Raw genomic sequence first — 243,793 nt, 5'->3', positions numbered from 1 at the left:
GTAATAATTACAATAATTACGCAGGAATAATGGCAAATTACGCACGAAGTGTCTGAAACAATGTAAAGGAATCTGAAGCTACACGACATGTGGAGCTAAAAAAAAAATCATTAAAATTGCGAAGACCTTTGAAACACAAAGTCTCTTGTCAGCCAATAAATATCACATGCAACTTTTTTTTTTTTTTTTGCACGAGGCGTTGGCAGGCCGTTAACATTTAAGACTGAAACAGACTGAAATGTGCACACATTCAGCGACACCCTAGTTAACGGCGTTTTTTGTTTTTTTTTTGTTTTTGGGTAGTTCCCTGTATTCATGAGTGTCCGAAAATGGATGTTGTTGTTTCTTATATTAGATGATGTCCTTTGTTATGATCCTCCTAACATTAAAAAAAAAAAAAAAACACACACACACACACACACACAAAAGGACAAGTGTGTGACCGCCCTGTGGTTCCCTGCTTTCACCACAGATACTTAAAAGAAATGTAATATTTGTACAGCAATTTGCTTGTCATCTACGAGTTTGAATGTTGACAGCGTGTTTTAGCAGCCCATTAGGTACTTTAATCCAGGCTATTAGAATATGAATTTATAGTTATTTCTCATTGGCATGACTTTATTTCTTCGAATATGCTTTAAATATAATGGTCCTATTGGTCACAAACGGATCTAATAAGCTGTGGCCAATGTTTAAAAACTTTATATGATTTATGTATTTATTTTATTATTTTTGGATCACTGATTTCCGTCTCACACAAGCAGTTTAAAAGTATTTATAGCAATAAATTACAATTTATTGTAAATTTCATCAACTTGTTGATACAGCGAAAGAGGAATTTTGAGCCTCCTTTATCAATTTATCCAAGGCCTCGTACACAGTAATATTTGGGGCATTGTGCGTCTTTACGCGCGTGTGCGCGCCCATCCCGCAGACTGTGGTTATTGTATTGAGCACCATTGTGTATATATACAGGCCTATAGAGCCACCTTAGATTAGAGCATATTGTAGCCATAGATGAATGAAACACTTTTAAAGGAATTAGAAGACAAAAGATAAATATATTATTTCAAAGTTCTATTTTATTTGACTTTAAAAATGAGGACAATGCTTAACAAAATGATTCAGCAAAACATGCCGTTAAAAGCTGTCGTGTGGTTAATGATTGATGCCACTTTGTTTATATTGAAGTGTGGAAAATGCATCGTTACAGGCCTCAAGACTTCAATATATAGGCTATGTTGGTTTTATTAAAGTTTTTTTTTTGTTTTTTTTTGAGACAAAAGTCAAGAGTTCAGAGGACTATGATTCATTTGTATTTCACTTAATGCTTCGATATCACACTTTGAAATAAGTGTTGAAAAATAAACAGTATAGGACTATTTTGTGAAACTTTACACTCAAGTGAATGTGTTCTTTGGATTAAACATGATATGTGCCATAATTATGTAATAACATCCACATGCATTAAATTACAAGTATAATATTAAACTCATAATTGAAATTAATTTAAGTGTTTCGCTTTAAACATTTAAACATGAAAGCCTTGGCCTATCCTAGATTTAATCAGTGCGTTACTGAAAACACATATTTTCACGAATGGGATTTGTAAACACTCCAAGCTGTGCGTGGTCTGCTGTGTTGTTGGTTCAACACCCAATATTGACGATTAACATGCATTGTTGCCATAATCTTTAGTAATTATTGCGTTATTTTAAGTTGTAAAAAGCTTTTGGTGAATTGTGTTTTATATATCAAAGTGGATTAAGAAGCATAATCCATTCATAAGCTTTGGAAGCTTTATATGTTTTAAAAGGGAATCTCCATTATGTGAATAGTGCTGAAGTATAAATCTGTGGTGGTAACCACTGCTGAGTGAAAGCATCAGGAGATTAATATTGCTTTGCACGTATCAAACCTTTAGCCACAGGTCGTAAACACACACACACACACACACACACACACACACACACACACACACACACACACACACACACACACACGCACACACACACACACACACACACACACACACACACACACACACACACACACACACACACACACGTCCCTTTTTTCTTTCTTTGTTCAGAGCCACATGCATCATGCGTCAAAAGCAACTCCAAAGATTCTGAAATTTAAAAAATACGTGTTTTCTGTGTATTTTCCTCACGGGTTTGGGTTAAAGAGCAATACTTTCAGGCAGGCAGGCGGGGGTTAGTGAGAGTAAACGGTGGAGAAAAACGAAATGACAGTAAAAGTTAATGCCCTCCAATAGCTTTCATTGGAACAGGAATTCTCACCCCTCTTCCGCTCTATTCAAGAGCTCAGACGGTCCCTTCAAAGCCTGAATAGTCCGACAGGCTGGACGGCTAGACAGCAACTTTCAACTTGACCTTGGCCTCCAGCCGCGTCCACTGCCTTTGTAAAAAAAAACCACACACTACCAGGGTGGGAGCAGTTTTCTATTTTCCTATTGTAAACATCTCTAAAGTGCAGTATCTCTAAATGTCCACCCAAAGACTAGTTCAATCCGACTTGTCTTATTTATTTATTTTGTTCTTTAAATTAAATTGAATTAAATTAAATGGTTAAATTCAAAGAAATCCATTATGCGTTCAGAAAAAAAGGGAAAAATAACCGAACCAGCATCTCAGAGCCAATGTAATCCAAACGGAGTGCAGCTCTGTCCATATACGAGCTAGAGAAGCGTTTTTAAATACACTTCAAATGTGGAAACACAATGTTTTCACCCGTCACCGTTTTTATCTGAGATAGTTTGACATTTTTAAGCTTAATAATAATGTAAAAATACAGACATTAGTACTGCGTCGCACTCAAACACTGTATATGTTGCGTGCGTAAAGGCCACGTTTGCGCATTGATTAGTCACGTCTTAACAACTCATTATGCTATATGCGTGTCTTTAAAACATTTTCAAACTGTTGACCTTATGAAAGGTTAAAAAAAAAAAAAAAAAAAAAGGAACGAGAAGATTTGAGATGATCATTGGAGAGGAAGAATTTTAAAACATGTCTATGATCTAGATGCGTATTTTCTTTCCAAACAAACCAAACACCACATCATAGTTAAATATGAAAATGTTACAGATTAATCTGTTGAAACGTAGGTCATCTTACTTCGCCGCATTGTTCTCCATTTAATTATCTGCTCATGTTTACCGACTCCTTTGCATAGCCTGGTCACATGACCACAAATGAACCAATGAGAGCTCTGCCTCTGCGCTCTGGAGTCCCGTCAGAGCTTCTCTAGTCTTTGAGAACCAGCATATCCTTTTTTCACTCACTAGGCTTTTTTTAAAAGAGCCAGAAGCTTCAATGTTGGATGCCGTGCTATGACAACGTCACTGCTCCTCCGTCCTCGCTGGGTCGACCCGTCGGTGATGTTCCTCTACGAAAGCGGTTCCGATGAAGTAAGCAAGAATATGGAGGGTTTTGCTGGAGGCAATTTTGCTGGAAATCCATGCAGGAATCTGGTGGCGCACCCTGCGTCCTTGGCACCGGCGTACTCGTCAAGCGACATGCCCACCTCCGGTATGGGTGAGCCGGTTAAGCAGTGCAGCCCGTGCTCGGCGGCCCAGAATTCCTCCAGCGCGTCACTGCCTTACGGGTATTTTGGTTATCCGTGCAGAATGTCGCATCACAGCAGCAGCATAAAGTCCTGCGGAGCGCAGCCACCCTCCGCATATGGAGAGAAATACATGGACACGTCTGTCTCCGGGGAAGAATTCACCTCTCGGGCAAAGGAATTTGCTTTTTATCCCACTTATTCTTCTGGTCCTTACCAACCTGTGCCCAGCTACCTGGACGTCCCTGGATTGCCAACAATCAGCGCGCCTTCAGAGGCCAGACACGAGTCTCTACTGCCTATGGAGAGCTACCAGCCGTGGACACTAGCTCCCAACGGTTGGAACAGCCAGGTTTACTGCAAGGAGCAGCCTCAGCCTGGGCACATGTGGAAGTCCTCCATACCAGGTAAGAAACATCATAGAGGACACTTTGTCCCATTGGGATTAAACACATGCTCTCCATGGTCACAAAGAGGATGCACCATTGTTTAAACATGGAAATAAAGCTAAAAATATATAAATAGAATAAATCGAATTGATACTTTATTGTAAGTTTATTTTAAAGACAAATAAAATACAATTATTTCATTGATCAACTGGTATTTTCACATATTCTTAAACTTTGTTTGAAGATTTTAAAAAACTAAAATATATTAATCTGTTGATTGTTGTGTAATTGCATTTTCCACCACAAATATTTCCACTTGATTGTTACTGCTCTGTTCCCATCGTGATCTTTATACGTGTGTGTGTGTGTGTGTGTGTGTCCTCAGACTCTGTGTCTCATGCCGGTGGGGACTCGAGCTCATACCGGCGTGGAAGAAAGAAGCGCGTGCCGTACACCAAGGTGCAACTGAAGGAGCTGGAGCGCGAGTACGGTGCCAATAAATTCATCACAAAGGACAAACGGAGGCGGATTTCTGCTCAGACCAACCTGTCCGAAAGACAGGTTACCATATGGTTTCAAAACAGACGCGTAAAGGAAAAGAAAGTTGTCAACAAAATAAAAACAATCAGTTAGTTTCTTACTTTTCTACTTATTTTTTATTATTATTATTATTATTTCTGCAATGGACAATAAAAGGACAACAAAACTCTGGATCCATGGAATGGGACCACAACTTATTATTTCTGACTGAACAAGATGTTTTTTGTTTGTTTGTTTGTGTGATTTTATCGGATCTCCTCGAATAAACTGCAGTCTGAGGCCTGTGAACGCTGCACCAGTTGTGGTTTTATATTTAGGGACTCACGTTTGAAACGAGAGAATATATGTATACCAGCAGCGTGTGTGAGATTATTACCAACATTATTATTATTAATATTAATACAATATTTTTTGGCATGCTAGAAGTCAGTGATATTGCTACAGTTGTGCGCCACTGAGCTACACTTTAATCTGTGATTTTTAACGAGAGCGATAGCGGAAAGATCCGCAGGAAGTGACCGTGTTATGGATCTAGACCTTGAGAATGTTAAATATTAATCAACCCCATCTTCTTTTTTAAAACCTACTCACATGCTTAGATTATACAAGGTTTAGTCCAGTGAACCCTTGCTCTCATCTATTATCACATCCATGGCGCAATTACGATGCAGTGATAATCGTTGGGGACGTGTGTGTGTGTGTGTGTGTGTGTGTGTGTGTGTGTGTGTGTGTGTGTGTGTGTGTGTGTGTGTGTGTGTGTGTGTGTGTGTGTCCATATCATCTATAGCTTCCTTTCTGTTATGTGCGCATCCATGTGGCTGTATATAAGTGCAAAACAAAAAAAAAAAACTAAAATTTAGCATGATGTGTGTACAGTATGTGAATCTCGTATTTTTGTGTTAATGTCCGTCCCAATAAAATATGCACTTGGTTTGAATTTTATCCAACAAAAATGGGACTTTATTGTCTTTGTACAGTGAGTAATTTTAGATGACAATATTTAGAATTACATCTGTTTTGGGAAGGAGATTTTTATTTTTTATTTTTGTCACTCTTCATGTCATAGCTGTGCTAATGGGTTTACATGGGTTTGCTCTGGATTGTGTTATAAACAACGGATACAAATACTGTGTTAGCCTAAAGGTGTTTGGCCAATAGAAAAATGGTGGAGTGTGCAAAGTGAAATTAAGCCTGTTTAAATGTAGGTGGAGGTCGCCATCTAGCGACAAGATAGTGCCATGTGCACTGTTTAGATCTATGTGAGAAGAATGAGGATCACAATATCAAGAAATTGTAATGATGACAATCAAAGAAGTATTCCCAAATACACGTAAATATTTTATTTGTTCATCCAAACTATCAAAGAACATTTGAATATTGCAAAGTGTAACATTTTTCTAGCTTCTCTTATTTCACGTCATATTGAATGTAGTTTCTTATTCTTAACACGAGTCCTTCTATACGGCGGTATTTACATGCATAACAAATTAACAATGATAAATCCCCTTTTTTCCCCTTAAAAATGCATTCAAATGAAGAAGATTGATTGTTGTTTACATTTTTTTTATTTTAGGTCACTCTACCAAAAATATTTGGAGACTACACGAGTCATTGTGACACACTGGAGTTTTTTTTTTTTTTTTTTTTTTAAAGGAAACTATTACTTTTTCACATCCACTATTATGCAAAGCGACAAACTTTGCTTCATGCAAAGTTTCAACACTGAATGTAAATTTATTATTAGGGTGTTTTCCACATGATAGCAGAAAGTCTTCAAACAGAACCTGCATTCTTGTTATCTTATATTACACTACTCTCTGTAAATATATCCATTGAAATATGCATTAGCATATCACAAACAAAATACAATATTTATCATTATATAGAAGGCCTTAATAATTGACTGATTTTCAAAAGCTTTAATAAATAATTTATGGTTTTCAGTTATTTTTGCCAATTTGAATTACGATTTTTTCCCCCCCACCCTTTGCGTTTGTCGGATACAACAGTAAATTATAAAATGCCCATTCATAATATGAAAGAAAATATATATATATATATATATATATATATATATATATATATATATATATATATATATATATATATATATATATATATATATAGAGAGAGAGAGAGAGAGAGAGAGAGAGAGAGAGAGAGAGATATAACATTTTTAGGGTTCCCAAAACCCTTTTTTCCATGAAACCGAAACGGCAGTATACAGCAACGCTTTTATTTTAATCCTTGTAATTTTTTCTCATGACTTATATTATCATTACCTAAGGAAATAAAAAAAAATCTATTATATATGGTATTGTATTAAAAATACAAGTTATAATTGTTATAATAACTTTAAAATGCATATATGTCAAAGTTGTAATGATGTTTTTTTTACAATGACGCAGTTAACAAGTATACTTGTTTTTATTGTTTTTAATTTACTTTACTTCATCATCATCATTATTGTTATTATTGTTACTAATAATATAATATAATATAATATAATATAATATAATATAATATAATATAATATAATATAATATAATTAATATAATATAATATAATATAATATAATATAATATAATATAATATAATATAATATAATATAATATAATATAATGTGATACATTGTATGACTATTTATATCTATATCTGTCACATTGTTTGTAAAATACAGAAAAGCAGCTAAAAAGACACATTCAAACCTCTTCTTGTTTCTTCTAAGAAGTGTTCATGGTGACTCCATGAAGAGGAAGGACTGTACAGTAAAGTAAACACAGATGACACGGACATGTCAAACTGTCCATATACAGACAATCACCAGAGACACACGCACACGGAGCACAGTGTTACTGGGTTCCCACGCTATGTGACGTCAGCAGCGCCGGTAGCGCACGAGTCAAACAACGAGCTCTCTGATTGGAAGAGCGGTGACATCTCGTTGCAAATCGTATCCTCGTGTAGCCTCTCAGAGAAGCCCGGTCCAACCCGGGAACCGGACGGTGGGCGGAACAACCAAAGCGGAAGTAAACAGAGTGACACCTTCTGTACTGGCTGATGATTGGACGCTTGGAAGCTGCAGGACGCCTGATTGGCTTGTCGTGAACCAAAACAATCTTTAAGTCCCGCCTACAAGTGAGCAGCGGATTTGATTGGTTAAAAATACACGAGACAGGCAGGAGGGCAACGCCCAGGGATGTAAATAATATTTGTAGTAATCTGCTGCCATCTTAAGGACAGAATGAGAACTTCAGTCTGTGTGTGTGTGTGTGTGTGTGTGTGTGTTAGATCAATTATTTAAGACGTGATTAAAAAGTTAAAAGTGTAACGCTCTTGTTCAAATATAACAAAGTACTTGTTTTTGCCACTAGTGATTAAAAACCTGTCGGGTACTTAGCCCTATTATAATTATAACATCTACAGTGAACTTAGAAAATAATAATATACAATTTTAATAGGATAGCTAAATTAAAGAAGCTCTATATTTATTAGTAATACTGCGTCAGGGACGTTGTACGTTGTACGTTGAAGTCTATACGTAGGCAATACCACAACAGTGCAGCTCTAGTCAAGCATTAAAGCCCAAGATTGTACCATGATCTCCTGATACGCCATTAACTCTTTGGCCCACATTGTTTGTATTTTATTTATTTATTTTTTTTAAATATCATGAAAGCACTTGTGGAAATCTTTTTGTACCAGGCGGGGCCTAGACCCTCCATGCTCTAAGAATCCTGTGCTTATATTTGATAATCCCTTTAACTTTAAACACGAAGGCCACAAAAAAAAAAAAAAAAAAAACATGAAAAGGTGAAAAATATCCCTTTCCCCCCTTTTTTTCATCAGTATAGATGAAATTATCCTGATGGTTTTAGGTAAAATCGCACTTGTTCTGACTGTCAAAATGTAAAAAAGTATAGCTAAACATGTTGTTTTATGGGATATTATTTTTCTTCAGACGGAAATAGTGGGCAATAAGGGTTGAGGAGATGTGTTTAGAAAAACACAAAGATCGCCTCGCATGTTCAACCTTCAAGATCAAGGGTCTCCAATTTAGGGCCCAAAGCTGACCACCAGTTACATTAAATATAGGTTACAAAACTCCTTTAGCAAAAGTATTAGAACACATGTAGCATTAACGTCGTGTTTTAGCAATCAGTAAAATACATATACAGGCAAACCTTTTCAAATGGAACATACCGTCAGGCAGCCATACGCAATTGTTTTTTTTTGTTTGTTTGTTTTTTACACTAATATTGTTTTTTCTGAAAGTTCCTTTACATATTTAGGGGAAATTTAATTCTTTCATCGTTGTAGATTATGCATTTTCTGGGCCTATTTTAGACAAATTAGACAATATGTGGCCTAAAAAAGGTTTCACGCTGTGTCCAAAATAAATAGTATAATATAATTAAATTAATAAATACGACGGGGAAAAAAAAACTTGGATAATTGGACAAATAGCAACATTACATTAACATTACATACATTAGCAACTATTCAATTCTCAACCCGCCTGATAGAAGTATAAATTGGGTTAAAAATACTTTTAATTTAGGTTGTGGGGATTTCACGGATTTTTACAACAACATCTTTACAAACAGATAATGTGATATTCATTCGTCCTTAATTCATTCTTTTTTTTTTTTTAAAGGCACTCTTAAATTTCTATTCAAACAGGGCGTGAGAACTCGTTCTACGGAACAAATGTTTAACTTAACTTATAAACCCTTGGTAACCAAGAACCTCTTCTTGAATAATTAAAAGACAAAAAAAAATACATCAAAACTTCTTATTAAACATGAATAACATCAATAGCTTTTAATTTGTTCTTAATCGACTCACTGTTTTTAATATTTTCATTCAGTTGAATTATTTCTAAAATAAAAAAACACGTTGTTTGGTCCTGTCGGTTCTCTTTGGTCTTCTTGTCCAGAATTAGGTCACCAGCTTTTGCGTAAAGTTCTCATATTACTGTTGACGGTATCGCGTGGCAGCTCGTTTCTCCAGTGGTCAGCACAATATTTGGTCTTGAAAAAAAATAAATCCTTGAGTAAAACCCAAATCCAGTTCATCTCTATTTTTAATCCGCAGGTGTTGCTGGTGATGACGCCCTGTTTGGACACCTTCAATAAAGCAGTCCACCATTTTGCACAGCTCCTCTCCCTCACGCTCGTGCACGTCTGCTCCCGTTGACCGTGGAGTTGCTCAGTTTCCGTGTGGTCCCTCCGTCCCTTCTGTCGTCGCCATCGCTGGTCGGTCAACATTTCTGTCACCTGTGGATAAATCAACAGTTGTTTCTCTGAATCCAGCGCGCATGTGCTGAGACATTCTCACTCACTGGATTTTTTGGCACAATTTGCAAGTGAGAGCAAATCTCTGATTGTATCCTGTTGCAGTCTGATGACTTTATAATCCCCAGCAATGATGGCCAACTACTTGATAACAGCTCAGCCAAGACCATGTGCAACTCAAGTTCAAAATCGACTTATTTTCACGTTTAAAATGATGATGATAATTGTACATTATATATATATATGAAAAAATAATGAATATCACCTTTTTGTTGATGTGCATTTTATTTTTTAATTAAAAATAAAACAGTAACAATTATATGGTTCGTTTGCCTTAAATGTGAAATCATTGGATGCTTGATGGAGTAAAATAATCTGCTAAAAATATAATAACATTTATAATGGTCATCCTTCCTTTCGCCGTCCTGGTCAGATCCGTGCATTAAATTAAACCCTGCATTCTTAGATGAGGAAAAGGACGCTTAGCAAGAGTGGTGGTACATTTTTCAACCATAAAATGAAAACACAAACAGCCTGTTGTAAAACTTCAGGGTTTTTTATTCCACTTGAGGACTAAAACTACAGGAGGTGCTTTGCAGAGCATTGAAAGCTGCTTTTTAGCCTCGTTTACAGCCTATAGGTCCACCTGAAACGGAGTTAAACTGTACACCCAGTGCAGACGTGATTGTTTACTTGTTGTCTGACCAGGTTTTATTGCACTGGGATTAAGGCTGTTTGAATGTCGCCTTCTTTGCTCCACAAACCTATTCTTCAGACGGTCAAAATCAAGGGTTGTCAGAAGTGTTAAAACCGTATTTACGCATGTTTTCTGAAACATTTCATAGTTTATTGTAAATAATTTAAAAGTCAAGACAATGTTTTCTTGTGTATAAAACTAATTAATAAAGAAAAAGGCAAAGTAGCTATGTCAGATATTCATGCTCAACGGTCAAGGTAACAAAAATAAGTTAAAAATCAAATCAAAATAGTCGAGTTTTAACTTTTAAGCTATTTCAGTACACGCAATTTAATTATAATACTGATGTCAAATGAACATGTGACTTTTCCATGGTATTGTATTTCAGTTAAATTTCTTTACTTGTAAAACACAAGAGTCCAACATACAGTGTACAATCCTCTTTTCCTGAAAAAGCTTCTGTTTTCATGTAAATGTGACGTTTATTTGCAGTATTTTTTTTACACAGACGTTGCATTCCCACATTTGGCGTCCAAAGTTGCAACACAAAGTCTGAGTAAGTGCAATCAAATGAACTCCATCCGGGGCACAGCGGGCCCTTTGCACTCTGTGAGGGCCTCTCTCCCTCCCCCGACCTTGAAGTAGACCGCACAGACAAAGCTTTGGCTTTGAGAGCTTTTACGCAGTGCCAGACTGCCGTTTTTGCTGAGCAAAAACAGCCCAGAAAGAAAAATTTACACCACCAGCTTCTGCACTAATTTAATAAACAAATATATAAATTATAAAATGCGCTCAATCATTTGATTTCATTTGTTTTAACCTGTTTTTCTTTAAACAAAGTAACCAAAAATGTACTTGAATCTTGCAGTAGCTGATTAGATATACACGTTTTTATGCAAATATGAAGCTTACCTTAATGGTAAAACTGTTTGGTTGTTGAAAGTTGTTTGCTCCTGACTTTGAGACCGCTTGTTGTTGGCGACCATCCCATCACGCCTGGCCAGTTTTGTGGTGTCTTGTGGCTTGGGGGGAAATGCGCAGTAGAATACTAGTAGCTATAAAAACACAGGTCTGTGTAGAGCTGCCTTTAGTTTTCCCAGGTACCCTGTCCTCAATTACGGCTCGAAAGCTTCAAAACAACTAGAAGAATTTGTCTGTGAATTGCTGAAAAGGCGGAGCGTGTGATCGCAGACACATGCAAGAAAATATTTCTTAATGCAAATTTTCTAATTAATTATCCTGTGCAGGATGGCTCATAGCACTAACGTGTCTTTTTACGGCTGGGGTGCACACACAGGGTTGTAGTTACACGTAGGGCATCAGTATGTGTACTATTTCAAGGTTCTGTGTCCCATGTGCCATGAAAATCCCCCTGAATCCCTTATATTCACGTCGAGCATGTGGGGCCCGACCAGTCGTGGCATTCTTAATCCGAGCTCAGGTCTCTTGTTCACAGCGCATTAGATTCAGATGGCATGCGTTTCTAAAACAAGTTCCACGGTGGCCTAAAAGTGGATTCCCACACAACGACAAGTTTCAAATAACAAATACACATTAAAAAAACAGCACACTTGCCTTTACAACCTATTTTACGCACAAATAAGGCACATTGTTTGTAAACAGGAAACATCCCGGGATGTGTTTATGACATTCTTTAGAATATAAATGCAGTGTAACCATTTCTAAAACTCACTTGTTACACATTGACACATACTAAAATTGTTCCAGTGATCAGCTTCTGTGGGAAATTAAATGTCAGTGCGTAAAAACCCAGTTTTAACGATATTTACGCATATGTATTTTATATTTTTTTTGCCAAACAAATGGGAAGACATCAAACGCACTACACCATGGTGTAGTGAAGAATAAAAACACCTTTCTCATACATTTTTAGAGTCCTTGTTCTTGTATAAACTAGTCCTGAGTCAATTTCTATAAAAACGCAATAAGAAAGCCGTGCGTAAAAAGGACATGAGCGTCCTTTTGACGCACAATGTTGTAGCTTTTGGTGCAGTCTAAAAAAAAAAAAAAAAATGTAATCCAATTATAATATGTTCATTAACCCGCACAAACATATTTGTATTATTCCCCGAGTTATTCATGTGACTCAAAATAAATGGCTCCACTAAGAACAAAAACTCAGTTAATTGAATAATACATTAAAAGCTACGTACTTGTTGCTTTGTGCACATGCACTTCACGCACAGTCACTGTCATTTCCACTGCCTAAACGGGCTTTATAATATATGATAATAATCGTTTTTAATCTGGAAGTGTCTTATTTACGCACAAGGCGGTAGTTGAAACATTCGCTTATATACCATGACTCCAATAACCAAATGCCCACTGAGCAAAATGCTAGCTGTAAAACAACCAAAGGATGATGACTCGGACATTTCGAAATGCTGACTTTCCTGTCTCCTTTCTGTAATTCAGTATTTCTATACCAAATTTATATTTATATATAAAACATTATTTCTATACCCTTATAAACCATTATTAATGCACACACCATTATTTAACCTTATTAGGTATTTGTCTGTATAAACAATACTATGTAGTTTTGTAAACATATATACACACATTTATATTCCAATATTCAACCATTGGTTGATATCACATTCCAGCTCCGTGACTTTGTTTCTTGTTGAGGACATTTTTGTTATCATGGCGCACCTTTATGGCACGCAGACACACGTCTTCTACTCCCACAGACACACGCGCGCGCGCGCGCACACACACACACACACACACACACACACACACACACGGAGAGACGCACGCGCGCGCAGACACGCGCTGCCTGAAAACTGTCAATTTCTGCCGTGTGGTCACGTGACCGCCTTCGCCGTGCAGTGGATGGAGATGGCTCTCTGCGTCAGCCTACGTCTCCAAATTTTTGCTTAGCGAACCTGCTTCAAAGAGGCAAGAGCTACGGCGCTTCACAGCCATGTTCAGGGCGGATATAGAGGAATCATAGGAATCCTAGATAAAGACTACGATAAACTACTATGATGGATTTTGACGAGAGGGTACCCGTCGGATCGAATATGTATCTGCCCAGCTGTACTTACTATGTGTCAGCAGGGGCAGATTTTTCCGGTCTTCCCTCGTTTTTAACTCAAAGCCCGTCCACTCGCCCCATGACATACTCCTACTCCTCCAACCTGCCGCAGGTCCAGCCCGTCAGAGAGGTGACGTTCAGGGACTATGCTGCCATTGACGCATCTGGTAAATGGCCGCACCGGGCGAACTTGCCCCAATGTTACACCAGCGCTGAGGACATGGTGCACCGGGACTGTCTGTCGGCGCAAACCACCGTGGTTGGTGACATGTTTGGTAAAAACAGCCCAGCCGCCGCCGCTGCTGCCTACCACCACCATCACCACCACCACCACCACACGGGTGCTGCTTCTGCTGCCTCCAATTTCTACGGAAACGTGGGCAGGAATGGCGTGCTGCCACAGGCTTTCGACCAGTTTTACGAGACGGCGTACGCGAACGCGTCCGAGAGCTCGTCCACAAACGGCTACAGCGGAGACAAAACGGCGACAAAGCCGCCCAGCTCTGCGCCCGAGGACGCAGCGCCGTGCCGGGACACAGAAGCAAAGGAGCAGCGGGATGAAACCAGCAGCCCTGAGTTATCTTCCGGCAACAATGAGGAGAAATCCAGCAGCAGCAGTACGTATATGAAAGTCAGCACCTCGGTTATGGGAGAAAGTTAGCAATCGTGTGCGTTGCTGTTAAAATTTTTATATGCTGTTTTATAAGCATATAAGGTTTATAGAGGGCCTGTGGACCCCCCCACCCCCCCAACAAAACTTTGTTATAAACTGCAGGATCACGTGTTTGGAATTGAAATTGGCCATGAAAAACAACAGACATTTAAAAAAAAAAAAAAAAAACTTTAACACTTACACAATGTTCTCAAAAGAGCACAAATGTGGACTTGAAGTAAGAAACAAACATGCGTAAATTTTTCTTTTTTTCCCTTTTTTTCACGAGTGCTCGTTTCACGCTCTCATTGCTTTAAAAGAAACCTTGAATGTATGACAGGGGTGCACATATATGGGCTCACATATGTAGTTTGTGTTCCCACTTGCACATTTATGTGTTCTACAAAAAAAAAAAAACCCACAATATTACCATATTCTTATTACAGTTACTTTGGTTTTCAAAGTGAACCTGCTTCCATTTGCTCTGACAGGTCAAAGCCCAAGTACATGGTCTGTAGCGAGCCAGCAGGGAATGGTTTGGTAATCCTTCCACTGTAATATAATATCAGTGTGTATGACAGTTGAAATATAGAAAAGAGAAATATGTTTTTATGGCTTCGTGTAAAGGAAATCCGCTCATGCTTAATGCAAATTCCAGTGCTTATAAATCTTTTGTTGGGTCTATATAATATATTCTAATAGTTACTATGAACTGAATTGTGATTTCTTTTCCAAATGTGTGCCTTCCAGGTGGACAGAGGACCCGCAAGAAAAGGTGTCCTTATTCCAAATATCAAATCAGAGAACTTGAGAGGGAATTCTTTTTCAGCGTGTACATAAACAAAGAGAAACGACTGCAACTTTCTCGGATGCTGAATCTCACCGACAGACAAGTTAAAATCTGGTTCCAGAACCGTCGCATGAAGGAGAAGAAGCTGAACAGGGACAGATTACAATACTACACGTCGAATCCTCTGCTTTAAGCCGCCTAACACACACACACACACACACACACACACACACACACACACACACACACACACACACACACACACACACACACACACACACACACACACACACACACACACACACACACACACACACTGTACAATGTGTGCCACAATGGCGCGACAGCAGCAACGACCCATGCTCAATGGTTAATTTCAAGTTCGAGGACAACACTCATTTGAAATTGTGAAAGAGGGGTCTTGAACTGACGAGTCACGAAACTTGATGTCAACTCTCGTGGAAAGGATTTATTAAAAAACTATTCTCACCGCGCCTGAAAGGCCTGCGAAAAATAATCGTTGTGACTCTTACAACAGGACGCCATGTGTGTGTTTTTTTTCTTCAATCAGAATCCAACGTATCGAACAATTAACCGATTGACGGGACTTGTGTATTTTGTAATCAAAAGATTTATTTGAGGGTTTTTTTCTCTCTCTTTCTTTTACAATCAGCAATATGGTGGAATGTGTCTGTTTATGTGATGTTACAAAGCGAAAGTGAATCTACAGTGTATTGGTTTGACCAAAATAACGAGTCCAAACGAATGTGTATGTGTGTATGTGTGTGTTTCTGTTCTGTGTGTTTTTTTTTTTTTTTTTTTTTAATCCAACCGTTTCTATCTTTTCAAAAGCCTCGGCTGCCCAAGTCAAAGTCCATGATCACCATTATTATTCCACAAGCTGAGTCAGTTCTGAGCTTGTGTCGAACGTTTGCAGCTGAAGGAGTTTTTTTGTTATTTTGTTATTCTTTCGACGTTCAAGTCCACACAATAAGTATTAATATTATTATTAATCTTACAGAAATAAGCTTGACTACTCAACCGTTGATGAGCTGCACTCATGTGAACATGCTGGGTGTGCACCCATGCAGCATGTTTACACTACAGGCCTATATTTGGGATATAATGTGAAAAAAAAACATGTTCTTTTTGTTTTTGTTTCCTATATATAAGAATAAACTATCCCTGAATTTTTACAATTCAAAACGTTTGAGCTAAATGTGTATAAATGTATTGTCAGGCGTCAGGGTCACCGCATTGAATCAATTGCTTTGTATGTTGAAATTATTGTGTATTATACTATATTTCCAAATAAAAGACGAATGAAAATTAAATTAATTAAAAAAAACACATGATGTGAGTTGTCTTGGTTTTCAGGCGGTTTGAGTCTATAACCGGAGTATAAATATTTAATGCAAATTACGCGCATGTCAAACCTTTATACGCACGCAAGAATGCAGCTGCAGTAGCCTATCACCACGCCCGCAGCTGTATGATCATAATTATGGAAATGAGGTGGTAAAGAAATGTAGTCTAAAATTTAATCTGTACAAAAAAAGAAGAAAAAAACATTAATTCTGTACAGATGTTCAAACACCTAAGCAACACATTACTATTTGTGTTGAACGCAATTTATTGTTTGTAATCAATGTCAAATAGAGGACAAATGTTAAAATACAAACTAGTAAACAATTAAAAACGCATATTATCCACATTAAAGGAAAATCCTATTTGTGCTTTAAATACTATTGGTGTGTTTTTAGTTAAATCAGACTTTTAATGCATATTTATCAGTAAGTCTTAAGGCCTCTATATTAAAACAAAGGTCCGTGAATCCTCGTGTATTTCAAAGATCTTTTTAAACCTCAGGTGTAAACCGAACCTGCACGTCGCCGTGCGCTTTGTTCTGCCTGCTGTCCTCATGATTCCTGTCATTTAGCTGATTGGCTTTGGAAACCCTCTTTAAAGCAGCAGTCTCTACGGGTGAGGGCCGCCATATTTGCTGTTGTTATCACAGTGTTTATGGGTGCTAGCCGCAGCGCATTGGCGTTCATATATGACAGTCAAAAGGGCCATAAACGCGGGGGAGAGAGGCTGAAGTTTATGGTTGCCTCTCTCTGCCATAGTCCAGCCTTGCCTTGCGCATCCTTTACTGCGCGCTGGAATTTCGTCCCCTAATTACGGGACATCCTCCCCGTTGCCACAGCAACGGGGCCATAAAAGCTGTCTGAAAGTCTGGAGCATTTGTACAATTGGAGTGCAGTGCAATAAACTGTCTGAGACCCAAGGTTATTAACTGTGTTGCCAAGGAGGCGACAGAAAACGATAGGAAGAGGACGGTTAGGAAAAGCCTCGCTGACGCATCGACTTCATTTGAGAAGTTTGCTCCCTTCTCCTCAGCTTTAATTCAACCTAAATCAGGCAAATACAACGTGCTGCACTGTGGATTTGACGCATCTACCACCGGGCGGCGCCATTGGCACCAATGTCACGGCCTTGGATCTCTGCGTCTGGAACCTGACTTCAGAAACATGCAGGTAAAAGCTGTAAACAAAGGCTGGGCCTTCAATAATTAGCATTGCAGGACATGCATGTGTCCATCTGATCTCACGCACGCACTGCGGATGGGACTGAGAATGGTGTTGTTCTATAGCTTTCCTTGTTTTTTTTTTTCTATCCCTTGATGGTTTCAAAGCCACGCGGTAGAGAATGTCCTCGTGGAGGCCCTAATAAGGCAACACATGTGTGCCAAGGCTTCATGCTGCATGTGCTATTAATTTTGCTGAGCTGCGGGTTTTTTTAATGGTTCAAGTGCTACAGCAGAGACGACTTGTACCTGCAGAGATCTGCTAGCACAAATGTTTTGGATTTCACAAAGCTCCACTACCGAGTATTAGAAAATGATACTCTATCTTAACAATAGTATAGGCAGACACAGAATGCTCTAAAAAAAAAAAAAAAAAAAAAAAAAGCACAAATAACCCCCCCAAAAACGCATTATTCCCAGTTCGTGCCAAAACTCCATTAGGAAATGTCGATTTAATTGTGATAAAGCAGTAACAGCGTCTCATTTTCCTTCCTGTCACAGAATCAGACTCTGATGTGAGGCTATTCGGTGTCAGTAGTAGTGGTGCGTGTATACACGGCTTTAATGTGCGTGGACCAGCTCCTTTTCTCCTCTGTCTCTCGTGAAAAATAAACGCTTCCGCTGGATGTAATAAAACACCGCATTATTGTTGATAACCGCACTCGGGACGAACATGATAGGACTCCAACTGCCTGTTCGGCCACGATTATAGCTCTGATCAAAGCTAGTGGTTAGAATAAACGGGTTTAGGGATATAGTGAAAACCGGCAGCTGTGCAAATGAAGATTTAATAGCTACAATTAATAACTGTTACACAAAGATATCGATAGGCCGACGGAACATTATGAAGTGTGCAGGAAAAAAAAACAAAAAAAAAAAACTATTTAATCCCGTGTACACATAATTAATTGGCGTATTTAGTTTCTTTACTGGGTCAAATGTTAAACATGGAAAAAAGCCACTGTAGGGAAAAGGGCTTTGATTCCAAAGCCGTGCGTTTATCAGTTATTATTGCAGCAAAATATTGAGTATTTGTGTTGTATCACAAAATGTTATTAGACTTTTATTTTGAGTCAACAATTTAAAATAACTATATTTTATAAAATGTATTTGTTTGTGTTTTTTTTGCGCGCAGTGTGAATTAAAGGAACACAAGAATATCCGACATTTACGTCAAAACTCACTATAATTGAAAACCCGTTTTTTTCAAGTTTCTAAACGCTGTCAATAGGTTTAATGCATAAACGGATCAAAATTCACGATTAATCCTCACATTCGCTTATTTCAGCCCAATTGCTGCATTCAATTCCTTTTTTGCGGACACCTATAGGTCTAGTAGTAAGAGTAAAGCCGCAGCAAAGATTAACTTTAACCTGCAGAGCAGTATAGTGCACATGGCCAAGGACACGCTGGGTATGAGGAAGGTTAATGTGTCTCTTTTTGCTCCAAATTGAACAGCGAGGATGACTTGTCCACGAGGAAGCTTTATGTGCACGCGCTTTTTGAAGCGTCGGCTCACAACAAACTGATCGATAGTTTGACAGATTACCAAATTGAAATATGTGTGTTTTGAGCTCAATTGATTTCCCTGCTTTTTAAAAGAAAAGAAAAAAGAAAGAAAGAAAGAAAGAAATTGGACGCAGAATTTTTTTTATATATACATTTTATGTGTGTGTGTGTGTGTGTGTGTGTGTGTGTGTGTGTGTGTGTGTGTGTGTGTGTGTGTGTGTGTGTGTTTTGCAATGCAAAAATGCAAAACACACACACACACACACACTCACGTTTCTGATGGGAGAAAATCGCCATATATATATATATAAAATATTTCATTGTATATATATATATATATATATATATATATATATATATATATATATATATATATATATATATATATATATATATACAATGAAATATTTTATTTTATATGCAATGAAATAATATCATGTTTTATTATAATTAATTCCATCAATAGAAATAACAAATATGTTGAATTGATAATGATGTATAGCTAGAAAACTTTTACAGAGCTGCTCTTTACGTGGTCATGGTATATATTAAATAAATTCTTAAAAATATATTTCTGGAAAAAAAAAAGTTATATGTCAAACAACCTTTTGATAATTGGTTATATATATAGGCTCTATTTTAATATATTGTAGCTTATACTGACATGCTATTTGGGGTCCTTTATATCCCAGATTTCAAAATTATTATCTATCTTATTATCATCTTGTGCATTTGTCACACTTTGCATTAAAATATCCCATTTTCCCCGAAAGCCACAGTCTTTGAGTTAAATAACGCACAGCTCCATGCGTCATTTCGTCAAACCATTATGCCAAAGGCAAATTCTCCCTACAGTTAAAAACACTTTATTACCTTTAACTCAATTAGCTTTGCCTTTTCATGTCTTTGTAGACGAGTTTTAGCAGCACTATTCACCCAAACACGTTTTTGCATTCCACTGCATAAAGAACACAAGCTTTTGCGTGTGTTTCTAAGTATTTGGTTACAAATACACCATTACACAACAACCAAATGTTTCTGTTTCAAATGTAGTATATGTGTCGTTTCGTTTTTGTGCTTTTATCATGTCATTTGGCTGTTGAGGTGAAAACATTGAATTTGAATGTGATATAATGACATTGGTGCTTGACACTTTGTTGATAAAGTGTGACTCAGAAGCCTTTATTCAGTTGCTTGAATTAGAAAATATTTGGGATATTTCACATTTCTGGACTTTCAGGTGGGTGGACATTGTTGGTGCATTATAGGGCGAGGTGAGTCAAGGCACTGATTGGTATTCCGTGTTTTTACTCTGCTCTGCAGCTCGATGATGAATATCGTCCCCGTGTTACGTAGCTCTGAAGTGGGATGGACTATGTGTCTTCTAGCTTTCCCATTGGTTAAACAGTACTCTCTGTGCGAAGGAGGGGTGGTGGTGGGGGGGGACGTCTCTAATCATATCCAGCATGTTTTCTACAAGAAATGTCAGCCAGAAAGGGCTATCTTCTGCCTTCGCCAAAATACACCACAATAATGTCATGTTCGGACAGCTCAGCAGGAAATGCCTTCTTAGTGGATTCTCTGATCAGTGGGAGAGTACCGGAGAGTAACGGCGCTCATTACACCGGGAGCGCGGTGTGTGTGTCTCATAGCTCTGCTGCAGACGTGCCTTACGGACTGCACAACTATGGATACTTCCCTAGTGGGGGTAAGCGCAGCGAAGTGGGTGCCCAAAGCATGGTATCCGCCCCAGGTGCGTACTTATCCAGTATAGAGATGTGGATGGACGCGCAAAGGTCATGCCGGCTGGACCAGGAGCACCCCTTAGGTCCCCAGATCGCCTCCTGCTCCTTCCCGCAGAATATCAAAGAGGAGAGCACATATTGTCTGTATGAGCAACCCAAGTGCCCCAAAGCATCCACCGCGGAGGATCTGACATATTCAAGGTTAACGACCGGCGGCCTGGGGTCGAGTTCTTGTACAGTTACCGATGGTGGTGGTGGTGGTGGCGGGGGTTCAGTGCCTGTGCCGGGCTACTTCCGCTTGTCTCAGACGCACGCACATTCTCATAAACTTTACAACACTAACGTCCCCCAGTCGAACCCTTCCCATTCGCATTTTGGCCTACACCCCACTACTCCTGCTACTCGCTTCCACACACCACCACCACCACCAACCTCGACTTGTGCTCCAGCCACGGCGCAGGAAGAGAGGGACACGGGCTCCTCTGGAGAGCAACAGCTTTCCGTCGTGTCTGGGACCGAGGACGCACAGCACGACTCCACGGATGGAGAAGCTTCGTCAGCCGAAGAAACGGAACAGAACGACAGAGACAGAGCAACAAAAGCCAATAAAGGTAATAGCCGAGGTGTGGCCGTGCGCGTATCCTTTATTTGCATGCAAGAATTATATTTTGACGCAGAAAGGTAAATAACATGACGGAATGTAATTCAGTACATTCAACAAAACGGTATCAATGAACAGGAATAGCAAGGCAGTGGTGTTTGCATTTGTATTTGCATTACGTCATTTGGAAACATCATGCGTAAAAGTATTTTAAAACACGTGCTTGTCGAAGACAAACAGATTTTGTGCAGACTAGCATCGCTAACACTCATTTTAACCATTGCAATTTTAGTTTTTCTGGAATTAAAAAAAAAAAAAAAAAAAAGCTTTTTGACATGTTAACATTATATTCTAACCTTCCTTTGACCGCTACGTCAAAAAAAAAAAAAAAAGCATGTGTTCATTAGTGAAGGCCTTTGACTCTCAGTGTTTGTCACTATGGTTTGGCGCATTTTGAATGATTCACTGTGTATATTGTTAAAAATTTATTATTACGAATTATAGGTTCACATTCAAGTTAATAAGAGCTTATAGACACACACACACACACACACACACACACACACACACACACACACACACACACACACACACACACACACACACACACACACACACACACACTGGCAGCAGCAGCAAACGTTTGTAGAGTGTTTATAGCAGACGCAGCAGCTCACATTCTTGTGTTATTTCATTTGATTGTTGTCACTCATGCATGAATATATATATATATATATATATGTGTGTGTAAATAATGTTCGGGATATTAAACCCTGACACGTGCTGAAGTAAATACTAGTTATCCATCTATACCTATTTGTGTGTCATTTACACTTTTGATGATGATGTCATTGTCAAATAAAAGGAATTAAAGAAAACAGCTTTAAATAGTGTAACTTTTGCGTAATGCACCCATATTACACCCTTACATTTTCCCTTTGTTCTCTCTTCTGTAAATCCATCCCATAATATTATGTGTGCCTTTTTTTCCTCCTTTTATGGTTTTCTAGGGGATTCCAAAGGTGAAAGCACAGTGAACTGGCTGACAGCAAAAAGCGGGCGTAAGAAACGCTGTCCGTACACCAAGCACCAGACACTGGAGCTGGAGAAGGAGTTCCTCTTCAACATGTACCTGACCCGAGAGCGCCGCCTAGAGATCAGCAAGAGCGTCCACCTGACGGACAGACAGGTCAAAATCTGGTTCCAAAACCGCAGGATGAAACTGAAGAAAATGACTCGAGAAAACAGGATCCGAGAGCTCACCTCAAACTACGGCTTTTCATGATACACGCACTGAGGAAAAGAGGAGACGAATATACAAGGGGAAGTATCATTGACATCCGTCCATTCAACGCTAATATCACCATCCTAGCTTTTGTCCAATGTTGTCCCGTTTCACTGTGGGGTGCAACTTTCTTTATTTCCAGTCCACGCTGAGCAAAAGAAAGAAAAGAAAAGAAAATCAACGGACTGTTATTGGTCTTTTTTTTTTTTGGATTTATTGTCTTTCCTGTATTCTGTCCCATCCAGTGTTGTTGTCTAACTTTTCAATAAAAACAAAGAGCAGAGGGGTGGAATAAATGCACATAATATGTCCCTTTGCTAACATATAAGCAAAGTATTTATCAAATATGAATAGCAAACACATGTTTTCCCATTTCAAGTATAAATACCATGGAATAGGCTATTTATATTATTACTTTTCAATCCAACTTTAATATAATATCATTTCACTTTGGAAAGTCTCACCTCTTTGCCCTTTAGATGTAACTGTTTTATATTGAATTTGTGTAAGAGCCAAATGTGTCAAACCTATTCTTAATCTTATATTAGAACAACAACAACAACAAGTGTTCGTAGTGACGGGCGGATGTTATATTGTATATTTCCATGTACAGATGACATTGTGTTTTTTTTGTGTACTGCTTAATAAATTATCAGCTTGCACTCACGTGTAGCTGCTGTTGTATTATTGTGTCAACATGGAGGAAGGGAATACCTGCATGTATACACCTTGTACTGCATGGTGCTGCAGCTGAAACAGAAATATTTCACAGCAGTAATGCACTTACCATCGGAAATAATTAAGATATTAGGGCTCTATATACGTCGTCTTGCTATATATGCCCAGCCGGCTATTGTGGAGTTTTATGACTGACTGGTATATGAGGTTTCTCCCTCTCCTCTAAGAGCAGCTTCAGTAGTGAGAGAGTCTCGGACTGAGAGGAGGCCCTGCTCCCTGCTACAGAAATCCGAGCTACAATGACAATTTGTGGATTAAACTACATTTTTTTCTAGCCTCAATCTGGATGTACATGTGAGATTTCATGGATCTGGTAAGTCATTTCCATCCCTGTTGTGAATATGTGCGTTTAAATGCCTCGTGGCGATATGCCTCTAAGCTGTATCTGTGACAGTGGAATAGCCTTTGAAATACAAACCATCTTTTCCTGCCTGGACGTGATGTTGGAGCTTTACGCACGCGGTGCGTAATGAGCTTGATGATTGTATTTCACTCGCAGGCCTAGATCAACTGTCTGTTGTGATTTAGGTAGTTTCATGTTGTTGGGCTTCATTAACTAACTCTGCAACGTGAAACTGTCTTCATTGCTCCAGTTCTACTCATCGAAACCAAAAGGAAAACCAGTTGGTGATGTAAAGTATAAAGACGATATGGGTGTGTTTACTCTGTGGGAGGTGACCTGCAAAAACCTTTTAAAACGCGCGCGCGTACTCGTGCGTGTGAGTGTCACCAAACGCGATCAAAGGAGAGCTGCAGCAGTGTGTGTGTGTGTGTCGTGGACTTGGGGATTAAGAGCAAAGCCCGTGCGTGTTTTCCGTTAGTAGTACTGGTGGTGGTGGTGGTGGTGGTGGTGGTGGTGGTGACGCAGACACGCCAGACAAGGCCTCGGTTACGACCACTGCAGTGGAGGGGAAGGGGAAGGTGATGGAGGCGAATGGGCCAACAGCGACCTCCTCCGTGGGCAGTGAGACCGGATGATGCTTCCGCTGCGCAATAATAGTGGCTTCAGACAAAAGGAAGGGGAAGAAGAAGCTGCTTTATGGTGGATTTCAGATCCGCCAGACAGGGCTGTTATCTGCACAGTGAATAGCCCCTGCGGTAAACTGGGTGGAAAAAAACACACACCCCGATTTAGGTTTACAGCCTGAGAGCTATTGGCAAACTGGCGTCTTTTCCTGCTCTGAAGGTGTTTGTCTATTCTTACTTTTAGTGCACACACACACACACATATAGGATAAGCCACTCCTTCCTTCCCCCCACAGCTTATCTGATGAATGTCGGCCAAATAATATATGCAAGTTAGCCGGCTGTTATGGTTTGTATAGTAGTGGACACGTGTTTTTAATTTATATTTAACTATTATTCTTTTCTCTCTTTCTTTATTTGTGCTTATTTCTTAAATGTATATGGGAAACTACAGAGATTTTCTTTGTAGTTTTGAGTATTTGTTTATTAGAATGATAAAAAAAAAATTAAAATAAAAACCCACAAAAACAGTTTAGTATATTTGGATACACGTGGTTTGAAAACAGAATAGAATAGAATTAGTATCACTTTTATTGATCCCCAACAAAAATAAATAAATAAATAATAAATAATATTGATAATTCAAAAACATTTCAACAACAGAAAGAAAAACAACAAACGTGCAAATGACAATTAATAATTCGTTTGGGTGTGTGTGTGTGTGTGTGTGTGTGTGTGTGTCAGTGTGGTTACAAATAAACAATAGTAAACTAGTTTTGGCTGTGAAATATAAATACAATATAATCTAGACTGCTTAGCATTTTAGATGGCGTTTAATACTACATAATATACAACATTTAATGTCATATTATAGTTAAATCTGGATTTCCACCTCTGCAATCTCAAATAAATTATCTCAATATGATTAAATAAAACATGTATAATTATTAAATTCACATACAAGTAAATGTTTTTAAATACACTTTGTTTTGCTTATAGCAGTTGTGTCCTGGAGAGCCGCCATTTCCCGCACCATTTCATTTTAAAAGCAGGAAACCACAAACACCACATTAGACTTATTTTTAGACCCTTTTTAAGTGCAACGTTAAACCAAAGCTCTGGCTTCAAGCAGGCATCGCAGCTAATTTGTTAATGGCGGTGTTGATTAGCAACTTATAGACCTAGACAAGTGATAACGGCAGTGAACATTGTAAACGGGATCCAGTTATGAAACAACGTGTTATTCTCAGATACACGCACTAGAACAAGCCATGGCCGGCGCCGTTGTATTCCCAACTATAGTGGGCCTGAAACTGTGATGCGGCTTTATTAATACACGTGTGTAGTTGATTTTTAATTTGTGATGGAATTTTACAATAAATATATTCTGTAATTTACATTTTTAAAAAAAAACAAAAAAAAAAAAACACGCTGGTGTGTTTATTATTCTTAAATTGAAAATTATTATTATTTTTTTTAATATTCTTTAGTAATGAAATACATTTATAAACATTTAAATTAGTTGACTAGTTTCATTTTTGCGTTTTTTATTTTTACATTTAAAAAACCTATTTATTTTTTACTCTAAATTTTAAATTTAAACATAGCATGTATTGTATGTTTACAAAATATACACCTCGTTTTTTTTTTCATGAGGAGAGCAACAACAACAACAAAAAAAAAAAAGCTAAAATGTTATTATTATTATTTTTTTTTTTTTTGTATCAATCCAAGCTTCTGCAATGTTTCCTGTTTTAACTTCTGGGGATGTTTATGAGAGGACGGAAACACTCACAGGGACTTTTCCACTGAACACAACCACATTTGCTTTCATGTTTAACGCGATTGTTATAAACAAACCCCCTAGAATTTTATAGATACAATAAACACGATAAGCGGGTGTGTGGCTGTAAATTACACTGAATGTATTAAAACAAATGCAGAAAAAAAAATAATATTTAAAGAAATATATGTATAGGCCTACATTTTAAATTGTTGGAAAGCATTATGTTACTAGTGAATGGATTTTTTTTTGTGTTCAGATTTCTGTCCTTCCGTCTTGTGTTTATTTGGTGATGAGTTTCAGTTTACTACCCACGCGATTTTTAAAGAATACAGTAAAATAAAGCTAAATATATCATTTTTTCACCACAATTATGTCGCTACATTACTTTTTTGTTTAGTTTTTCTTTTATATTTTTATCTTTTTAATTTCATAGATGGGAGATCTCTCACATTTCTCGGTGATTCTTAAACTCGGGGTTGTTACAGCAGAGCGGGTGAGTATTTAATGACCAGCATTGATTTATCCTTTATTGTTCAGCCATATGATCACGTGCCTCTGCTTGCCCAATGGTATGGCTCGCTGTCTCCCCATTACTTTCCCCTTGTAGTTCTCAGTGGGGCCAAGTTGCTACTTGATTTCTCCACATTGTTATTTTGTGAGCCTGGGTTTAACTGCGTGTGCATGTGTGTGTTTTGTGTGCGCGTTTGAACATTTTTTGCATGTATCTGTTGTATAGCTGCGTACATGTAAAAGTGTAAAGGGTTTTTTTTTTTTTTTTTCTTCTGCCATGTCGACATCCGGAACCCTGACCAGTTACTACGTCGATTCTCTTATTCTCCCCGAAAGCGATGAGCTCTCCGTGCCGAGGTTCGGCTCCGGTTCTGCGGTTCTACCCAACACCAGGCAGACAGACTCCATCAGCGACCACACCGAGCTCGGGGCGTGCACTTTCCCATCCAAAACCCAGGTTTTTGGGCCGTCATGGGGCCACGTCCCGGCTCAGTTTCCCGGCTCCGTCTCATCTGTGTACCACCACCATTACGGGCATCACCAGGGCGCAGTGGGGCCAGATACAGATGGCCGTTATCAGTCTTGGCTTTTGGAGCCCATGTCTGGTTCCTTGCCCATGACCGGATTATCGACAGGTCATCATTACGGGATAAAACCAGAGGGTTTGGGGACACGGGCTGCTGATGGTGGTGCGCTGCCGGTGTCGCACACGGCGCTGCTGCTCTCAGATTACGCCAACGGCACCGTAGCCACAGCATCACCGCTGGAGAAGGACGAGCTAACCGTCCAAGCAGCGGAGCTGAGCGGAGAGGGGGAGGACAAACCAGCCCTGGATCCAAGTAAGTCCTCTTTCAGCTATTTACACCGCGTAAAGCTGTGAGGATTGGGGTGCGCGATGGAGGTGCGCGTCCTAACCGATGCCATTCTGAACGTGCCATTTCCTTGTGGGGCTTAGCTCACATTGCTATACTGGTTTATATTTTGCAGCCTTTTAATAATAATCACGTGATCAGGAAACATAATAATTGACACATTTTTCTAATTTGAAAATGATTCTGCTTTTTTAAAAAAAAATTATTATTATTATTATTTTATACATATGCTCAGCCAAATTCTGATTCTTATGCTTTTTCCATGTGGAGACACAAGCACGGACCTCACACCAGTTTCCGCACCCCACTCTTTTCAGATAACCCAGTGTCCAACTGGCTCCACGCGAGTGCCACCAGAAAAAAGCGCTGTCCCTACACCAAGCACCAGATCCTGGAGCTGGAGAAAGAGTTCCTCTTTAACACCTACCTGACCAGGGACCGTAGGTACGAGGTGGCCAGGCAGCTTAACCTCACCGAGAGACAGGTTAAAATCTGGTTCCAGAACCGCAGGATGAAGATGAAGAAATTTAATAAAGATGGTGCACCGAAAGACGAGTGAATGGGACCCGTAGGTCAGCAGCAGCATTGTGTGTTGGACCTCTTAACTCTGCTGGACGTTGTTTGAAACACATTTGTCTTATAGTTCTTTGATTATAGGATTATTTGTCTTGTAAACAAGCATGTTGGGCTTTAGTTTGATACGACTACCCTTGAATTGCACAATTTTAATGGTGCCCACGCGTTTATTTGTTTATGTTGTCTTGGTTGAATTGATACCTCGTTAAAGTGCATTTGTTGGCGTGGTTCCTGTGCTCGTCTGTTATCTATGTTTCTAGCTGTGTGTATCCTGGTTTGTAGCTCTGTTCGTTGCCTATATTTCAGGGTCACCTGAAGGTTTTGTTTGTAATGCAATTTAATTTCATTGTTGTTAATTCCTCCATCGCTGCTGGAAAAAAATATGGACCATGAGTTTAAATGCATTTCTTATTTTGTTAAAGTAGGCACTTCACCCCCCCCCCCCCCCCCCCCCCCCCTGCAGCTCAACTAAATTCTTACAACATTTTAAAAGTGGATATAGAAGCTTATATATTTCATAACATGTATTGACTACCTATGTGTTTCAACTACCTACAATAACCTTTGTTTTGCTGGCGGATAATAGTAGATTTTTATTTTATTTTTTTGCTTGCATTATACTGAAAAAATGTCTGCAGGATTTCAGGGAGTAACATTGTTAGAGATAATGTTTGTTAGCGGGATGAAAATGGAATTTAAAAAAAACAAAAAAAAAAAAAAAACACTGTAGCCTACTCATTGAATACCTCGCGGTCTAGCGACCATCTAATCCTTGGTTCACAAATGTAATTTGTACATTATTTATTTAAATAAAACAAATTATATCTGATGCGAAAAGAATTAACCTTTTATTTGTTCAGGTTTCTTTCTTTATTTTAAACATAAATACATTTGTGGTTATTTATTGACAGTCTTACGTCACTTTGTTGTAGGAAAGCAGTAACTATGAACATGCACAGAAACTGGGAAAAGTGTAATATATATGTGTATATATTTTGCCATATGTTTTTGTTGATGAGGTTTTTAGGAGATGTTTTTTTAAAAAAAAAAAAAAAAAAAAAAAAGATGGGTAAACACACACACACACACACACACACACACACACACACACACACACACACACACACACACACACACACACACACACACACACACACACACACACACACACACACACACACATTTTTGTGTGTGTCTGGATCGAGTACAGAGTTGCGTCTTGGCAGAGGATGTTAGTTGTATATACTGCCATAAAAGACAATTACCGCTATAACCTTTTATGGGGTGTAAAGCGCTGTGAGGCTAAAGGACACCAAAAAAAGCGGCTTCCACAGCTGTAGCCCAAAATAATACTGCTGATATGACAAGTCATTCCAGAATACAACCCTTTTTTGTTATTATTTTTCCATTAATACAATACAAACTTTTGGATTGTAATTCTTCAGGTAAGCTGAAGAAATTCCTGTTTTTTTTTCTTTTAACAATGACATTTGTTTAATTTTAAAACATCGATTTTCTTATCTCACTCAACTCTGGTTCAAGTCTATGCACGTTGAAGAGAAAAGCGTAACACAAAGAGAAAACATACGAGGAACAGCCAACCGGGTTTGCGCGCCATGCGTAAAAGTCCCCGGAATATGATCAAAGACGGCGGTGGCTGTCAAATGCAGCAGGTTCCGTGTGGCTTCCATTAAAGGCAGCTTAAAAAAAAAGAATAAATAATTGCACTAAGAGCTTTTAGGTTAGACTTTATCCCAACCGGAGAGCTGTTTTGACGCGCTAAGGACGCAGATGGACACAGACTTCAAAGACTCGACCAGAGACAGTGCAATAAAATGCCAGGTCTGCTCTACTGTCTGGCATTCCACGTTTAATGGCTTTATGACCGTCCAGACACAATTAGGCCGTTTCCAGAGTGGCAGCCATTTGTTTTTTTCTGCTCTTTCTGTGTGACTGGGACGTGGACAAAAGGCCGAGCGGAAATGATCAGCTTTATTGGATTTTCTGTGACGGGGACGCGCAGGATCCACGGTTGTTTGGTGCGATCTTTTGTTTCTACCTGGGAACCTTCCGCCCTCTGCTCTTTAGCTCGGTCTGTCCTAAAGGAAAAAAGGAGCAATAAAGTCAGTAGCTAGTTTCAAACTCAGTAGTAGGCCCACGAGTTTACCAAAATACATCTGGACACATCTGCGGTGACGATGGGCGCTTTTTAAAATCCTCTGACAAGGACATTTTACGTCACCTTGGTGCAAAATGTGGTTTATAGTTTTAAATCCTGTTTATCTCCCAGCATGCTAAACACAATGAACAGATACACACACATACATGCCATACTAAGGAATGACCAGAGGGTGGCGACACTGTCAAGTGATCCTGCACTGGGAAACAAAGCTTATATATATTTTAGGAGAAAGAATTTCACATTTTTAACAAGCAAAGGAGTAATTAACACAACCTAAAGCATTGTAATATTTAAGACAAATATCCTAAAAAATTCAGTCTTTATAATCAGTTTTTTTAAATATAGAAATTTGGCATTTTTTAGTTGTTGTTTAGTATTTAATAGGTTTGATGGACTATTATTGTAAATGTATCAACAATGGGCAGGGAAAATGATATGATTAATAGAAATATTTGTTAGTTTGCTAAGATATGTATTGTTATTATGTTATAGGACACATGACTTGTCTCTTTTACGCTATTGCTGGGTTCCCTGTTTTATTTGATCATTTATTTTTATTTCAAAGCAAAAAAAAAAAAATCTGTTTATTTTGTTGAATTTGTTTTATTAAGATCAACGCTTGATCATATTAATTTTTTCACTCTGGGAAAAAGCGACTTGCTAGTTGTACGTAATAAAATAATGGAAAGCGTTTCCATTCAAAGCAAATGCAGTGAATAAATGTGAAACAAATATAAAATAAATTACATGCATCAGTTGAACTTGATTTGTATGGGTATTTGTATATATGTTTAACAATGAGATTTGTACAATATTAATTACACAGGGTATAATATGTGTAATATAAAATGAAAACGTTGAAATTCTGCTCTGAGCTTAGACTAATGGCCTTTTTCAACTTATTTTAGGGGATAAAAGATGGATTTGGACAACTACAGTATAATAGTGTGTGAAATATAAGTGTGTCATAAAGATGTTATTTGGAGACTTGGTACAGGAACCTTAAAAACTCCTAATAGAGCTTGAAACACTGTCAAAAACCCTCATAAAATTGATGAATAAACAACTTGTTAGTAAACTAGTTAGCTTACTTATTTTAATACCTGAAACATAATGATGCACTTTGCTGGATTTTCAGCCTTTTTTTCTGTGCACTTCTTGCCTTTGCATACAACCTTTTTTTTTTTCTTCTCTTTTTTTTAAAGAAAGGGACGTAACATGATAATCGTGAACCTTAAAGTTTTTTGCTCTCTGCATGTTGTAAATAATAATTTACATGTTTCTGAAAAGTTACGAGAATCAGTTCCAGCTTTTATTGCTAATTATTATATAAGCAATTTCCAAACGGCCATTGTTAAAATTGCTGAATGTATAAGTACATTTTGTGTCTAAATAACTCTATTTATGTAAAAACATTTAAATCTTAATTTCTTAGAGGCGCAATAACCTGGCTCTGATAAACACTGTCCTGAATGTTATTGATATTAGCGCAGACATCTATGCTATACGGTTTAGAGGCTCTTTACGATGACTGAGCATCGATAGATGAGGAACATACATTCAGCATGGTTTATATATTGTCTATACATTTGAAGCAGTTGGTCAGTGACAGCTATAGTACAATCTTTATTATGATAACGATAATTGTTATTATTGTTATTAGTAGTAGCATCATTATACACATTAAATTAGCTGTAACAATGAAATTAAGCAAAACATTATATTGTAGTACAAGTTTAAATTAGCCAAGAAGTCAAAATCCGATCCTAGCTTGCTAATAAAAAAAATATGTTTTTGCAATTCCTTGCAAATAGTTGGCCTGTCCTATTTGACATTTATGCCAAAATAATCACAATAATATTGACCTGATACATCCTCAAAATTGCTGTCAAATCCATTTATTTGCTTTAGATGGAAATGCTTTCGACACTTTTATTATGATCAGCCAACATGTCGGTTTTTTTAATCCAGTATTGCAAGTTATGTCTAAACTACATATTTTAAACCTGTTTAACATATAATATAATATAATATAATATAATATAATATAATATAATATAATATAATATAATATAATATAATATAATATAATATAATATAATAATTATATATATATATATATATATATATATATATATATATATATAGACAGATATATACACAGTAGGTGGTTGGGTATGTTTTGGTTTTTCACTATTGCTGTACATCACATTCCATTCTTATGTATATATTAGTTTATATAACATGAATCTCATATGTTTTATATACTCTCATTTCTAGTTTTTTTTTTTATTCCAAGAAAACCCAACAAAATCTCTTTTTTTATTTTTATTTTTTTTTATTTGTTTATTGTTGTTGTTGTATAGGGTAACACATTGATATGAGCCTATATATTACGTTATAGCTGTTCATTTGTGAAAGACTTGAAAAACAATATATTAGATTTGTTAGTGTGTATCGTGTGCGTAAAGCGTTAATTCTCTTTGCCGTGCTGTGCTAATAAGGAAACCCGTGTCTGTTCGCTGATTGGATGAGAGAGACCAGGCCGGAGTCACATGGGTGAGTTCTTTGGTCCTGGGTAGAAATGGGCTTTGGTGTAAATCTCGAGTGCATTGCTGTCATATATCACCCAACCTCGTAAAAACGACACTGAGGATTCTGGGCCAACAAATAAGAGAGGGAAAAAATATGAGTTCTTATTTTGTGGATGGTCTTCTTAGCAAATCTACAGCGGGTAGCTCCTTAATTCCGAACGCTGGGAGAGCTCCTTGCAGTACTGGACCCAGTGGAAACCATCAGGGATCGAGTCGAGCTGCTGCCATCGCGTTTGCGCCATCCTTCTGTGGACTTTACAGCTCTGGTAATAATAATCATGCGGATTCCCGGAGCCTTCCTCCTGTTTACGGGTCGGGCTTTGGCCGCGGGCAGGACGCACACACACTGCTGCACCGCAACCCGTTCAACCAGAGCCGCCTGTTCAGAGACAGCTGCCATCACCCGGGGCCGGGAACCGTCCTCCCACAGCCGGACTCCCAGCACCGGATGTACCCTTGGATGCAAACATCAGGTAAATCCCACTCTATAGAAGAGCCTCAGGGTCAATACTTCTCCCAATTATTGTGATGCCATCACTAGCCGCGAGAAGTTCAATTAATTTTCTGAAGCTATTGGTGTTTTCATGGAAACAATCGTAAAAGTTTTATTGCGCAACTAATGAGTTCTGGTGCTATAAATTCATTTGGCCAGGGCTTCTGTGGCTCAATGCGCACAGACCTTGCCGCTGGCTTTCTTTTCTTCTTTCCCCTGCACTATATATTACTACAGCCTCTTCTCCCCTGTGTGGCTGTAAAAAGCCCGGCCTGTTGTGTAAATCAGCTCTCCTGCTCTGTGCACTTCCTTTGTAATTACTGCACTGCAGAGGGAGCTGCTTTGGATCCATACGCACCAGTTTTATACCAAGTATGCGTCAAATGCAGCCACAGACCTATATGTTCAGATCTGCTTAATAAGGCTTATGCTTTTTTATTTCGTTTTATTTGACGTTGAATGTTTTGTTGTGCAAACACGACTGGCTTTTAATTTTCTTATAAGGCAACATCTCAGCAGGGCTGCAATAAACTGACAGTGAAGTAAAAAAAATAAAATAAATAAATAAAACAAACCAATGAACAGGGGGTTAATGTAAAATAATGAGCCACGGTTAAATGACAATTACAAACAAATTAATGACACCCAATAGTCTCTTGCAGCGGGTTTTATTGTCCCAAACAACTTCTCTGCACATCTTTGAATAAAGTTCACACAATTATTTTAACAAGGCGATGATGAACACATTTAAAGTTTACACTGTGTTTCACAGATCCCACGAGGAAACGAGGGCGTCAAACGTACTCCAGGTACCAGACCCTGGAGCTGGAGAAAGAGTTCCACTTCAACCGGTACCTGACCCGCAGGCGGAGGGTGGAGATAGCGCATGTCCTGTGCCTCTCAGAGAGACAGATCAAGATCTGGTTTCAGAACCGCAGGATGAAGTGGAAGAAGGACCATAAGGTGGATGGAGAAGTCCAGATGGGGTCCAGGAACGCAGAACCAGAAGATGAAGAAACCCGGACAGCGGGAGGAAACACGGAATCCCCTGAAATGAAACAAAGAAAAATGGATGGGAAATTAAATTAAATGATCAAGTGTAAATCGAAGCTAAAACGGACATATTTATCAGTAATATTTTACACGGTGTTCAATGTAAGACTGAATATATGTTAATGAGGGAGCCGATGGTGCTTTTTCATTTACTTTGTTACAGTTTATAACCGAAAACGAACAAACGATAAATGCAAATTCAGTGTTGCATGTTTTTATTTTTATTATTATTATTATTTTTTCTGTTTTTATTGTTTTCGCACTACCTAATTATTTACTTGTGAGTTAACATTCCTGTGACTAAACTACAAATTTCAACAACAAAACTGTGATTCAAAAATGTATTTTAAAAAGTAATTATAATATTGTATTTAGGCTATGCAGTATTTTTGTTTATACCATGAAAAAAAATTATTATCTTTGTTAAACAACTGTCCCTTTATATATATTTATATATACATTGACTGTGAAATAAAGGTTGTTTATATGATCCAACCCTTTGATTCTTGAATGGCACTTTTAGGAGGTTTGTGAATTTAAAAACAATGAAATAGATTAAATGTACAAATTACATCAATGAAAAAAAAAAAAAAAAAAAATTCTTTTCATGTAGTGTAGTCCTTTGAATTGTCATTATGTGCTCATATTTTTATGAGCACATAAAACAAATCATAAACCAGACTTAGTGACAAATCCCTCTTTTGTTACGTGAATATTTGTATTTCCCCTCTTTGCATGTAACCATTTTATATGATAGAAATATTTGTATTATTTTTTCTTCAATTCAATCCTGGAAATAAATCATTAGAAAAAAAATTTATCAGATTGAAATGATGTAATTTATTTTATTGTATTTGTTTTTACTTGATTTAATATTATTTTATGTTCTCTCTTTGTGCCTATGGTATAACTTAGATAGTTATCGTGCTTTTTATAGTTATAATGTGATATTTTTACTCTCCTGTACAATGCACGTTCATTGTGACCAGCATTAGGTTACGTGTAATTACGCATGCTCCAAGATGAGGGTTAGGTAAACTCTGGACTTGGGAATGTGAGCTATGAGGATACAAGACGGGACAGCAGATGGAGGGAATCCTTGTTGAACTCTGCCTTCTCCCTTCAACTCAGTAAAATGGCGCCTGATGGTGACCCCCCCACCACCCACCCCCACCCACTTCCCCCTCCTTTCTCCTCCACCTTTTACTCCACCCAGCACCAGGTCATAAATCCGCTGTTGTTTATGAAAATTTACAACATTGCAATGCAACTTTACGACGCAACTCGGCTTCTCATTGGCCAACGCCGGTCACGTGGTGTGGAGCCGTGAACATGAACTTTTTTTTATATATAATTTCCAATTGCAGAATAGAGGAGTCTTTCATTTAACGGCACCGGGCTCCAACGCAGCGGGTTTTTCACCAACGACGCTCCTAAATACCCTTTTTGTTTCTTTTTGGACTTTATTGAGAAGAAAATCGAGGATCTGCAGATATGACCGGATTATTACTTTGTCCCGTTGGATTGTGTATGAAGGACTTTCAGCGGGATTCGTCATGTGTCCCAGGGGAGCCCCGCAGTCCGTCCAGGGACCCCATAGCTGGAGACTATCATGGTCCTGCGCGCGTGCACCTGCCCAGTGCATCCCACCTCCTCCACCGAAGCCTTTTACAAGGTAAGGCAGCTGATTCTTCTTTCTATCTGTGCTATGTATGTTATTTCCAATATGCTCATTGGTTTCCAGTCTGCAGACATTGAATATAAATATGATCATTTAAAAAAACAAAAAAAAAACAGGATTCTTGTGATTGTGATTGTGAGCGCTCTGTTTTTATGTGCGCAAACTGCTGCTGCTGTGCGTTTCTTTGTCGCTCTTTGCATGGATTCCTGTCATGCTTTCCATGGATGGATTTGTTTGTTGTTAAATTTAAATGCGGATGTGGTCTCGCCTCTCGTTAAAATTCATTGGATGGATTGTGGCCAATGCAAGCGCTCTTTGACGCCCTCCAGTGGAGACAGGGGGAAGTTGGTGGCTGCAGTTCTGGGTTGACATATCCGAGTGCGCGCTGCTCATTTGAGCTCACAGACACACATTAATGCGCAATTGCGCATATTAAACTACATATATATGTAGTTTGCGCATATTAAACTACATATATCAATTTAATTAAAATGATTTAAAAACCAAATTCATTCTTTTGTTTTTGTTTTTGTTTTTTGTTTTTTTTAAATTTATTTTTTAAAATATTTTTCAGAGGAAAAATATTATTTGTGCATTAACTTGTGGATGATTGTAGAAATGTTTTTTTTTTTTTTTTTTTTAGCTAATTGCTTTCTTACTAAATTTGACTTCTTTAAATTGTTTTTTAAATGATTATTATTCTACTTGTGGGAATTGTTGTGTTTTTGCGCACGCTGAGTATAGTGCATAGTGTGCAGATCTCTTGTCCTTTTTTCCCCCCACTGCGTCAACACTGTCCCGCCTTCATCCTCTTTCCATGCAGCCTGACACACGTCTGACACTAGCGTGCACTTTCTCCCTTTCCTCTCCTTGTTGTTTTTCGTCTCTTGATCAGTTCCTCATGGGTGTGTCTCTGGCACAGCTCTCACAAGTAATTTTCGTGGGAACTTTGTAGCCATTAGCCAACCAATAAATCAGGTCCTACATGCTCAACGTTTCGTACACACACACACACACACACACACACACACACACACACACACACACACACACACACACACACACACACACACACACACACACACACACACACACACACACACACACACACACACACACACTCGGGTATAAGCTCTCCATGAACTGTCTGTGTCCGGCCCGGGGAAGAACGAATAAGCAGAGCCGCTGAGGTGAACGTTTAGCAAGAAGGAGGTCTGTGGACAAGACGGAGCCGTTTTGGAGAGACAAGGGTGCCATAAAAATTCCAGAGGAAGAACAAACACACAAAAGGAGAGCTTCAGGACAGTGTTTCGAAATGTTTGAGGCTTTAACTCTGCTGCCATTTCACGTGTGCCGCTTCAGAATGACATTTTCTAAGATTATTCTATTTTTTTTTTGTTCTATTCGTAGCAAACTAAAGACTATTGTGCTCTTGTCTTTTATTCAAAACTACTATAATGAAATTATTATTTTTTAAATCTGTTTTTTTTTTAAACAGCTGTTTCTAATTTAATTTAATTTAAATCGCTTTTCCAAGTAGAAAAACGATTTAAAATGTGAAATTATGTAGTTTTGATTTAAACGGTTTTTATGACCATATATGATTTGTACTTATGGTCTCGTAGCTATTAAAAGTTAAACTAAAACTAAAAAATCTTTACTAAATTTGTTTGGTAAGTATGCTATAAAAACTGAATTGTGCACTGGATTCTCACATTTCCTGTCCTAAAGATATTATATGAAGAGCTGTTTTTTAGTACTTAAAAAAATAATTTCTAAGAGAATTATTGATTTTTTTTTTTTTTTTATGCAATAAAACTATACAAACCGTTTTTTTTATTAAAAAAAAACATTTCAACAACTATTGCTTGTTTTTATTTTTTCTTTATTATATATTGTTTTTATTGTGGCCTTATTGTCTACATAAATTGCAATATTACACGAAAAAAGGCGATTTCTGCTTATTTAAAACCTATAAATCAGTAACATTGAGAAGTCGCAGTGAAAGGAAAAACCTCCCCTGTGTAAAATCTCCTTATAGCGCTCTGATGAAAATGGTGGTTGTTTGGCATTGTGAAAATGTAACCCGCTTATACAGAACAGTAGTGCGTTTGTATTCGCTTGTGTTGATAGTTCATGTTATTATAAATATGATGACAGGTCATTGTGTCGCCGAGGCGTTAAACAACAACAACAATGTGATGTTTAGTTTTTATTTCACCACAAACATTCATTCATTAGTCCGTCCGTAGGCCTATTCTATGAATTTAAGAGAATGCGTTGAAAAACACTCAGCCCCGTTTCCAATAGTCTTTTATTTGATAAGGCACAGAGTAGACTATTTACACCCCATCATAACATGCATAACACATTCTGATTGAGTTACTTCTGTGCAATATCATTGCAAAGATTGCACTCTCAGCATGGCACTTGTTGTATTGTTTAGGAGCCCGTTGTGTGTTTCTTTTTTGTTTTTTTTTTGCCGCAATGGTCGTTAACCTCCCAATGACCCTGTGTGGAGTCCACGCCTCACCGAGCAGCCGCAGAGACGCAGTGCAACGGTTGCGCCAGAGGATGGCGCACAACGACAATCCAAAACACACAAACTGCTGATCTGAGTTTGCTCGAGCTCGGAGCGCACGGGGGCGCGCACTCCACACATCCCACCCAGTATTTCCTGCGTGCACGAGTTTACCTCTGGAGGTCACCGAGCAGGATTTACGACTGGTCAACAAAAGCACGTGATTCTCCGCCGTACCCCATATTTGGGTGCCTACGTAAGAGGGAATCAAGTCCATGTCCCACTCATTTCCATAATTCATCATAAATTGTGCAAGGGTGCTATAGGACGCGCTAAACCATAAGAGCCACAAATCAAGAGCACAGGTTTATGCTATTTACTTTGTAAGATAATAAAAAACTACAACAACGCGCACAACGGCGGAACTGTCAACAAATGAGCTCCTATTTTGTGAACTCATTCTGCGGTCGCTATCCCAATGGCGCGGACTTCCAGTTACATAATTATGGAGACCATGGTTCTGGAAACGAGCAATACAGAGACTCAACAGAAATGCATCCCAGCAGGTACGGCTATGGCTACAACGGAATGGACCTAACAGTCGGCCGGACCGGCACCGGACACTTTGTGGGAGGCGAGCAGCGGACACCGGGATACTCCCCGAGCCACTCAGCCTCCACCACAGCCTCGGTGGATCCCGTCACCGTCAGGTATAATAACCAACCTGGGAGAAACGCTGGAGGGAACTCGTCCCTATCTCCTCCACCTGACCCTCTCCCGTGCTCCTCGGTCACCAGTTCGTCTCCGGTCACCGAGACGCCGCAGCCTCAGCACAGAGCCGTGAAAGCCTCCATACCGACCCCGTGCTCCTCCAGCTCCAACGGAAACACGCTGCTGCTCAGCCGGGACTGTGCGTCCAAAGCCTCCAGCCTGGAGGAGGAGAAGCCTGCGGGGAGCGCGCCGACAACCCCGCAAAATGTCACCGACACATCTCAGCCTCAGATTTACCCGTGGATGAGAAAACTACACATAAGTCATGGTAAGTGTTGTCTTTATTCACTCTCTCACATCTATATGTGTTTACAGTAATATTACAATCTAATCTATTAGTTTTCTTTTGATGGAAATGTACTTTTTCTTTTCTTAAAATGTAATTTATATACTGTGTCGTATGCGCACATTACCTGTTAGGAACCGTGGTGTGGTGCGGAAGAATTCAATTAATAGAACTATGAAGAAAATAAGAAATAAATGTATTTATAATGGAAAAAAAAAATATTGAAAAATACGCAAAAACACAAGCTATAGCAAATTGTTTTAGGTTATAAACATAGCTGTGGAAGCACTAATATACATGCCTTTTACAAATAGACTATTAGACCTTTTTATTTGTGTTTTTGTGTTGGCTTGTATGGTTTTTACGTGTCTGAAATCTATCTATCTATTGATGTCGATAGATGTGTGTTGAATACATGACAGGAAAAAGTATTTCTGATCAAGTTATTCAGATTTTTCCATATATATCGTATAATTGGCTCTTATATAGAGTTCAATCACATGCCAATACTGAGAATATCGACCATGGCTTGTACATATTTAATTAAAAGTTGATGCACCCATTTGGAAACATTCTACTGCTGCATGTTAATCTGTTTTATTCCCAAACTGTCGTTATTTCTATAAGATTTGTCTGGACCCGAGGGGAAGAGAGCCAGGACCGCATACACCAGGTACCAGACCCTGGAGCTGGAGAAAGAGTTCCACTTCAACCGGTACCTGACCCGCAGGCGGAGGATCGAGATCGCCCATGTCCTCTGCCTCTCAGAGAGACAAATCAAAATCTGGTTTCAGAACCGCAGGATGAAGTGGAAGAAGGACAACAAGCTGAAAAGTATGAGCATGGCTGCAGCAGGCGCTGGAACTTACAGGCCTTGATGTCCATTCAACCAACATTGAGCAACTACGAAATAAATAAACTCCATAAAATATTGTCATCACAGTTTCTCATCCTAAAAAAACAAAAAAAAAAAAGCAAAAAAACAAAACAGCAAAAGACTTGTAAACGGACTGTGTGTGTGTGTGTGTGTGTGTGTGTGTGTGTGTGTGTGTGTGTGTGTGTGTGTGTGTGCGTGTGTGTGTATGTGTGTGTGTGTGGACAACCTAACCTCCTCTGCATACCCAGCAGCACCAGTCCAATCATATTCCTTCATATTGTTCTTTTTTTTTTTTTTTTTTTAATTTTTATTCCAACTGTGCTCATGTGATAATAAATGCATTATGTACAGTTGTCTAGATTTAGAAGACACCGAAACAAGTGGAAATAATGTTAATTTATTTCTTCCATAACAGTAAAGAAAAAAAAGAAAAGAAAGCAAATCATCAAATAGTAAAATAGCCTATAAACTCTGTGTGATGCATTCAATTACAGCTTTATAAATTAAGGGTTTGAAAGGGGGAGCTATACGTTTGTGTTGAGCTTTCGTTTTCTATATGTACTGTTCATGTATGTATTTATTTGTTTGATGTATTGTACCAACTTGTCAGATATCTTAATGCTTCTATATATGAGTAGAACCCGCAGCAGACTATATGTAAAAGCCTTTATGCGCTTATTATTGTGTGTGTGAACACATGTGTGGGCGCAGAGCTGCCGACTCACTGCTTTGTGTGTACAGTAGCTGTATACCTTGTATATCATTGTTTTTGCAGGAGCTTCTGTTTGCATTTGCTCACCCATGGGCGCAACGTCTTAGTACAAAAAAAAAAAAAAGAAAAGTAAAAAGGAAAGAAAGGAAAAGAAAGAAAAGAAACTTGCTAGTCTGTTTTATTTAGCTGATTCTTTACGTGGAGGCTCCCACGGTAAATTTCATCGCCTGTATTGCATATATTGCATATCTTCATTGTGATAAGTTGTTTTTTTTTCCTTTTTTTTTTTTTTTTTTTGGTATTTTTTGTTGTTGTTTTTTCAAAGACTGGAAGTCAAAATATGCTACTATTAAAGATGATCATGGTGAAGTTATGGCCGTGATAATAAACTTTCTAATTGAACGGCAAAACTTTTCAGTGAGTGGACTTTTTTAATCTTAGATAGAGTTGTTTTATTGGCTCTGAAAAAAAAAAATTAATGAAACGGGTCACTATAGTTCCGTTTAGTTTCAATAAATCGAAATTCAACAGGTTCCTTGAAATAAAAGTTTTTTTTCATTTTACTCACCTCGCTCAGGTGGAGGGTTTATGGGTCCTGTAAGGGGTTTCAGGGGTCCGTGCGTCCCCTCTGTCACGCAAAAGGCTCCTGATCCTTTTCCTGTTAGAATTAGCACGAGTTTTCAGGCTGTAAACTTTATTAGGGCCGAGTTTGGCTCTGTGACATTTGGGTGCAAAATGAATGGGGTTTTTGTCTATGAATTAGATCGTAAAAATCATCCGGAGAGCGTCCAGATAGGCTCACTGGCCATAAACGGTCACGTGGTGGCCATTAAAGTAAGTTTTATGGTTTTGGGGAGTTGACAGTATATTGCACATAACATATAATCGCACAGACGGCGAGACTTCGTCTGAGTCTCTCTTTGCAGGCGGTAAGAGTTGACCTGTGCAGACCATCTCTTTTTTTTGTTGTTGTTGGCTTAGTGAGGCTTGGTGTGGACCGGACGCTTCCCAGGATGAGGAGCTCGTTCCTGGGTAAGTTTTTCCCACACTGGTCGGTGATGGTCGTACAGGCCAGTCTGTGCTCAACAGTCGTATTATTGTATTCACTCTCCGTATCCGTCCCAATTAGTCCATTACACTAATTTGTCAGATGTGGAGTGCTGAATGCTGGTCTCGGCAGATGCTGCGCAGGGTTGGGTCCGGCTCATGGCTATTTAATTGCTTCCTTCCCTGTATAACTTGTTTCTCTCCATCTGTGGTGTAAGTCATAATCCATTTTTGCATGTTCGATAATTATCTGAGTCCATTTCCACCCCCTCAAACTTCGAGTTGTTGTCTTTTTATTACATTGGAGGATTCACAGACCCTGAAAGTTTCCAAAAAAAGGAGGGCTGCTCGAATCCTTATACTGTTAAGACGTTAAGTGTGAATGCGGGGCCTATAGTCTGATGTGATATTCAAAGGTTTCATGGTATATGTTTTTGGAAATGGTGACCGGAGTGGAAAAGTTGCAGCGTGCATGCATGCGCTCCACATGTTGACACCATGCATGGCTTTAGGGCAGGCTGTAAACAGTGTCAAGTAAACACAAGAAGGGAAGAACAGGCGAGTGTTTAAAAGGAATTCCGTTTTGTGTCAACCAAGTTGTTTTGTGTTTGGGGTTGAAAAGTTCAGATGACCTCTTAAAAAGTCACTCTCGCTTTGTCGTGACCTTTTGGCCGGACACCGCTGGTCACTATAGTGGACACTGAAGCCATGAGAATAAGATTACGCACAACCTGCAACTTTTAGCGACAAATACTTTATTTATCTGAATTGTTTTGCTTCCTCTTCATTTTTTTTCTTTTTCTTTTTTTTTTTTTTGGGGGGGGCTTAACTATCAAGTTTTACAACTGCTCAAGAAAACATAAAAAAAAAAAGAAAAGAATATTGTATGTCACCACCAGCACCTATAAAAGCAACATTTTATGAACATCATTTTTGAATAATTTAAATAGCTTGAAATAACAATTTCAGCTGATGATGATTATTATTTAGGTTATTAATACAGAAACGCAGAAGTCATATTCTTGGCAATTTTATAAATTCTAATTATCGCATAATTTTTTTTTCCTTTTGGATAATCATTTGTACATAAATGCGAATAAAATGAACGCATTTTGTTCCCTGTTGTGTAGAATAGTCTTAGATTTACGCATGATGATCGTTTGTACTTGGTTTTTCAGACACAATAAGAATAAATATGGATGCACAGAATATACATCTATTTGAGAATTAAAATCTTTGCCAATATTTCAAAAAGAGGCAATTGGACAGGGCCCCATGTGCGGCGCATGAGCGAGAGAGGGAGAGACTATAGGGAGAAGCGCTGCAGGTTCATCTGGAGGTCAGCACAGCACCAAAGATAAATGTGCATCCTCCGGAGCCACCAGCAGAGCTCGCTTTAGGCCAAGTTCACTGTCACCCTGCAGTGTAGAAGGGAGGAAACACACGCACGCACGCGGGCACACGCGCATGCACGCCTTCCTCCACGTTAATGACACGTTTGCTTGGCGTCGCCTCAAACTTAATGCGTATAAATGAAGTTTGAAGAGGACGGAGGGTTTATTTTCTCCATCACTGTGAGTGCAGTTGGAGGGAGAAACAGCTAAACACGAGTTCACTCCAACAATGACTTTTGGCTGCTTTGTTTCCACTAATGAATGATTTGCATATTTTACAGGACTATTAGTCTTGACACCAGGCTTATTTATTCATTTCCATCTGTGAAAGCGCCACAAAGGCGTAATTATAATTTTTTTTTCTTTTGATCTTGTGTTGGCGTCTTTTGCTCAGATGAGAATGATAATTTTAACCAAAAAAAAAAAAGTAGGCCTTACGCACACATATAGACTCACACACTCTTAAAATCAACTTTTCTTTTCAATGGGGCAGTGGGCCGGGGCTGATTGGGGTGAGATGGCTGCAAAAAGAGGAGGAAACATTGGGGTCAAAAGTTTAGGCGCTGAACAAGTCTCCATCATCTGTTCACTCTGTGCTCGATGCCAGCTCCATAATAGCGATCTTGACTGTCCACACAAAAGACAGAATAGCTTTGCATTACATATGTTGCACGATGCACTCCAGGTGAACCCTGGAAGCGCAGTGACCTCGCGTCGGGGACCGGGGGAGGGGACCCCCCACCCGTCCCAGGCAACAAGATTGAGTGGCTGCCGTTTTATTAGGGCGGCTGATTGGTGAATTTCCTTTGAATAAATTGCATTTGATATGTTTGGGGACGAGGGCAAAATTTGCATTTTGAGGATTGATACTCTCGACCCGGTCACAGGGTAATGGGAAGGCCCACAGCCCCCCAAAATGAGCCCCTGGATCCCTTAAAAAACATTTAGCGTCCCTCTTCCTGATCGGATGAATAGAGGCCTTTCTGAGATACTGAAACGGCGCAGATGTTTTGGTCAATCATTGGGAAAAAGCCTTTTTAGAATCTATATTTCGTTTCATGGTGTTGCGTTGTAAGAGATTAAAAAAGCAGTTTAAATACAAATGTTATGACGAAACCTACAATCCCAGCGAAAAGGAAAATATATTACATAAATATTGTATTTTATGTTTTTATTCCCGTAGAAATAAGAATGCGACCTGAATCAAATCTCACACTGATTTTACTTATTATAACAACACGCAAATGATATCAAGCCATTTCTGTGAACATATAGCTAAAATTACCTATATTCCATTCAAGTTTAAATGTATCTTTAAATTATGGAATAAATGTATTTCCATATCTGTTGTAGGGATTTTTTTTTTAATTTCAATTTTTATTTTTTGCTTAAAATGAATAAAAATAACATCTTAAAATATATTACAGGGTATTTTCGTTTATTTAGGATAAAAAATGTTTGTCTTCAGACATTTTTTCTTGGATTTTTTTGAAAATCCGCTATTATTGTATTTTTACATTTTTTTCATCACAGTTTCAGAGCATTAAAATGTTAAAACGAAATTTGACATATTTGGATTTGATAGATACAAACATTTTACGCAAAAATGATTTTTTTTTTTCTTAAAAACAAACAAAAAAATTAGGTCATCTGTAAAAAATCATTCCATTTCAGCATGTTTACAACTTCTGTATAAATTGGTCAGCTAATATGCTAATATTAAAGAAACACTTTCTCTCCACGTGATTAAAGGTCTCATTTGACAACTAGAATTTGAGGTTTTAACGTTGCATTGTTTTAAAGGTTTCTTAAAAATATTAGGCACGTTTGCCTTAATTATAACCCAAAATATAGAGGCTATTTAAGTTTTAACTGCATGCTTTGAGGAAATAAGATAATAAGTTAATACGATGGTCCTTTTCATTTCTTTTTCAATTTAGACAGTTTTTCGCAGGAACAATAGGCGTTGATTACATCCACTTTACCTTTCATATTCATCATATTTAAAAAAAAAAAACACACATTCTGTGGTGTTGAGACAACTATTCCGTTTTTATCTGTTACCTGATGAAACAAAGCAACAAAAGAATAAAGAAAAATCACACGCCATATAAGATACATATTTTATTCACACTGTTTGCATGGATCAAAATATTTCCTCGACAGCATTTAGTGTTGCCTTTTAAACATGCATCCTTGGAACATCTCGAAAGCAGAGACAATTTTTTATTATCCGCCGTCATTCCAAGCACTTCACACTGCAGACCTTGTGCGTCATGCCATGCACAATCTGTCACCATCTTCACACCACTTCTTTGATAATCTAAATTTACAGTCAACCGTCAGCATGATGTATTTGGCTAAAATATATTTACACTTGACAATTTGAGCTCTGGAAGAAGATAACATATAGAAACACAATCTGTAACATGACACTGAGTGTTAGCGTTCAATAACATAGACAATGTATGGTTAAAATTTATGTTAAAATGAGCTTTTTTTCCACTGCAGGTTAATTTATATAATATATAATAAATAAGACTAATTATTATTAATAATAGATAACAGGAAAAAAAATACATTTTCAGTAGAATCAGGTTGTTTCAAAGTTATTCACGGTTCACAAGCAACAAGTAAATTATCCACTACAACAGGAGCCGTAATTCTTGCATGAATGACGGTGAGTGCGTAATAGCCGAGGTGACCCGGCCCATATTTATACAGGATGTATTGATATTTATATATAGCATATATATATAGTGTGTGTGTAGTTAATTGAGTTGCAGCAGACTGTAAATTTAGATATCATGTGAAGTCGTCTTACCAGCTGACATTATGCTGACATATTGCCTCTCAGCCACGCACAGATATAGAGCATCTTTTGTAGAAAAGCACATCAGCTGTCATCTACGATGAGTTAGGTGCACAATCATAGCCGCCCTGATTCTCAGCAACAGTGTGCCATACAAGAAATGATCATTTTTTTCTGAAGAGCAAAAAAAAAAAAAAAAAAAAAAAAAACCCAAACAAAACCAAGGCCATCTGCTCGGTCCGAAAACTACAGACTCGTGGAGGATGAGCTTGATAAATAATAATATGGTTTCGCTGCTCCTCTCCAGGACTATGGGAGTCCATTTGTGCCACTTTTTAACAAGTAGTTGAAATGTGTGTGAGCTTTTAAAACAATAGGGAGACCTTCGAGGGTGCTGACGCGCGCGTAAACCCACCTCTCTCAGGGTTGGACAGAGCCTTGAAAACTGAAGTCCAAGGCCGGGGTGAACCCCAGGTCACTGCGTCTAACAGATATGAAAATGTCGCCTCTTGGAAAAAGAAAAAAAAGGGGGCACGCCTTGTTGTTTAACAAAGACTGTCAATGGGCAAGATTAATCAGAAACAAAATGGAAACGGTGTCACTTTGGGGTCAGGCAGAAGTTATCTCTGCTGAAGGGAGAGAAGAAGAGAATAGGGGCGAGCAGAGGGGAAAGAAAAGAAAAAAAAGAGAATGAATGGAAAGCTTTTCAATATTTCCGAAGTTTGGCCTCTTGTTTCTTTAGGCAGAGGCCCATGCCATGGAGACAGTGTGGATCTTTTTTGTGAGGAGTCGCTGCGTCTTCAGGGGGCGCATACAGTGTGCGGCCTCGGATATGGAAAGGAAACAAGAGCTGGACGAGATGGCTGAGTGTTGTGTAAACGGTAAGATGCATCACTACTGAATTTTAATGGAATACATTTAAAAAAAAAAAAAAAAAAAATTAAATTAGTCGGTTTTTAAATATTTATAGTAATATAGTTTAATTGTTAATCTAATTGTCGTTATCATAGCGTTTTATTCTATAATGTTTAGTAAAAGTGTTAATATGTTGTTGCACCACTTGGCCATCGCATGGCCTGTCACGACTCATTCTCACTGCAGGCACAGGCATTCTCGATCCATGTTAAACTCTTTTACTAAAAAATCCCTTTATGTTGCTTGTCCAATTTGGTTATTTACCCACTGTTTAACAAAAGTTGTATTCGTTATTCAAGTTTTGCTCCAATTTAGCAAAACAGACCTGTGTATATGTATCTGGAATATGTATTTTCTGTTTGAATTCAATGCGAGAGATAAAGGTTTTGGATTATTTTCAGTGTTTAAGTGAGCTTTTTTAAGTTGCTGTGAAAGAATGTAGGTTCTGCCAACTCCAAACAAGTTCTAAGCGAAATAAGCCTTCTGATAAAACACCTTAGAAGCTTGTAGTCATTGTGATTTTAGCTTTTTTTTTTTTTTTTTAAAGATATATAATCGTTTAAAATTCTATTTAATTGTGTCACTTCACAAAAAACGAGTTGTTGTTTATTCCTGCTATGTTTCCCTTGGTTTTTTCCATTAACATATATTGAGTATATGAATATATATAATGCATCTTTATGGATTTAGGTGCACATTGTTAGCATGTGCGCATTTGAGCATAGTTTTAGAAGCAACCTGATGCTGTAATCCATTACTTGTACATCAGTATCAGTCTGATGTTGTGTTCAAACTCTAACATCATGTATCTATGTTTTTCGCTCGTGATGCTTTGTTTAAAAGGAGTCTTTATTGTCTAGAGGTTTGGATTTCTATCTCTAAGGAGGTGGTTTGGTTTCAGATGCATGAGCGCAGCCTCACCACCATAACTTCAGATCCATGCAGTAAACAACTTAGTTGATGGCTTCTTTATTATTATTATTATCTTTTTTTTTTTTTTTTGCTTCATATGCTGTGATTTAATAAGGAAAACATCAACGTTAGGGCAGTGCCGCTAGTTCCCTGCCATGCTTTCATTGGTTCCTGTTTACATGATGCCCACAGGACACGCGGTGATTGGTGGCTTCTCACACGTGACCAGGCAACTTTGTACATTTGACAGGGGGAGTAGGAGGGTTTTGTGGAGATCAGAAAAACGACAGCGCGATAAAAATTAGTATTGTTGCACTTCACAAATTAATGACCATGAGTTCCTACTTGATAAACTCCAACTATATTGAGCCTTCCTTTCCTCCATGCGACGAATATCAGCAGAGCGGATACATCCCGAACCACGGGGATTACTACGAGCGGGCAAAAGATACGGGCTTCCCCCATCACGACGAGCCATCCTACCCGAGGTCAAACTACACTGAAACGGGATATGAATACGGTAACGTCCCCGCCGCCGCTGGACTCGACGATTTCTCCGACGGGGGCCACCCGCACGCACAGCAGCAGCAGCAGCAGCCGCAGCCGCAGCCCGTGCCACAGAGCCACGGTGCTCGGCTCTCCGCGGCCCCGGATGGTGGCGCAGGGGCAAACCATACCAGCAAAGACTGCAGCCTCTCCACTGAAGAATACCCCGGTGTGGCGATTAAGGGCAAGGAACCGGTGGTCTATCCATGGATGAAAAAGGTCCACGTTAACATCGGTGAGTGATCGTCACGGTTTGAAACCAGCAGAAACCAGTGAGGAACAGCCACTGGAGCGCACGCATGCATGTATACACGACTATTGAGGCAACACTAGTAGCAGCCCTTACAGCAGCAATTTACGACTATCGAGCAGCAGGGTCGGTAATTAAAGACCCTCGTAAATTTTATTGCCTGTGTTCGTCTGTCGGGGCCATGTGCCTTTGTTATTTTTTTTTTCTTTTAACCCAAACTACCTCCGCCATTGGAGCCGAGCCAAACTGTAATATTCAACCCCGCTGGTTTTGTTAATCATTACTAAGCTTTAATATGTCCCTGGATGCGAATGCTTGCACTGTCTGCAATATAAGGTCATGCATGAACGTGAGACAAGATAAAACGCTTTAAGTGGCTGTGATTTTTCCAGCAGCTGAATCTAAATATTTATTTTCATCTTCACATTTCCTCAGTGGCAGATATAATATAAACGTGTGGCTATAAACCTGCATGTAACACCTGCTTGTGTTGCCTGGCTTTCCTCCCCCCCCCCCCACCCTCTCCCTCCCTCCCTCCTCCTCTCCCAGTAAATGCCAGTTACAATGGAGGAGTGCCCAAGAGGTCCCGCACTGCCTACACCCGCCAGCAGGCTCTGGAGCTGGAGAAGGAATTCCACTTCAACCGGTACCTAACCCGGCGCAGGCGGGTGGAGATCGCCCACACTATGTGTCTGTCTGAGCGCCAGGTGAAGATCTGGTTTCAGAATCGGAGAATGAAGTGGAAAAAAGAGCACAAGCTTCCCAACACCAAGATCCGATCCTCCAGTTCCACCTCGTCCTCAATCTCGGGGCCACAGCAGCAGCAGCAGCAGATTAAAACAGGTCAGCAGCTCGTCCCCACGCCGTGCACCGCTGGTCTATAGTCTATATGAAGGAACCTCATCTTTAAAAAAAAAACACAAAAAAAAAAAAAAACAACAACAACCACAATTCAGACTGAGATGGCAACCAACACGTGGAATATGATGGACCGATTCTCAGTATTTTACACTGTGTTATCCTCTTTCACTCAGCCATACCTCTGCCATTGGGCCCCTGTCACGTCCTTTGTACCCTTCCCCTCTCCGTTCGACCTTGCCCTCCTCATATAAGCTTGAAATTCACCTCTAATTACTACGGTGACACCTGAAGTGTTGATATATTTGATGAATATTATAACAAAAAAAAAGAAGGATTACGCACATTCAAATGCATATAGGACTCGGAGAAAATTGTATCATTGCAGTCATCATGTGATTAAGGTGAAAGCTCGTTTTCTTTGTTCTCTCTGATTTTTTTTTTTTTAATTTTTTTTTTTATTTGAAAAAATAATTCCTCATGAAAAGTTTTAATATACTTGAAAGATATTTAGACAGACTCTGTAGGTGCCCGATAGACACGCTGGTTTTAGACTGTTGGCATCAGTCAGAGTATAGAAATGTAGTTATAGCGTGGGTTGGTTTTCTGATGAATGTAGTCCAGGTGACTTTCACATGTAATGTACATAGATTAAACAAAACAAAACAAAACAAAAAAAATCATACCGAAGGCACAAAAAGGAAAAGCGTCCAAGTCGAGTTCAAAAGACTCTGTTTCTCTCTGTCGTGAAGTCTAGTTTATTTGTGCCTGTGCGTTCTTTGTTGTACTTGTGCTCTAAACTGTGAATATTTGTATGTGCTGTCTCAGTAGTGATCGTTGTGATATATATATGTATATATATATATATATATTATAGAATAGGATCAAATGTCCTTGTGAAATAAACATGTGCTTCACTAACATACGGCTTTTATTGTATTTGGATATTTTTACATCGAGCGCAACATGTGATTCAACGACACACGTTCATCCACTTTTTTAATTCGTTACATTAGACAAAAATAATTTATGTACGGATTTCCCTATAGATAATCTTTTTGATTCAGGAATGTAATGCGAGTAAAAAATGATAATAATGCAAGTGAAAGTTTTTTTTTAATCATTATTATTAAAATCATAATTTTTTCTATACTAATCAAATGTTTTTTTTAACTAATAAACGATTTGTTAAAGATATTTTGCCATATATTGTACGTTAGTAATTTTGCATGTAAAATAAACATTTTAAATTGTGTTACAAGTGATACATCTAAAAACATTTTAACACATGGGTTAAAACATTGCTTGTGTTGCGTTCAAGAGCCCCTGTATTTTATGTAAGATATTTTAGTTAATATAATGCACATTTTGCAGTTAAAACCAATGTACAAGGTTTAGTATTTTGTCTTTAGAGGCAGATTCAGCTGAAGTCTTGCACGTTTTATACCAAACATGTGATCTGCTCAAACCCTAATGGTAAATGTCTCCGGCCACTTCTTCTTTTCACTTACTATTATTATACTAATTATACTGATTCCTTAACTAACCTCAGTGTGAGTGTTGGTCACTATACCTGCAACAACCAAACAATAGAGGGTTCAGCTGAGGGACACGCTCGGCTTTGACCAATCACCGTCTCGCAGCACTTCTTCTGACCCCTGACCTTTCGACACACACAATGTTCAGATCATACATCAGCCCTCTCTAGACTGCTGGGAGCTTTTTCTACTCATATAAGATTTACCCAGGGAGGGCTCGGAAACAAAAACCCTCGCTCAAGGTGCAGATCTGAACATTGAACGTCCCCAAAAATCCCATTTGAAAAGAATGAACAGGACCGGTTTGAGCAGGAATGTTTGATTTCCTTTCATTGTAGACTTCTTTGAAAAGCACTAATGTTTACATATGAACAGTTGTGCAATACCAAGGTGATGACACAATTTTTGAAGGTTTTGGAGCAAAACATGTAATGTATTTTTTATTGTTTTTGACAAAACAGTTACATGTAGTATATAATTTCAACAAAAACAGCACTTGTCACACATGAAATACAAAAACAACAGGAAAAAAAGAGAAAAAATGCATTTGTGCCCAAAAAAAGTAGTGCGTGCGCGTGTACGCATATGCACGCACTCCTTTTTTTTAGAGCAAAAAATAAAAAATAAGATAAAATCAAGAGGATAAAATATTAAAACCTATAAGTTTAGTTAAGAGCCAACATTATTAGTGCAATGCAAAACAAAGACATGCATGTTTTTCCCCTCCTTTCACAAAAACAACATTAACATTGATTAAACTTGCTGCAAACATGGACACTGCAGATAGCACTGAGATAACTGACTGGCACTGTGCAGTCTCCTTGAAGCTTAACTAGCCATGTTACAAATCTGATTTCATTCAATTTGCAAAAAGAGGTCACTTCCAGCATGTTGAAATTTTAATTCACTTCCTCACGTGACTTGTTGAATATTGAATGTCCCTGGGTCAGAAATAGATGTGAAATTCTGACTTATTTTCATTTGACGTGATCTTCTGCTGGGTGCAAGTCACATCTCCTCACTCTTCTGAATCTGCTGGACACTAACCTTCATGTATTGTGAGTAAATCTTTTGCTAACTTGAATATACTTGAATATAGACATTGTGGGGAATTTTCTTAATGTATCATTTTAGTTTATATTCAGTCTTTCATTTACGTACATCCCTATTAAACTTTAAAAAAAAAGTTATTTATCTTATATTCTTTAATTAATCATTTGGTGGATCAATGATGTGACTCCTAAATATTCTGTACAACTGCATTTATTTTAGTTAAAAAAAGATTCAAATGCATCAAAACATACCAAATATGTAGTAACAGTATATATGTGCTCGCTTTGATTTTTTTAGGTTTTTTTTTTTTTTTTTATTGTTATTTTCTAAAATACTTCTGTAGTTTATTCTGTTATTCAAAGTGTCAAAATGTAATGTGGTGCAACTGTCTGGCCATGACTGCTGTTTTTTTTTTTAAAAAAAAATATTTTAAATTACTCTAAATCTATTTAAATTTATTTCATGCACTGTTTTAATTATATTATAGTCCTGTATAATATTTCAAAGTATTTCTGTCATAATATTCATGCAAAACTCGACCGATGATGACCATTTTATGAAATATCATGCGTGAAATTCTTATAGGTCATTGACCCAGATACACTATTATTATTATTATTGTTAGTAGTATCATACTGAATAAATCCCAGTGAGTATAATCCGACAGCAGGACCAGTTTGACTATAGCTAATCACTTGACCTAAGGCAATTGAACTATGAAAAACCAAAACTTATTCATTAAAACTTAATGTGACCCTTAAGGTCATGGAGTTTTTGGTTGTATGGTTATTGAATGTGTTGCGGTATAAAGGTATAAACAGTGAACTTTTTTGGGGGGGACTAATGTAATCAAAGTACTTGACGTTGACACGATTGTATAAACAGTCTGTATTTGTGTTGGCAATATTCAACTGAAAATATGAGGCGTCCGTATCTTTTCACGCCATTGTGACGATGAAAACTGATGGCTCGGTAAGTAGAGTTTCACATTTGGAGAAGGTTTATAAAAAATATCAATAATTGTATTATCATTGTTATTATTATTGCTGGCAGCAGTTACTTATACCTTATAGCCTAATTTTATATATATATAAAAAAACATAAAATCCACACCTTTACACATGTTTTATTGAGACCACCCTTGAACAAACAGTAGAAAAACACAGTTTTCAGTTATGCATATGGAGTGCACTGGGTCCATTATGTTTTCTACACTCAGCCAATGGAATTGAATTCCCAGATCACCTTAAAATTGCCTTAAATTATCTAATGCAAACATGGCAGGAAGAATTATCTGCATTTTAAATTATTGGCAACCCCTTATCCAGTTGTAAAGAGCGCAAAGTGTCAACATTGAGGGAAGATATGGAGCAGCCGCCTGGTTAACATCAAGAGGTCTGCTTCTCTCACTCCTTTCTGTGACCGAGATAAGCCTCGATTTGTGTGCTGAAGACTTTAGTTTAACACGTATTAAAAATACATTTCATTTATTTCATCTATTTTTTTTTTTGATAATTGGCTGAAATGCTTTTTAAAGAGAAAAATGTATTTAAGGAGTTTGGGGGAGAAAAAAGGTTAATTTAGGTGCATTTTCTGGTTTCGAAGCCGCTGCTTGGGGTCAGGGAAAAGTTCAGGTGAGTCTTGCAGTGCAGGGCAGCTTCACAATCTGCAAATAAACATAAAACAATGCTGAATTTGACTCTCATTGTTGTGTATGTATTTAAAAAAAAAAAAAAAAAAAAAAAAATGTATGTTCTAACCTATTATCTATATAAGCTGTTATCTCCAGCGTTAGATTAGTTGACCTGCCTCTGTTCCCCTCTTCAAAAGTTTACCACTCAAGTTGTAGTTTGAGAAGAAAGGGGCCGGCGTGGGAGTGGGACCCTGTCTTTGTCACCCCCCCACCCACCCACCCACCCAATGATTAATCATCGTGCTGTGATTTTTCCACGCCTGCTGCTCGGTGTTGAAGGAAAACAAGCGCCAAACGGTGCCGAAAGCTGGGAAACGTTTCTCGGGCAAGATTGGTGCAAATATCTGGATAGTGAGACGACAGACAATGCTTATGACCATCCATGTGTATGTGGCCATGCATTATGGAGCTGTTATTTGCAATGGCAGGGGCTGCAGATGCCAGAACCTCTTACCTTGCACAACTCTTGTAATTTCTACCATCACTCAACCCGCTCATAGGAAATGCAAAAGTGCATGTAGGTCTAATGGGGACCCGTGTTCTGACTAACGGGGTCGAGCAAGTCACTCTTAGGTTAAATCGAGTCCACTTTCCGCTCACTGCTGACGGACTGACAGGCCCCCACCAGGACGCACAGCCATAGGTCCGTGTAGAACAGGTAAAAATGTTTTGTTTTTGTTTACCCGTCCGCGTGCAGCTTGTGCTGATGGAGGATCACGGACTTAAGTGGGGCTAAAGATGGAGTATGACAAAGAAAGAAGAAGGGGTGGTGGTGTTGGTGGTGGGGCGTTGCTGTGTTGAGTTATGTGCAATTCGCTTAACAGCCCCTACTGAGTAGTTAAGAAGAGAAAGGAAGGGAGATTTAGTGGAGTGGTGCGTAAATTATTGCACCGTGCTTTAAATAGTAAGGCCCCACTTTAGGAAGAGCCGTATCCGTGTCACACAGTGTTAATTGTCACCCATGGTGTGCAAATATTCTGCTCGGGGCCGTGTCTGCTGCTGCTGCTGCTGCTGCTGCTGCAATGCACTTGAAACTCGGTGTAATACAGCAAAGGATTAGAGCTCTTTCAGCCACTAACAGGCTGTGAATATATGGCACTTTAAAAGTGACAGAGCAGCCCCCTTTTTTTCCTTTGAATAGGCGACACGTGGAAAAAAAAAGCTGCTTCTCAGTGAGATACTCGCACCTCTGCCAGATCCATCGCACTGTGTCACTATAGTATAGCTACCCTTTTTTTTTTTTATCCCCCTCCAAACCGATCTCCTCAGGGGCAATGACTGCCTCCATTAATGATTCACGGGCTCAAATAAAAGGGATTTAAGTTGACGTTGCGTCACGTGAGCAGGGGTGCATAATACTGCGAGATGATATGGCAACAGGGAAGCGCACGAGCCCCCGGGTCTGACCATATGATGCAGATTATATGCGGGTTACCCCTCTATCTATCCGTGAGGGGAGTCCTGGCTTTGTAGCTTGTGTTTATCGACTGGGGAGAGGAAAGTATATAGCGCTATAATAGGCAGAGGCTGACAGACGGTCTGTGGATGTGCCTGTGCGCCTGTGCGAGTCACGGACGGATATGTTTTTCCACGCGGACAGAGCCAGAGCCCAGAGCATTGGGAGGATGGATTTTATTTTGAGGTATTTCCGCCGATTGTTCATTACTGTCGTGAGTTATTGCTTCAAGAGGCAGAGGTCACTACTTAAAATGGGTCCTGATTTTTGTAGGTCGAGAAAAATAAATATACCAACAATATATCACTATATATGTTGATAATTATACCTCTGATTTAACACAGCAACATATAAATAGTCTAAATAAATTACACAGAAGGTTGGCCTATTTTTTTCTTTAACTAAATTAATAATACACTTAATAAACTGCATGTGAAAATCAGCTGCAAATATATAAAATATTGGTATAAAATCGCACATGCTTCTATTTGTATTATCAGTATTTATTCAAATGTCAACATACCCTGCACTATATAGGATCGTATCGAAAACTAGAACCATGCAGCTCTCTCCGTAGAACCAAACAAAGCATTTGACGTGTTTCTGTGCATTAGAGGTTGCTCCATATAAAAAGTGAGGGGAGTAGTGCATAGGGTTGTGTGGGTTCCACCGGGGAAACGAGGATATAATGGAAGACGGAGTGCCCGTGCAGGACCGCGCGGCCGCGCTGAGGTCACCGCGCGCCACCTTGATTTATGGGCGCGGGGACTTGGGGAAGATGGTGCTCGGAAGCTAATGACTATTCGATCCGTTTCTGGAGAAAATGCTTATAACGGCCAGCTGGGAAACAACAAAAACGGTTATTTACATAGACTAATATTTATTGTTTTAAAGATCTGCTGTTGTGCTTTGATGAGGAATACGTTTTAAAAATAAATGCATGTAAACATACATATATTTATATGGCAACACACCTAATATATATATATGTTAAATTTAATAACCATAACAATGCATGGGCTGCCATAAATTGTTAATTGTTTTGTTGGAAAAAGTAACATAAATCATAAAATAAACACCTTGTTTAAAACAAAGGACATCTATAATAAAATAAGAATAAAACGCATAAATTATTTCACTGAATTCATAAGTTCACACATTTGGTTTTGATGCATCTTTTATGCATTAACGCCAGAACACAAAACGTTCCTCACTATCAGGCCTATTTCTAATAAGCTATAATTAGATTTTTTATTTATTTATTTTTTAACTATATTGACATACAAAGTGTACTATAAATCATAAATGCAATGTAGAATAGGTCAAAAACAGTTTTAGGTCAATTACTGTCCTCCTCGTTGCAGAAATCCAACCTTGTAAACACAGGCCATCGCACGGTCTCCAAGACACCTTGAACTGCCTTCGGTAAGTCCATATATCTTTATTGATTTGTGTTATGAAAGCTTGATGGTTGATATCCTTATTCAATTCCTAATAAGTACCTCACACGCCCACTGAAACACTTGCAGGGATAGAGAAGCGACCCATGGATTGTACATTTCCTTGTAGCAGCAATATGAGCAGCCCAACAGCAATAATTCCTTCTCTTCCACTTGTCTTTGTGGTGTAATTTGTCACTATAAAAGTGACGAGGGAAATCGCGACTCTTGGAGCGCTGCCTCACTCATTTTAAAAACTACTTTCTGCTGTGAAAGCCATCCGCCTTTGGCTGTTATATCTTAGAGCATTGATGTTTGGAAGCTTTTTTTCCTCCTAAAAAACAGATTTTTTTTTTTTTTTTCTTCCTCCCACGTTTGTCGCGCACCCTTTTTACGCACCACACTAAAGCGCCCCACAGACCCAGTGACTTTTCACCCTTTCCTCGGGGCTAAATTAAAGCCAGAAGACGATTCAGCAATTTAAAGAAGAACAAAGAGGTAAATAATTGCACAAAGTGGCTACTTAGGATAGCAAAAGAAAAGCCGAGTAAGCTGGAAAAAAAAATCCTCACGCGTAAATTTTTATCCCACTCAACCTCCCACGCGGTCAGTGTCGTTTTTTTTCTTCTTCCCCAAAAAGTGCCATTGAATTTTGTCCATGGGCCGAAAATCAGCAGAGAAACTCTAGACATGGATGTGTTTACAACCATGAGAAGCTGGGAGGACATAAATCTCTCTGGCTCACTCTGTCTCGTTGTCTCCATAAAGCAGCAGCATTGCCCTGCAGAGGGATTCCCCCTGATGCCGGATCCTCTCTCTCTGGCTCCTCGCTGCATGTCTTCCACTTTTCCCTTTTGGTGATCAAACTTCTGCTCATTTCTCACACTTTGTGGTGATGTGTTCCTTGATATGCGCCAAAATGCAGATTTGAGCAACCTAAAAAAAAAAAAAAAAAACAACAACAACTGACGTTCACTATTTAATATGAGAGGCCATGAAGAAATAAAGTGCGCGCCCTTTGCCAAAAACTGACTTGTATGCAAAACGAGAAAAAAGGAAGAAAAAAGCAGGTTAATGATTAAGCCGTGGATAGAAGCCCTTTATGTTCCATGGAGATGGAAATGCAGCTTGGTCAGCTCCTGATTATTCCTTTGTATTGGTCGTCTCCTCACCATCTCATTGGGTTTATGGCTCTACTACTAAACATTTGGTCAATAATAACACAAACAAATATATTTAAAAACACAGACTGGGGTCTTTTTTTTTTTTTTGCAATGTTTTTTTTCTTCTTCTTTTTAGCTAGACGCACTACCTCATTTGTCTGGGGGAGGAGGAGAAGAACCACTAGATTTGAACTGGCTTTCCAAGGCGCTACTTCATTTGCATAATTTTTCTTGTCTATGGTGACGCTGTAGGTTCGGGGCAGTTCACTGGTGACTGCATATGGTACTGGTGAGGGATCACTATAGTCTAGTAGTACAACCTTTGGTTTGGGTTTGACGTTGCTGTGCATGAAGCCCTTGGTTGATGCTCAATAGCATGACGATAAATTCAACCGTGGGGCCAGATAAGTCCTTATCTTGCTGACCTGGCTGCTCACGCCTGCTTTCGTAACCTCAGTTTGCCCATCCACGTCGAGTAGGGAAAAAAGGAAAAAGGGGGGAAAGGAAAAGGGGGCTACTCTACTCTGCTCTTCCCTTGTTGTGGCTGCTAATGCTCGGTGCATGGCAGGGCGCAGTGTGTGCTACTGCTGCCCCACCAACTCAGCCCCTTGCCTTTTAAACTTTCCCCTGGATTACGGCTTTGATCGATTTCGTCGCTGAATGAGAACATATTGCTCGGCGCTCTGCATTCGTCGTGAGAGGATAAGAAGGTAAGCAAGGCCAGAAATAGGCTTTCCTCGATTGTAAATGGCAGAGTTTGTGTGTCGTGCCGTGATTTATCACCGTATGACTTAGATCTCGGTTCAGGAAGAGTTCACACACAGTCAGGCAGCCAGATTTCTCTAAGCGTGGAGCTGCGCTCACACAGCTTTAAGTCCTCCTTTTGTCTTCCTTTCTATGCGATTTATGACAATCGCCGAGGCTTTTCCGACACACAACTTTGTCATATCATTCCCCCGCACATGAGGAATGCAGATTTATAGCGAAGGCACCTTCTTCCAGGATAGCTTAGCTGCGCTAAAGAGGCTCATTTTTACACTGATTTCCTTGTTACGCACGGCGGCAGTGGCACAGATTCAGGCATTTTCTGCTTATTTTCGGTTTCCATTGGACGAAAACGATGTGAATGTCTGCTTTGGGATTTATTGGACACTGAATCTTTAGGTTACTAGAAAAGATAAAACGTTATTGCTGTCTACAATAATAGTATTTTCCAGTTTTACATTATGTTCTGAGAAATACTTTATTGACTGTGTAAGGAATAGAGTGTTAGTTAGATTAGTGTAAGCCTATATGTACAATTTAAAAAAAGTCAATTACCCGCTTCTGAGCCGTAAATTAAATGTCTGACAAATGAAAGCAACGATTGGAAATAAAGAGTGAAAATTAATACAATAAATACATAAAATTATTCACTCAATGTAAAATACATTGCTATTTATTATTATTATTATTATTATTATTATTATTATTATTATTATTATTATTATTATTATTATTATTATTATTATTATTATTAAGAACAAACAGACTTAAACCAATTGATGTTTTAAAGATAAATGAGTATAACCATAGTTTACTCAAAGTGAAATACTTTAAGTATAAAAATATTATCTATTAAAAGCATTTTTTTTTTAATGCTATTAAGATACATTTCCTGAATGTAAAATTTAAAGAAATAATTAATTTACATGTATTATATATATATATATTATTTTATGTAGTTCATGTAGTTTTATAGGCTGCTATCCACCGGTTTCTGTACCGGGCCGCTCATCCAGTGCAGGCGGTCCCGGGCCTCTGACCTCCCCATATATCACTTTAACGTGCCACCAAGACACGACCGACAACAGCCATTATTATGGGCCTGCGAGAAGAGGTTCAGCATGTGGTCACGGGCGCCTGTCCGGTTTTTCAGGTTTCCTTTTGGTCCTTTCATTCATCTTCCATCTGCCTGCTGGGAAAACGCCTGAATGGCTGTTTATGTACTTCACCAGTTGGACGTGCTTCCACTTAGCTTATTTATTTTGGTAGCTAATATTCCTTTAATGCATCTAATAGTGATGAACAGAAATTCGCTTAAAAAAAAATTAAAATAAAAAAAGTGTATACTAACCGTTTGCGACTTTCTTTCTTTTTTTTGAAAAAACTTAACACAGGAATTCGACGCACCGTTGACAGCCCTGTTAGTAGAATAACATTGTAACAGAAATATGATTTTTCCTGTGTGGTAACCCTCTAACAAGCTGTTTCCACTTTACAATTCCGTCCAATAGGATTCCCCACGGATATAACGATGTTTTATGGACTTGAAAAAAACATTTAACCCATGATTCATATTGATTTTTTTTAAAATTTATTTTGATATTATTAAAAAAATGCTTTAAAAATGTTTTTTTTTTTTTTCAATTTATTTATTTATTTATTTTTTATAGCACAGATGGTGATATAAGGTTAGTGCATGCCTTAGTGGCTGGTATAAGCCATAAGGTAAACGGTAATAGTCTACAGAATTGTTGGCCCTATCTTGCCTCCATAGTCTTCAGTGTCAAGTCTGTATTGAAAAGTAAGATGGATCGCCACCATTTCTTCCCCTCACAGTGCTTCTTGTAACCCCAGGTTCACCCGAGGAGGCCATTGGCGGAGAGGCGTCACGTGACCACGGGGTGCCAATGTTATTCTACAAGGGTGTCAAGACCCTGTCAGTTTCTGAAATAAATATTGGGAAACGGCGAGATGCAAAAGGCAACCTACTACGACAGCTCTGCAATTTACAGTGGCTACCCGTATCAAAGCGCAAATGGCTTCAGTTATGATGCCAATCAGGTCCAATATCCCCGGGCCTCTCATGTGGAAAGTGAGTACCATCGACCTGCCTGCTCCTTGCAGTCTCCTGACGGCTCCGTGGCTCTGCACAAGTCGGGGGAGATGGCGGAGAGCTGCGACAGGGCCACAGCAGCCATCCAGGCGGTGCAGTCCAAGGCTCATCCAGAAAGCAATCAACCGCAGGTGCCAGCATCAGGTCCCCAGCCCCCTCCTCCCTCCTCTCAGTCCCCTGGTGCTATCAGCCAAAACTCCAGCAACGGGTGTAACCAGCCCGGTGCAAAGAATGGCTCACCGACCCCCAACTCACGCAGCAAGCACATCTTCCCCTGGATGAAGGAGTCCCGTCAGAACACCAAGCAGAAACCCAGCAGTAGCTCCAGCTCAGGTATTATTCATCAGTAGTACTAGTACCCATCTATAGGTGACAACTTAAACCAGTGTTTCTAAAATAGGGGTACGTGTACCCCTAGGCACTACAGGGTGGTACTTAAGACAGAGAGTGGAAAATTAACAAATGAAATCATAAAAAAATATGGAGTCATTAGAAATACAAGGGTCAGTCTTTGTCCCACACAAGGCACGAGATGAGGGGAAATTATATATATATATTTAAAAAAAAGGTGCTATATGCTGATTTATTCTACTTAGTTATCACTCATTCATTCCATCATTTTGTTATGTAGTTGTTGTTTTTTAATAGTATTCTGAGTAAAATGTTGTAGTGCTTAAGACAGAGAAAAAGTGGAAAATGAACAAATGAAAGCATTAAAAATATGGAGTTTTGAATTGTTTATTTTTAGCTAAGTACAATAATGGAAATTATCTTTATTACAACATGAACTGAAAATACAAGGGTTCATCTTTGTCCCACACAAGGCACGAAATGATGGGAAATTATATAAAAACATATAAATAAATATATAAAATGTGTGTTGCTCTATAGTTGTTTTTTTAATATATAGTATGAGCAAAATGTTGTAGTTGGACAAAAGGCACACTTGGATTCAGAAATAAGAGAAAGGGGGTACGTGAGCCTAAACATTTTGAGAAGCACTGCAACCATGTGTTGTTCAACCTTGGGTCGGGACCCCATGTGGGATCGTCTGGAAATAAAATGGTAATTAATACAAAAAATAAATGAATGAATGAATAAAAACCTTAGGTAAAAAAAAAAAAAAAAAAAACTGATTATAATTATATTTTAAAGTTTTTTATTTTATTATTATTATTCTTTTTCAAATACACATCACACACAATAAATATCAAATAACTGTATCCTAGTATATAATTATATGCTTCTGGGGTCGCCGAACATTTGTGAGATCAAAATGGGGTCATGACCCCCAAAAATGTTTGGAACCTCTGGTTTAAACTTTATTAATTAGTATTAATTTACCTGATGATAGTGGTTTGGTTCTCAAAAAGTAAACTTTATAGAATGTTGAGGAAGGGTGGTGGAGGTCCCATAGGTCCTTGTGCCCTGCATCTGACCTCTCTGTCCTGTAAACATTGTATCTCCACTGATCCCAGTGAGACAACAAACAAACACTCACACAACAGTTGTTTCAGTTTGTCATGCTGTTTTTATTAGGTGTGTGTGTGTGTGTGTGTGTGTGGGGGGGGGGTTATTTTCATACACTATACCTAAATGTAGCAAGAATGTTCAGTTTCTCACGATTCTGTGAAGTTATTCATTGAAAAAAATCAGAGACTGAATGGTGTTCATAAAGATTGTAGGTCAGGTTTTAAAGCTTGAGATTGTATTTAGATATTAATGAGTTTCGTAGCTTAATTATTTTCAATTTAGTATCACCAAGACACAGGTTGTGGTTTTTTAACTGAATATGATTTTTTTTTTCAAATTGAATAAAATGTAGAAATAAGATTTATTTTTTAACTTAGGCTTCTTTTGTCATAGCATTTAATGAAAATTTAATATAAGCCTTAAACATAAATATGCAGTTTCAAACATTTCAAAATTTTGGAGGAATGTTTGGGTTTACACATCTTCTTAGCTAAGGTGAATAAAAAGTGGCTATTTAAAAATTTAAAAATTTAAAAATTTAAAAATTTAAAAATTTTAAATTTTAAAATTTTAAAATTTAAAAATTTAAAAATTTAAAAATTTAAAAATTTAAAAATTTAAAAATTTAAAAATTTAAAAATTTAAAAATTTAAAAATTTAAAAATTTAATGTATCCAGCTCAGCCATCCAAGCTCATTTTGATGAACAAAAAGCTAACTCACCTTAATGGAGAAGTGTTTGTTACCATTTGACCAAGCACCAGAGCCCCTTTTACTGCACGTAATACAATTATGTCATGCTGCATTCCTCTAAATCTGTTTGAAGGACAGATAGTGAAATGTATGACGTGTTGGCAGTCTGCCTGCACGAAGAAGAACAACAACACATGCTTTACTGCTGCAGTCAGGCTCCAGCCACTTGAGTTTATCAGTGGAGCCAGGACAAGTATTTCACACACTGGGGAATTTAGAATGCCTATGTGTGCATATTGTCTGTACTGGTTAGAGACCATAAACCAGTGGAGGGCTATAGTGGTATGTAGCAATGTTCAAGGTCAACAATATGAGGTTGATTTCACTTTAAATGAATAAGGCTAAGCTAAATTATGCTAACACTATAGCTCAGTGGTTCCCAACTTTTTCGGAACGTGACCCCATTTTGCTATCAGGAATTTCTGGTGACCCCAACGACATTTTTTTCTAGAATTGGTTTTTGATCATGTTTGTTATATTGTGTTACAAATACAGAGTAGCTGCAGGATTAGTGACAACTCATGTCAGCTCAGTTTTTATTTATTTATTTTTTACTACATTTTATCTGAACTAAATTTATATTTGACAAAGTAAAAGTATAAAAAACAGTTGTTTTTGTCAATTACTCGACATTTTAGGTGACCCCATTTAAACTCCAGGCGACCCTACATGGGATCCCGACCCCAAGGTTGAAAAACAATATCTGTGTACTATAAAGATGTTGTGATGCTGCTAATCATTTATTAATAGGCTATTATATGTTTTAGTGTGAGCATTATGTTGTGCTTGCGTTGTTTTACATTGGGATGGTGATAATGGCACTCATTTCCGGTTATGGAGTGTTTAAAGTAGTGTGTTTAAATGGACATATTTATCTAACACACACTGTTAAATCACCACCTCTGCCCTCCTGACTGTGGACTTTTTGCTATCAGCTCTGGCTTTCACTCTCACTCTCCTGTCTCTGCCTGTGCACCACCCCTCCCCCACCTCTATCTCTATGTACCTTCACGTGTGTGTGTGTGTGTGTGTGTGTGTGTGTGTGTGTGCGTGTGCGTGTAGAATGTGTATCTTGTGTGTGCACAGTCTGTAATGGATTACTGATTGACACCATGCTCTCCTTGTGCCTGACAGTAGAGAGCTGCCCCGGAGACAAGAGTCCCCCGGGGTCAGCAGCATCAAAGAGGGCCCGGACAGCTTACACCAGCGCTCAGCTCGTGGAGCTGGAGAAGGAGTTCCACTTTAACCGGTACCTGTGCAGACCCCGGAGGGTGGAGATGGCGAACCTGCTCAACCTCACGGAGCGACAGATCAAGATCTGGTTCCAGAACCGCAGGATGAAATACAAGAAGGATCAGAAGGGCGTTGGGATGATGCCCTCTCCTGGTGGACAGTCCCCCAGGAGCCCGGTGTGTCCAAACTCCGGTGCAGGCGGGGGTGGCGGATACCTAAACTCTATGCATTCTTTGGTCAACAGTGTACCGTATGAATCCCAGTCTCCTACGTCTTATAACAAACCTCATCAAAACACATACGGTATGTCTACGTCATACCCGCCTTTGAACAACAACAAGAGGTATCCCGGGACCGACTCAGCCACGCCCGAGTATGACGCGCACCCTCTACAGGGCAATGGAAACTATGGGACGCACATGCAAGGCAGCCCTGTTTATGTCGGAGGAAGAGGTTACATGGACTCCATGCCCAGCTCGGGCGGCTCAGTGTTCGGTCTGACCCATCTACCGCACCCACCGTCCGCTAACATGGAGTACAATGGAGCAATCACAATGGGCAACAGTCAGCACCACGCAGTGTGCGATCAGACACCGACTTACACAGACCTAACGCCGCACTACTCTCAGGGAAGAATCCAGGAAGCGCCCAAGCTGACGCATCTGTAGCCTGGATGGATCACTGTCTCCGCCCCATTGTGTCACCCTCCACCTCCACACATATTCGGCTGCTTTTGTTTCTATATACGTCTCCTCAACGGCTTCCACCTTCTCTCTCTTTCTCTCCTTTTCTTTATGTTCTATAGTTTGATGTGTAAAGTAGTATAGGATAAATAATCACAACTTTGCTTGAATTTGTTCTCTATTTGCTCTTGTCATTGACCGAGGGCTATGGGCTGTAGGGAAAAAGAAATAAGGAGGGAGGGAGGGGCAATATGCTTAGTCTTATTTAATCTTTATTTTTTTATTTTTATCTTTTAATATCAAACAGGGTATTATGAACACATGTTATTCATTTTTAAATGTGAATTTTATCTGTATTTTATTTATCCGCAGTTGAAGAAGAATTGTGTTATTGCATTTTGTTGCACTTGTGTGTTAAGGATTATGACGGAAACGCATTTTTAAACAAAAAAAAGAAAACCAGGGGCTCACACGCAAACCTCCTTGGATTATGTTTCGTTCATTTTGGACTGTCTAATGTTATTTATTTTATTTTTTTTTTGCTCTGTGTAATGATAAACGGACTCCTCCATGCAGTATTATTTGACACCCTCCGTGTGTGGGGAAGGTTGTTAGAAAACAGGTTTCATTTTTAGCCCAAACATGAAGCAGCAGCTCGTCGCCATCACAGGCGGTGTGTGTGTGTTTTCCTCTCTCATTTCTTCTTTATTTTTTTTGTCGAGAAGGCGTTGTATTTTCTCAGAGAATGTAAAAAAAAAAAAAAAAAAAAAAAAAAAAAAAAAATCAATCAGTCATGCAATAAGGGTGGAAAGAGGGACAGATTAGCATTTCCTTTTTTGGAGAAAAAAAAAATGAAATAAACTATCATCGTCTCTTTTCGATGTTGTACATTCCATGCTGCTTCATTTCAAAGGATTAATAAAAAAAAACAACAAAAAAAAAACAACTGAAATATAATCAAATCACATTCTTTAATTTTGTAATTTAATGTGAGCACTAATACATCAAGAAAATAATAAAATAAAACAGTGAAAATAATTTATTTAATACAAATACAAAATCAGGATAGCAATACAAGAGTACAGGAAAAAAAAAATATTCCTCACAATTCATAAAAGACAAGCACCCACACATCAAGTCAAATGTTAACTAAAATCTATTTGTTTCTGGTTTCCTCTCTTTGATTTGAAGTGAAGAAAGCTCTCCGGTAGCCATCTCCTCTCCTCTCATCTGCGTGGTGCACATCCATAATAATAAAAAATGTCACCGGGGCCCTTGTGGAGATTCTGCAGGAAGACAACGAGCTAAATGAGAAATCGTTTAAAAATAATTTGACAAAAATGTGCAGTCAATCAACTGGGATCTAAAAGGGATACAAGCTGCCCTGTAGATTATTTGTTTTATTATTCTACACATTTGAAAGATGCCATTAAAATCTGCAGTTTGGTGCAGACTTATGACGACAGCATTGAATGAATGAAATAGATAAATCTAATAGTAAAATGTATAAAATTATTTTTAAAACATGCTACAAACCTTAAAGGAAATATATTTGCAATTATTCAATTTAAATCATTATTTTACAAATTTAAATGTATTTTCAATTCTCCACAAACGAAAAAAAAAAAAGAAAAAAGTATTTTCTTTCATCTCCTCCAGAAGCCTTTGGTTGTTCAAATTACAAGTGCATTTACAAGCTTTGCTCTTGTAAAAATGTGCAGTAAAATAAAACCTATCAGGGAATGATTGATACAGATGGCCATGCACATTACCAGCCCTGACATATGGTTAGCAGGAAAGGCCAGAGCAATTGAACCATGCTGTCTGCATATTCAAAAAAGAAGCAGAAATACATTCAGTTTTTTTCCTGATCGACACATGTAAACAAAAAAATATCACATAAACAGGGTCGTTAGCCTTTAAATCCGTGGGAAATGCTCTTAAATCACTGCTGCTATAAAGATAAGTGCGTAGGACATGAAGCTGGAGTCCCCTAAATGCCTCCACCCACTCGTTTCCTTGCACACAAAGCATCTAGTAATTCCAAATAACCGTTCACCTCTACCCTTGGCAACTCAGTGTGAACCTCACACACTTGTGTATCTATAACTAAAACGAAAAATACGGATAAAATGCAGTGTTATTAAGAATGTTTGAAGATAAATTCAGGTGGAGAAGCTGCAGCGTCGACCTACTCACCGCTGCGCTGCGTTACAACGTCCCTCCAAAGAAAATATAGTCACATCTTGTGGAGCTGGACCCCTTATTTGTCTTTTTTTTTTTTTTTTAGAAACAGCCCTCCAGCGACAACCAGACTGCAAGCTAAGAAACTGGCTCCAATCTGAGTGGCCAGTGTTTTCTGGTCGCTTCCTGGCTGCATTTGATCCGGGCGAGAGTTAGAAGCCTTAAGTCTGTTGTGAGGGCACCGAGCTGTCAGACCATTTGGCGAGTAAGATTGATCGCGCACAGGCTTCCAGGTCTCTTTGTTTAGTATATAAGCAACAAAACTGAGAGAGGCCTACCACTTCTGCTCTTCGTTTCGACTGAAAATGGCAGTTTTCTTTTTTTTTTTAAAATGTACTTCAAAATATGGATAAATGTCTTGAATTAAGAAATTGAGGACAGGAAAGCTGCACGTTGCCCTGGATGAGCCATCAAAACAAACCCAACGAGCATCACAGTGGATTTTTGTTCACATAAAATATGGCTGTAAATGTGTTTGTTTATGAATATTTGGCTGTAACGGTGTGGGTATTTGTTTCAATGCAATCGCAGCCTAAAATGATAATGAGAATACAATGGGAAGCTTTTAAACTCTCCTCAGCCAATGTCTCCCCATAAAACCATGGATTATTCCATTATTATTTCTGCTGTTAAAAGGAAACCATTTATAATAATCTATTCTCAGGATAGAGATTGTATCCTATTTTTAATGTAATGGGAGAAAAAAAACAAACAAACAAACAAAAAAAAAAAAAACATTTGCAAAGTGAAATATATCAGTAAGCTCATGTGTAGCCTATAGTTAGCTATAGCATTTTATGATGGAAAAACAAGGCAAGCTTTCATGACATAAATTTAAAAAAAAAAAAAATCGTGCCTTAATATTTCATACTGTATGCTTAAGTTATAGTGGTCTTTGCACAATTTTAAGAGGTATTGTACAATTAAATTGTCAAAATATTGAAAAAAATATGTTTTTCAGTATAGCATCAAATACAAATCAATGAAGTGCCAATAATACTGTGTTTTTTTAAAATGTGATTTAATTTATAAATCGAATATATCCAAGTGCTCACACACCAGTGAACACACTGGCTATTTGGGAGTTTGTTTATGTCACAAAAATATTAATAACAGTGTTTTGGGGGCTGTGTTTAATCTCCCCACTGTGTGCTTATATGAGCAGCTTCTGTTGTGTAATGTGTGTATGTGAGTGTGTGATTGTGTCTGTGTGGTTGGGGGCGTTCACGACTGACATCCTCAAACAATACGAGAAAGAGGAGTGCACGAATCCGCGCGCACCCCTAGCCAGCCAGGGCTCCTTCCCTGTAATAGTAAGCGTCAGCCATTCTTAAAAAAAAAAAAAAAAAAAAAAAAACACACACCACACATTTGTAGCTTAGTGGACTGGACTGGAGCAGCTAGAGGAGAGGAGGACAGACTACTCAGCAGACAAAGATGTAAATAAAAACAGTCGTCCCCCCTCAGCTGAGCGAGCGAGGCGTTCTTCATCCGAGTTTTTGGATCAATCAGGCAGACAGAGGCTTCTTTTGATTAAACCCTAAATTGTCATTGGGCAGAGGTAATCATGTGACAGGCAATTCGGTCCAATTTCAACCTTGTCTCCATGAATTCAATAGTTTAATGGTAGCCTGGTCCCCACACGGCCGTAATCAGTGACATAGAAACAAACCCACAGCAGGATTATTTTTTTTTTAATGATTTTTTTTTTTTTTTTTTTCTTTTTTCTTCGTCGTCACTGAGCCGCAACATTTATAAAAATACGCGTGCAAACTTTCCTCGGCTCTCAGGGAGCGGAGATGAATTACGAATTCGAGCGAGAGAGCGGTTTTATCAATAGTCAGCCGTCGCTTGCTGAGTGCCTGACATCTTTCCCCCCTGTCGCTGATTCATTTCAAAGTTCATCAATCAAGAGCTCGACGCTTTCACGCCCGACACTGATTCCTCCTCCCTTTGAGCAGACTATTCCCAGCCTCAATCCGGGCAGCCATCCGCGGCACGGCCGGCCCAGGCACAGCCCTGACGGATGCAGCCCGCTGCCCACCGCCTCCTTACCCCCGGAGTACCCCTGGATGCGGGAGAAGAAAGCCTCCAAGAGGAACCACCTGCCTACTTCCACAGCCACCGCCATTTCCAATGGACCTGTGTGCTTTTCCCCAAAAGGTGGGTCATTTCAAACAAGACTTTTTTTAATATTATAATTATTATTTTATTATTACTACAACCTGCAGCTCATTCGCCATCAACACAATGGATTAGTTTCAGTATTTTGGTTATCCCTCTGCTATGGGAATGCTGGTGAAGTATATATATTTATAACGAAAAAAAAAAAAAAAAAAAAAAAAAAATTTGGCAAAGTTTTGGTGATGTGGGATGATTTATTCTGTGCGCCGGAGCAGTTTTGATGTGTGACAGTAATGAAGAGTGATGGAGTGCCTAAACCAAAGAGGGCAGCTGGAACAGTCATTAGTATGTATCCCCCACCAGCCTCCATAGCAGTGCTTCACACTCTTACTGCAACATATTTTACTGTATGTTTAAAGCCATCTGATGGAAAACAATATCATGTTTAAAGAGGCTTTAAAGCTGCAGCTCCAGCGGCCATTTTGCTGCAGTGTTGTTGTCTACTCTCTGCTGTATTATGGCCACCATAATGTTGCAGCCATTCCACACTGGTCTGTGTTTTAATCCGAGATGCTTGGTTTTCAGGCTCGCCTGAGATCGTGGAGAGCAGCGGAGGTGGAGGTGGTGGTGGTGGAGGCTCCAGGCGGCTGAGAACAGCGTACACCAACACACAGCTGCTGGAGCTGGAGAAAGAGTTCCACTTCAACAAGTATCTGTGCCGGCCGAGGAGGGTGGAAATAGCGGCCCTGCTGGACCTGACAGAGAGGCAGGTCAAAGTCTGGTTCCAGAACCGACGCATGAAGCACAAGCGACAGACGCAGAGCAAGGAGAACCACAACGGGGACGGGAAGGCACCGGGGGCCGAGGACGGAATGCACAGCGAGGAAGAGGAGGAGGAGGACGAGGGGCCTCCATACGAGCAGAGCGGGGCCCTGCTGGAGAGAGATACCTGCTCCTTTCAGAGCAACACGCAGCCGCTGCACAATACAGAGGCCGTGAGCTTTGCTGCTGCATCAATGAACAGCAATGAGAAAAATCTGAAACATTTTCCCAACCCGTCACCCACTGTTCCCGGCTGCATGTCAACAATGGGGCCCGGCTCGGCATCTGGCCCGGACAATGGCCACAGTCCTCTGTCCCTGGATGTTTCTTTACACGATTTTCAAGCTTTCTCCTCGGATTCCTGCCTTCAGCTCTCAGATGCAGCCTCGCCGAGTCTGTCCGAGTCTCTGGACAGCCCTGTGGACATTTCTGCGGAGAGTTTTTACCTTTTCACGGAGTCGCTAACTACAATCGACCTGCAGCATCTAAACTATTAACTGAAATCTAATTTTTTTTTTTTTTTTTTACCTCCTCCAGGAACAGAAAAAACTACAAAATGTGACTTTATTAACTATGATGTAATTTGTGTTTTTGGCACAATTGTTCTGTTGATATTTGACTTGACATTTAACTGAAGGTAAGGATGAAATTAATTCTCCAACTAGTCCTACTCAAATGTGGCTTCTTGTACTTACCATAATGACTTGATCACTTGGAATGAAAAATCATGAGTGAATGTGAATAATTATACAATATAGGCCTATTGAAACTGGTCGTTTTTATTTTGGTACAGCTTCCTATGTCTTGAAATATTTTGTTAGAATACAAATAACTTGGCTACATTCGTTGTTTCGTGTGTTTGATTCTTTTTTTCCCTCCCTTTGCATATAAGGGTTATCTTTGTTTAGCTGCTGTGGAAATATGCAAAATATATAGGGGAAAAAAATTAGGACACGGATAAATAGCTATAGACACGCTATGCAAATTAACAACAGGTTGGTAATGCATATAAATTAGTCTGAGCTGCACCGGGTTGCTGAGGGCAAACGCGCTTTGAATTTTACTTCAATTAAAAAAGCGCAAAAGTACAAAATTATGTCAATTATTCCAGAAAATGTATAATATTTAGATTTTTTTTTTTTTTTTGCCATGCAAAATTTAGTCTCAAAATTGCCTTGTTTCAGTAAAAATCCAGAATTGTTCATATTCTCCCATAATTATAATAATTGGTGTCTGCAGTCATTCCATGTCTGCATATACTTCGTATATAGGGAAGAAAACAGCTCAGATCTGAGCAGGGACACAGCAAATAACATTGTGCGCATGTTACAAGGGAAGCACCCGAGCCGTGTTTGCCTTCAGGAGCTCATAAATCATCCTGTGGCATGAATGGCTCAGGCATTAAGGAGACCAATTGTGGCGTAATGTGCACAAATAAAACCTCACTTACATTTTCATACCAGGACTCCACGATTTCTGGACTAAAAAGGGACCGAGTGCACATGAGTTTGGTAATAATTCATTTTCATGGCTTGTTTAAAAAAAAAAAAAAAAAAGCGGCTCATGGCTGACGGCAGCAGCCCGAACACAAGTTAACACACAGCAGTGCATGAGGATTAAACACACACACACACACACACATAGTTTTTTATTTATTGGTTATTGCTCATTTACGCCACAGTTTTGATAATTCTTAGTAACTTTTTTTTAATTTTTTTTTTTTTTTAGAAATAAATAGTCTATAATTTATTATTTTTATTTTATTTTTATTTTAACAACAAAAAAGAGAGCCTAAACTTAAATAATTTCACTATTATTCTACCACTCAAATACTCAACAGTTATAACAAGTGTGTGAGTGTGTGTGGTGAAATGACCAAAAAAAAAAAAAGACACCAGTTGCAACACTAGTTCTCACAGATCGATTCAGAAACCCGTTCAACTTCACACACTGCAGTATTTATCGAATATCCCTGAAGCCATAAGCAGCTCTTTGATGGAACCTGGACCTTATTCTGCTTAGAGCTGGTATAGCAGCCATATATGTGGTGTGTATCAATAAGTGTGTGAAAGTGGGGGGAGATCCAGTACTATAGGCTATATACACCACCAAATCAAGACGAGAAAGCGCGCCTTTTTAATGCACGTGTTCACACACACACACACACACACACACACACACACACACACACACACACACACACACACACACACACACACACACACACACACACACACACACACACACACACACACACACACACACACAAAGAGAGGGAGAGCTGGGTTTCTGCAAGGCGAGCAGGGCTGGAATCATGCGCCCACTCCACTGAGGGCTCAGAGAAAAGAAGGGTGGGGGGTGGGGGGGGGGGTGTATTCCCCCTCCCGCATGTGCACCCCCTCCCTCCCTCCCTCCTGGTGAGAAGTTTCCATCACATCACAGAACTAAAGTGGACCACATGGATGTTTTTAGTGTTGTAAATGTCATTTTAGATTTTTTACATCTTTACACATACAAAACATGAGGCCATTTTTGAGTTTATATGGTAAAATAAATAAACCAATGGTTTTAATTGTTCTACTCGTGTGCAGTCACATTGAAGTCACATTACTAGTTCAGCTAAAATATCTCGCAAACCCATTAGTGTTGGATTATTCTATGACGAGCCCATTATTTACGGCTGGCATATATCTAAAACAGTTGTTCTGAAACTGGGGTCAGAGGACCTGCTGCGGTCCTAAAGCAGTAGCTTGGCAGTCCCTGAAAGAATATTAATAATAATAATAATAATAATAATAATAAAAATATATATATCATTCATGTTGTTTCATGACTGCATATGGGGACCATTGCACCAATAAAAATTATTTAAATGTAATATAGGTTGGAAATGATGCACTGCTATGTCACTGTGACGTTCAATGGATGTCTTAATCAAAAAAGTACTTCAAAAAACGTTTTTCACATAAATGTGCATATTTTGTTCATTAGTAACACTTTAAACATATTTAGTATTAGTACAGGTACTCTTTAACTTTATGTCTACTACAAAGTTGAAACGTTGAATAGATCATTCCTATATAGCATTTAGGGCAACAGATGTTGCCCTGTTGACGTGAAGACCAAGGGGGGCTTTAAAAAAATGTTCCCCTCTGTAAACAGTTCCTAATCCAAAAAGTTTGAGAACCCCGATCTAAAAGCCTTCAGTTCTCTGTGGAGTTTGCCTGTTCTCTGTCAGCAAGTACAGGATCACTTAGGTCACGTGTTAAACTCAAGGACAAGGGACCAAACCCGACCCTTTGGAGCATCCAATTAGGTCTGTAGGAAATAGTAAAAATGACCAAAATGACACAATAAATGTGTAAAAATCCCATCCCATAAATCCAATAAAACTCCACAATATTTTGCAGGCCTAACCTGCTTTCTAATATTTATATCACATGATGGCTGTCATTTTTAATCACAGATTGTTCCAAATTTCTGTGATTTTTCTGAAATGTTTCCACAAAATTTGCCCCAATGAAATAAAAAATAGTCAAAAAATATATATTAAATTTAAGTGAAAATCCTGCAGCGACTGATATCTGTCACGTATTGATTGAAAATTGAGTTTGACACCCCATCTTTTAATTTTCTCTCGTAAAACAAAAACACTAAGGTATAATTTCAAAATTGTTTGCCTGATTGTGCAACTCCTGCAATAAAATGTTATCTGACAAAATAATATTTTAAATAAAAGTATTGCCCCTCCCCCTACACTTTGGGGACCCACCTCCCAAAAAAATAAATAAATATCGATCTGATGTATTTATTATGTTTGATGATTGTAAACTATTTGCTGTCTAAATATTTATTGATAGACTGGAATCATACAAAGCACCAAGATACATTAATGTAGGTATAAGCAGAGCTGTAAAGAGTACTGGTATCAAGTAGTAGTTATTTGATTGAAATTGTACTCAAGTACAAGTACAAGTAAGTCATACCAAAAATACTCAAGTACAAGTACAAGTAAGTCATTCCAAAAATACTCAAGTACAAGTACAAAGTAGCTCAATTAAATAGTACTTAAGGTAAAAGTTACTAGCTACTTTAACCCCCCACGTGTATTTTTGGTAATAAATCTTGCCAGGGTTCCCTTGCATAAAGTAAACATCTCATGTATAAACTTAAAAAGGAAGAGATGAGATCTTGCACAATTGGAACTTAATGTATTTTCCAAAAATATATCTGTATATAAAAAAAAGGGTTTGTTAAAATGTACAATTCTTTTTAAAATACAACAACACCAATCAATTCAAAATAATAATAAAAAATATATTAGGCTCCATGTATACAGTAGCTATATATGAACTCTAAAACAGTGCCATGCGGATAACGACATAATAGATAGAAACCACAACCTGAACCGAAGAATGTGGTCAAATAACCAGCATTCAATGGTGTTTTGGCATGCACCTTAAGTACACGTTTAATCTATTTGGTCAGCTAATAATGTGATGCATTTGTTTGTTTGGTCATTTAATTTTTTTGTAATTTTAAAATGTCCATTGATCATTTAAAAAAAAAAAAAAAAAACCCAATAATTTACTCAGTAACGGTTGGGTGTAGAAATGTAATGAATTACTTTACTTCTTTTAAAATGTACTTAAAACTGATATCCATAGTCTCTGAGAAATCTGTTTATGTATCATTCTTTTGAAATGCGAAAAAATACCTGACTAGTCTTTTACTCTGGTCTACTGCCGGTGGTCATATAATGTATGTAAGTCCCTCCTTCATCCTATAGACCCCTATGCAAATGAAAACGATCGCAGAGTGTGCCCAACCAATAGGCTTTGACTTCCTGTTTTTGAGACTGTCAAATCAAAGTGACAGCTGTGCACGAAAACGAGGCCGCGCGTCTCAAACAAGTATCACTCCGAGCAATAAATGTGTGGTTTCTGTAGTTATGCGACTTTCTTATGTTTTGCAATGCACGTGCACAAACGTAGAGGCGTGGCTTCTGGTAGATTGGCAGAGGCCGGGGAGGAAGTAGAGCTGTTGGGGGGCGGGACATGGAGATGTTCTCTCAGAAACTCCAGATAGTGAATTTACCGATTTAGAAATATACTCAAAAAAGTACAAGTACCCATAAAAAGCAACTTAGTTACAGGTAACGTGAGTACTTGTCATCCAATATTTTCACCTCTGGGTATAATAAATGAATATATGTAACTGTCTTGATTGGGGACACTCAAGAAGTAAAGTACCTTGAACATTCCTTCTGGTCTTTAGTGTTGAGATGTTTGAGTGTCATATAGATCATCATTAAAACCCTCATAAAAAAGATAAAAGACCAAGTTAAAGTCATAACAATGAGTATATATGTATATATAAGGCCGCTAGGGGCGCTCACCCTCCCACGCTATCAGTTTCCTCCACTCGCCCCCCTCTCCTTCCCTCCACCCCCCCCCCCCCCCCCCGTCTTCCTGTGAGAGGGAGGGAAAGAGGGAATCTGTCTCCCACGCACATTCCCTCCTTCCCTCTCTCTCTCCCTCCAACGCAGCATTTTGTAGCCATTAATTGCTCAACCTTATGTGATGAACTGAACGGTATAATCACACCATACGCGCACCTCAGGATACGTGCACATTAGCACTCGCATTATCAGATCATTTGATCACCATACCTGCATAATGAATACACGTGGGGGTGGAATTTGGAAATAACTAGACCCATTGACCTAAAGAGAAAGAAATTAATATCACATTATGTTTAATATTTAATTTCTATAGCTTGTCGTTTCATCACCTGTGACCCCCGAGCAAGCAAAGAGGTTAAACGTATTTATGAATAATCTGTATGCATGCGCGTGACCCTCTCACTTTGGTTTCCCATTGTCGCACTTGTGACAATATTTGCTCAGAAAATCCTCCAGTGTTGAAGCGTGAAACATTTGGCATTAGAATGGGACATTGATAGCCCCTCAGATAGCCTGTGGCTACACACACGCACACGCACACACTCATCCATCTAGAAGGGAATGACACTGTTAAACATGTGACATCACAGCTGTTTATGGGGAGGCTGCGCGCACGGCCATGTGCGTGCACACGCCCCACACGTTTAAAAAAAATAAAACACATGCAAAAACGACGACAGCGTACCTGAGGTCAAAGCTATAGCTCCTGGTCCTGCATTAGAGCAGAGAATGTGACGCTTTAATCTCTTTTTAGTGGGGTTGGATGGTGCTGCATGTCTTTTCAGTGCCCCCCGATCTTCTCCATGCGACCCCGGAGCTGCCCACTACCGTCTGCCTCCCAGCTCATTGTTTGCACGGCCAATACATTAGCGGCGACGCACGTCACACTGATCGACGAGCGCTTGGAATTTAAATAGCCACTCAAACACCAATCTGTCACCGGCTAAGGGGATAAGGACAAGTACCTCACTGGCTGACCTGGGCCCACGTGACAGCAGCCGTTCATTGATATCGGCCAGTGTAACCCCCTCCTCCTTCTGATAAGGACTGAGTGTAGGTAAAGGTTGGCACGGTCACTTGGGGTAATTGGGGATTGAGAGGCGGAGATCAGGGGTGTCCCTCGGTCCTCTCAGAACAACATTAATAATGCTACAATGAGCAGCTTCCTAGACTACACGGTGATGAGCGGTGAAAGTGGCTTATGCTCCGTCAGGGCTTTCCACTCGGACCACGGGATTACAACTTTTCAGTCCTGTGCGGCCACTGTCAACAACTGCGGGGCGGATGAGCGATTCATGGCAAGCAGAGCGTCACCTGAATGCATCCCTGCACCCCAGCCGGCTCCATACCAGCCACTCTCCTACGGGGCCCATCCGGCCTGCAGCAGCTCCAGTTATGGACCTCAAAGTTTCTGCGCAACTTATAACCACTACAGCCTCAACCAGGAAGTGGTAGACTCCACAGCGTTTCCACAGTGCGGCACTTTGATGTATTCTGGCAACATTTCCTCTTCCATGGTCACTCAGCATCGCCATGGTTACAATGCTGCCCCGCTGGGCCAGCTGCAGTATAGCCACTCTGCCTATGGCGGCGGACAAGAGCAAAGCACCCCCTACGCAGGGTGTTCGAACCCGCTGTCACCTCTGCACGCTGCACACCTGGACACCTGTTGCTCACCTCTGTCTGAGGGGGCATCGTCCGCACAAACCTTCGACTGGATGAAAGTAAAGAGGAATCCACCTAAAACAGGTGCGTGACACATTGTGGACTCAAAAATCCCAGTTATACTTTTATCATTATCATTATTATTATTAGGATTCATCAGATTGTTGTACGTGGGAGCACGTGATAGCACTTTTTGACTAGTGCCAACATTAAAAGTTATGTAAAACGCACAAGCATGATGGCTTTGCATACTTTTTTTTTTTTTTTCTTTTTTTGCATATTCATATCACACGTTTCTCACCCAAGATATATTCAGATACGTTTTTCACATTTGTTCATAATACAAGAGCTTAATCTGCTGCGTAAAAGTTGTTCCAAACTATGCGTAAAAGTTGGTTTACGCACGAAGTCATTGCACGTATTTTGCATTAGACGTTTCTTGGGCGTGATTGTTTTCATGACAGTTGTATGTTTTTCACTCTGCAGGTCGGTCTGGTGAATACGGGTATGCTGGACAGCCGAACACAGTCCGAACTAATTTCACCACCAAGCAGCTGACAGAACTGGAGAAGGAGTTTCACTTTAACAAGTACCTTACCCGGGCTCGCCGGGTGGAGATTGCTGCTGCGCTGCAGTTAAATGAGACTCAGGTGAAAATTTGGTTCCAGAACCGGAGAATGAAGCAGAAAAAACGGGAGAAGGAAGGGTTGCTTCCCACAAAAACCTGCACAGCCGGTCAGATAGAGAAAGAGAAAACGGACGATGCAGCATCTGAGAAGTCAATCTCAGCCCCATCCACTCCTTCCCCCACATCCTCAGCCATGTCTTCAACAGGGGGTGAACATTATGCTTCCAATTGAAGAACCAAATGCCTCTTTACCTCATTGGGCCACCCAGGCCTCTGTATACCAAAAATAGGTCTCATCAAAACATTGTGAAAGAGTCATTGCACTATTTTGGAAGTTTGACCAATATGGACATTTCTGAACATGCTTATTTTCTATTGTATCAACTAAAGTAACGACAAGGACAATACAATCATCATCCAATCCGGTTGTCTTGTCAACTTGATTTAAAAATGACGTAAATGCATTTTGATATTGTTTTGTTGTTGAATAGCGCTGCTACATGTAAACACCACAAAGTGTGCACCAAAATACCTCAAATGTGACAATGATGATGCGCATTACTGACACGTGGGTTGATCAATGTGATCGTCACATTAATTATTCACTGTCACACAAGCTTCTCAATCAATGTTAGGTTTTGTGTTCATCTGTGAATTTCGACCGTTTGAATGTCAAGTGTGTATAAGATTTGCATGAAGAACAACGCTTTTATCTCGTTTTTACGCACTGAGTTTTATCAGTTGCAGGGTGGTGGTGTGTGTGTGTGTGAATGTTATTATTGGGTGTGTATCAAGCTTTTAATTGCGAGACGTTAAACCCAATGAAAGCACACACGAGTTGTTTTGTCCAGACATACGTCTACGGGTCAATGTTGTGCTGCATTAAAGTGCGTTTACTTCTAAATCTACACTCTGTCATTTTTGTGGTGAGGGTATATATTCAAGTTTTAGGCAAGTGCACTATTGTCTATCAGCGCTTTATTCTAACCATACAGCCATGAGATAAATCCCTTTTCACACTGTCTTCAAACTGCACCAGTCACTGCTGAGTCTTCCAATGTATGCGCCAGTGCGCGCAGCCTTCCCCTGGGTGATAAGATATTGGCATACAAAAAGACATGTTTATCCGCGGAGAAGATGAGAGCGTGGACGTCAGCGTCATTTGTGATGACAACCTTATCGAGCCCTGAGCTTATTGAGGGGACAGGGAAAAAAAAAAAAAAAAACACTCTATTGATTAAAACATTGAGATTAGGATATCGACAAGGATGGAGGCTCCTTTGGTGCTGTCAGCAGCAGCTCCTCAGTTCCCAAGTTACAGCGAAGTGTCATCATCATCCTCACCTGATTACACTGTAATTTGTGAAAACTTACAGAACTAAGTGTCAAAAAACAAACAAACAAAAAAAACAAAACAACTATACAATTGGGAATTTTGTGGGATAATTCTACTTTCTTGAACCAAATTAACGATTTTTTGAAAGTTTTACAATATAATAGAATTTGGTGCTTTGTGTGAGTTTACATGAACCTACGGGCGGGTTTCCTGATCCTCATATTGTTTTAATTCCTGGTGTGCAGGATGCGAGTCCATCCTCCCATAAAAGGGCAAAGAAACGCTGTAAAAGCCATGATTAATGATCGACGTTCACCTCTACCAGGGATACACCTGCAGGAGCTGCTGCTGTGAAGAGCTGCTGAGGCTTCTGCAGGTTCCAACTTTACTCAGAGGAAAGTAAGTGTGGAGATGATCACCTTTTTTATTTTATTTTATTCGCAACTTTTTAAAAGTTTCATCAAAGTGTGGCAGTGTCTTTATGTAGTGGCAATTCATGTTTGGAGAGCATGACGGAGTCAATATGGTGAGAGGAGCTGCGTCGGTGTGAATAGAGGGACGTGTGCTCAACAATGTTTTATTTGGAACCTGATATAGCAAATAAAACAAAAAAAAAGATTACTGAACGAGGGCCTTTATTTCAAAAACGGTCCAACAAGTATATAACATTTAGTCTTCAGTTAGTAGGAAACAAAAGAAACCCAAGTTATTATTATTATTATTATTTTTTGCTATAGGATATACAAACATGTATTTGCCATAACAAACAATGCACATATATAAAATTATTCTTAATATCACAGGCTAATATGTACCAATAATCCAGTTTTATTTATAATAATTAAAAAAAAAAAAAATGAAATAAAAAAATGACCACGTTAACATTAACCATGTTAGAATTCAACAGTTTAATATGCTTAAAAACACAAATGGCCACTTTTCCAAATCAAAATTGTTGAAAACTCAATGTTTTGTTTTTTTCCTGTGAGCTAAAATTAAAAAGCCTACACATTAATTCATGTGTAATAATGATTAAAATAAAGCATACAACGTATATTATGATTTATTTTACTTAATTATAAATAATCGTGTGCTCCTAATCATTATTTCTGTGTCAACATTTCATCCTAACACGGATGTTATAGTTTAAAAAAATGTTATAACCAAATAATAAATTGGTTCAATCATATTTTGGTTATTTTTCAGTGTGCGACTTTGGAAAATATATAAATAATGTATTCTATTTCATGGCCTTGGTCAAATTTATTAAAAAAATTGAAATTAAAAAATGATCTTTAAAAAAAAAAAAAAAAAAAACCTCTCTGCTGCCACTTAAATAACATTAATGTAATGTTACAATTTCTTAAGACTTGCATTAAATAAAATAAAGTCAAGTAAAAATAAATGATTAAATAACATGCGAATGCTAAATTCATGTTTTTCTTAAAACTTATGAACACAATGGTAGTTTCTCATTTATTTTAATGGACTTTTTCTGAGGCGCTGCATGTGCGCAAAGCAAAGGCCTCGGAGAGTGAAACGCAGCAGATCCGAGGAGGTCAGGCCTCGGTCACGGCTCGGGTTTGTTGTCCCAGCATCCCCCAAGCCAAACACCAGTTTACAGACCACACAGAGCAAACGAGCCCCTCAACAATGCCGTGAGCCGGAGTACAGTGACAGACCTGTTTCTCCAAAAACACTGAAGGAAGGAGCGCACCAAACCAGCGCGGCTTCAGGGGCGGCTCATGGTTCCCATTAAGACCATGAGATAAACACATGGACGATGACAGATGTTTAACTTAAACCATTAAAGCTTCGAGAGGGAGAAATGGCTTTTAAAGCTTCTCGAATAAACGAGAGTTCATTTGTGTCTATAATACAAGACGTTTGTGGCGATAATGGCTTTAACATAAAGCATCAACATAAGCTTTAAATCAATCAATAAATAAAGGGTTTACTTTTAATGTATACTATTATTGTAGCTTTTAAGACAATAAGGCAAATTACAACAATTTTACTTTTTTGGAGCTAAACAATAATAATAATAATAATAATAATACAAAAATAAACCCTGCCACCTAAAGAAACACAGAGGTGAACGTTTTATTTTCTTGTAAATAAAAAAAAGATTACAAAATAATACAATTGTGATTGAAAAATGAGTGGGCTTCCTACATGGAAAAATTGAATATAAACAAATAACTTAAACCTGTTTAATCAAAGAACACTTTTGATTTATTAGATTATGATTTTGGAAATAATCTAAATGTTTTGTTTCATATACAAAGCAAAATAATCCATGTTTGTATAGCCTGTACTTTACGTTTAAATCATTTCACTAAACATACACTAAAATAATGTAAAACGTTATAATTTAAATTTATTTTAATATCTACTTTCAGATGAAAAAATATCTAATAAATCTAATACTCCCCTATCAGAACCATATCTTTATTGATGCTACAGTTATTTATTGGTTGTATATTTGCCCAGAAAGTGCATCTTAACAATAAAGCAGATAAAGGTGCCTTTTTCATGAGATGTTTTAAAGCGTGTAGACCGTTAGTTTGATCTTATATAGAATTAAACCATGTGGAAAAAGCCGTATGAGCTCAAAAAGCAAAGAGAAAAATGTTGCGGGTGGGATTTATTTTCCGAGACTAATAACGGTGCAGGTGAAATAATTTGCTGCTTTGCTTCTTAATGTGACTCAACCTCTAGACTGCTTCAGTTTGTAATAACCATTATCCTACAATAGTTATGATATTTGATAGTCTGTCATTTAAAGTTAATGTCTCACTTGTGTTGCTGACCTCTTGGACACGTCACCTTTGATTAAATGAAGGTAGAAAATATAGAAAAGTAAATAACACAATACCACTATAATTATATATATCTCTATATACACCCGTAGAAAGATAATAAATAACAGGGTGTTAAAAAGGTACTTGATTAATCATAGTGATCTATAGGGTGCGATAACAGAAACATGTAATTTATGAACAAAAATGACTCAAATAACTCATCTCCATCTTTGTAGCAAATACCTAGACTGGTTTTGATGAATGTATGATGATGTAGTTATGATTAGTTCATGGACAGAATGTCAACATACACACACACACACATCAGCGTAGTTGTGTTATTGGCACATCTGTAGCCACTGACCACTCCCCTGATGTGATTGGCAGCCAAAATGAATTCCTCCATCGACAGATGTGCGTCCCCATGTGTCGATGGAGGGACAGAGCCGATGGAGTGATTGACAGTATGATGGAAGAATAGAAAGCTATGGGGGGGGGGAAAGTGGAGAGATGACATCATGTGGCCAGTGGGTTTACATCTGTCCTGTTAGACCTGAGGTATGAGGGAGTACATGGAAGAAGGGAAGTGCATTACAACGATTAGAGGGAGGAATAGCACAAGTTTCATGAGTGACACCATCTGAAGTGGAGAACATCCACATCTTGACAACAGAACTCACCTCAAAAGAAAATGTCTGCCGTTTCCTTTGCGGCCCTGATGAAACCCTCCTGGTCGGAGTGCCAAGTATAGAGGGAAACAAAGAGACGCAAAAGAAGAGAGCACAGCGAGGATAGTTCAGCAGGTCTGAGGCCCACAGAAGGAACAGAGGCTGCGAGAGGGCCGTATAGTGGTCTAGAGACAGAGCTCCATCCATCACACACGTCCCGACCTCAGGCTGACCCCAGCCAGGCAGCCAATGAGGCGCCTTCAGCCCCTAAAAAAAAAAAAAAAAAAAAAAAAAAAGCCTCCCACCGTACATGCACACACACGTACTCAAGTCTGGATGCTCTTTGTATTGACCATCACTGCTCCGAAGAAGCTTTTGTTATTTATGTGACTAATGTGAGTACCAACACCTGACTGACAGCCTGTTCATTCTGCTGTTTATCCCATATCTCACTCTTTTTTTTGTTCCGTCTCTGTTCCTTACAAGCACCCACACGCAGCCTCCAGATCAAACATGGATGGCAAGTGAGGAATGTCGAGGCAATAGTTTCCGTCACAATCACGTGTTGATAATTGTGACGATAAAAATACAAAATCAGATGTTTTTTTAATGAATAAATAGTCAAATGCAGCTTGTATTCTCATGTGCTGACATGCCACTGTCCAATATTCTTAATATAGGTCAAACATTGTAGCCTGATTTTATTAGCAGTTGTTAGCATGTCAGCCTGGATCTGTGGACAGCAGGGACTTTGCATGTTCTCCCTTTGTTTGCCTTGCTTTCTTTGTGAACTCTGGTTTCCTCCCACAGACCAAAACTGGTACGTTAGGTTTAAAAACGTCTCTAAATGTAATATTTGATTGAACGTGTTGTGTATCCAGATCTGCCCCGTCATTGCCTTCCAATAACAAATCCCAAAATGTTCCTATAATATGTGTTTAAATAAGTATTTCTTACTGGAAAATAACACTTTAAGTCCCTATTTCACATTTTTTTTCTCTTGTTGATGTTAAATGAAGCTGTTACATCAAATTGTGTTTTTCATAGTCAAATATAGATTGTGACGCAGGGCTGGGTTCCAGTTTGGTCCGCAGTGCTGAACTCTTAGCACCGTTTGTTGCTATATTTACTTATAGACAAATCCAGTGACTTTTTCTATGGTGTTATTGGCGACTTTTATTCTTGTTATTGCCACCGGGAAGCGTCCGCCCAACCACCACCCGTTTTCCTGTCTCGTTACACTGTGCACTCCAGATGTTGCCTCCCTGTCCTTAAACCCCCTTCATCAATGACCTTACATCAGATAATAAGTGATTTAACCAAGTTTTCCCTCTATCAATACTATAATGTAAATGTTTGATGAAGCGCAATGGATTTTAGGTATAGTTTAATAAGCAAATTCATTATAAATGCTGGGCACCTCGACGCGTCAACTAATAGCCAACTGCCATTTTCTTTACATGATTAAAAATGTTATTTCTCTTGATGTAGAAAATGGTTAAAATCGTCACATTTGACGTCATCAACGTGGTGCACAGATTTTGGTCGTCCAATAGCCGGATGCTGTAGGCTGGAAGTAAAAACTGACTGAACGTTGTTGTGACATTCGTCTGCCTTGAGCATTTACTGTGGAGGAAGGGGTGCTTCTATGAGAGGTGACTGCGCTTCTACTGTGAAGTGTTTTAGAAAAGTATCGGACACCAAACAACTGTATTCCTGAACTAGCTTCAGGATATGTTCAGGTTTAAAAATAGGATAAAAAAAAAAAAAAAAGACCATGTGATGCTACACTCAGTAAACTTAGCTTTGCTATTTCAGTAGTTTCAGTAAAGACATACATTTTTATTTATTTTGTAGACATCCATGCATTCATCTTGAAAAAACTGTGGCCTGTGCTATTTCAAAAACTATAAACCTGCTTTGTTTTATTTTGGTATTTTCCATCAAACAAAAAACAAAACAATATGATCAACATGCAGCACAAATAACACATTTGATAATAGACTGCACACTTAGCAGTGCTTCGAGAACAACCATCCATTCACCCATTGTCAGGGTCGCGGGGGTCTCCTGGTGCCGATCTCCAGCTCGTATTGGGCGCTAGATGAGGGTAAACCCTATACAGGGTGTCAGTCCTTTGCAGGACAACACACAGATAGACAATCACTCAAATTCACTCATTCCAAACAGCCTAGTCATGTTTTTGTATTGTCAGAGGAAGCCGGAAGACCCGGAGAAAAGGGCTAGAACCTAGGACCTTATTGCAGTGAGGTGGACATGCTAACCACTAAACCACTGTGCGCCCCTAAAGAAGTCTAATCTAATCCACTTTATTTATGTAGCACATTTAAAAAAAACAAAAAAAAAACAGAGGTTCACCAAAGTGCTGAATGCATAGAAAATGTTGTAAAATTGTTGTAAAACAGTCAATAATTAACAATAATAATCAAAACAGAAACAAAAGAGGCAAAACAACAAAACATGGACCAAGAAGTAAAAGTTGATTTTTTTTAGCTGTGATTTAAAAGTTTCCAGCATGGGGGAGGGGGGTTCCATAGGGGAGTTACCACTGAAAAGGCTCGGTCACCCCTTTAGTTTTTAACCTGGTTTTAGGATTGTTTAAGATGAAACTAATCAGCAGACCTCAAAGCTCACACTTTTAAGATGTCTGTCATAAATTGGGGTGCTGACCTGTTAAAAGCCTTAAAATCAATAAGTAAAATCTCAAAATAATGAAAAAGGAGCCACTGGAGTGAGGCAAAGCCATGGTGATGCTAGTCATGCTTCTAGTTCCTGTTAAGAGGCGAGCTGCGGCGTTTTGGTTCAGTTGTAACTGTACAAGGCTGGACTGGTTAATAATGCCAACATAAAGAGTATTAAGACAGTCCAGACGGGTTGAGACATGAAACGCAGCTCCTGAAAATCATTCATACACATCACTGATTAACTTGAGACAAAAACATCAAGTGGTAAAATCTACCTTTTACAACAGAGTTGATTTTTTGGTCAAGTTTAAAATCACTGTCCATGTTCACACTGAGTTTGGCAACTACAGGCTTTATGTAGGACTGCAGGAGGAATATCCTGACCCAGTCCAAACACAGTGAGCTAAGTTTTTCCTCATTTAGATCTAAGAAGTTTAAAGCCAGCCATGACTTGATATTAGGGGCGGATTGCGGGGGGAGTGGCCTTGGAGTCACTGACAGACCGGCCCACTTCATGCGTGGTGTGGGGAAGCAGCCAGCCAGCTGGCAACATCAAGTTTCATGTCCCTTGATGAAAAAAACTGCATTTGATGTTGCTTTGGACCATAATCATATAGTAATCATTAACTTAACCCTCAAGTAGCCTACAGTAAAATAATGATTTTAATTCAACCAAGCTACCAGTATCCCTTATATTTTAAGACAAGTGTACAGCAAATCTAAAATAGCCACTTGTCAACCATTTATGCTGTGAACATTCCTACTAGGGCTAGGCAATATGGACCAAAACTCATATCTCAATATATTTTCTCAAAATGGTGATATACAATATAAATCTTGATAATTTTATTTCAAATGATGTTTGACCAAAAAGAAAATTCTGGGTTAAAATTGCTGATGCAAAATGCTACACAGGCTCTTTTATTAACAAACAGCTGCACAATATGTGCCACTTTTGGCTTTTTCAACTGTAAGGGACAGCACGTGTGAGTGAGTTCTGTAGCGTAGCTCGTTATGGAGAAGGTCTGGGTTAGGACGCACTCAGAAATCCATCTAACTGAGCTTTACATGCTGTTCTGAGAGGTCAAAGCAGCGACTCCTAAAACCAGTATTTTTATACACAATACGATATATATTGATACATGCGATATTGTAGTTTTCTATTTCGCCAAAACAGAAAACTCGATACATCGCCCAGAACGAATTCCTAAATTATAAAACAGCATAAATTAAAACATAAATGGGTATATGAAGCACATGTGTTTATTAATTATACTTACAGTTCATATACAAGTCAACACGTTGCATATAAACTGTTATTTTCATGTTGCTTGTCTTTAAGTTAGACATTAAAATTTTATTTTCATTACATATTTTCTTATAATTTCTCATGCTCACTCATGTGGTTCTCTGGTATTCACCAATGACTAATTAGACACATTTGCTCAGTTTAAAGGCAGAGAATGTTTTTATTTATTTAATTAATATTACACTAAAATACGAGATATTTACGAAAAAATACTAATACGACACAATGGCGGGAAAGAGGGGTAAAATACGTGAGTTTCCCGGCCAAAACGGTATACTTGACAGGTATGTTTATTCCCCCTTTTGTTTTCTCTTTCTCATGGCCCAACCCAACGGCCCACCGGGGAAATCCCCAATATGCCCGTACGTCCTTGCTTGAGACCCTTTAGACATTGTAGTAGGGGTATCAGGGCTTTGGTATCATTTCTTTTAAGAGGGAGATAAAGTTGGGAGTCATCTGCATAAAAGTGATAAGAGAACTCGTGCTTTTTAAAGATCAAACCTAGAGGGATCATGTAGCATGAGAATGTGGGAGTAGCAGGAGTCAGTTAAAAGAAGGTCATTAAAAAATCTTTCAAAGTGCAAACTCACTGCTAGGCAACGCTTTAGAACCAGATTGAAAAATCTCAAAGTTGTGGTCTAACGAATACATCGACAGGTGATTTTAAAAACACACACAAACACACACACACATAGATATGAACAATCGTGTGGCCTCGAGGCAGAAAACTGGTTTGAGTGCCTCAGATTGAACGTTTCCATGTCAGCTCCAGCTTGGGGAGGATGTGACTGGTGAATTCTGCTGAGGGGGACGTCCAGCAACTGTCGGGACGTTTGAGCTTATCTGACACCGCTTTACTTGAGAACCACCTGTCAGGCTTCTGCAAAGGAAGAGCAATGGTGCTCACGTGCGCTCTGACAGAAGACCACAGCAGGGATTAAGGTGCAATTTGTGCATTATCTGACTTAAATCTCAGTGCATATTATCTAGCAGCTACGGACACGGGACAGGAGACCTGCTCCTATCAAGGAATGCAGATCATTCTGTGACTGACACAGGTGTTGCACCTGTCGATCTTGACATGGCAAGTGTAGATAAATGACCATTTTGGAGCTCTTTTGAGAGCAGGTTGTTCAGAGGTAAGTTAATGAACCTGCTAATTACGAAGCTTTGAAGGCAGCACTCGTGTTAAAACAGGAACTTTTAATGCAGAAGCTTATTTTTTTTTGTGAAGAATGACGGAGATGTTTTTGTGACAGATGTTAGTCTCTATGTAACTCTGTAAGCCTCTGGTTTGTACACACCCTGAGGCACTCAGCGCTGTGGGAGTCTGAGAGCTGGAGTGAAACTATGCACTGATCAGCTGCCTGTCGCCTTTAGGCAAACAGCGGTCGAGATTGGACTCTTTAGATCATGTCTCCATAAGCTTAGCAAGACAAATTGATTTGACGATCAGTAATCTGTTATACCAGTTAGATACCGAACTGACAACAACTTTTTAATCATAGTGTTTAGAGGCTGATGGGTGTTTTTTAAACTGTATTTGTGACATTTTTATTTGATATATGATGTTAAATGATTGACATGTATTCAAAAAGGATATGCTTCATCCCTTGGCTCCATTTATTGAAAACTATTTTATAGAATGATGTATTTCATCAATACTCTGAACTGAACGTGTTTTTTTGAATCTCTACAGTCACGCTAGGACCTAAATAGACAACCTGTGATGGTTTGTCCTGATACGTGTAGACGTACGGTTTCCAATTTAATATAGAAAATATTGCCGCTTTGCGGCGTAACTAATGCTGTTACTAAAACGCAGTTAGTGAGGCTACAAGCTTACCGTCAAAAAGCTTTATTACACAGTTAAACAAGTTGATAACACTACAAAGGAGAGCTACAGCCTGAAAAACATTCATCACAGGGGTTGACACTAAGTGGAAGAAGAGTGTGAAGGTTAAGTACACCGTAGGACATTTATCGTGCTTCACACTGATCTGTAGTGATATGTGCTGGTGCTTTTAGATGATACAATAAGATGAACAGTAAAGCAAATAGGGCACCACAGAAGACGTACTTAGAAGAATTACTTCTGAAAGAAAGGTGGGTCGTCGTTTTATTGAGTATAAATGGGCTGCTGGAGAAACAAGCTGAAGGCTGTTCATATGTACAGAGCAATATGTCCACAAGCACATGACAGAGGTGCTACCATGACACGCTGCTGCCTCTGGTCCAATAGGAATGATCAAATTTACCACAAATATGTTTTACAAAGACTATTTAAAACTGATTTTAGTTGAGGAGTTTGTATACATACAGGTTAAATAAAGATTTTAGTTGAAGCGAGAAAACAAAAAAGAAGCAATTTCAACATTATTGTGCTCTAGTTTAGTGGTTCCCAAACTGGGGTACATAAGCATATTGCAGGAGGTACTCGGACAGAAACAACAACTGATTAAAACGTTTTTTTTTTGAGCAAATTCACCACAAGCTACCAAAATATTGCTCAACAAAATACTATATTTTCTTGTCATTTATTTAAACAGGATTATTTTATGCTGTAGAGGACATTTTATCACACTTCTGGCAATAAGAGACAATAATTAGCTACATTTTACAAATATTTATTTATGATTGAAGTGATTACATATAAGTTGCATGATATATTATTTTAAAAATAATTTACACTTCGCACATATTGTTTTGAAATTGTAGATTCAGCCTTAGGAAACCAATGTTTGAGACACATTTAGGGGTTTATGAGAGCCCGCTGTTCCACATATAAAAAAGCATATGAAAGGGAGACGGTACGGTACTGGTAATATGAAGAGGGGGTACACGGGACAAAAAAGATTGGGAACCACTGCTCTAGTTTGCACTTTTTCACTTGTAAATATGATAAACGGTATGTAAGGCACCGGAAATATCCAAGCTACGAATGATAGATATCAGTGCCGGTTCTTTGTTTCTAAATCTCTTTGGTTTTGTGAACAAGTTTTGTGTAATTTTTAAGGCACTCTTATGTAATTGTTAATGAGAAATAGCAGATTCTGGATAAAAAAATGGAGTTCTTCTATGTCTTTTTAGTTCTAATAAATGAAATTGGAGTGTAAACAAACTGGTGCAAAAAGTTCTTTGTGTGCAGCATCTACTGTATTAAATCAATGGATTGCATTTGAGTCTGCAGTAAATCAGATGGTACAAAACCATATGAGCCATAACAGAAAGGGCACTAAACTTTGACCCTTGATGATTTACTTGGTTTTAAAAATGCTTTTTGGCGGGTGGCCCACTCTATTTTATGCTGTAGCGCATTTCGTTTTTGGAGCCACTTGACCTCAAAGACTTCAAACCACTGGATTATTTGTTGCCAAAGACATCTGCCAGCACATACATTGGCGTATCATCTGTATAAGTGGTGTTTGTTATAGCGAGCTGACCTCTTCAACACTATAAACTCACCTGCATGCAGTTAGACCAACCCCCACCCCTACTCCTCCTCCTCCTCCCTGCTCGTTATCATTTGAGCTCCACAGAGACTCCTCTAATGACAGCACTTGTCTATAACATCGTCGTCACGAATCGTGTACGTGTGTGTGCAACCCAGTGTGTGTGTTTACATTTGTGCACCCAAACTAGTGCATGTTTGCCCTGTAATGACAGCGGCTGTCTATAATGCCTCGTCCTGGCAGGGATCATTCGGTTCTCCCTCTCTCCCTTGTCTGCTGTCCTATGTCACCGATGTCCGGGTGGACGATGATGTGATCTTTAGTCCCCTCTGCAATCTATAGACTGGCATTTGGCTCAGAGAGCGTCTCCAGGCCCTGACATGCATGCTAAAGCTTGTCGCTGTTTTACCGATATCTGTCCCGGCTACATAACCTCCCCCAACACCCTAAAGCCAGCCCTGCAATATTCTGACAGGGAGCGTTAGATATAGAAGGACAGGTAACCAGTGAAGTTCATGCCCTTGCTGAGTTGTATAGTTCAGTGTTATTCAACCTTTTTTCAGCCAAGGTACATCTTTTCATTGAAAAAAAAACAAAACACCCAAAACACACCACCAACCAAAAATGTAAAATAAATAAAAGTTTGCAGCCTATATTAAAAATATACAGTCATTCTTATCAAAGTGTCCTGAATAGGAATCAAATAAACACAAAGAAAGAAGTTTTTATGATCTTTCACATTTCTTCTTACTAATAAAAAGTGCAATTAACAACCCGTAGTCATCCTTATACGTATTTTAATAGGAATCAAATGAACAAAAAAAAAAAAAGTACAATGACCAATATGAAGTCATTCTTCAAATTGTGCATACATGTACATGTCGTGGAAAGGATAAAAAAAAAAAAAACATGAAATATGATTAGAACTACAATTAAACTTTATTCTGTTAAATATTGTTTTGTTTTTATATGATGTATTTTTTTTTTCATTATATATCTTTATATATTTTATGTAATGTAATATATATATATATATAATTATTATTAGGGATGTCGCGATACAACTTCTTCATCTGCGATATGATACCGATATTGCGTGTCAACCAATACCGATATTGATCCGATATCAGGATGAATCATACATACTTTTTTTTTTTTTTTTTTTCTCTCTCTTTCTCTCTCTAAAAAAAAATAATAATTGCTTATTTTGTAGTGTGGGATGCCCAGAACAGGCTTGATCAAGTGATGTTACTCAAACAATAGTCAGCAAGAGTAGGTATGAGAAAAGCTGACCCATTTATTATTAACCAATTGGTTACATGATTTTTAATCTTCAACATGCTATCTACAGTATTTTACAATTGAATAAAATAAACTAAAAAAATCAATATCCGATATCGATATCGGATTGGGACGCCCCTAATTATTACATCTGTGCACTGTATGGCAGCACAATTTTTTTCAGGTTTTGAAACTTCACATGTTCACAACACGGTGTCTTACCACACTGCATTCTGCTGTTAGCAAACTGACTTCATGGATCAAATCCAGATTCATAGGCAATGAACATCTGCAGATGGTTTAGTAGTGAGGACTCCAAAATCACTAAATGAATGCCTCCTCTTAGACAGAACATGAAAAACTTTTCCAATTGTCTTCAACAATTCTAGACTTTCTTTAGACTACACAAAATAAACAAACTGTACCATAAATATAGTATTTCTCCAAGGCAGCGTTTCAGACGAATGGTTGGCTGTTAGTCAGGGCAAAACTATGGGGCGTAAACATGTTCACCATGTGCCTGCAAGGGTCTTCCTCCCACATTCCAATGACATGTATGTTCTGGTAATAGACAAATTTAAAGTGGATACAGGTTCCTGCCGCTGAGTGTGTACAAACTCAATCATTATAGCACTTTTGGACTCAAAACCTTCTACCTAACTTACTCATTAAACAACAAAAAATGTCACTAAACATTGCTCAATCTGCATATTTTTTCCTTAACCAAAATGGAATGTAAGTAATTGTCTTGTGATTTTACTGTGTAGTGTTTTGCAGCCTGTGCTTGTACAAAGAGACAAATAAAATGACTTTGCAGCTTATTTCTAAAGAGTAAACACAAGAGTTATGAACAAGTAGTGTATCTGTTAGAAATCCCCGTCCCGTAGTGGCCACATTAGCTAAAAAATAAACCTAACTTGATACTCACCCAGTATGTATGGTTTGTATAGACTTTAACTTTTAACTTGATTGTATATGTCTTTTTTTTTTCTCTTTCACCTTTTCTACACATGCTGTCGAAGGTCAAACCTACATGTAGTCAGGGGTGGACTGGGACCAAAATTCAGCCCTGGCATTTTGTTTCCAGACCAGCCCACTACATTATCAGAGGACACCATGTAGAAGCCGTTATTAAGTTAGTGATGCTCAACATGTTTTTTTTTTATGTCTTATTTTAATAATTATTCCCCCAGAAAACCTGAACAGGTGGAAACATTTGACCCCTTTTTACCCATTTTCTTTAAACCATTTTAAAACTTCCTTTGTCCCCACTTTATTCAGACTTTAGCTACCTTTTTCCAATAAATATCCCTTTATTCCTATTTACTGTCTATTTTTGCAAGTTATTTTGGACACTTTTATCCAATTTCTTCTCCAATAAGCTAACTTTTGCCCAAGAAATACTATTTGTTTCTTTTTTCTATACATTTTCCCTCTTTTCGTTCCACATTTTTGCCTTTTTTCACTATTGCTTGCCACATTTTGCTCATTTAAGCTACCCTTTGTCATTACATACCACCTGGTTCCTCTTTATTTGTCCATTTTTTAGCCACTCATGACTGCTTTTGGCCCATTTTAGTCACTTTACACTCGTTTCTTGCCATGTTTTTACTACTTTCGGACCATTTTTGGCCACCTGTTACCATGTCTGCCTCCACTCACTCGTCAAACGGGTCGACGGCCCACCGGGACAGTGACCAGTCCCCCCCTACATGTAGTGCAATCTTTTCACGACAGCATGTTATGCATGTTTGTATTTTATTGCATAGTTGTGACTATCACCAGCCCTCCCTAAAGAAAGGTAAGAAAAACTTTATTAAAGGGGGAATATAAACAGAGAGGGCTGTGTTACACCTTGGTGAGGGGGAAAGGAACAGGGGAGAGGGAGTTAGGGTAGGACAACGGAAGAGGGAGTGTGAGGGATGCTGTGTTTTAAACAGCTCTGTAGGAGCCTCACACTGCATCGACTATGTAAATAAATAAATAAATAAATAAATAAGTAAACCTCTTCATTGGTACTTTTGATCAAAATTGTACCCAATATTGGGCGCAGTTATTTAGAATAAGCTAAAACTGTCAAATCAATGACTGATTTAGCCCTTTTTTGTATTGCGGTTTGCATATAAATGATTTGTCTTACCCAAATCAATAGTTGAGGTGATTGTATGATTTAACAATGAAGCTTAAAGATCTTTCTCTTACAAAATCTAAAATGTTTAGACCATCATGCATCTCAAGCTTTGGCATCTTCAAGTACAACAAAATATTAGAAAAACAACTTCAATCTAAAAGTGATTATTGTCATTAGGGAGTCAAGCAGAGAGCTGAAAGGATGATGGAGTGGGTGTGAAGCACTCACATCAGGAACAGTCATCTTTTATTGAAATAATGAGCTACATTAAGCAATCATTTACTCTAATCAACATTTGTTCACATCTCCTGTGTAATTTATCTAGTTTTAGAGACATTCCCGAATACGCCACATTACCAGTGAAACCAATACATTCCAGCTATGTCAAATATTCACCAAAGCAGGAAGAAATTGAGGTTTTCGGCGCTGGTCAGTGGAGCAAAGGTTAGCATCATCACTTTTAAAGCACAAGAAAACAATCCTGCAATGTTTCAACCACTGGCGTCTTTGTGTGGACGTAAACGTTTTCTCAGGGTTCTCTTGTTTCTGCTCATAGTCCAAAAAACATGTGTGTAAAGTAATTGGTAAGTGAGATGACTACGGCTGTGAATGCATGTGGGTGCAGGTGACTGTGATTGACAACTGACCTTTCCAGTATGTGCTGTGACTAGCACATTATAGGCTGAGATAGAAATGAATGGGCTGCAGAACCCTACAACTAAACATGGACAAAACCATTCAAAACTCAACCAGTACCAAATGTACAAAACTTAACAATGTCACTATAGTAGAAATATATGTTTGAATAACAGTCCACATAACACATATTTTAACACGCCACATAAAATATCCTGCTTAAGTTTCACCCTAGAATTCATAAAATGATGACTAAAGTAGGTAATCAACAATTTGATGCGTCTTTTTTACTTTGTAGCTATTTTACTTCATAGAAATGTTGGCGGTTTCTGCAGCTAAAGACCATCATTAGAGAGATGACAGAGATGTCAGCATGTGGTGCAGAGGCATTGTTTTTGGTTTGCAGGCCCAGGTCCACCAGTGTAATTCTCAATCACAGGAAGAGTTTTTCGTATTTCATTACTTGTACCATAATGGTTTGGTAAAAAAGCCTACAACATGGATAAGTTGGTATGTATACTAATATTCCTTGGTATAATATACCCCTAATTACTCACCACCACCCATTCCCACCGTAGGGTTAGGGTGGAATAAATGTGCTTGATGGTCATTAATACTCTTACTGTCAGAGGTGTTGCGTTTACAACTCAGCAATCACATTTTTCTGTGCAGACTTTGCATGTTCTCCGTCCATCTACAGCAAAACTAGAAACTTAAACAACCAGGAAATAGGATGGAATCCTTGCCGATCAGAAGAGTGTGTAAATCATCACGTTGACTGGGTTTCCTTTAAAATAAATAAATAAATAAAGTTGTTAAAGACGATCATTTTTTCATTTTGATTTATTTAGATTTAGGTTTAAATAACTGTATAAGATTATTTCTGCAGTGATGAAGATTTTGTTGTCGTTTCCATTTTCCCAGTGAGATATCTGTGCTGTATGTTGAGCATTTAACTATAACGCTTATTCTACAGACAAGCCTGTGGTACCGAGGGACCCGTTGTGTCCCCTCTTGCATCAATGCTGCTTTCATTCATCTGCATACCTGACAGCACAGACCTTTGTGTGCTCTTATTCACGTGTAATCAGTGGTGTAACGTTTTAAAGATGATTTATTTATTTTTTTTTTTTTTCAAATTTGCCGTTCTTATTTAAGTTTGTTTTACTGTCAGGCCAAACTTTGTTTTACGCTACTCTATTTTTTCACCTTCTCTCTTCAGGTCAATACTGCTTGTGTTGGGGATTCAGAGGTTGCACTTGGTAGATAAACACCCTGTTAGAGAGATAATCCCCGTTGTCCTAACAATATAAACCCTGGATTAAGCCCATCTCCCCAGGGACATGTTTGTGTGTGTGTGTGTGTGTGTGTTTAATAGTCGGCTTCAAATGGATGAGAGCTGGGCAGCACATCTAACTGATATTATCATTATCATTAATACTATCACAACCGGAGATTAATATTGATACAAAACAATTGTTTAATGCGCTCTTTTTATTGAAGTAAATTCATTTGAAAATGAACTCAAACATGTATAAATCCATGTTTATTTCAACCTATTCAAAATTAACTTTCAAGGTTTTTATTTGTTTTTTTAAGCTCTGTATTGCACATAGATACACATCGGTTAAAAGTATTAAATATAATTAAATTATATAAGTTACACCTATTAACCATTAACTAGCTGCTTATTAGCATTAGTAACATATTTACTCTTTATTAGTCATCATTAAGTACTTAGTAATGCCTTATTCTTATTAATGCCTTATTATACACTTAAAGGCAGTCTCGCAGTCCAAACAGGATTAAGGTTAAGATTAGGGTTAACGTTAACGCTAATCCTAACCCTAGCATATTGAGATTGAAATTCATATACAACAACTTCCTTACTTACTAGTAATAAGTAATAATTCTGAGGTTTTTGAGTGAAAACTCTTAGTTAATTGCGCACTGGTTGTATAATAAGGTCATGCAGAATAAGGCATTAATAATGACTAATTAGGAGTCAATATGTTAATTATTTGCATGCAAATAAGCAACTATCTTTCTAGCAGCTGAGTTGCAGACTTTCAAGAGACATACTGATAAAGTATAGACACATTGTGCTTCATATATGATATATGTGCAAGTCATTATTGCTGTGTGTCTCAAATATGTATTGCACTAGAATAAAAAGCAAAAGAAGCAAAGAAAAGCTGAACAATTCTGCATTTCTTTTGTTATTTTAGCTTTATTATCAGATCTGAATCAGAGGCCACCCAAAGATACTAAAACTCTAAACTGTGTCCATATCTGGTCATTAATGTCAATAATATGCACGCTTACTTTACACATATTGCTACACTTCTCATTTATGTTGCCAAAAATAGGAGAATTATTTCATTCAGATTAAATTTGGCACACAATGTTTTGAGAGTACAGATAGCTTTTGGTCACATTTACCACAAGTGGGTAAAGTAAAGATGGTATTTTCATTGGTTCAGTGTAAGGAATTGCTTATAATTAACAGAATTAATAATAATAAGAAGAAGAAGAAAAAGAAGAAAAAGAAGTAGAAAAAGAAGAAGAAAACTGTCCCTAACCTACAACCTAAATAAATCTCTGGGAAGAACCAGATGGAACCCATATGTTCTCTTACTGTAACAGAACGGTTATTAAAGAGGTGCTTTTTGTCTGTATTACATCTTCTGCTAAAGTAAAGCTTATCAAACTTTTGAAAACAACTTGAATCTTTGGACATTTGAGGGGCAAAGTCATTTCTTTACTGGCTTTACTGTCATGTAAAGTTTGAATTTAATGCTTCTAAATGCAGTTACTAACCTTAATACATCATTCTTTTAGAAATATGACTTTAAATATGTCTATCTATACATTAAGAGATGTGCGTAGAAACGTACTATAGCAGGGAAGCATTCGGATGCAGGAGGAGTCCGGGTGAGGGCTGGGATGGCGATGGGGAGGTGAGAGGTCAAAGGTCAGCCCCCCCAATGCTATCTCCAGTGCCACAGAGGCAGTCACGACCCGGTCAGCGGAGGTTCAGGTGTCAGTGAGACGACTGACTGACAACACCAAGAGGGACCCTCTCTGCACCCAATCTTGACTGGACCTTTCATCCTCCCTACCCTCCCTCTTCTTGTCACTCTTCCATGACCCATCTCTCCCTTCCTTCAACCAGCACTCTCTCCGAGTCTCTCGACTCACTCTCTTCCCTCCAAACCCCAGTCCTGTCACCCACCTTACCCCCACCCTTGCACCGACACCTTCTTTTTCACCCCTTAAACTAAACATTACCACAGGGTTTCACTCAGCAGGCTGGGCTGACTGGGGCAGCTCTCTGTGGGACTGTATTTATCTTCAATTCTTTGTGAAACACTCACATACTGCACATGGAAGCACACAGGTTGTGGGCAGACACACTCACAATCACTGCTGCAAGATCCTGAATAGGGGGGAAGACTAAGTTTAAAGGAAGTTTCCAGCAGTGACATGGCTCGTTTCTTCCCAGTTGCTCCCAGGCCAGTTGTTAACTAAACCCCTTTTATTGCCTATTTTACGGCTCAGCATAAATTCTAACAACATAATCGTGAAATGACAATAACTACTTTGTCAGTGAATTATTCAGCAATGGACTTTTAAAGAAAAACAGCTTCTACCTACATGAGGACGGACTAATTCCATTTGTTGTCTTGATACTGCTATTGTATCCAACAACCGCCATAGATTTAATATGGTCAGGTATGCTGCGAAGCACTGGTAAACCAATCTATTACAACACTGACAGACATAATGCACTCAATTTTCTTTTTCATGCATTCATTAAATCAATAAATATGAATGAGGACATGATTCTGACATTTAGTTGGACATTGAGCTAATGGTTTTATTGCCCTATTTGAGGCATACGGTATCAAAATAAATTTACTCCGGGGACTAATTGGGCTTTATTTCGATGACAAACGTCAAATTAGGGCACAGAGTGATTTTTGATTATTAATATGTAACCAGATCCAGCTTTGCCGCATTGAGCACAATAAAACCACAAGCTGCATTTCCATTACCTTTACAAATGCGCAAAATCTAAAAAGCACAATAAAAACTGGTGATGGAAACACCTGAAATTAAAAAAAAAAAAAAAAAAAAACACTAAAATATTGCTAAAAAGTTTTTTTAAAAAAAGGAGGAATTTCAGCCGTTTCGATATTGAAATGTGTCACAAAAGCGCTATGGAAACACTTTTTCCGCAAATACACGTCACAGAACATGACGTACATGGTCACATGACCACTTCTCTCCGAGAAAACATAGCGCGGTACGTGTAAACAGAAGGAGACTGTGATATTACTTAGCATTAGACTTAAAAATGATTAGTGCCACATTAGACGTGAAATAAAGGAACACGGAGAGTTATGAGGAGGTTCTGAGTGTTTGTCTTCCTGCAGCAAACGGTATACATTTTTCTGCAAAGGTCTTGACATGCTTCCATTTGTATTCATTGATTTGATTGTTCATTCCATCAGTTTATTCTGATATGTGTGCCAAGGACCACTTTAATACCAAACTAGTTTTATGTGCGCCTCACTTCCGAAGTGTTTGGGTGATATGCGCAGAAGTGGCAAATATTCAAATTCAAATACTCAAAACACTCAGAAAAGTCAGTTTCTTATATCACAACGTTAGTCTATCTAAAAGGCCAGGCACCAAATGTTGTACCGACAACTACCAGTCTGGGATCACTGCTAACCCCAAGTGAATCTGTGCACAAGGCTGGGTACACCCTGGGCAGGACTCCAGTGCAAGCACCAGTAAACAGCTAGAAACAAGCGGGAGGCTCGCAGTGGGGACATGACGTTATCAACTTTAAAGTCAGCAATTAGAATAATGAGCATTAATACCAGAAAGAACAAAGAGTTAAGTCTGTTTTTCTGTCATTATTGTGTGTTTTGGGAGGAATGTTGTGTATTTTTTGTCATCATTTTAAGCATTTATGTTGTCTTTTTGTGTTTTTTCTGTCATTTGTGTGTTTTTGGAGTCAAATTTCATTTTTTTTTTTTTTTGCTTTGGGCGGTTTTGTAGCCATTTTGTGTATTTTTGTGGTAGTTTTGTGTCTTATGAATACTTTTCTGTATATATTTTTCACGTTTAAGTTATTTTGTGTGTTTTGGAGTCATTTTTGTTGTCCTTTGTTGTATTTTTGTTGCCCTTTGATGTATTTTTGGAGTCATTTTGCACATTTATTTTGGGGAAGCACAAAATTAGACAGAGGGCTGCATGTGGCCCCCCAGGCTGCCTGTTGCAGATGTCTGCTTTACACTGAGTAGTCCCATCATTTATTTGAGTAGTGTTTATTTCAGGTTTTTTGGTAAATGGTTGTTTTCCACTGGTTCAGCCTCTTAATGGAGAATGTGAAGGTGGTGTAGAGTGTGCATGTTTTACAACAGACCGTGCAATCGTCCAAACTGACACATCCGAGGCCTGTTTTGTTCACCTCATTACCCAATAGCATTGTGGAATCTTCTATGTGAATGTGAAAAAAACATATAGGCACAAAATACATTCAGGATCTTTGATCCATATAAGCTTTTATGATGTTTTTTATGTTTACGTACAATTGGTCTTGAGAAGTGTTTGTATTCATTATAAAACTAAATGGAAATCCCTTCCGTGCTGTTTACCCTGTACAGTTTAAACAATGCAGTCTCACACAGTGTCTGTGCAGCAAAAAAAATCTGTTTAATAACTATTTCTCTGCAAAAATGACTCCACCCTGAAGGAAGGAGCTTCTCATCACTCTCTTCCCATCTCATCATCGAGTTGACTGGTAGGCCTAAGGACACAAGACAGCCTGACACTGGCAGGTATGTACACACACACACACACACACACACATAGAGACACACAGTGACAGGTGCAGGCTGCAGGATGAGCTTCCAGTTGCTTCTTTTCTGTAGCTTTTCATTAACTTGTCTAATACAATCAAAGACTGTCAGCGAGAGCGAAATATAGAGAGAAAAAGACGAATGGAAAGATCCCTGCTTTTTAAAAAATGTTTTTACACATAATATGCTTCATGCAGGTGGATCTGAAAATAACTTATTATCCTCTTTACCACGCCTTTTGCTACAATTTCAGTTCTGTCATTATACTTGTTTCTATCTCCAAGAACAAATAGGTGCGGGAGAAAAAAAACCAAACAGAAAGGACAATACAAGTGCTTTAGGCAAAGAAAAGAATAGCGTTAAAAGTTTTGCTAAATTGCCCTGGCGTGGTAATATAATGAGAGGATACACTCACCTCCCTGCATAGATTCACAGAGCCTTTCTTTGCTTTTGGATGGTGTGACACTTTAAAGGTTAAAGGGAAGATATTCTAATCAGGGACTCTTTACACAACAGCAGCTCAATAAGGTCAACTGGTGTCACAACATTCAGGTTGGAGGAACGAGTGCAAATACGTGTGTGTGTGTGTGTGTGTGTGTTGTATTTGCTTGTCCTGTCTCTCTAAACGCTTTCTCTCATTGGTTTTACTTTGGTCGCTTCTGTCTTTTTCTGTTAGATTTAGAAATAAATGCACCAGTTGTGTCGCCTCCAACAAACAGGCGAACGCAACACGCTGGTGTCTGAGGAGGTGATCCGCCGGCCAATCGAGTGTATTGATTATTGGGCTGGTGGAGCAGCAGCAGTAATTAGGGCTTTTTGGTGTGGATTAGCTGAGAGAAAAGGTCACCCCCCCCCCACCCTCCGCTCCTTCAAAATCAGTGGCAGGACCACAGGCAGGTGGAAAGGCCTGTCCCCAACAGTGGCTGTTTCCATTACCCTTGAAAATGTGCAACATCTAAATAGCGCAATAAAAACTGGTAATGAAAAAATGTTTTTATGCTTTCAAGAGGAGGAATTTCAGATGTTTTGATATTGAAATGTGTCGCAAAAGCACCATGGAAATACTTTTTCCGCAAATACAGACGTATGTGACGTACCTGGTCACATGACCACCTCTCTCAGAGAAAACATGGCATGGTACGTGCCAACAGAAGAGGAGACTGGAACATTTCTTAGCATTATACTGAAAAATTATTAGTGCCACATTAGACGTGAAACAACAAAGGAATGCAGAGTTATGTTATAACAAGGTTTGGAGCATCCATCTTTCTGCAGCAGTCTCGCAAGATGAGATTTCACGGGAGTTACGGGGCTCCTGCCCAACACAACGTTCAATGGAAACACGTTCAAAGCACAATTACACTTTGTCCACATTTAGAAATAACGCTTTTATTTTCCGAAAATCTGTAATATAAACCCAGCTCCTTATGGTTGCAATGAGGAAGACTATTTACTTTTAAGAGCTTTGTCTGCAAAAGTAAAATTAGAATAAATAGGGAATATTAGGTTTTTAAGGATATTTTGAGTGTCACCTCAAAGCCAAAAATAATTTTTTTAAAAAATGCTATGCTATGTTGATCTATAAATTGGAGTGTTGAGCAAATTGTGAACAAGTAATCATTGTCATGTGGGTCAGGTTTGGTTGAGGCTTCATGGTCCAGGTGAGCTGAATCTTCTAACGAGCTTCAAATGTCAGCCAATCATCATCCACTGTCACACACTTCCTCCAACACAGCGGGAGGCAGAGAACTATTGTGATGACACATTCGAAAGTCAGAAGCTGTGAGAAAAGTCAAGACAAGGACTTTGTAGCTTTTACATTCTCTACAGGTCATTAGTCCATTAATGTTCCTGATACAAAAACTGCTTTTTAAGCTTTACGACACAATGTGTGCTCTTTGTTATTGGTACACTGGCCCAGTGTGCCAGACAAATATCCCTCATCCGTCCTTCTGTCATCTAAGAACAATTGATAAAGATAATATAAATACTTGGTTTTATGTAATCACAACATATGAGCATATGATTTGAATGGCCATTTTATCAGGCAATGTTTTACTGAACAGCATTCATCCTCTGAACAGACCCCATTGTGTTTCAGTTAATGTTGGCTTTGGCTCATGAGAAAAAGTGGCTTCATTCTACTTTGTCCTGTGCATCATGAACTCTCCCTCAATGGCTATTTTTCCTATTTTTCCTATATGCTTGTGCATAAAAATACATGTAAACCATAATCTTAAAGCTGATATCCAGAATTTCTGAGAGGACGTCTCGATGTCCCGCCCTCAACAGCTCCATCTCCTCCCCCTGCCTCTGCAATCTACCAGAAGCCACGCCTCTACTTTTCTGCACGCTCATCGCGGAACATAACAAGGTTGCATCGGGTCACATTGATGCATGTCTATGGGTCAGGTTAGAGCCAAAATCATATTTACCTGTTTGCTGTTGTGACGCGCGGCCTTGTTTCCGTGCACAGTTCCACATTCACTTTGATTGACAGTCTCAAAAACAGGAAGTCGAAGCCTATTGGCTGGGAGCACCGGCAGTAGACCATAATAAAAGACTAGTTAGGTATTTTTTCGCATTTCAAAAGAATCATACATAAACAGATTTCGCATAAACTCTGGATATCAGCTTTAAGTCAATCTGCACCAACAACCATAGTGTGCCGTGTTAAAGGGCACATGGATTACTATTCCTCCTTCTTTGTTGCATGATTCAAAATTTAGGACATAATGTCAGATATGCATACAGACTGAAATGCGATTAGGGTAAAAGTAGATTCACCTGCTCGTGAAGTTTTTTCCAACCTTCTGTGATGAATAGTTCAATATAAAAGGCATCTGCTGCCACCTATTGACATGGAGGACTATTTAGTCAATCTGCCTAAGATGTTTAAGGTACTATTTGTTTTTCGTTATGAAATATGTTTTTGAGCAGCACAGTAACTGATTAACTCAGCCTTGGATGAATTAACTTAACCAGTAATTGACATTAGTTCCAAAATTACGACACTCCCCTTTTAGAGAGTTGATGTGTTTATGCTCTGCAAGTGAAACTGGTAAAGTCTAGTAACGCTCTGAAATATTAGTTACCGACTGAGATAAAGATTTACTTCCTAATCAAATGTATAATAATGCCATCTCTATACTATCATATGTATATAACAATAATACCTTTATTTTATATAGCGTTTTTCAAAAAACTCAGACACTTTACAATGAAAGTATAGACAATAAAAAGAAAAGAGTACATGTAATGATGAAAGTTTAAAAAACCATAGTAACAGTAAAAGTAATATGAAAGGTAGTTTTAGCAGTTAAAAGCAAGTCTGAATAGATGAGTAATTTGAAAGTGTCCAGAGTTTACAGTTTAAAACAGTTTACAACATCACAGACAACCACTCACTCTCATTCACTCCTATGGGCAATTTAGAGACTCCAATCAACCTTACAGTCATGTTTTTGGATTGTGGGAGGAAGCCCACGCAGCATGGGGAGAACATGCAAACTCCACACAGAAAGGACCCAGGTGTCCACCCCAGGGCTTGAACCCAGAACCTTCTTGCTGTGAGGCGGACGTGCTAACCACTAAGCAGTTTACAACATAATATATGTTTAAAATATTATCAATAAACAATATATGTAAACAATATGAATGACAATATTAAAATGTGTATGTAGCTATTACTGTGCATCGCAGCAGCCACAGCCGGCAGTTGGCTTCACGGTTTACATGAGACGCAATAAAGATCGGTCGGCACAACACCAGTGAGTCAGACAGAGAGGGGACTTAGTCTGGAGTTTAAGAGGACATTAAATCCATTGAAAGGACGAAAATCCACTCAAAAAGTGCGCGTCACAGAGCCTACGGCACAGCTAATGCGGCATCTGAGGTGAGCAACAACGCAGCTACCTTGCCTGCCGGTTGATTAGGTTATTTCACCTTCTGGCTGCGAATAAACCTCTAGTATTAGCAATTTATGATATTTTTGATAGAGCTTACAAATAAAATACTACAGAAGGACAATTATAGATGGTTCTCGAGTCCAAATATACAAAAATATAGAATGCATTCAGTGACTATGCATTCCTGCTACTATTCTATTTTTTTTTTTTTTTTGATAGTCTTCCATTCTTTGAAATGGGTCCCTGCTTTTCTTCTCTTTTCTTTCTAGACCTGCGAGTCAACTTCTCAGTGGTATGGCAGGTCTAAGTGTATCTTGGGAGGTCACGACCCTCCCAGACTCTGACCTGGACAAACAGGACTGAGGAGCTGCAACAGGACATGGAATGTCACTTTTGTTTTGGTTTTGTTTTAGATTTTTCGTTGAAACTGTGGAAAATTCCATTACCTCGCCTTTGTGTGATGATAAAAAACATTTTGGAAAAGCTTGAAAATCTTCAATTATAAATGATTTTGCAGGCCAATCGGATCCCCCTTTTTTCAGTTGCGTCTGCATACCTCGCTCTGTGAAGGCTACCGATTCAATGTGGAACCAATTGTGCTGCAATAAAAGAAAGTAATGTGAATGATTGAAAATGTGTCAGTGTGACAGGTTTACTGGGTGTCAGCTCCTCTGTTCTCAGAGAGGCTGCAGCAGCTGTAGCCCATTTGAGGACTGTGGTTTTGTACAAAGCTGCAGCGCCTCTGGTGGTGGAAACGTGGAATAATCTTCACCCCTCTCCAAAATAAACCACACATATGATTCATGGGGAGTGTGCAGTGTGTGTTGCATTGCTTTGTTTTGCATGTTGTGCTTTAGCAACAGCATTGACACCTGGGTTAGTGTGTGTACACGTGTGTGTGATGGTGGCAGGGAGAGGCCTGCAAGCATATACATGACACAGCAATACACTTCGCTCTCAGTGTTTGTGTGTGAAGAAATCTTCTCCATGACACAGAGTTCCCCAGTATATCCGGGCTTAGACTTTGTTCCTATTTCTCTGTGTGGGACATGGTGCGTGATTTGTAAATGTCAGTGGGAATGACTTTTGGAGACGTGTTGTGGGACAATAAACGGTTTTCAAAACCGAGCAGAAAGTTGGAAGCAGTTTTCATTTTAAATTTTTTGATTTAGTTTTATTCACAGTCTTTAGTCAAAAAAAAAGTCATCAGGGCTATTTCAATTATGGTGTAATTTTAGTCAACTAAATGACGTTAAGATTTTAGTCGACCAAATCTGTTACAGATATAGTCGACTTACGTATATAGAATATGAGTTAATGCATTTTTTTCCAAATGAAGATTCAGTTCCCATTGATCAACCTGATAATGGATGATATTAATGTTTGTAAATACACGCCGACAGGTTTGATGTGATCAATGAGTATGACACACATGTTCACAAGAGTTCTGATTGGATTTCGTCCCATGTGATGAAATATTGGTTTCGTTTTTAATAGTCGACGAAAATATCAGTATATTTTTATGTTTTCATCACGTGGTTTTTTTTTTTTTTTTAAATAGTTAAAACAATTAAGTTGACCACAACTATGACGGAAGTTTTCAGTCATCAAAAGTACCTTTGGTTGGAAGACTCCCAAACACATTTCTTCAAAATTTTATATTCACTTGAACACGTGTAGATTAATTAATTGTTTTGTGACAGTGAATATGATGGATACTGTGTAATCTTTATTTAGTTAGGCCATTTTAAAGCACTTGATTAGACTTCAATTTACATTAACTTGTTAATACCAGTTGTTCTTGCCCTTAAAAGTAATAAACTTGTCGACACTTTTGAACCTCGTCTTGAGCATTTGTTGTTTAAGCGTGAAGCTGCCTACATGGCTCTATCCATACTCTCCATGGCTCCACACTATGGAGTTCACCACAGGGTCAAAAGTGTCACCACATACATCACAGCTGTAGCAGAACGGCACACACAGTTGCCATGGCAATCAGCCATTTTTCCCTAGCTGCGTTAAGCCAAACAGTGGTGGGTGTGTGCCGAGATAGGAGAAAAAGACAAAAAGGACTGTGTGCTTAGTCTTATGCATGTTTCAGTACGTGTATGCAAAGTGCATGTGTTTATTTGGCTAGGTTTATTTTGGTGCTTGCAAAACTGAGTCATGTGTGCCCTCCCTGTTTGATCTGACTATCTGTGGTCTCAGCTGTACTTTGCAAGAATGCTGTGAAACAATAGCTCAGGTACTCATGGAGAGAAAGAGAGAGAGCTGTGCAGAAGGATAAAACCGGCCAAATGAGTGTCTGAAGTTCCGTTGAGCAAAATCAGGTTGTGGTAGATGGGCTCGCCAGTTGGGTCTGGGACCATGTCTGCAGATTAAACATGCATTGGGAGAATCCTTCATCGTGCTGTGAAAACAAAGCCGCCCTGCCCTCCTCACGTGGTCCTACATCGCCATGGAAAAGGACTGTTTCCTTAGCAACCAAACTGGCTCTTTGTCACAGAAATGGGGTAGGAGGAGGTGAGGAGGAGGGGAAGGGAGCGCAGCAGAACCATGACACCCTGTTCTGTCCTCCACCTGACCTTTAGGTGAAGGTGGCGCCCTGCCTTTTATCAAAGGGATATTGGGAAACATTGCCTTTGATCAAGCCAGAACAACGTTGCTTTGATTTGTTTTTGAATGACTCATTTTTTTAGATATACTTTGAAAACAAAACCAAAAAAAAAAAACGTAAATCTAATGCACAAATACATTTCAATACTACAGTGGGATTGAAAGAAACATGAAAACCTGCGTTTCTGGAGTTGTGTTGGTTATTTATAATACTTTACCAAGACCTTTCAAAGATCAAGCTTCTTTCATCTTCTCCTCTACTGCCCCTAGTGGAAAAGTTCAGCACCAGTCAAGGTGAATCAGTCAGGCAGAGAAAGAACTGAGAGAAAGAGAAATGACTCAATGTCAGCGTTGCAGGATGCAGCCTGAGGAACATGGTGGTGAGAAACAGACAAAGGCTTGTGAATGAAAGCAGCTGGACAAAGAGAGGAAGGCAGTGAAAGGTGCAGACAAAGAGACGAGCTGATTTTTATGTCAACCCGCGAATGCTCGCAGAAGCTGGTGCTCCTACTTTAATGTTAGCCATAGTGTTTCCCTAATGGTCTTAATGACATATGGAGCACAGATTGTAGCAGGAGCCGGTCCGCTCGCAAACCCACTGTCGCCTCCCTCAGGGCTTCGTAAGCAGAACATTATGAAGACGTGTCGACTGTGGACTCCAGTCATGTCTGGGGTATTTTAATGGCTTTTAGATCACCGCTGAAGGGATGCCTTTTGAGATCTATGATACTTGAGGTCAAGCTCACCACAGGTCTTTAGGTTTCATATTCAAAGTAAAAAAATAATAATAATGATAATAATAATAATATACGATGCTGAGGAGCACTTCGACTCCATCTTTATCTACTTTTTCCTTCCATAAACTGCCACAGTCCTGAGACTTAGTTCAGCATCTTCCTGCGGCGCATCAGTGAATATTTTTGATTCCATCTGTTCCTATAACAGAATCTCTTCCTCCTTTAGCTCTTTCTTTGCATCCACATCACTGATCAGATCCTCAATATCTCTTGAACTTTGATGATATCAGTTTGATGTTAGCTTTATATACATAGAAGGGAGGGAATGGGCTTTTAAGCGCCTCAAGGTGAATACAACCGAGTTTATTGACGGTAAAGTTAATGAGAATATAATTAAAATTTTCACCTGTGAAACAGAAAGACTTTATTTGATGAACCTTAAAAAAAGGGTTCAGCAGCAGCAGCAGTAGCATCTTAATGAAATGCCTTTGGATGATTATTATTCCGTATTGTCCTCACATTAAGAAGTTCAGAGATGTTTCCCATATGCATCCCTCTCCAGCAGAGAAGAGAGTAACACTGCCTCTCTTGGCTGGAAATGGTAAATGTGTTCGTCTTCGGCAGATGAATGATGTCAAGCAGACATATTTATATTCATTTAGGGCTGAGGAGGTGGAGAACCCATCTGTAACGGATGTGATAGGAACCGCCATGTGTGAGCGTGTGCATCTGGCCGTGTGTCTATGTGCGAGTGTGTGTTTCGAGGTATCCATCGTTTCTGATAAATGAATCACGCATTTGTGTGAGTTGATTTCGTGTTTGTAGACGTGTGTGTGTGTGTGCGTGTGCGTGTGTGTGTGTGTGTGTGTGTGTGTGTGTGTGCGCGCTGTTGCATGCTAGCGAGGTCATTCCCCGGTCACTCGTTCAGGCTGTGTGATGAATGAAGAGGAGAGGTGCCTGCAAAACCAGAGAGGTTTGGGAGAAACATTGTTCCGCAGGGTTAAAAATGGTTTTGTGGTGTGCCAGAGGGTGAAGGAGTGTAGCTAAAAAATGTAAGCCTGCAAAATATAAGTGGATGTTCATCATATCCAGCAGTTAATATAAATCCTGGCGGTGTAATAAACTAATGAAATATTAATATTATTCGTTTGATTGTGCAGATATGCCAAGCAAGGTACTTAGCTTATACGCAGCATTAAAAAAATTTGTCCCCTATTCTGTTTCAGTGATTTGCTGAAGAACAAACATAAGCGAAGTGTTTTATTTGGATTGGAGAGAAAAATTGGGAAGACATTTGACCCAGCTGGGATATATCAGGTGACAGTAGACACGGAGGCGAAATAGCTCACAGATATCAGTTTGTTGATGTGTGTCAACTATAGGGCTAGGACTTTAATGTGTAAATTGCAATTAATTAATTACAAAAAAAAATAGGCACGAAAAAAGTCATGCAGTTAATCGGAGTTGTTTGTTTTGCATTCCAAACCCGGCAGAGCCTTTCTCATTGCACGAGTTCCCAGTGTACCCATTATACTGATGCACCGGCTACAACGGGAGAACCTGAGGAGAAGTCGTTGCTGTGTCGTTTGACCCAAATTATGAACTGCGATGCAGAAAGACGATTTCACCAGCTTCATCAGTTGGTCGGTTTATTTCATGGCACAGATATCTTAACTATTTGGCATTGTTCAGTTTCCACTTCTCTGTAATGTTCTGTACTAAGTGGTCTTTTTTATTTTAATAAACTAAAACATAAAACCCAGAAAACCATGAATATATCTCACTTAAATTTAAGCTTGTGCTCTGTGAACAATGTAATCATAAAATTATTTATTCATATTGCACATTATGTTAGCACTCAGTGATGATAAGAATCAACACAATTTTGTTGTTTAGGCTCATTTATTGATTTCATAGATTCAATGATATACCCAAATCAATTTAATTTGAAAACCATTGCTCCAAACATTGTTGGAAATTAATGTAGATTAATCGAGACTGATTAATTAAGTCTATGATTAGATACACTTTTTTAATCGCATCCCACCTCCAGTGTCAACACATTGTTATTATGAAATTATCATAACCTATATTATTATTATGAAATAAAACCATCCAGTCATTTGTTTGTGGTCTGTGTAAGTCTCACAACACAGAGAAAATTACTCCATTTCAATTTTTCTACATTTGTGACATCACAAGTAAAATCAGAAATCAGTGTTGCTAGATCAGATTGACAACTTCCAGCCCAATCACATCTTAGAACCTGTCCATTCCAATAAACACAGCCCAAACACGAACCACAAATCTGGCAACACTGTGTTTGTGACACAATGACACGCGGCGGTTGGACAAAATAGCGTACAATCACTATGAATGAACTATTCCTGTAACCTCTACATGGGAGGATGACAAGAAAGCAACGTAGCAGCTCTGGTAAGTGTTTGAAGCACCTGAAACAGCTGCTGTTGAAGCTGCTGTTGCTGCACGGTGCATACACATCATGAAACAGTGTTTTTCTGACTCACAATCACAATAGCCGTGTGAATAGAAAAATAAAGTCACTAGTGATCAACTGCTGTGTGGAGTCGGCGTCTATAGACACACCCACTCAAACAGCCCGGTTTTAGAATTGGTCAGAAAGTGAATTTTAAAAATTCACATCTCGGTTTGTAATTGACTGATCTTTATTAAAATTTGACGCAGTTATTTTGAGTTAGTTCCAAATTTCATCAAGTCAGATCTGGACCATGCATTTCATCACAATTTTAATTACATTTTTTTTAAATGGGAGTGCCCATACATTTGGACTTAATGTATTTTTATTAATGGGAAGAAAAAAAAAAATTCTTCCAATCCTTTACAGTGTGAATAATCATGGTATCATGATCAGGATCATTGATCCTGATAACTGTGGATAATTGGCAAAGAGAATATTTGGTGCTTGGTAGAGGTTTGTACTCTCTCACTGCTCTTGTTGGTAATATTTAGTTTTACTTTATTTTTTAACAACAATTGCAAAAAAAAAAAAAAAAAATCAAAATGAGTATTTAAGATTTATGTGACAAAAAAAACTGGTAGTGTATCAGACATTGTTTAGGTGTAGGGACACTGTGATTTGAAGACTCAGTAAAGATTTTTTTTGCGATTGTGAGTGTGTGTGCGTGTTACTGAATTTGCGCCCCTGATGGTGTGGTAAGGCAGAAGTGCATTGTTGGATCGATGTCCACACCTCGTCCTAAATTATTCATCCTGTCAGACGGCCTGTCCGCCATCTCCGTGGAAACCGCTGACCAAGAGCTTTTCCCTCATCCCTACGGATTTACCTCTTCATCCTTCCCTCAGCCCTCACTTCCCTCTCATTATCTCTCCTCTGATTCATTCATCCACAGCTTCTCTCACACTCACTCTAACTTTCAGCCCCTTGTTTCTTCTGATCTTTCTTCAACTCCCATTATTCAGTATATCTGTCTTCCTCATTAGTCCTCAACTGCACTGACTCACTTTCTATATATATTTTTCTCTTCTCTTGCTGCCTTCACCATGCTGACATTTACTTTTCTGTTGCTGACGGAATTTTTAAAGTGTTGGCTTTATGCCTTTGAACCCAGTCCCATTGGCCCCTAACACGGCTATAGCTATAAGTGTGTCCAGAAAGAGTTTTGAGCATGTTGTAAATGTGTGCGCATGATCATTTTGGGTGCTGTGTGTCTGTGTGTGCATGAGAATGAGCATGCAAGTGCGAGTCAGTAATTGTGACATGGCTCATATATCACGGCCAGAGCCCGTTTGATTACAAGCAGAGGGGCTCAATGATTAATCGTTGGATTCAGCTTCCTGGCCCAAGCTGTGACACCCGGTCACAGAGCATCTGTACTGACACACCCTCCAAGCCTCACTGCCCTGCCTCAGTGTACCCCCACATCACCTGCACTTACACACACACCCACAAAAACACCCCCTGCCTTCGTCTCGTACTTTTCCTCTGTACTCGTCTCCCTTCTTACACTCCTACCGTCTGTTTAGTCCATCCTCACCACCGTACTGTCCCTCTTCAACTCCCTCTGATCTATCTTTAACTATTCACCACTGCCCTCACTTATGTTGCTCCTCCTACTCCATAGCATTGCCTTGTCAGTTACTCCGTTAGAGCCAAAGCCACATCAACGAACAAGAGCAGTCAGAGAGCGCAAACTTTTACCAAGCGCCAAATATAATCTTTGCCAGATATTGGCAGTTATCTGGATCAGTCATCATGATTATGGTAACATGATCATTGACACTTCAAAGGCTTGTCAGATATTTCTATCTCCACTAATAACAATACAGTAGGTCCAAATGTATACTGGAACCCTAATTTACTTTTAAAAATTGCAATGAAATGGGCAATCCGGATCCGATCTAGATGGAATTTGGTGGGTTAATTGAGGAACCAACTCAACGTCATGATGGGATTTTTTGATTTTCGAAAGTTATCTAGAACCAGTATTGACCCAGAACCCCCTCCAAAATGCTATGAAATCTTCCAAGGTGTAAAGTCTATATTTGGTTAAAAATGTTGTCAAAATCTGACTAGCACTTTTGATGTAAAGATAAAAGACAAACAAATAAGCAAACACTGGTGAAAATATGACCTCATTGGCGGAGGTATAAAGCTTGAATGTTTTAGAATAAACAATTAATCAGCCTGCAAAATGAATTCACCGTGGTGGCCCATGGGGCACCAGTGGTTGCATTAATCATTTTAAGATAATTTAGTTGCTTGAATGAATAGAAAAAGTATGCTCATATCAATTTCCTAATGTCTTTTGTTAGTTTTTATTACTAAAATGAAAGTGCAGTTCATTCCATTGCATATTGTTTGCAACCGCAAATGCTTTCTATAGTATTTCCTGGCTTTCCCTTCACAAGCACAATAATCCTGTCATAGAAACGTCATCTTAGGAAAATCTGTTTTGCAGCACCTAAACCACCAATAGGCACTGCATGACAACGGTGTCAAGACTTTGTATTGTGGTATTGAAAAATCAACACTGATATTTGACACCACAATCACAATATGAAGAAATCACAAAAGACTCGTCTGACTTAACAAAAATGTGGATTCAGTAGATTTATATATACTGTAGCACTTGTTTTGTATCTGTTTGGCAAGCTGAAAAATACTGTAACTCATTACTGTCTCTCAGGTTGGAGGTTGAATTGCACCACAACTCAACAAATTGAGAGGTGGTCAATTACATTCCAGTGATGCCACAAGCAAACATTTGTATTCACGTCAAATTGAAAGCCCACTGACCAAACCAGCCAGTCAATGGATTCAATGATCTTTTCAAGGGTATTGATGAAAACTAAAAAATTGATGATGAATTGAAACACCACATACTTCAGTAGATGGATTTGCACAGATTATCTATGATCTGCTGACTAAAACATTTATTTTATGAGCACAGTATTTGTTTTTGTTATTTATCAAATGTATTTAAAGGTGTTTTGTAGAATGCAAATTATAAATTAGTTATATAACTAGAATATTTTTACACGTATTATGTATTTAAATTAGTTCAACAAATATATATAAAGAAATACCTTGTTTTCAAAAGGCAAAATACACTATAGAGATATATACAATGTTTGTGTGCAATGTGTGAGTGTTTATGAGTGTGTGTTCCCCTGGCTCTCTCCTCCATGTGGTATCAGGATGAGGGATGGTCCTGCCAGCCATCAGCTCAGGCCTGGACTGAAGCTCTGCACAAGGAGTCCCTGCTGAAACCATTAGTCTGGGCATTAAGCACCATTAAGGCATGCACACGGACATGCAGTCACGTGCTCGTGTGTGCGCTCTTCATGCACACCTTCACATTTTATGTAAAAGAAATACATTTTTGAAATGATATATCCGATCTTTTTTGCAGTAATGTTTACGTCCTCATTCCTACACATTGCTAAGATGTACACATATTAAATGTAGTTGCTAGTCGTGTGTGTGTGTGTGTGTGTGCACGTTGCCGAAGCTATCCGTGTGTAACTGGGTTAGTAATGACCCTGACCATGTGACAATGGCAGGTCTCAGCTGTGCGTCTCTCTGCTGAACTGGCCTGGAGTCAGTTGGACCTCTGTTAGCTGGACTGATCCCTGTTACCATGGGAGATCTGGACTGATTCTGGGTTAGAGGCAAGACTAGGACATACTGTAGATATTAAGTGAGGTCTGTGTCTTCCAGCCTAACAAGACTGAGCAAGCCTATGGGGAGGTTTGTCCTAAATGATAGAAATTCTAAAAATTATAATTTTTCTAAGTAAAATGTAAAACAACAACATTTAAAAAATGATCTGGTGTGGGTGTTCTTTAGGTAAAGTAAGATTTGACAGCGTTCAGTCAATAAAAGTCAGTTAATATCATTAAGATTAGTGGGACGACACACGGAGTTCACAAAATGATACGATGCGTGATATTGAGTTCACAGGAATGATACGATATATTTTGAAAAAGAAAAAGATTTCATTTATTTGTTTGTTTTGACTTATTTGTTTATTCGTTCTTATATTTATTGAATTACAAAAATTTTGACTTTCAGCTCTGTATGAGCTTATCAAATTTCAACCTGAATATTAAAAAAATAAAATAAATGATACTTTCCCTTTTTAAAGTGCAAACATTTAAAGTGCCACTGCCCGACTGACAATTTATGCCAGGCTTAAACTAGACCCACAAAGCTAATATGAGGTCATTGTCCTTGTGACAAACTGGGGTCCTGTCAAGGACCCTGTGCACAATGTGAGCTTGAAAAGGCACCACCAGAAGTTTACATGTGGCCTTATCACAGTTAAATAGTCAGTCCTTTTCTACGCAAACTAGAGTTCAAAGTTCAGTTCACAAATTTCAAAATGAACTAGTGCAGTTCATAGTTCTTCATTTCAAAAATGAACCAGTTCATAGATTGTTTTGTGTTTTTTGTTTTTAATATGTTGCTTTGAGCTATTCCCCTCAGATTACTGGCAGTTCCCTACATTGAACTAAAGCACATGGTTCTTATGGACTGAACTGGAATTTGATGTGAATTGTGTCTGGGTTTGGAACATGACTGGACCTTTAGGATCCTGTTTTTGTTTTAATCATTTCTCATTTAAAAGTCAATTTTAAGAGCGAGTTTTTCCTCCTCTTATTGAGAACATCCTCTAGGAGTGAAAGCCGCAGCTGCTACTGTGGAATGAATCGCTGCCGTTGGATGTTGACGTTCTCGATGTGCACAGTTGCTTCTTGAAACACAGGGCCAAAGTTTACACGTTTTGTAGGATTTTTCCCACCTTGATCATCACTGACCATGTCATAAAATTCTTTAAAGTCACTATACAGAGATGTGGTATTAATCTGAGGTAGAGCTGCTGGTGCTGTGGTTTGCTGCCTCCTGCAGTGTCGCTCGGTGGTGGCTGGTGTTGCCAGATTTGATGTTTTTCCTCTACATAATTAAGGCTTGTTTGTGGCGTGTTTTAGCCAGGTTTTTACCTGGAAGGCTCTATAGAAATCTGGCACTCAGCTAAACAAAGGTAAGAGCGGCGTTGCACAATAACTTTCATCAGACAGAAATACAGTACGTTCAGTTCACGTTTGCAGAAAATAGGATCAAATTCATTGAATGATCGTTCAATGAATGTGTTCAGGAACACAATAAATATACTTAAGTACTGTATTTGGTAGTATTTTTGAGTATCTGAATTAGTTTTGGGGGAATAGTTCTTACTTTCTATTGAAAGACAAATATTGTACTTTTTACGCCACTATTCCACTATGGATGCCCTTGTTAGAAAGTACTTTTTTCCCACTATAGTAGTATCGTACTACAGTAAAATACTACTGGAGCAAATTATGCATCAGTGTTTTCCTATTTGGAATTATGATGCGGAAAATTATGTTGGAGGTTTTAAATTATTTTTAATACTTAACATCTGTACTTTCACTCAAGTAATAAAGGTGAGTACTTTGTCCATCTCTGGATTCGTTACTATAGACGATACTAGGCTATCGCCATAACGAAAACATATTTCAAAAAGGGAAAAAAGACTAAATAAATTGCAGTTGGAAAAATGTTTTTTGTTTGACTTCAACACTAGGCAGACTTACATAGTTACTCTGGGTATGACCTTTTCAACTCATATGAATATAATAAAATAAAAGAAACAAAAGGAGAAATAAGACAGATTTTTTGTATTTTAAGTGCAAAAACAGACAATTCATGCCAGTCTAAAACTAAAGCCAAATCATGTCATTAAAACATATTCTTATCTGTGCATGACAAGTTTTTTTTTTTTAAACTAGAACAATCTACACAGCCCATATTTTGGATATGAACATGTTTTTCCCAAGAATATTAGCATGTCTATATTTTTTGGCAGCGATTGAGACCTTTGGGCTTTGACTATGTCTCCATAAGTTAAAAGACGCACTTGCTTGAGACAGATGTAGCAGGGATGGAATTATGCTTCACCCTAACACCCGCAGTTTATATTCCACATGTAGTAATCAGTGGTTTCAGTATGTAGAGATATCATTATTATTATTCAAATCTATCCGAAATCTAGTTTAAGACCTCTATGCTAGGAAATACTCAGCAAGCCCGTCAATTACAAAATGACCACTCTACCATCAGATCACTCATGGTTAAAGACCATGGATTTTAGTCGAACAAGTCAAGGATCACAGGAGCTTGGAATAAGGTGTCACTCACCACCCGAGTGGAGTAACTCAGTAGAAGTTGCACATAACACACAAACATCAGTTAATGTGTGTCTGTTTGTGGCCTGTATCAGGCATCGTTTAGAGGTACATTTGTCTCTGAAATAGATTTAAAAACACTGTGAAATTAATATTCACAGGATCTCCACCTGTGCTTTTTTGAAAGGCACCTTGTGGCCTCTGCGCGGCCGACTAAATCACTGTGACATGTAGAGCAAATGAAAGCTTCTGGTCCCTGATAGTTTCTCGGATGTCCTCTTCCTCCCATCAGGCAGAACTTGTGATCAGAGACTGATATCATCACGCCAACGTCTCGCTGTCATATCCGATTTCTGCTGCTCATGTCTCTGAACTGTCTCTCTAGGTTGGATTGGCGGCAGACCATGCTAACCAGCGCGACGCCATCGGAAGCTAATAAATCATCTGTGCTTTTATTTCAGATTTATTTGGACCGTAATGAAGACGCGACGGCCCCCTGGATGTAACCGGCGGCGACAGGGTGACACTGATGAATGGCTGAAGGTGTGTTCTCTACAGTTGGAAGGAGAGGGAGGACTGTCAGGCTACAACCGTGCACAGTGTGCACGTGTGTGTGTGTTGGCGTGTGTGTTGCAATGATTCAGCGAGTGAGAGGATGAGAAATCAGTCATAAAGATCTGTGAGATCACTGGGTGGGAGTATAAATACCATCATCATCAAGTTTGTAATTATTAAGCATCACAAGGCTGTGAAAAAAAGAATTAACTTCTGTAATATGATCCCGATTAATAAAATCTTTGAATTATTTGTTATGAGATTTGGGGTTTGTAGTCTTTAAATTCATTGTTTCACGACTTAATGTCCTACTTTATCAATGGTTTGAGAACACAAACGATTCTATCACATTCTATCACTATATTATTGTACACTCTACATGCTAGTGACTACCATATTTTTTATCTTCAATAGTTGTGCCGACACCTCATCCTATTGGTGGAGAGAACAAATGCGAATGAATCCTGGTTCGTAACGTGTCCTTGGACACCCTACGGTGTTATAGCTTTGGGATAGTGATTGATTAGCAATGCTAACTGCACACAATTTTCATTTGTTTTCACAGGATTTTTTCATTTGTTTTCACAGGATTTATTCTGTTTTTGAATTCCTATACACGCGTGTCCGCTTGCTTATTTAGCAATCATTAGTAATACTCGTCATGGCTTGCCTGCAGCAATGCTAAAGCACAGTACCAGCAGCAGTGTGTGGATAAAAAGAGGTCTTATTGCAATTATAACAGAAGCTATTATGGTAAAAAATGCTTTTAGCATTTGTAGCGAATGTGTAGAGACAACTTGTTCAGTAGGTGGCAGTAAGAGGTTCAGTGAGTCTGCATTGGCCAATTATGCTGCCCTCGGTCTGATTTGGTGTGGCCCCCAAAGTGAACGCACAAAATGACAGAAAATACGCAAAACAAAAATAATACAATAAAATATACCAAAAATTACAGCATTACAGAAAAATACAGTAAAAGTCAAGAGAAAATACTCCAGAGTAACAAAAGTACTACAAAAATGAACAAAATAGTAATACACGAAAAAACCTCCAAAGAAACAAAAAACTACAACAGAAATACACACAATGACTCAAAAAAACATACAAAATTATAATAAAAGTACACAAAAAGACAAGAAAAACACAAACTACTCTCAAAACTGACTCCAAAAAGAAAAAAAAAAGACAAATAGACAATATGACTTCAAAAGACGTACATTTTACAGGAAAAATGCACAAAAGGACAACAGAAATACACAAAAAACATACACATAATGACAGAAAAATACACAAGGTTACTGTAAATACTCTGTTGTTTCCTGTGTTAATGCTCTGATTGCTCATTATTCTAAATGCTGACATGATTGTACATAATGTGGCCCTTCGATCAAACAAAGAAGCACATCTTTTGCTGCCCCTGCTGAAATAGAAGTTGCCCACTTCTAGCCATAAGGTATTTAGAATAAAGGCATAGTCAAGATGACCTGCACCAGTGCTATCACTGCTCAGCACTTCAGTTCAAGCCATACGATACGATACAATTCATGATTTGATACGATATATCCCGATACTAAACAATACGATACACATTGCGATATCAATAATTAGAAATTTCACCTTTATAAGTACAAAATGGTATGAAATACATTTTTTTTTTTAAACTTGCAAGAACAACTAAATAGTAATTAACTGTAATTCAAGTACAAATATTAAAAAAAGTGGTGTGTTTATCAAACTGTCAAAGTTTAACAAGGTCTTAAATGGTTCATGTTTACATGCTAGCATATGTTAGCGCAATTAAATCATTTTTTTTGTTAAAAAACATGATTAAAAAAATCTATTTGGACATTTTTTGTAGCGATACGATAATGGCGCAGTGAAATATAGCGGTATTGACATGCTTATTTACCACCGGTGTAGGGTTGTTACTAATGATTGTTTCTCTTCCAATATCAACTCTTTGACGTGCCTGGTTGATCGTTGAAGGTTTTTACCATAGATTTCTACATTCTGTACCTGCTTAGGGTCGCTATTGTTTGTCATCTGTGTCCCCACTTGTTTGATCTCTCTAACTTTTATACACTATGTAATGCCACACGCTTTGCTCTGAACCCTGAATGCAGCAGACAGACTTTTAACCTGGTTTCTGCAAACTTCTGTTGAAGCATGAGAAGGGAGGACACAACTGTGTTTCAAATGCAAACGAGCTTAATTTTCTTAAAAAAAAACATTAACTTCAGTAACTTTTTAGGGTACTTTTACCAAAATAAGTGGGCTTTGCAGTTTTCCCAAACAGTTATTAAAATTGTAGCAGTAAAATATAAGAAATCAGCGATACTGTCATACGTGCCATCATCAATACATCCAACTTTTGGTCCACATGTTCATTATAACCATTATCAAAAAAGTCATTTATACAAACAAATGCAAACCTTTACCTTTGAATGGTAACATTATTTCTCGCTGCATAGACATTGTCATCTCTTTTGCGGTGTTGTCGTACTTTATTACAGCACCTCTGTCTTAATAGCAGCTCTTTCTGCGTGTCATCGCTGTTCTCTGTCAGCCAAGGACAAATCGACTGAGCTTGCTCAATGCTTCAAGCCTGGCAGCTTCCAGTCATCTTGTCAATCAATGAATCCATACGACGCTCGTCTCACACAAACCTGACATAGTGTGGCACAGCACTTTGTGAAGAGCACTGAAAGACACGTAAACTCCATATTGCTCCGCTGTTTGACAGCAACTTTGTTAAACCTCTCATCAAGCAAAATGTTGCTGCTTTAGAGGGATTCTGAAGCAATAATTTACCGAGAAGTAACCACATGTGAGTAATGACACACTTTATGCTTTGAGAAAAGTCATTTAGCACAACAAATCATTACAAAGAACCAGATAGTAGGTTTAATGAGTTATCCAATGTCACCTACTGACATGGTTTAGTGTTTAATTACTTGATTCCAACATTGGTTAAACACATAAAGTGTGATTTTATTCAAGCTTTGATACAGGCATACACAAGCATAGGAACTAGTGATGTACCGTATTGGATTTTTGACGATAACCGATGTCGATATTTTATCCCCCCTCACACCTAATGATAATGTTGTTTCTGTAGTATTAATTAAAATGCACAATTATTTTGCGTACTCTTTATAATGTTGGCCCGCTGGCAAATGCAGACGTGACAAAGTGGTTGTGTATCACTTATAGGGTTATGTTATGCACACAAAAAAAAAGGTAATTTGATAATGCATATAAATTATATCATATTTAGTGTATTTTAACTTTAAATTATATATAATAATCTCATAGAAAAATGGAAATTATAGTTTAAAAAACATATTTTAGAAATAATTATCATCGTCAGGATTACGGAGCACCTGGTGGAAAGCACGTACACACTGTAAAATCCATAATATTAACTACCTGATGTAAATGTAGAATTATTAATCATATTTGTGATTCCTAAATGGGTTTTTTTCCACGGTCAAAATGATACAAGACCCTCGTATGAAGTGGGGCTTAAAAAAAAAATAAAAATGAATACACATTGATATGTATAAAATCAATATATATTCTATGTATCACTTTTAACTTGAATAATCTTAAATTTAGATAATAACTACTTGTATTTCTGTTGATTTAATATTAGCACTTAAGTTGCCGTTCTTATTCTAATATATTGGAATTTCAATTTGGTAATAAACACATATTTCTGAGGCAACTTAGAAACATTAACCAACTATATTAATGATGTGTGTGCACTAACGGTGCTTGAGTGAGCATTTGTTGTTGGGTCTGTTAGCTTCTTTTAACAGCTGTCTTCCTGTCGCTCTAATTACTGCTGTATATTCATTAGAAGATGACTTGAGGACATTTGGCATACCTGACCTGACAACAAGCATTAAAGTAACCACAACAGCGTTGGAACATCTCAGTCCGTCCATCGTCACAACATCCAAAATGTCGTTTTACGTAGGGCGAAGACAGTAAAGATCTCCTCTTCCTCTCACACACACAGTTAGGGCCTTTCACTCTATGTTTCTACTCTTTTTACCAGCTGTCACTCACTGACTGCAGAAATAATTATCAAGATCTCTAATCAAGCTATATATCTTTTTCCATACAACATTCTTACTTATACAGTGATCAACCGCTCTCTCCATTATTGTCCATCTTATTTTCTTTGTATATTGTATTGTTCTTTGCATGTTTTTAACTTCTTTTTGTCTTTGCTTGTGCGGTGTGACCTTAAATAACATGTATTATAATTATTATAATTATTTCTTTTGGTAATCGCTCCAGTTTGCTACCTTATCCGTAGCTCAGTTTAGCAACATATTATCATTCCTCAAGAGCCTTTAGATGCTCTTTTTTTTTTTCTATTGTTGACAAACAAATGGCTCTCACGCTCAGATGACACAATCATACAAATGCACAGTGACACATACACAACTGTAAGTTTGCAGAGCCAGTTAATTAGAGCTCGAGGCCCTTCTCTCCTAATGAACCTGAGGGTAATTAAAGAGCCTCGGGACACGGGCGTGTCTGCGAGCTAGCTCTAATTAAGCCCCAGCGAGCTGATTTAGCTAATTAGCTAAAAGCTCGATGTCGGACACCAAAGCATTCTAGCCCCAGTAGAACCCAGAGCTACAATGTTCCCACACCGTCCCTGGCAACACTTTCATTTCCTGGGGCATTAATCACCAGAGTTACAACTGTCACCATAGTGACTGCCATGTGGGGATGGCAGGAGGAACAGGCTGCAGCGCTGAGGGCGATAGGTGTGGAATGTTATGTTTAGGCTTTGGGAATATGGGATCACTGATTTAAAGTTCTTTGCCAGCAAGTACAACAAAAATTTATTTAGAGGAAAGAAAATAGGCTGTGTTGAAAAATGTCGCAGCCAAGGCATTGTGACAGGGACGTCCACAAAGTGTCGGGCAGGGGGGCACAATACGTTGATCCCGATCTACCGGTCGATCGAGCAAGACCTCATAAATGAATGAGAACGGCACACGTTTACCGGAAATGAAACCTAAGCAAAAACCTAAGAAATGAAACCTATTCAGCTTTTGACCTCAGTTTGAGGGGGCGCTAGCGCAACCATCTGTAAGTTTAATAGCCACAAACCGGGCACAAGCTGGTTTCTCTTTGTCATCGAGGCGAAGGTAACGCGAGACAGGTGCCCAGCGTTCTGGACCGCACGGCACCTGGGTACCGCGTCGGACGGTGCGGTTGCCAGCGCGAGAACGCCAGCGCAGAGTTGGGTTTTGGACGGCAAACCGAGCTGGGGCCGGTACCCACGCACCCCCACAAACATTCTTGAAATCATCTTAGGACCCCCACTCGGCGGATCGCGACCCCTGAATTTGGATCCACTGTTCTAAAGTACAAAATGAGCTATAAATTACTGAAACACTCACACTGTGCGCTACTGACTGGCACCGTTAAATGTGCTTTTTTTTGTGCGTCTTTGATGAAGTGAGCAGCTGTGTTTGGTGCTTTGTATTTCTTAAATATATTTTAACCAAACTCAGTAACTTTTTAAGTGTTACTGTTTAAATATAATTTTTGTATTTTAATATCAAAAAAGTGAAACAAACTGCCAGCATGTGTATAATACATTTTCCTGGCCTTAATATTATACAAACATTGAATATTCTTTAACAATTGTAATAGTAATATTAATATAACACTAATTGTAATAGTGTAAATACTACAATTTAATTATTTACAATTATAACACTGTAGCTGGTTGTGCTGCTATTGACATTACAGATGTAGCAGAACAGAGCAGTTGATCACTTCTTCTTTGAAGAAGAAGAAGAAGAGTAAACTGCGCTGTGGTTGTTAACTGCCATTAAACACCATCAAATAAAAAAAACCCAGATCACTCTTGTCTCCACCAACATGCTGTATGCTAGTCGTCACTTTTATGAACCTTGAGTCAAGGGTTGAGCATTTTTGGGGACCTCTCTGGTGTTATGGTATATATGAATTGATTTATTTTGTGTGGCCTGGGCTGGTTCTTGCCATGATTATGGATTACTTATACAGTAAACCATGTAACACCCCTAAGGTGTTGTATTGTAGCTACCACAAATAAGCTATGAATAACATATATATACAATGTTCCTCTGATAATGAGTAACTTTAGTCAGTGCTGGTTATAAATATGGGCTTTAAGCCCGATCACGGAGGCATTTTGTGTGGCTCGTGGGCCGCGAGACATCCTGAATGACTGAGAACAGCAAAGATACCAGCAAAGGAACTCTTATTCACAGTGAGTAGTTGCAACATTCCATACTGACTTAGCAAGTGATTTATGCTTGATGTCCTTCCTGTAATAAAAAAGGGAATAAATTCCATAGACCTGAACCAGATCATGTTATCTAATGACTCTCTTTTACCCGGGTCAATGAAATGTACTGAAATTAACAGTTAATGAACTGGCTGTTAGTGTAACAGAGACATTTAGTGGATTTTAACAAAAATCTTTATAAAAAAAAAACCCTGGTTGTCACCGCCTGAATTTTCCTCCTCTAAATAACTCTTCATTGTCCTAACAGACTCCTCCCCCAGGAAGTTTACTCTCTCTCCAACTCCCTCGTGTTGTGCAGAGCGATTTCTGTCGTATCTTGCGTGTCAGCAATTCACAACTTTTTTGTCGGTCCAGGACCAGCTTCTTACCTGCCCTTCCTTTCATGGACCGAGGGGTAGAGGGTTGCACATGGGTCTCGTGGGGGGGGGAGTGCAGTTCACGTGACTCCTGCGCAGTAATGACGCGCCGCTGCAGCATCTGCACACCTTCACTTTGGCATTGAGTCTAAAAAAATACAGCCAAGAGAAGGAGATGTGAGCACAAAATCAGAGGTGACAATATTTCAAAATAAAAGTGAAATCAAAATCATTTAAATGTATTCATTTTTCTTCTTTGTGGCCTGGCACCAAATGGTCCATGGACTGGTACCGGTCCGCTGCCCGGTGGTTGGGGACCCTTGTTGTATGCAAGTAGTGCAGCTGACTGTGCAACAAGAGCTCACAATAACAACTCCAGACACGTCAAAATAGCTCCAACACACATCCTTGTGTTGTCAGTCGTAATAGTAATCATGATAAATTAAATAGCAGTAAAATAAATAAATAAATAATGATAAATATGGTGAACAGATAAATAAATATTAGATAATGGAAAATAAATAAATACAAATTAGATAAATAAATACTAATAAACTATATAAAATAAATAGTAAATAAATACACTACAAAAACCTAAATACAGATGAAAAAGAAATCTACATCTGAATCAACAACTTGACATCACATCTGGCTAAACAGGCTGCTTCATGGATTGTATTTTGATGTATAAAACCATTCAAAAATAGTACTTCAGATGTTGTTTTTCATTCATTAAACACATTTTAAATTATATTATGTACATGACTGGTACAGACACCCTGTAAGGTGTGTGAGTTTATAACTGTTTACTGGAGCTTAAATTGAACACCTGCTGCATGTAACTGAAACATGCATGGCCTTCAGGACATATAGACGTTGTCGATGACATGCAATTTTCCTGTCATACACTTGTGAGTCATTCCACAGCAGCAGTTCTGGGTAGGGTGCTTTGCTCCGGGACATTTGAACATCATTTCAACAAGACGTCTGGAGCCAAGCCATCAACACAGTCCTGCTAATAATTACTTTCTGAAAGAAAGTGTGTGAAGACCTAGTTTTATGACCTTCAAGTGGTTTTTTTTTTTTTAACCGTTTCTAAATCCTGTAAAATAAAAGAGAACATGCTAGAAGTTTTTACATTTCTGTGGCCTTCTCGTCGTTTTAATAACCCATTCACTGATTCCATCGAGCTCATGCCACTAACGACATCCAACTTTAACTATAGTGAATTATTTCCCTAACGGAAGAGCTGGCTGTGATCTAGCATGACAGCAGGTAATATAGATGGTGGGATGGTGCGATGCAGAGATTGAAAAGCAGAACGAGGAAGGATTCAGACGAGGGTTTTTTTTCCTTTCAAAATGCATGCGATTTGTAGACACGAATAGATAGTATCAGAAGATCGTCCGTGGGAAGAGTTAGAGGAGGACAGGGAGACGGAGAGGAAAACACTGCCAGTTGTGTTCGTTATTATGAGATTAAATCCCATCTCTGACAGACCTGTCAGTGCAGACGACAGAATCAAACGCAGGCGGTAATTTGACTATGCTTACCCATCTCGCTGCTGCTCAGCTGGCTAATGACAGCCAGGCGACAGAGCGATGAATATGCAAACTATCTCTCCCTCTAATCTCTGCCATCTTCATTCCTACAAAATGTCCCTCATGTATCCTACACATACATACACACAGTTATATGCAGGATATTGTAGGTTTTCATTTATTTGTATTCTCAGAAGGAGATGTTGACATCTTGGTGTAGTGACAGGTGAATGCATGCAGACTCAGGTCCCCAATCTGGGTTTTAACAGTAACATTTCTAGCATTTAGCAGCTAGCATCCCTATTTTTTTCCCCCGCTAGCTGATAACTAGCTGATCCTTCTGGCACACCCACAGCGATCCCAGCCAGGCCAGGTGTTATTTTGCTCTCACTTTCTGGAAGATGAACGAGAGAAGCTTTCCTTCCACCTCCCTTCGCACGCATTTGCCTCCCTTGTTCTGTCTTTCCTCCCCCCTGTCCCATCTCTCCATTGGTAAAAGCCTGACCCAGTATTACGGTGACATTATGGGGCCACTTACCGCTCAGCTAAAATAAACCCTTGTGAAGGAAACGTGTGACAGAACGAGGTTATGGCGTGCTGCTGTGCAAATTAATCAAACAAATAAATGAAGAATTTAGGGTTTAGCATTAAGGATTTCTCCCTTTCTACTACAATTCCATTTTTTTCATTGTCTTTCTCTGAGAGAGAAAGGATCAACAAAAAGGATCAATGCTGAGTATAGCGAGTACAATTCAGAGCTTCAATAAGACATTTGTGGACAGCCTTTGATGTTTCTTCTCAATGTTCAAATATGGTAATGGTAATCCAGATCTGAAATTGATGTTTTGATGCTCATTTATAGAAACTATTTATTTATTTTTTTAAATGCATCTTAAAGCTGCTCTCCGGAGATTCTGAGAAACGTCTCGATGTCCCGGCCCAAACAGCTCCACTTCCTCCCACTGCCTCTGCCAATCTACCAGAAGCCACGCCTCTACTTGTCTGCACTCGCATCGTGGAAACATAACAAGGTCGCATCGGGTCACATTGTTATAGGTCTATGGGTCAGGTAAGAGCCAAAATCATATTTACCTGTTTGCTGTTGTGACGCACGGCATTGTTTCCGTGCACAGTTCCACATTCACTTTGATTGACAGTCTCTAGCATGAGTTTGAGTCATGTGAAGGAACAGAAAACATTGACCTTAAAACATCAAAGCTGAGGAAACCTCATGGATGAGAGGTAGTCAAACTTTTAAGGGAAAGTTGAGTTGAATTACTGCGATGGGGATGAATGAGAACCTTTCCAAGCAGAAAAAAAAAAAAATCTAATCTCCTAAATAAAATTTCTCTTTATTTTAGTTACCTTTTACAGCTTTCTTTGTTGTTTTGCTTTGTTTATGGCAAAACGGACTATGTACTTAATATTTGATAAAAAAAAGAGGAAGAGTTAGTAATTGCTATTGTTTTTCATTCATTCACTTTTTCATGCATGTTTATTCTTCACGTTTATACATTTGATTATTCCGTTTCAAACCGACTACATACACAGTGTTGACAATACGGTAATTCTTATTTGTTGGTCTCACTAAAATAAGTATTCCTTTGTGATTCAGCGTATAGTTCTTCAGCAAATATTGGCATGGACTGGAATTCAAACCTTTAACCTTTCGGCTGAGCTTGGACATCCCACATACACCAGAATAAGTATGTGTGTAAACTCTCATTCTAGTTCTACATGCATTCAGCATTATGTTTACTACAAAAATGATTCCAGGTCCATTTTAGCATCCACGCTCCATCCTGATTAATATTGATGATGACAGCGCACGTCTTGACGCGGACAGGTCCATATCGATCTGTAATAAAGCCATTGAGCCGCATGACAAATGGAGAGGAAGGTAATTTCTGAGCCCGTGATTAACAAAAAATAATTAAGTAATTGAACTGATTTATATATTTCTTTAACCATGAGTAAAGTTTGTCTGAATTTTAAATAAGCTGCGTTACGATGTGTGGAGTACCACAACAAGTGAAAATGAGATAATTCAGATAATAAATCTGTTTGCTTTCTTATAGTAAACTTTTAATTATCTACTATTTGTTTTTATTGATTTACTGTATATTTACAATATTTTATGGGGGAAAAGCCTGTCACCCTGAGCAGAGGGAGGATTTTATCTGATGTAATGTATGGAGGTCTGGGCAGCCTGTAGCATGTGCTCTCTTGCACATGCTCTCTTGTGAGTGTTTCTGTTTGTCATTGTGTTAATAACACAGATGATTACCTCTTCTGATGAAGAGTTAAGTCACCGATCCTCTACCCATTTTCGATTCCCATTATGTCTGTAAATAGACTTTGTGATTCTGCGATGTCTTTTCCATCTGCTGTCTGTGGTTGCTGAGCTGTGCAGGACGTTTCCCGGGCCAGCTGTTCCACAGTGTGTTCTTCCTGGGAAAAACATGCAGGTCTTCTGGATCCTCCTTAAACAGCCTTGCTCCCAGACTTTTAGCTTACTGAGTATCATCTTAGTGCTAATTTAAATGAAAAACACCATTCTATTCAAACAACTCCCATTACTAAATGAATAGTCTGTTGACTTTACTTGACCAGCATGGCCACAGCCCTTCAAGCAACTGTTTTCATTGGTGATGAGAAAGCATCACTCTTATGTCTGCAAATACCAAACTATAGCCTCAATTTTTTTTTTTAAATTTCCTTACTCATTTATAATTTTCTCACGTCACAGTTTTAGGTACCGGTTTCCCACACATCATTAATAGTGTTGGATACAAAAGCACAATATACGAGACCAAGACTTGCCCGAGACCAGAATGCACTGAGACGAAGACAGGTCCAAGACTTATGGGGGTTGAGACCAAGTCAAGACCAAGACCAAGACCACTGTGCTGTAATCAAGACCACAATATCCGAGACCAAGACTTGCTCGAAACCAGAATACACCGAGACCAAAACAAGACATGGATTTTGGGGAGTCGAGGCCGAGTCAAGACAGAGATGAGCTGAGACTGAGACTAGACCAAGACTTGCTCGAGACCAAAAAGCACCATGACTTTTGGTAGTCGAGGCCGAGTCAAGCCAAAACAGAGACAAGACTAAGCCATGACAAAGATGAACACCTGAAGAGGTTCACTTTCAAAGCACAACATCCAAAATTCTCAAACCTTGATTTTTATCTATTTTTTATCATTATATGTATGTAAAAGTGACTGATAAGTCCAGAATTATATAATTATATAACTGTGGAACAGACCGGTCTGGGATTCACTGAGGCACACACAGTGAAATCTTGTTTACCTCTCAATCTCAGAGCGGTCTGTTCCCCAAAACCCTTTGACCAAATAAACCCTGCGTCCGCATCTGACCTGAACCCTAAAGCTCGACTCTGTCTCATTCATCCAAACCGCCAAAACATTTTAAATAATTGAAAATAAGATATTTATTATCCAGATGAACGAGGCCTAACGTAAGTGTTCAAATATGTTTTTGACAAGAAATAAGAATGACTCATCTCTGAGTAATTGCAGATGTCAAACATATAAGTACTGGAAAAGTTTTCCAAGGAGGCAGAACAATCAGTGAGCCAACGGTACATGTTTGAAGTCAAATTACAACATGAATTAATCAGGAACAGTTCCAAGTGCTTCTCCCAATTCTCACATTAATAAAGTTGAAGAATAACTGGTCAGTGCCGGTCTTCTTCAAAATAAGACCAAGACCGCTCTCGAGTACTACTATAGCTGATTACATCATCATACAATGGCTTTAGGCATGTCTGCAGGGAAGTTAGGATTTTGAAGATGCTGCTAATTATAATTTTCCGTTTATAGTAAAGTTTTTGAGAGGACTAACATCACCGGACAATTCCAAAAACATGACAGTGTTAATCTGATGAAAGGGAACAAAACTCGTCTTTGAACACTTTTCTTAAAACTGTTTTTGTTGCAAATACACTCGAGGCATTCCGAAAAGCAAGCATCACATCTTTCTGACCAGCCTTCGCCATTTACAGCAACAACAAACGTTGCCCTCAGACTTATCATTGACCGTGATCTCAAATTCTATTATAACATTAGGACCTCGTAAAGCAGCTTGACAAGGGAAGAAAAATAAAGGCAAGTGAGGTCCAATGGCATCTATTTTTGATACACAATTGTAAACAATTAGACTGTTAAATACACAGTATTATTCCACAATAACACAAACACAAGTATCTATTTAATTTGAATATATATATATATATATATATAACTTCAGGCTGCATATATACCCCTTATACTTTTTGTCATATCACGAGTACTCCTTATTTAATGTTGTGCAATGTATATTTGTGTCAGCAGGTTCGTCTAATACCTTTCCCCAGTCTGGTCCAGCATTAAAGTCAGATTTAAGCCTTTTATTCATCTATTTATGATGTTTTGGCTGTTTTAGATTTTGAACTTCACGTTTTGATGCATTTTGAAGAGTTTGCCATCATTTATTAACGACTGATAAGGAAATTGTATGTCAGCATGTAAAAATGTGTCCCATAATGTTAGAAGTTTAATTGACGAATGTTTCTGCGTATGCCATGAGATGAGTTCAAGTACCCCTGAGGGTACACATATTCGTTGAGAACCACTGGCCTAGGGAACCTTTAAAACACATCTAATATTGTCCTATTGTTACAATAAACTTTAATAAAATGTCAAAACACATTTTATGTTGAAGCGTATGTCGTTATTTTAATTTGAATCAAAATGATTTCAATGCACTTGCTTCATATTTATCCACTGGTCCAGAAAGCTTTGGTTTACATCACTCAACTGTACTTGTTCAAGTTCACAACTTTTAAATGAAATATCATTGACGTTAAGTAATCATTAGAAACATACCCCCCTCTGTTATGAACACCTGTGCCCCAGAAATGTCTTGGCATGGCCGTGGGCGGCAAATTCCCAGTTATGATAAAGCTGCGGGCCATAAACTGTTGCCCAATCCTTTACCATTAACATGTATTGTTTTCTTTTACTAATGAAAAGGCAACGTGGGTATAATGCTGACAAAAATAACTGAATGTGATCCTTGAAGCCTACTCAACTATATAAAGGCCAGAAGAAAAAGAACACCCTGAACAGGGCGTCAGTCCATAATAGTTGTGCTAAAACACAAAGACAATCAAAGCTCTGCACAAATTCCGTTAAATCAGGGGTGTCAAACTCATTTTAGTTCAGGGGCCAAATATGGAGCTGATTATCTTAAGTGGGCCTCAGATTTTAGGCAAGAAAATTAGTAATTTGAACATTATTGTGCTTAGGGCGACCGTGGCTCAGGTGGTAGTGGGTCGTCTTCTGATCGAGAGGTTGGGGGTTCGATCCCAGTACCTGACTATGTGTTGAAGTATCCTTGGGCAAGACACTTAACCCTAAGTTGCTCCCAGTGGTCGACTAGTGCCTTGCATGGCAGTCCTGTCCCACTGGTGTGTGAATGTGAGAGTGATTGGGTGAATGAGCTGATGTGTAAAGCGCTTTGAGACTGCTTCAGTGTGGTGATAAAGCGCTATATAAAATCAAGTCCATTTACCAAGTCCATTTAGTTTGCACTTCCACGTATAAATAAATGATCAGATATGTATGGCACTGATAATATCAAAGCAAGTGACACCTATTAGTCCTTTCAGAATCTTCACTTGAAATTTTTTTGATTTGTCAATTTTTATGTAATTTGACAAATGGCAGGTTTTCTTGTAAAATGTAGAGTTCCTTGAACAATTTGAGATTTAAAAAAAGCCCTGATGAGCCCTACTAGTTTTGTGGAGTTTCACTGAATTTGTGTATTATTTTAGTGATATCTAGCTGAGATATCTACTGAATTAGTTGGTCATTTACACAATGATTCATGGTTTCTCTGACTTCTTTCATTTCTGCTGTGGGCTGGATTTGAGTTTAGTTTGATACTTGTGCCTTAAATGGTCAGTAAAGAGACCAGTTAGGGTACCATTATGGGAGAATGCTACTTGGGAAAACCAGTGGGAAGATGCAGAAAAAAAAGAGGTCAACGTCTCTGATGCTGGAACCCACAAACTTGTGATTATCCTCTACATTTAAGAAGCTGAATTACCATAAACTGTAAGTAATACCACACAAAGAAGAGCAGGCTAGTCAAAAAAAGATATTTAACCAGTGCATTTTATCCATATTACCGATGTGCTGCTAAAGCAATAATATAGAAGGTTAAGTAAATAATAATGGTGCAAAATAAACCTGATGGTTGTGAGAATTGAAAAGCAAAGTCATCTGCGTGTAACGGTTGTGTGTCAGCCTGTTTTTTTTGCATATAACAAGTGCAGCAGGTTAGGTGTCCCTGTTGCCTTGTATTGGAGATCATTGTGCATCCATCAGAATGCCATTAAGCACTGGCCAGTGAAGATATGAAATGGCTCTTACTTTGAGGCCATCACTGATCAATGCTCATAAACATTTCATGTCATGATCATCGGGAGGCACAACAACGCACATCAGCACTTGCAGCTTTGGGCACCGGCGGCGTGTTGGCGAGGCGTGCGTTCATGCACATAATGCTCTCAGAGACTCACCTCGTTGCTATCACATCTCTGCTACATTAAGTATGTATATTTTATGCAACAGAGCCATGAAATTTCGATGAAAGTACACAAACACACACACGCGTTAAAATGTTGTACCTTACACTCCATTAAACAAACACACACGGCAATTCATGCACTAAAAGAATATATGTGTGCCAGCAGTGTGTATGACGGTATGTTATGGTGTGAAGGGTGAAAGAGAGACAGTTGCTGAGAGGAGGGTGTAATGTGTGTGTGGGGGGGGGGCACGTATCATCAGGGGAGGGCTTTACAAAGTAAGCCAATTTATACAAGGTATCCCGGTACGAATTAGTGGCTAATGACTCTATTAGCTTTCATTTTTGCACCGAGGAGATTTGCTTGCATAAATTAGGAGGCGATCATCGGCAAAGTGTCACGGCCAAAGGACAGTTTATAAATACAACAGCCAGGCCCTGTCAGCCCAACCATGCACTGATATAGACGTCTCTGCAGACTTTGTTGTCGAGCGCAACAGACTTGTGCCAGTCAGCCAGTGACAGGGGACCAAAGGGGGTACGAGGGTGGAGGGGGGGACTCTCTCGCCATCATCCCTGAAAAGGTCAACGCAGCCCATTGACCTGCTCCGCTGTCGTATCTGCTGATAAAAATCAGATAAACTTAAGACCACTTATCGATCCAGGCTGCTGGGCTTTAGGCAAATGTTGGCCAAGCTCTTCTCCTCCTCCTTGTCTTCCTCTTCCTTGTCCTCACAAGTTTTAACATTCAATTAAAAACCAGCATATTAAGGCCTAGGACTGACACAAAGATCTGATTGAGCAAAAAAAAACGGTGGATAGTTTTCATCACCTTGATTTGGCTCAGTTTGTGTTCACAGCGCACTTTTTCATCCGCTCCAAACAGCCTCTGATGCAGTTGAATGAGCTTTGGCGCGCTGTTACTGGAGTAGGGATTTCTTTCAGCAGTCAAATAGACATGAGAAGAAGAGGCTGTCATCTATTGGTTAAAGTGAGCGCAGAGGAAATTCTTCAATTCCTGCCCGTTCTTTCACTGCATTCAACAAAGCGGTAGCAAACAAATTGCCGTGCTTTTGATGGCTTTGATGTTTTGTTGCGTCAGTTTCCTGCCCACCAACAAAGCCGTGCACTCTATATCATCTTTGACACTTCCTGTGTTTGCTCCAGTCAACAGTGTTTGTGTCCACAGCCCACCTCAATCGCTCTAGAACTTGATTGGTGACACTCAAGAGTCCGGCAAAGACGCTTCAGAATTTGCCTGATCTGCTCTAGACTCATGGTAGCCTGGAATCCATCCTAATCTCCTTGTATTATTCAATGTCTAATACAGGCGATTAGTCTGGAAGGCTGAACGGGGCGGGACAAACACATCAAACAATGAGCGGACCTGACGACAATAGTGCAACAAGCGTTGATCTTTTTTCCTAAACCTTCCAGTTGGAAACTTCCACAATATAAATGGTTTTAAAGCTTCTGGCGGGCGCCATGTTTGTTCTGACGCTGAGATATGACGTTATTTCTGTACCACTCTGATTGGCTCGGTTTCTTTCGAAATGAGGAAGTGAGCAGAAACCGCGCCATTACTATACCCACTCTCTTACAAAATTGTAAGGAAGTGGGTGTGGCTCAATCATCGCCAGGCTAGACTCAAGGCGGACTATTCGAGTAAACAAATCCTAGAGCGTTTTAAGTTTCTTTCGTGTGAACGCACACTAATACTGTAATGTAAAGGATGAAGACAAAGGGCAGAGAAAAGTGCAAGACTTCACATATGACAATCCTTGTTTTCCTAAAGAGAGCAGAGGATGCTGGGTTATTAGGAAATGAGATGATGAAGAGTGGGAGGAAGGACTGTAAGATTAATCACAAAATTTTGAGCATGAGTATGAGAGCACTTGTTAGAGCTAAATAGTCAGAAAGAGGCGGTAGCGAGTGAGACTGTGAAAAAAACAAAAAGGGAGATAAGTTGACGATAAGAGATGAACAGAATCCATGTTTTTTCAACCTCAAACTCATTATTTCAGTGTGAGGTGGTTATGGAACAAGTATGCATGCAGTGACACGACAGATGAGATAGTGCGGCTGTGGTTTGGAATGGAGAAAACATGGGGCCCTGCGGCAGGAAGGATACATAGCTGAGCAAAAGGTCCAGGAGTCAAAGCTAGTGAGAAAAGAGCGAGGACATGCTGCTGCAGGCGGAATGAGAGTCGGGGCTGAGGGCAGAGGCAAGGAAGAGGCAGAGAGGTGGAGCACATGTGCTGGGCAGCACTTTCACCTCCTAATCAGCCCCACACATCCTTTACCCTCGCACTCTCCATCCTCACGCAGCAGCATCTTCTAAGGCCTGGCACTGGCCCTCTGCACCCACACTATCTCTGCACACTTCCTGCTTTCATCTTGGCATCACACACACACACACACACACACACACAATGTCTGTGGCTTTCTCTGAGGAGGATGAGTATAAGAGCTCAGAGCAAAGAGACCCCTGATAAGACGACGTGCAGGAGTTTGATGTGAGCAGAGGCCGATGACACAGATAATACACTCAGCTCTGGGCGAGTGTTAGGGTGAGTGTGAGTGTGTGCACACGCGTGCACGTGAGAGGCCCACAGTCATCGGCTGTAAGAAGGAATGATGAGGGTAAGCCCCGGTTATCAGCTCAGTCTGTGTCTGTGACAGCACCTCCGTGTGTGTGTGTGTGTGTGTGTGTCACCAAAGGGCCACAGCAGCCATGGTGAGCAGGAAGTGCAGTCTGGGTCAGACTGGTGACACATGCTGCACAGCTTTTACTGTGGTTGGTGTGTGTGTGTGTGTGTGTGTGTAACATTTCTCTATCTTTCTCCATCCGTCTCATTCAATTTACATTGAGGTCCACTTTAAAGGCCAACATATGCCACACATCCTTGAAAATAAATTTGTCACAAGTGATAAAATAAAGATAAATCAAAAGTTGGTAAGAGAGTGACCATGGAGGCGGTAAGTACATTTGTCATGGATGAGAAGAGGAAGTGCCCAGCTTTAGTCCTCTCCTGCCAACTAGTGGATGAAAACAGAACTACAATATCCTGTAGTCGAATATGACTATCTTTATTTCATGCTCATATCTATATTAAAACAATAAAAAAAAGCTTGTTGAGGCTGTTTTTTTTTTTGTTTTTTTTTAACTAATGAAATCTAAAATGTTATAGAAAAATTATGTAAAAAAAAAAAACTGCCAATTTTGCTAAAACTTTGGAATATTTACTTTTTTGCATGATAATGGGGATTTAAATTCCATTTTCATTTATTTCATAAGAAAAACAAAAAAAGAACAAAAACAGAGAAATAGAAAACAATCAAAAATGTTCAAAATAATATACGATCCACGTACGATGCACAAAGAAATCAAACCATCTGTAAACACAAGTAAACCTATTATACGCTATTTTACACAATAAGTAAAAATAATAATTGGTAGATAGTATATATATATATATATATATATATATATATTCTACATTAAACAAGCATTTTAATGAAAATTATTCACTTTAAAACACCTACAGCAGGAACTTTCCTTCACAAACAATGGTGTTTAATTCATTTTGCATAGTTATTCAGTTAAAGTTGTGCAATGTAACAACCCCCCCCCCAAAAAATAAATAAAAAATACATAACTAAATTAAAAAATTAAAAATAAAGCTATGTATATCAATGAGAGAGAGAAAAATAAACAATTTAAACACTAATCTGATTCAGTTCACCTCTGTCCACTGCACAACAAGATTTAGCACAGAATGCTTCTAATGTAACACAATGAGTGGACCTAATCCTCCCTAATACATCTATATGATACAGACACATGATTCATATGGATAAATCCTGTTATAACTCATTGGAGATGGCTCGTTATGATTACACAGAGTGCTCTCTGCTGGCCATTATCGTTCAAGTGCATCTTCACACTGAAGGACACAGAAAACCCTGTTTGCACTCTGTGGAACCATTTAAAGCTCTATGTGTGTGTGTGTTTTTTTTTTTTTTTTTAAGGTGAGCTTTTACACACCAAACATCTCTCTGTGCGCATAAAAGCTGCGCATCTATTATAGGCTCAATAATAATAATAAAAAAAATTGTTATTCTTTTTAAATTAAATCAAATAGTGATGATTCACTGCTTTGCCTCTCAATAAGACACAGCAATAAATGGCTAGTGGATTGTTTTAATGTCACCATAATCTGACCATAAGGTTAATAAGTGTCACTAATGGTTATAAATGAGAGGCTGCTTGTTACTTTTGTTTATTGGCGCGCTTTCTCTACGTCTCCTCGTGGATTCCAGCAATATAACATGTCGCTCTCACCTCGATGCGAAATGAAATTAGACTCTTGACATCGGCCTCGCATCAAGTCCACGCGATGAACTCTTCACCCGGACACGAGGCGACACGCACGGCCAGACCTTATCAGACAGGCACGCGGCGGGCACCCGCTGTGGGACCTGTGGGAACAGAATTACACGTCCTAGGCTGCCATCTACCGGCGGAAAGGTGAAATGACGTCTTCACAAAATAAATACTGGCATGGACTTATTTTAAAACCTTAAAGCAGTGGTGATGGTCACAATTCTGCAATAAAATAAAAATAAAATTCATTTATTTAATTGCAATAACAAAACATGCATTGCTGTCTTTGAAATGATTGGCCTTCTTATAGTGTGGACCTTTCACAGCATGTGCAGACAAGGTAAAAAAAAATAATAATTAAAAACATAATTTAACAAAATAATTAACAAAATTTTACAATTAAGTTTTTAAGTGTTTATAAAATGGGAAAAGGTTATGTACAGGGTGTTACACATAACCATTTACACACACATGCATCCGGTTAAACAAGTACATACACATGCATGAATAGACTATTTATGTATACATAAATGTAGTTGTTAGTTAGTTTTTCTCTTTCTTCCTATATATATATATATATATATATAGATATATATATATATATTATATCTATATATAATATATATATATAGTTATATTTTATATTATTTCCATATATAAGCTATATATTTTTTTATTCAGAAATTATTTTAACACATTGCAGGTGACCCCATTTAAATTTCACTATAGCAGACATACCCCCATGAAAATGCATTATTGTGTGTATTTGGATTTTCTTTTTGTTGTTTCTAAAGATGCAACTCCTCCAGGTTATTGATATAAGGATATTGTTATTATATGCTATACTTCTAGTGAGTTGAATTGATATTTGAGTAAATATTGTACCTTATTTATGTGTATATTTCATATTTAGGTCACCAAAGTATGCAATCAGATTCCTTAGCCAACTTTGGTTATATGATTTATTTCACTGAGATTTATTTTCTTCTTTTTTGTATTTTGTATTCTTCTATTTTCTACATGCTTAATTGCCATCCATCCATCCATCCATCCATCCATCCATCCATCCATCCATGAGCAAATGTGACACTTGGTGCAAAACACAGAGACAGACAGTTAAATAGAGAGAGAGAGAGAGAGAGAGAGAGAGGGAGAGAGAGAGAGAGAGAGAACAGGAAGAGGCAGAAGGCAGTTTTATTGGTTAGGTTTTATTGCTCTGTGTCTCTCTTTGGTCTCTTATCCTCAGTTTTACAAGACTAGAGGCAAAAGGTGTGTGTGTGTGTGTGTGTGTGTGTGTGTGTGTGTGTGTGTGTGTGTGTGTGTGTGTGTGTGTGTGTGTGTGTGTGTATGTGTGTGTGTGTGTGTGTGTGCGTGTGTTAATGGTTACATCCGTAAGCCAAGGACACACTGTGTTGGGGCGAATGTTCATTTATGTCCATTTTTTTTATAGTTTATGTGTCTCACTCTTGGTTTATTTCAAATCAGTTAAAAGAGATAAATGTAAATATGAAGTTTCATCGAAAATGTGGAAGTATACAGAAAACAAACAAGAAGATAACAAACAAGCGCCATCATTTTTCATTCGGCCCAACAGAAATGTCTGACATGGCACATTCCCTTCATCGGCAACATCACAATATTTACACATCCAGTTAATAGTGTAAGGGATAGTGATCCCCATGTGCCCAAAGATGTTGGATCCTTTTACAGTTTGTTTATGGAACACCCAAATAGGCAATTTTTCTTTGTTATTCGATCGATCTCAGAATGGACACGTGCACTTGAATCATAAAGCAATTGAAAATGATAGCACTGTTAGCTCCTGGTAGCACTGTAGTGATTGTAAACAGGGAGTGTCACAGAGTGTGTGCTGTGAAGAGTCTAGATAATCATGAACTATGTTTTTAGTCCTCTTTGATGCTCACATGTTTTCTTTTAGCTTGCATTAAGTTGGATTTCTTTCTCCTTTTTGATATTGATAATTTACCTGTAGGTTCCAGTGGGTCAATCCCTGGCTGTCATTTCTCAGAGTTTTGTTGCTTTTATGAGGTCAGAGTGCAGGACGAACGCAAAAAGTACCTTTGTCCGGTCCAGAAACATGCATGTAAATCATTGCACAAAATACCCCAGGTTGTTTTTTCCCCCCCAGTATTATCAGTGGGTGCTTTAAAAACCCACTGAACCCCATTAAATAGTCGGCCTACAGTGGATTTAAAAGGAAATGATATTGGCTACAGACACACATGCTAATAATCACTGCTTAGAAAGAGCTGGACTGCATTAGGAAAATCTATTAGATGTTTGTTGTTGTTTTTGGTACTTATCACTTTTAAAGACAATCTAAAAAACTCATTTCTGAAAAAGAAACCAGATCTGTCAGCACTATTTTTAAGTTTTAGATTTCATGTGTCCTCTCAGTGTTTCTTGATACTGTCATTGGTGTTTGTGAGTTTTCCAATTATTCTATTGTGTTGTACATTTTTTGTATTTTTTCCATTTGTAATGTTATTTATTCTCACCTGCCAGATGAAAAGTAGTAGAAATTGGATAATTCTGGAATATTTACATTTAAAAGTTCATATCGACAATATATCATCACTTATTGGGATTTTTTTTTTTTTTTTTTTTTAGAAAAAATGCAATTTTAATTATCTTGTTTTTTCATGCAATGCTTGTTTTTTTTTTTTAAAAAAAAATCTGTTTTCTTTCTTTCTTTCTTTCTTTCTTTCTTTCTTTCTTTCTTTCTTTCTTTATTCTATTAAATATATTTCAGTAATAACAAATATGTTATCGTTATTAATGTTTTCATTCACATCCTGATTTTAGTTATTGCCCCACCTAAAATGTTAGTGTTTTTTCATTGTGGAACATTGCAAAATATAAAGAAGAAGAAGAAGAAGAAGAGAAGAGACGAAGAGAAGAAGAAAGAAGAAGAAGAAGAAGAAGAAAGAAGAAGAAGAAGAAGAAGAAGAAGAAGAAGAAGAAGAAGAAGAAGAAGAAGAAGAAGAAGAAGAAGAAGAAGAAGAAGAAGAAGAAGAAGAAGAAGAAGAAACAAATGAGACTCAAAATTTAAGGTGAAAAAAAAAAAACAGCTGACAGGGCAAGAGGAGGGGGGGAGGGGAGGATGTTTCTGGTAGGAAAGTATAGAACAAAGGAGCTTACAGGCATGGTGGTCAGATAATGCTCCATGACTTCCTGCAGATCACGTCAGAAGGAAATGCTGCTGGTGGTGGAGGTGGTGGTGATGGGGGCAGGGACAGGACAATATGAGTGATCATGATGTTCCCTGTGCTTTTCTCCTCTTTCACCTCTAGGTGGCAGTAAAGGACAAGCAATGAGTTGAGTTGTAAGGCGTCTGCTGCAGAATTCAGACTTAACTCATTTAGTTGTGCACAACTACAACTAAATAGTCAGAATACAGCAAAACTAAAAAAAAACATTTTGGATGCATGAAGAGTGACGTGTTTAATCTGAGTTCAAAGGTGAAGAATGTGCAAAACAAACACATATTTATATAACGCCTTAGTGATTGAAGGGTATTCACTGAAGTGTTCTTTTCGTGCACGCTAAACTGGGGTCTGAGGGTGATTACTTTGAGTGAATGTCCCTCTTTGGGTGATGCTGACTTGAGTTTGGCCTTTTATTAATTCAAATCTGTCCTTCTTTGTGTTGCAAATTGATTCCATCTAATTTTATTACAAGCCGCACAACCTGCGTCTGATATCATTTACATGTAAAACTATAATTGACAATCTTCCCGGCTACCGTCATATTAGAACGGATTAAACGCAACGCAGAGGCGTGCATCGGGCTGACGATAATTAATATGAACTGTTTACCGCGCTGAAGGGGCCACGTTGGTTAATGGTGTTGTTTATTGTGTTGCAGGAGCCGCTTGTTTCCGGTGCATCAATCGCCATGTCATTCGCTGAGCTCTGGTGTCACCAAGGAGTGATGTCTGTGTGGTGATTATAACGGAATAAAAAGGATGTAATGAAGTGCTTTCCGCCCCGTTATTCTCGTCCACACGCCGGCTGACAGCCTACCTCCTCACTGGCCTTGACGTTCCATTCCTCCTCCGACGCTACACACTTTTCCCCTCCTTTTATTTTTCTTCCTGAAACTCACTTACCCAAAGAAAAGTCGTCACGTTTGCTGATGACGCTGCTATATTTGCGTTTACCCCTCTTTCGTGCTTGCATGTGTGTGTTTGTTTATCCTGTGTCTATGTTTGATTTTTGCACACAGCTCTCTTTATGGGAGCCTATGTGTGCACAGGAGAGAGACTAATGGAGCAGGTTGGTGGTGATTAATTGAAGAAATAGAGAGTGGAGTGTAGTAATTAAACAAAACAAGGTAAAGCAAACGACTGGGCCGCCATCTGGACCCGCAGGCTGAGAGCGCATGCATTTACCCACTGCCAAGCATGCCATTTATTTACTCATATAAAGATGGTAGGGGACCGGCTGAGGCTCCAGTGTGTGTGTGTGTGTGTGTATAGCACAAACACAGGCATGTGTTGGAATAGCCTGCGTGTGCACAAGTGTCACCGTTTCTTCATATTTGCGCTCATGATGGTATAAGAACATCTGAGGTCACATCGTATTTGCTTTGGTTTTGGAGATGTGCACAACCTCGACTCTAATGGGACCAGTTCAATTAACACGAGCCAATCCAACAGGCTTATACGCACGGATGTGTCATTTTATATGCTAATGCATCACAAAATAAGCCCAACAAAAACAAGCATCCCCATACATACATTTATGAGCTCTGTTACATTTGAAGTCACTCAACCATCAGCTAAATCTGGTCTCCTCATTTCACGAGTGCTTCAGAGGAAAAGCCGAGGAGTGGCGTGCACACATGAAATTGCTTACATTATATGCTGCAATGTTTTTCCAATGGGCTGGAACATATTAAGCTGAAAATGAATAGCAGGTCTTCTCGACACCATGTTGCGCGGTGGCTCAGCCTTCACTTCCCCTTCTCCGAGTGCTCCATCATGACGACAGCTGTCACTTTTATTGCCCGTGTATGTGTCCGCCTGTGTGAATATACTGTGTTTGGGCCATATGTTTAAATGTATCTGCATTGGAGTGTGCATTTATATGCAAGTGTGTGTGCGTGTTATTATAAAGCTGTGTGCAGTGGCCCTCTAGAACAGGTCATGTGTTAAGACAAAGGATCACATCTGCCTGACTCCTGCTGGAAGGGAACCCAAGCACATCTATTTGTTCAAACTGCAGATGGAGAAATCAAGGAGATGTTAAAGTAATGTGGCCCAAAAGTTGATTATCATAAACATGTCATCTTTTATATCCCCTGGCAGGTATGCACGCAAACACATGTGTGTTACGGTACTGATGTTTGGATATGTTTGTGGTGTCTTTGGTGTTCCATATGCATATGGAACACCAATGTGTGTGTGTGTGTGTGTGTGTTTCAGACGCAGGCTCATTGGTATGCTGAGTGTCTCTAGTTCCCCTGTGGTGCTGGGTGGGATAGGAAGCATCTGTCACCTCTGCAGAGATCCAGCATGCTGCTGACTTAACCCTTAATGTGCTGCATCACCTGAGGGTTGCTTTTCTCGCTCACACACACACACACACACACACACACACACACACACACACACACACACACACACACACACACACACACAGAGAGAGAGAGAGAGGGGGAGAGAGAGAGAGATTTCCATTGGTAGAACCACCCATGTGGGTGGGTCCTCTGTCTGATCTCCACCCAGATGAATAAATCAGTGGGAGGAGCAAAAGAAAAAGAGGTGTGGCATAATGAAGCAGAAAGAGCATCAGCCCCCACACCTCGACATCCTGCTGAACATCAAATAGAGTTGTTGACACAGTCATGTCCCTTTCTCTTTTCTTCTCTTTTTGGACCTTTAAGCTCTTTTTTACGTGTATTTGACAGGACAATAACAAGGAACTCAGGAGAAACACAACAGGAAGTGAACTATAACCAAAGACAGATTTCCAGCGATTGTTCGAATGACTTGACATGAAGTTGTATTTGTGGTCGTCAGAATCACTAAAAGTTCCACAAACTGTTAAACTGTGACGTAAATGAATGAATCTGTTCCATTTCCTCATATTTGTTGTGCTGCTGGGAAGGAATTTTAACTAATGTCTTTAAATGAGAAGTTTTTTCTCATTTTCCCCAAGCTTGATCCTAACCAAGGCCTTGTTATTAGCTGTAGCCTCTACCGCATCATGTTCTGTGTCCTTGTGTAAGAGATTGTGTCAGCAAGCACAAAACAATAGATTATTTAATGTGACAGTTTCACAGTCCGCCGTGAAATCATGGAGGATTGACAAATTGTAATCACTATGGCAACTTGCTCAAATAAACAACGGTATTATATCACTGTCCATGACTTGGTCTGAGTCGTATACACACAAAGTCTAAGTATACACTTACAAAGCTAATTCAGAGACAGATTAACAATAAACGTTTTATGTTATGTGAAAGAAATGTGTTTGTTTGTTTTTTGTTTGTTTTTTTAATCATGCACAGTTTTATCTTCTAATAAAATCAATTGAATAGAGACTCAATTAATGTCAGTAAAACTAGAATTCAGTGGAGCTAAACTGTGTGGGTTTTTATTGCAGCACGGGAGAATTAAAAAGACCTGTTTTGGTGGAGATTTTCAAACGACCCACAGATCATTGAGAAATGAAGACCTACTTTCCATCTTCTTCTTTCCTCCCACAAAGAGTTCATGATATTGAGATCTGTGGAGTGGGGACCATATCCATCATTTCTAATGCGTCTCCCGCTGGGTAGTGTTCTTATAGTTAAAGTGATATGTTTTGCTGGTTGAATTTCCTGCTTCAGAATAGTTGCAGATTTTTAATTGTAAAGCCAAGTTAATACACGTTGAACAAATTCCAGGCCAATATTGGGCATGTAAATGACATTTTTGTAATTTTCCAGTGTGATCGGATGAATACTTTTTGAGATATGGCTAATATAGTGAGGTGGGTATGTGTCGGTTTGGCACTTCCTTATTTTTATTTTATTTTCAGCCTCCAATATCTCAGCAACTACATCACATAGGAAACTGAAATTTGGTAGAGAAATACAGCTCCACCTACTCTGTCAGAATATAGAAAAATATATGCCATACATCCTATCTGGTGCACATGTCAGCTCCTCAAAATTGGAAAAGAGTTTGTCGGGGTTTCAGGCTGGAACATGTTTGGGTACTTTGCATATGCCTCAGCTCCCTGTAATTTGATCAACTTTGAGCTATGTACATAGACTGTTCACATCTCTAATGATTAATCAAATATATGCATTGGTTATTGGGTGACAGTCTCATGAAATCTGAAAAAATGTTTTTTTTTTTACTATTTTCATTGGCCCATAACTTCATGTAGGAATGTAAGAAAACGAAATCTGATTTCTGTTTTAATTCATAGTATAAAGGTTACTCTTTCTTGGCATATAAAACATTTTTTCTTTATGTGACTACATCATTTTTATTTTGAACCCCAACTTTGGGGCTATTTCACCACTCGAGAATATTGAAAATGACGGCATTATAGCTTGCCTCTGTGTCTTATAATCATCATTGTCTATTCGTTTTTCACCAGAAACATAAAAACAAACAAACAAATGCATCCGTAAAATGTTTATTTTTGAAAACACAATCTTTATTATGAACACATTTCTCATGTTCAAAATGTTCCATTAAAAAGTGCTCATAAAAGGAAGGACTTTGAGTTTGAGTGATTTAAAAAAGTGCATCTCTCTTTTTTTTACGTTTGTTTCTGAGTTGTTTCTAACAAAACTTTGGTGTCGTACTCTTTTTTTAGCGAAAGATAAAAGTTGCAATTCATCTCAGCCGTGCAAATGCAATGGTGTAAATGTATTTCTGTGGAAAAAGTATAAATAATCAGTGAAATATAATAGAGGAAGCCTGTATTGGAGGGATTCGATTTTTATGCAAGTGCTTGTGTGTGTGTGTGTGTGTGTGTGTGTGTGTGTGAGGATGTCCTCCGGGTGTCATTGAGTCAGGGTATAAATCAGCTGGGTGTGTGAGCGTCGAGCTGCAGTAAATTAGCCAGATTTTAATTGTGTCTGTAATAGATGACTATAATTAGTCAAGGCTCTTCCTCAGCCTCTTCTGTCCTGACACAATCATCTTCGCACCCAACTACACATCATCCACATATCCCAGTCTAACCATTCCTCATTCTTCTGTTGCCATGAGGGACAGGAGGGATTCTCTCCTCCTCCCAGGATCCCCCCCCCCCCCCCCCCCCCCCATCAACATCAGCATCACCCCAGAAACCCCCTCAGAGAAAGCCCCCTGTCATTTTGGTCTTTTTACGTTTCTTAACACCTGCACCACACAGGTAATCTTTCTTTTTGTAGCTGATAAAGTGTGAAAAACAAACTAAAAGTGATCAGAAATGAGATTATCTAACAATGCGGTTGTGTTTTGGTCCACAGTTTTTTTTGTTTGTTTTTTTTGTATTTTTGTTTGAACAATGACACAAAGTGTGCAAAGGGTGACATAAGACACAATTTGTCAGATAAAATGATAAAGTAAATAGACGCCTGTGCTCTTTATGAGTGCTTTTTCTTAAAAGAAAGAAACTCAGTGAGAAATAAAAAAAATAATAATAATAAAATAAAGCTGAAAAACAGGTTATCCACAGTTTCTAAGCAGACACCTATAGTTTACACGTGATTGATAATGTGTAGCAAAGGCAACAAGTGATTATTATAGGATGATTTTAGGTTTATACCGCTGTAAAAAAAAAAAATATATATATATATATATATATATATATATATTAAAAAAAACATTTAAGTTTAAAATAGCCTTATTTGATGTAATCTCTAAGAACCCTAGTGTGAAATTCATTAATAAGTCTATCATTCAAAAATACTTGTAATCCAATTACTGCCTCCGCCAAGGAGGTAATTTAATTCACTCACCATCTTTTATTTATTCATTTGTTTGCTAGCAGGATTTGGGAGGGGATTCTGATCAATATACTGATTCTGGATCAGTTTTAAAAATCAATAAATCTCTGTCTCACATTATTGAAATTTCAAAAATTCATATCACAGTGTATAAATGACTGATCTTTATGAAATTTGACTCAATTATGTCAGGTTGGTTCCTCAATTTGAGTTTCCTGCAGATTGCGCATTTAATTCAATTTTTTTTGCTGTATGGTTATTAATGGGGATAGAAATGTCTTCCAAGAAGTGTGAATGATGAAGAGAACTGATCCACATAACTGCTTATACCTGACACAAAAAAAAAAAAAGCATATTTGGAACTTGGCAGATGTTTGCGCTCTCTGAGTGCTCTTGTTTACACAAAAAACAAAAAGATTTTAAATATTGAAATTTCCACAACATAACATAACACAACACACAATGCAGCATTTCATTCTTAGATTACTTTAACATAAAAACAAATTTTTTTACAAAACTTGAAATAAGCCATGTCTAATACTTTTTTTCCCCCTCCATGCTGCCATGTGGCTGTGTTGTTTGCATATTTGCTTATTAACAAATATGTTTGTTAGCAAATAAAACCAGAATTCTGTATCCTGAGCTGTTGATACAAACGTTTTCTTAAAAGGACGTGTTCATCAGAAATGCTGTATTATCCGAAAATCTCCAGTGGGTGTAATGACAGAGGGATGAGACTAAAATAGGATGTGACAGAGCTGATGGCCTTCACCTGATAAGGCAGGACAAAACTGAAAAATGTTGCTGCAGGAGGATCCATGCACTGATTAGGCTTGTGTTCGATTCCTCCGAGAGCCGATTCATCAGTGTCCACGAGCACCCGTTTTCTGGGTTCTTGGGTGTCAGTGTGGTCACATCGCTGCTGGGACCTCGCCAATCTCTGTCACTCTGACTCAGCATCTGACGGAGCCACCACTTCACCTCGGCCTCATTCAAAACCCAAACGCACACACACACACACACACACACACACACACACACACACACACACACACACACACACACACACACACACACACACACACACACACAACCATATCACAGCAGGCTCCTAATCACAACAACAAACATGATAAACTGCGTACACTTACATCACTTGCACACATAGACCACACACACACTTTAATGAAACTGACCTCACACACACACACACACACACACACACACACACACACACACACACACACACACGCACGCACACAAGTATGTTCTGAGATATGACCACCCCCTTCCATGAAGTGCCTTGGTCACCAATCAGGACCACTTTGTCAAGGCACATGTAACCGTGACGACTCTAATCCCTGGGCAATCGTCCGGTCATTCATCACCTCAGAGGGAAGGAGAACAAGAAGAGAGTCAGTGAGGGAGAGAACAAGAAAAGGGAGGAAGAGATGAGGAGAGGGATGTCAGAGACAGGGGCAATGGTGCAGACAAATGGCCCCAAAAATTCAGTATTAATCAGCAACTGATTTGCTGCCTCTTTAAAGCCAATACCACTTAAAGCCTGGAGAGATGGGCAGAGGGAGGATGCAGAGAAGGAGAACAGATGTGTCCTAGTCAGGAAACAGACACAAAAACAAGCAGCGAAGAAGGAAAGTATGAATTGAAAGGGCTAAAAAGGAGTCAACTTGAAGTCTACTGTTGTGCATTGGTTTCCCGGTCTGTGTTTTCAGTAAAATGCTGAGTAAGGTTAATCTCAGCACACACGCACACACACATACACACGCACACCCAAACTCAAGTAACGCCTTTTGATTTGTCAGTAAACTTGATCAATATCTGTGATAGAAACCGAATCAGCTCAGATGGATTAAACGTCCCAGTGGCTCTGACGTTATTTTCCCATTAAGAGAAGGCTAATCATTACACACACACACACACACACACACGTGCACACACAGACACACACGCACGGACGCGCACGCACACGCACAAACAGATATCTGCATAACCTCTTTGCTACACTAATTTATATCTATCTAAACAGTCTCCAATGTGACTTTACCTGTAGCAGAAAGTTGTAATCACACACACACACACACACACACACACACACACACACACACACACACACACACACACACACACACACACACACACACACACACACACACACACACACACACACACACACACACACACACACACACACACACTCTCCAACAGCTCACACTCCCCGTTAAAGAAGCTGTGAATAAAGTGCTAACAGTGTGGCTGTATTGATCCCAGCTTGTTTCCCTCGACAGCGTAAACACATTGCTCTCAGAGCAAATATCCCACTTATCACTTTAATTGACAAGAAGCACATTTTACATGCTTTTCATCTACACAAAAATCCTTTAAAAGGGGAGTTGACACAATATTTTCTGAACTCTTACCTGTTATTGATTGTTTTTACATTATGTAATGTGCATGTATACGGTGACTTAACAGGAATATACATCAATGTAAGTTCTTCCGCTTAGGGACTATCCCACGCTAGAATGTTGCTATTTAAAGTTAAGGGGTGGGGCCTGGATCGAGAAATGTTTTAGATTTTGTTGAAGGGGTTGTTGATGTGAAATATTATTCATTTATTGTTTCTTTAAGACATAGCCCATATTCTTATATCCAATAGCCATTAAAATATATCCTTACTGAAAATAGTTCAGATCGGTCAGGTCAACAAGAACAAAACGTTTCAAAACATTCAAAAATTCCGACCCAATCCAACCAACAAAACAAGCTTTACGCAAGCAACAAGACAAGTCAGATACGCTAACGTCACGGCAGAGAGGCTTCCTGGAGGCGCGGCTTCTCCAGCTCAGTGCCGCGTCAAATTCGTCACCAAAGTGGGAACGTGTCATCAAATTGGAGCGAGGTGTTTGGGCTCACCCTGCAGTAAGAAAGGAGAAAATCACGGAAAAGTCCATTTAGCTTAACATGGGCCCTTTAAGGACAACGGGCATGTAATCGGAGAGTCGCCAGTTCGAGTCTCAGCCGTCCCAACACTGTGGGATGTTGAGCAAGTCCCTTAACCCCGTCTGCTCTTCAGAGATGGGTCAAATACAGATAACAAATTCCGTATATGTGTAAAACACATATGACAATAAATAAAGGCAAATCTTCTTCTTCACTTGGAAATCTGCAAAATCTCAATAGCGCAATAAAAACTGGTGATGTAAATAATATCAAATATTAAGGTTTTCCGCTTTTTCCGCAAATGTACGTCACAGAATGGGACGTACCTGGTGACATGACCACCTCTCTCCGAGAAAACATGGCATGGTACGTGTACACAGAAGAGGAGACTGGGACATTTCTTAGCATTATAATTAAAAATGATTACTGCCACAATAGACGTAAAACAACAAAGGAATACAAAGTGTTTTAAGGAGGTTTGGAGCATCCATCTTCCTGCAGCAAAGTCTCATGTGACGAGATTTCACGTAACGAGGCTCCTGTCCCAAAACAACCTTCAATGGAAACACGTTTAAAGCACAATTATACTTTGTCAACATTTAGAAATATCACTTTTAATGGTCAAAAATCTGTAATGGAATCCCAACTTCTGTCTCTCTGATGCTTCTCGGGTTTGAAAAACTACAGAGTAACTTCACTCTATTCTAACCATATAAACCATATAAACAAACAATGCAGTCAATCCACATATACACACCAGTCTGGGAGTAAATCTTGTTCATAAATAAGAGTGAGGAGTTGTGGACAAAGACAAGGAGACGAGGGCAAACTCAGCAGTGTAGATGTAAATCTACTGTTCCTGCAGCCCCACTTTTAACCATGGACACCCTGCAAAACAGAAGGCGGTCTATCCCTGCAATTAAAACACTACATGACCAAGGACGCTGAGGTGGGATGATGCATCACACAATGTGCGAAGCTGGGAAAGAACACGGAGCAGGAGTGCAGAAGGGAAGAAGAGGAGAGTGATAGCTCTGCAGGGAGGAAGCATGAGACCATCTGCTGCTGCTACCTGCTGTGCACCCCCCCCCCCACCCCACACCTCCACTCACCTTCCCTCTCTTCATCCTACTCTTCATTCTCCGCTGCGGTCCATCATAGCAGACTAGGCAGCACTCACACAGCACAATGAAGTCCACTCAGATTTGGATAAATTTCAAACTCACACAACATTAGTTTAACGTCGTACATATAAGGATGTTTGTACAATTCCTCAAATATCCCTATTGCCTCATATTCTGTCGTTGTCACATTCAGATGTATACTACACACACAGACGCACACACACACACTGAGAAAGGGCCTCTCTAATGGATTCTGAAGATTCCAATTTCCCCTCTGCCACCAAAGACAGAAAACCCTCTGAGCTCAATTACCCCTGTCTCGCACACACCACACGAGAGCGCACACACACACAGAAACACACTCTTGAAAGCATCTTCAGTTGTAATCATAGACACACACACACAAACATATCACTGCATACTCTAAGCCACTGTGACATTTTGAGAATCACACAATCAGAGTCGTGCACTGGGGCTGAGAGGAGAACTCTGTGGTAGATTTCATGTGATAAGACGGAATGAGACGAGGACGGGGAGGGAAAAATGAGAGGTTGTTTGGTGGTGAACTGTGGGAAAGAGGTGAGGTTGCTAAAAAGAGATGGGACGATATAGGATGGCAAGATGGGCGGCTGCATACGTGGGGTTAGGTGTGAAATGCAAAGAGGATCAGTGGAGCTAATAAAAAAACATCAAGGAGATATAAGAGCAGAGTGACGAGGAGGTGCAAGCCTCATGGCTTTTCCAAAGCCCACTCTTCCAGAAACCTTATTAAATTCCACAATTAGCTGAATGTCTTAAGCTATAAATAGGCTCACTTTTCCCATTTCATGATGTCAGTCAGAAGGCCGGGCGTCGACTGTGGGGGAAACAAAACAATTTAAATCATAGCGAGGCTCTCTCTTTGTCTGGCCACCCTTTTAACAGGATAATTACTAGTCTATTCATTCGCGCTCGGCCAGGACAATATATCACCTCACTGTGCAGCCGCCTCGCTTTCTGTGATAAACGTCCTTTACCGGGAGGGAGGGAGGAAAGGTAAGAAAGGGGGAGGCTTGGGGTTAATGTGAGCACGTTGATATCAGTTTAATGTCTTCTACTGGCTTCGGGAAGAAATCTTGTCCACCAGAGAGAGTAGCCTTTCTACCAAAATGTGTGCAAGAAGTGCAGCACCTTTGTTTTTAGAGTGACACGGACACCTTCCCATGAGGCCCGGCGACGAGGAAATGAACAAGGAAGGGGAATGAAAGGGGAAAACAGAGAGAGAGTGGGAACCATCTATTATTCAGCATAGCCCGACCCCTGCATACGAATGCCATTAAAAATAGGAAATCCATAGTGGAGACAAATGACTTCTAAATGAAGCGCTACAGGAGGAGAGCGGAGATAGGGACCCCTGTCACATGCGCTTTAATTGTCTCCCGGGGCGATAAGGGGATTTATCAAATTCATCGTACCAGTAAGGGCTGTAAGGGCCTGGGACGACAAGCAGATGAGGAAACAAACGCAGCACGCGCTTGTTCGTTCAAATACACGCACCGTGAGATTGGAACGGTGAGCAATTACAGCATTCATAAATTTTAGAGGAAAAACTGTGCTACCGGTTTACTGGTATTGTTAAATAAAACCCAATCCACAGGTTGGGCCATAATCATAAAATGTGTGAGCATTAATCAAGATTTTTTTTTTTTTTTTTTTAAATACATTTTCTCATGAGCTTCAGGCAGTTTGACTGAATTCAGCCTCTCCTCTTATCATTTAAAAACTCATTGTATTCATAGTCATTACCTACAGTATATTATCATAAGTGGCAAGAAATGTCATTATCCCATTTAACAGGGAGATGAGAACCAAGGCCATCCTGGGTCACCCGTTGGCCTGAAGCTGAAGCCAAAAGGTGCCCAAAGAACTGCTCAGATGGATGTTTTTTAATTAGACTTCGCTGCCAATGGAAGCCAAACACAAGAGAGAGAGTTTATGAACAAAAAAGAAAGCTATCAATAGTCCTGAACCTGAAGCCTGTTCAAATATGTAATGAAGAGCAGTGGGAGTAGACCTTACACCTCATGCATCAGGCTGCTGATGGATGTGTTAACTTTGGGTGCGATAAATAACCAGTTTTCCAGCTTGGGGATATGTTTGGGGTTGCACAAGCCTAAAGTTGATATTGGACACAAGGTAGAGTGAAGTTAGCTGTATCTTGTTAGCTCATAGGGCTAACAGACACAGTTGGATGGTCACCAGTTGGACCTGAAATCACTCTATTTCAGTGTCTGCTTTAACAGCCAACACCCTGCTGATGCTGTACGTCTACTGTATGTCTTGTTGATCACTCAGTGTTATAGAATTTGTACCTTAAAGCACTGCTTCCCAAACAGGGGTACAGGAGCACATTGCAGGGGGTTTAACAGATTTAACAATTAATTTGAAAATAACAGAAAAATGTTGCAAGTTCCTTTTTAGGCTGTTTTTTGGACAAATTCGCCACAAACTAACAGTACTGTTGTTCAATAAACTGCTATAATATTGTTGATTTAATAGTTTTACTGCTGATTTTTCTGTTCTTATTGATTTTTAAGCTGTTGAATGTTTTGTGTTGAACTTTTTGATCATGTAAAACACAATGAATTGCCTTGTGTATGAAATGCACTAAATATGTGAATTTTCCTTGCCTTGCATTTTGTTGTAATTTATTAGAACAGTAATATTTTATGCTGTAGAGGCCATTTTATCACACTTCTGACAATAGGAGACAATGATTACCTACATTTTACTTGTATTTACTGAATATTAAAAGTAATCACATCAACAATGAAGTTTAACTAAATTCCACTCATTGTTTTGAATTTGTAGATTAAGCATTTAGGGGTTTAAGAGAGTCCATTGTTCCACTGATGAAAAAGCATGAAATTATGGAAAAATGATCTGACAAAAATGTGAAGGGGGTACACGGAACAAAACAGATTGGGAACCACTGCCTTAAAGACATGCAAATGGATAACCATTAGAACCAATTTGGTAAAATTCCTCTATCTTATAAGTGTACAAGTGAAAGTGACATGACAATATGAAAAACTTTCTTTTTTATTTTGCACAACTCTGCATTTACTGAATTAATGCAAAAAACAAAAACAACAAAAAAACTACAGCCAGTTTTAGTTTATCTCTGAAAGTGTTGATAATTAAAATAATGTCTCACATCTGACATAATGTATAACTACAGAAGACATAGAAGATAGAATTGATGATTCATAAACGTCCTTTATTTTCTGTAATAGTCGTTGGAATGAATTGCATTTGTGGACAGACGAGCCACGTATTAACGGACTGCCACTGCCAGTGTGGATCCTTTTTTTTTTTGTTTAGTTTTGTTTAGTTTTGTTCAGCATCAAATCAAAATCATTAGACACAGGTTAGTTTATTGATTTTTATATAATGTGACATACAGGTGTTTTGACTGGAGTCAAAAGGCAAAAAGCATCACATCATAAGTCCTACTCAGGCGATCAAACCCTAAAAGTGCAAATATATCACTTTTATAAATCTCAAATATTTTCCGAGTAATCTAAATTGTATATCCATCCATCCATCCATCCATCCATCCATCCATCCATCCATCCATCCATTTTCAGACCTGTTTCTCCATACCTCTCAATGGGCGTTAGGCAGGGGGTACACCTTGGACAGTCCATCGCAGGACATAAAATTGAATTGGTAACCTTTAAACAAACATGAAGGCAGTTTGCATTCACAATTTAAAATAAACCATTTATCCATCTCTGTACCATGTCTCATCCTGAATTAACTATTAAACCAATGGCAAGTGAAAATGAATGATTCCTTTAAAAAATAATAATATTTTTATTATTGTTGTACTTTTCTTCTCTTTTCCTTTTATAGGACACAATAATGTGCTTCTTTAGACACCAGTGCATTTTTCTTTAGCGATTACACATGAATGATTTGAATAAGACAGCAATGGCCACTCAGAAACTCATTCTCAGTCTCTGGGCAAAATAGCCACGGATTAATGGGGTAATAAACGGAGGGGGTTTCAGCGGTTTCTGCTCTCATTTAAAGCTGAGTCTGGATGGCAATTCCTTCTCTAAAATACTTTTTGTGACAGTTATGGTAAAGGCACGAGAAGGAGACAAAAAAATAAATAAAATAAAAAAAAGAAGCTTTATCTGATGTGAAAATGTAGAATATAGTAAGGAACAAAAATTGAGGCGTGTGTGTGTGTTTGTTGTGTCTCTTGTGATGGATGAACGACAGTCGGCATGGCAGCTCATCTCCTCTCAGGCTTCTAGATGACAGAGAAAGATGTTACAGAGCAGAGACAGTACAACTGCCACACACACACACACACACACACACACACACACACCCTTCTCTCTGCCATTCACCTGCCTCCTATTTCACACCCTTGCTGCCTTTGTCCACCACCTCTATCTGGTGCCCCCCCCCCCCCCCCCATCACCCCCCTGCCTCCTGGTCCATGTTCCCTGTAAGTGAGCTGTCTCTTTGTGGGCGACGGCCTCCCCATCATCCTCGCCACCTCACACCTCAGTCCTGTCAAACCCTACTCCCCCCCCCCCTTTCCCCAATACTTCCCATCCCAGTCAATGGGAGCACCATGAATATTTCACACACCTCAGGCAGACAGGAGGAGGAGGGGGGAGTGTCCTGGATGCCTGAAGGAGTTGGGGGGGGGGTGGATGGAGAAAAAGGTGTTTTGGTGAGTGGGGGTGATTCAGGCTGTCAGGGCGCCGGTGTGGTGGAGAGATGTGGCTTCTCTTCCTGAGTCAGACAAGGCCAATAACTCATTAGATAGCGACAGACTTTGAGGTGACGATGTAGCAGAAAAAGGGGGGAAAAAAGGAGGAGGAGGAAGGAGGAGGAGGAGGAGGAGACAAGAGGAAAAGTCCTCATGCCCTGATTCCTCTGCTGTAGTCTTCCTCGCTCTTTTCCTTCTCTCCTCTGCCTTTTCCCCTCATCATCTCTCCTTTTTTATAGCCCGACCATCACACACAGGCACGCACACACCCCCCACAGCAACCCCCTCCTCCCCCTCCTCTTTCCATCTGTCTTTCTTGCTGCAGTGCCCATGCTGCCAGGCAGTATAAATCACATCTCTGGGCTTGGCTGCAATGGGCCTGAAAATAAAAAGGCATAAAAATGTCGGGATGAGCTACGGGCTGGTGGGGAGAATTCCTTTATGATGGGTCTAAATCCTACTCCTCCCACCCAGCCTCCTCCCTGGTGTGCACACACAGACACACACAGATTGCTTGTAGACACATGCACATGCACAACACACAGCAAAGCTCGGCTCTGAAACGATCCCCTCCAAACAGAAGCCATTTGGATCTTCCTCCCTCCCTCCTTCCCTCGTCAACACCTGTACAACCCTCCAAACACACATACACTCTGCCACATATCATATTAAGCTCTTTGTTGGCCGTGATCAGAATTGAGATATCTCTGCCCAATGAGCTGGCTTCACAGTCCGGCCAAACCTGCTGTCATGTTTTGTGTGTGGATATACCGCAACTTTGTTTCCTTTTTCTATACTTTTTGCTCATTTTTACAGTGGCCCATATGGGTACTTGTGTTTATCTAAAAGTAGCAGGAATGGATAAAGAAATGAATAACCATGTTTATCTTTATTACACTACAAAACAGAAACTTATTTTAATTGTGTAATAATGGTTTAAAACACCTTGCAATCCCAAAAAATAAGGCTTCCAGAAACCGGGGACCCCCACTGTAGGGCCATCTATAAGGGGGAATAAAGGGAAGAGTATTTTGGGGTCCAAGTCAGCAAAATGATGGTCTATTGTTACATAAATATGTGATAACCACATTTATTTATTTATCGAAATAATATCCACTGTTATTCAGGAAGTTTATTATTATTTGAGCCTGCATATAGTCATCTTAAAGATGTAAATCCTTTTTTTAATGTGAAAAAAATGAGTTAAATGTGACCAAAAATGGTGGAAAAGGTGGTGAAATGGGATTTTAAAAAACACAGATAATGATTAAAAGTTGCAAATTGGTTAAAAGGGTTCAAAATGTCAATATTGGCTTAAAAGTGGTAGAAATGGGGGTAGAAATGTAATGTAGTTAAATTGGCCAAAATAAGTATGAAATATGGTGAAACGAGATTAAAAGTGACAATAATGGGTCAACATATGTGACATTGGGTGGGAAAAGTGGTGGGAAGGGTTTGTAAGCGCAGAAAATGTCTTGAAAGGAGAAAAATGTGCAGAAAAAGCATTGCAATTTGATGGAGAAGTCGCAGAAATGTGAGTAATGCAGCAAAAATGCATTAAAAGAAGCAAAAATATGGGGAAAAAAAGTGACAAAAATGAGTTAAAATATGGCAAGTTTGGTATAGTTGCAGAAAAAAGAGTAAAAATAAATAAAAATGGGCTCAAATGATTTAAAAAAATACTCTTAATTTCTTGAAGGCATCTGGCGACCCCTCTACTATGGGTCCTGACCCCAAGGTTGAGAACCGCTGGTTTAAAACTTTATGTAACATAGCACCTTTTATCCTGAACATGCTTAAAGACAAAAAGATGAAAATGAAATATTAGCTCAGAAACAAGATGCAACATTTAGAAGTGACACATTAGTATAAAAGGACTTTTATATAATAGGAGCATGAGGTATTAAAAATGTTATTTTAAGTGATCTAACCTGACAGCTCGTCTAAGCTTCAGTAATGCAAAGAACAAACATAAATAAATAAATGACAGAATAAATGTGTATAAAGCACCTAAAAATTATTCTGAGTCGCCTGAGATGGATTTTTTTTACAAAGGATTCTACTCGGCCTTATTGCACACGGAGCGTCCCATCCCCACGCGTAATGGTAATTGTGGACAATTTATGTTGCCTCTGTCCTTCATTTATGTATCGTTGCGCATAAATAAACCAATATAAAATGATTTAAGTGGCCTATAACGTATTGAAATGAACCTGCTGCCTGTGATGCATTGTTGGGGTTTTACAGTATAAATGATCATTGGAATGAAGATGGAGGTGACTTGGAGCAGAGCGATTGAGGAACTCCATCACCTGTGAAAATTATCCCATAGCTCAGAGTTCGCCTTTAATCTGCATCCTGATGTGCACTTTGTCAATTCTATTAGATCACACTGAGACACACACACACACACACACACACACACACACACACACACACACACACACACACACACACACACACACACACACACACACACACACACACACACACACACACACACACACACACACACAGAGTGATGATGATAATGGTTAGCACCTCCCCAGGTGAAGCCTATTTAGCCACAGTGGGGAGCTTTCTCAGATATAATTATGCTTGGTTTGGTGTTTTTAACTGTATTGATCTGGAACACTGAAACATAGCAGAAATGCTTATTAAGCTGGATGAGACGAGCCCCCGGGAGTCAGTGTGTGTCCATGTGCACGCATGCATCAGTCAGCACAGGAAGTAGAGCAAGTGATGGCAGTGGATGTGAAAGGTGGTGCATGGATAGTGATAATCGATTAATTATTGAAGAATATGAATCCATTTATAAAACTGCAAAGATCGATTATTTAGATTTTTCTAAATTGTATTACAAACCGAGTCCTACTAATGTAGACATTTCAAATACACTGCAGCAGTGTTTTTCAACTTTGGGGTCGTGACCCCATGTAAATATTCACTGATTAAAAAAATTATTTATTATTTATTATTCCTTTTCAACTTAAAACACAACACACAGCCTTAAACGATATGCTATACCTTAATTTTCTCAAATATAAATCTACTTCAAATAAAAAGCAGTGTAAAAAGAAGAAAAAACATACCCACTATAACAAACCTGATAAAAAAAAGACAAATTCTCGATAATATTATTTATTGTCGCCAGAAATTTGGGATTTAAAAATGGGATCACGTCCAAAAAAAGGCTTTCAGAACCACTGCTACAGTATTGAAGGTGTTACTTAAAAGATAAATTTAAAAAAAAAAAGTATTCAAATCCTGCAACTAATTGATGTTTAATGGAAGATCAATAATCAACCATAATCAAATCTCGATTTGTATTTAATCAAGAATCATAATAGGAATCAAATCGGGAAATTGTGCCGATCAACCACCCCTATAGATATTATATGAGCCATTAATTACTGAGTTTCCTCCTGCGGTATTAATTTCAGTTTGAAATGCTGTCACACACATTTTAGACATCCTGACGCTCTCATACACAGGCCTTAAACACACACACACACACACACACATTACTGTGCACACTTTTCCCCCCACACTCAAATTGGCTCATCCATAGCAACATTAAGCGTATAATACCCTGCTCTGATGAGCAAGCTCTGAGCGACCTTGGAACTCTGGAAAGACAATGCAAGGGGAACTATGGTGTGGAGAGAGAGAGAGAAAAAAAGGCAAGGTGGGGGTGGTGGAGGCAGATAAGGTGAAGGGAGGGATGGAGAGAGGGAGACAATAGACGAGAGAGAGAGAGAGAGAGAAGTGGAGCTGCTGAGGATAGGTTAGGAGGGCAGTGCTCCCTCCCTTCTCTCCATTTCAGCTCATCTTGAATGCAAATGTGGTTTCTATACGGTTCCTTTGTGCTGCTTCTAACTGCTCCAGAGAGAAGCAATTACAACAGCTCCATTCACTCAGAGAGAAAGACACGCACGGATAGAGAAGGGTAATTAATAAAGAGATGGGAGAGATGGAGGAGAGGAGGTGATCACGTATACTATACTTGTGGAGGATCTTCAAGTGGCACCAGGAGAGGGGGCATCGATTGTACAGACTGCGCTCGCTATTGACAGAGACACAACCATTAAAGTTGACCAGGTTCATTATTGCAACACCCTATGCAAAGGTCAGAGGTCAGAGGTCATCGGCGCGACATATAAGGCGTTATGCGGAGTGCATGTGTGGGATATACAGCATTACGTGGTGGCTCTAAATAAATAGGCGACATCCATCTGCCAGTCGTTATTCTGCTAATCGCGGCTCAAGCTGCAGAATTTATCGATTCAGAATAACTCCATCCCAGATATGACATCACCCCGACTGCCCTCCATGTTTCTGTGGACAGTCCCACCGCCACATCCTCAGTGGTCAGGCAGCGCTGCGAGCTACGCTGGGAATTTTTTATGGCTGTCATTTGGGCCGCTAATATGTCATCTCCATTAGCCGACTTTTAACACTCTCAGATAGATGGCCCTGTGACATTTATCTGAGCACGGCTCGTATTTTAGCCAGTAAATGGGTGGCAATGTACAGAGTGTGTGTAAAATGTGTGTGTGTGTGTGTGTGTGTGTGTTTGAAGCCATGCGATGGTGGGATCAGGGCAGGAGATGCATTGACTTTTAATGATGCTGCATGCGGTAGCACTTTAGAGGTAATAATCACAAATACAATGAGTGTCAGCACCTTTGACCTCAACACCCACGACGCACACAATGAGCAAGAAGGAGAGGAAGGAGAATCATTCTTATATAATGTATATAAAGCAATGAAATGTAAGGAACTAAACACAGATGTCAGACTAGAAAATGACTTAATAGATTTTAGAGTCGGCTAAAATGTGGTTTTCTTTTGTATAGTGGCAAAATGACCAACTTTTTAGATAAAGGATTCAAAGTAGCAGAAGAAATGTATTACAATACAAAACTACAACGAAGAAATAAATAAAATTGCATGAATGTGAAATCCAGTAGAAGACTATTGGGAAACTACTATAATATTTAAGTTCGAGTAATTTATTCTGAATTACAGGATTACACATTTTTTCTATACTACCGCTAAATTATATCATTGAAACTATAATATAGTTTCCTTCTTCTTTTTTTTCTCCCACATTAGGTATACTATACTTAGTAAACAATGGGCGAGAAAAAGAAAACAACAGGATCAAGGATGAACCAAAATGAGTCAATAACAACAGTAGCAATGATAGTAATAGTGAAAACAATAACAACAATAGTCAAGCAGAGCAATAGATATTAAATACCCATGAAATTTAAAAGAAGAGGAGAAAAAAATTTTACACAGCAGAAACAAATGATAAAAATGTGAGTTTTCTTTTCTTTTTATCATAACTAATTTAGATATAAAGGACTTTTTTTTGTTTTTCTTTTAAAAAAAAATGTCTTTCATTCAGTATGTAAACGGTCCTTTTTTAGATCCACGGCTCTCGTCTAGTAGTTCTGGCCCTACTTATATATATATATATATATAATTTTGTATTTTACGTCATCAGATTGCATCATCTAAGAAGACAAAGCTCCTTTTACATCTCACCCAGACAGTCTAACATTACCCTGCAGGTGAGCACATTACCTACAGCGCCTCCCATTTAATCCAATCTTTTATACTTTGATCAAATAAATGAACAAATGTTTAAAAAAAAAAAAAAAACATGGGGGGGGGGGGGGGGAATAGACGTACAGTAGATATGAATGGGTGAGCTGCACGGAATAACTCGTTGATTTATTCATTGTTGACTTTTTGTGCAGTGGAGATGGTGAAAATGACCTGTGCGGCTTGTTCCAGGTGAAAGAGTCTAATTGATCTCATAATTCCACTTCATAAACTAATACTAATATTGACCCTCATTGTATTGCATCAGAAAGCTTCCTCTTATAAAACAGCTGTAAATATGATTTACCCTCTAGTCATTAAAATCAGCTCCACACACACACACACACACACACACACACACACACACACACACACAGGATCATGGTCACCTGTCCGAAGCCAGTGAAGTTGCCTAATGTGACAGAAAATTAACAATTAAAAAAGAACACGTGGGAACAGAGCTGCAGCAACGTGAGCCTTTCACAACCCAGTGAGCACCCTAATTGCTTTGAAATACAATTGGGTTTGGGCTTTGTTTGGTGTTTTGGAGTTATGAAGCGCATCAATGCACAGTGGAAATTGAGTTATAAATTACCAAAGCTGATATGGACATATACTGTGAATACTCAATATCCAAATGTTAAGATATGAGATGTTTTATTCTGCGGCTACGTATATAGGCACTGCTTGCAGATGGATTTCATCTTTTGTCATTAAATTGTGTGGCACTGAACAGAATTCTGTGTGTGTGTGTGTGTGTGTGTGCGTGTGTGTGTGTGTGACTGTCACAAGCTGCTTTGATAAGGTCAACTCAACAGCAAACAGAGACGGAGGGGCTCCACACCAGGCTTCACACCAGTGGGATGGTGAAGATGACAAGAGGATGAGGAGGAGAGAAAAATGCTCACTCAGCCACAACTTCATCACCATCTCACACCCTATGCGTGTGTTAAAAACACCTCAGTGGCTGGTGTGTAAAGACACTGACAGCTTCATTATGGCCTGTGCGCACAGGGAGATGGTGGCGTGCACCAACAGAGAGAATAAGAGGACAGACACGGGGACAAGGCAGGTTTAATTCTGAGCCGAGCCACGTGTCAGTCCAGAGGTTGGTGCTGTTGGTGGTGGAGGAGGCAACGACAGCCCTTCCCAGTACTGGCGTCAATTCTAATGAGCTTTTTTTTTTTTGCTTCTTTCATCAGCTTTCAATTTACAAGGCTGTCCAGATTCCTTTTTCTTAAGCACACACACACACACATGCACACACATAGGTAACACACATGGATTCAAGCTGTCTTGTTCATTGCAGGTGATTCTCAGGAGCAGTCTTAGTTTAATTAAATTACTGCCTACCTTTAATTAGACTGTCTCACCTGGAACAGACAGTTGATATGTGACCACCACTAGCTTTCTCTCTCCGTTCCTGCAATAACAAACCTGACTCAATGGATTGCATTTACATTTCATGCATCAAGTTTGCATGACACCACATTAAAGATGTAATATAGCATTTTGTTAGCCATGGTAATATTGCAGTATTAAAGCACCATGTTATACTATTTATTTTTTCTTCAAGCTTTAAAACCAACGACAGGGATTTGTACCTATGAATAACGCCAATAATTCATAATCCAAATTATCTAACGGGAAAACCAAGAGCAGAGTGGTTAAGTATAATCTTCAGTCATTGATATCAAATAATCTTGATGCATTCATTTCAATGCAGGGGGAATTTAAAACCCAGTTTGGTCAAACCAGAAAAATACAGATTTACTCAAGGAAAAAACTGAAAAAAAAATCAATACTGCACAAAAAAAAAAAAAAATTATGGAATGTTTATTTCAATCTGTGTGAAATTCTTTGACTGAAAAATTGCAAGGTCTGGGGAACCAAAAAAACAAGGCAATTTAAAAATACTGTAATAGAAATATTGCAAGCTTCCACATATGAGGAAAACTCATTTTTTGGGGGGCAATTTAGAGAAACTGATGTAACAATTTTCATTCATGTTTTTTTGGTAATTATTAATTTTACACAAACTGTATAAAAGTACTCGTGGGCCAGATTTGGCCCACGGCCCTCGAGTTTGACTAAACCTCTACATCAGACATATCAATGTGTTGCCAATGTTTCTGTTTGTATGCGTAGGTTGAAGAATTTGATGTTGAGATTTTTGCATCTATAAATGCAGACATGTTGCACTTTAATCTAAATCCCACCATCACCTGGGACAACACATTAAATGGAATTCTGAGAAGTCATTTCCCTCCTGTGTTCAAGCAGAGATCCTGTTGACCTGATATCCTAACTCCCTCTATTGGACTGTTGGAGCAGTGCATGTATCAGAGTACAATACTGGAATGCATAAAAATTGAAGATGGACACTTTTTGTTTTCTTCAAAAAAAGACAATTTATTTATCCTTAAAGTTCTAAAAGTCAAATATTATCCATTAAAACATCCCTTAGAAACCTCATTACAGCCTTAGTGCCTTTTAAAACTATATACACAGGAAACGTTTAAGAGTTCATCAAAATAAATGTAGATCTGGTACATTTTATGCTTTCTTTTAAAACAAAAACTATGTACAGGCTACTCAAATGATAAGGGTACTGGATTAAGAGAATGTTGCAAGTTATAAAACAAATAATCAAAGGTAACATATGTAAAACAAAGCTTTTTTTTTTTAAACTTTGGAAGTCTGACGTTGTATAATGGGTCATTTATGAGTGACATTCAGAGGGAGGATGGAGAGTCGTCATACAGCTCGGGGGTCGGGGGCTGGATGGACTCTGACAGACAGCTGCACAGCTCTAGATGTCCGTCAGCGCCCGGGAAAAAGGAAACACTATTATCCTGCGCTGGAGTCTCGAGACTTACTCCATAACCCGAGGATGAAGAGCTGCTTTAAAGAGAATTGAATCTGTTAAGAACACAAACTATAGTCACTGTTCATGATGAAGTGTTTCCCTTGGTCTTACCTTTCATAGTCTGAGTCACATGACTCCTTATCTTCTAATCTACTGATGTAACTACTGTGGGAACGCTGTATGGCTTCTGCCACCGTGTATCTGGTCTTTCCCAGCGCACACTTTTCAATCTTTTTAGTGTTTAATTCTGACTGGAGGAACAGATGGAGCCGACTGTCAGACAACAACAAGGGTGTGTGAAGAACACTAGAGAAGAAAGGATAGGAAATGAAACCATCTCCATCAGTGATCACAGTATAAAGGAATATTTCTATTGAGAATCCCAGGCCCACAGGGTTACAGACACTTGCATAGCTGTAATTCTCACTTTTCTAAAAACTCTTTAAGGCCTTTCATTCTCTGAACAACATGGTGTGCATTGCTTAAGTTGAAGAAAGGATTCCATGGAGGCAACTTTGGTAGTTCCCTGCAGACAGGAAGAAACAAAATAAGAGTCACTGCAGTCCGTGAGCCACGGGATGGTGAACTTTATATTTGGGGTTATGAACATACATGATGAGAGCGTTCCGTTCCAGACACTGACGTAACCAAACAAACTCACTGTAACGCCGCCTCACTGAGGAACTCTTTTTGCGAAAACACATACTGTTTGTCTGCAGAGTGACGGGGCAATCATCAGACGACAAAAAAAAAACCCAAAAACACTTCAGAAAATATGAGTACAAGTGTTGTAAGTTGGACTTACGTGTAAACAGATCTCATAATCTACATAAGTGTGCCACATGTCTTCTTTATGGAGCCTTGGATCTTGGACACAAACACTGATAAACTCCTGGAAATACAAAGAGGGGTTTAGTGCCTGTAAGAGAGCAAAACGTAAACCACCTATATACATCCATTACAACAATGCTACAGAGCTTTGGGAAGTTTCTATTTCGGTGCAATAAGTGGCCAATAAATATGGTTCAATGTACATCTCACTATTAAGTACTTTTCCTTACAACATAATCCTTCATGTCTGATATTCTCACCACTGGGAAAAGGTTTTCTAGAGGTTTATTACTGTGAAAGTTCATTGAGTTCAGGCAAACCTGGTGTAGGCCAAACAATGTTAAGATAATTATCTGCTAATGGGAACCTATAGCGAGTAGCTTCAAATGCCTACGATTAAAAGCCTGGTAAACAAAACTGGGTAAGGGGAGAAAGTTTTACCAAAGACTTTAAAAACAATGTTAGTTCACAGCGTTATTGTATAAAATAGGCAGTAGCTAACCGTACGGTTGTCGTATTAATATACCGACATTCTATCTGTAAGCAGCGCCCCTCATTGGCCAGTTTAGGTCACGTGACTAAGACTAAACCTAGCTAGATGTCCCGATACAACTTTTTCATTTCCGATATTGCAGCCTTGCGTATCGGCCGATACCAATATTGATCCGATATCAGCATTAAATCATACATTGTTTTTTCTCTCTTTTTCTTTTAATAAAAAAAAAAAAAATAACTTATTTTGTCATGTGGAATGTTAGAAAATGTTTGATCAAGTGATGTTACTCAAACAGAACAATATTCAACAACAGTAGGTATAAAAAAAAACTGACCGATTTATAATTAACCAATTGGTTACATAATATCTACAGTATTCTACAACTGAATAAATTAAATTAAAAATTTATTAAAAAAGAAATAAAAATACGATATTCGTTTTCAGGCTAATGTTGGACCAATATCCGATCAGGACACCCCTAAATGTAACCCTAAAAATTGTTGCAATATAGGGTTATAACCTAACTTTAAGACCCTACGTACGTGTACTTTGGTAACTGTACTAATAGCATCGGGGGATGTCTGTGCGACAACCGGACGAATAGACACTTTCTATAAGATTTGCTCTGCAAAGAAAGCAAAATAGAAGCTAAACAGTTGCAGCCAAAGACCTAAAGAACACTGTTACTCATGACCACCTTATGCAAAACTATAAGGTGGTCATGAGACTCTGGGTAAAGTCATGTTTCTATTTCCTCCCTCCTGACTGAAGTTTGTGGTCAGTGAAGACCACCGAGAGACTTCTTAAATAACCTTGTCAGATGTTAGATATTTCAGCTACTTGAGATGTGATAATGCAATGACTTGCAGAAATCCATTCACCTCAGACAGAGCAGTTTCTTGCTATATACGGAGTCTGTTGACGCATCAGACACCAGTGGGCCACAAAATGCAAGTTGTATATGGTTCATAATAAACAAACTTTTTGTCTGAGGTTTTTTCACTTGCTCGTATCTTGTATTCTAAAGTAACATTACTTTTTCTGATCCGTTAGTCGCACCATTGGTTAAATGTATTACGAAACCACTTTTGTTCAAGCAGGTTTTCTCCATATTAAGGTGGACACCAGTCCATTATATTTACAATAAAGCTCATTTCATATATATATTTATAACATTATACTGGCCGCCAAACTGCTACAAACCACTCTACTGGATGGTTTGCAGCCATTATGTACAGAAAGTCCCAAATTCCCCCTGAACACTGCACGCATCCCATGGAATTGTTTGTTAGTTTTGAAATCCAAGAGTCACTAAATCCCTCCCCCTGTACAGTGAATGGTAATTGATACGTTCACTGAATAACTGTTGCACATGTTCGTGTATCCATTTGTTAAGCACATGCACATCCAAACACATTTGTATGCACTTTCAACCAAGATACAACAGACAACCTTTCTGAGAGGAAAACATTTAAAAGCATTTTCTTACTCACCGTTTTGCCAATATTCTCTAGTATACTGTCCATTATATGTACAAAACCTGCAAGAAATGAACAAGTTTACAATCTGGCTTTAAACTTTCTATCCTGGAAAGCACTTGCGATTCCCATTATCATCTTTTGCACTAAACATATATATATATATGTGCGTGTGTGTTTTTTTTTTTTTTTTTTCCATCCTGTCAACACAGGTTTTGATCAACCAAGTTCACAATGTAATAAATACCTCCAAAGCAAGTTCAGAGGTAATGTGAGATAATACGGAACAAAGGGGAAAATAAGGATTTAGCTCATACAAAGCAAAACCTCAGGGCTGAGCATCTTAAAGTCCCCGAATGCCTCAATAATAAGAAGCTTTGTGACCTGCACTGCAAACAGTCGGTTTAGTTCACTGACAAAAAGCTGAACAAATGCATGTTGTACAAAATGAATTGCTCCCATTTCCCCACCACACATTAAAAACTACAGATAATGGCAAACAAAACATACATGATTTCTAATTACATGCACATAAACACCACATTTGTGGGTTCATGGTATGAAACAAAAAAAAACTAAACTTATTCTAAATTAAGTCACTGAGGATTAAATCCATCAAATTAAATTTATGAACTACTAGAGGTGAAAGTAATGGATTACAAGTACTCACATTACTGTAACTGAGTTGCTTTTATGGGTACTTGTACTTTTTTGGAGTACATTTCTAAACAGTAATTTTATTTGCACTTAAGTACATTTTAAAAGTAGTAAGTAATATGTTACATTTCTACATCCAACCGTTACTGAGTGAATTATTGTTTGTTTTTTAAATGACATTGTGAAAACACAAAAAAAAAAATGAAATGACCAGACAACAATCGAATGCATCGCATCATAGCCGACCAATGAGATTAAACGTAATGAACCGCGCAAAAACAGCAATGAATGCTGGTTATTTTCTTTGTTTTCGAATACATAGAGCCTGATCATTTTAAAATTAAATTCATTGGTGTAACTTAATTTTATGTTTTAAGTTGTACATACGACAAACCTTTTTACAGATGCCTTTGTGGAAAATAAATGAAGGTGGAATTGTGGTAGATTTGGTTTCTTCCTTTTTAAGTTTATATGTTTACTGTATAAGGGAACCATGGCAAGATTTATTACCAGCAATAAACATGGGACTGGGTGGTGAAACTAACTATTAACTTTTACTTTGAGTACTATTTAATTGAGCTACTTTTATTCTCAAGTACAATTTCAATCAAGTAACAGTTCTACTACTTGAGTAGGATATATCAGTACTCTTTAAACCTCCTTAAATGACTAATAAAATACATTTTAAAAAGTAACAAATATTTGTAAATATTGAAAGAACTTGCTAAAAAAAAATAACCCAACATTTATGATAATATTTTGACTATGAGAATGACAAGAACCTGTTGAGAGTCTTTACTGAGGTCCTACCTTGTCGTTCTTCACTTCCACGGTTGTGAACCAGTGTTTGAGAAACCAGCACTGCCCCAGACGCTGAGCCCTGCCTGGCCCGAGTTATTGCTGACACTGCTGATAAGACGCCAACTTCCAAACCACCCCTTGAGGCCTGCTTTTCTCTCCCAACAAATCCTCAGCAGCTAAAACAAAAGAAAACAAAGAGAGTCTCAAATTAAAAATAAATAAATAAATAAACACTAAAATTATTTCTTTTTTTCTTTTCTTTGTTATTTTTTTTTTGGTTTTTTTTTTTACATGCATTGCATCCAGTGAAGCCAGGCAGGAGGGGAAGGAATTATCCAAACCTGTGTTTAGTGTATCCTGTCTGCACACCTGTCCAATCACCTTTAATCAGTTTAAATGGCTTCACCTGGTGCTGGAAGAGGAGGAGGAGGAGGATGTGGATATAAGGTGATGGAACTGTCAGCACAAGACTTCAGTCACTATTTAGCTACGGTTTATCTATAGGCTACATTAAATAAATGATGGCTGTATAACAAGGCTCCTACAGCTTTAGTCAAAATAAACTCAAGACTTTTTACAGGCTTTCTTTTATTGCCATTTTAAATTAAATTTAAGACCATAACAAATGCCACATCAGTTACATAGGGTTAGGGTCAACTGATGGCCCCCAAAGTAAACATATAAAATGACAGTAAGATATACACAAAAAAAATTTCAAAATTGACTAAAATAATCAAAATCACTCCATAAACACAGGATGACAACAAAAATAGCTGGAAATCTATAAAATAACAAAAAAAAAAAAAAAAAAATTTAAAAATAAAAGCCAATAATAAAAATCTTTGTTGGATGGGCAGTTTTCATTAAATTTACATTTTCCCATGTTATTTATACATTTAAAAAGAAAAAAAAAAAAATTATCATTCATTTTGAAATGTGAGACTAATTACAATCATAAAATTATATTTTCGAAACATTGATTTAAGACACTTTAATGACAATTAAGGCCTTATTTTCAGATTAATGAATTAATGCATTTTTAAGACTTTTTAATAATCCACAGGAACCCTGTACAATATTCATTTGAAGACTAAAAATTACCTTAAAATCCAATTTTTAATAATTCTGTTATTTATTTATTTTCTTACCAAGTCTGGTGATGTTTTCAGTTTTCCTCTTTGTAGGTTACAGAGTTTATTCCTATACTTCCTGGTCATGCCCCCAATTAACACCCTATGTGTTAATGTGTCTATGTATTTCTAAATATGGTGTTCCTGCTGCAGGCTGTAACCGCTGAGATTAAATAGCATTAGAGAAACAAACCTAATGACATGTGACCCACAAACTTCATTGTCAGCATTTACATACAAACTGTCTTTATCAACAGACCAAGGGTGATATGTTAACGCAATCAAACTCACCGCTTACATAAGGATGACTATGACTACTTTGAAAAAGTTTTCTTTTTGCTTGATATAAAGAATATATTTATGTTACTTCTCTTAAATGACAAAAATCAGGGGTATATTTTGGAGGCGGACCAATCAGCTGCTAAACACACTTTAGTAATCAGATTAATCTGCATTAAAAGCTTCTGTTTGGTCGGTGCAGGCCGCCACCTCCAGTGTTGTTCTTACATAACTCCCCTCAACATCCTATCTATTTTATCTCTGTGGCTGCTACATACTGGCTAGGGGCGGAACTTTCTGGGATGAAGAAAATACATATGACCAATGGACAAACTTTTGTTTCGGCTGCACAAGAACACCAACTTCCACTTCCAACCTTTCACAACAAAAGCCCTGGACACTGTTAGATTAACAAATAACCCAAACTGAAAAAGGAGCATAATCACTTGATTATTCTCAGAACAGATATTTCTGTATGTGCAATCAAATCTACAGTAGTTTCTCCATCTTTGTAAAGTCATTGATGTTCTTAATAACAGGTTTGTTCCCACGTGGGACTTCATAGGTAGCACAACTTTTAAAAGCAAAACCAAATTGAAGACAAAAATATATCACTGTTTAATTCTTCAACTTTGAGGCAATACTTGATAAGACAAGAATGGTGTAAAATAGTCAAAATAAATATAGAATCACTATTGTGGAGGTGAGCACATAACCCCCATTAATCAACAATGTTTGTTTAGATTTAGTGGGTGAGATATTGCAATGGGTTTAAAATAAGAAAAGGCAAGACCAATAAAACATGTTGGAACAAATGTATTCATGGAAACGATCCTTTTAAATGGCTTTTAAGGGCATTAATAGAAATTGGTCTTGGAAAAATAATCAATATTGGTGAAATTAAAACAAAAACATGTCATGTTAAACTTACAATAAAAGATTGAGAAATGATATGTAGTGTATGAATGACATGGTCTTCCTTCACAGTTCATGTAAAAATTAAAAACCCATACTCATGACTATTTTAAAGCCAAAACAAGGTCAATGGGTTCCACTGTAACTTTTATTTCACGCAGATTTCCAAAGCTTTGAGCGAGAGATTACTAAACAAAAAAAAAAAAAAAAAAAAAAAAAAAAAAAAAACCCCGTTTGTATTAACAATATAACTGCTTTTAAATAAAACAGGTCAAGTGTTGGTGTATAGCACAACTACTTCAAATATATATATCGAATGAATCAAAACAAAAATATGATAATGGATCAAAAAGGAATGCTCACGTTTTTTACACTTTATTAAAGATCAGGACACTTACGGTAACTTTAAATGAAGATGTGCACACCATGGGAAAATGTTGCATGACAGAAAACAAATGGTAATTTACTGAGCACGAAAAAGGAATGCAAAGCTTACCCAAAACATTTATTCAAAATGATGTTCCATTCAGGATTCATAAAAACTAACCAGTTACATTTGGCCTCGTAAAACTGTATTTAAGCAGCAACTAATATTTACAGGCAGTATACAAAATGTACCTCTGGGAAACATTAATACTCGTGTAAATACAAAATGCAACAGCATTCTACAGATAGAAAAGATAGTTGGCAGATTGAATTTAAAATGACTGGACAAGAACAGATGTGCAGAGGGGTCTTATTAGGGGGAACAGTCAATAAAAGACCCTTTGAATCACTCCATAGCCTGAACTCAAACGACAGCTATTCCTCACCTGCATGAAAACTGATAGCATTTGTCAGCAGAAATAAACACAGTGCTGAGTAAAAGAGGGGGGGGGGGGCATGCAAGTGATACAGGAGGCAGCAGGAGGTGAACTACTGAGCTTCATCCTCAGGGCAGGAATGCCATGTCAGTCTCTCTTCATAGAAGGAAATGACCACCTGTGGGCAGCGGGTGTTGGCTTCACGGGCTGGAACCAGATCTGCTTCGTCTGAGTCTTTCCTGAGAATAAATCAACAGACTAGAGATAAACATTACATCAACCCTGTGACGGATCAAAGCAGTCCATTGGAGCGTCACTTTAGATTGGTCCAAGCAGCAGTTTCACTTGTGGAGTCTTTATTTGCTATAAAATTGTAACTTTTAAAGGAATCCTCCACTTTTTTCATAAATGTGGTCTAAAATCTTTAAAATGTCTTTACTAGAGGAACTATGCTTTACAAACTACATTAATTTGCACTATATTTGTTAACTTTTAAAAAAATGAGACTACTTTACCATTTTAAAACATGTATTCCACCATTTTGAAATCACTTGATTAAAGACGTCCCGCCCCCATTTACCTGTAAACATCCCATTGATTTTTATTGGAACAAAGCAATCAGCCTGCTTTTTATATCATTTACCAGCTTTTTTGGTCAAAATGCAAATTTGTGGTGCTTTTTTCACTCCAACAGAAAACAATGGGATGTTTACTGGCAAATCGGTGTGTGACATCATCAATCACATGACATAAAGATGGCAGAATACAGGTATTAAAACGGTAAAGTAGTCCAATCTTTTTTTTTTTTAAGTTAGTAAAAACAAACATGGTGCAAAATAATGCGTTTTGTTAGGCGTTGATCTAATAAGGACATTTCAAAGAAAAAACAGTGGAATTTGTCCTTTAAGAACAAATATTTTACTTTAAAATACCTGAATAACATTGCAGCAACAAAATTCATCTTTGTCTACTGGATTTCCACAAACCCATGAGTGAGGAACTTGTTATATTCATTTAAGTAACGCCTGCTCATCTTTTTTCATTGCAATAGCAAATACATTACCTATATAAGAGTAAAGATACTTATATGTCAGCCATTACTATACACCTAATTAAATATCAAGCAGACGAGTAGAAGATGGCTACAAATAATGCAATGACTGATTAGGAACTTTTCAAAGTTGAGTCACACCCTTATTAATGCCACATTTGGCCATGTCACTCACCACTTCATCAAGAACATCAACTCCCCACTGCTGTCTGTGGCTCCAATGATTCGTTCTGGGTCGAGGTTCCGAGCAAAGCCGCGTGGTTTCTCACTCTGTGTGAAGACAACAGCACATTATATAGCAGACAGCGGTGGATGATAGGTTGACATTTAGTAAAACGCTAGCTTTTTGTCATCAGTAGCCGTTTTATAATTGGACTGAGGACGCAGACAAATGCTAATTGTTTGATTTGCGACTCCTTGTCAAAAAGAAGACGACAAAAAGTAGCGTTTTGTGATGTATGTAGTGAAATACATTTATTAGACTCTAGCCAATGACTGAGAATAGCCGTTCAAACACTCCAAATCCATTCTGTTGAGAAACATGTTTGGGTTTTAAACTCACTTCTTTTTTCTTGCCATCTGTGTCTGGTTCCTCTGTCGACGCTTTCCTCTTAACACCACCAGGTTTTTCCTTGATGTTTTTCTGTGCCTCCAAAAAGGCTGAAATCAGCTCAGGACAGTCCAGGTTCTCCTCTGGCTCCCAGGTGTTATCAGCTCTGAAGAATTTTAGTAAAAAAAAGAAACATCTCAGCATTTTATAAGCAAAATTAATACAGCACAACCTCATTGAAGGACAGCGCCACAGGCTCATTGGAGTAAAGGCAAGACATCCAATGACACTCACTCTGTGAACCCTTTCCATTTCAGGAAGAACTCCACTTTCCCATTGACAAGACGTTGGTCAATGACTTTCTCCACAACAAACTCTTCCGGTTCCGCCTGCACTCCAGTGGCGTCCTTGGACTTGGAGTTCTGCTTCTTTCCCATTCTCTGCACTGCAAACAAAGACTTGTGTTTGAGTCCCAGGCAGGTGAGAAAGAAATACACAATTATCTTGAATCCTTAATGCTGTGATTTCATAGCTTAAAAATAGTTTATGAATTCGATTTCAGTGATGTGTACAATCTTTTTTCTTTGGCCACCAATTAAGAAAATAACATACACCTGTTTTTAGATGCCAAGACTAATACACTCACCCTAAACATATACCAACATCAAGTATTAAATCTGTAATCACCGTAATTAGAATTTAGACTTGTTGATGAAGCTTTAGACAGAACTACAAATATTATAAGAAACAAACTGGAACTAACATGTGGTACGGCTTTCTAAAAAAAAAAAAAAATAAATAAAAGAACAAATGTATCCTCCCTTACTAGTGCAGTGCCGATAGGAAGTATGTATATATTTAGCACTGAAATGTAGGCTAGCATACATCTGCAGCTCGCTGAGAGTGTGAGACCTACAAATGAACTTTCTTCTTTTTTTTATTTTGCCATTACGTCTCACTACGTCGCCATTACATCGGGAAAAAAAAAAAAAAGCTTCATAAATCAATCTGAACTGTGTTAAATGGTTAGTCACTGTGTTTACTGTGTCAGCACTTCTGTAAAAACGACACTGCTCAGAAAGTGACTTTTTTTTTTGTTTCCTCGTCTAGAGCAAGTATGCGAAATCTGTTTGATCTGCCAACTCTTCTGGTAGCAACGTAGAATTGTCCATGGCTGAAGAAATGTCTTGTGCAGAAAACACCAAACGTGATTAGTGGAATTAAGAGAATGCGTTCGGCATTGACGCCAGTTACAGATTTTGCAACTAAGTTGTGGCAGTATTTGTTCCATGATGCATCTTGAGCCATTGCAATTAGGGGTGCAACGATTGCAATTTTCTGGCCGATCACCTATTTTTTTTTTCTTGAATGTTCCAATACAAACATTTTTTTAACTGCACATGAGGTAGTCATCTCAAATATAGATTAAAAGTTTAGAACATTGCTGTCCAAAATAATAAATTACTTCCTTTAGTCTTTCATTTTTCACATTTTAAAAACAAACTGAACGTGTCTAACAGGTTCCACTGCAGACCTGTTTGGAGCCATTTGTCAAACATGAAGTGCACAGCAGTATTTTGGTTTAACAAATAAACAAAATCACAGGGTTTGGGGTAGATATAATAATCTACAGGACAATCTTACAAAACATCAAACCAACAATAAAGTCGTAAAGAGTTTTAAGGCTGGGCGATTTTGCCTTAAAAAAAAATCTCAGATTTTTTAAAGAAATATTCAAGTTTTGATTATTTTTTTTTTAATGCATTTAAAAATGACATCAGATTTATTGTCAAAAGTGCAACTTTATTGCTGTGATTGTCCTCAAGAGTTAAAATGCATAGAACAATCCCAAAACTAAAAGTAAATGAGGCTATCATTCAGCAATTTCAAGCTTTATCCCAGGTTTAAGTAAAAGTGCAACAGCACACAGTAGCTTAAATTTTCTGATTAAGAAATCAATAGGGATGTAACGATTAATCGTAAGGCAGTTAAAAATCGATTCATAGGTATCACGGTTGATATCGATTTTCTGAAAATTGAATCGCATTACTTTTTTTAACCAGCAGAGAGCACAAGTTATCGCTATCCACAAGTGTAGGCGGAGTCTGCTAATACTTTGTCTGGCTGCCTTCTACTCTAAAATATGTTAATAAATGATTCATTACCCCTTTAGCACCGAAAGAATATCTGTAATATTACTTGAATATCTGTAAAAGTCACGTTTTTCTATTAGCTCTGTCTGCTAGCATAGCTTCTCTTCTTCACTGAAAGATATCTGCATGCCAACCGACCACTGTATTACTAGCGCCCTCTGCTGGTCCAAACAAATATGACGCAAATCATTGCAATCACGGTTTTTTTTTATTTACTTTTTTAAAGTCCAATTGTTAAGGCACAAAATACATTTTCAGTTGCACTTTTAAAAAGAAAAATAACTATTATGCAGTTTTGCATTGTTTATTATAGAACCAGAATTTAAATTAATAGGCTTCATTTTCATTTGTATTATTCCTTTATTTATTTCATTCAAGATTTATTTTTAGTTAAATTCCATTGTTTTGAATAGTTTATCAAGGAATTCTTGACAATGAAAAATAAAAGGAAAATAGTACCGTATTTTCTAGTTTTTTTTCCCAAAAAAAAAAAAAAATTGTCTACAGTCCCATTTTGTAAAAAAAAAAAAATCGTGAGAGAATCGTATCGTGAACCCAGTATCGTGAATCGAATCGTATCGGGAGTTGAGTGAATCGTTACATCCCTAGAAATCAGATAACTACATATTCTATAACATTACAATAATAAATAAAAAAAACTCTTCCCTTAGCATCTCAGCATAGTGCGAACAAAAAATTAAACATGCCTGTGGCACACATATAGCCTACTCAAAGGGTAAACAAATTTAAACAGAGACTGGCTCACATCGGAACGCGAAAAAGTCCGAAAGAACTGTGGTGTGGTGTGGGGGAAATTAAAATGTACATTTTTTTTTTAAACTCAAATTTGCAAAATAAAAATCATTTTTATCTACAAATTTGATTAAATTGATTTTTCGCCCAGCTCTACTGAGTTTTAAGTTTACTTGTAGTGGAAAAATAAAAAAATGTCCAAATGTAACAGCTTTGTATTTATTCAAATGTAAAAAATATTATTCTAAAAATAAATTGCAACAGCTGACAGGGCAAAAGCTAAAAGTCAAACATTCTACAGAAATAATAAAAAGTGCATCATGTGTAACATTTTCATAAGTCAAAGGATAATAACAGAGACATGACACAGGTTAGTTATTCTCACACTTATTACAGTCACTTATATATTAGTGGAAGGTTTTTATTGACATACAAAGCCATGAACTCCATCATTTCTCATAGTGGCTTTGCTCTTTTCACTGCTCCGTTAACTTTAGCATTACCTTGATTTCTAGCTTCAAATGCTGCATATTGAGCGGTGTGGTGGTGTCAGTTAATGAGGTAGCGTTCTGTTTGCAGCTCCACCGAGGCTCATTTCCAAGATAGCGAATTCCGATCCTTTACCCTCTTTTTTTGTGTAAAACTGCCAACATGCTAAGCCAACCGTGCAGTTATTGTTATCCTGTGTAGCAGAGGAATGCGCATGCACACACACACGAGTTGGTGGGTGGGGCTGTCAGTCATCTCACAGCAGAAGAGGACAGTGGATGAGTTTATGACCGACTTTAAGACGTTTGCGAAAGTAGAGAAAAAAATCGGCGGAAAAGATCAGTTTCATACGCAAAGATTGGCCGATCACCGATCCCCCAAAATCGACACTGATTGATCGATGCATCCTTAATTGCAATGTCCATTTTTTTTTTTTAAATCAAGGTTTCGCAGTAGCACAATCACTATTCCCACCTTTAAAGTTATGGGATGAGGAGGCATTCAGGGTGGGCAGAGTGTCACTGGCCAGTTGAGTGGTTTGTTGGTTGTCGGTCTCAACCGTGCTGAGCCCCGACTGGAGTGCAGCGTCTCTGGCCCTGCGTGCATCAGCTGACTCAGCATCACGTGCACTGCGCATTGCCTGACGTTTTTGTTCTTTCTTTGCACGATAGCCTTTCGGCATGTTAACGTCCAAAGGTAGACAAATATAAAATTGGACTGCAAAAGAAAAAAACTACAAGATTCAGGATTGGTAAATGAAAATTATGTTTTGTTGAGAGTTGATTAATTTGTCCTGTCCAATCTAATGTTATAACTGATGACATCACTGTAAAGCTAGGACTGATGACATCACCAAGTCGTTCGACTCAGGAGGTGGGGCATCCAAACAAATATGACGTTGCACACTAGAGGTCGACCGATGTGGGATTTTCAAAGGCCGATGCAGATACCAATTAAAAAAAACTAATAATTCAGCCAATGGCCGATTACCTAAATTCAATTTTTAAAGAACATTGATTATGAAAGAATTGAAACACTCATGATATATGCAGGGTCTTTCCGTCTGTCAAGCGGTGCCTGATCAAATATCCTTATCCTATTATATCAGCTTTTTATTTGTAAGCCTATTGGCTTCTACCTCTCCCATGCACATGCTATTATTACTTTTTGTTGTTGTATATTCATACATCCAAATGGATGTTTATGTTCTTTATTTTTTCCTTTAATAGCTACTCTAAAGTGCTAAAAATAAATTAATAAATAAAATAAAATTCAGCCAATGGCCAATCTTGAAAAAAGTCCATATATTGGCCAGATATATCGGTCGACCTCTATTGCACACCATTGAACCAAGCAGCAGCCATGTTGAAAGTGTCAGCTCTGTCTGTCTCTGAACTGCAGAGATATTTGAGCCACACACACAGACAGACATTCTTTGCTTTTATAGATATAGATGATTGAAATACAGTCTTGTCAGTGTACTTGATCAAATTGAACCAAGGCTGTGAACTATACTGTATATATCTGATTGCCACACATCCAGCAAAACAAATACACCACCAAATGAAAGACATGGGGGTATTGCACAAAAGTCAGATAAATTAATGCCGTTAATGAGCTAACCCAACTTAAATTATCCTGATGACATCATTCCAAACCATAATGATTACACAAAAACAAATGGACGCAAGGATGCATCAGTTATTTCACCACTAGGGCCAAAATATTTTACAGTATCAGAAGTTATTATTAAACTACAATGTTTCAGACTTTACAATCCCACAGAACAACTTTATCCACAGATCTTCTGTAGCTCTCGTGAGATGTTGACCAAACGCTCTGAGAAGGTGAAGCTAATTCGCCCGACGAGAAAAAAAACGGAGTTTCAAAGGCGCAGCAAAGTTAAACGGGCACTGGTGGCTCTGTGTTTGAGTCAGTGATGATTTGCGCAGTTTTTTTTTGGCAATTTTAGACAGTGTCTGACGCAGCCAGGGGAGAAGGGGGTAGGGCGGTGCAAATTATCAGTGGTCCCCGGGAACATTTCCCCATAAAAAAAAACATTCCTTGCCTCATGGTGACGGCGTTTCATGTTGGTTCGGTCCATTTCTGCGTTTAACCGTTTTCATTGGTCGATTCCTTGATTTATAGGGCCCTATTAGTGTTCAGCTGCAGCTAAGAGGAGGGGCTGCCCATGTGTCTGTTTGTGTCTGCAGCAGCGAATAAAGCTGTGTCAATTAAACAGGCGAGGGAAAAAAAAACTGGAGATGAAACAATAGATATATTGAGAGATGAACACGGCGCTGTTAGTATCGATACTTTTGCAAGTGAGTATTGTGTCAGATACTCACTTTTTGGTATCAATACTTTATTCTGTATCGAGTTTTTTGACAACACTAGCCGGGACAACGCGTCGACGTCGTCGATGACGTTGACGCAAAATGTACGTGCCGATGCGTCATCCGACCAAATCAAAGATGGCGGCGCCGGAGACCAACTCCTCCGAGTTTCAAAAGTGCAAGGCAGTGAAAGTACACACTCGTTCGTCGAAGCTAACCTTCGTCCGTTATCCCGGGTGTGACCGGACGGCAGCGCGCGTCAACGCAACAAGTTGAAAAACACCCGCCGTGACATCAGCAGCCGCACATGCGCGCAATGAAAGAAGACATTTACATATCACTGATACCCTAGTGGTCCGTTTTGATTTGTAAATTAAACACAATGTATGATTGCTGCACACAGTCATCTATTGAAGTTTTTAACTTTGCAGTCTGGCCTTTTATTTTTCCCTTAAACTTCCTAAAAGACAACACACAATTCTTAAAAAAAATAATAAAAATTATCGTTAAAAAAATAATCATTTATCCCAGCCCTGCTGAAGAAAACAGAATATAAAAAATCTGAGTGGAATTAAAGATAAATTATTTTGACAAGACTAATACTGCACTAGATTTATTCTACCAGCATTTATTAAAGATTTGAGAAATGTCGCTCCAACTATGAAATGAAAATACTGCTACAACAAACTTATTGCCATTTTATAAACTATAGATTATCACAACACTTTCAGAATAAATCTTTAAACAATGCACAGCACTTTTCCAAACACTGAATGTATAATACAATAGAATCTGTGAAATCTAAAAAGGTTCCAGGGTTGCAATGCTCAGTCCTAAAGCACAGACAGGTGGTCATTATCAGTAGCTTTGCACAGTAAACCCTTCTGCAGTCAGAGCAGGAAGGAGACACAAATGCACACAAGACACTTAACTCACATTTCACCATTTAACATTTGAATAAGTTTAGTAGTGATATGGGGAAATTTTTTTTTTAACCCCACTAGTGTCACATTAGGCAGCAGTGGCTACAGATGTAGCTTATCTCTGCCAGGATGACTGTTAATAAACAATGATCTGCAGCACTTGGAAGTTTCTGCTCAAAAACTAAAAGCATCAAACAGACAGAAATGACAGAAAATCCCTCTTATGGCAGTATTTTAGTTAAAATTTGATAAACAAGTAAAAAATAAAATAAATGTATGCAATGTAATTTTTCTGAAGAGCTTGAGACATGAAGTTATTTCCTACAGTTCATGTTGTAGTTGTAAACATATTCAGGGTGTTTGGGATTTTTTTTTTTTTTTTTTACTTACTTTTTGTCTCCAACGGTGGTTTCCTTTTCTCCTACTGCCTCGATTACAATTACATGCAATGACAAATTTTGGCAAATTAGGTGATGGTAAAATACTTCTCGTGGCTTTAAGCGCAGTAATAAAGCCACAGGAGCCAGAAACTTCCCCCAGCTGGAGAGTAGCTGAAGCTGGCTTGTGGTCGGTGTCCTCGTCATTTGGGGCGGGAAACAGACTTCATCTGGCGACAGTTGCTCTCTTTATAATTTTTAAAAAACAATTTAATTCCCCATTTACAATTACACTCAATTGAACAGACTTAGACCAGAAATTCTGGTTAAGCGCTTGGAAAAATATTTAGTTACTTTGCTGTTTCGGATCGCTTGGTATCCATTTTGCCTGATGACAAACTTCCGGCCGAGTCGCGGTAAAACAGCAAAATAAAGACGCATATAGATTGCTTTTAGTTGCAAAGGCTACTTTTTATTATTGCAAGTGACCATCTGTAGTTGGTTAATAACATTCAATATCGCCAAGTGAATAATACACAAAAGCTTCACCTTCGCAGCTTAGTTTATAGCAGCGTTAGCATCTCCGATTGCCCCGCCTCCATTGTCCGTTATTATACACATTTATTATAATACATGAACGTAAATACATAGATTTTCAGGCCACCCATTAAAACAACTACACTTACCACCCACAATAGGCTAACTATGTATTAAAGTAACCGTCTACAGATTCTGAAGTAGGCCTTCACTCGGGGACACTAGCTAGAGTCGGTAACCTGTTAAATTGGACACCAGTTAAAACACAACATTGAGCGCCGTAAAGACCGCTTTCCTTACATTTGGTTCGCTTAAAAGCAGCGTGAAATTAAAAAAAAAAAAAAAAAGACATATTGCAAACAACACTGAGTTTAACGATGGAGGCGTCCCAAGACCTGCAAAGCGGCTCAATGTCGCAAACGCTCAAATAGCTTGAGTTAAAACGCCAACAAAAATAGAAATGCATCGCTGCAGCACAGACGCGTTAAAGTGAGTTGGATATGAAGTCAGCATACTAACCTGCAGATTATCAGACGTGTTCTCTGTGTTGTGCTGGCCCACGCGGTCAACTCGGTCGCTCCAACTTGTATGTGTAGTTAGGACTGCGCAGGCGCAGACTGAAGGGCCAGATTTCTTACACCCTCTACGGAAGCCTGGATGAAAAGCGCTGTTTTGTTTGGCCTTCTACTGTAGTAGGGGAATTCTAGTCAATGCTCAAACCAAGGCCTTTTGTTTGCACAGGGTTGTTCCCACTTCCTACACATTATCTATATCTATCTATAGATAGCACTCTATCAATCCTCTGAAACGGACAGGAATGTAGTTGTCAATATTTAAACATTATTTTTTTATATCTTGCTGGTGATGATTTGAGTTTTAGACAGGGTCACATTTTGTCTCACTGTTCCAGTTTCAGTTTGTTTGTTTTTCTTTCAGTCCAACAGAAAATATTCAAATATAAATCGCAATTTAAAAAATATATAACAAGACTGAAACAGGCATAAACAAAAATGCTTATGTGCCCAATATAAATAATAATACTCAAGTTAAGTTTCTCCATAATACACACAAAAGGAATGCAAGCATTCAACAAGTGCATTTGAGATGCATTTGTTCAAATAATGCAAAAACAAAAAAACTTTTCAAACATTATTATCAACATTTATCAACATTATTCTACAAAATAACCCCTCGAACAGACATCTTTGTTTTACTTCTAATCTTGCTTTTGGTAAAATAATCATAAATTGATCTATTAGGCTGCGTTTGCTGTTCTGCAGTGAGAAGTATTTTTGAACGCCTTCTGGAAGAGCATTTATTTATTTTTGCTTTGACCATTATCTGTTATTGTATAATTAACAAAATCAGTGGCAGTGATCCCCAAACTGGAAGAGTGGCTACAGCAGATCCCAGGACCAAGTTACATTTTGTGGAATAATTAGATTTTTTTTAATAATTTGAGTAAAATTGCAGTATTTTTAAAATTAATATTTTTACAATTTGCGTTTAAAAATGACTTGCACTAAGTGACACAAGGACAGGAAACCTGTGAGCTCTGCAAATATTATAGAGTTTGATTGAAGTTGTTTATTTGAAAGGACTGATCCATTTACTTTCTCCTTCAGGTGGAACTGGATGCTCCAAAGGGCCGGATTTGGCCCCCAGACCTTGAGTTTGACATCGAATTTGTCTGATGCACCAACATAGGTAATTCCTGAACGATGTGAGAGCACAGATGGCAGTAAACTAAACATATTGCTGACGTTATAATTATGAGTTGGTGACATGTTTTACCATTATTTAAAGGGATTTTTGGCACTAAAACATTGAAAAACTCATGTAAACAGTAAATAGATGGATGGGGTTTACAGTTCTCATCAGAAAAAAAAGCACATATGTAGAAGAGGGGTGGTTGATAAATGTCGGGGGGAAAAAAAAAAAAAAAAAAAAACAAAGCAGTCAGATTTTTTTTATTTTTTTAATCCAAAAAGAACAATGTCTGCAAAAGAAACAAACTAGTTACATCAATCACCATGCAATCAAACACACCCGCCTCGCCAACATTTAGCAAACTGAAATCCATAAAAAAAGAACAGCAAATCCTTCTCCAAATAATTATAAACTAGTAACCTATTAATGTTTCACTCACTCAGCTGAACACGTGTTCCCATGAATCATCAGATAATCTCAAATATATAAAACATCCAACCAACATTCAAACTCATTAAATACAACTGGTGATTGTTTTTATTTTCTTGTTTTAAACAGGGATTGGATTATCAATTTGAGTTGAGTCATAAAACTAACCACAGATTTTCGTATCCGTGGATGCGATGCAGACGACTTAATAAAAAAAAAAATGCTTCAATTTAGTCAAACATAACCAAAATTCAGATGTGAGGTAGAATACAACTTTTGCCAAAATTTTAATCCAAATAATCTGGAACTGGATGTTTGCCACAACATGCATTCATCAGCCAAAACACTTCTCAGATACAATTTAAGGCCTTGTGTTTTTAAATCATTGGTATAATGTGTGTAACAAAGAAAGAAAAAAAAATCTTTAACTTAAAGGAAATTCAAACTTTTAAATAACAGTACGCGCTCTCCAAAAGTAATTTGTAAATTTATCGAATTTTGATATTCTTATCAACTGAAAGTCTGTCACAACTATAAAGGAGAAACTGTTTTTTAACAGTCTCATAATGCACATCTGTGCATTAAAGTCTTCAAAACTCATAAATAAATCTGGAACCTTCTAATGTTATAGAGTAGGAATACACCAAGAAGAGAGATTACGTTATAAAACAAAGAGATCCTCCTCCTCCCCCTCCTCCGCTTTCAGTAACGGTCACAATGCGGCCTGTGCTGACTAGAACATAACTGGTTGTGTGTTAAAAAAAAAAAAAAAAAAAAAAAAAGAAGATAAGACTTCAATCTAACAAACACAACAGTCTGATATTAGCCAGCGGTGTAGTTGTTTCCTTAAAATCACCCCATTCATTGATTATTCAATGGCAAAGAAAAAGTCCAGTGTGTAGACAAGGTTTTGCCCAGGCGGCAATGTATTATTTACAGATTTGATCTTTCATCTTGACGTGAATGTACTTTTAGTTTTTGCAGATTTTACCCAAGAGAGCTGAATCCACACACCATCACAGGAGGAATTCCAAACCAGAGTCAGGCCAGTATAGTCAGTAATATCCAAAAGTTTAAAAGCTGGAATCTCATCTTGAAATCACTGCATCATTGCTTTTTCTCTTTCTTTCTTTTGTCTGTTTTGCTACTAGCCGATGTGGTGATAGCTGGCCGTCTCACGGGCTGAACAACCACCCTCCCGTTAGCCCCGCACTGCAGGGTGTATCTGTCCGGGGTCAAGGGTCGTCCTGAATCGTCCCTCAGCCGCGCCAGGACGTCCCTGGTCAGCTGCTTGATCTGATGTCCCACGGCACCGATTGTCTTGGTTGTTAACCGTTTCTCTCGCAGCAGCCTGTCTTTTTGGGCCTGCAGCTTTTCCACCTCCTCTCTGAGTCCCGTGATGGCGTCAAGCTTGCGTTTGCGGCAGTTTTGCGCCGCCAGTTTGTTCTTTCCACGCCTGCGAATGTCCCTGAGGAGAGTCACCTGCTGCGGCGAGAAGCCATGGCCTTCGAGGACCTCCAGGAACTCTTCTACCGGCATGTTGACAATCTGCAGGACGGAAAATGGGAGGCACATTGCACGGGCGCGCAGCTCATCCCGACTTATGTCCCGTTCCCCCAACTGCATCTCGTCTTCATCATCACTGATGAACTCCTCTTTGATGGCTTTGTGGGGCAGCATGGCAGGTGGAGGGTTAAACAGAGCAGGGGTGGAGTAGCTGTGATCATGCCACACGTTCTCACTCAGATCAACAGGTGACCATGTTGTGTTGTAGTCTGTGATGTGTTTCGAGGGCACTGAATCCACCTCGCTGCTGTACCCTGTAGCTCCGCCCTCATCATCACAGTAGGAACTGGAGGACGACGACATCTCAGATGAGCCTGGAATGACAACATTAGTGTAAACAACAAACACGTTTAAAGCCTTACAGAGTAGATTAAAGCGCGTTGGACGCACCTGGGGACACTGGGCCTCTGGAGCTGCTCTCCAAGGACAGACCAGAGTCTGAATCCAAGTCTAGGTCCTCCAGCCCTGGCTCTATGCCGCCCAACGTGTCCATCAGTTGGCTGTCTATGGTGTCCAAGCTTTCCAAACCAAGCTGATTGATCTGGTCGAACACCGCTTCATCCATGCAGTCACCAAGACTGCCATGTAATGACTCGCTTCTAGTCAGATTAGACATTGATGTAAACTGAAGCGAGGCTAAAGCCATTCTTGGTGACAAATCTGTGTGAGTGGAGTCGGTTGACTCCAGTCGGAAGAGCGTCCTTTGTGGCTGGGTGACTGGTCTAAAGTCGGTTCCTCCAGGGGTTGAGCCAAACGTTCCAGTGCTGGTTAGCATGGCATCGTGCAAACTGATAGCACCGGTGATTTCAGTGTCGAGGTCCGACAGACGCTCAGTGACGAGAGGGTCCAGATCCTGCACAGGACACAAACGTTGACATGACTCCACTCACAGCAAAATGTGTGCATTATCATAGTACAATAGAACAGTGGTTCTCACACTTTCTTGGCTCAAGTACCCTCTTTCTCTTTATTCTGAATCCAACTATCCCTTTTGTCCGACTACAACAATTTGCTTAGAAAACTATTTAAAAACAACTATAGACCAAAACGACAAAATGAACAAGTGATAAAACACATTTTAAAGAATATCATTTGTAAATAAGTGGAATAAAAGTATTTAGTGCAGTGGTTTCCAACCTTTTTTGGATCGTGACCCCGTTTTGATATATTAGTTTTTTTTTTTACTGCATTTTAATTTAACAAAATTCACAAAGAGAAATTATAGAAATAAAGTTGTTTAAGATTGTGTTTTGATTTCAAAATTTCAAAAATCTAGTTTCTTTTTTCAGAAAATTCAAGATACCTCATTTAAACGCAGGCGACACCACCTGGGGTCCCAACCCCAAGGTTGAAAAACACTGATTTAGCACCTCCCGTATAGATTTATTTCTATAGTTTTATTAATTCCGGTCATATCACTTTATTTGTTAATTTTCCACACTATCAAGTACCCCCATTTGAGAAACACTGCAATAGCAGATTTAAATAAAGGAAAAATGAGCCTGATTTCAAGGAAAAGACAAGAAAAAAAAAAATCATGAAATAATGCAACTACCTAATTCATTTTTCAAAATAAAAATACATTCAAATTAAATTTAAAGCCCAAATCCCACTAAAAGAGAGATACAGAGTGTTGTGGAATTTTTATTGTTCTACTTCCTGTTTAAAATCATCTATATCTCATAGCTGTGTGGCTGAATGTACAGTAGATCTTAAAATCATTAAAAGAGAGCAAAGAACTCACATCGAGGTCTGTCAGGGAGAGTAAACTACTCCAGTGCTGGTCATCATCAATGGCAGGTGGAAGAGGTGAAGGCTGTATTTGATTGGACAGAGCAGCGATGCTGTCAAACAGACTCTGCAGAGACATTACAGGACGTTGACAAAGAAATAAAACTACAGAATGTCACATGTTTAAAAAAAAAAAAAAAACATAACATGGTTGTAACTTTTAAGATGTAAGATTTCGTGTCAGCATACATCAAACTATGGATTCAGATTTCCCAAATCAATTCAATCCACAAAAGCTGATTCCATTAGATTTTTGATATGTTTCAAGTATTTTTCAGTCACAGTACCAATTCCATCAATCGAGTTTTTTCACCCAGCCTTACCAAACAATGCTGTGTATTCTTCTAATTACAGCTGCTGGAGATTATTTTTTATTATATAAAGACAGTGTAGCCTTCATAAATCAATAAATCAAAGATCAAAGGTCAAAATTGCCACTCAAAAGTTTGTTTAGATCTCCCCACACCTAATTCACATTGTCAGAAAAGTTTTGTGCATTGCACTGTGGGATGTGGAGTCCTTGACAAATGCATTAAAGTGTTTCTAAATAAAAGTTACTATGATTTCTTGTGGTTCTTCAACAGATAATGAGGACAATGGGTCGCTTGGTGCCATTTTGTCTAGTTTCTTCCCAGTATTCCATGTGATAACAATTCACTCCACGAGACATTTAATTTCAGCTAATTATGGATTCTAAAAATTAACATCCGCCATTGTTTTGGCTCAACTTTCAGTCACTGAAAACACAAGAAATCTGTTGGAAAGTCACTTTGGCAGAGTTTTTTTTTTGGACAAACAACACATTTATGCATCCATCTATGGGACTCTACATCCCACAATGCACTGCGTGAAACTTTTCCAACAATATCACAGAGTGTTTACAATGGAGATCAACACAAATGTTTTCAACCTTTTACATCATTCTTTCAAGCAAATTGGTCTATGAAGCCTATACTATGTCCTAAAGTTTTTATCCAGCGTTAACTGTTACTTTTATGAGAAACTTTATTCCGACAGTGGAACGGTGTAAATACCTCTTCCTCAAGTGTGGAGCTGTGAGCTAGCTGTGTGAGGGGAGCAGGCTCCTCTTCTTCTTTGATTTTGATTTCATCATCCTGGGAAGAAGCAAAAGGGTAAATGAGTTTTAAGAGTAGAAAAACATAAAAGAGAAAGAATTTAGAAAAAGTCAGTGTTTAGAATATTGAGGTACAGTCATCAGAGGCTCCAATGATCACACTTTATAGTTTATATTATTCAAATGCAGACATTCCAGTGAAACAAAGGCATCAGATATAACAATCTATTATGCAACAGCCCTGTTTGTTTTAGTTGTAGTGTCATAATAGCAGGGCAAGCTATTTTTGTGTCAATGCAGAGCAACAGTTATGTGGTTTCCCCTGACTCATGTTACAAAAATAGAGAGGATTCTCCTCAACTTCAACAAAGGAACTTTAGCTGAGTCAGTTTTTATGTTGACGCTGAAGGCAAAGTAATAAACAGACCAGCTGAGTAAGTTAAGGACAAGTGTGAGCTTGTCTTATTAGACTGATATCTATTCCAGTTTAAAGTGACTTTGTAAAAACTCACCACAATATCAGAGTCCAGACCAATCCTTTTACAAAAGTGTTCAGAGCAACACGATGGAAAAAGTGTCAACATCACAGTATGACTGAACCACAACCACGGGAGGATTAGCGTCCAAGTGTTTGCAGCCACTTTTTATGAAAGCAAATAGGGTGTGGGTGGATTCAAGACTTGCTTCTCGACCTCGCAAAACCCACAAGTGGCAGTTTGGGTCCAGAAAAAAATAGACAGGATAAAGTTACACAACTTGCAACATCAAGTCAAGTGGCCTCGGGACACAACATCCATCCGGCAGCTGTTTTAAACATGTGCTTGGAAATCTGGGTGACAGAAAGAATACAACAGAAACTCCTGGAGCAAGAAACAAGAGACATCTAATGTTATGTCATTTATATATATATATATATATATATATATATATATATAGAGAGAGAGAGAGAGAGAGAGAGATCACTTTTGTGATCATTTACACATGTTCCTTTGAATTCTTCTTTGAGGTGATGAGTAGCATAGTGCAGGACAACAGGTGCCGCAGACAGGCAATCGAAACCTGTTGACTTACATTGGTAATGTCATAAAACTTCTCCCAAAACAAAATGTCTTTACGTCTGATGTTTCTTAATCAAGGGATTTTTAATCACTGTGTTACACCACGGTGTCATTAAGAGATCCAGGAGAATCTGGTTTCAGACCCGCTTTGTCCTGTTTTTCAGGGTCACGGGGAGAATTAACATGTATTTAATGCTATCATTTTGCAACATGAGAGTTATTGTCTCAAGCAGCTGAAGTTGATATCACAAGAAAAAGTTTGAGCTTCACACAGGCCCTTGAGGAACGCCCCAACCGAGATAAGGGAACAACTGTTGGTCATGGTGACAAATCAGGCAAAAACAGCCAAATCATGTGTACAATAGGGCTGGGTTAGAAAAAAAAAAAGTGTCTAGAGATATGTTAATGCCAGGATGACCAAGTGGCCTAATGCGCCGCATTTATGGGTTCGAATCCCACATTTGACAAATACTTTTTTTTTCATTTTAACATATTTAACACAGCAAAGTTCACCTTTAAAAATACATAACTGACAAAAATAAACATTTTAGGGTATTTCCTGGGTTAGGGATAGAGTTAGGGTTAAAATAAAAGGGTTAGCGGGTAGCAAAAAAAACAAAAAACAGCTAAAATATAACTGAAGGAACTTTAAGTCACATGGTGCACCTATCACGTGACCTGAACTGGCCAATGAGGGGCATAGCAGTCTATGGCCTAAAAAAAATCTTAATCAATTTTCCTTTGAATTTTACAATCGATTCATAAAATCCTAAAAATCTATTATTTATTATGGCTTTTCTACTGTGTGTAATGCAATGCTGTGAGCTCAATTCTGATGCTGCATTAAGTTATATTTACAGCATTACATCTCTGAGAATCCGTATCAAAGTAAAATTGGTTTCGTGACTGAAATATCCTTAACCGAATTGAAAATAAAACTGAATCGGGCCTTCGTGAACTAATCGATACTGGAAATGTGAAACAATAAGCAGCTCCAGTGTTTATCAACTGTGTCACCTTTCATTCAGCTGCAACACAGTGTTATGTAATTTCAATGTTTGATGGTGTGATCATGCCTAAACTGTGCACGCCTTAGGAAAAGAACACCTTAGCATTTACCAGTACAGCACTGTCAGCTACTTGTGTTGTCTGGAAGGCATCAGGTGACAATAAAAAATAAAAATAAAAATGAAAGCATAGCAACTACTTTCACTTTCTCCTGTCAGGCTTCATTTTGAGAGCACATGTCTACAAGTTAGTAAAATAATAAAACAGAGACCTTATGTAATCTGTCAGTAAGACTGTAACCCTGTGCAGTAGTTGAACACAGTTGTATACAATTATTCCTATGTTGTATCATACAGATACTTGCCTGTACAGTGTTGCAGGCTGCTTCTATCAGTCCACGGTTTGGTTGGTGCACATCCTGGACACTGACAGGCGGGTGTTCGGTGGCATCGTCCCCGAGCTGCTGTTCTAAAACCGAGCCGGTGTCGTTGCTAGTGGAAGGCCCACGCTCAGCTCTGTCACTGGCAGGCACCTGGTGCACCAGCCATGTGCTCAGCTCAGTGGGAAACCGCGGAGATCCGAGGGCCCTCACCTCGTCCAGCAGCCGGCGACTGGAGAAGAAATAGTCCAATTCGGGACATTTTGGGTGAACACTGTACCCGTCAAGAGTGTCTCTCAGGTTATGAAAGGGTGTTTGTGTGTAGGCTGAGCTGGGACCCAAGTTAATCTCGCCCAGTGGGGTGTAGTATCCGCTTAAGTAGCTATCGATATCCACGCGAACTCCAATCAAACTGAGTAGGATCGTTAACTGAATCAGACCTTCTGTCAAGTACTTTTTCGCGATTTGCATTTTCTAAATACTGACAAGGCTACGAGTGGTGGTGAAATCCTTGGCCGACGGTTCCTCGTTTCCCCAGTGGACAAAGGGAGAAGCCTAACAAAGAGCACGCCTTCCCCTGTCAGACAAAGAGTCCGCCTGCACCGGGGCCACAGCCTCAGACACCTAAGCTAGCTGCTAGCTCTCAAACACCGGCTAACGAGAACCTCCCGGCTCAGGCATATCAGTGTTGCTCTTTAAATGATCAAAACAAGAGACCCGCTTACCGCTCACATCCCACTATCACACGCTTTGTGAAGTAATTAATGTAACACAAGTGACTCTCCGCCTTCAATGTAGAGTAATGCTAACTAAGAGAAGTTCGTTTCAGAATTAGCATAACCCAATCTGATTGAACACAAGCGTTGAGTAAAACACGATGTGATTGGACAGTGTCTACGTCATCATTAAAATCAACCAATAGTTTTTCATCTTTTTTTTTCTTCCACCCCAGTAAACTTCCCCTTCGATGGTAACAGTAAACAGCAGCAGTTACAAAGCTGACCAAAATAACTTTATTTTGTCCATAGGTGTAAAGAGTACTGATTTATCCTACACAAGTAGAAGTTGCTTGATTTAAATTGTACTCAAACTTAAGTAAGTCATGCATAAAATACTCAAGTACAAGTAAAAAGTAGCTCAATTAATAAGTACTCAAAGTAAAAGTTACTAGTTACTTTCACCCCCCATGTTTATTTTTGGTAATAAATCTTGTCACGATTCCCTTGCATACAGTAAACATCTCATGCATAAACTTAAAAAGGAAAAGATGAAATCTTGCATAATTGGAACTTGATGTAATTTCCACAAAGGCATCTGTACAAAATAAAAGGTTTGTCAAAATGTACAATTCTTCAAAAAAATAAATAAATAAAATAACACCAATGAATTCAATTCAAAATTAAACACGTTTAGATGAACTACGGCCAGGCCCGCGGAACGTCTCCACGCCAAATAGCACATACCACGTTCCCGAGAATTCAGTCAATTGACCCAGTTCCACCGAGTAAAAAAAGGGGCCCCCGGGGGTGGAGTAATGGGCCCCATTCATATATTGATATGTGTCATGATTTGACTCACAAATAAATGAGAAACGACTTTAATGGAAATTGCCAAATAATTCCCACCCGGGCCCCTCGGGCCCCTATTTGAATTGTGTGAGGCATAATCGTAATCTATGTTGAATTACCTTTGAAACGATATATCACATGACTTTTTTCCCATAAAATAAAAAAAAAAAAAGCCCAGAGCGTCTCATCACATTCATTCAAAGAGTATTCATACCAAACTGCATTCCGATCTAACGAAAACTAACAGAGGAGTGGTAATGTGAAAAATGGGGCCCTCTGGCACCCCAGTGACATGTATGGGGTAATGTGGCCCATTTATATTTTAGTATGTGCCAATGATTTGGTACCACCAACCGTCATAATATTTGACTCGCAAATAAATGAGAAATCAACTTTATTTATTTTTCTTCGTTTGGGGCCCCTTTTTGGGCTCCGAGTGTTAATGCGTACACATCCATAGATTCTAGCTACCAAATTTCAGCCCAATCCGTTTACAAATAACAGAGGAATAGCAATTTTAACGAGTGTACACAACAAGAAGAAGAACAACAACAATAACAAAGTGAGTGGTGTTTTGAGGCCTAAAACAAAAAAAAAAAAATAATAATTTACTCAGTAACAGTTGGGTGTAGAAATTTAACAACTTTACTTTACTTCTTTAAAGATGTATTTAAGTAGAAGTAAAATTACTGATTTTAAAATGTACTCAAAAAAATACAAGTACCCATAAGAGCAACTCAGTTACAGTAACATGAGTACTTGTAATCCATTACTTTTACCTTTGATTTTGTCAGATATATACAAGAAATGGATGTTATGATTGTGCTTCAACATGGCAGACATTGGAAAGTAAAGGAGAATTTGGAAAAAAAGAGATAAATTTACATTATTACAGTGCAGAGGTTTTATTTATTAATGCAGATTGCTAGTGCGCTGCCTGTTGGAAGTATGTATTTCTATAGAAATGTGGGAGTATTAGTAGCTTTTTCATGGATGGTTTACATGGGAGCTTTTATTCCTCTTTAATTCAGAATAAAAAGTTAAATCCTCTTTAAATTGACCTGGAAAACACTCAATTCCTAGTGTAAATTTAATTCTGAATCACACACACACACACACACACACACACACACACACACACAATTTTTTACTATTATTATTACTCACCATGGTTACGAACATTGCTCACTGAGGACACCTGCTTGTCAATATTTACAAGGTGTTTTTTTTAAGGATATTAGACCCACTACTCATTTTTTTAAAACCCTTTGTGCAGTCACTCCTGTAGAGTCTTCTTCTTCTGTGTAGTTTTATGGCGGTTGGCAACCAAGGCAAGGAGCATTACCGCCCATCCTGTAGATTCAGCTTTCACTTTATCCTGAGTTGCCATGACTACCTGTCAACTTTGAGCTGTTTTTCAAAGCTGCATATAAGACAATTTTATGAAACAATTCATGAACGTATCACTGCAGTCCAAACAAATCCGACGTTGCACATCCTTGAACCAAGCAGCAGCCGTGTTGAAAGTCTCAGGCCAATCTGTGCCTGATTAACAGAGATATTTGAGGAACACACAAGTTCAACAGAGAGCCATGTAAGACACACACACACACACACGCACACACACACACACACACACACACACACACGCACACACACAAATAATATATAGTCATAGGGCTACATGAGATGGATGGAAATTGCCATTGATTCTATTGTGGAGTGGAAGTTGCAATATGTTTGCCTTGTTTGCGCAGTGCTTTCTTTTCCCAATCTTAACTTTTAAAATATGATAATAAATGTATGGCAAAGCACTTTCTCAGAGGTTTGAGATTAGAAAGCTTTACTGGAGTCCATTACCTACCGACATTTATTTATTTAATTGTTCGTTTGTCTGTTTGTTAGCAGGATTGCATCAAAAGTCTTTAATTAATTTTGACAAAATTGTAACTAAAGATAGATCGTAGGGTTAGGCTTAGGGTTAGATTCATGACAGATTCCTTTACATTTTGGAGGGAATACGAATCAATATACTGATTCTGGATCAGTTTGAAAAATCAACAAATCTCAATCTTTTGTCATTGGCAACATTTTTAAAATTCATATCCCTGTTCGTATCTGATCAATCTTTATGAAATTTGACTCAGTTATGTCAGGTTGGTTCTTCAATTACCTCACCAAGTTTAATCTGGATCAGAACCAGATTGCGGAATGGAAGTGCCCATACATTTGGATATACTGTATTGTTCTTAATGGGATAGATACTTTTTCCAAGTCTTTAATCTGTGATGATCAGGATCACTGCCAATATTCAGCAAAGAGGATATTTGGCGCTTGTAGGATGTTGGCGCTCTCTGACTGCTCTAGTTTGATTTGTGTTTGTGCTACTGACCTGCTTTTCGCCTCTTTTAACCCTGCTGGCCAGTGTCTAAATAGCAGATTGTATCCATTCATCTTGCCCAAAGAAAATAGTTTATCAAAAGTTCCTATGGGCCAACAAATCTCCTTACAGCACTTCTCAAGCAGCATCCATCAATCATTTCAAAGAATAAAACTTTATTGTTACTAAAAAAAAAAACGTGGCAACAAAAACTATGACATTTTTTTTTTTTTTGGTCATAATCCAGTTATAAATGTTTTACCAACCAATCAAAAGCAAAAAATCACAACCTTTCAGTACATTTAACTTAAATCTACTAAAAAGTTGTGCACTTTACCATTTTCTGTAAATGCTATAACCTAAACAGGGTTGCTGGTGCTTTTCCCAGCTTGTATTGGGTGCACGTGAGTCCATCACAGGGAGACAAAACAAACAAATGTACAGATAAATTCACCCCTTCCCTACAAAGACAGAGGAAGATGGGGTACCCAGAGAATACCAAAGGAAGTATAGGGGAGAATATTTAAACTCTACGAATAAAGGTCTGTAATGAATATTTGTAATTTAATATAAGCAGTTGCTATCTGTACGGTTGCCGTATCAATACCGACATTTTATTTGTACGCAGTGCCCCTCATGGGCCAGTTTAGGTCACGTGACGTTAACTTAACCTAACCCTAAACCTAAACCTATACCTAAACCTAACCCAAAAAAATGTTGCAATATATGGTTATAATCTAACCTAACCCTAACCCTAGCCCTAACCCAAAAATGTATGCAATATAGGGTTATAACCCAACCCTAAACCTAACCTAACTTAACGTAATCCTAAAACTAACCTAAACCTAACCCAAACCCTAAACCTAAACCTAAACCTAACCCAAAAAAATGTTGCAATATATGGTTATAATCTAGCCTAACCCTAACCCTAGCCCTAACCCAAAAATGTATGCAATCTAGGGTTATAACCTATCCCTAAACCTAAACCTAACCCTAATCCCTAAACCTAACCTAACCCTAAACCTAAACCTAAACCTAAGCCTAAACTTTTACCTAACCCCTAATCCAAAAAATTGTTGCAATATAGGGTTATAACCTAACCCTAAACCTAACCCTAAACCTAAACCTAACCCTAAACCTAAACCTAAACCTAACCCTAAACCTAACCCTAAACCTAAACCTAACCCTAACCCTAAACCTAAACCTAGCCCTAACCCTAAACCTAAACCTAAACCTAACCCTAACCCTAAACCTAAACCTAACCCTAAACCTAAACCTAACCCTAACCCAAAAAATTGTTGCAATATAGGGTTATAACCTAACCCAAACCCTAAACCTACCTCTAAGATGCTACGCAATTGTATTTTGGTGAACTTGCTAATAGCACCGGGGGTTGTCCGTACGGCAACAGTACAAATAGACACTTTCTTTAATATACAATGAGACATATAGTCATATTGTATAACGTCAACATAATAACATTGAATTACACTTGATTGTAATCATTTTTAATTTTATAGACCATATATTTTATAGACTCTATCTGAGGGCTGTCTTTTCAGTGCCCTTGGGCAAGACACTGAACTCTAAATTGCTGCAAATGGTCGACTAGTGTCGTACATGGCAGCTCTGCACCACTGGTGTCTGAATGTGAATGGGTGACAGAGCTGAAATTATGAAATACTTTTGGACTACTTTAGTGGTAATAAATGCTCAGTATCAATCAAGTCAATTTACAATATTACCATTTATTTTATTTTTTTAAAAAAATCCAAACTGAAAAAGTTCATGATTAATTGTTTTTATGAATTCATATGAGTGTGAAAGTAGTAGTACTTGGTGGCAGCGCTTGGCATTCATACCCACCAACAAGTCAAAGGCAGGTAAATGTCAGTTGGGGCTAATAACTCAATTACTCCTTCTACACTTGAAAAATACTTGGTTTTAATGTATTTTGTGAGTTTTATAGTAAGTGGGTTTCCTTCGAACTTCTCCATGTTTTATTTGCCTATTTACTATATCTTTTATTCTGTTTTTTTTTTCACTCTTTTATATATTTTACTGTGTTTTATGTGCAGTGTTTCGTTTTGTCAGTGTGTTTTATATTCACTATCTACAGAACTTTGTTCACCCGTGTTTGTTTAAAGTGCTTTATAAATAAAGCTGGATTGGATTCTCACTATTGTGGCTTGGATATTGTTGTGTTCCTAAATAACAAATGGATTGCTATTGGATACTGACTGTTACATCACTTCCCCAGGGACTAACTGCGTATTGGTCCATTGCTAAAGCTGATTGCATGACTTTAATAAATAAATGGATGTTTTCATTAAAAAGGGGGCTTACTTTGTGCATTGCACATCTACAGTATGAACATTTCATCATGCAGTCTAATTCTGTGATATAAGCGACTCTAATTTAGTCAAACTATGTCATTTCAATTCACAGTCCTAAGGTTGTTATTACAGTCCATGGTGTATAGTTTATACAGTATGTGCAGATCAACAAGCTGGAGCAAGAGCCAATCCTGTGTATTGACACACAGGGGCGGAACCTTTACTGTTTTGTTGCTAATATGATACATGGGTTTGTTTTGTTGTTCTTTGTTAAGGTTCCACCTCAACTGTTTTAGAAATGTTCAACTAATGGAAATATGATTTAATAGGGCAGTCATTATTCCTCGCAAAAAAAAGATACATGAATAAATAGTGTAGGCCTATGTGTAAATTATTTTATTTTATCAATATTGTTTTTTAACATTTGCATATGCATGTGTAAGTAACAGTTGATTTTGATGACTAGGCCATTTTAAGGAGCTCACAAAAAAAAAATGTAAAAATCCATAAAATTAGATTTACCTCCAGTTAGCATTGATTACCTCAGTAAACATGCAATATAGCAGTTTGCACATTGTTCTTAGTGCTGTAGGACTTTTATTAAGGCCATTTTGATGAATAAAAGGTTGGAATACATTAGTGTAAGTGACACTTTTAGACGTTTTTGTTCTGTGCTGTGACACTTATCCAAGGCCAGTACAGGCTCATGTCAGAGGTGTGATTAGATTGGATTCTTAGCGTATAAAGATTAGAAACTACTGGGACAAAGGGAAGAAACATTTACTACAAATCTTTTTTCCACAGAGGGAAATTGTATGTTTTAATTATAAATAAAAACCTATCATGTGCTTAAATCACGATTAGGAATTATATACATGATACATTTTCAATATTGATATAGTTAAGACTGTTTTGAAACGTATATTTCTACCACTAGGCTCCTTAAGATTGAAGGAAAAATACAATTTTCTAAATATCCCTCCATAAATATTTGCCTATGCTACTTAAGTTGTACACAAACGTTACCTCAGGTTGATGGTCTACTATTCACTGTAACTGGTTTGTATTCTGGTCCAACTGCGACCCCTGCTGTGTGATAAACGTAGTAGAATTTGAACAAACGATTTCTGTATTGTTTTTGTTTCTTTTTTTTTTTTTTATTATTATTATTTCTACAAGAAAACGCATTGTATATTCCCAAAACACACTCCTGTCCTGCCCTATTTGTTGTGATGTTAAATATTCAAAATTATGCTGAAATATTGATGTCAAGTTGATGTTTTCTTTCTTTCTTTCTTTCTTTCTTTTTTTTTTTTTTTTAAATGTATATACTTTTTTTGCATTTTCAATCTTGTCATTAATATTTTGTTGACAAGACATTGAATTATATCAAAAACTCACAAAATCATATACTATAATACTGCTGAGGTTTAAATCAATACTACTACTACTACTATTACTACTACTACTACTACTACTACGACTGCTACTACTACTACTATTAATAATAATTTGACTATGTATATATATATATATATATATATATATATATATATATATATATATATATATATAATGGTATTTATCTTTTTATTTTATTTTATTTCATTTTTATTCTGGACCAAGAGTCTGCATGCAATAAAGATACAAATAATACTAATTTATATACTAAATTAAAAATATTGTACATCTGACTTTGAATAAAAAATCAAATAAACTGAACTTGAAAGTGTTCCTCATATAAGATACTTACAGTATCACCAATAAATACTCAACAAACTACAATATCAGCAAACAAATGTATTTGCATTTGCTTCCAGGGTCGACAAATAATGCGTGTGGCAGAGATATTTGCTAGTCTGTTTGTCTCTGTAAGCATAAAAGGACAATTTGCAGATAATAACTTGTCTTTATGCTACGCTTGTCCTGCTGCAATATTCACACTTACTGTATTAATGTAATAATAACCACATTTATTGCATCTTTCTGCTTATTGTTGGCTGTTTAAAAACAATGGAACCCGTCAGTACCGTCCTAAACTGTCAGATCATGCACAGCATCAGAGTCCATGTGTTTCTATGGAGAGAAAAACACGCTCCGCTTCACACGCGCTCTCCAGCCCGACCCTAAACGGCTCCTGTTCGCGTCTCTGTGCAGAAGCTCCGAAGGGTTGTAATCTACTCCAATTGATCGGAGGCCCGCGTTCAGTCACTTCATTAATCCACAACTATTTTCATAACGATGCGAAAACACATTTAAATCAACTTTGTGAAGTTCTGACAGATTTATTGGGGCTGCGCTCTTAAATCAGCTCTACTCACGCCTCTCAGGACGAAGCTGATTGGTCGGAGCGCCGCGCCGCGTGTGGCAGACAAGTGCGCATGCGCCGTATTTGGTTCTTGATTTTACAGAGTGGAAGAGAAAGGTTTGAAACAGCGATGTCACCTACAGATACACTGCTTACCTTTTTATTTCATTTTTTTGGTTTTTTTGGGTGAAATTTAAGGGGATATAATTTTACCATGTGAACATATATTGTTGTTATTATGTTTAATCTGTACATATAGTATTGAGAAAAATCCATTTTAATTATATAATGTCATGCATCAAAATTGAATCTAATAATGCTCCTTCAAACTGCATGATTTAATCCCATTTTGTGTTGCTAAATCTGATAAAACGCAACAGTGTGTTAGTGGTTTATACTTAGCACACAACCAAATTCTCACTAGATCCACACATTAATTAAAAACATGATTTTTTTCAAATCATTTTTTTATTTTTGAAATGCAAAAATTAAAAAAGAGTTGCAATCAACCGTCAATATTTTAAACCTTTACTATCAGGTAGAGATAAATCCCAATTACAAAAAAGAAAAAAATACTAACTACTACTACAATAATAATAATAATAATAATAATAATAATAATAATAATTTTATATATAAAAGTCCTAGTTCGTCAATTATTTACATTATGACTACATGTTACATATGAATAATAAAGTAAATAGGCACAAATTAAAACGCTATTCTTTAATTAATTAATAATTAGTAATAAACACTTAACTAATTTTATTTTAAGTCAAGGAAAAATCTGTGTGTGTGTGTGTGTGTGTGTGCGTGTGTGTGTGTGTGTGTGTTGCCTGTACATGGTGAGTAGCGGAGCTCTGCTCTCCAGAGAGAAAAACAGCAGACTGCCCGATTTCCACCTCTGGACTCGGTTCTGTCTTGATTGACGTGTAATGTTGGCCAATAAAAGAACAGAAGGTGAAATTCTGCTTTGTAATTGGTTCAGTATTTGCCGCGCCCAGCATTCCTCTCCAGCCAATCAGAGAGCGGAGAATGCCATAAAACTCTGACAGTCTCTCTGGCGCCTCGCAGTGGAAGGTTCTGAAACTACCTTTCACTGGGTCAGTTTTTGGTTTTGCAAATTGGATTGCATTTTATTTATTTTTTCAAATAATTTTATTTCTTTTTTATCTGATTAAATTTTTTTTGTTTGTTTTTCTTTAATAATTTTTTTTGGCAGCCAAAACTAGATAAAAACAAAATGCAGTTGTACTCCAGGCAGACGGTTGTTCTATTTTCTTTATATATATATATATATATATATATATATGCATATTTTTTTTTAAAATCAAAATTAGGAAAACACCTTCTTTATTAAAAAAATAATTATAATAATAATAATAAAAAAAAATGTGAGCATCTTAAAAGCACAAAATGTTTGGATTAGTGTTGCCATATTTGTCACGTTTTAAATGTGACGGCATGACATGTCTTTGTTCCCCACCAGAGGGCGTTATTGTCCAGGCTTTGTGCTTTAATGCCTTGTAGTTATTGAGTTTTTACAACTGAATAGCCTACTGTTGTTTGTCAGTAGCTGGATCCAACAGCTCTTTATTAAAGAGAAGAAATCTACTAATAATTATCGTCATACCTAGCAAGAAATCAATTATAATTTATTACATTCATCCTAAATGTGGTAACCCCCCCCCCCCTACTTTTTCTTCTTCTTGTATCTGATTGTCTCAACAGTCAGTGAGCTGAGTTAGCAGCATCGGGCTTTTAGGCTCAGACAGTTTTTGTTTCTCCCATAAGAGAGCAGAGTCTGCGATGGCAGCGTTGATAAAGTCAGTCTGGCGAGCCCAGATTGGCATCCTTCTCCTTTGGAAAAGAAAACAGCCAAGCCTTACGTAAACAGAGGAAAAATGGCTCCCGCTGAGCTCAGAAACCGCCCTGTGACCTGGAAACTCTGTGGCAATGCCAGCTGAGAGGAGTTGTGCACAAAAAAACATCCCTCATAATATGAAGAGCTACAGGTTACAGAGGGTATCAAAGCCAAAAGTCAGATTATGGTTTTCTGTCATCATCATCACCATCATCATCATCATCATCATCACAAAAACTGCAGAATTTCAGGCTTGTCATTGATTTGAGCTTTTTCCCCCTTTTTTTTAAAGAAAACTTTCATCCACACTGGTATTGTGTCTGCTTCACTAATGGGCTCCTTTCACCCAGTGTCCTTTATCTCTCCCTTTCTTCTCTTCCTTTCCTCTCCATATCATATCTGTGTATTCCCCCAGGGGCTGATTAAAAGGCTTTCTGGTTTGGGTGAGGGGAAAAGAGAGGAGAGTGCTCCTTATTACCCCATATGTCTGGAAAGGAGAGAGTGGAGTGGAGGTCCTTTTCCAGTTAATCAATAGAGATACCGTCCCTCTGCAGTCTCTCTGTCTCTCCCTCTCTCTCTCTCTCTTTCACTTTCTCTACTTGCCTTCACCCTCAGACGCTCCCATTAGGGATAATGTGTCTGATTGATACTGGAGGGTCTGGGAGCTATGACAGAAATTCACTGTCTCCCAGTTTCTTGTCAAAACTCTGTGGTCAGCAAAGCAACCTCAGCATTGACTTGCTGTTTAACCTGCCTGACCGCCCGCTACGTGCTTTCATTGTTGGCCATTCATTTTCAGATGCAGGTCTGAATCCATGGGAATCTAATATAGATTGATTATCAGTGATTTATTAAGTGAGATCTGAAGCAAGCACGATATGATCCAGCAAGTATACGCATTTGTAATGTTCTCCAATAATCAGTAACATTTCTGATTGCGATTGGGCTCTCTTAATGGCATTTTCTCACGCAAAGTGTCGATTTATTTGAGCAGATATTGAAAAATCTACCTTGATTTTACTTTTTTGAAATTTCTTTCCCCAATGATAACAATATTACAGTAGGTGGGTGTGGGTGCCCCAATTTAATTTTTTTAAAAAATTGCAATTAAATTTGTATTCGAGATTCGATCCAGATGAAACTCAATGGTGTAATTGAGGAATCAACACGTCATAACGGAGTCAAGTTTCATACAGATTGTTCAATGATGAACCAAGATATGAATTTTTGAAATTTCACCAATGATGAGAAAGGGATTTTTTGATGTTTTTAAAAAGTAGTCCAGAATCAGTATATTATATAAATTTAAAGCAGAACTAAGTAACTTTTTTACCTTAATAAATCCTTTTCATAGTCCCTGTGAGGGTAATACAAGTGTTTATGGGGTGATTGGAAGGTCTTTCATCTCCCCCTGCTGTCTCTGGCCAGAAAACAGCACTTGCAACTTTCCCTACCTCCGACCCGGTGGCGAGACGTACTGCTTCACGGCAGTCCAATACAAACTAATGCTAGATTATGTGTGTGTGTGATTGCGCAACAGGCACGCGCACACTCGCAACCCAGCGCTCCATCAGGCAGCACACACACAAATATCCATCCATCCATTTTCAGAGCACACAAACAAAACACATCACACACATTTCCACACTCCCTTTCGTATTAGTCCTTCATCATTCATTTATTTTACTTGTCTTTCTTCCTCATACTGTTCACATCGTCACATGGGACTAATATGTGTGAAAGCACCCTTAGTGTCACTGTTGTATTAGGATTTTTCAGTGATCGGTTGCTACCGTCTTCGGAGAGCAAAGGTGAGCATGTAGCTGTGGGGTGGGGCAGGCGACGGGGGTGTGGAGTTTTTACGACAGTGACATAACCAAAAGGGACCTTTAGGGGAAGAGCAAAGACCAAGTTACTTAGTTCTGCTTTAATGTAATCTTCCATCTCATAAGGCTTATCTTTGATTAAAATCATGTCAAAATCCATGAAATACTTTTGATGCAATCCAAACAAACAAATAGGCCAAATAAACAGTGAAAATATCACCGTCTTGGTGGAGGTAATAAAGCTTCATACGTGTTAGTCTATCACTGAAAATGACTTTTTAAAAAAAAAATGAAAATAGCACTCACCACATCCAAAATGTAGCAATTAATGCAAAATTGCAGTCTGCTAGACAGGACTGGAACAGACCATTGTTCGGTAGAAATAAGGGGGTGCCCCTGTCTCCTTTGGCTGCCTGAGGGTCACATGGGTGTCGTTCTGTTTGGCCGCAGGGCTTCAAACCCAGTGCCGGAAACTTCTAAGAGATGCCTGGGTTAGCAGTGGGGAGAATGACCTTTGACCCCCTCTGACTTTGTAACCCCTGGGGTCATGAAGCTTGGGGCTCTTGCAATAGGGTGAGGCTGTAATTGATGTGGGGAGGGAGGGAGGAACCTGAGGCCCCAGAGAGACGTAGGAGTGGGAGAGCTGATGAGGGCTCTGGTCTGTGTCCACTGGGGCGCTGAGTGGCTGAGGGTGGCAGATCAGAGCTGAAACTGTCCAAAAACCACAAGCACAAGTTGTTCGTCTGTCTTATAATAATAAAAAACAGGGTTTTTCTTTAGATAAATAACTTTGTAGCCGTTGCGTTCTATGGGTTAAACTTCAATTTGTGTTTACGCAAGTGCTTCGAGAGTTTTGAGCTGCTGATTTCATGAAGCTAAATACTTCAGAAGTTTTCCAGAAACTTTTCCTCTTTTACTGAAATCGTCTTGTCATTTTGTCAGGTAGTTACACTAATCTTTTTGTCTTTCTTGTCTATTCTATGCTTTCTTTTTTTGAACAGTTTAAAACAAGGAATTTCCACTTTCGAAAAAAGCTCACATACAGCTGCACTCCCAGGACTGCTTTTTGATCTGTGACTTATGAGCCAAACAAGTATTACTGTGATGATTACACTTATTTATCCATGTGCAGAGCCAAACAGCTAAATCTGTCTCCCCTTTTCAGATGGTTGTCAGATAATTGAAGCATTTGCTGTTTTTTTTGGCCGAAAGTCACAGTTGCTCTTTCTTCAGCTGGAGGTCAGGGGTCAAGCTGAATTGCTGGATTCTAGAGTAGCTGGTGGAGGAGGGAAGGGAAGCAATGGCTGACATATGTTTACAGAGGCCTGGCTGGATTTCTGTGACCGTACAAAGAAAAGTGGGAGTTTTAGAGCTTGAGGTGCCCCTGGATGTAAGAATCAGTCCAACACAAATCAAGCAAGCGGATGTTTGATTCATGCTCCTCTTGGATGTTGTTCCGAGCTCCACTTTTGACACCTAGGACATTCACATACACCCCGAGACTTCTGTGTGGCCTCTCTGTACCAGCCATCTTATTGATTTCTCCACGCACCAGCACGGACTGGTTCCCTGACTGCCTGCCTTTCACAGGATTCCTCAGTGCTCTGTGTTGGAGCAGGCTGGTCTTGAGTTACAGGCTACACGGCACAGATCGTGTCAAAGCTGTTATTTTAGAGAGCTGGGTGAGGAGAGGGAATATGTGTACTATGTTTGTTAGGGAGAGGGAGAGATTCAGAGTTTCCTGTCCACATCATCGCACTCTGGAGGATTCTGGTCCTGTCACGATGTCGAACATAAACATGTCCTCCCGAAGCAATAAACGCATGGTCGGAGGAATAGTTTTGGGGGTGCACTGGTAAATATGAGTGAGGCTAATCCAGTGTGTGCTCACGGTTTGCTTCCATTGTTTAAAAATAATGCAGGAATTTAAAATTCCAACACACCTCTAGGGGTCAAATACGTTTTTTTTTTTTCTTCCTTTTAATAATTCAACACAGTTGTTACATTTACATTTTAGTGGACCAAGAAAGCAACAGATTTGACTTGATGAAATACTGTGCAAATAATCCTAATGATTGCTAATAGTGACTTATTGTTACCAAGTCAGACAAAATGATGCAATGTCAAGAAAAACCATTTGGTGACCAAGAATCAGACCGGTTTCTGACTCAAAGTGTAGTTGTACAAGACATGTTTACATCATTACATGTGTTTTATGCAAATGTGTTGTAAAAATATCTTAAAAGCTACTTTTCTGTACCATTTTATTAATAAGGGCAGAACTAATGGAGAGCAGCAATGTTTGACTAAAGAAACTCCTGATTTTTGAAGGTGAAATGTGTAATAGTATTTATATGTTAATGTTTTGTTTATTCAGGCAAGGTTTTTCTGGAAATGTTTCATGTTTTGACTGTCAACTGCCCGTTTTCCTCAGAGGTGATATGCCCCTGTTGCCCGATGGTTCCGATGATCGAAAACTGTCAGGAGATAAAATTTTCTGAAAAACCTTGTCTGAATAAACAAAACCTTAGCATACATCTAAAAAAAGAAGACAAAATTAACTTGCTGGAATCATGTTAGTAGCATTTGTTATCAGAAAGAACAGAGTGTGATGCATCACTTTGTACAAAATATGTAACTTATAGATTTGTATATAAAATTCCAGTGTCAATATTGGAGAACGCTTAAATAAATGTGGACCTTGAACATTCAAATTTGTTCTGACCCAAACTATTGCTCTGTTACATTCAGCTGCTGAGGCGCAGCAATCTGTCCGCATTTTTGAAGGAAAGAGAAGCTCTGTTATCATTATTATTAAAAAATTACACTATTATACCAACATTCCTATTATTATTCAGTCTGAAAGTGTTGCACACAGGCTTCTGTGTAGTGACTCTCTGTGTAGTCACTCACAGTCGAAGCAAACTGCTGCAGACTTAGATTTCAGAGCTGTGACACACAAACAGCTGTCATTGCTTACATAGTGGTGCAGTGGGTACATGTTAGCGCCACATACGGGGCGTTCTTCTCTTCCTTGTGGGTAAATGATAAACTTAGTCGCCCAAAGCCTTTCCACCATCCTCTCTCAGTCCCTGATCTTCCACCACATTAATAAGACGGCAGGGTATAGCTTTTAAAAAAGTTTTTTTTGTCGTCAATAAGTACATACGTTGGAGGTTCCCCAACAAAAACTTTCATTTCAGTTTTTCTGACTAAGTTCTGTGAAACTTTGGGTTACAAACTGATAGCAGAACAATCTCCTTTTGGCATTTTCTGAAAGAAAGCAGAATTAATGGTTACTGCAAGTGACAATGCAAGATTTACTGTAAATAATTTGTTTTTTCTAAAAAGCTGTACGACGGACAAAACAGGATGCACATTAGTTCAAACAGTTCTACTCCTTTGGTCTTTTCAGTCCACGGAATATTTTCCTAAAAGTCTTTTTTTGCCCTTTTTGGTCAATAGTGGTTATTGCCCTCCCATTAAATGACATTTCTAAGCAGTAACTATTCAGTGAATCATACATTTTGGTTGATGTGATGTTCCCTTTCCAGTCTATTAAATCAGTCTTAAGGAACGTTGGGTGGGCCTGCTGCTCATATGAAGCTTCACCACTCTCACATGCTTTCTCCATTTGTGGGTATAATCTCCCACTGGGGTCCTCTGGAGTCCCAAATCTTTAGAAAGGGCATGGTAACCTTTATTTGGACTGATAGGTATTAATGACTTGTATCTCATCTCTGTTTTGGAGGGCAGCAGCAGCACAAAAACAACTTACATCCCATAAAAGTCTAATTAAAAACATAATTAAAAGGTATTTAAACCATCGTTTGCATACAGATGAGGTTGACTTTTCACAAGCCAATCCAGTAGAGGGGGAAAAAAACATAATGTCATAAATATAACAGCAAACATCTTCATCTGCAGCTGTGACATGATATGCTACAAAAGCACAGCCGTCTCCTGTTGTTCAAAGCAATTGATCCCCATAGCTAATATCCATGATGGAGCACTGGCTGTGTCTCCTCAGTCCACATGAGTGACACCATTGTTGGAGGGGGGAGGGAGAGCGTGTGTGTGCGTGTGCGCGTGTGATGAGGCCTGCGTGCTGGCTTCACAGGGCTGTGAGTGCTGGAGTGTAACGCTGATGAAGACTTCATCCAATCTGCTGTGTTTATTATGGGAGAACAGAAACAGTCGCCCCTGTCATTCTCACACCTCACGAGCCTACAGCGCTGCCGCTCCACTGCCTCCTTCATCTTTTTCTTCCTCTTCTTCTTCTTCCCATATAATTTCACCATCTCACAAAAACATCATTGTTTTGTATGCACCGCTGGTGAAACTGCAGTACGCTCCTCTCTTTGTAAATTCACTTCTTTATGTTCGCTCTGCACGCATGACTGCAAGCAAACCTGCAGAAAAACAGAGCCTTTTTAAATGCTTTGCCCATGCAAAACTGAATTTACACCACTCTGTACGCGGAACATATTTCAGCCCAGGCTTTGTTTGTGAATTGTAATGGAGGAGCTCCTAAAGGGAGATGGAGAGGGAATAAATGAAGGATTTTCAGCTTGTTAAATGGGGTATTAGAGGGCTTGTGACTGGGGTTGTAGGCTATAAAACCGAATGGTTCGGCTGCATTCATGTTTTAGTGCATTGGCTCATAAGCTGACAGCCTTTGCTGTTAGGGTGTCGTTTTGGGTCATGCATCGGGGCATGCTTTACACTGCTTCTTTGGCACTGGGGCACAATTAGGATTCAATAGAGGCAGATTTAGGGAAAGACCGAGCTCATGTAAAAACCAACATCCCTCTACCAATTTGAGTGATATAAAACAGTGTGCGGAGGAGGAATAAAATGAAAAGGAAGAAGTACATGTCTCTCAAGCAATTCATTCCTGTCCTGGAGCCTGTGTGTCTCACTGTGTCTAATGTTTCTATTCATGTCTGTGTTGTCACAGGTTAAAGGCTTTGAAACCAGATGTAGACTTAATTGGGTTTGTGCGAGATATGATTTGCTATTGAGGTTTGGAGAACCGAGCCGACATGTGTTTGAAATCTGCACATCTGAGCTGTGTGAAAATGCAGAGCCATGGATGATGAACCTTCATGCTCGCACAGCACACATACACTTCAGTTTTTTGGGCTTTTTTTTTTTTTTCCAGGCCTGGATGCAATTTTCGGCGAGTTTAAATGATGGAGGCAGCTATAATGATTTCCGCATGTTGAACTATTGTCATGTTTGAAATGAACTTGTCTGTTATTCATATAAAAGCAGAATATTTGAAATAAATGCCTCTCGTGAAGCAGAAGAACCGAAACAACAAAAAACAGAGGCAAAATAGAAATAAGAAGACAGGAGTAGAAATAGCAAAAATAATAATCCATGCTTTCCTCTTGTAGTTGTGTCATTGCCAACATACGATAACTGTAAATCACATGATTTACAGGGAAGAGCTTTGCATATAAAGGGTCAGATCCCTTACATCAGGAGCCACGATGACGAATTGCTCCCAAAAGGCTAAATGTTACAATAAAATTGGTTGATTCTAATGTTAAATAAACTATACTTACATAGAGGTTAAAGTAAAGCTATAGCTGAAGGTTTAAAGAAAATAATGCAGCCAGTTTGTTTGAAGTAACCACATTCCCACAGACGCCATGTGGAATCTTGTCCATGTGATGTAAAGGTTCACGTCAGAAAGCAGTTAAAAAGATTAAAATGCTTTTCTGAAGAACACGTGTAATTTATACATGTATGAACTAGGGATGAAGAATGTCTGTAAGAAATAGTTAAAGAATGTGTACAACTTACAACTGTCGACGTCTATAATCATATATCTATAAACATTTTCTGTTTTCAGATAGGCTTAAATAAGGATTGAGTTAAGGTTACAAATTAATGCTATGATCGAAATTACAGTTGAAATTAATTCCTACTTTTAATCTATTAGCAGTATGATCACCATAGCAATGGGAAGAAGCTCTTTGGTAAGCAGGGACCCCTCATTTGATCCAACAGCTGTGAGTAACCCGTAAAACCCTTGCAGCGTTCATGCGAGGCACTTTAAGAATCTGTGGCCTGTCGTGGTGTGCATGAGACGCCCCCAGTTGCCTTCACCAGTAGACCAAACTGTCAGCAGGAAACGGATCAGAGACAGAGGTGAGGACATTGAGCAGAGCAGCCTGTTCTCTATACCAAGAATGTTCGCATGCCTGTTTCTGACGACTGTTTGAGATGCCTCAGGCTCTTTCTACGCACGCTGAAAATCAGTTGATTGGGAGATGTTTCCATGACTGCCCCTGGAGGAACAGATAGAAAACTCATCGTTAATGGGAGAAAAACAAAACATCACTCATACAGCAGAGGAATCATTTAGTTTTACAGGCTTGCAAACCTCTTTTACCATCTGACGATATTGTGGAATTTACTTTTAAATCTGTCAATTCATGTAAGGTCTATTCATCTATTTAGTTTTTTTTTTTCTCCAGACACTCAAAAAATGCAGCCTTTTGACCTGAAAATACATCTGGGTTTAGAAGATAAAAGCAACGATACAAAGTGAGTCCACTAACATGTGGAGGAAACCTTTAAATCAGCTGCTTTGTTTGGCAAGTGCTAGAAACAGAGAATCAAGCAGCAGGGTGAAAAAAAGAGAGCAAATAAAAGAGGATAGGAACATAGCTAACTGCTATAATAATAATAATAATAATAATAATAATAATAATAATAATAATAATAATAATAATAATAATAATACATCATTTTTATACAGCGCATTTTTGGGAACTCAAAGTCGCTTTACAGAATTAGAGGATTATTCTTTCACTCCACACTTAGAGGTGGTAAGCTACTATTGTAGCCACAGCTGCCCTGGCTGCCATAATGTGCCATGGGCCCCTTCGACCACCACTAACACTCACTCACACACAACATTCATACTACTAACAGTCTACCTCAAAACCATTTTTTGAGTAATTCATTTGGAATTTGATAAACACTGGACTTTCTCTTTATTTTTTGTTTTGTTTTGTTTTTGGTCAGAAATTCATTTAAATGTGTGAAGACTGTTATAATGGTGTGACAATTCCTATTAGTATATGTACGTCAATGGCAGTCAATGACTTAATAAACAATGCACCCCTCCTCCCAATGCTCTACCAAGATATGACAGTCCACTTAAACTGATCAGAGAAGCAACTAAGAAGTCCTCTCTAACTCTGGTGGAACTGCAGCGATGCACAGTTCAGTCGTGTACCTTTATGAAAGAGTGGCAAGAAGAAAGCCATTGTCGAAAGAAAACCATTATATATATATATATATATATATATATATATATATTTATTCTTTTTTTTTTTTTGCTGTTTGCTACAAACCATGTAGCACACAGCAAACATGTGGAAGAAGCTGCTCTGGTCAGTTGTTCCCAAAATGTACCTTTTTTTTACTAAATGCTAAAGTTCTATAAGTGGCAGAGAACTAGAAAAGCAGGACACAGAGAGACAATGAAGTGGTCAAAATCAAAGCATATCAATGTTCTATCAAGTCAGAATTAGCTGGAGCTATTTTGAATGTGCGAAAATACTGATAGTGTTATTTAAAGTTAGAATTTGCATTAAGTATCCCTCTTAAATAAATGGTAACAGTTATACATCAAAGTAACACATGAAAGAAAATAAAAACATTCAGTATAACTACAGGTACAACTGTAAGTTTGATTCTCAGAACAGACTTTGATTCAAACAATGAAAAAACCAGGACACACTTCTCACTGTATTGCAAATGTTCATGCACCAGCCAAAAACCCTTCATTGTGTCTGAAATCCAATCGAGATAGACAAAGTAAATCATGCACACAAAAGACAGAAGTGTTTTTTAGCTGACACTCACTTCATCATTATTCACAAGAGCAGCTTTTGTCTTCATTGTTTTAGTAACCATGTTAAATTAGCTCTAAACAGATGGGTCCTGTCTTGTTGCCAAACCATCTTAGAGTGAGCTCCATGTGTGTCCCTTATACTTCTTTGTGCTGAGCAGCGGTAAACACACAGGGGCGGATTCACTAAGATCTGAAATAAAGGGTGGTAAACCAGGTGCGTCCCTAAATCCTTTGGTGACCCAGTTTACTCACCTCCTGCGAGGAATTCACTAAGATTGCAGCAATGATTAGTGCGCGTGCAGAAGTGGTGGAGACCGCCCTATTTAAATGACCGTTTTGCTCATTCAATGTGGAGAGGTTAGTGCACAGAAGCACACAATGACATTTGAGGGAGATACATTGGAGGCAGAATAACGTCTCTTTCTGCAGCACAAACATTTAATAATGTAGAAAACTAAATAAACATTTTTTTAAACAACTTTAAAACCTAAGGAGATTTTTTCCCCCTAATTTATTGTGGCTGCTCCATCAGGTCCTGAAACTTTGCTCTGATCAGTCCATGAAAAATAGGCAGATTTGGACAGAAACCTTCTTATTGATCTGCCATCAATGCAGCAACACAGTCTGTCAATCAGTCCGCACCATTTAAAGATGATCTACTGACCATCATCCAGTAGGTCTGAGCAGCGCTGTGTCATGCACACTCTCATATGTGACCATTGCGCCATCACTGCGTAAATTACGCATCTTATCAGCTGATTTTGGCCTGACATCTACGCGACACAAGAGTTTATTGACGGAAAAAATATGGAGAGAAAGACACAGATGCTCACTGGAGCTGTGCGTCCGAAGCGACATCCTCTGGCTTTGCACCACAGCGGACACACACGTACCGTGATATTTTCTTATAATAGAAAGGTTCACTGGTGCTTTTTTTCCATCTCGGTTGTGTTTTGTGTCAACATTTAATGCAGCGGATCTCTGCGTGTGTGTTAGCACCTGCTTGTCAGTCGTACTACTTTCCTGTGCTAAAAAAATCACCGCAAACAGTTCCAGATTTGATGAATTGCATTGCTCCCACTGCATTAATTTATTTGCATGTCCTCCTCCCATTTTTTTTGCTCGCCTTGTAAAAGGATTGAGGGCACATTGCAACGTGCAACAGCCGCACATTCCCAATTCCCTAGGATTTGTATGACTTATTAGCGCGTGGAGTGACGTTTGCACGTTTTGATACCCCTAAACCTTCAGTGAATCCGCCCCACAGTGTGTGCCAAATATACTGTATCTACTGACTGTTGGATGTCAAGTGTGTGTATGACTGTGTGTGAGTGCACAGATGTCTAGAACTTGATTCCCTGCCAATCACAGAGACTTTTAGTAGCAAAGTGAAGGGGAGGACTGGGAAGGCCACAAGTACCGGTACGTGTTGCAGGGAGTCACATTGTGTATCTTAACATAAATACGTCTGTGTGTGTTGCTAAATAACAAAAGTTGTTGACGTTATGTTTTTTTTTTCCATAGTCTAAATTTCCAAATCGAACATTAATGTGTGAATGTTCTTTATCAAATGCACAGTTTGTGTGTGCATGATCCAAGCCTGATCTTGGATGATGTCATTTGCAGCTGCTGTGTGCTGACAGACAGTTTCCGCACCACAACATGGGGCCCTATGGTCCGCCTGTCAGGCCGATTGACAGGTGAATGACACCAATGAGAGCCAGCCGTCCCTCCCCCTTGGAGCCGGCCGCTAACTGACAGCCAGTAAACAGCCAGAAAGAGTGTCTCTGAACCTGAAAGTAATCTCTTTAACGCATGATCTTTTTTCTTTTCCTACATTCTTTCTCTGCCCTCACAGGCTCTCCTTTTTCTGTCGCTCTTTGACTCCCTCACATCTTCTCACCCCCTTTTTTAAATGGGTCTGTTTCGTTCTCTTTCACCCGCTCTGTGGGTATTTTCTGCTTCCACTGAAGGCCTCTGTCTTTGCTCACTGTCTCTCCTCCTCCCCTCTTTCTCGCTTTCACTTAGTCTGTCACTGCTCTTTGCTGCTTTCCATCAGAGTGTCACTATGCCCTTACGGTTCAGCCTAAAGCACAATGAGTATGTTTTAATCCTAAATAGAAACATATGTATATCCTTGAGCATGACATGTTATTCCTGCATAGAATATTATGAGATCATCACACTTCTGGGACAACGTTGTTGGTTTATTTCGATGCTCGTTGAGATTTGAACCACTTTCCACCATGTCTCTTACCCTGTGGACCTCCATCTTCTATTCCTCTCCTCTCGCTCTGGGGTCCCAATCCAATCCAAGCCCACCCAAGTGCCTTTCAGCCTGGCACTCTGCCCCAGGCCCGCTCTCCCTTCTGACCCTGTAGCCACAGGCCCATTGCCCTGGCCCTCTTTGCACCCGCTGACCCCTCACCTCTCCACCCAGTGTCTCACGCTCTCCCTGGCTTTTTTTGCCACCTCAGCCAAATGCTAGTACTCCAGCTGGATCTCAAACCTGCAGGAAAATGAAACCATAAAACACGTGCTTATGTGTTGTATTGATATGTGATTCTATTGAGCGTTCTTACAGTAGTACATTTGTCCCCCTCTCTATCGTGTTTCTGTCTTTTTAATGTTATCTTTGATTCTCCTGTGCCTTTTAGCCACATCTTCCCAATATGCTAGTATGGCCACAGTAACATGATGTATTTTTAAAATTCAGAATTAATTATTCCAAATGTAATAATTCGGAATTAAAGTGTTCTGCTTTGTGTTTACATGTTGGAAAGGGTTCTGACTGGAGAGGGGACGAACATGATGTATCACATCCATCGGGAAAAAACACACAACAAACCCTTTCTTTTTTGGGCTACAATATAGAAGACCACATGAGAACTGTTTTCATTTTTATTTTGATTGTAGTTTTGAAGCAGCAGCTTGACAATAACATACGGTGAAGATAGGAAGAAGGAGATAGGAACTAATCGCCGATAAATAAAGCCCAGTAAAACACCAGAAAACAATAACCAGGAATAAATAGTTGCTCCCTGGCAAAGATAGTAGCTCTAACAACCTGTACAATGATAAACTTGGTGATATTACAGCCTCTGCATGCAGTGCATTTACTCTGTCTCCGGGTTCTAGGGTTCTAGTATCACCCGTCCGATGAAGCCCGTTTCGTTTGCTGATGTCCGTGTGTGTAATAAGTCTGTCTAGATGTTTATGCTTCTATCCATCCACTCTTTTCTTTATATCCATGTCTTCTAAGACTCTTGTTAAATAAATAGTTTCTAAATAGTCTCGGCTTGAGTCCGGGCGCCCATCTTGGATTATGTTGTCACCGCGCATCATCGCAACTGGCCGAGAATGCCCAGAACAACCGGAATTAATTTCAAGCAGAATTAAACCGGAATAAACCAACCACCTAATTCAGATTTAGGTATAATTTGGAATTACATTTGCATTCTAAATTAAGTGTTTACATGGTCAGTTCAAAGAGGATTTCACTTTTATCCTGAATAAAGGAAGGAGGAATTAAAGCTCCCAGGTAAACGTGGCCTATGTCTCGTTTGTCCATCACATCTCTTCCCTCCATCTTCATCTGCAAAGCCTTCTCACTTGCTCAGTTAGTCAATCTGCGTGCCTCACAAGTGTTGATGTTGTCTTCTGTTAAATCTCCTGCTGTCTGTTTCTGTCTTTCCCTTTGTTGTTCTTCTCTGTCTGCCATCCTTTCGCCTTGTGAGAAACTCTTAAGGGTCTTTGTTGAAGACTCGAGACACTTCCATGGTGACCAGCATTGACTGACAGCTCTTAAAGGAGTCGCTTCATTGCAGGGGCCAGGGAAGGCATTAAGGAATGCGAGTGTGCATGTGCGTAGGTTGGGTGTGGGGGGGCCCTGTGTGTGTTTATGGGTGCATTTTTACACCAGTGCACGTCCAAATCTCCATGTGTAAGTGGTTTGTGCTCACCAGTGTCCTTCCTCTTGTGGATTCGTTTTTCTTGTCAAAGACTTGCTGTGATGTTTATCTCGGTGACATGGACAAACAAACCGAGGCCGAGGCAATCTAAGCCATGCAATCAGTGTTGAGCGCTAGACTAGCGCTGCAAGTCGGTTTGTTTATCCTTCATGTTTCCTTTGAAGCTTTCCTACCCAAACATGCACAAATATACAGTGTATGAACTTATATAACCTAACAGAAAGAGGGAAGGTACGTGGAAAGTAGGTTGTGGGTGAAAATGTGCAGACACGTTTGAGCTAAAATATATTTATCAAGGAATAGACACCCATAATTTGCAAGGGATGAAGGAGAGTGATGGATGGAATCAAACATCACATCCTGATTCTTACAAATACAGAATATGACTCCATTAAACCAGATGAAGGCTTTTATGGGAGTATTTTTTCAAAATGCTCAAAATGGCAAAAGAATGCAGCATACTTTGTGTTGGCTGGACTTTTTAAGGGATCTGGCCACATTAATCGCTGTCAGTCATTAGAGCATGAATACCCCAACAATGATTTTAATCAAAACGATACCAATAATAATTGCTCCATGGAATGAAAAACAGAAATGTTGAAAACTGCACTACAATTATGCATAGTAGACTCAAATACAGTGGATAACATCGTGGTCAAAGGTTGACCACCTGAATGACAGAAGTCCTGCGGTTTGACGGACAAAAGTGACGGACCGGTGAAGCAAAGGAATGTCGGCTTGAGTTAAAACCCAAGACCTGTTTCACTTTCCACTTTTCTCTGTGTCTGGCTTGTGTCTAAAAGATGGAAATATGTGTCCATTTACCTCAAATCAACCCAAGTTAAACATCAGAGCCACGCCAGTCCGAAACCTAAAGCCATACAATAACACAGCTCGTTGACATTTCATAGCACCCAATGAGAGGGCTTCAGCTACTGAGAAAACATGCAGCACAGGGCAGCATCACAAAACGCACGGATAAGGCATCTGATATTTTTGAGAACATTACTTTGGAAAACATGGAAAATTAGGTATAAAAGCAGACTTTTACTTTCCATCTCTTGAAGCTTGCAATAAAAACTAAAAAACACACACATTAACAAAATATCCAGCTGCCAGAAGAAAAGATTGTTTAAATGTCAGACAGTCAAAAGGCGGGCATTTAGTGCATACACCACAGTGAGGTGGGTTATTTTGGTTATCCTCTGTTCCACTTTTCTTTGGGAACTTATATTTACTTTTAAAGCATCAAAAGAGATGGAAAATTCAAAAGCTGCTACCACGATAATATTTTATATTAGATAAAATCATAGTGTAGGCGACATATATCATTAAATCAAACTCATTTACTTCAAAAATAAAGGAAGAAGGTTGAAATTGCGAGTTGAAAGTTCTTTTGATACCCACTGTAAACACTCTCTTATTGACCTTGTCGGAAAAGTTTTGCACATTGCATTGTGGGATGTAGAGTCCCTTAAGCAGTTGCATAGGAGCGTTTTTATTTCATTCTTGCTGTGATTTTTTGTGGTTTTCACCAGACGAGGAGGACAGTGATTTGCTTGTTCCTGGTATTCTTCGTGATATCACTTTTCAACTTCGGCTGGATTCGGAACTTTCTGTGTAAGCCCGAGAATAAACATCCACCATTGATTTGCCACAACTTTCAATCTGTGAAAAACACCAGAAACGTGTTGGGAAGTCACTTTGGCTGTGATTTTGTGGACAAACACAAGAAATCACGGTAATGACGAAGTAAAAACACTTCTATGCAACTGTCTACAGCAGGGTTTCTCAACCTTGGGGTCGGGAACCCATTTGGGGTTGCATGACACTGGTAGGGGGTCGCCAGATGACTTCAAGAAACTAAGAATATTTTTTGAACAATTTGAGTCCATTTTTGCTTTTTTTTCCCCTTTTTCCTGCAACTACTCCAAACTTGCCATATTTTAACCTATTTTCATCACTTTTTCTTGCCATATTTTTGCTCCTTTTAATGCATTTTTGCTACAGTACTCCAACTTCTGCAACTTCTCTATCAAATTTTAATGGATTTTGTGCACATTTTTTCATATGTGACAATAATATGTTGAGCCATTATTGTCACTTTTAACTTTTTTCACCATATTTCATGTTTATTTTTGTCAATTTAACCACATTTACGATTTTTCATACCCATTATTTGCCATTTAAAATTAATTATTCCAATATAGACACTTTAACCCCCCCCCCTTTGTTTTTTAACCACTTTTTCGGTCCATTTTTGGCTACTCTAATTTGCAACTTTTAACCAGTTGCTATGCTTTTTAAAATCCCATTTCATTATCTTTTCACCATTTTTGGTCATATTTTATTTCTGATTAAAACAAGGATTTACATCTTTAGGATGACTATATAATTTGGCACAATAAAAAACTTCCTGGAACAATGGACCATCATTTTGCCGACTTTATGGATGGGCCCCAAAAAGCTCTACCCCTTATTCCCCCTTACAGATGCCCCTGTCTCCACATGACTGTTCTTGAATGTTGTGTCTATGTTCAACCATCTTCAGGTACGGTGGGGGTCCCCAGTGTCTGGCACCTTCATTTTGGGGGTCTCAGGCTGAAAAGCTTAAGAACCCCTTGTCTACAGGTCTCCACATCCCACAATGCAATGTGCAAAACTTTTCCGACAATGTCAATAAGAGAGTATTTACAGTGTGGATCAAAACAAACATTCAAGTGGCAATTTCAACCTTTTCCCTTTTATTTTGGAGCAAATGATGCTCAATTCATTGATCTATGGGGCATGCACTTTAATTTTATCCAATAAAAAAAATTACCATTTGTGGCAACCTTATTAAGATAAATCAGTTTGGATAATAAGTCGGTCTGATTTTAAAGTTGAAAAATGTAGAAACTGTGATTTTGGCAGTAAGTATTGAATGAAATGCAGCAGTATTTGAAAGTGACAGGCTACAGACCCATCTTCCCGAGCTATCCATCTCCTGGGCATCCTAATTACATGTAATTGGTCCTGATTGAATTTAATTGGCTGAGATTGGCTGTAATTGGGGCGATGGGTTAATCTGATTTAAGATCAGAGAACTGAGCGTCCTGTGTGGTTTGCGAGTATTTGCCAAAAAACTCACCCAAGATCTGCACTTCACAATTTGCATCCAGCTCGCTCGATTTTAAATACAAACAGTAATTTTTCTACTGCTATCTTTTGACGTCTCTAGAGTATCAAAGAAATCCACAGTGCAGCTTGTTACGTGTGCATCTATGTTTCAAACAGTCCCACATGGAGAGAAACTGAACGGGTGTGCGAAGGCCGGAGAGATCATAGGTAAACAGTAATGTTATACGGTGCTAATTTGAATCACATTTTCTTGCCCAGAGCTGCTGAATCTCTAATTGTGCATGATGCCGTCCAGAAGCCACACTGAATTACGATACCTTGGACGGAGAGCGAAAAGTGACTCTGCAGCATTTTGATTTGCTTGGACGAGGGACTTAGAGACGATGAGATATGTTTGTGTTGGAGAAAAAAAAAAATCCCTCCTACTCTCCTTTTCTCCCCTGCTCTGTCTTTTTTTTCTCTCCCTGATCTCAGTTTGCCTGGTGGCTTGACAGGCAGATGGAAGCTATTATACCGTGATACTAAACCTTGGAAGGAAACCAGGGGAGAGACGGATGGATGACAGAGGACTGGAAGGAGGAGAAGGGGAGATCCTCAGAGTTCTCACGGGCCAGCACACGTGTCGATCAGGCCCAGGGATCAGCGCCTCTGCTCATTTCCATCACCTTGACAGCTCAGACCTCCATTGAACCACCAGGAAAGAAGTCGGAAATCTGTTCCCTTCACCCAAGAAATGCAATTCCTTTCCCTACAGATGGAAGCGCTTTGATCTGATCTTGATTAGACTTGATTAACTGCGCAGATGTTGCATGAACTGAGGTCTAATCCTAAAGAATGGCATCTGTTATCCCTGAATCAACGAAATGAATCGCACTTTATGGATTCCCTCACTTTCTACAGCAGTTGCTTAATGTTTTTCAGTTTTGGTAGCCTTGTCTCTCACTCTGTCACCTCTCAGTCACAGTGTGTTTAACATCTGCCCCATAAGTCCTGCACTGCAACCAGCTTTCAGCACTCACTGCCAGTGATGGGCAGTAACGCGTTCGAAGTAACTGTCCTCTCCAAATAAAAAAAATGTATTTGAAGGAACAATAATTAGATTACAGTTATTTCCCGCTAGCAGGCTGCGACACCGCTCAGAAGTACCAACATTACTTTGAGTTTGACTTCGTATAATGCTGCTTTCACACAAATGCGTCTTCTGCGGCACCGGATGCGTCTCCCGCATGAAACGTTCCGCAAGTTTCGCAGGATCAAAAAATGTCCCCATTCGCTTCATATGCACGTTTGAAGCGAAGCACCGCCCACCAGCGACACATCCATCTCAGTGAGTTTCACTGCCTGCTGACGAGACCAGCTGTGCTCCTTTTTCTCCTGTCATAAACATAAACCACCAGTGAAAAAAGCCGGTGTGATTAGCGGCTAATGCTATGCTAGCTCAGTGCTACAGAGATAACTTTTACCTGCTACTACCACCTCCTCGCTGATTCTCCTCCACGCCAAATCCTTCCTAGTCCGGTCCCGGTTATAACAGGTGATCACACACAGCTTCTACTCAATGGTTGAATGGGGTGAACAGACCAGTGTCCGTGTTGCCGGCCTGACGTCATTGTCAACAAACACTCTGATTGGCTTTCGTCATGCCGAAACAGTCACAGAAGTTAAAAATTTCAATTCTTGCGAATTTGCTATAACAAAAAATTGGGAGCTAACGCTCTTGTAGCGCGGATCGGACCACACCGCCGCACAGGAAAGATTTTGCCTCTGGGCCACGTCTATCCATTGATGTTGTATGTAATCTGGTCGCACGAGCATTTTGTGACACATCCGGTGTGAACGCAGCATAAAACGACAAAAAACATTAGCAACCGTCCGCTACGGAATCTGCGTGGGAAGAATTCCACCTCAAATCTGAGTAAACACCCAGCAAGCTGGCCCAGGAATGTAAAACTCATTGAGAAAGCCCCAGATCAACCACATCCGAGGGCCCTCTCCTGCTAAACAGGTGCAAATAGATTTAAGAGCGACAGGAATTAATGCTGCTGAACTGTCGAAGCTGGCTATATTGTCGAGGACGTGTTGCCAATTTCCACCATAGACTTTGAATCATTCCGACGCTTCCTAGAAAAAATACCAGCCAAAAACGGCGTCAAGCTGCCACGGAGAAAGTCAGAAATATAGGTTAATATAAGGAAGGCTTACTTTATTTCATTAAAATTTGGTGGAATGTGCACTAAATACGTTTAAATATTCAACAATTTTGTTCAAGTTAAAAACTGCATTTCATTTAATTTTTGCTTGATACAATGTGCATGGTGTTTAAATTTTTTTTTAACAAAACAAATTTAAAAAAGAGACTGTTTTCATTTGATTGAATTTTCAATGTGGAACATGTCAAAATAAAAATATAGAATTCGGCGTAAAGGTCTACTGTTTACTATGTGGTGCATCACATTTTTGAAAAGTCACTTAATTATATAAATTAAAGTAATTAAAGTACCTATAGTTAGTTTTGAAAATAAGTAATTTCCAAATACTGTAACTTGTCCAACACTGCTCACTGCATTAGTGTGCTTCAGCACATTTTGAATTAGTCATAGTCACATATTAAACTATTTATTCTATAGAACTATTTAGTTATAGTCTAGATTTACACAACTAAATGACAGTCATTTTGGTTGACTAAATCTGTTACAGATATATTCAACTAAAATATAATAAGAGCGTATGCATTTTCTAAAAATTCAGTTGCCATTTATGGACCTGATATTGGATAGTATTATTATTTGTAAATACACAATGACCACATGAGTCATCTTACATCCCATAACACAATCCAGCTTACTTCTTATTGGATCACTTACCCGGCTTGCCTGCCATTACATAATTTCCCAAAAAGAAGCTTAGCTCTGATTGCATTTCGTCCCATGTGAACATTGTAGTTTATTTTTCATTAGTGAACAAAAATATCAATATTTTGGCGTAGATTTTGTCCACATGTATTTTTTTTAATAAGTTATAGTCTTGTTTATGTCAAAATGTAGTCGACGAAAACGATGACTAACATTTTTGGTCAACAATATTAGCAATGATAATGTTTTGAGTTCAAGTTTCGTTCTGTTTGGCATCGTCATCAAACACAAATCAGTGCTAATGCAACACAACATGCTAGCATGAATATTTCTGCTCTCTCAATATTAGAGACAGGACATGGAGAGGGGAAGGTTTGAGTAGGAATCATGTGTAAAAAGCGCTGGACTCATCAATGTCAGTATATGTGTCCTGTGCATCAGTAGCAGCTGGTGTATGGAGGAGTGAGAGAGCCCTTGTCCAGAGCCAACCCCTTTACCCCCACGGTGCGCGCGCTGGCCATTCCCTCGCCTGTAACCTCTCACCCTTCCCCCCAACAGCAGCATATACATCTGTTAAGCCATCAGAGTAAGCAAGGTTGCTTTCTGCTTACATCAGCATACTCTCTGTGCTCCAAATTGCCTCTGGAAGCAATACACGCTACAAAAGAATGGTTGGTACACACCTGTCCGTAGCTGCCACAATACCACATTTACTGCCGACCACATAGCTTATGTGAAGTGTGTAATCAGTGTTGTAATTATACTAAATAGCTTGAGGTTTTCACAGATGGACAAGAAGTTGTTTTTAGAAGTATAGCGTTGCTGTTTGTGATAGTGGATGAGCTAGGCTTCATTCTAACAAACATATGGATTAACTTGGTAACTGAAGTGAAACAACAGCAAACGGAGAAAGAAACAAATAGTTAACATGTGCCATATTTTTGCCAACTTAAGGCAAACGGCTCTCTCCTTTTTGGGGATAATAAAACTCAGATGGTCTAAGAGGTAAGTGCTGAATGTGTGGATTGAAGGAAAATCGGCACTGTGTCAAGTCTCCAGCAATTCAGTCATATTTAACCACTTCACCATGGCACGTACCAGGGTCTGCTGTGAGAAATCAGCAGGTGTTCCATGTAAAACTGTCCAATTCGTCCCATTAGGTTCAAAAATGATGTCTTGGTTTGATTTTGAAAACTATAAAAATGACTGCCTAATTCACACAGGGGCAAAATAAACTAATATACATTACTGGTCAAAAGTTTTAGAACACCCTTAGTTATTTATTACAATTCAAGTCGTGCAAGTCGAATGAATACCTTGAAATGGTACAAAGGTAAGAACTGAACAGCCAGAGGTTTAAAAAAAAAAAAAAAGTTTGGTTACCCAAAACTGAAAAATAATATACATTTCAGAATTATACAAATAGGCCTTGAAGTGGGTTAACTGCAATGAAGGTTGAACAGCCGCCTTGAAAGCTGGTGCTACTCATTCCTACAGGTGTTCCAACTTTTCTCGGTTACTTCCAACCCCCTCTGTCTGCGTGAAAGCATGTTGAACACACTGTGGTACCAGACCCTCATGAGACACGTGAACATATTGTTCATGGATTCCATGATTTCTTTTTCAACTCAAATTGCTGATTTGTTCCATGCTTTCATTTCAGAGTGCAATGACACAATAAAATGAATCATTTTCAGTAAACAGATGGAAAAAGTGTGGTGTTGTAAAACTTTTGACCAGTAGTGTGTATTACTGTCCGTATAGGTTAAATAGTTTGTTGTTGCTCCCAAACGCAGCGTTCCTATCAACAATATTGATTATTATCTGTTATCTGACAATGTTTGAATGAATCCCTTCACATTCAACAGAACATTGAAAAGACATATGTTCACAAACAGAGCACACAGAGCGCAAACCTCAAGTGCCAATAATCCTTTTTGTTACATAATGGCAGTTTTCTGGTTCAATGATCCTATACTGACGATACAGTAAGTTCATATGGGAGACACCATTAAAAAAACACAATGAAATGCTCCGTATCTGATCATGGATGAAACTCGTTGGAGTAATTGAGGAACCAACCTGACATAGCAGCGTCAAATTTGCTAAAGATAAGTCAAATATTGACAGATATGGATTTTTTAAGTTTTTCTGAAGATGAGAAATAGGTATTTTTTTTAACTTTTGAAACTGATCCAGAATCAGCATATGGATCTGGAAAGCCTCCAACCCGTGAAGTACTTTTGACGTAATCCTGCTAAGTGACAAACAAACAAAAATAAATAAACACTGGTATAAATAAATGCAGGTAATATTTCCCCTTAAAGTTATAGGTCCAACTACAAAGCATCATTTATTGCTATATTGTCAAATATACCATATGTACGCTTTGCATTTTCTTGTCATGAATATCTCTCCATTATGGTCCTGGTCTTCATCTTACACAGGGTTTTCTGAGTCAAAGCAGAATACAGCCTGTACAGGATGCCAGAATATCATAAGGGTGATACAGTAAGGGCATTAAGATTCTCTTCTCTTGTATTCATTGTTGATAGATTTGCCTTAATTAGGTCTTCTACCTGAACACACAGGCCTTGCTCTAAATGAAGGGGAGACAAGTGTCTCCACTGAAAAACATGAAAGCTGACGTTTGTGCTCTTAGCCTGCCCGGATCTGCTCTGACTCCAAAGTTCAGCAAGTCATAGCAGCCATCACAGTAAAACAACTATGATTTCACTCAATAGGCCTGTCATGTTTCAACAGGCTGTTTATTAAAAACGCCTCAACCGGCCAGGAACCACACAACCACACTCTCAGCTACAGAGAGCCCAGAAACACGCTCCCACATCCCAGCCGTCATCTCCAATCTCTCTCTCTTCCCTTGTTTTCCTGCTACAGCACTTATTCCCCCCTTTGCTGTCCCACTGGTGGTTTCCTTAGTGTGATGTCATCACTCAACACCTGAGTTTGATCTTGTTGACCCATGGTGCACTTCAGCCTTACAGATTCACCCGAGTTTGAGCTGCTCGAAAGAAGTGGAACGTTCTCAGAAAACGTTATGCGGGGGGTGTTGAGTCAGGAGCTGTAGCCAGTGTGTATTTCAGTCTCATCAATCAACGATTTGTCCATCAAGGAGCACAAAACAAGCACTCATAAGGCCAAACCTCCTATTGAGAGTTGGGTCCTACATGTAACTGGAATTAGGGAAGACTGAGAATGGCGATGGCGGTTTTCCTTTTCCTCCGATGAATAGATGTCCGATTGGCACCAGGGCCACGGCAGGGGCAGCTGCACGGACTCAGACAGGCACTTCCTGCAACAGGGTTTCCTTCCGGCAAAGGCAGGGGCCTCAACTCTGATTAAAGGGTAGAAGGACAAGGGACACCTAAGAAAGAACAGCCACTAATCTGATGGGAGACATGCACAACCAAACACACACAAATAGTTCCCCACAAAGGGAAATTGAACGTGTCCGCACACGCTGACAACACTGAGAACGAAACATGTCATCAGCAGAAACATACATCAAGCTTACAGCCTTTAATCAGGGGGCGAAGTTCTCTAGCCAAATAATGGTGTGTATCTTCATACGCGTGTGTTTATGTGCATGTCCTTTGGCGGCTGTTCAGTTGAACTTGATTTTCAAAAGCTAGCTGCTTTGGATGCCATAAAAAACACAGCACTGTCTCCATTGTCTGTCTTTAGAGGATTTCCCAACCTCTCCCATCATTTGATTAGCAGCTTAACGGATCACATGATCCTCCCTTGACTGTCAGTGCTTTCTACTGTTGGGAAAAACAATGTAAGATATATGACCTGAATGGCCAAACCTTGGAGCAGAAAAGTAGTTTAGAGAGCCCGGAACGTGATGCACACGCCAGAATGCCAGTAAAAACCGAGGTGAGTTTGTAATCTAGCAGTGATATAAGAAAGTAAAGATCGATTTTGTAAAGTGAGCCTGCATTAGGGCACAGGCACTGTTCAGAACACACAGTTTAGGAAGATGCCGTGTATTGATCACATAACACAGAGTGTTTTTTTTTAGACAAGAGCATTTATGTCTCAGCAGATTTTTGTTGGATTGGGACGGATGTGAAGTTGACCTCAGAGCAGACATGGGCAATTGGTGACCCGGGTGCCCCATGCAGCCCTCGGACTAATTTTTTAGTAAACACACAAAATGAATCCCAAATGTACAAAAGTAGAACACAAATACACAAAGAGAAAGAAACAAAAATGGCTGCTTAATTTTACAAAATGATTTCAAATGCTTACAAAACTACAATAATATACACAAAAGGACAACAAAAATACACATAATTGACAGCAAATATACAAAATGACAACAAAAGTAGACAAAAATTCTCCAAAAATACAAACTGGCTGCAGAAAAATGCACAAAAATGACAAACACACATCACTCATAACACACTTGGGAAGAACAAAAACACACAGTGTTTAGTGATTCTAAAAAATACACAAAATGCCAACAGAAATACACAAAAGGAATTTCAACAACATAAAATAGCAGGAAAAAAATACACAAAACAACAACAAAAGCACACAAACCCTTTGTTATGTCCTGTGTTAATGCTCATATTGGTCATTATTCCCAATGTTGTCAGGAATGTTGACAATGTGGCCCTCAGATTTAAAAATCTAATTTTTGTGGCCCCCGCTGTGATAAAGTTGCCAATCTCTCCTTAAAGTCTTGTCGAGCAAATTTTGATTTAGTTTTTTCAGTCTTTTGACTAAAATGTGACTTCTTTTTGGTCAAACTTTAGTCATCAGGGACACTCAAGATTTATATAGTCTAGTTTTAGTTTTTAAAGCTTAAATGGCTTGTTAATAACCTGATATTTGATAGAATAAAGTTTGTAAATACACAGAAAGATTTGATGTAATCAATGTGTAAGACCACATGATCACATGAGTTCTGATGGATTTCATCCCATATGATGAAACTATAGTTTTGTTTTTATTATTTAACAAAATATCAATATATTTTGAATTCGTTTTTGTTCACATGTCATTTTTTAAAATACAGTTGACGAAAACTATGATGGCAATTTTTAGTCAACAAAATCAACTCTGGTTTTGTCTTTGCTGAGCTCTGCAGTTTCCAAACTTCTTTTTCTTCTGCAGGTTTTTTTTTTTTTGTTGTTGTCTTTTTTGATTTGCACCTCTTTCTTTTAACTCTGTCATTCCATCCTACCAACCATCTGGTGCCCCTTCCCCAATGAGTTGAGTTCACTGCTAACAACCCACAGCTGGCCCGTGCACACTGACACACACTGTTGCATACTTGAACACAATTTAATTTATTCTAAAAATCAGTGTGAATGGCCGACAGCAAAATCCCTCAGAATGTGTCTCGGATGTTTAGCTTTGGAGACAGGATGGCCTGAGGGTGAGCCTGGCACTGGGTAATGTTGTCCCTCTGTTACTTAGGGCTTGTCAGGGGTTGATCGCTGGCAGATGCTGTTTGTGTAAAGGCAGAGGGTCACAGCGGGGTAAACCAAAGGCGACAGGAGTGAAGCAGGTCTGCAGAATGTTGGACAGACATTGATGTGACCAGGTCCAACTAGAATGGAGAGCACAGAGCAGGTCTTTTCAGTCAAGAGCAGACATCCGAACTCTGGTTCCTTCTCCCGTCACAGGACCCGGTATCTGGACACTGTCAGCCCCTGCAGCAAGACGTACACACAAAGTATCCTGTAGTCCTTGTCTGAGCTGCCTCTGACCTCTTAGACCCATTTCCTAGATCCAAATCAAGCGTGGCACAAGGCCAAAGGATTAATTGTTAATCTTAACAGCCATCATTATCTTTGATAATTCTAAATTCTTTCATTTTCGCCTTGCCAACACATGTGGTCCGTCTGTTTTACTGCTGAGGAGATCCAGAGCACTTTCTTCCACCCCTAACCTCACCAGTGTTCTTATGCACACATTTTTCTTCTCTTTTTGTCTTTCTTTAGGACTTGGTCTCCCTCCTCTTGCTTCCTGGAGCTAATTTTCAGAATGATTTCATAGCCGCAGAATGTCTTAATTGCGGAGAGCTGTTCTCCTTCGCTGCGGGGCTTCTTTTTTAGGCTTGGTAATTCTGGGTATATGTGTGTGTGTGTTGGCATGTGTTTGAGAGTGTGCAAAAAAAGGAGGGAAACTAGGTTTGGAGGTGGGTCATAGAGTTTTAGGGCAGGGGTACCTGTCATTTTGATGGACGTCTGAGGGACCTGACTGCCCTTGCGCCCCTGACCCCCTTCTGCAGCCCTGTACCACGCCAACATCTCAATCTGTCCGACAGTTAAACCCAGGTGGGGGGAAAAGATGTGTGAGTACGTATAAAAAAGCAATATAGAACAGGGAGTCCTTCATAGAGAGAGACCCCAAGAAGAATAACACACTGTTCATGATGTCTCAATTAGTAACACAAGGCTCTTTTTGTCTGTGCTCGCAATATTAGAATTTTATATTAACAAAATTAAGTAAGAACCCAAACTAATATCTGCTGTTTGTAATTACGTGGGTTAGAGGCAGGTCCAAGTATTCACTTCACTTTTTCCAATCGCTCGGCTCGAGTGTAATGAGTTTTGTCTCATAGCTTATGCAACAGAAAACACGTGTGTTCGTGCATGTCCGTTCGTGTGTGCGTTCCGTGTTACACGTCATTATTTACAGACGCTCTTTCTAATTTCACACTTCACACGCTTCCTGTCATCGTCTGGAAATAGAAAAATGGGGGGAAAAAACAGGTGGCAGCAGTTGATGAAAGTGAAATTGAAAAATGAAATGAAGTCAGGTCTCGGGGAAGGAGAGAGCGCTGTCGATGGTTTACCCCTCGGACGCTTCGTGGAAACCAATCACCGTGGAAAGAGTACGAATCAGCAGAGCGTGTCGCAAACCCTTACGAATACACACCTTTGTTAAAAGCACACACAGACATAACAATGGTTCTTTTCAGATCTGTACCATTAAATGAACAACGTCGGTTTCCCAACAAAACTATGGAAAGCAGCAAATCATGAAACCAGCAGGCCTTGCATGTACCTCCCCATTTGTTATATTCTTGGCTTGCTTCTCTATTCAAGATACTTACATCTGCCTGAATTACTGTCTGACTTTTTTTGTTTTCCTTCCCCTCTCTGTCCTGCCTTTTCACCATTTACCCAACATTTCCCTGTCAGACTCTTGTGGCAGGGACTAGCAGCCCAGCGGTTGGGGTCCTGCGGTGAAGCCAGAGAGGGGGGGGGGAGGCTGTCCATTTCTGTGCCTGACAGGAGCAGGGCTGCCTTTACACTGTCCAAATAGGCCAAGCCGTCACTCCTGATTAGCCCTCTTGCTGCACAGAGCCAGGGAGTCGGGGATCTCTGGAAGCCATTACTCAGTCAGTGAGTGAGTACCCTGTCCCCTCCTCTCACCCTTTCAAACCCCTTCACCACCTTCTCTTCAACTTAATCACTCACAGCTGAGGAGCAGGAGAGAGACGAGGTTAAGGTACTAGCGAGAAGGGGGCGGAGTCAAGTCTACGATCTGCAACAAGTGAGATGGATTCTTTTTGGTGTACACTGACATTTTATTCCCAATGCTTCGAAAAAAAACACAGTCGCTCACAACAGACTTGCTGGCCCCCCGATGGTGAGCTGCCATGTTCTACGAGAGGAAAGCTTGCCCCCACAGGAGCAGGAAGAAGCACACACACACACGCACGCACACACACACACACACACACTGCAGGTACCAGCCTAAACACACAGTGGCTAACATCCACCCTCAGCTGGAGCTTGTTAGAATAAAGACTGCAGAGCCACGCAGCTTGTCTTTGTCAGCACTGTAACCCCACATACAAACTGACACCTCAGATATTCTGTCTGCATGTGTGTGTGTGTGTGTGTGTGTGTGTGTGTGCAGGCAACAAGGCCACAGGACATTGAGCAATGGTGACACACTGAGCTCGGAATCTGTGTTTCCCTTCTATCCCTCTTCTCTTTTCCAGGCTACCCGTGATGCCTACTGGGTGGGCAGTGAGTCACAGAGTGAAACTTAAGCCCTGGTGAAACATTCACTAATCAGCCACATGGTCACTAACAAATTCACAGTTAATATGGATCAACACAAGGGGAAAACGCCTGGTTGTCTGGCACATGCAGTCGCAGCTGTATTTCGGCTTCATTTCATTGTCAGATGCCGCTCTTGTGTTTAAAACACGACTGAAATAGCCGACGCATTGTTAGCATTAGCAAATGTCGGGGATTGGCTTGAAATGAGTCAATTTTTTTATGCCTTAAAGGCAAGATGAAAACAATGAAAGCAGCTGCGTATAATCATGGTAGTTGTTCAACAAGTAATAATATTAGCATGAGTCAATAACACACAACTGTAGAAATACAACTTCTCAACTATCATTGTGCCTTTTGTCAGGGATTAGTCCATTCATTTAAAGGGGAAATAAAACCAATTTATTGTAAAACTACATTTCCATTTCTTTTGCAAAAATGGAACTCAAAAATTATATTTGCTGTTCAATTTTACCTTAAAATCAATTAATCCTAACACTTGGTACCTTTTTCCAGGTCCCAAGGTCTAAAACAGGGGTGGCAAACTCTAGTCCTAGAGGGCCAGATTCCTGAGACTTTTAGATGTGTCCCTGCTCTAACACACCTGAATCAAATGAATGGCTTGTTATCGTTGCTTCTGTAGAACTTGATGACAACCCATTGGTTTCATACCAGGTGTGTTGGAGAGGAACGCAGAGACTAAAAGTCCCAGGAATCCGGCCCTCGAGGACTGCAGTTTGCAACCCCTGGTCTAAAATAAGTGCTTAATTAGGTATGACTATGACATTTTTGTCTCTAAGCTCGACTTTGGACTTGTTCCTTGTCTGGGGTGTACCCAGCATATCTCCCCTGGGCAAAATCTATGCAGCAACTCTGACCAAGATTAGAGTGTACACATGCAACAACCTCCATGTATGACAAATGGATTGATGTGACACTATTGCTTGTTAATACCAAAAATGTACTCAAATAACCTGTTTACACGATGATAAATTCAAATACAAATTTCAAATCTGCTGCCAAGTTTCCAAAAACAGTTGAAACCAACGCAAAATATTAGAGCGACATTTTCCTCCATTTAAACATAAATATAAAGTCGATTCCTTGATGGCAGTTTTGCCACAGTTACCTTGAAAAAGTAATCTGACTTCTGATTACTCCTTTAAAAAGTAACTTAGTTACTTTACTGATTGCTTAATTCTAACAGTAGCTAAATTAGATTACAAATGACTTTATTAGTTACATTCAGCACCCCCGGTGCTAATAGTACGTTTACCGAAGTACACGCACGTCTTAGGGTTAGGGTTAGGATTAGGTTTAGGGTTAGGGTTAGGTTTGGTTAGGTTTAGGGTTAGGGTTAGGGTTAGGTTTGGTTAGGTTTAGGGTTAAGGTGCTTTCATACCGAACGCGACTGAAGTGACTGAAGCAACGCGATTGCATTAAAATCAACATAAAAGACGCAATCTCAAGTTATCTCCCCTTAAGCAACGTGACATGTGTAATTTGAGCGACGAGGTCGCGCTGAACCTCGTCGCTCAAAGTTGAAAAATCTGAACTTTTTAAGCGACATAAAGTGACAAATCCCTCATCCTTCACCATCTGTAGAGCGGAGGCAGCAGCCCCTTCCTGTTCCCTCTCGCTTCAGTACAGACGGCTGCTGTGGAGGCTGTACGGCTTCCTCAATTTATCGTGGCAAAAATAAAGCAGTTCACTTCTTGAAAACCACAGTAACTACTGATCCTAACACATTCTGAGTGAACTCATCCTTTAATATCTCCGTAAGTTGATCATTTCAACCGTAAAAGCGGAGCAAAAAGGAAAATAAGTGATCAACCCTCTCTCTCTTTCTAAATCTCTTCCCTGTCACACACACAGTTCCCTGGTGATCGAGTCACCGGAGCGATGAAGTGATGGAGTGACCAAAAAGCACCGCTATGTACAAACAACACATCAGGGGCGATGGGAGCTACTGCACCGAACGCACCTTTAGGGTTAGGTTTAGGTTTAGGTTTAGGTTATAGCCCTATATCGCAACATTTTTTAGGGTTAGGGTTAGTGTTAGGTTTACGGTTAGGTTTAGTCTTAGTCACATGACCTAAACTGGCCAATGAGGGGCGATGAGTACGGATAGAATGTCGGTATATTGATACGGCAACCATACGGATAGCAACTGCTTACTTAAAATATATATATATATATATATATATATATATATATATATAAAACAAGATATTTTGACTCCATGTATTTTGTATGTACCTGTATCGTCATATATTTTGTCTGACTATGTAACGTGAGGAAAATTACAAAAATAGTAACTCACAGTGATTTGGATAAGTAACTTTAATCTGGTTACTGGTTTGGAAATAGTGACTCGTTACTGAAAAAGTTGTCATATTAGAGGAAAGTGTTACGAAGTAACTAAGTTACCAGCATCTGCGTCTGATGGTAAGCAATTACCAGTACAAGTAGAATAGATTAAACTGGAAAACAGGAGGTCGGGAGTTCAAGACACTGAATCCTATGTTGCTCCAAATGATTGAGTGGCAGCTCTGTCCCAATTTGTCTACGAAATGGGTGTGGCTTATTTTGTAAAGGGTTTAAAGCCAACTGTAGTGGTACATAATAAAAGCACAATAAAAATCAATTATATTTACCATTTACCGAGCAACGATGTAACCTAAAAAAAAATGACACACAATTCTTGGAACAAACATCAGCATTATTTTTTTACTGCAGGTTGTTGACTGATGAGAAATAAGAGGCTGAGAGCTCCTGACTGTACTTCAGGCTCTATAATAGCTGCAGCTGCACAGGATTGGACTGAAGGGCAGGGAAAGGAACACCTAAAGAGACTGAACACAAGAAAAACAAATCCATAACTCATGCTCATAAAGAAAGAAAATAATGTTTGTAGCTGCATTTTCCTCGCAGCTTGATAACGTGAAAGGTTTGGATGTTTTTAAGTGATATCTGACGTTTTTAGTCTCACAGACAAAGACTTAAGGAGAAAATATTGTATCCTATCCGTTGTAATATTATTACATTATGGTTTAACTCATTTTAGTTTTAAATAGATTATTTTGTAGGTATTGTCAGTGTAAAAAAACATGACTATCCTGAAGTGAAGGATGATTTCTGTTCATTTGATTTATTTTCATTCTTTCATTCATTTTTTCCACAAGGAATATTCAACATTGTTACATTCCCTGTCCAGAAAAGAGCAGGGAGAAGAACATTTTTTTATAATAATGCCTGCCCCTTACTCAAATCATCAATCAAAACATCAAACAATTGGTCCGCCAAGTTTACACCAACTGAGATCTTGATATTACAGCATTATTAGAATAGAATAGAATAGAATAGAATAGAATAGAATAGAATCAACTTTATTGGCCATGTAATGTATGTTATACACACAAGGAATTTGACTTGGTGAACTGTGCTCTCTCTAATAATGTGAACATTAAATAATAACAATTAACTAGAAGAAAAAAAATATAAACATAAATATAAACAGTAGTTAGACTAATATGTGCAAAACTAAATAAAATAATATGACACGATAACAATAACAAGATAAGAAAATAATCAAAATAATAATAATACTAGTAATAATTAAAAAAAAAAATAATAATAATAATAATAATAATAATAAGACAGTAGTGATGAGTAGTGCAGGTGATGTACACACCTACTCTCAGTACCAAAATAGGAAAACAAAGAACACTAAACACCATGTTCACATTGTATTATGAGTCGCTTTTTGTACATTATCTTAAACTGAAATATATTCAAACACCTCTTTATCTCATAATGAAAAGAATTCTACATTTTGACCCCAACAACAGAAATGCACATCTGCTTTAAGGTTGTTCATGCAAATTGATGTTTGAAATTTAATGTCTTTCTAAAAATAATAATGCATTGAATTTTATATAGCACTTTATCATAGACACTCAAAGCACTTTACAGAATTAAGGCATTATTCTTTCACTCCACACTTAGTGATGGTAAGCTACTATTGTAGCCACAGTTGCCCTGGGGCAGACTGACAGAGCGACGCTGCTATAGTGCACCGTCGGTCCCTCCAACCACCACCAACACTCACTCGCACACTACATTCATACTAGGCAATGTGGGTGAAGTGCCTTTCCCAAGGACACAATGACAGAAACCACTGGAGCGACTGTCCCCCACTGTGGAATTGTCAGTGGTCTCCCATCCAACTACTAACCAGGCCCAGACCTGCTTAGCTTCTGAGATCTAATGAGATCAGGCAATGACAGGCTGGTATGGTTCCCATCCTCTGAACTAAACAAACATTTTTTGTAAATATTCTGATATGCTTCTAGTTTCATAAGCAATACACCAGTGACGTGCAGTCAGGGTAGGCAAGGTAGGCAGTGCCTATCCAAGGGTGAATTGATATTTTGATTATTTGTTTTAATTATAATATAATTATAAATTATTTATTTTTCAATTTCCGATAGCCTACAGTACCAGTAAGTTTGAAATTGTCAGGATTTTGTGCTTTTCATACTCCACATGACTAAACATGGCTATTTCCTGGTACGGCAGAGACGCTGCACAGTCTCACTCCGCTGTAAGGCAGGAGGAGGCCACGCCTCCTCCTAAAAGCACATTGCTGCTCTGCCTCTGTTTCCATAGCGTGTTTTTATGTGTTTGCGCAGTCAGTTCCCAAAGATGAAAACCATTTACGTAAAAAGGCAGCTCGCTAACCGTGCTATGCTAAATGCTATACGTAAGTTCACAGTGCATTAGAGAATTGATATCACGTGGCCGCAGGTGCTACATTCTCTAGCTAGTGGGTGGGATAACACTACAGGCAGGATGACAGCGCTAGAGACGATAAAGAAACTTTTTTTTTAGGAAAAACGACAGCTTTTTAAAAGATGGGAGACCAACACCTGAACTACCAGACTTTCAGCAAAGGAAAAGGTCAGAAAATTGTTCGTTTTTTACAGTGAATGGAAGGATTAGCTTTGTGGATGCTCCTCACTGAGGCTGTTCTGAGTTGTTGTTGTTGTCATTTTCTCCGTGTTTCTGTGTTTCCAACAAACAGCGAATGTGGTGTCATGTCATGAGATATATGTTGTTGGGAGAGTATGGAGTCTATATTAAATAATTGTTTATGTTTCTTTAATGTGTTTTACGATCTTGATTTTGTTAGATTAACACTTACCAGCAGAAACATATTTTGTTAGATGGCTAGATGCTTTTTCATGTGGATCTTGTTGGGTTTTTTTCTTTCGTATTATGAATTTTATATTTTGATAAGCGCTATACAAATAAAGTTGAACTGAAGTGAATTAACACTTGCCAGCAGAAACATATGGAATTGTCATTGGTGGTCTCGATTTGCAACGCCCTGCCTACCCTACCCTAGTGCTCACGGCACTACACATACATAAATTCTCCTTTCTTTGAAGGAATATGTATCCCTTCAAGAAATCGCCCTCAGAAATAAAGTGAGTCTGGATCAAAATTCCGTGTCTGTGCTCTAAAACTCCTGATGAAAAATACCACTGTATGTCTCATGTGAATCAGTTGCTATAGGTTTTACTCTTGATACCGAGGTGGAATCAGTCTGTGGATCAATAGCTACAGCTAGATCCTAAAAATGATTTGTTTTCCTGAACTTCTCACTCAGCTTTAGAGGGTGGCAGACAAACGATGGGGACCAGTTGTTAGCGGCACACGTGGCAGCGCTTTGATTCAGAGCCACTCCACACGGACAGGGGAGCTGATTCTGTCTCAAGAGCCGGCAAGAAAAGACACGTGTGATGATGGATTATATTTCCCTCCTTTCATCCACCTCTCATCTTCTTCTGTCTTCTAGACGTCCATTCCTTTCATCTCTGTAGTGCTGAACCCAGGTGCAGAGGAGAAAAAAAGAGAGCGAGGGAGAGAGAGGGAGAGAGACATCCGCAGAGGGGCGAATGAAAACATTTCTCACCTGTCTGTGGGAGAGCATGGTTCAACTGACAGCTTATAAAGTGTGACTGCGGATCAGTTTGTTGCTCTAGGGGGTGATGGTTCGGCAGGCAAGGAACTGGGAGCCATAAACCTCAGAACGAGAGGCTCCAGGAGGAACAGGGAAGATGGACGAGGGAAGGTGTTAGTAGTAGATTAGACGATAGATCCTCAGATCAGAAATGATGATTCGATTACAGATTTTCAACTGTCAATCCTTGTGTCCATCAGAACTTACCCAATGTGATCCTTGTGCCAATTAAGTCAAAAGTATGTCACAGCGTGACACAGCAAATATATTCAGTTTACAATGTGAGGGGGGTGTTCTTGCACGCATCATGTTTTATGGCCCCCAGATTTTCCACCAGAATGTAAGCATTACTCTTAAACCGAAGCCATTATTCTGTTCTACTCAAGATTTGAAGCCACATTTCAAATTATATGCTCTACTGAAAGCCTAGAAATCATCTTAAAGGTTATATATATGGTTGAAAATTGAAAATAATAAAAACCATTCTTTCTGGCTCTCTGTCTGAGGGTCGTTGGGCAGACAGGGTGTCAGGCTGCCATGGGACACACTGGCCAATTAGTACAGAATTTGAGCATAGTAACGAGCCAGAGGGAATAAAGGGGGTTTGATTACAGCACCTAAACCTTCCTGTCACCCCCAGCACGCAGCCCAATGTCTCACTGACAGCCAGTCACAGCTGGGGACAAGGACGTAAACACTCCGGCGCTCACACCCCCTCGTGTTCAGCCAATTTGTGAATTGAACAAGCCATGAAGTTAAAACAGGGGGAAGCATTTATCTCAACTTTTGGGAGCATTGTGTGCAACTCCTGAATTAGTAACATGAGGTAAATCTCATATTGTCTTTCATGAAACAACTTGATCGAGTGTCCTCCTGATAAAAAGCAGGAGGAAGAGAAATATACAAAAGGATAAGGGCCTGGTTTCTACTTCAGATGGAGTTCATGGCGTAAAAAAACATAATAAACAATCAGAGTGGATCATTCAGCAGCACTGATTTGTCGGCCACAAGTAGGAGTAGCCGTTATTTGTGTCTGCTGTAGCAAATCAGGAGCTTGGAGATGACAGGGAACTTGAGTCATCCATGGTGAGGTCAAGCCAAAAGCCCGCACTGTTTTTCTAAAAACACAATTGCAAACTTAACGGTTACCCTGTAGTGGAAAATGTATAGCAGTAGTCCCCCTAGTTTAGCGCGGGGGGGGTCACGTTCTAAAAAAAAAAACCCAGCAATAGGCAAAATCCACGAAGTAGTCGGCTGTTATTTTTGCTATTAGTTATAGATGTTTATTAAAGGCGTGTAAAACCCCTCCCCACACCACTTTATACACTTTCTCAGACAGGGATTAACATTCTCTCTCTGTTAAACACTCTCAAAGTTAGTAGATTTTAAATACATGACACCTGATTTTTCAAACATACAGCACTTCAGAGTACACTGCTAGCGAACAGATATGGATGCCGAACGCAATCAGATGACGTCAGGCCATCAACACGGACACTGGTCTGTTCACCCATTCAACCATGGAGTAGAAGCTGTGTGTGACCACCTGGAGCTGTGTGACACGACCTTTATAACCGGGACCGGACTAGGAAGGATTTGGTGTGGAGGAGAATGAGCGAGGAGGTGGTAGTAGCAGGTAAAAGTTCTCTCTGTAGCACTGAGCTAGGATAAGCATTAGCCGCTAATCACACCGGCTTTTTCACTGGTGGTTTATGTTTATGAGAGGAGAAAAAGGAGCGCAGCTCTTGGCTTCTGCAGGCAGTGAAACTCACCGAGTGGATGTGTCGCTGGTGGTGAACGCAGCATTAGCCAATCGGGACGCAGAACACAATGCGCGTTCATACGCTGTAAAAAAAATCCTCGAAACACCGAAGCCGCAAAAGGTGAACCGCATTATAGGGAGGGACAACTGTATATTATATATATTATGTATATATACAGACAACTGTATATTATATATACAACTGTATATTATATATATATATATATATATATATATATATATATATATATATATATTTTTTTTTTATATACCTTCTAGCATACTCTATGTAGAGGATATGAGGCATATTTATAAAAAGGTGCACATTATTAAAACATTAAACACATTTTTTGTTATATACATTTTCAGTAGGTACCCTTTAAAGTAGAATGGCTGCTCTATAGTTTGTATGAAAACTGAAATAAAAAAAAGAACTACAATAACTGCAAGACTGTTTGAATTTGTAGTTTATCTACTAATAGCTCACGGAGACCACATGGTTTAGTCCCCTGGATGTGGCTCTAAATCCATCAAAATCCAGGAAAAGGCCCCACTGGATCATTTTGCAAAACTTTGCCCTCGAAACGACTCGACCTGACTACCTCGGATGTCATCATGTTCCACGGTAATCCCAATGTGATACCAACACCAAAGGATTTTGTTGATGCCAATATTATTCTCACCGTCAGCTCTGATCCGCTGTCAGCCATCTGCTAATGCACAGTGACAGGAGCCCTACTGTGAGAACCCCAATCTGTCTTCTGATCGGGCAACGAGATGGACAGCTCAGCAGCAGGAGGGGACCTGATATCAGTGTCAGCAATCAGATCTCACCCTCTGTGAGCTTGTTTATGTGGGTGAGTGTCTGCGTGGAGGAGAGAGTGCACAGTGCCAAGTGATTGTTGGGAGCATATGTGCTGACGGCAGCCAGAGTGTGTGTTGAAATGAAGATTAATGAATGAGGGACCTGGATGAGTGTGTGTGGATGGGAGTGGAGGGTCAGTGGACGTGTGTCAAACAGTGCACAAACTTAAGCCTGTGTACACACATGCACTGTGTAGGTGCGGGCTGCTCGGGCGGCTTATACTGTATCTTTGAAGATTTCATCGCCACCTCTTGTCCCACAGCTGTGAGGTGCCGAGTGACGTGAGAGAAAGTTACAAAGCTTTACTGTGATTCAACAAGTCCAAATATTCACTTTTTTTAACTCCAAAATAACTTGAAATTTGTCATTGCTTTGTTAATGAAAGGGAATTTTTACAGTAAAATATAACTTCTCTTAGAGATTATTCAAAAAATTCATATTTTATAATCAAACGCAGATCATAGCTATATTACCTTTTACAATGAAATTACACATATTAATTAATCAATCTTTATTAATATAAAGCTCTTTTTTTTTTTACATATATATGTAATGTGACTTACAATATTACAATAAAATAAAGCTTTGATCCCAATGGCTTCCCTCGAGAAAAAACAAATACTACTATATTATAAATATTACTGCATACACATACTTTTTGTGTACGAAAGGGAGTGCGTAGAAGTATAAATTTAATAGTCACACCATTTTTCCTATATTACAGTTACAAACAATTAACTTTCAGCATTTAAAGCGATATGCAATCCATCACGTGGGGACTAGGATGAAAATTTTCATGTATTCATCTATAAAAGCAAGGAACGTCTGTGTGCGTGTGTGTATTTGTGGAGCGAAAATCTCCCCGACACAGTGTCTGATCGACCTGAAGCTTTGTCAACGGTGTACGCATACCCCGAGTGTGTGCAACCGTCATTTTGGAGTCATTTGATCATTACAAAACCAATTTAAAACTAATTTGAAATGACCGATCCACACTGTGGAACTCCTATCAAACAATGTTTTAGAACACTGATGATATCATCAACAGTGATGTCATCGGTGTTCCAAGAAAATTCAAACTGATGATGTCATCATCAGTGTCCTATTCTATGCTAATGCTAATGCTAAGCTATTGCAGTGCGATGCTGTCTGTCTGTACATGTTAACTTGAAAAGCTATGAACAAATTTTGATAATGTGTCAAGGAACAGCTGTTTACATTTTGGTGATGTTCTGGCTACCAAAAGAAAAAAAAAAAAAAATATATATATATATATATATATATATATATATATATATCCCATTCGTTTTCCCATCCACACTGTGGATGTTAATGTCAATATTAATACATGCCAGACATGTACTAGTTGTATATAATGTTCATTAATACACACTGTCCCATCCAAATGAACAAATAAATAATTAAACATGATTCTCAACTGGTGGGTCGGGACACAAAAGTGGGTCGTGGACCTGTACTGGCTGGGTCACGGACAGCTGGTCAAAAATAAATAAATACTTGATATCTCTCATGTTGGACTTGTCTGTTATTTTGAAAGAAACTTTACTTTCTACAGGCATGCTGTGAAATACATGTTGCACAAGAAAATAAATAGATTGATGTTTTCAAAAAGATTATTTACTGTATGTGTGTTTTTAACAGCTATTTTTTTTAAAAACTAAAATTGGTTGGTTGAATTCTAAAAAAAAGTGGGTCACAATTTAATGGCAATGACAGAATGTGAGTCTCAGTCCCAGTTGAGAACCCCTGCTTTAGATGATGAGTCTAAAGATCAATAATAAAATTGTGTTATTAATTTGTGTCAGAATAGTCCTTGGAGTCATTTTGATCAACTTTTATCCTCCAAATACACATAATATACCTTCATTGTGGAGATTTCAGCCAATCAGCGATTGGATCTCACGTTAACGTCATGTCAGGCGTTTGACACGTGACCGACAGTCTCAGTCCAACACTTTAACAATTAGTTAGATATGGTCCAGTTCAGAAAACACAAATCTCCACATGAGTTACTGCAAGTTCAAAATCGGGACCGACTTGTAATAGATGAATGTGTCAAGTTTCACTATTTTGCTTCAAACAAATAATCCAAGGATTATATCTCCAAGCTGGAGGATTTGGCATGTCATATTATTTACCATGTTTCTATAGCAAACTTTGGGTCGTCTAATTTATCATTCGTACATGCTTTAGTGGGATTTAATTAAAACTGATGTCATAATCCTTAAAATAACAAGATTTGCAACGCACGCCTCAAAGGCTTTAAGAGTCACGAGAGCTTTAAAAATTAGTTTTTCCCAATCAGCTAAATGAATCATGCTGCATTCCTCTGGATTAAAAAAAAAAAAAAAAACACAGCTGAAATATCCATCTCAATATTCAAAGTCCATCAATTACTGTGGCCGAGTGGCCAACAGACAGTGTCTGTGGGTGATAAATCAGCAGACGGTTATGCAGATGAATGATCAGCACTCAATACATACGTTTAATTATTTTATACAGCTGTAGCTGTTGTTGCCGTCGTTGCTTTTAGGTTTCAACCATTGCTATATTAATAATCATTACATTTACACTTAACTTTTTCCTTTGCAGTCATTGTTAAACGCAGTGAAATCAAATAAGAAGGAATGATGACTAACCCTTTTCTCCTTGTCTTTGGGTTTATTTTCAATACATTTTGTAAAATATATATTCATTCACACAAATTCCAACAGACAAGGTTAATCACCAATGCTGTTAATACATGGCTGCTTTAGCAGGGACCTCACGATGACTGCTGGTTGAATAAATTCAGTGTTTTTCCACAAATATCAACGGTAAGCGCTTTGAACAGGATTTTTACGAGACACGTTTGTGGATTCGAAGTTGTAATGGAAATGTTGATAGTTGCAGCTAAAAGAGCGGTGGATGCCTGGGCTGTGAGCAGGGTTGCCAATAAATTGTCACCACGATGATTAATATTCAGTGCTCGACAAGACAGGTTGTCTCAAACAACTAAGGAAGGAAAACAAAAGACAACGGCAGAAACGAATGAGCAGCGGCGGCAACATAAACTGCAAGATGTCAAGACTGACAACTACCCTGACAGAGGCTCCATGAAGCCCCACGGCATTAATTTTAAGTACAGATGTACTAATCAGTCTCTCCCACAACGTGTGTTTTTGATGGTGTGTGTGTGTGTGTGTGTGTGTGTGTGTATGTGTGTGTATGTGTGTTCCCCAGAGGTGTAAAGAGTACTGGTATATCCTACTCAAGTAGAAGTACTGTTACCTGATTGAAATTGTACACAAGTACAAGTAAGTCATACATAAAATACTCATATTTTTTTGGTAGTAAATCTTGCCACAGTTCCCTTGCACACAGTAAACAACTCATGTATAAACTTCAAAAAGAAAAGACAAAATCTTGCACAATTATCCTTTATACCAATTATTATTATTATTATTATTATTATTATTATTATTATTATTATTATTATTATTATTATTATTATTATTACTGTTACGGGCTTGTGTCTTGTTATTTTCTGTTCTGTGCACCGACTGCCGATGTTTTTTTTAAAACTGAACTTGGCGAAATGAAGTTTTCCGATTGTGAATTTGAGCTTAATTTATTTTCCGCAAAGGCATCTGCATAAAAAAAAAACATTCTCAAAATGTGCAATTTAAAAAATAAATAAAATAACACCAATTCATTAAATTAAAAATAAAAATCAGGCTCCAAAATATATATTTTTAAACTCTAATATTGAGAAAATAACCAGCATTCAATGCTGTTTTGAGGCGGTGCATTACGTTTAAAAGGTCGGTCGGCTATGATGTGATGCATTTGATTGTTGTCTGTTTATTTCATTTCTGTTGATCATTTTAAAACCAAAAAAATATTAATTTACTCAGTAATGATTGGGTGTAGGAATGTAACAAATTACTTTACTTCTTTTAAAACGTACTTAAGTATAAGTAAAATTACTGATTTAGAAATGTACTATAAAAAAAGTACAAGTACCCATAAAAGCAACTCAATTACAGTAACGTGAGTGCTTGTAATCCATTACTTTCACCTCTGCCTTTCAGCTGCAGCATTGATGTGACAAAGCGGTTTGAGGAATGGGGGAATCTTTGCCTTTTAACGGTCTCCATTGCAGAGAAACCAATGCACCCACGCAAACACACCCCTCCCCCCCACCACCACCACCACCACCAGCACCCCCTGCACTTCCATCTTGTCTTTTTGCTCGTTCAGTCAAGCCTAAAACATTTGGGAAGTCCACTTCAACAGTTCACTCCAGCGGAGAGCCCGGACTAGCTTTGGATGCTGGTTCTCAATTACTTTAGCAGCTGTCAACATGTCAGGCCTTAGATTGAGCCATAAAACCAGTGACGGTAAATCACTTTCACTGCCGTTTTGTCACATTTAAAGGTCTTTGTTTTTTTCTCTCCTAAACGCTGAACATGATGTGTTCACAGCTAATCAGCTGTCCTGTAGCGGTGTCTTTATGAATCAGTATTCCTCTCCTCCGTCTGTCAGTCCTGCGATTCATCCCGTAGCGTTTGTCCTTTCTCTTGTCACCTAAATCATTTGTCAATTAGACCATCCGTCTTTCAAGCTGCGCAGTCGGTGCTTCCTTTATTCATCCGTCTGTCTGTCCCGTCCTTTGTGCTCGGCGAGCCCGTCGTGGCTGCTCCTCTGATCTCCACATCTCTCCCCTGAAATACGGTGACAGATCTGAAGTAGAGAAAATGACCCAGTTGGCATTTCACTCACGTGCCTTGACACAGATAAGACCCAAAAACACACCTGTGGGCTACGCTACATATACAAACTCCGCTAGAAACAGGTTGTTTCCCATGACCGCGTGAAGGAGATGTTTTCATCCCACGAGCCAGGTGCACACACTGGACAATGAATTACAAGTACTCACGTTACTGTATTTGAGTTGCTTTAATATTTCTAAATCAGTCATTTTACTTGTACTTATGTACGTTTTAAAAGAAGTAAATTGGTTTGTTATATTTCTACACCCAACCGTTACTGAGTAGATTATTATTATTATTATTATTATTAGTTGTACTGATTTCAGGTCAGCAGTTTATTAATGCACATTAAACATAATCCATATGTTCTTAGTCTCATCTCTTTCTTCAGTTTAGTTTGGGATCTACTGATTATTATGTTGGTACCCTAGCTATACTAAGAACCTGAGAATTTATTTTTATTTTTAATTGAAAAATAATTGTACATTTTGACAAACCTTTAATTTTATTCAGATGCCTTTGTGGAAAATAAATGAGGTTCCAATTGTGCAAGAAGTGCAATCTTTTATAGACAGCAATGCATGTTTTGTTATTGCAATTAGTGTAAATAAATGAATTTATTTTATTGCATAATTGTGACCATCACCAGCCCTCCTTAAGGAAAGGTAAAAAGAACTTTATTATAGGGACGACATAAAAAGAGAGGGCGGTGTTACACCGAGGTGAGGGGGAAGGGAACAGTAAAGAGGGAGTCAGGGTAGGAAATGGAAGGGGTGGGGATATAAGTTTATACATGAGATTTTTAATGCATGCAAAGGAACCATGGCAAGATTTATTCCCAAAAATATGCATGGGGGGGGGGGGGGTCAAAGTAACTAGTAACCCCCCCACCACCCAATCCACCTACCCCACCCTGTACTATTGAATTGAGCTACTTTTTACTTGTACTTGAGTATTTAATGCAGGACTTGAGTACATTTACATATTTGCACCACACACACACACACACGCACGCACGCACGCACGCACACACACACACACACACACACACACACACACACACACACACACACACAGAGAGAGAAACAGTGGAGAGTTTTAATTTGATGGATTGTGTAACATCCATGAAACAAAGGGCTTGCAGTATGAAAAGGGAGAATGTGTGTGTGTGTGCGTGTGTGTGTGTGTGTGTGTGTGTGTGTGTGTGTGTGCAATGGGTTTGACAGAGGTTAGAAGCCAGGGGCCGATCTCTCAATCTTTCTTTTTTTTTTATGAATGAGTGAAATACAGGCCTGGTTGTCATGGTGATGGGCCCTGACAGCACACTCCAACCCAGATACATCGACAGCCTTTCACAATCAGACAAATGTTCCTTTTTGATCATCTTCCTTCATGCAGTCTTATGAAAGCTCTCTTAGTTATTCTTTACATTCCCTTTTAGCCTTTAAATGTGTTAAAGTCCTCACTGCCAGTTTAAACCCAGCTGCAGCTATTTGCACACACATATCGGCTTTTCTCGTGCTCGGACAGGTTTCTTGTGCTCATTGGAGTAACTGATATGTTTTCAGACGTGTCTGTTTGAAGCGTCCGCTCTGCCACTCGTCCAGCCGAGGGCCAGGTGTTGAGAGACGGGACTGTTAAGTGAGAAAACCTACGAAAAAGGTGGTAATAGGGGGAGTGACTTAGGGTCATTTATTATTGTAATGTTTTGTCTCAGGGGATTGTATGTAACGTCTCACGCTTTCTTGTCTGTTTGTTTGACAGCAGGAAGGTCTTCCACCATGCATACCTGTCAAAAGCCTGTCACAAGACTCTTTATGCCTGGCGGGCACACGCACACACACACACACACACACACACACGCCGAGAGAAAAGACGGGATTGATTTTTGTGAATGGAAAAAAGGGTGCAGCCTGTAAAAAATGTAAACCGTTGAAAGATTCTTCAGACAATAAAATCTCCTTCATTCACTGGTGTATGCGTGCATCTTTTAAAACCCACTTTGCATGTTAATGTGTAAATTGATTATCCCTACAGCATCTCTTTTCTACAGATTTATTCCTGCAAGTTAACGACTTTGTTTCACTCCCGCAATCACATTGGCTAATTAGCGCCCGATCGAGCTCCGATGACTCACTATCCTCCTGCCTTGCTCATTAGTCGTGGAGATGTTGGGTCACTTCTCAGTTTCCCATAATGACTTCCAGATTTATTGGCAACCAGGTTATACAAAAACTAAACGCACACTTTGGATTTAAGTAAGGGGGGGGGGGGGTGGAGGGTCACTTAGAGCTCATAGTTTGTGATTTTTCATGCATATTCCTTCAGTTTTCCTTCCAACATCCATTGAAGATGTTGGAAGAAAAAAACACATCTCTCGGCTGCACTTCTACATCCTAAACATGTCCCGTTTGTGTCTCAGCTTTGAGTATCATTTGAATTGTTGTAATCAATACAGACGAGTGAAATAGAAAAAAAACAAAACAACACCCAGAGAGCGCAAACTTCCGCCAAGAGCGCCAAATATCCACATCTGGATCATAGTACCAGGATCATTCACACTTTAAATACTTGTAAGAAATGTCTATCCTCATTAATAACGAACAGTGTTTAAATAACGGGGTAATCTAACTAATTACTTTTCACGGCGTTAGAACGCCGTTAACGTTACTGCGGTGCGTTACATGTATTGATTAAATAAACTGTTATCCAAAAGCACCCCTGGCTTCATACGCAGCTGTAGTGAGGAGGTGGGTTAAAAACAAGGTGAGCGGTTATAATTGGCTAAGGCGGCGTCATGGTTTCATGGTAGCCAATCAGAGACAACCACTACAGATTTGATGAAGCAGCAGAGATGGCGAGCGTGGAGCAGTCTGCATTTTTAAGGTGGCGATACAAACGCTACTTTAAATGAATTGTGGCCAAAGGCAAGAACGTGTACGAAAAGTGTTCATTATATCAGGAGGGAAGACTTTGTTGACATTCGTTGTAAGCAACTCAAATTTAATGAAGCACCTCACATGTATCTAAAAAATCTGAATTCTTTGACATATAGTAACTTTTTTTTTTACAGTAACGCAAATAGTTACTTTCCTTGGTAATGAGTTACTTTTATTGTAGAGTAATTCAATTTCTAACTCACTTACGTTTTGGATCAAGTAGTGAGTAACTATAACTAATTACTTTTTTAAAGTAACGTTCCCAACACTGATAACGATACAGTAGGTCCAAATGCCTTTTTTTATGTTGAAAAATGCGATATCCAGATCCAATCCAGATGAAACTCATTGGGGTGATTCATAAGGATCAGTCAATTATGAAATGAGATTTTTGAAATTTGAAGCATTTTTCAAACTGATTCAGAGTCAGACTCAGTACATGGATCGCCTCCAAAATGTATGTCTTTATTTGGTTCAAATTTAGGCAAAATCTCTTCAGTTCTTTTCACGTGATCCTGCTAAAAGACAAAAAAAACCAAACATTTAATGCGGTTTCGTTCCCGTCTTTGTCCTACATTCTACTTGACAAAACAATAAAAGTGTTTTGGCCACTAAAAGATCAATAAACATAAAGGTCACACACATCACCTGCAGTGACTCATCTCTTTTGTAATTTGAGGCCTTGCTTCTGTCTCTAATCTGAAATATGAAAAAAGCAATGTTTGTGAGTGAAGGTAATGCAGTTGTTATGAACACATGGGCTAACCTTTAGCTACCTAAAGGCCACCAAAGCCGTAGGGGTAAGTGAAGTAAACTGTGTCGGCCCCTGAGAAGCGGCTGACTGAGAGAGCATTTCATTAATCTGAGGCTCCTGACAACCAACTGTCAGCAGCTGAAGGGGATTTCCACACTTTCTGTCTCGGATTGTGTTGGAGAACAAAACCGCACACTAACGCCGGGCATAAATGTCAACGCGGGATCTTTCATCAGCGCCCGCCATGATGTCTTAGGGAGCCTCGGAGTGAACTCAGGTGCAATTCCCTA

General features: G+C 38.8%; 13 protein-coding genes and 4 long non-coding RNA genes across 22 annotated transcripts; 11 read left to right on the top strand and 6 right to left on the bottom strand.

Moving 5' to 3' along the window:
- The first annotated feature begins 3,237 nt into the window (after positions 1 to 3,237).
- Positions 3,238 to 5,464, top strand: LOC114472436 (homeobox protein Hox-A13a). Its single transcript, XM_028461692.1, has 2 exons — positions 3,238 to 3,995; positions 4,363 to 5,464. Exons 1-2 carry the CDS (start codon positions 3,356 to 3,358, stop codon positions 4,608 to 4,610), a joined length of 888 nt encoding a protein of 295 aa, XP_028317493.1. The 5' UTR covers positions 3,238 to 3,355; the 3' UTR covers positions 4,611 to 5,464.
- Positions 5,465 to 9,322: 3,858 nt separating this feature from the next.
- Positions 9,323 to 13,978, bottom strand: LOC114472446 (uncharacterized). The gene is made up of 2 exons (XR_003675099.1): positions 11,424 to 13,978; positions 9,323 to 9,796 (listed from the first exon to the last, which is right to left on the bottom strand). It is a non-coding gene; the product is annotated as an uncharacterized LOC114472446 (long non-coding RNA).
- hoxa11a (homeobox A11a) lies at positions 13,311 to 15,330 on the top strand. The gene is made up of 2 exons (XM_028461691.1): positions 13,311 to 14,192; positions 14,978 to 15,330. Exons 1-2 carry the CDS (start codon positions 13,523 to 13,525, stop codon positions 15,208 to 15,210), a joined length of 903 nt encoding a protein of 300 aa, XP_028317492.1. The 5' UTR covers positions 13,311 to 13,522; the 3' UTR covers positions 15,211 to 15,330.
- Positions 15,331 to 20,587: 5,257 nt separating this feature from the next.
- On the top strand, positions 20,588 to 23,271 carry LOC114472428 (homeobox protein Hox-A10-like). Its single transcript, XM_028461682.1, has 2 exons — positions 20,588 to 21,469; positions 22,470 to 23,271. Exons 1-2 carry the CDS (start codon positions 20,596 to 20,598, stop codon positions 22,742 to 22,744), a joined length of 1,149 nt encoding a protein of 382 aa, XP_028317483.1. The 5' UTR covers positions 20,588 to 20,595; the 3' UTR covers positions 22,745 to 23,271.
- A 417-nt stretch (positions 23,272 to 23,688) lies between these two features.
- hoxa9a (homeobox A9a) lies at positions 23,689 to 28,943 on the top strand. Of its 2 annotated transcripts, XM_028461695.1 has the most exons (3): positions 23,689 to 23,795; positions 26,668 to 27,583; positions 27,934 to 28,943. In XM_028461695.1, the coding sequence occupies exons 2-3, from the start codon at positions 27,022 to 27,024 to the stop codon at positions 28,173 to 28,175; spliced, it is 804 nt and encodes a 267-aa protein (XP_028317496.1). In that variant the 5' UTR covers positions 23,689 to 23,795; positions 26,668 to 27,021; the 3' UTR covers positions 28,176 to 28,943. The 2 variants fall into 2 exon arrangements, with proteins under 2 accessions (XP_028317496.1, XP_028317495.1); XM_028461694.1 differs by lacking the exon at positions 23,689 to 23,795 and having other exon boundaries at positions 26,102 to 27,583.
- Positions 28,944 to 32,898: 3,955 nt separating this feature from the next.
- On the top strand, positions 32,899 to 35,004 carry LOC114472442 (homeobox protein Hox-A7-like). The gene is made up of 2 exons (XM_028461698.1): positions 32,899 to 33,441; positions 34,234 to 35,004. Exons 1-2 carry the CDS (start codon positions 33,063 to 33,065, stop codon positions 34,548 to 34,550), a joined length of 696 nt encoding a protein of 231 aa, XP_028317499.1. The 5' UTR covers positions 32,899 to 33,062; the 3' UTR covers positions 34,551 to 35,004.
- Positions 35,005 to 35,343: 339 nt separating this feature from the next.
- LOC114472429 (homeobox protein Hox-A2a) lies at positions 35,344 to 71,163 on the top strand. 2 transcript variants are annotated; one of them, XM_028461684.1, is made up of 3 exons: positions 35,344 to 36,189; positions 69,663 to 69,864; positions 70,411 to 71,163. In XM_028461684.1, the coding sequence occupies exons 1-3, from the start codon at positions 36,127 to 36,129 to the stop codon at positions 71,142 to 71,144; spliced, it is 999 nt and encodes a 332-aa protein (XP_028317485.1). In that variant the 5' UTR covers positions 35,344 to 36,126; the 3' UTR covers positions 71,145 to 71,163. The 2 variants fall into 2 exon arrangements, with proteins under 2 accessions (XP_028317485.1, XP_028317484.1); XM_028461683.1 differs by lacking the exon at positions 35,344 to 36,189 and having other exon boundaries at positions 69,196 to 69,864.
- On the top strand, positions 38,834 to 40,818 carry hoxa5a (homeobox A5a). The gene is made up of 2 exons (XM_028461693.1): positions 38,834 to 39,755; positions 40,401 to 40,818. Exons 1-2 carry the CDS (start codon positions 39,152 to 39,154, stop codon positions 40,649 to 40,651), a joined length of 855 nt encoding a protein of 284 aa, XP_028317494.1. The 5' UTR covers positions 38,834 to 39,151; the 3' UTR covers positions 40,652 to 40,818.
- Positions 48,096 to 50,417, top strand: hoxa4a (homeobox A4a). Its single transcript, XM_028461696.1, has 2 exons — positions 48,096 to 49,223; positions 49,788 to 50,417. Exons 1-2 carry the CDS (start codon positions 48,770 to 48,772, stop codon positions 50,120 to 50,122), a joined length of 789 nt encoding a protein of 262 aa, XP_028317497.1. The 5' UTR covers positions 48,096 to 48,769; the 3' UTR covers positions 50,123 to 50,417.
- Positions 54,075 to 58,318, bottom strand: LOC114472448 (uncharacterized). Its single transcript, XR_003675101.1, has 2 exons — positions 58,021 to 58,318; positions 54,075 to 54,353 (listed from the first exon to the last, which is right to left on the bottom strand). It is a non-coding gene; the product is annotated as an uncharacterized LOC114472448 (long non-coding RNA).
- hoxa3a (homeobox A3a) lies at positions 57,246 to 66,385 on the top strand. 3 transcript variants are annotated; one of them, XM_028461680.1, is made up of 3 exons: positions 57,246 to 57,261; positions 61,058 to 61,649; positions 64,676 to 66,385. In XM_028461680.1, exons 2-3 carry the CDS (start codon positions 61,175 to 61,177, stop codon positions 65,440 to 65,442), a joined length of 1,242 nt encoding a protein of 413 aa, XP_028317481.1. In that variant the 5' UTR covers positions 57,246 to 57,261; positions 61,058 to 61,174; the 3' UTR covers positions 65,443 to 66,385. The 3 variants fall into 3 exon arrangements, with proteins under 3 accessions (XP_028317481.1, XP_028317482.1, XP_028317480.1); XM_028461681.1 differs by lacking the exon at positions 57,246 to 57,261 and adding an exon at positions 58,832 to 59,148 and having other exon boundaries at positions 64,679 to 66,385; XM_028461679.1 differs by lacking the exon at positions 57,246 to 57,261 and adding an exon at positions 58,955 to 59,148.
- On the bottom strand, positions 66,631 to 136,418 carry LOC114472449 (uncharacterized). The gene is made up of 3 exons (XR_003675102.1): positions 136,301 to 136,418; positions 123,824 to 123,959; positions 66,631 to 66,743 (listed from the first exon to the last, which is right to left on the bottom strand). It is a non-coding gene; the product is annotated as an uncharacterized LOC114472449 (long non-coding RNA).
- On the top strand, positions 76,270 to 78,942 carry hoxa1a (homeobox A1a). The gene is made up of 2 exons (XM_028461690.1): positions 76,270 to 77,860; positions 78,263 to 78,942. The coding sequence occupies exons 1-2, from the start codon at positions 77,266 to 77,268 to the stop codon at positions 78,634 to 78,636; spliced, it is 969 nt and encodes a 322-aa protein (XP_028317491.1). The 5' UTR covers positions 76,270 to 77,265; the 3' UTR covers positions 78,637 to 78,942.
- A 25,979-nt stretch (positions 136,419 to 162,397) lies between the features above and the next one.
- Positions 162,398 to 167,317, bottom strand: snx10a (sorting nexin 10a). The gene is made up of 8 exons (XM_028461572.1): positions 167,252 to 167,317; positions 166,920 to 167,086; positions 165,468 to 165,514; positions 163,453 to 163,539; positions 163,260 to 163,360; positions 163,075 to 163,173; positions 162,759 to 162,953; positions 162,398 to 162,679 (listed from the first exon to the last, which is right to left on the bottom strand). Exons 3-8 carry the CDS (start codon positions 165,498 to 165,500, stop codon positions 162,514 to 162,516), a joined length of 681 nt encoding a protein of 226 aa, XP_028317373.1. The 5' UTR covers positions 165,501 to 165,514; positions 166,920 to 167,086; positions 167,252 to 167,317; the 3' UTR covers positions 162,398 to 162,513.
- Positions 167,318 to 169,593: 2,276 nt separating this feature from the next.
- Positions 169,594 to 179,848, bottom strand: cbx3a (chromobox homolog 3a (HP1 gamma homolog, Drosophila)). Of its 2 annotated transcripts, XM_028461827.1 has the most exons (6): positions 179,726 to 179,833; positions 178,683 to 178,716; positions 171,933 to 172,083; positions 171,651 to 171,804; positions 171,264 to 171,358; positions 169,594 to 170,276 (listed from the first exon to the last, which is right to left on the bottom strand). In XM_028461827.1, coding segments are annotated over exons 2-6 (528 nt in total). In that variant the 5' UTR covers positions 178,684 to 178,716; positions 179,726 to 179,833; the 3' UTR covers positions 169,594 to 170,149. The 2 variants fall into 2 exon arrangements, with proteins under 2 accessions (XP_028317628.1, XP_028317629.1); XM_028461828.1 differs by lacking the exon at positions 178,683 to 178,716 and having other exon boundaries at positions 179,726 to 179,848.
- Positions 179,849 to 181,212: 1,364 nt separating this feature from the next.
- nfe2l3 (nfe2 like bZIP transcription factor 3) lies at positions 181,213 to 189,057 on the bottom strand. The gene is made up of 5 exons (XM_028461874.1): positions 188,208 to 189,057; positions 185,737 to 185,817; positions 184,656 to 184,769; positions 183,302 to 183,764; positions 181,213 to 183,225 (listed from the first exon to the last, which is right to left on the bottom strand). The coding sequence occupies exons 1-5, from the start codon at positions 188,691 to 188,693 to the stop codon at positions 182,453 to 182,455; spliced, it is 1,917 nt and encodes a 638-aa protein (XP_028317675.1). The 5' UTR covers positions 188,694 to 189,057; the 3' UTR covers positions 181,213 to 182,452.
- Positions 189,058 to 209,702: 20,645 nt separating this feature from the next.
- Positions 209,703 to 216,338, top strand: LOC114472398 (uncharacterized). Its single transcript, XR_003675091.1, has 3 exons — positions 209,703 to 209,805; positions 210,010 to 210,182; positions 215,949 to 216,338. It is a non-coding gene; the product is annotated as an uncharacterized LOC114472398 (long non-coding RNA).
- Positions 216,339 to 243,793: the final 27,455 nt, after the last annotated feature.

The sequence above is a fragment of the Gouania willdenowi genome, chromosome 11 (assembly GCF_900634775.1).
Source record: "Gouania willdenowi chromosome 11, fGouWil2.1, whole genome shotgun sequence".
Taxonomy (NCBI): Eukaryota; Metazoa; Chordata; class Actinopteri; order Blenniiformes; family Gobiesocidae; genus Gouania; species Gouania willdenowi.
The sequence above is the reverse complement of the archived record's forward strand: the minus strand, read 5'-3'. Positions and strand labels throughout refer to the sequence as shown.

Excerpts from the sequence above, each read along its gene's own strand:
- hoxa3a (XM_028461680.1), top strand. The coding sequence starts at position 61,175 with ATGCAAAAGGCAACCTACTACGACAGCTCTGCAATTTACAGTGGCTAC. Across the intron at positions 61,650-64,675 it reads CAGCAGTAGCTCCAGCTCAG|TAGAGAGCTGCCCCGGAGAC; the intron begins GTATTATTCATC and ends TGTGCCTGACAG.
- LOC114472442 (XM_028461698.1), top strand. The coding sequence starts at position 33,063 with ATGAGTTCTTATTTTGTGGATGGTCTTCTTAGCAAATCTACAGCGGGT. Across the intron at positions 33,442-34,233 it reads CCCTTGGATGCAAACATCAG|ATCCCACGAGGAAACGAGGG; the intron begins GTAAATCCCACT and ends TGTGTTTCACAG.
- cbx3a (XM_028461827.1), bottom strand. Across the intron at positions 171,805-171,932 it reads AAATGGAAAGGGTTCACAGA|AGCTGATAACACCTGGGAGC; the intron begins GTGAGTGTCATT and ends AAAATTCTTCAG. Across the intron at positions 171,359-171,650 it reads CAGATGGCAAGAAAAAAGAA|AGTGAGAAACCACGCGGCTT; the intron begins GTGAGTTTAAAA and ends GTCTTCACACAG.
- LOC114472436 (XM_028461692.1), top strand. The coding sequence starts at position 3,356 with ATGACAACGTCACTGCTCCTCCGTCCTCGCTGGGTCGACCCGTCGGTG. Across the intron at positions 3,996-4,362 it reads GTGGAAGTCCTCCATACCAG|ACTCTGTGTCTCATGCCGGT; the intron begins GTAAGAAACATC and ends GTGTGTCCTCAG.
- snx10a (XM_028461572.1), bottom strand. The coding sequence starts at position 165,500 with ATGGACAGTATACTAGAGAATATTGGCAAAACG. Across the intron at positions 162,954-163,074 it reads CTTAAAGAGTTTTTAGAAAA|TGTTCTTCACACACCCTTGT; the intron begins GTGAGAATTACA and ends TTTCTTCTCTAG. Across the intron at positions 162,680-162,758 it reads TGTGACTCAGACTATGAAAG|CTCTTCATCCTCGGGTTATG; the intron begins GTAAGACCAAGG and ends TCTTTAAAGCAG.
- nfe2l3 (XM_028461874.1), bottom strand. The coding sequence starts at position 188,693 with ATGCAAATCGCGAAAAAGTACTTGACAGAAGGTCTGATTCAGTTAACG. Across the intron at positions 185,818-188,207 it reads CAGCCTGCAACACTGTACAG|GATGATGAAATCAAAATCAA; the intron begins GCAAGTATCTGT and ends GCTTCTTCCCAG. Across the intron at positions 183,226-183,301 it reads CAGAGGCCCAGTGTCCCCAG|GCTCATCTGAGATGTCGTCG; the intron begins GTGCGTCCAACG and ends TTGTCATTCCAG.
- LOC114472428 (XM_028461682.1), top strand. The coding sequence starts at position 20,596 with ATGTCAGCCAGAAAGGGCTATCTTCTGCCTTCGCCAAAATACACCACA. Across the intron at positions 21,470-22,469 it reads AGCAACAAAAGCCAATAAAG|GGGATTCCAAAGGTGAAAGC; the intron begins GTAATAGCCGAG and ends ATGGTTTTCTAG.
- hoxa4a (XM_028461696.1), top strand. The coding sequence starts at position 48,770 with ATGACCATGAGTTCCTACTTGATAAACTCCAACTATATTGAGCCTTCC. Across the intron at positions 49,224-49,787 it reads AAAGGTCCACGTTAACATCG|TAAATGCCAGTTACAATGGA; the intron begins GTGAGTGATCGT and ends CTCCTCTCCCAG.
- hoxa1a (XM_028461690.1), top strand. The coding sequence starts at position 77,266 with ATGAGCAGCTTCCTAGACTACACGGTGATGAGCGGTGAAAGTGGCTTA. Across the intron at positions 77,861-78,262 it reads GAGGAATCCACCTAAAACAG|GTCGGTCTGGTGAATACGGG; the intron begins GTGCGTGACACA and ends TTCACTCTGCAG.
- LOC114472429 (XM_028461683.1), top strand. The coding sequence starts at position 69,501 with ATGAATTACGAATTCGAGCGAGAGAGCGGTTTTATCAATAGTCAGCCG. Across the intron at positions 69,865-70,410 it reads TGTGTGCTTTTCCCCAAAAG|GCTCGCCTGAGATCGTGGAG; the intron begins GTGGGTCATTTC and ends CTTGGTTTTCAG.
- hoxa9a (XM_028461695.1), top strand. The coding sequence starts at position 27,022 with ATGTCGACATCCGGAACCCTGACCAGTTACTACGTCGATTCTCTTATT. Across the intron at positions 27,584-27,933 it reads CAAACCAGCCCTGGATCCAA|ATAACCCAGTGTCCAACTGG; the intron begins GTAAGTCCTCTT and ends CACTCTTTTCAG.
- hoxa5a (XM_028461693.1), top strand. The coding sequence starts at position 39,152 with ATGAGCTCCTATTTTGTGAACTCATTCTGCGGTCGCTATCCCAATGGC. Across the intron at positions 39,756-40,400 it reads AAAACTACACATAAGTCATG|ATTTGTCTGGACCCGAGGGG; the intron begins GTAAGTGTTGTC and ends TATTTCTATAAG.
- hoxa11a (XM_028461691.1), top strand. The coding sequence starts at position 13,523 with ATGATGGATTTTGACGAGAGGGTACCCGTCGGATCGAATATGTATCTG. Across the intron at positions 14,193-14,977 it reads GGAGAAATCCAGCAGCAGCA|GTGGACAGAGGACCCGCAAG; the intron begins GTACGTATATGA and ends TGTGCCTTCCAG.